The 273,446-nt window shown below is 41.9% G+C and overlaps 5 protein-coding genes, 2 non-coding genes and 1 pseudogene across 15 annotated transcripts in view; 4 read left to right on the top strand and 4 right to left on the bottom strand.

Annotated features, from left to right (window-relative positions):
• Nucleotides 1–22,241: 22,241 nt before the first annotated feature.
• On the top strand, nt 22,242–25,370 carry SAT1 (spermidine/spermine N1-acetyltransferase 1). Of its 2 annotated transcripts, XM_059680134.1 has the most exons (6): nt 22,243–22,501; nt 22,781–22,832; nt 22,927–23,010; nt 24,486–24,587; nt 24,679–24,719; nt 24,856–25,370. In XM_059680134.1, the coding sequence occupies exons 1-6, from the start codon at nt 22,436–22,438 to the stop codon at nt 25,024–25,026; spliced, it is 516 nt and encodes a 171-aa protein (XP_059536117.1). In that variant the 5' UTR covers nt 22,243–22,435; the 3' UTR covers nt 25,027–25,370. The 2 variants fall into 2 exon arrangements, with proteins under 2 accessions (XP_059536118.1, XP_059536117.1); XM_059680135.1 differs by lacking the exon at nt 24,486–24,587 and having other exon boundaries at nt 22,242–22,501.
• Nucleotides 25,371–77,312: 51,942 nt separating this feature from the next.
• Nucleotides 77,313–135,177, bottom strand: APOO (apolipoprotein O). Of its 2 annotated transcripts, XM_059679473.1 has the most exons (9): nt 135,008–135,169; nt 108,615–108,722; nt 106,625–106,744; nt 104,312–104,366; nt 99,536–99,631; nt 94,020–94,111; nt 89,848–89,928; nt 82,130–82,195; nt 77,313–77,574 (listed from the first exon to the last, which is right to left on the bottom strand). In XM_059679473.1, the coding sequence occupies exons 1-8, from the start codon at nt 135,014–135,016 to the stop codon at nt 82,160–82,162; spliced, it is 597 nt and encodes a 198-aa protein (XP_059535456.1). In that variant the 5' UTR covers nt 135,017–135,169; the 3' UTR covers nt 77,313–77,574; nt 82,130–82,159. The 2 variants fall into 2 exon arrangements, with proteins under 2 accessions (XP_059535456.1, XP_059535457.1); XM_059679474.1 differs by lacking the exon at nt 99,536–99,631 and having other exon boundaries at nt 135,008–135,177.
• Nucleotides 92,946–93,085, bottom strand: LOC132225434 (small Cajal body-specific RNA 3). The gene has a single exon (XR_009450933.1). It is a non-coding gene; the product is annotated as a small Cajal body-specific RNA 3 (non-coding RNA).
• A 95-nt stretch (nt 135,178–135,272) lies between the features above and the next one.
• Nucleotides 135,273–177,370, top strand: CXHXorf58 (chromosome X CXorf58 homolog). Of its 2 annotated transcripts, XM_059679471.1 has the most exons (9): nt 135,273–135,547; nt 138,663–138,804; nt 141,006–141,105; nt 144,766–144,860; nt 145,271–145,382; nt 154,166–154,297; nt 171,150–171,379; nt 173,550–173,709; nt 174,760–177,370. In XM_059679471.1, the coding sequence occupies exons 2-9, from the start codon at nt 138,689–138,691 to the stop codon at nt 174,931–174,933; spliced, it is 1,119 nt and encodes a 372-aa protein (XP_059535454.1). In that variant the 5' UTR covers nt 135,273–135,547; nt 138,663–138,688; the 3' UTR covers nt 174,934–177,370. The 2 variants fall into 2 exon arrangements, with proteins under 2 accessions (XP_059535454.1, XP_059535455.1); XM_059679472.1 differs by lacking the exon at nt 154,166–154,297.
• Nucleotides 177,371–207,402: 30,032 nt separating this feature from the next.
• LOC132224668 (large ribosomal subunit protein eL32-like) lies at nt 207,403–207,856 on the top strand (annotated as a pseudogene).
• A 2,031-nt stretch (nt 207,857–209,887) lies between these two features.
• On the bottom strand, nt 209,888–247,093 carry KLHL15 (kelch like family member 15). Of its 6 annotated transcripts, XM_059679466.1 has the most exons (6): nt 246,260–246,455; nt 245,974–246,172; nt 238,847–238,933; nt 237,948–238,131; nt 227,952–228,663; nt 209,888–215,052 (listed from the first exon to the last, which is right to left on the bottom strand). In XM_059679466.1, the coding sequence occupies exons 5-6, from the start codon at nt 228,654–228,656 to the stop codon at nt 213,943–213,945; spliced, it is 1,815 nt and encodes a 604-aa protein (XP_059535449.1). In that variant the 5' UTR covers nt 228,657–228,663; nt 237,948–238,131; nt 238,847–238,933; nt 245,974–246,172; nt 246,260–246,455; the 3' UTR covers nt 209,888–213,942. The 6 variants fall into 6 exon arrangements, with proteins under 6 accessions (XP_059535449.1, XP_059535451.1, XP_059535450.1 ...); XM_059679468.1 differs by lacking the exon at nt 237,948–238,131; XM_059679467.1 differs by lacking the exon at nt 238,847–238,933.
• On the bottom strand, nt 218,895–219,001 carry LOC132225322 (U6 spliceosomal RNA). Its single transcript, XR_009450847.1, has one exon. It is a non-coding gene; the product is annotated as a U6 spliceosomal RNA (small nuclear RNA).
• A 15,653-nt stretch (nt 247,094–262,746) lies between the features above and the next one.
• The window catches only part of EIF2S3 (eukaryotic translation initiation factor 2 subunit gamma), a 13,505-nt gene continuing 2,805 nt past the window's right edge, over nt 262,747–273,446 (top strand). The window contains exons 1-11 of the mRNA XM_059680085.1: nt 262,747–262,898; nt 263,400–263,463; nt 264,671–264,798; nt 264,885–265,006; nt 265,789–265,883; nt 267,080–267,238; nt 268,440–268,574; nt 269,866–269,960; nt 270,999–271,143; nt 272,255–272,424; nt 273,010–273,182. Of these exons, the coding sequence (XP_059536068.1) occupies nt 262,830–262,898; nt 263,400–263,463; nt 264,671–264,798; nt 264,885–265,006; nt 265,789–265,883; nt 267,080–267,238; nt 268,440–268,574; nt 269,866–269,960; nt 270,999–271,143; nt 272,255–272,424; nt 273,010–273,182 (1,355 nt within the window). The 5' untranslated portion in view covers nt 262,747–262,829. The remainder of the gene's footprint in view (nt 262,899–263,399; nt 263,464–264,670; nt 264,799–264,884; nt 265,007–265,788; nt 265,884–267,079; nt 267,239–268,439; nt 268,575–269,865; nt 269,961–270,998; nt 271,144–272,254; nt 272,425–273,009; nt 273,183–273,446) is intronic.

The raw sequence follows: 273,446 nt of genomic DNA, 5'->3' as shown, positions 1-273,446 counted from the left end.
GTGTGTGTGTGTGTGTGTGTGTGTGTGTGTGTGTGTGTGTAAAGTACATACGCTATACCAAATTTTAGATAGCAGGGATTAGAAGACAAAGTGGTCACAAAATCAGACCAGGAAACATGCAACAGTTGTCTAGTGGTGAGAATCACTATAACAGATTCTCCCCCCACACACACACCTTTATTGTTTCCTGTTATGTTCCAACTAGAGGCCCGGTGCACGGATTCGCACACTGGTAGGGTCCCTCAGCGTGGCCTGTGGGGATCGGGCCAAAACCGGCACTCCAACGCTACCTGCCACTCCTGCTTGCTGCTCCTGCTCATCCCAGCCCTGCTGCACCTGCTACCACAGTTCCACTGCTCAGTACAGCTCCTCTGGCGCCTGTTGGTCAGCTGAGTGGCACTCCTGCTGTAGTAATGTAGTGACCACCAGGGGGCAGCTCCTGCATTGAGCATCTGTCCCTGGTGTTCAGTGCACATCATAGTGACCGGTCGAACAGTTGCTTAGGCTTTTATATAGTTAGATAGTTCTATTATGATATGGTGCCGGGAAAACAGAACTGACATCAAATGTATCATTAAAATAAAATAAAAGGCACCTAACCATACTTGGACAGATAGATATTATCAACGTCATTATTACAAGTAGAAGAATCAAATCAAGTAAAGCCTACCAATATGTGTTGTCAATTATTTAGAATTATGAAAAGTATCTAGTAACCGTCTCACCTTGGGCTGCTGAATCATATATACTTTTGGATATCTAATGCAGGTAGGAAATATTCTTGGAAATGTCATTAACTTTCAAACAAATTTATTTATGCTATAATTACATAAGAATGAGAAACCACTGTTAAAACATTAGCTTACCCTGGTCAGTGTGGCTCAGTTGGCCGAGTGTCATTCCATGCACCGAGTTGTCACCAGTTCTATTCTGGGTCAGGGCACATGCCCTGGTTGCAGGTTGATCCCCAGTAGGGCGAGTGCAGGAGGCAGCCAATTAATGCTTCTCTCTCACACATCGATGTTTCTCTCTCTCTCTCTCCCTCTCCCTCTCCCTCTCACTTCCTCTCTCTCTCAAATCAATATTTTTTTTAAATTATCTTATTTCCCAGATTATAGAGATTATACAAAAGGATACAGAATAAAGTTGGGAGAAGGGAGGAGGAAACAATGGAAAGGTATTTTCCCTCTCAATGTTAAAAAAAAAAACTGGAAAGACCAGTGAACTATTACATGAATCCTTAGTATTTTACCCACTTGCTCCAACAGAAGTGAAACCCAAGCTAGGTGATTTGGAAATGGCAGTGATTTTTATCACTTTCCCTGCCTTTCCTAAGCTCCACTTTTATGGCAGCTCCTAGAACCCAAGTACTGAAAGGTTTGTGTCTTTAGCAACGCTCTTTTCCCTCTAACAATTTCTTCTTGCTTAAAAATGGCAAGTATTCACAACATGTCATGCTATTAGTGACAGGGGATCAGAGGCCTCTTCAGGATAGGACATCTTCACTTCAGGGTGTCATCTTCAATAAAGATGTCTCTTTCAATAAAATAGGCCTTAAATGGTAAAAACTTCAATGTCTGTTTCCCCTACCCGTGCCTAACTGTAGGGAATACCTGGGAAGGCACGTGGACATTTCTTTAATTATTGTCAGCTGAATCCAGCGGTATTGGCAAAGCCACGTCCTGGAAACACACTTTGCCAAAAGGCAGGAGTGTTGTCAGCTTGACCTTCAGCCCAGGTGCCAGGGGGTGGGTTTTGTTATTTAAATCCAGCCAAGCACCAAGAATGAATACTTCCTGGTTTTTTTGCTGTATAAAATAAACATGCTGCCCTGACCAGTTTGGCTCGGTGGATAGAGCGTTGGCCTACGGACTGGAGGGTCCCAGGTTCAATTCCAGTCAAGGGCATGTACCTGGGTTGCGGGCACATCCCCAGTAGGGGGTGTGCAGGAGGCAGCTGATCGATGTTTCTCTCTCATCGATGTTTCTAACTCTCTATCTCTCTCCCTTCCTCTCTGTAAAAAAATCAATAAAATATATTTTTTTAAAAAAAGAGTTCTTATAGTAAAAAGTGCATTCTTTTTTTTAAATCCTCAACCAAAGAATATTTTTTCCATTGATTTTTAGAGAGAGAGAGTGGAAAGGAAAAGAAGGGAAGTGAAGGAGAGGGGGAGGGCAGGAAAAGGGGAGAAAAGGGGAGGGAAAGGAAGGAAAAAGCCCTCATCATGAGCAGCTTATCTCCCACCTGCCTATATGAGGCAAAGGTTTTTCCCATTTTTATACCCATTTCCAGCCTATAGTCAGCCAGAACCTGGCATGTCATAGGAAGACATCTAACAGTGATCTCTTTCACTGAAGAGAAGGTATCATTAAAGAATTCCAAAGAATTCATAAGGGAGAAGAGAGTCCCATTAGTAGAACCAGAAAAGCTTATGCAGAGTCTATTTACTGCTGTGGATCTTATACTAGGCATGGTGCCTGATACACTGTAATCTATACTAATAATAGACAAATATGTAAATTGACCATCCTTCCATGATGACCACAGCCAATCAGGTGTGAGTATGCAAATTAACCCGACAAAGATGATGGGCCTGTGGGCAGCCCATACGCGCTCCAAGCAGCTGAGGGCGGGGCAGGACGCTTGCGAAGGCAGTGTCAGCAGCCAGGGGAAGGAAGGCCTATTCTTGCATGAATATTTGTGCATCGGGCCTCTAGTTATAAAATAATATCGATTGACCAAGTGACTAAATAGCAGTATATAGCTACCATGTATCAAGTATTTATCTCAGTGCCTAATATGTTGAAAAATACATAATAAATATTTATTAAACAAATGAGGATATGCCCTGGCTGGTTTGGCTCAGTTGACAGAGTATCCGCCTGTGGACTGAAGGGTCCCAGGTTTGATTCCAGTCAAGGGCACATGCCCAGGTTGTGGGCTCAATCCCCAGTAGGAGGCATGCAGGAGGCAGACAATCAATGAGTCTCTCTCATCATTGATGTTTCTATCTCTCTCTCCCTCTCCCTTCCTCTCTGAAATCAATAAAAATATATTTTTTAAAAAAGACAGGAGAAACCAAGATAGCGGCATAGGTAAACACCGGAAATTGCTGCCTTGCACAACCACTTCAAAAAAACAACTAAAAGACAAAACGGACATCATCCAGAACTACAGGAAGGCTGGCTGAGTGGAAATTCTACAACTAGAAGGAAAGAGAAAAGCACACTGAGACTCAGAGGAGGTGCGGAAGTAAAGTACAGAGGTATGGAGGTGCACGCGGAAAGGGCTGGCAACTGAGGACGTGGCTGTCTTTTTCAATCAGGAGGGACTCTCAAGCTCCCGACTGCTCTGAACTCCAGTTCCAGGTGAGTCTCTGGGGACCCAGTCTCATACGGGGAGAAACTGGACTGTCTGGCATCGGGCGGAACTCCAGGGCGGCTTTCTCTCAGAGGTGCTTGCAGCGATTACTGGGACACTGAGACCTGGGGACTCTTAGGGCAGGACTGAGGAGCAGCCATAGCTGTGTGCTCTGCCCTGTTGATTACCTGAGACCTTGCCCCACCCAAGCTGTGTGCAGAGGCTTTTGCATATGAATGGCCTGGCCCTTTGCAATCTAAAATTACCTAACAAACTGCAGTTGGGTCAGAGAGACCCAGAACATCCAAAAGAAGGCCCAAGCCCCTACAGCAGCTTGCATTGCTTCATAGCTGGGCCTCATCTGGGCACCTCCAAACCCCAAACAAAGAAGAGGAATCTGCATATCTCTCCATAGCTCCTGCTGGGTAGCCTCAGGCAGAGGCTAAATTAGCACCTCCTTAGAGATCCAAGAGCCAGTGTACCCAGTGGTCAGAGTGGGACCATCCAGACTACAACTCTTCAGATCCATAAGGGACACTCAGGGGGCAGACTCAGTGAGCACCAAAGCCCCACTGAAGCAAGTCTTGTCCCATAAGGGTGTCTCCAGCACAGAAGTACACCCACTGCAGACACAGCTGATTCTCACAGCCAATTGGCCTGGAGGTCAATTCCTCCAGTGATACCTACAACAATCAAGGCTTAACTACAACAAGACTGTGCACAAAGCCCACAAGGGGGTGCACCAAGAGTGTCCACCTCAGGTAATTGGGGAGGCTGAGCCACTGGGCCCCATAGGACACCTAGCACACAAAGCCACTCTATCAACACAGGGAAGCATAAAAAATGCGGAGACAAAGAAACAGGTCACAAATGACAGAAATGGAGGAAAGCAAACTACTGGATATAGAGTTCAAAACCACGGTTATAAGGTTTTTCAAGAATTTTCTAGAAACCACCGATAAATTTAGTGAGATCCTCGATAAATCTGGTGAGACCCTCGAGGATATGAAAAAGGACCAACTAGAAATTAAGCATACACTGACTGAAATAAAGAATATTATACAGAGATCCAACAGCAGACTAGAGGATCGCAAGAATCAAGTCAAAGATTTGAAATACGAAGAAGCGAAAAACACCTAACTGGAAAAACAAAAAGAAAAAAGAATCCAAAAATATGAAGATAGTGTAAGGAGCCTCTGGGACAACTTCAAGCGTACCAACATCCGAATTATGGGGGTGCCAGAAGAAGAGAGAGAGCAAGATATTGAAAACCTATTTGAAGAAATAATGACAGAAAACTTCCCCTACCTGGTGAAAGAAAGAAACTTACAAGTCCAGGAAGCGCAGAGAACCCCAAACAAAAGGAATCCAAAGAGGACCACACCAAGACACATCATAATTAAAATGCCAAGGGAAAAGGACAAAGAGAGAATCTTAAAAGCAGCAAGAGAAAAAAAGTTAGTTACCTACAAGGGAGTACCCATACGACTGTCAGCTGATTTCTCAATAGAAACTATGCAGGCCAGAAGGGAGTGGCAAGAAATATTCAAAGTGATGAATAGCAAAAACCTACAGCCAAGATTACTTTACCCAGCAAAGCTATCATTCAGAATTGAAGGTCAGATAAAGAGCTTCACAGATAAGGAAAAGCTAAAGGAGTTCATCACCACCAAACCAGTATTATATGAAATGCTGAAGGGTATTCTCTAAGAAGAGGAAGAAGAAAAAGGTAAAGATACAAATTATGAACAACAAATACATAGCTATCAACAAGTGAATCTAAAAATCAAGTGAATAAATAATCTGATGAACAGAGTAAACTGGTGAATATAATAGAATCAGGGGCATAGAAAGGGAGTGGACTGACTATTCTTGGGGGGGGGAAGGGGTGTGGGGGATGCGGGAAGAGACTGAACAAAAATCGTGCACCTATGGATGAGGACAGTTGGGGGCAGGGGGTAAGGGCAGAGGGTGTGGAGGGAACTGGGTGGAGGGGAGCTATGGGGCAGAAAAAGAGGGACAACTGTAATAATCTGAACAATAAAGATTTAATTAAAAAAAAGACAAATGAGGGGGAAAAAGCATTAGTTATTGAGCACTTATTGCTCAATTTTCTTATTTAATCCTCACAATGAGCCTAGGAGAGGGAGAATCCCATCATTTCCACTTTATAGATAAGGACATCGGGTTATAGAGACATTAAATAACTTTCAAAAAAAATTGTGATGGCTAGCAAGCATTGTCTAAATAGCTATTACAGATGTGGAGTGATTGGTGTTCCTCTCCACCAGAGGGCATAGTCTTGTACCCCAGTCTTGCCCTGAAAAAGTGATAATGGGAGTAGATCTGGGGAATTAGGCTCCTGATCCCAGACATGTATAACAGCAATCACTGTTTGAATCATGGGATTCTGCAGAGTGAGAGGGAACAAACTGGGAAACAAAAAATAACCTAGAAACCTATAGTTAGGGTTATGGGAAACCCCAAATGGCTGCTCGGTTCTTCCCAGCTCCCTGGCGTTCTTTTCATTTTTTGCATTCCTTCATCTACCATTTGGGCTGGACTTCATTCAATTGCCACTTAGTCTGTGTTACCAATATGTTCTTCTTGTTGTGTATATGTTTTCTGCATGAGTTAAAGCTTTCCCCTGCCACAAGGATGATGCCCTCACAATGGCAAAGAAACTGTTAGAAAATGTTTCCCACTTGGGATATATCTTCCAAAATCTCTAGTGATTGAGGCACCCACTTCACTAAGCAAGTCATACAAGACGTGATGACGGCCCTGCAAACTTCTTGGAATTATCACTGACCCTATCACCAGTTCTATCACCCTCAGTTTTCAGTCAAGGCCGAGAGAACTAAGGGGGAAACTGGATTCCAGCAGAGCAAGTTGAATTACACTCGGCTGAATGAACTGGTGAGAAGAGCTGAAATTGTATGACTCTCTATTTGAAATGTTGGTAATTTTTCAAATCTTTTGTTTTGCAGATATAAATAATTTTCATTCTTTACACCAGAGGTGAGGAACGTCCAGTCCGAGGGCTGTTTCAAACCTGAGAAATCATTTGGTCTGGCCTTGCCAAGGCATTAGGGGTGAGTTAATTCAATGTTTGGCCAAGTACAGCAGGCCAATTTTTAAGTTGATAATCTTTACGGCCCTTAAATAATGTTATAAATATCCAAATGGCGTTTGACTGAAAAAAAGGTGCCCCACCCCTGCTTTACACCTTTGAAAACAATATTGAAACATTTACTTTCTTTCTCTGTAATTGATCCCTCCAGATTGTAATCACGCAGAAACTTTATGTTCTTTAATCTGGCCTTTATTTTTTCCTTTGACTCAAACTGGCCTCTCACCCAGTGCCCTGACTCACCCACCTCCCTCCTCCCTTGCTTAACCATTAAGCCCTCAGGACAATGAGGTTCTGGTCAGCATCCAATAATCTTAGGAACAAGGTCCTGGGTCTGTTGACTACTGAGCATTAAAAATATCTTAACCTCAGTTGTGTTTTAGCTCTGAACCCAGGGAAGTGGAACACTTCCACCCACAGAACAAATTCTTGCAAAACTGGACAGATCACCTCCATGGCTCACATCAGGACCAGATGCACTTATCAACTACCCAACCAATCAGTAGAGACCATGACCAGGCAGACAGAACACTGTGGGCAGAGTGCAATAGGCACTGCAATATTGATTCCTGATTTTATGACCATTCACATTTATTATTCATGAGGAAAGTCAAAGTTTCATGACATAGGTCAATGAATATGAGAATGAGCCTGTGTAAAGGCAGGATAAAAACAGATTTAGGGACAAATCCTTCTCTCTCCCCACTGAAACATTCACAATTATTCTTCCTAATCCCAAAATTGCTATTCTTATATTGCCAAGTAGACAGAAAGAAATAGACATTTAGAGGGTACCTACTATCTTCTAAGCACTCTACAAAGGACTTTACCACAGCAATTTAATATTCACAACCCTAGAAGGAGGAAACTATTAACTCTATTTTACAGATAAGCACCCTGAGTTTCAAAAACCTGTCCCAAATCACACAGCTGATAACTGGCAGCGCTGGGGTTTGCACCTAGGTCTGCCTGGCCTCAAAAATCCCTACTTTTTCTGCCAAACAAGTGAACTCAATGCCACCAATCAAAAAGTACTTACTGCCTTAGCTGGTTTGGCTCAGTGGATAGAGCGTTGGCCTGTGGACTGAAGGGTCCCAGGTTCAATTCCAGTTGGGGGCACATGCCTGGATTGTGGGCTTGGTCCCCAGTTGGGGGCGTGCAGGAGGCAGCCGATCGGTGATTTTCTTTCATCATTGATGTTTCAATCTCTCCCTCTCCCTTGCTCTCTAAAATCAATAAAAAATATATTTAATTTTTTTAAAAGGACTTACTGAGTCAACTACCCTTCAGCTCCATGCCAACAGGTTGGTATTGTCTAAGTCACTTATTTAGATAAGAAAACCCAAATTTCCTGTCCGATGGTGAGGGTGTATGCTCTCTATGAGGGAAGAACATAAATAAAGAACAGTGGACCATTTTCAAAGTCCTAGGACAGCATTTATCTCAGAAAGAATGCCCCAGATTCACTGACTAGACATCCAGAGAGGAATCCTTTATGAGCAGGAAGTCCTATGGTCTCTAGAATTCCCCTTCTGTGAAGGAGTCTGGATGGGGGCAGCTTCTGAGGGTGCAGAGATCTCTTAGCAAGTTGATTGTTTACTTATCTCGGGCTATAGGCACTTTCAATCCATACTGCAGTCCTACTTATCAGTCCCATTCTTGGTATGGGGGGCATAGATGGAAGGCAAAGAAGGGAAGGGGGGTATATTGGGAAGACTGGAACTGCTCAAGAGCAAGCATTCTTGCCCTAGCCAGTTTGGCTCAGTGGATAGAGCGTCCCCCTACGGACTAAAGGGTCCCAGGTTTGATTCCGGTTAAGGGACTATGCCTAGGTTGTGGGCTCAATTCCCAGTGGGGGGGGCGTGCAGGAGGCAGCCAATCAATGGTTCTCATCATTGATGTTTCTCTCTCTCTCCCTCTTCCTTCTTCTCTGAAATCAATAAAAATATATTTAAAAAAAATAGCAAGCATTCTTGTGGTGATTAAACAAGGTGTGCTAGAGAAACTTAATTTGTGAAAAGGGGACCAAATGTGTTGAATATTTACAGTTTTTAGCCTAAGAGCTAGCCTTAGGACAGTGTTTTATAAAATCTGTTTTTAAACTTTCCACGTTTGCCAGATCTATGAGGGCTATAATTACAGGGTGTAGAGTCAAAGATCTCTTGCCTAAGAGTCCGGAGATCTCCGTTGTATTTCTGACTCCGCTACTTTCTAGCACTGTGACCTTGGACACGTGCTTTATCCTCTATGGCAGCAGTTCTCAACCTGTGGGTTGCGCCCCTTTGGGGGTCGAATGACCCTTTCACAGGGGTCGCCTAAGACCATTGGAAAACACATATATAATTACATATTGTTTTTGTGATTTATCACTATGCTTTAATTATGTTCAATTTGTAACAATGAAAATACATCCTGCATATCAGATATTTACATGACGATTCATAACAGTAGCAAAATTACAGTTATGAAGTAGCAACGAAAATAATTTTATGTTTGGGGGTCACCACAACATGAGGAACTGTGTTAAAGGGTCGCGGCATTAGGAAGGTTGAGAACCACTGCTCTATGGGCTTCGGTTTTCTCAGATGAGGAATTTGGGACTAGAGAATCATTAACATTCTATGTGTCTCAACAACACAGACTAAAGAGCTTTGAAGGGAAAAAATCCTTATTCTTCCAGATTATATTTATCCAGACCAGCTTTATTTAAATGACTGATTGTATTCCCTGTTTTCCCTGAAGCTCTGAATGGAACTGTATAGTTAACCCTTTTTTTAGTATAACAACAAATATCCTTTCAATTAAAAAAAATCTAGATGACATATGTAAAAAATAAGTAATAATACATGATAATCAATACCATGTGAATCCTGTCTGGGTAGTTAAGTTGGTTGGAGCGTCATCCTGATACGCCTAGGTTGCAGGTTCATTCCCTGGTCAGGGCACATACAAGAAGCAATAAATGAATGCATAAATAAGTGGAACAACAAATCTCTCTCTCTCTCTCTCCTCTCTCTCTCTCTCTCTCTCTCTCTCTCTCTCTCTCTCTCTCTCTCTCCTGTATGTCTGTCTCTCTCTTAAATCAATTTTTAAAAAGGCTAAATGAAATCACATCTGTAAAATGCCAACCAAGGCATGCCATGCCACTCATAGTAGACACTAAGAAATGCTAGTTGCATATCTCACTTCTTCCTCTCCTGTATCAGCCTCCTATGATTAATCTTTTAAGGAGACCTTAAAATGTATCACAAGTCTCTCAGTCCTGTGGTCTTGGGTCCTCTTTTGATCTTGCACCCTTCTCCTACTTTCATCATCCCCCAATAAGGAATGACTCGCCCCATATCCTCTACCACCTCCAGCGTGAGTTCTCAGGTAATAACCCCTGTTGTCTCCAGCAGAATATACCCACTATCCACTCACACAAGGCAAGTGCGTGGGTCTCTTCTTTGTTCTCAGGTCAACAGAGGCTGCTCAAGTGGAGTTCACTCCCCTGCGTTTCCTTCTTTGAAGTATCCTCTACTTTCCTGGATTCACTGTTAACATGTAATTGCCAGTTTATGAATGGTACAAAGAATGAGAAGCTGGATTCTGAACTTTAAAATCTATTGTGTATGCCCAGGGGCCATAGGGAAAAGAGGGGGTGTCTTCTACTTTGTGTACCAATAGGCAATTATTTAGACTGATCTTATTGAGTAACCTCCATACTCAGATTCATAGAGGTGACATTTCAGGAGGCCTACAGATGGCTGATTGAACTTTGCAGATTCCCTGCATATTTATGAGGAGTTAAATCTTGGTCCATGAGCTGAATCTTCCCTTTGGACATGAAAGATAAGAAAGGGGCCGAAACTGGTTTGGCTCAGTGGGTAGCGCGTTGGCCTGAGGACTGAAAGGTCCCAGGTTTGATTCCGGTCAAGGGCATGTACCTTGGTTGTGGGCACATCCCCAGTGGGAGATGTGCAGGAGGTAGCTGATCGATGTTTCTCATCGATGTTTCTATCTCTCTCCCTTCCACTCTGTGAAAAATCAATAAAATATATTTTTAAAAAAAAGAGAGATGAGAAAGTGAGGGCGGCCTGGAGAAGGTAGGTCATGCTGCTGAATTGGGTGGGTGATTGTGTCTCTGCCCCTCAGTTCTGATTGTTCCTGTGCTTTTTCTCCAGGTGGCTGAATCCCTTCCAACTAGAACTAGAACTGTCAGGGCCTGTAATGTTGAACTATAAATCCCTGGAGGGCAGGGACTAAGCCATATTAATTTCAGCATTCCCTGAGCATAGTGCTTGGCAGGAAACAGACCTTAATAAATATTTCTTGAATAAGAAGTAGGCTTTTACTGCCCTTCAAATGCAGACAGACTTCAAGGTGACCCCCATGATCCTGTCTTCTGGTGTTTACACCTTTGTATTACCCTTTCTGCTTGAGCGTGGGCAAGATCTGTGACTTGCCTTTAATCAGAGGAATATGCTGAAGGTGATAGGGTGTCACTCCCCGGATTATGTTACATTATGTAAAACTCTCTCTTGCTAGGCAACAAAAGCAAAAAATAGACAAATGAGACTACATCAAACTTTTTAAAACTTTCACACACCAAAGCAAACAACCAACAGAGTGAAAAAGCAACTTACTAAATGGGAGAAAATATTTGCAATACATGTATCTGATAAGAAGTCAATATCCAGAATACAAAAAGAATTACTATAGCTCAACAACAACAAAACACCTGATTTAAAAATGAGCAAAGGACTTGAGCCATAGCCGGTTTGGCTCAGTGGATAGAGCATTGGCCTGCAGACTGAAGAGTCCCCAGGTTGGATTCTGCTCAAGGGCACATGCCCAAGTTGTGGGCTTGATCCCCAGTAGGGGGCGTGCAGAGGGCAGCCGATCAATGACTCTCTCTTATCATTGATGTTTCTATCTCTTTCTCCCTTTCTCCCTGAAATCAATAAAAACATATTTTAAAAAATAAAATGGGCAGCCCTAGCTGGTTTCGCTCAGTGGATAGAGCGTCGGTCTGCGGACTCAAGGGTCCCGGGTTCGATTCCGGTCAAGGGCATATGCCCAAGTTGCAGGCTCGATCCCCAGTGTGGGGCGTGCAGAGAGCAGCCAATTAATGATTCCCTCTCATCATTGATGTTTCTCTCTCTTCCTCTCCCTTCCTCTCTGAAATCAATAAAAATATTTTTTTAAAAAATAAAATAAAATGGGCAAAGGACTTAAATAGACAGCTCTCCAAAGAAGACATTTAAATGGCCAATAAGCATATAGAAAGATGTTCAAAGGGGAGTGGGGTCATAAAGGGAAAAGGGAGTCAAATATATGGTAACAGAAAATGATTTGACTTTAGGTGATAGACTCACAATGCAATATGAAGATCATATATCACAGAAATGGGCACTTGAAACCTATATAATCTTATAAACCAATGTCACCCCCCGATAAATTCAATAAAAAATATGTCCAACATCACTAATCATCAGAGAAATGCAAATCAAAATCACAATGAGATATCACCTCACACCTATTGGGATGACCATTACCCAAAAAATAAAAATACAAACCCAGAATATAACAAATGCTGGTGCAGATGTGGAGAAAAGGGAACCTTTGTGCACTGTTGGTATAGAGGCTCCTCAAAAAATTAAAAATAGAACTCCCATCTGATCAGCAATCCCACTTCTGAGGATGTATCCAAGAGAATTGAAAACAGGATCTTGAAGAGATATTTGCACCTCTATATTCATTACACCATTATGCATAATTACCAAAAGGTGGAGGAAACCTAAATATTTACTGATGGGTGAATGGATAAAGAAATGTGGTATCGCCCAGCCATTGTGGCTCAGTTGTTGAGCATCAATCGACCTATAAAGCAGGAGGTCATGGTTCCATTCCCAGTCAGGGCACATTCCCAGGTTGCAGGCTCAATCTCCAGTAGAGAGCGTGCAGGAGGCAGCTGATCAATGATTCTCATCACTGATGTTTCTATCTCTCCCCCTCTCCTTTCCTCTCTGAAATCAATAAAAAATATTTTTTAAAAAGAAATGTGGGAGGAACCTGGCTATGATGATCACCTGAACGCTGCCTCCCTGTGTCATTCCTTCTTCTTCACCGACTCTGTCCACACCTTGGGGAACCCCTGGACCTGCTGGGGCTGGACGCCAACAAGGCTACCGCGATAAACACTTTGAGCATCTTTAAGACAGCATTAAAATCTTTGTCCAGGAGGAGAACCAAGATGGCGGCATAGGTTAACGCCGGAGTTTGCTGCTTTGAACAACTACTTCAAAAGTGAAACTAGAACACGGAACGGACATCGCCCAGAACCACAGGAACGCTGGCTGAGTGGAAGTCCTACAACTAGGAGGAAAGAGAAACGCATACGGACACTCAGAGGAGGCGCAGTGCTGAAGTCAAATTCTGAGGTGCGGAGCGCGAGGAGCGGGCTGGCGGCGGAGGGCACGGTTGTTGTTTTCAATCGGGAGGGAGTCGCAGACTCTGAGCTCCAGATCCGGGCGAGTCTTTAGGGACCCAGACTCAAACGGGAGAAGCGGGACTGTCTGGCTTCGGTCAGAGCGAGTGCAGCTTTCTCTCCGAGCTTTGCAGCGGGTGCTGGGACTCAGAGAGGCAGAGCCCCTCGGGACAGGACTGAGAGCCTCCATAACTGCTCTCTCTGGCCCACCCTGTTGATCCTGTGCGACCCGCCCTGCCCACGCCCTGCACAGAGGCATTTGCCGGATAGCCTCAGGCAAAGGCTAGATTAGCACCTCCCTAGAGGACAGAAGTTCTCTCACTGCTGACACAGTTGATTCTCATTGCCACTTGGCCTGGAGGTCAAACCCTCCCTGGAATTAGCTACAACAATCAAGATTTATCTATAAGACTGATAACAAAGACCACTAGGGGGTGCACCAAGGAAGCATAACAAAATGCGGAGACAAAGAAACAGGACAAAATTGTCAATGGAAGAAATAGAGTTCAGAACCACACTTTTAAGGTCTCTCAAGAACTGTTTAGAAGCTGCCGATAAACTTAATGAGATCTACACGAAAACTAATAAGACCCTCGATCTTATATTGGGGAACCAACTAGAAATTAAGCACACACGGACTGAAATAACGAATATTATACAGACGCCCGACAGCAGACCAGAGGAGCGCAAGAATCAAGTCAATGATTTGAAATGCGAGGAAGCAAAAAACATCCAACCGGAAAAGCAAAATGAAAAAAGAATCCAAAAATGCGAGGATAGTGTAAGGAGCCTCTGGGACAGCTTCAAGCGTACCAACATCAGAATTATAGGGGTGCCAGAAGATGAGAGAGAGCAAGATATTGAAAACCTATTTGAAGAAATAATGACAGAAAACTTCCCCCACCTGGTGAAAGAAATGGACTTACAGGTCCAAGAAGCGCGGAGAACCCCAAACAAAAGGAATCCAAAGAGGACCACACCAAGACACATCATAATTAAAATGCCAAGAGCAAAAGATAAAGAGAGAATCTTAAAAACAGCAAGAGAAAGAAACTCAGTTACCTACAAGGGAATACCCATACGACTGTCAGCTGATTTCTCAACAGAAACTTTGCAGGCCAGAAGGGAGTGGCAAGAAATATTCAAAGTGATGAATACCAAGAACCTACAACCAAGATTACTTTATCCAGCAAAGCTATCATTCAGAATTGAAGGTCAGATAAAGAGCTTCACAGATAAGGAAAAGCTAAAGGAGTTCATCACCACCAAACCAGGATTATATGAAATGCTGAAAGGTATCCTTTAAGAAGAGGAAGAGGAAGAAAAAGGTAAAGATACAAATTATGAACAACAAATATGCATCTATCAACAAGTGAATCTAAGAATCAAGTGAATAAATAGTCTGATGAACAGAATGAACTGTTGATTATAATAGAATCAGGGACATAGAAAGGGAATGGACTGACTATTCTTGGGGGGGAAAGGGGTGTGGGAGATGTGGGAAGAGACTGGACAAAAATCGTGCACCTATGGATGAGGACAGTGGGTGGGGAGTGAGGGCGGAGGGTGGGGCGGGAACTGGGAGGAGGGGAGTTATGGGGGGGAAAAAAGGGAACAAATGTAATAATCTGAACAATAAAGATTTAATTTAAAAAAAAAAAAGAAATGTGGTATATACATAAATTGGAATATTATTAAGCCTTGAAAAAGGAAATTTATGCCATAGGCTATAACATGGATAAATATTGAGGACATTTTACTAAGTGAAGTAAGCCAGCAGAAAGACACTACTATATATGATTCCACTTATATGAAGCATCTAAAATACATACTCCAACTCCTAGAGACAGAATGGTGGTTACTAGGGGCTGAGGGAGGGGAAAATGGGGAATTGTTCAATGTGTACATATAGAGTTCCAGTTTTGCAAGTTCTGGAGATCTGTTACACAATAATATGCATTTAGTTAATGCTACTATCTATATACATATATAAAAAGAGGTAATATGCAAATTAGGCCGGGACACTGTAACAGTCACAACTGGCTCAGGAAGAGGGACTGGGGACGTGCACGAGCCGGAGACACAACACACAGGGCGGCCTGCCCCCGGCCCCAGTGGCCCTGCAGCACTCCAGCAGTCCCACCTCTGTGTGGGAGCTGCAGAGGAAACACCTTTTCTGACCGCTCATTGGCTAAGCTCCCTGTACGCCACTCGCAGTGTTCTTGGTAACTTGGGTAATAAGAATCCAAGAAGGTGATCTAGGGTTTTTCCACCTCACTCCTGGAGGAAAAAACGAAGGTCCGCTGCTAGAGGGGCTAAGAAATGTCATTTCCTGCCCTAGCCGGTTTGGTCAGTGGATAGAGTCTCGGTCTGTGGACCGCAGGGGCTGGGTTCGATTCTGATCAAGGGCATGTACCTAGGTTGCAGGCTCCTCCCTGGCTGGGGCCCAGGGCAGGTCTTATGCAGAAGGCAACCAATCGAAGTGTGCCTCTCACATTGATGTTTCTCTCTGTCTTTCCCTCTGTCTTCCACACTCTCTAAAAATCAATGGAAAATATCCTCAGGTGAGGATAAAGAAAAAAAAGAAAGAAATGTCATATCCTATGAAAGAGACATCTTGAAAATGCCTAAAGAAAATTGTCATTTTTGTGTGTGTGTGGTGAAGGGACTGGAGTCCGTGTTGATGAAAACACTTTGGTGGCTGCGGTGGCCGGCAATGGCAGCAGCAGCAGTGTGATGGGGGTGGCGCCTTCTCATGATCAGCCCGGTTGCCTCCCACAGAGGGAGGCCAGACTGTGGCTTACGCCTGCTCCACAGGGAAGCGGGCCTAAGCCAACAGTAAGACATCCCCTGAGGGCTCCCAGACTGTGAGAGGGAGCAGGCTGGGCTGAGGGACCCCCCCCTCCAGTGCACAAATTTCGTGCACTGGGCCTCTAGTACACCTATAAATGGCTAAGATGGTAACTTTTATGTTATGTGGGGTTTTTTAACACACACACAAAAAGACTATCTTGATAGCAGACTACTCTAAAGACTCTCCTTGCTGGCTTGATGAAGTAAATGGCCATGCTGGGTAATCCAAGGTGACAAGGAACTGCAGGCAGCTTCTACAAACAATGGACAGCCTCAAGCAACAGGTGGCAAGAAGCCAAGACTCTCAATTAAGGAAATGAATTCCGCCAATGCCCACAACTTGAGCTTGCAAGTGGATTCTTCCTTGGTCACACTCCCACATGAGAATGCAGCCTAGCTGACACCTTGGGCAGAGGACCCACCTAAGCCATGCCTGGACTCCTGACCTACAGAAACCACAATAATAAACGTATGTAAGTCACTAGATTTGCATTAATTTAGGTGACAACAGATGATTAATACAAAAGAGATGTTATAACTGTTACCGGAATTAAAGGTTTGTTCACCTGAGTCCATCAAAGCCCAATCAAATGCAAACAGGAGACACTAGGCAGAGGAAAGAAGTGTGAAAAAGACATGGAGATAGTGCTGAAGTCACCCCCCCTGTCCTCTCTGTGATGGGGGAAGCCACCCCAGTGAGCATCGAGCCACAGATCAATGTAGGCTCCCAGTTCCAAGCTGAAATCCCCTCCATGAGGGACCGTGCCCTGGCAGCTGCTGACCCCCACAAGGCCGACTTGGTGTGGCAGCCATGGGAGGACCTAGAGAGCAGCCGGGAGAAGCAGAGGCAAGTGGAAGACCTGCTGACAGCTGCCTGCTCCAGCATTTTCCCTGGAGCTGGCACCAACCAGGAGCTGGCCCTGCACTGTCTGCACGAGTCCAGGGGAGACATCCTGGAAACGCTGAATAAGCTGCTACTGAAGATGCCTCTGAGGCCCCACAACCACCCACTGGCAACTTATCACTACACAGGCTCTGACCAGTGGAAGATGTCTGAGAGGAAGCTGTTCAACAAGGGCATTGCCATCTACAAGAAGGATTTCTTCCTGGTGCAGAAGCTGATCCAGACCAAGACTGTGGCCCAGTGTGTGGAGTTCTACTACACCTACAAGAAGCAGGTGAAAATTGGCCGTAATGGGACACTCACCTTCGGGGATGTGGATACGAGTGACGATAAGTCAGTCCAGGAAGAGGTTGAAGCTGATATTAAGGCCAATGACATCCTCATCCTCGGAAGCCATGAGCCCAAGGCCCCAGGGTCAGAGAAGCCAAGGGAGGGGCCAGGGAAGCCACGAAGGGCACTGCCTTTTGCAGAGAAGAAAAAAACAGAGACATTTAATAAGACCCAGAATCAGGAGAACACTTTCCCTTGTAAAAAATGTGGCAGGGTGTTCTACAAGGTGAAGAGCCGCAGCGCCCACATGAAGAGCCACGCAGAGCAGGAGAAGGCTGCAGCTCTGAGGCAGAGGGAGAAAGAGGCTGCGGCGGCTGCGGCCGAGGCCGCTGCCTCCCCCCACCAGACGGAAAGCACTGGAGAGAGGAGCTGAGGCCCAAGGCTCTGCCTGGAGACCCAGGACTGGCCCCTCTGCCTGGGCGCCAGGCTCTCCCTGCACCAGCCTTGTCAAAGCGCCTCAGGCGCCCAGGAACTTACAGAGGGGTCGAGGAGAATTCACGGGGACTTTTCTCCGAAAAACAAATAAGACAATAAAATAAACAGCTCTTTTATTTATAACGGCCCCAGGAGCAGTGTTAAGGGCTGCAAAAAAACCAAACAAACAAAAAAACGCAAACAGGAGTCTGCAGCCAAGAAGTAAAGGTTTATTAGTTAAGGAAATGGCACCAAACCGGAATTACAGGTGAGCTATTGCTAAGGCCTAGCTCCCAGTTGGCTCCTAGGGGATGGTTTATATAGAGGGGAAATCACTAGTTATGGTGTTTAAGGAAGTTAGGGTCGTGGTCTCTACTGATTGGTCGGTGCTAGGGTAGAGGGTAGTTGATCAGTACATCTGGTCCTGATATCAGCCATGGCATTGCTCCGTCTGGTTTTGCCACTTTGCAGGGCCTGGAGCTGAAACATAACTGAGGCCTAGATGTTATCTCTAGTTTGACCGAAACTGTCTCTGGGATCAACAGACCCGAGGCTTTGTTTCCTAAGGTTACTTGATGCTGACCAGAGCCTCACTGTCCTGCGGGCTTAATGATTAAGGGAGTGGACATGCAAGGGAGAAGGAAACAAGTGAGTTAGGTGCTGGATGAGGCCAGTTTAAATCAAAAGGAAAGAAAGGAGAAAAGGTCATATTAAAGAAATTTAAGTTTCTGAGCAGTTATACAACCTGCTTTCAAATAACTATCTTGCTGTTGTGGAACCTTGAAATAAAAAGTGTTCATGGTTGCTCTAGCTGGTTTATCTCAGTGGGTAGAGCATGGGACTGAAGGGTCCTGGGTTCAATTCTGGTCAAGGGAACATGCCTGGGTTGCAGACTCAATCCCCAATAGGGGGTGTGCAGGAGACAGCTGATTGATTATTCTCATCATTGATGTTTCTAGCTCTCCCTCCCCTCTCCCTTCCTCTCTGAAATCAATCAAAAAATATATATATAGATAGATTTAAAGTGTTCATGGTAGAGACCAATGACTCTTAGGTCAACAAGACCAATCTTAAGTCATAAACATTCATAGCCTTGGAATATGTCCATGTCTTTATTTAAAAATCACTCAGCCTCTACATCAGGTTTCCAGGGGATAATCTCTGTGGATTTAGTAAAATTGCCACTATGCTGGCCTCCTCACATAGAGCTCTAGACAGGAAGGAAAGAGGCGTGATCATATCTGTTAAACTTCAACCACAGAGTCTCTATGGTCTGTCTCTGCCATAAATTTTTGTGACCCTCAGTAAGGGCCCCATGGATTGCAATTGTAATAGCCTGGGATAGATTTAGGCCAGAAGGGTAAATAGATTCCATCTTATAAATAGACTAGAGGCCTGGTGCACAAATTCGTGCATGGGGGGGGGCCCTCTGCCTGGCCTGCAGGATCGGGCTGAAATCGGCTCTCCGACATCTCCCGAGGGGTCCTGGATTGCGAGAGGGCGCAGGCCAGTCCAAGGGACCCCACTGGTGCACGAGGGGTCAGGGAGGGATGCTGGAGGTTGGCCAGTTGGGGAGGGACTGTGGGAGGGCTCCAGGACATATCCAGCCCATCTCACTCAGACCCAATCAGCCGGACCCCGGCAGCAAGCTAACCTACCTGTCAGAGCATCTGCCCCCTGGTGGTCAGTGCACGTCATAGCCACTGGTCAACTGGTCGACTATCTGCCCCCTGGTGGTTTGTGCACATTATAGCGAGTGGTTGAGCAGCCTTAGTATATCATTAGCATATTATGCTTTGATTGGTTGAATGGACAACTGGACACTTAGCATATTAGGCTTTTATTGTATAGGATAAGGGCTTGAGATGACTCCTTACAACAGCAGAACGTCTCTGTTTCAGTCTACTGATACAGCTTTTTATTCTTTGGTTTGCAATAGGCATTCCTTTTGTGAGGGTCAAAAAGGGGAAGAGCTGGGCACATCCGTGGGAATTAAAGTGTGATCATCCCTATTTCTGCATATTCCCAAACAGCATTTACCACCCAGCCTCCTTATCTGGCCAAGGAGCTTCTTATCCACACTTCTGTGTTAAGTGAAATGGAGGCTTTCTGATCATTTGGCTCCATTTTCTTTACAAGTGTGTCCAGTGGTGATGGTGAGTAGGGGTTGGGGGTGAGACAGTCGAAATAGGCAACAGTGGTGGTTGGGAGGATGCAGCCCATCCCAGATGTGGCTATGCAGAGCCGGAAACTCAAATGTGATCAGTCTTCCCTGGCAGGTCAGTCATTGTCCCAGATCTCCACATCTTCCCAGATATGCAGGCAGAAAGGAAAAGACTTTCTTTTCAATTAAATTTATTGGGGTAACATTAGTTAATAACATTATGTAAATTTCAGGTGTGCAACTTTATAATACAACATCTCTCTACTCTATAATGTGCTCACCACCCAAAGCCTAGTCTCCAGAAAGAACCTTCTTGGCACAAATGAGAAAAGACTCTGATTGGTATGGCTTGGGTCATACCAGGGCCAGCATCAATAGGGTGTATGTGTGTATCAAGAGGGGATAATGTTTGTCATGCATTGCATCTATCTATTTATGACAATGGAAAAGCCTAGTTAATTCCCTTCCATGAAGAAAATTCAAATTTCTTAGGGTTCTAAGCTTCTACTAGCACACAAACATAACCACAATGAGCTTTTTAGACATCTGTTTTCATTATGACAGACTCTTGTCATAAGGACAAAGCAAAGCATAAGAGCATGAAAAACTGGAAAAACAAAATAAATAGAAAAAATATGGTAATGCATTTTAATGAAACAATCAATTTCTAAAACACTAAGCAACCCAAATCAAAAATGGCTTGTTTTTGCTTCAACAAGGCAGCTACCATTACAGCCTAGTCATGGAGGTCTAATTTACAATTAGCAGTAATGTGTAGCAAGGTCTCCTTAGTCCTCTTGCATGTTTGACCAAAGCAGTGGAGGGAAGAGCCTATGAGTGGCCATCCATGCGTCATGGTGTCAGGAAACACAACACCTAGAGTAGCTTAGGCAACTGACAATTGATGCCATTTTTAAAGATCATTGAGAAAGACATTACGTAAACTCCCACCGTGACTCACTACTCACTACGCATGTCATCCCCAGAAGGTTCTCGTAACTGTGAACCTACTTTTGCTTTCTTTTCTACATGTGGGATATTCCTAGCAAAGGCAGAAAATCACTTGTCGAATGTTTGGGGTGGGGATCATTTGGGGATAGTTCAGCCTCTCATTTTACAGACTGAACACACTGCAGGCCCTTGTTATGCTTTCTCTTTGACTCATCAGGAAACCCAGGCAGGGCAGCCCAAACAAGACCCTCAGGAGGGTCTGTCTGGGAAGGTGGGTTGTAAAAGAAAAACCATGTGCAAGAGGTTTGAATAATTGTCCCAGTGGGTACAATCCAGGCATAGCTATATTCTAATCCAGCTGTTCTCAAACATTTTGACATTTAAAAATTATCTCGCCCTAACCAGTTTGGCTCAGTGGATAGAGCATCGGCCTGCGGACTGAAGGGTCCCAGGTTCGATTCCGGTCAAGGGCATGTACCTTGGTTGCAGGCACATCCCCAGTAGGGGGTGTGCAGGAGGCAGCTGATCATCGATGTTTCTAACTCTCTATTCCTCTCCCTTCCTTTCTGTAAAAAATCAATAAAATACATTCAAAAAAATTATCGAATGCAAAAATGCTAATGTTTGAAAATTTTAGAAAACATAAGAATACACAAGCACACATTCCTTGAGTCGCCAGAGCAATATGCCATCGCATCCTGTATATTTATAATTACTTCAAAATAAAAAATAATTCAAAGGGAAAAAAGAAGCACAGAAGATGGAGCAAGTAGGGATTACAACAAGCCTCAACAGCAAGGAATTCAGAAGACAGACGTCATCAATATGCTGAAAGAAAATAACTTTCAACCTCAAATTCTATAAGCAGTGAAATAAATCCTTCAAGAATTTTAAGAAGAATTAAAGACATTTATACAAGCACAACAGAAAATTTTACAAAAGCAAACCTTCACTAAAGGAAATTATGAAGAGTGTAATTTAGGAGTGTTCCCACAAGAAATATCAAAGATTTAAAATGGAAAGAAGTATAAAAGAAAACATTCTGTTAACTCTAAAAATTACAAGTACTGTATAGGAGAAAAAAAATTACTGAGAAATCCAAATAGCTTACTTTAGGAAATTCTACAAAACACAGAATATTCAAGAACCCATTCCTTTAGTCATCTGAGTAATGACTTAATCACACATCAGGTTGCTTCTGGAAAATTCTAGGGAGATTGAAAAAGGCAAATGACGTCTTACTATTGTTATGAAACTAGTTTTGACACAGACTCCCTAAAAGGATCTTGGAGCCCAAACACTCGCCCAGACCACAGTTTCCGAACCGCTGCTCGAAACCCCATTGCCCAAGGCCAGGTTTCCTGACTTCCCTTCCCTCACAGGTCAAGGAGGAAACAGTAAAGTCACCCTCTTCCATTTGTAAAGGTGACTGGGGACGCCTAGGCTCCAAGGTCGGGCTTCCTGAAGATTCTGCAAAACGCCGCTAGAGGGCGCCGCTAGAGAACTAGTCGCGTGCGTCATCGCCTCGCCCGCGCCTGAAGGGTTCACACGGGCGCCGGAAGAGAGGACGACGCCAGAAGAAGGGGGAGGAAGGTCGCAGCCTCATTGGACGAGGAGCCATCGTCTCACGACGGGGGCGGGGCTTCTTCGCGCTAAAAAGACTGCCAGCTGCGCCACACATTCGCAGTTCCCAGCGGCTCTGGTCCCGTCTTTCAGTTGCTCACCGAGGTTCCCCGGGTCATGGTGCCAGCCTGACTGAGAAGAGGCCGCTCCCGGGAAACGAATGAAGAACCACTTTCTCCTGTTGTTCAAGTACAGAGGCTTAGTCCGCAAGGGGAAGAAAAGCAAAAGACGAAAATGGCTAACTTCGTGATCCGCCCTGCCACCGCCGCCGACTGCAGTGACATCCTGCGCCTGATCAAGGTTAGCCTGAGGAGCCGGCTTCTCCCGGGGCGGGGGGCGAGGCGGGAGGTCGGAGGCCGCGTTCCCCGCTGAGTCTGTGACTCTGGCCGGTTCCCCTTCCACCCGCCTCTCCCAACCCCTGCCGGGCAGCGGCTCTGGATGGGACTCCCCAATGAATCACCGCCCCGCCGCGCCCTGCCCCGCCTCGCCACCCCCCCTCCCCCCGCCTTCCCTCTAGGCTGGCCGGGCCCTCACTCAGTTTTCTGCCTCTTTCCCTTTCTCCTATGCGCATCGCCTTAGGAACTGGCTAAATATGAATATATGGAAGAACAAGTAATCATAACTGAAAAAGGTAACGCAACAGTGGCGGGGAGGAGGAGGTGCGTCAGGTGCCTGTCACCTTCCCCGAGGCCAACACTGTCTGTCCCCACTGCCCTTTCTCGCAGATCTGCTGGAGGATGGTTTCGGAGATCATCCCTTCTACCACTGCCTGGTGGCAGAAGTATCCAAGGAGCACATCACTCCGGAAGGTAAACCGCCCTCCCCTTCCAGAAACCAGAGACCTAGTGTTCTAGAAACGTAGTCTGCTGTGTAGAACTCCTGACAACACAGGCTTTAAGTTACTGAGAAGTGGCCAGAAGTAATAGCCAGCCAGTGTTCAAACTAATGAGGAAATAAAGTAGATGTACTACGCTTATTAGGGCGGGTTAAAAGAGCTATTTAAGTATCAGAGTGCCGTGGAGACCGGAAGTACTTGAGCTGTTTAAAAGTAAGTATTAGCCGTAACCAGTTTGGCTCAGTGGATAGAGCGTCGGCCTGCGGACTGAAGGGTCCCGGGTTCGATTCCGGTCAAGGGCATGTACCTTGGTTGTGGGCACATCCCCAGTAGGAGGTGTGCAGGAGGCTGCTGATCGGTTTCTCTCTCATCGATGTTTCTAACTCTCTATCCCTCTCCCTTCCTCTCTGTAAAAAATCAATAAAATATATATTTAAAAGTAAGTATTAGTGCTGTGGAGGTCCAAAAGACTTAGGTATGTCATTTGTTGTAATTCAGTTTCATAAATGGTTCTTGTTTGACCCTATCGTAACCTCTTATTTTTGTAATGCTGTTAAATCACTTTTTTTCTTAATTTGTCCCAATCTTCAGGTTACAGTCTCTAGCTTCGCCATGTACATGGCCCTTCCGTGTACATGGATGGGCGGGGAGGTAACTAAAAGATCCTTTACACAATAAAGTAGATGATCATGATAAAATGAGGTAAGGCCCTACTATCACACGGTAGATATTAAACACGGTAGATCAGAAACTCTATTCTACTCGCTTCCTATGTTTACAAAGGACTATCAAATGGCAAGAAAGTTTAATTTGAAACCTTTGCCTCCATTTGAAATTACAGACACTCAGTAAAAGGGAGTCTTATTTTATTTATTTATTTTGCTGGTCCCTATTAACTGGTCAAAAAAAAAAAAACAGAACTAAAAGGGGAAGTTGTTTGAGTAGGTGCTTACTTTTTCCACCCCCCTGAAGTCTGTTCCCCAAGCTAGGAGAAATGAGCATAAAGCATAAAGGATGAAGTATTTTTTTAAGAGATATATGGATGTTACATAATACCTGTTTCTGAATAACTCTGCTGCTTCTGGCTTAAAAACTGGGGAGAGCAAATTGAAAATGTTTTAAATGGAAGGCAAGTTCTGAAATTAAATATTGCACTTTTGGCCTACTGTCCTGACCTTAAGGAAGCAGGGTTTCTAAACTACAAATATTTACTATTCTGAACTGCCGTGTAAGCCTTATCCCCAAGTCACCATTCTAGTATATCAATAGGATGTGAATAATGTGTGGCTTTAGTTTAAGACTATAGCAGTTTTGCTCTGGCAAGTAATGAAAGCATTCTCGCTAATACATGCATGTATATTTTTAAAACCTATGGTAGGCTTTGGATTTTGCAACTACAACTTTTATGAGTCCATTTTGTCCATAGCTCATATGATACTCTGATTACAGGACACAGCGTTGTTGGTTTCGCCATGTACTATTTTACCTATGACCCATGGATTGGAAAACTCTTGTATCTTGAGGACTTCTTCGTAATGAGTGATTTTAGAGGTATGGTTGAGTTCAGAAGGGTGGCTCTAAAGAGAAATTGGGGCTTGAAGTCCTTCAAGTGACGTTTTTTCAATGGTTACTTCTCTTTTAGGCTTTGGGATAGGATCAGAAATTCTGAAGAATCTAAGCCAGGTACGTTTTGGTTTTGGGTTCCTGAATTTGTAAGAGTTAACTAGATGATTTTATTTTAACGACTGAATCAAAACTGGATCCTGGAAAGCAGGTAAAATGTCACTGAGTTTGTATTTTACTCTCCCCTATACAACAGGTTGCGATGAAATGTCGCTGCAGCAGCATGCACTTCCTGGTAGCAGAATGGAATAAACCATCTATCAACTTCTACAAAAAAAGAGGTGCCTCTGATCTGTCCAGCGAGGAGGGATGGAGACTCTTCAAGATCGACAAGGAGTACTTGCTAAAAATGGCAGCGGAGGAGTGAGGAGTGCTGGTGTAGACTACAATTCCCGTTGTATTTTAGAGCAAATTCTCAACTTATCTTCTTTCTATCATGTTTGTAGTGAAATAAGAGAATGAGCACCCATTCCAAAGCTTTATTACCAGTGGCGTTGTTGCATGTTTGAAATGTGGTCACTTTAAGATGGCAATGCAGTTTGGAGTCAGATTTATCCTTGAACATCTTTTGAGAACATAACGTGGTGGTGTAATCTTAATGTATATGAAAAAACTTCATTCTTGTGAGTCATTTAAATGTGTACAATGTACACACTGGTACTTAGAGTTTCTGTTTTGATTCTTTTTTAAATAAATTACCCTTTGATTTCATTGTTTGGTGTAAGCATTTTTACTAATCCTTTATTTCTTAAGGCAGTTTTCCTGTTGAATATAAAATAAAAATGGCCAAGAAACATAACCTAGAACATTGTTATTGTTTAAACAACTCTGGAAAGAAGCCAGTTGAAATCCAAGGTTTTATAAGTAGCAACACCTATAAGATAACATTATATTGCTGACACTGTATATTTCACCTGCAGAATTTTCCAGAGCTTAGGTACTCCATAAATAAGCCTATATGTTACACAAGGAAGAGTCAGAGGTGGGATTCTGAAATGCTGGGGGAAAAACATCTTGCCCAAAACAGTCTCATCCTACATAAAATACTGCTCAGAAGGAAAATTGGATCACATTGCTAATCAGGCAGGAACAAAAAATCCCATATTTGTACAGGACATTTGCAAATAGGCTGGAGTTGGACACGGGTGCTAAGAAGGGAAATTAGCATCCCATTTGGAGGGCAGTTCCTTAAAACAAACAAGTGCTTAAAACCACCAATGGTGAAAGAAAAATATTCCCCAGGACTAAGAATGAAGTTCAGAAGAAGCGTGGGGAAGCGACTATTTTAGAACTTTTATTACTCATTACACTGATCTAAATTCCTAACGCCACTAATTACCACAATAAGGAAAATGGTAGTTGATAAGAACAGTTGTACTGATGGCCAAGATTAATGATTTCCAAAAGAAGTTGACAGATACCTGAAAAACAGATCCTCTGCTTCTGCTTTCTGTGTTGTCTAGGACAGCGGTCGCCAACTGGGGGTCCAGGAGGTCTGAGAGGTTGGTGACCGCTGGTCTAGGAAATAAATACTGGGCTCCTCCAAAAGGGGGATTTTGCCTTGAATCCCTTCGTTTCAGTGTTTGTTATGCCTCCTAAATTAGAGGGCAGCCATATAAACAAGTGTGATCCTGTATTGGATTAATAGAGGGGAAATCTTACTGGTGGCTCAGCATCCCCCCAAAACAGACCTACAGAGTCCACTCACAACCAAGGTTCTGCTAGGTGGCAAGTAACCACAGGCAAGACACTGGCTAACGTAAATAGGGTTATCCGGTTCTCAACCTGTGGGTCGCGACCCCATTGGCGGTCGAACGACCCTTTCACAGGGGTCGCCTAAGACCATCCTGCAGATCAGATATTTACATTACGATTCATAACAGTAGCAACATGACAGTTATGAAGTAGCAATGAAAATAATTTTATGGTTGGGTCACAACATGAGGAACTGTATTTAAAGGGCCAGAGGTTGAGAACCACTGGGTTAACTGAACACAAGGAGCCTGTGGGGAAAGAAAACATTTTGAAAATTGTGTTTTGGAAAGTGGGCCTCTTGGAGGAAAACAACTACATGCTGACTGTGGTTAAATATGTGAATAAATTAGATTAACCAAGCAACTTACAATAACAACCCTTTGTTTTCTCATTCTTAGAGCTTAACCCTAAGGGCCTAGTGTTGTCAGCATGAAAGCTTTTATGAAGTTTTTGTGTCCATTTTAAAGAAGTCCCTTAAGTTTAATATTGGAAGCTGAAACACCCCAGCACCAGCTCACTATATGCTCATCTCAATCACAAAGACACCTCTTTAAAAACTGAACCATGAAACAAATCTGTAAAGCCTGAAATCACTGGGCAAGTAAGAAAACATGTTCTGGGGAAATGATACGAAAGGAAATATTAAACAATCATAAGCCTGGAAATGGAGAAAAGTCCATGTAAGCAACACGTCTGTAAAGATAACTGAAATTACTATTTTACTAAAATATTATCCCTGACAGTCATTTGGGAATAGTATTTCAGGCCTAAGGCTATTTTGGGGTTTTCTCTGGTGTCTGTATTTTTTTTTAATAACTATTATTTGCTAAGTTTATTCTATCTCTTAAAAAACTTACAAAATCAGGGTGATGGGGGAGTGGCTGAAAGAAGGGGAAGAGAATAGCCAAAGAACATATATGCATAACTCATAGACACAACAGTGTGGTGATGGCTGGACGGGGGGTGGGGCTGGGTGCAGGTGGGCAAAGGGGGGTGGGGAATGAGGAGTGGAGGGGGGGAGGGGGAGATTAAGACATCTGTGTCAACAATAAAAATAAAGTAAAAACAATAAAGCTGGCAGCCCTAGCCAGTTTGGCTCAGTGGCTAGAGCGATGGCCTATGGACCAAAGGGCACGTACTTGGTTGCAGGCTCTGCCCCGGCCCAGGCCCTGGTCAGGGCTCGTGCAGGAAGCAACCAATCAATGTGTTTCTCTCACATTGAAGTTTCTCTCTGTCTTTCCCTCTCTCTTCCACTTTCCCTAAAAATCATGGAAAAATATACTCGGGTAAGGATTAAAAAAATAAATAGAAAAATAAAGCTGGCAAATAAAAAAAAACATATAAAATCAAAAATTTTTATACAGTTGCCCCCATATCCATGGAGAATGCTTCCAAGACCCTCTAGTGCAGTGGTTCTCAACCTGTGGGTCACGACCCTTTAATACAGTTCCTCATGTTGTGGTGACCCCCAACCATAAAATTATTTTCGTTGCTACTTCATAACTGTAATGTTGCTACTGTTATGAATCGTAATGTAAATATCTGATATGCAGGATGTCTTTAGGCGACCCCTGTGAAAGGGTTGTTTGACCCCCAAAGGGGTCGCGACCCACAGGTTGAGAACTGCTGCTATAATGGATGCCTAAAACCACAGATAATACCAGGCCCTAAATATCCTATGTTTTTCCTACACATATATACCCATGATAAAGTTTAATTTCTAAATTAGGCACAGTAAGAGATTAACAACAATCCTATATAATAAAAGCCTAATATGCTAAGTGTCCAACCATCTGTTTGACCATCCGACCAGTCACTATGATGCACACTGACCATCAGGGGGCAGACGCTCTGATCGATAAGTTAGCTTGCTGCTGGGGACTGGGCCAGAAGAGCCAGACATGCCCTGGAGCCCTCCCTCGGTCCCTCCCTGGCCTGGATCATGCACCAGTGGGGTCCCTCGGCCTAGCCTGTGCCCTCTCACAATCCGGGACCCCTCGGGGGATGTCAGAGAGCCAGTTTCGGCCCAATCCCCGCATGCCAGGACGAGGGATCCCCACCGGTGCACGGATGTGCGCTGGGCCTCTAGTAACTAATAATAAAATAAAACAATTATAATAATATACTGTAATAAAAGTTATATGAATGTGACCTCAGTTTCTGTCTCTCTCTCAAAATTTCTTACTGCACTGTACTCACCTTTTCCCTTAACGCAGGCACTTTATGGCCTCTATTTGGCACATCTGAATTGCCAGCATCTCTACTCTTACACTGTGGGGCCATTCTTTACTGAAATGGGAAGTAGCTGGGTTTGTCTGCAAATAGGCTTGTGACATCCTACTACAGATCTGACTAAAGTCCATAGTAGAGCTACAGTCTGACATTGTCCCAGCCATAGCCCAAGATCATCAACTGCTTAGATTTCATAGGACAGCCTTTCCAGGGGAAGAAAGTGGAGTCTTTTTCACAGAAATGCAGAAGCAACAACTCAGAAGAAACCTAATGATTTATGAATGACGTAAGGCCCTGTACCCTATCCTGTGAGTTCCCAGAAGGGCCTAGATCAGTGGTTCTCAACCTGTGGGTCGCGACCCCTTTGGTGGTCGAACAACCCTTTCACAGGGGTCGCCTAAGACCATCCTGCATATCAGATATTTACATTACGATTCATAACAGTAGCAACATGACAGTTATGAAGTAGCAACGAAAATAATTTTATGGTTGGGTCACAACATGAGGAACTGTATTTAAAGGGCCAGAAGGTTGAGAACCACTGGCTTAGATGGATAGCACTTATCACTGCTCCTTGAGGCAAGTGGCTGTTCAATAGCAACTGATGGAGCTGGTCATGCCATGGGAAACCATCTATCATTCTCCTGACTGTGGCAGGCCTGGCCTCCTGTCCAGTCTGCAGGTGACCATGTCTGCTCCTAGGAGTCTATCTGTTTGCTTGACTGGCCTCATCTTTGTTTTCCTGCTTCATCATCTCTTCCTGTGGATTGTCAGCTCAGGGTGACTTGTGCTTCATTCTCATCCCTTTGTGCTGCAAGCCTGAGCTTCAAGCCAGTTATCCACAGCTCAGACTGACAGGCCTATACCCTTACTGAACCTGCCCCTGTCACCATTGCCTTTGTTGCCCCACTTATCAAAGGCCACCAAGTGCTCTTCTTCAGAATATTCTCCCAGCATCCTCTTCCCCCATCACCTCTTTCTTTCTTGGGGCTCACATTAGCCCAGAAAAGTGCTGTAGTAGCTTGCAGATGGTTATCAACATAACAGTTGATAATAAATAAGAGCTAACAGTAAGTACTCAACAGGAACCAGTTATTATACTTAGCCCTTTCTATATATTATTTTCTCATCTCGTTCTCACAAACATCCTATAAGTAGGTACTATTTTTAGCTTTTTATTTTATTTTTAAAATATATATATATATTTTCTTTTATTGCTTAAAGTATTACAAAGTGTATTACATATGTGTCCTTTTTTTTTCTTTTTTATCTTTCCCCCCCCCCCCGCCCTTGACAGTCCCCTAGCCTTCCCTATCCCCCAGTGTCTTATGTCCATTGGTTATGCTTATATGCATGCATACAAGTCCTTTGGTTGATCTCTTACCCCCCTCCCTCTAAAATATATTTTTATTGATTTCAGAGAGGAAGGGAGAAGGAGAGAGAGAGAGAAATATCAATGATGAGAGAGAATCACTGATGGCTGCCTCCTGCACACCCCACACTGGGGATCAAGCCCCGCAGCCCAGGCACGTGCCCTGAGTGGGAATCAAACCATGACCTCCTGGTTCATAGGTCAGCGCTCAACTAAACCTCAAAGAAGTGAAGTTAAGGGCACACAACTAGGCCTGGGAATCAAATTCCAAACCAAGTTTCTCAAAACCCTGGGCGCTTACTGCCATGTTTTCAAAAAATTTCATATTCTCTATAAGAATGATTAAATTTGGTATTCTTTTGGATTATACTCTCAAGAGTATAAGCATCTTCTGGATCAACAAAATCAGTAGTTCTCAGTACTGGTTGCACATTAGAATCACCTAGAAAGCTTTTACGAAATACTAAGGTGCCTAAAACCGCAGACAATAATAAGGTCCCACACTAGAGACTCCTAATTTAATCACATTTTAATGGGTATTCCAAAGTGAGGCCAGGGTTGTGAGCCTCTGATATAGATAATCATAGATAATCATCTTGTCACCGAATCCTAGTCATAATTATGGGTACAACCATGCTGTTTGCCTTAGCACCACGTCATTCATAGTGAGCTCTTGCCAAGCAAAGACAAACTGAAGTTTGATTTCAGAGAAATCACATTGCATGAAGGAGAACTGTCTGGAAAGTTCTTAAAGAAAAATGGTGGCAGTATTGTGTGGTCCAACTGTGTACAGCACTGAAACCCAAAACCCCAGCCGTCAATACCATGTTCCCTTGTAAACAGCAACTTCATCTTAGCAAAACATCCTCCCTCTCATTAAATCAGTGTTGTTTATTTGAATTTTATGAGTTTTGTAGTTTTGTTTGTATTTGATTTATAAATATATACTGGTTTTAGAGTTATATAGGAATTATCCTATATAATAAAAGGTAAACATGCAAATTGACCATCCCTTTGCTATGCTCACCAGCCAATCAGGGTGAATATACACATTAACCCAACAAAGATGGTGAGTTAATTTGCATACACAGGCACTGGGTGGAGAGCAGAAGTGGGAGAGACGGCAGCTTGGGGGGATGTGGCTCCCTTGGTTGCTCCCAGTGTGGGGAGCACCAGGAATTCTGGGAATAGTAGTTCTGATGGCAGCCCCAGGACCGGAAGAGGAAGCCCAGAGTGTGGGGAGCACCAGGAATACTGGGAATTGTAGTTCTGGTGGCATATGGATCTCCTAGAGCAGCGGTTCTCAACCTGTGGGTCACGACCCCTTTGGGGGTCGAATGACCCTTTCACAGGGGTTGCCTAAGACCATTGGAAAACACATATATAATTACATCTTGTTTTGTGATTAATCACTATGCTTTAATTATGTTCAATTTGTAACAATGAAATTGAGGGTCACCACAACATGAGGAACTGTATTAAAGGGTCATGGCATTAGGAAGGTTGAGAACCACTGCATTAGAGCAAAGTGAGCCTGGAGCAAGTTACTGTTGCGGGTGGGGGATTGAGGAAAGCAAAGGTGAGAGACATAAGTAAAGTCAGAGTGTCTAGGAAAAATTAAAGGGAAGATATCCTAAAACTTCCAGGAAATCTTCACCAATGAAGCAAAGAAAAAAAAATGCCTGTATTATTCTGTGAGCAACAAACCAAACTGGGTTGGGGGGTCTCAGACAATTCATTCATATGATTGCAAAGACAGACAGAAACTTCTGGATTGGAGAGGGCTCCCCTGAGGGCTCCCAGATTGAAGAGGGTGCAGTTGGGCTGAGGGAGCTCCCCCATCCCCCATGCACAAATCTTCGTGCACCAGGCCCCTAGTATAGTTATAACATTTTATAGAGTTATATAAAATGTTCACATCTAGTTGTATGTCTGTAGTATAAGAATTATAGCCCGGCCAGTGTGGCTCAGTTGTTGAGCGTCAACCCATGAACCAGGAGATCACAGTTCGATTCCTGGTCAGGGCATGTGCCCAGATTGTGGGCTCAGTCCCCACTGTGGGACATGCAGGAGGCAGCTGGTTGGTGATTCTCTCTCATCATTAATGTGTATGTCTCTCTCTCTCCCTCTCCCTTACTCTCTGAAATCAATAAAAATATATTTTAAAAAATTAATTCCAATCACCACTGGGGGTCTGAAAGTTATTTCTTTTAAAAGGGGTCCATGTCACTCAAGTTATTGCCGTGACCATAATGCAAATATTGCCTGCTTCTGTTTGGTTACAAAATAAAAGCCAAAGGTGTCAGAGATAAGACTTTACCAATTGGGCCCCAACTGGTTCAAATTCAGATTTGATTTTTTAGCAAGAATATTTCATACATGATTTTTGTCCCCATCAAATGTCTGGATGTCTCTTTTTGTAATGCTAACAACTGTTAAAATGAATACCTTGGTCGTCTGATTCATTAAGAGTTCCAAAATGATATTATATTTTTATCATTTCTTCTTCTTTAGCTAAAATACTTCTATAAAGAGAACGTTCTCCCATCTTGTATTTTGTTACCGAGTACAGTATACCTAGCAAAGTCAGGATCAATGCTGGATTCTTCCCTTGTATTTACTAACTTTCAAAAGAATAACTTGGCTTTTCCAGCATCTTCCAATTAGGCTCACCCCTCCTCCAAGTATTGTTTATATTAACTCAGGGACTTTAAACATTTCCTGTGTCTTATTTCATTGTCATTATATTTCTTTTTTGTTGCTAATCCTCACCCGAGGATATTTTTTCCATTGATTTTTAGAGAGTGGAAGGGAGAGAAGATGTGGGGGAGAGAGAAAAGAACATCAATGTGAGAGAGACACATTAATGGGCTGCCTCCTGAACATGCCCCAACTGGGGCTGGGGATCAAATCTGGAACCCAGATACTGCAACCCAGGTATGTGTCCTTGACCAGGAATCAAACCCACCACCCTTTGGTGAACAAGCCAATGGTCTAACCCAGTGGTTCTCAACCTTCCTAATGCCGCGACCCTTTAATACAGTTCCTCATGTTGTGGTGACCCCCAACCATAAAATTATTTTCGTTGGTACTTCATAACTGTAATTTTGCTACTGTTATGAATCGTAATGTAAATATCTGATATGCAGGATGTATTTTCATTGTTACAAATTGAACATAATTAAAGCAGAGTGATTAATCACAAAAACCATATGTAATTATATATGTGTTTTCTGATGGTCTTAGGCGACCCCTGTGAAAGGGTCGTTCGACCCCCAAAGGGGTTGAGACCCACAGGTTGAGAACCGCTGCTCTAACCATTAAGCACACCGGCTAGGGCTATCATTGTACTTCTCATTGGAGCTCAGGATGCCCATATTGCCCAGTGAGATCTCCTTCAAGATGGCCTCAGAATCCTTTAGACACGACCCCAGAAGCCTTTGGTAGCTCCCTCACTTTTAAGATGCCCCAGGTTCATCTGGTATATTCCTCACCCAAGACCTGACATCAATGTTTAGGTAATTCTGAGCTTCAGAGGCTCCCAGAAAAGCAACATTTATTGGGAACAAGTGGTGTTCACAGTTCTCTGCTTTGATAATGACACAGGCACAGCAGGGAGAGCCTTTTAAGTGGGGACTGAGTGGAGGGGAACGTTCCCTTCCAGCAAAGCTTAGAGAGGCTTCCATCAGCTGTGGGCCTCCTGATTTATATTCCTCTCTTTCTCCAGTGAATCAATAACAACAACAAAAGTGGTTTCAAAACAGCTAAACCCACAATGACAATGATCCTTAATTGCAGAGAGACAAGGTCCAGAGGCAGTTTGGGTCTGAAGGAAAGAAAACTCCACTTGAAGTCAAAGGAAACTGAGCGACAACCTGGCTCTTTTTCATTTATGGGAATAAAAATAAACTTTATTGATGGGACTAAAATTAAACTACCTCAGAGTTGCTATGAGGATTAAATTAAATTATAAATATAGATGTTGCCGAAACCGGTTTGGCTCAGTGGATAGAGCGTCGGCCTGCGGACGGAAGGGTCCCAGGTTCGATTCCGGTCAGGGGCATGTACCTGGGTTGCGGGCACATCCCCAGTGGGGAGTGTGCAGGAGGCAGCTGATCGATGTTTCTCTCTCATCGATGTTTCTAGCTCTCTATCTCTCTCCCTTCCTCTCTTTAAAAAATCAATAAAATATATTTAAAAAAAATATCAATGTGCAGGATGTACATTATGTATTAATAGATTCTACATGAGCCCAGCCAGCGTGGCTCAGTGGTTGAGCCTGGACCTATGAACCAGGAGGTCACATTTGATTCCCAGTCAGGGCACATGCCTGGGTTGCGGGCTTGATCCCCAGTGTGGGGTATGCAGGAGGCAGCTGATCCATGATTCTCTCTCATCATTGATGTTTCTATCTCTCTCCCTTCCTCTCTGAAATCAATAAAAATATATTTTAAAAAAATAATAATCCTTTCTTTATAGACCATATATTTTAGTTATGTTTACCCAATTGCCTCTCTTTGTTCCACCTGGTATAGTAAGGTTTAGGTTTTGCCACTTGTTTGAGCCTTCATTTCCTTATAAGGGCTTCCTTGTGATGTTAAACTTACATTGAATAAATGTGTATGCTTTTCTTCTGTTATTCTGTTTTCTGTTAATTAAATTCTCAGGCCCAGCCAAATGCCTGATCACCATCCAAATGCCTGTCCTGTCAGCCAAAACCCCCAAGAGAATAAAGATAAAGTTTCACCTTCTGCACGTATGCCAGTGATGTGTTTAAACTAGAAGGTGGGGGTGGGGGAAGCATAGATTTGTAGAATTTGCTGGTTAACATGGTATAAATACTTCCACCAAGGCTGATTTCAACTCAAGCTACCAATAGTTTTAACAACTGGCTTGCAAACTTCCCCCATATTTAACAATAGGCTCTCCGGAGCTGGTAGGAGCCGGCTTCAGCCACCACTGATTCAGGCCCATTTTGCAATAAGGAAACAGGCTTAGAGAAGTTGAGCAACTTGGATTCCTTGCAGGGGCTGGCAACCAGGTCTGTGTGTCCGCAAACATAGGCATTCTCTCCACACACCTGCCCTTTTTCTAAGCAGTTGCTCCGCACTATTTGACCTCGGACTGACTTATTTATTTATCCTTTGCCATAACGGCATGCACATAAATATTGACTCTTGCCTGTCCACATCTTGGGATCAGGGACTCAGTGTCCCATAATCTTTATACCCTGAGGGCCTTGTTCCATGCTGGACACACAGTGCGCACTTATTCATTAAATAAATGGACTATGACTCGGGTGGTGAACTCACTACCGTCTGAAACCTGTTTAAATTCAGTAAAAATAGGAAAATTAAAAAAAAAAAAAACAACAAATGGAATAACCAGCTCCCATTTTATGGGGAAACAGAGATAGAATCAACTCTAAGACTCTAATGTCATTCTTTATTTGTAACAGGCAGCCATTTTTGTGTGTGTGTTTTTGTTGTTGTTAATCCTCACTAGAGGGTATTTTTCCCCCACTGATTTTGAGAGAGAGTGAAAGGGACGGAGAGAGAGGGAAGAAGTGAGAGAGAAAGAAAAAGAAAAATCCTTGTGAGAGAGACACATTGATTGATCACTTCCCACACATACCCCGACTGGGGTTGGGGATTGAACCTGCAACCCAGGTACATGCCCTTAACCAGGAATCGAACCCATGACCCTTTGGTGTGCGAACCGATGCCCTAATCACTGAGCACAATGACCAGGGCCCAGGCATCCATTTTGTCGCAATTTAATTGGAAACAAACAAAAAAGTGGATAATTATAAAGCACTTTCTACACCCCTTGAGTTAAACATGGCTTATGTCCTTTAATCCTTAAAACAAAGCCATCCCTTTTACGCATGCGGAAGCTAGGGTGTAGGGGCGAAGAATCTTATTCTGTTATACAACCAGAGGCAAGGGGGCTGAGATTTGAAATGGACAGCGGGACTCCACACTCCACACACACCTCATGAATCACAACTCTGTCTAATTTAACCAGACATAGTGGCCATGAGTCATTACTACTGGTAGTGCTCTGGGGCTGACTGTTTCTTTGTCACCTGAACGAGGTCTTGGCTGTGCTCAGGTTAGGTCTGGAGGAACTAGGGGCATGTGAGCCTCCTGTTGCCTGCTCCCTGCCTCACTTCTCAGCCCGCTCTGCGAGAAAACTCAACTTCTCCACAGGAGACCACCTTCCAGGAAGGCCTGTGGTTTGGAAACCATCTCCCTTTACTTTCTCTTCCTCAAGTTATATTGAGTTCTGTTACTAGAAACAAAACTTTGCTCTCCTAAATTTTCCACACGGGCCTCCAAGGAGTTGAAAAACAAAAATCATTTTCCAGTTTTTCTGGCTTCAAGCCTCATTCCAGGACATGATCCAACACTGATCACCATCCAAATGCCTGTCAGCCAGCCGGTTGCTGTGTACTCTGGCATACAGTTCTGAGGCCGTCTTGTGCAATGTCGTTAAAGCATTATGTTATAATTACAGCCCAGCCTTGTTTCCTGCCCATCTCGCAGATGCTTATCCACCGGCAGGGTTAACTGACAATCGCTCTAAACAAGCCTGGGCAAAAGAAATAATAGCGGAACCTTGAGGAACTTCTGAAAGAATATACAGCTAATGTTCCAGAATGTTCAGTCACTTCAATATTCTCTTATAGGCCAGTCAAAAATAGCAGGCAGCATTTCTACCTCTCCTATTCTGCCTTTGACCTCTCTTTGTGATCTCTTGCCCAGAACAGTCACTCAACTCCTCTGTATCTTAAAACACATGGCCTTAAAACATGGGAATAAAACATGAAACACTGGGGGAAATTCCTACAACCCCTCAGTCCCAGATCCCAACATCTCCCCACCTCTCAGAGGAGTGAAGGGGAGCAGAGTTTGCAACCCCAGAATATGCCTCTTTGTGATGCTGATTTTTTTTTCAGGTGGTTATATGTTCGTGTTGTTTTTTCTTAATCCTCACCCAAGGATATTTTTCCATTGATTTTTAGAGGGAGGGGGAAGGGGAGAGACAGAGAAAGAGAAACATTGGTGTGAGAGAGACACATCAATTGGTTGCCTCCTGCACATGCCCTGATCAAGGCCTGGGCTGGGGAGGAGCCTGCAACCGAGGTACATGCCCTTGATCAGAATCAAACACAGGACCCTTCAGTCTGCAAGCTGACGCTCTATCCACTGAGCCAAACCAGTTAGGGCTGGTGGTTATGTTTTTAAAATATTTTTATTGATTTCAGAGAGGAAGGGAGAGGGAGAGAGAGAGAAACATCAATGATGAGAGAAAATCATTGATCGGCTGTCTCCTGCACACCCCACCCTGGGGATCAAGCCCACAATCCGGACATGTGCCCTGACTGGGAATCCAACCATGATCTCCTGGTTCATAGGTCAACGCTCAACCACTGAGCCACCATGGCCTGGCTCAGCTGGTGAATTTTAAGAAATAAATACTAAGGAAGAACCTTCAACCTTCTCCCTTACCCCCAACTGCCTAAAAAAACTAAGATCAGGACCTGCTCCAGGAAGGGAGCTAGCATTTATATATATAAAAGCCAAGCGGACCAGAATGATAGAACCACCAGAACAACCAGTCGCTATGATGTGCATCGTGGCGGCCAACCAGCACAATAGGGGCCCCTATTGGCTCTACCCAGCCTCCCGTCCCCCCCCCTCCCAGCCGGCCCGGCCCCTAATTAGCCCCCCTGCCCCCCACTGCCGGCCCGGCCCGATTGGCCCCCACTGGGGCGGACCAGCCAGACCCTACCTGTGCACCACCGCGCTTCTGCTTCTAGTTAGAGATAAAGATAGTTTAATATGAACTAGGTGTGATAGGGTGGAACCTAACAAGGCTCCTTTGATCAAAGTCCTCTGATGCCCCATTGTTAAAGCTGGCCCAGCAAACATTTATTTACCAAACGTTTGCTTTTCTATCTCCATGTGAATTGCTGTCCTCCCCTTTGAACTCCCAAACCACAACTCCTCCAACTTTTTTTTTAACATAAGTGTTTTGTTGTTGTTGTTGTTAATATATTTTTATTTGATTTTGGAGAAGAAGGGAGAAAGAGAGAGAGAGAGAGAGAGAGAGAGAGAGACATTAATGATGAGAGAGAATCATTGATTGGCTGCCTCCTGTATGCCCCCTACTGGGAATCGAGTCTGCAACCCAGGCTTGTGCCCTTGACCAGAATGGACCCTTCAGTCTCCAGGCCGACACTCTATCCACTGAGCCAAACCGGCTAGGGTCCAACTTCTTCTTAGCTCAAGATGGCATATAAGTGCCTAATTTGTTCTCAGGCCGCATGTTCTTTTTTTTTTAAGCTTTTATTTTTTAAAAAATATGTTTTTATTGATTTCAGAGAGGAAGGGAGAGGGAGAGAGAGACAGAAACATCAATGATGAGAGCGAATCATTGAACGGCTGGCCTCCTGCACATCCGTCCCCTGTTGGGGATCGAGCCCGCAACCTGGGCATGTGCCCTGACCTGAATCGAACCGTGACCTCCTGGTTCATCCAAAGATGCTCAACCACTGAGGATGCTGGCTGGACAGGCCCCATGTTCTTAAGGAATTAAATTCAGTTATTTTCTCCTGTTAATGTGTCTTATGGCATCTTAATTATTCAACCAGCCAGAAGAACTAAGAAGAGAAAGGGGAAATTTTCTTCTCCCCTACAGGAGGAAAGGGGTTGTGCCATGGTCAGGGACACCCAAGGTCCCAGACACTGTGGTCTTGGGCCAGACCAGATGGAACTCAAGAGGAATGTTCCCACCGAAATTCAGGGAAGTGGTGAGGAGAAAGCTCCTGAGGGAAGAATAGGTGGTGGTGTACGCAGTTTTCATTCCTGCCAGTGACTTAAGAGGTTTCCCAGCAGGTTCTAATGAACCTCCAGCTGAAACTAGCTATACAAGTTTGGCAACCCAGGTGATTGTGTTCTGATTTTTCCGGGTGTATTGTCCTAGGCTTGAATTTCATTAAGTTTATTATTCTTTCTAACTCCAACTCAATGGGAAAAAGCGAAGTGTACATTTTAAAACCTAGGTATTTCCTGGTAATGATTTGTACGAAAGTATCTTCCTGAGATTTGGATCAAGAAAGGAAGTGAAAATTGACAGTTGACATTTACGAGTGAGAAGACAAAAACAGAGCATTTTTTTTAAAAAAGAGCAGTGCTTTTCTTCCAACGAAATAGACACAACCTTTTAGTTCAAATGTTAATTATTTGAGACTTCGCTCTTAAAACAAACCCGTAAGTATCAAATGTTCCAACCCCTGAGGGACAAATTCAGAAAAGTTTCTGTTTCTGTCTAGTCTACTTCATCAAGGCCCGAAGCACCATATGATCTTCCTGCAACAATAACCACTGAATAATAATCACTCTGTCGTCAAAGGAGCCACTGAGAAGAATGGGCTTTGAGGAAACTGGAAAAGATGTAGGATCCTGTCTGGTGGCCTCTATCCCAGAGTCCTTAGAATAACCTCGTGATGTGATGTGTGATAAGTCACTCTCTATGGTCATTTATATAAGCCTCTGCCTCAAGCATATAGGAGGAGCAACCTAGTTTAAGGCTTTCAAATTGGGAAACATTTGCCACTTGAGACATAGGAGAATTCTCCAGGGGACTGAGTTTTAGGAACTTGGTTTCTGAGCTTCAAATTCCTTATATACTCCTTTTGGAAATAATCTGGCTCTAGCCGGTTTGGTTCAGTGGCTAGAGCGTCGGCCTGCGGACTGAAGGGTCCTAGGCTCAATTCCAGTCAAGGGCAGATGCATGCCCGGGTTGTGGGCTCGATCCCCAGTAGGGGACGTGCAGGAGGCAGCCAACTGGTAATTCTCTCTCATCATTGATGTTTCTATCTCTCTTTTCTCTCCCTCTCCCTCTCCCTTCCTCTCTGAAATCAATAAAAATATATTTTTATTTTTATTTATTTTTAAAAAATATATATATTTCTTTATTGATTTCAGAGAGGAAGGAAGAGGGAGAGAGAGATAGAAACATCAATGATGAGAGAGAATCACTGATTGGCTGTCTCCTGCATGCCCCCCACTGGGGATCGAGCCCACAACCCAGGCATGTGCCCTTGGCCGGAATCGAACCCGGGACCCTTCAGTCCACAGGCCGACGCTCCATCCACTGAGCCAAACAGTCCAGGGCAAAAAAATATATTTTTTAAAGAAAGAATCTGCCTGGCAATGCTTCTGAGGTGAAGAAGTCAGACTCAGTTTTCGTTTACCCATCTCTCCTTTCATAATTACCCTTCTCCCACATGCCAAAAATAAATAAGTAAATAAATAAATAATAACTAAGATGTATGCCCCATCCACCCTGAATCTTAGCAGAGTGTGCTACCTTAAAGTGTAAAAACCTCTGAGCACCAAACCAAAGAATACCAGTAATTCAGGAACGTATAGCTCCTGAGGGAATAGCTCCCTGAGAGTTAAGTCAGTGTCAGGGAGGAAAGATAACTTTCCCTCTACTCTTCTAGGCTCTTCACTTAGACACCCCCTTCCCAGCCCCCAGCCCGGATGAATAAAAGACATATTGACAGGAGAAAAGCAAACAGAAGTGAAATAACATGTATGCCTCCTGTATACATGGGAGAGACCCTGGAAAATTGAGTAACTCCCTGAAATGGCCCCAGCCTCCACCTTAAATACCATCCCCAGCTAAAGGCAAAAGAAGATGTTTGCATGGGAATCCAGTTATAGGAGCTTCCCAGGAAAAAGCACAGTAAAACAAGGGCAGGTTGTAATACAGACTTAGATCTTTGCCTTCTCCAGTGATAGGATCGTGTTTCTAGAGATTCAGAGTCACCTCCTGTTCCTGGTACAGACAGGAACACACCCTGACAAATGGAGATTCCCTTATACATGCAAAGGTCTCTTACAGAGAGTAACTTCTACTCAAGTTTTCAGAGATTCTCCTGTGGGTGACATATTCTGTTCCCCTTCACCAGCTTCTCAGATCGCTTAGGAGCACAAACCAAGGTTTTATTTCAAACTCCACAAAAGAAAGAGGCTCCTGAGCAAGCCAATTCCAAGATCCTCTTTTAGTAGAGATATGTGATACAATAAAGGAACTACTGGTTAAAGAGTGTCAGCAGTCAGCTGGGTGGGCGGGGGGACCAGAACTTTCCAGAAAGAGATTGCTCAAGCATTTTGTCAGGATTGTTGATTATCTCTCAGAAGAGGACTGCAAATTACATTAGACATAAAAGTTCTATTCCAGACTAGATTTTGGACAATTTTCTCTCTTAAGACCTGAAAAAAAAGGAGAACTTTGGTAATAATACTAATAATAGTGATAGAAGTGGCAATTTACTTAATCCGGGTGACAAACTGCTTTATCTGAGCATTACAAGTAGATGCGAGATAATATTTCACATATATTTAAATTGAAAAATGAAGTCAGATTTTATTTAAAGATTTCCATTTCCCTTCTTTCAGCGCTTGGCTTAAATGTCACTTCCTCCAGGAAGCCCTCCCAGACTACCCACTTCCTATTATACATTTCACTAACATCTCCTTTACCTGCATTCTTTCCAATTGTGATTTACTGTTTACTTGTGAAATACTTTGCTAAAAATCTGTCTCTCCTATTAGAGCACAAGCTCCACTAGGGCAAGAATTATGTCAGTTTTAGCTCCACCATTGTTTGCTAAACAGGGAGAGGGCTAACATTTTGCACAATTCTTTAAAAGTTAGTTTGATTGGGCTGATTGGTTTGATAGGGGGTACTGGCTTTGCCATTAGGTTATAGAGCAGGCATTTTCCATGAATTGAATGAGTTAAATGAGCTGTGCCAAGATTTTTTTTTTAGGGTTTTTTTTTGTGCCAAGATTTTGAAGCAATAAGAATATAAAGTATGTGCATAATGTACAGTACATCAGAAATCACATTCTTTGCAGCTGTTTAACCTATGATTTTACAAACATAAGACGTCAGTTAGAAACGGAGGGAAAATTTAAAGATGTAAAAGACAAAATAAAATGTATGAAGGGCTACACAATGGTTCAGAATTCCTTTAGGGCATATTCAAGCAAAGGTGTTTGAATGAAACTGAAATAGTACAATCCCTACATTAATGTAGGATTCAGGTGCTTCCACTGTTCCTGGGTGGGCGTCAGTCAGCATCTGCTTAAACACATTTGATGATGGGGAAATTCCTTCCTACACGGTAGCTCAAATCATTGTGGGAAAGCTCCACCTAGGAAAAAGTTTAGCTAGCTTCCAGTCCAACGCTGTCTCTTTGTTGTTCCCATTCACCCAACTGTTTCCTCAACTCTGCCTCTGGGGCTGGAATCCCCCCTCACCCACTGAGCGGGTTTTTGATGATTCTAAGATAGACATGTCAGATATCTAGTCCTTCAATCATTCTTTAGTAAATACTAGAGGCCTGGTGCATGGCATTTGTGCACTGTGTGTATATATGTGTGTGTGTGTGTGTGTGTGTGTGTGTGTGTGTGTGTGTGTGTGTAGGGGGGGAAAAGGGGGTCCTCAGCCCAGCCTGCGCCCTCTTGCAGTCCGGGACCCTGCTGGGAGCTGGCCTAAGCCAGCAGGTGGACATCCCCTGAGGGGTCCTTAGCACTGCCATGGAGGGGGGAGAGGCTCCTGCCACCACTGCTGCGCTCACCAGCCTCATGTGAGCCCAGCTTCTGGCTGAGCAGCGCTCCCCCTGTGGGAGCATACTGACCACCCGGGGGCAGCTTCTGCATTGAGCATCTGCCCCCTGGTGGTCAGCGCGCATCATAGCGACCAGTAGTTCTGCCGTTCAATTTGCATATTAGCCTTTTATCATATAGGATAATTTCTTGAAGATCCCTGCTCCCCTTCACCTAATTAACTGCTACGTTTCCTCAGCAATCAGCTTAAATGTCCCTTCCAGCACCTCTAAGCAATGTGTCAATTTCTTGCACAGGGAAAGGGGGAGGCAAGAGTAAAATACATAGCCTGTGCTCATAGAGCATGGCCTTTTTTTTTTTTAAAGTCTGAAGAAAGCTATCTCCCAGCACTTCCACCTGCATTTCATTGGCCGGGATGTGTCACACAACAACCCTTAGTTATAAGGGAGGCTGGGAATTCTAGTATTTTGCTTTCCAGTTATTCTCATAAAGTCATGGTGTAAGGTGAGCAAAGTGATGAAACATTTATTGCAAGAATGACAAGCTATAATTTAAAAGTAATTAGGAAGATTATAAGGTAAACTAACCCATCAGCCAACAGAGTAGTTGTTTAAATAAAACAAAACAAAGCTTTGACACAGTATAAAATTATGCAACTTTCTAATTATGTTGAAGCAAAAACATAAAATGTAGACTCTCCAAAAAATAAAGTCATATATATGGCCGGATGTTGTTTTGTTCTTAAAAGTTTACATTGACTTTGGTTTCCACTTCCACCTGCAACTTTCCTACCCCAAAATGTTAAATGGTCGTGACGTGTGTATTTTTAATCAGCATATAAGTCAGACATTTTTAAAATATATTTTAAATTGTGGATTACATGATTTTGTCTGTAAAGCTATTTGATTTTTAAAAAATACTTTTTTATTGATTTCAGAGAGGAAGGGAGAGGGAGAGAGAGATGAAAACATCAATGATGAGAGAGACTCATTGATTGGCTGCCTCCTGCATGCCCCACTCTGGGGATCGAGCCCGAAACCCAGGCATGTGCCCTTGAAGGTAATCGAACTCAGGACCCTTCAGTCTGCAGGCTGACGCTCTATCCACTGAGCAAAACCAGCTAGGGCAGCTATTTGATTTTTAAAGGCAAATTAATTTGAAAAACACACACAAATGTTCACTTGATTATGCTTAAGACCATTTTCTTCCGATGAATCAGCATGATTTCTTCATCAAATTAGGTACTTGTCTGCTCTCTGGAACATGAGCAGTTTCATTTCCTGTTAAGGAAACCGTATCTTCAGAACTTAGATAAACCTTTGCCTTTACTATTTGAGTACTGAAAATAAACACAGACAAATATGAAACACATTTATGCATATTTGGGCAATAGGATGTCAAATATGTTTTCAGAATTATTTTAAAGGTCTAGAAGAGGATTATTTGTTCTGACTGGAAAAAATGACCTTTAAATGAGTATTTATATGGAAGGTCTATTTTTGAGGCTGTTCTGGCTGATGCTAGTGGATTCGTGCCCAACTTTTTTCTTTTTGAAAAACAGAACCACAACATCGTCACAATCTCCGCACTCCTGCCTGGACTCTTTGAGTGAAGTCTGGGGTGACTCCAGGAGTAATATTTTCCCAGTATATGCTGCGCACAATATCCTAGCAACTTTTAGTCATGTTTTTCATTCTTAGTGTTTTGTTTTAGAAAAAGTTCAAAAGAGGATATGCTGAAAAGGCTAACTAAAGGATAAGGAAGATGAGGAGAAAGAAAGAATTTAAAAATAGAAGCACACGACTTGCAAGCAAGGAAGGAGGAAGAGCAAGGGGGGAAAGGGGGTTGTGAGAAATCAGAGAGGAAGTGTGCTGAGCGTCAGGGCAGGCAGGTGAGCAACATACTGAACATTTTGTGAAGTGTCTGTATTGTATAGGGGTCCGTGTGGCAGACATTAACCTAGCATCCTGTAGACCTTGTTTGGTTTCTGATTTTTTTTTTTTAACAAAACAGTCAGATTTAGAGTTTTCTGTCTGGAAAGAAAAAATTCAGAATTCCAGCCCGGCAGGAACCGGGAGGTCACTGGTTCAATTCCTGGTCCTGGGCACATGCCCATTTTTCAGACTTAATCCCCAATGGGGGACATGCAGGAGGCAGCCGATCAATGATGTTTCTCTCTCATTGATGTTTCTATCTCTCTATCCCTCACCCTTCCTCTCTCTCTAAAAAAGCAATAAAAACATTTTTTAAAAAATCAGAATTCCAAATATTATGGCCTGTAGTAGCTACAATTTGGACTAGCCCACTCCCCACTTCTCTTAATCGTTTGCAGAACTTCCCTTCCACCTAAATGGTCTTGGTGTCTAGTAAGAATATTTAGCCTGGCCCTGACCGGTTTGGCTCAGTGGATAGAGCGTCAGCCTGTGGACTGAAGGGCCCCAGGTTCGATTCCGGTCAAGGGCATGTACCTGGGTTGCGGGCACATCCCCAGTAGGAGATGTGCAGGAGGCAGCTGATCGATGTTTCTCTCTCATCGATGTGTCTAACTCTCTATCCCTCTCCCTTCCTCTCTGTAAAAAATCAATAAAATATATTTTTAAAAAAAGAATATTAGCCTTGATGTCCTGCCCCCCTCCAAAGTCCCCAACCCCAGGAGTTGGCTCAGGGCTGGTGCACCCATGTTTCACAGCTCCCACTATTTCGAGATAGTTCCCAGCCTGGAGGCGGTAGCCTTGGCTAGACTGCCTTCTTCAGTGCCTGGAGGGAGCACCTGCTGCAAATGCAGCCGAGGCCTGTGGGAATCAGAGCCAAACTCTGGGAGAGCGGCACAGTGGTTTGAGATGTGTCTCCTGCTTACAGACAGCCTCAGATTACTAAACCTATTCCACAGGGCTAGCTCTTCTCCCCATTTACGTCCTGCCTGCCATCGTGTGTACAGCACGACCCTGGCATGTAGTAGGGTCACAGGTAAGACTTGTTCAATCTCGCTTCTTTTTCAGTGACAGAAAGTAAACTAAAACCAGAACGTTTTGTACTAAGTGATCATATTAGGTGGCTGCTTAAGAGACAACATTTACTGGGCACAACTTACATTATCTCCTCTAATCTATACAACCAACTGGGGAGGTGGATGTACAAATTTATGATCTGGGAATTCTGAACTGAGTTATAAATCGCATCAAATGCAAGTACCTCTGACTCTACATTTTGTATGAGAAAACAAACTCTTTACACACACACACGCGCCAACCAATGGGTAAATTTAGCAAATTTGTACTGTATTATTATTCCCAGTATCTGAGGGATAAAGGATGTTCAAGGACAAGGCCTTATATGCTGAATAAACTGGAACAAATCATCCACTTGAGTTTCATCAAATACATTTCCCAAACAACAAAATATGTGATTCAGTGTAGAAAAACTAAACACTCATGCAAATAACATCTTTTCTGATGAAGATAACATATTTTCTGCGAGACTCTAGCCAATCTTGGTAACTGCCTCTATAATCCAGTTGTTATAGTGGAACCTTCCAGAACTGAAGCTGTGACCCTTAACAAGATAGCTGACCTGGGTATCTTTTCATTTGTTTTGACTTCATTTATGTGCTTAAATCCCAAGTTGCAAATAACAGGAAATAAACCACAAGGTTAGCCAGTTAACATCAAAGGTGGAAGGAGACCACGAGGCCCACTGTGAGAAAGAATTATAAGGGGAAACATTCCAGTGAGAGTGAGTCACAAGCATCAATACTCACTAGAACCACAAAAAGCAAATTGTGTGGGAACCCTCCTCTGTGGACATCCCCCAGTAAGAGCTAGGCCAAATATTCTTTTTTAAAAAATATATTTTTATTGATTTCAGAGAGGGAGACAAAGAAACATTAATGATGAGAGAGAATCACTGATGGGCTAGCCTCCTGCACATCACCTACTGGGGATCGAGCCCACAACCTGGGCATGTGCCCTTGACCGGAATCGAACTTGGGACCCTTCAGTCCCCAGGCTGACGCTCTATCCACTGAGCCAAACTGGCTAGAGCTAGGCCAAATATTCTTAAAATGGAAAAATGATTTCTTAATGAAAATTAATGTCAGGGCATACTGATTTATCATACATACATTTTATCCATTTGTTCTTTCTTGTAGAGAGAATAATCCTGAGGGATAGTTGGTTTTGTATTTCTCAGACCATAAATGTCACACATTGTGGCACTTTAACTTTGAAATGAAAGTCTGTCATTTTTTTTATTTTATTGTTTTAATCCTCACCAGAGGATATTTTTTCCATTGATTTATTAGAGTATTAGAGAGGGTGAAAGGGAGTGGATAAAGGGAGGGAGGGAGAGAGGGAGGAAGGGAAAAAGGAAGGGAAAAAGGAAGAGAAGGAGGGAAAGAGAGAGAGAAACATCGATGTGAGAGAGGCACATCAATTGGGTGCCTCCTGCATACCAGAGATCGAACCTGCAACCCAAGTACTTGCCCTTGACCAGGAATTGAACCCAAGACCCTCCTCCAGTGCTCAGGCTGATGCTCTAACCACTTAGCCACACCAGCCAGGGCAGTTTGTCATTTTTTAAATAAAAATGCTAAGCGAAGTAAGTCAGATGGAAAAGGACAAGAACCATATGATTTCCTTCATATGTGGGATATAAACAGAAAGCAACAAATGAATGAACAAAACAAGCTCATAGACACAGACAACGGAATGGTGGCTACCTGAAGGGAAGTGGGGGTGGGGAGACAATGAAGAGGGTGAAGAGGGTCAGATATTTTGTGATGGAAGAAGACTTGACTTGGGATGGTGAGCACACAATAGAATATACAGATGGTGTATTATAGAAGTGTGCACCTGAATGGTAAATTTACAAGTCATGCTTGGCGGGAAGCAGCAGCAACCTGTGCTTCCTCTTTGGCACAGTGGTTCCCAGCCTTGAGGAGCTTTACAAAAATACTGAAGCCTGGGTCCCCCTAGGACATAATAAATGTCCAAAATGAGACTGTTCAAGAGATGGGATGCTGTGTGGGTGTGTGTAATAATGTGGTGTATAGGTGTAGCACAGCAGTGCTTGACATCAAACTCACTGTTAGCACTGTTTGGCCAAAAGCACGTGTAACCCTAAAAATATGTGTGTGGTGGGGGGAAGGTGAAGGGATTAAGAAGTATAAATCAGTTGTTACAGAATAGTCATGGGGATGTAAAGTTCAGCATAAGGAATATAATCAATAATCCTCTCTAATAAAAGAGAAACATGGTAATTAGCCGTACCTCCGCTACCCTTCCCATTGGCTAATCAGGGCTATATGCAAATTAACTGCCAGCCAAGATAGCGGCCGGCAGCCAGGCAGCTTGAAGTGAACATGAGGCTTGTTTGCTTCAGTGACGGAGGTAGCCAATGTTCCCCACCTGCTGCTGCCGGCCTCTGAGCTTGCAGTTTGAAACATTGTTACAAATATAGAATCTAAACAAACTCCAGAAACCTGCTTTCAGCCAGTTGGGATCTCAGAGCTGGAGTTGAAACAGTGTTTCGATTATAAAACCCAAACAAACCAGATACCTGCTTTCAGCAGCCAAGGCCTCAGAGCTGGAGCCAAGCCTCAGAGCTAAAGCTGGCCCAGAATAAAAAAGAAAAAAAGGAGTGGTTGGGAGATTCAGTCACCCGCCAGCCTGAAAACAGCCCTCAGCCCCTCACCCAGACTGGCCAGGCACCCAAGCAGGACCCCCACCCTGATCCAGGACACCCTTCAGGGCAAACCAGCCGGCCCCCACCTGTGCACCAGGCCTCTATCCTATATAGTAAAAGGATAATATGCCTCCCAGCACCGGGATCAGCAGAGCCGCGAGGCCTCCCAGCACCAGGATCAGCGTGACAGGGGGCAGCGCCCAAACCCCCTGATCGCCCTACAGCTCTGAGTGTGACAGGGGGCAGGGCCACAACCTCCCTATCTGCCCTGCTCTGTTCGTGATGGGGAAGGCGCCCCAACCCCCTGATCAGCCCTGCTCTGTGCCTGATAGGGGGGAGCTCCCCAAACCCCTGATCGCCCTGCGGCTCTGTGTGTGACACGGTGCGGCACCCCAACCCCCCCCCCCACGGGCCCTGCTCTGTGTGTGACAGGGTGCGGCGCCCCAAACCCCCCCCCCACGGGCCCTGCTCTGTGTGTGACGGGGTAGAGCCATAACCTCCCCATCGGCCCTGCCCTGAGTGTGACAGGGTGCGAAGCCCCAACCCCCTGATCCGCCCTGTCTGTGTGTGACAGGGAGCAGTGTCCCAACTCCCCTATCGGCCCTACTCTGTGAGTGACAGGGGGGAGCTCTTCAACCCCCTGATGGGCCCTGCTCTGTGCGTGATGGGGGGAGCTCCCAACCCCCTGATCGACCCTGCTCTGTGCGTGACAGGGGGCAGCGCCCCAACCCCCTGATTGGCCCTGCTCTGTGCATGACAGGGGGTGGCGCCGCAACCTCCCCATCGACCCTGCCTTGAGTGTGACGGGGGCGGTGCTCCAACCCCCCAATCGGCCCTACCCTGAGCGTGACTGAGGGTGGCATCGCAACCTCCCAATCCACCCTGCTCTGTGCATGACAGGGGGCGGTGCCCCAACTCCCCAATCAGCTCTGCTCTGAGCCCAACCAGGGGCTGCACCTAGGGATTGGGCCTGCCCTCTGCCACCCAGGAGCAGGCCTAAGCCAGCAGGTCGTTATCTCCCAAGGGGTTCCAGACTGCGAGAGGGCACAGGCCGGGCTGAGGGACCCCCCCTCCCCCCTGAATGCACAAATTTTTGTGCACCGGGCCTCTAGTCTATAATAATAAAAGGCTAATATGAAAATCGACTGAATGGTGGAATGACTGGTTGCTATGACGTGCACTGACCACCAGGAGGAAGACACTCAATGCAGGAGCTGCCCCCTGGTGGTCAGTGTGCTCCCACAGGGAGAGCACCACTCAGCCAGAAGCCGGGCTCATGGCTGGCGAGCACAGCGGCGGTGGCAAGAGCCTCTCCTGCCTCCATGGCAGCACTAAGGATGTCTGACTGCCGGCTTAGGCCCCCTCCCCAGGGGCAGCGGGCCCAAGCCATCAGTCGGACATCCCCCAAGGGCTCCCAGACTGTGAGAGGGCACAGGTCGGGCTGAGGGGCCCCCCCTCCCCCCCCAGTGCATGAATCTTGTGCACCGGGCCTCTAGTATTCTAATAACTAGGCATGGTGCTGGACGAGTGCAGGATTTATTGGGATGATCACATATTAAGTTATGTAATGTCTGGTCACTGGGATGTACAAAAAATAAAAATATATCATTAAAAACAAAAATGTATGCAATGGTGCACATGCAGGGGCTTTGACTTCTGTCTACTTTTATTTCATGTGTCTAACAAAGAAAGCTTTAGGAAAGAAAAAAGTGGTCTCTAACTCCTATCTGAGAGCTCATTCTAGTAAAGAAAAATGAGGTTTAATGAGAAAAGGCCAAAATTAGCATAAAGAAGTGAAATCAGATAGAAAATTTTCAAGAGTCTGATCTCCAAATGAAAGGCTCACTGCTGTGACTTCGCTATAACTTCATTTTGATATAAATTATGCTCCACCCTTTTTTCTGTGTCTTCTGAAACATTGGTGCTTTCTTGATGTACCTACATGTCAGAATCTGTGGAGATTAAGACTTACATACCTTTTCATTAAAACTGAAAGAGGAAAAGAATGCAGAGTTTCCTCAAAAAGTTAAAGATAGAACTACCACATGATCCAGCCATCCCAGCTCTGGATCTTCCACTGAAAGAATTGAAAGCAGGGTCTGGAATTGATATCTGCCTTCTCATGTGCACAGCAGCATCATACACAATAGCCAAGAGTAAAAGCAACTCAGGTGTTTGTCATGGATGAATGGATAAACATTTTAAAAGGAAGAAAATCCTGTCACACCCTACAACTGGATGAACCTCCAGGATATTATGCTAAGTGAAAGAAGCTAGTCACAAAAGACAACCACTATATGATTCCATTTATATGAAGTATCTAAAATAGTCAAATCCATCGAAACAAAGTAGAATGGTAGTTACCAAGAGCTGGGGGAAGGAGGAAACAGGGAGTTGTCATGAAATGGGTATGGAGTTCTAGTTTTGCAAGATAAAAAAAATTCGGAAGAGCTTGTCCACCACATCAATGTGAATATAGCTAATATTACTGAACTACACATTTAGAAATCGTTCAGATGGCCACCCTGGCTGGTGTGCCCAGTGGTTAGAGCATCAGCCTGAGCACCAAAGGGTGTCAGGTTCGATTCCAGGTAAAGGGCACGAAGCTGGCTTGCAGGTTTGAGCCCTGGCCCCGGTGCGTGCAGGAGGCAATCAACATCTCCCTCCCTTCAACTCTCGCTAAAAAAATTTTTAAAAATCAATAGAAAAAATATCCTCAGGTGAGGGTTAACAAAAATAAATAAATAAAATGGTGAAGACAAATTTTATACCATAAGTTTTTTACCATAATTTAAAAAAAAATCTTGGTTTCAATCTGGGTAACTTCAAGAAAGACTCTTTTGGAAGACTATTTGATCGCTCCTGGAATCTCTGGGAAGGCTGACGATCCAAACTTTGGCAATAAAAACAAGCAAGACTGGGAATCAGGAAATTGGGTGTTCCCTGGAAGTTTGAGAGTTTTATGTTGTCTCATTGACTGGGAAGCATCCAGTAATAAATCTCAGGCTTGTAAATTTCATAAAAAGGAAAAACAAAAATACTAAGGAAGGCTGAGCTAAAGGAAGTCAAAGGGTTTGGGCAGCAGGTGCAGTCCGTTCTAAATCAGGACAGGAACAGTCATGCGATTACAGACTCTGAAACAATGAAGGCAGAGGAATCGGCAGTGCTCCTAAAAGATACTCCATTGTGATAAGTCTGTTGATCTAAGTCTGCGTCTGTTCTCATTGTATTTTAAAAAAATCTCTCTTTGGTGGGAACTCAAAACAAAATCTGATTCATATTGAATTTTTCCCAAAAGTTACAAAAGGAAGTAATAATGCCAACTGTGAGAACTGAAGTGGAAATCGGATCTCAGCCCAACCAGAACCACCAAAGGGGACAATAGACAATAACTGTGACTCTAATGAAATTCAGTTCTCAGCCCAAGGCACTGGACTGATGTTTCTCTTGCTCTATTCTTAGTACTAAATCTAATTTTTTCCTTTTCAGGGACACAGCTCTCTTCAGTTTGAAACAATAGATATTCACACTGCATTCCATGGCTTCTGGTTTCTCAGTGCTGCCTAAAATGTCATGACCTCCTCTCTTCCCCCACAAGATATGAGATTTCCCCTCCTGCGTGGGTCACAGCTGCTTTCAAAACAAGGGTGTGTAGAGTTAGGGGAAGCAGTACAGCTCTATGCACAGGAGCAGTGGTGATCAAGTGAGGCAGGGCTCAAAACTGTGTCCTACTTATCTCCAATGCTATGTTTGCAATTGATTCAGTAAATGTTTGTTGAATGAGTAAGATAAAGAAATGAGGTATCTTTATACACAACACATCAAAAGGAGCTAACATTTTTAAAAACTATATTTTTATTGATTTCAGAGAGGAAGGGAGAGGGAGAGCTAGAAACATCAATGATGAGAGAGAATCATTGATCGGCTGCCTCCTGCATGCCCTCCACTGGGGATCGAGACCGCACCCTGGGCATATGCTCTGACTGGAAATCGAACCGGGATTTAAAGCTCAACCACCGAGCCACACTGGCCAGGCAGGAGCTAAAAGTTTGAAAGTAAAAGTGCTTGTTGCATTACGACTGCTCAATACATGCTAAGGGAATGTGTGGTGGAATGAACTAGATCTCCAAGTGACCTTGCCTAGTGACCTTTCAAGCTGTTGTGGTAGCTGCCTACCAAATATCTACTCTCCAATTCTCTCTGAAATTAAAAGAATCCCAGTTTTTTTCAGTTGGCATACTGCTTCCAGGCTAAATGACTACATTTGTCAGACTCCATCGCAGTTGGGTTTATGTTATAGTAAACGAGTAAACTGAAATAATGGGTGGAAGGTCCAGGAAGTCTTAGGAGGGAAGTGGCATGCGCTTCTTCCTCTCTTCTGTTCTGTTATTTGAAACTATGATGTGATGGCTGGTGCTCCAGCAGCCATATGAGACCATAAGGATGAGGACCATATCCTAGGGATGGCTGGCACAGTAAAAGCTAGAGGGACCCTGGGTTCCTTATGACCATGGTGCTGTCACACCAGCCCTGGACAGCTTACTTATAAACTTCTTTTATTTGAGAAACTTCTGTCTTTTTAGCCACTAGTTGTGGGGTCTCTCTTACTCACAGCTAAAACCAACCCTATCTAACATAGCTGTGATCTCAGAGAATACAGACCCAGAGGAGCAGTCTCACAACCTACTTCCTCTTCTCAAGACATCAAACTCAGTCTAGGAAGGGTCCCCATCCTGTACCTCACAACAAAGACATCCCAGCTTAGATTGTTTTCACGATATACACTGAGTGGCCAGATTATTATGACCGGCCAGATTATTATGGCCACCCCATCAGTACAATGAAGTGACTTAGTTATGCAAATAATAATAATAATAAAACTTTGAGAGTATTTGCTTAGGAAGTTTTCAATATTCAGTATTTTTGGAAGTGTCAATAAAGTACTAATGGGGTGGGCATAATGATCTGGCCGGTCATAATAATCTGGCCACTCAGTGTATTCCTGTATAACAGCAAAGGCAGTTTGACTGGTAGTCTTCTAGTTCCTGACTCCTCTCCCTTGCTTCTAGAAGCCATGGTGCAGCCCAGCTGGCCTAGCTCAGTGGTTGAGCGTTGACCCATGAACCAGGAGGTCTTGATTCGATTGCTGGTCAGGGCACATGCCTGGGTTGTGAGCTCGATCCCCAGTGGGGGGCGTGCAGAAGGCAGCCGATCAATGATTCTCTCTCATCATTGATGTTTCTATCTCTCCCTCTTCCTTCCTCTCTGAAATCAATAAAAATATATTTTAAAATAAAGAAGCCATGGCTTACCAAAGACTCCTCTGGGCCTATCCACCTCTCTCACTCCTGACCTCTTCTAGGTCTGCCTTTTCCATATGGCAAACTAGTCCAACACCACCTTGCAGTCTGATTAAACTGATTCACAATAAGAGAGTGAATGGCTGATACAGCAGTCCCACCTTATCTGAGGGGATATGTTTCAAGACCCCCACTGGCTGCCTGAAATCATGGATAGTACTGAACCCTATTATACTGTTCTTTTCCTATGCATGCTTACCTCCGACAAAGTTTAATTTACCAATTAGGAACAGTAAGAGATTAACACAACTAATAATAAAATAGAACAAGTTAAAGAATACATGCTAATAAAAGTTACATGAATGTGGTCTCTCTCTCAAAATATCTTATTTTTTTTTAAGAGTTGATAATTAATGCTCTTTTTTAAAATATATTTTATTGATTTTTTACAGATAGGAAGGGAAAGAGATAGAGAGCTAGAAACATCGATGAGAGAGGAACATCGATCAGCTGCCTCCTGCACATCTCCCACTGTGGACGTGCCCGCAACCCAGGTACATGCCCTTGACCAGAATCAAACCCGGGACCCTTCAGTCCGCAAGCCGACGCTCTATCCACTGAGCCAAACCGGTTTCGGCTCCAAATATCTTATTGTACTGTGCTTACCTTTCTTCTTCTTGTGATGATGTGAGATGATACAATGCCTATGTGATGAGATGAAATGAGATGGATGACATAGGCATTGTGAAATAGCACTAGGCTACTAATGACCTTTTTTAAAAACATGTTTTTATTGATTTCAGAGGAAGGGAGAGATAGAAACATCAATGATGAGAGAATCATTGATCAGCTGCCTCCTGCACACCCCACTGGGGATAGAGCTTGCAACCCAGGCATGTGCCCTGACTGGGAATCTAACTGTGACCTTCTGGTCCATTGGCTGACGCTCAACCACTGAGCCATGCCGGCTGGGGTACTACTAATGACCTTTTGATGATACATCAGAAGGAGGATCGCCTGCTTCAGGTACCTCTGGCTCATTGAACCAAGACAATGTTGATAGCTGGATGCCAACGAACAGATGATGCCACTGGATGGGGATTCTCCAATGTGGAGGTGGTTATTTTGCCAAAACCTTTGAGAGAACACTGTAATCAGAAGTAGTTGTCTCTTTTCAACTCATTGAAGTGTGGCTACAGAGGTTGTAATCCTTTAGTGATCATATGGATGATTTCAATGCTGCGTTCCGAGGATCATATCCATAATTTTTATAAAATAAGGGTTACTTGAACACAAGCACTGCGATACCACGACAGTCAATCTGATAACTGAGATGGTTACTAAGTGACTAATGGATGCTGGAAAAAGGGATGATTCACATCCCAGGTGGGATAGAACAGATGGCATGAGGTTTCAACATGTTATTCAGAACAGAGTGCAACTTTTATTTTTTTGTTAATCCTACCAGAGGATATTTTCCCATTGATTTTTAGGGAGAGGGGGAGAGAGAGGAAAGACTGAGAGAAACATATCGATTGATTGCCACCTGCACGAGCCCCGACCAGGACCCGGGCCGGGGAGGAGCCTGCAACCATGACCGGAATTGAACCCTTTGGTCTGCAGGCCGACGCTCTATCCACTGAGCCAAACCAGCCAGGGCAGAGCACAATTTAAAATGTACAGATTGTTTATCTCTGGAACTTTTTATTTAATATTTTTGGACCACGGTTGACTGCATGTAACTGAAACCACAGTAAGAGAAAGCATAGATAATGGGGGACTGCTGTAGTCTCATCTGGGGAGAAGGGTAGGAGGGAACGCTATGAGTATGTGATTCTGAATGCATTTGTAACAGGTTGGGGGAGAGTGAAAGTGGAACATGGTTGTAAAACAATGTGTCCAGGTCACACAGACAGTGACCACATATCTGGGACATGAATCCAGGCCTTCTAGCTCCTAGTTCAGCATTCTCTCCTTCAAGACAAGGGGTCAGACTCCTTGAGCACACCACTTCATAATCAGTGTTACTAAGTCCAAGGTCACCACAAAGAGCATGTAGAGGGTGAGAGGTGCGCCCTATGAGCGCTGCCTAGTTGGAATGGGTTGTTCTGAGCCTGAGCCACAGGAAGCCACAGGAGCGGGGAGCACATGGAGAGGATCACATGATGAACTTTCAACCCAAAGGCTCTGAGGGGCACATGATAAGAAAGTGAAGCAGCTCACATTGTGTGCACATGACTTGTCTCATGTGGCCCTTTCAGGAAGGCTTCCAAGGAACATATGAAACAGTCCAGATGGCATTTCTACTGTTTCTTCTAGGGCTGAGTTTCTGGTATGGCTCCCATATCTTCTTGGTGATATTCAGAAATAACAGGTTATATGGAAATTTCTATTTTAATGTAGTAAAACTTATGTAACACAAAATTGATCATTTTAACAATTTTTAAGCATAAAATTCAGTGTCATTAAATATATTCACCTTGTTGTGCAACCATCACCACCATCCATCCACAGAACTCTTCATCTTCCCAAACTGAAAGTCTCATCTCATTAAACACTAACTCCTCATTCCCCTCCCTACAGCCCCTTGCAACCACCCTTCTACTTTCTGTCTCTATAAATTTGACTACTCTAGGTGCCTCATATAAGTGGAATCATATAGCATTTATCCTTCTGTGTTTGGCTTTTGGCTTCTTTCAATTAGCGTAATGTCTTCAAGGTTCAGCCATGTTGTAGCCTGTGTCAGAACTTCATTCATTTTTAAGGCTGAATAATGTTCCATTGTGTGGATGTATATAGGAATAGTTTTTAAAGAAAAAATATATACATACACCCCACCATGTATATATATACATAAACAAAGCTACTGAAGCTATCTGATACTGTACAAGGGGTTTGAATCTTGAGTCTAGGGTTCATGCAGTGAGTACATAAGGACCTGTTAGCCTTGCCATATATCAGGTACCAGCAAAGAGAGAAGATACAATGTGGGCCCATCCTCTAGGACAGCTCACAGTTGACCTGGGAAGCAGACACAAGTAGCTCTAATACAATACGATGAACATTATGACAAAACAGAGGCAAAACAGGTGACTTCTCCCTAGGAGGCAACAGAATGATTATACAAAGGTTGACCCTTGACTAGGCCTTTAAAAACAATGAAGATGGGGTATCTGGACTGGTGACCTCAATGGCAGGGCTGAAACTCTCATAGATGGGGGGAGGGGGGGTTCCGGTTGCAATGGTTACAAAACAAATTATCCCAAAACTTGAGGCACAAAAATAACCATTACGCTCAGAGATTCTGTGAGTCATCAATTTCATCATGGCACAGCAGCGACAGCTTGTCACTACTCCTCTACGTCTCAGCTGAAAGAGTTGAAGGCTGAATCATTCACACGTTTGATAGTTGATGCTGGTAGTTCTGCCCAGATCATAGCTGGAATTGCCAGCTGAACACTTCCACATGGCCTCTCCATGTGACCTGGGCTTCCTCCCAGCATGATGACTGGGTTCTGAGGGTGAGCACAGTGAGGTAACCAGGTGGAAGCCACATCACCGTTTATGACCCAACCTCAGACATCATGCAGCATCACTTCTGCTGCATCCACTCCTATAGCAGGAAGTCACTAAGTTCAGCCTATTTTCAAAGGGAGGAGAATTCGTCTCCACATTTTGGTGGAAGGGATAATCAGGTTATACAGGAACATGTAGAACCAGAAATATAGCTGTGACCATATATGATCATAACAGGTTTGGTGGTATGTTCTCTGAGGCTGAAACCACCTTAGGACAATAGCTGAAATAACCCTTTGGGACAAGAGCTGAGTTCATGAGTATAAATCAGCTATATGAGTATAGAGTGGTAACCTTGGGCCACGACTACAGCCCTTACAATGACTAATTTCAGTAGTGAGGAGGCGGTAATGACCACATGTGTGTCTTTCATTTGAGAATGACCAATTCAGACCTTGTAAACCTCTGGGGTTCTTGAATACAATTTGGTGGGGGGCTGTGTGTGGGAGAGAGAGAGAGAGAGAGAGAGAGAGCGAGGTACTGAACTACCTACTAATTTGCATATGTGGGTGACTGAGCAATTAATTTGATTACAGGGAAGTGACACTTGTACTGCCAAGCTGGTGATGAGGTCATACCTGCTACATATTCCATATGCTAATTTGTGGGCTTGCCTGACCACCGCCCCCCACCCCATTAGAAGCTCTTTTAAGGACTTAACTCAATGTATCTGGTCTCCCCAAAAGATTTAAGAAGGTTGGCCTTTGGAACCACACAACCTTTGATTTCAATCTCAACTCTACCACTTCCTAGTTGTGGGGCCTTAGATATGTTATTTGATTGTGCCGGACTTGAGTGTCCTCATCACAGAATTATTACATGAGATTATTTTGCTTTGCACCTAAAAGGCACTCACTAAATGCTAAGTTCCTTTCTTTTCCACTCAAAAATGTTGAATAGCCAGACACTCTGGGACTCACCACCCCATCCTTTTCCATTTAGCTTTTAAAATTTCCCTTGCACCCTAGCCAGTTTGGCTCAGTGGATAGAGCATCGGCCTGTGGACTGAAGGGTCCAGGGTTTGATTCCGGTCACGGGCCCGGGTTGCGGGCTTGGGCCCCGGTAGGGGGCGTGCAGGAGGCAGCTGATCCATGATTCTCTCATCATTGATGCTTCTATCTCTCCCTCTCCCTTCCTTTCTGAAATCAGTAAAAATATTTTTAAAATAAAATACAATTTCACTGGAGTCCTTTCTCTTCCACACTCCACTGATGGTGAATGCCCCAGAGACTTCCCCTGAGCGCTGCGGGTCTGCTTCCCCCAGGGGACGTCCCTAGGAGTTTCACTCCTCTCCTGTTCCCACCATGGGAGGAGGGGTGGGTGGGCAGGAAAGGGCCAGGGGCTTCAGGACCAAGAGAGAAAGAGGAGCTGGCATGTCCTGGGGGTATGTGGACTGGTGACCTCAATGTCAGGGTTGAAACTCTCACAGGTGGGAACCGGAGGCTGAGCTACTAGAGCAAGTTAAATTCTTTTCATTCATTAATGAAACAAATATTGATTACATCTCACTGGGTCCCAAACACTACGAATGAAGTTGAGGATACAGCAGTGAGGAGGAACAAGGTCTTTAATTTTTGCAGACTTTGGATTTTACATTAGTCATTATTATATTGCATGTGGGGGAAAGTTGGAAGATGATATAGATAAAAGGTAGAAAATACATAATATAGAGATAGTGCAACAAGGAAAATAAAACTACCTTTATGGTCCTAGCTGGTGTGGCTCAGTGGATAGAGCGTCAACCTGCAGACTGAGGGGTCCCAGGTTCGATTCTGGTCAGGGGCAAATGCCCGGGTTGCGGGCTCGATCCCCGGTAGGGGGCATGCAGGAGGCAGCCAATCAATGATTCTCATCATTGATGTTTCTCTCTCTCCCTCTCTGAAATCAATAAAAATATTAAAAACAAAAACACAAAAAACTACCGTTATGCTGACTGATCAAAAACCATGCAACCAAAGATCAATGTAGGTCAAGACCTGGATGACCAGGAGCTAGCCTTACAAAAGTCCAGGGCAGCGTTGCTCACTGCCAGCACTACTGACCTTTGGTTCCAGATCATTCTTTGTTGTGAGGCTGTCCTGTGCATTGGAGGAAGTTTTTTAAAAAATATACATATATTTTTATTGATTTTTTACAGAGAGGAAGGGAGAGGGATAGAGAGTTAGAAACATCGATGAGAGAGAAACATTGATCAGCTGCCTCCTGCCCACCCCCTACTGGGGATGTGCCCGCAACCAAGGTACATGCCCTTGACCGGAATCGAGCCTGGGACCCTTAGTTCGCAGGCCGACGCTCTATCCACTGAGCCAAACCGGTTAGGGCTGGAGGAAATTTATTAGTAGCATCAATGGAACTCTGCCCACAAGATGCCAGTGGCACCCAGCCTCCCAAGATGAGACAACCAAAAATGTCTCCAGACACTGTCGAGTGTGCCCGGTGGGGAGAATCACCTGACTGAAAACCACTGGGCTCAGGCAAAAGCATTCTTGGCAGAAGGAACAAGGCCCCCAGCCTGCCTGGCCTCACCAGTTCCAACTGTCCCTCCTTCTGGCTGAACTTTCTAACTGACAAGTAGCAATAGATCAGAAAGAAGAAAGGGGTAAACAAGGAAGTGGGGATACTTCCTGGTTCAACGCTTCAGTCATGGGCTGCTCTTCTGCCTCACTCTCATCCTGAAACTGGGGCCAGATAGTCTAGAATACAGAAGGTCACGCAGGTCTGGGCTCTGGGTCACTTCCCTGAAGGGGACTTCCCTGCTGTCCACCAAACTCCGGACAGGGCCAGGCAGCCACATTTCTATCATCCAAGACCAGATTTTTAATTGCTTTTAGCAGTTGTCTTAATTAGAAAAAATAAACATGAACAACTCTACCTCAATTGTTTATCCTGTAATGTCATCATCTCTAAATATCATCAGCTTCCAAGAAATAGGTTAATGAAATTAAATAAGCCACAAAGAGAAACAAGTGAGCCAATGTCACTTGGACTCCCTAGGTAGATGTTGATTATATTTTAAGAAATTCCCCCATTCTCATTTCAGAGAGTATATACAACACTGTTTGGGACAGAACAGGGTGTCAGGAAAGAGTTCAGAAAACAGGGTGCTGCTCCGGCAATGCAGGACACGAAGTCTCTTTTTTCCCATTTTTAAAATAGTGATAAAAAAATACCTAACATAAAATTGCCCATTTTAACCATTTCCGAGTGTATAGCTTGACAGAATTAAGTACAGGGTGGGGCAAAACTAGGTTTACAGTTGTGAGTACAGGAAACACAGTTTATTCTTTTTTAAAATATATTTTATTGATTTTTTACAGAGAGGAAGGGAGAGAGATAGTTAGAAACATCGATGAGAGAGAAACATCGATCAGCCGCCTCCTGCACACCCCCTACTGGGGATGTGCCCTCAACCAAGGTACATGCCCTTGACCGGAATCGAACCTGGGACCCTTCAGTCCACAGGCCGACACTCTATCCACTGAGCCAAACCGGTTAGGGCCACAGTTAATTCTTGTATTATTGTTTATTAATTACTGTTTTATTTTCTATATAAACAAGTGTAAACCTAGTTTTGCCCCACCCTGTATTTTTACATTGTTATGCAACAAATCTCTAGAACTTTTTCATTTTGCAAATTTGAAACTGTACCCATTAAATAAGAACTCCCATCTCCTCCTCCCCCTGGATCCTGGCAAACACCATTCTTTCTGTTTCTATGAATTTGACCATCTTAGATACCGCGAATCTGTGGAATTACATAGTATTAATCCTTTTGTGACTGACTTATTTCACTGAGCATAATGTCCTCAACATTCATTCACAATGTAGCAGGTGACAGGATTTTGTTTAATTGTTGTATGTTTTGGATTTCCTTCCTTTTTAAGGCCCAGTAATACTACATTGTATGGATTTACGCATTTTGTTTATTCATTCATACTCAGTGGACAACTGAGTTGCTTCTACCTTCTGGTTAATGTGAATAGTGCTCTTATGAACATGGATTTGCAAATGCACAGGCTTTTTATTTTTGTTAATCCTCACCCAAGGATATTTTCCCACTGATTTTTAGAGAGAGTAGAAGGGTTGTGGGAGACAGAGAGAGAGAAACATCAATGTGAGAGAAACACATTGATTGGTTGCCTCCTGTACACACCCCAACCAGGGCCGGGATCAAGCCCACAACTGAGGTACAGGCCCTTGGCCAGAATTGAACCCGGGACTCTTCAGTCTGTTGTATCCACTAAGCCAAACTGCCTAGGGCTACATAGGCTTTTTAAATACACTACAGGCCCGGTGCACAAAAATTTGTGCACTCGGGGGGGAGAGGGGTCCCTCAGCCTGGCCTGTGCCCTCTCACAGTCTGGGACCCTTTGGGGGATGTCCACCTGCTGGCTTAGGCCTGCTCCCCTGGGGGTTGGGCCTAAGCTGGCAGTCAGACATCCCTCTGGCAGCCCGGGAGCCCTCGGGAGATATCCACTTGCCAGCAGGGAGCAGGCCTAAGCTGCAGTCGGACATCCTTAGCGCTGCTGAGGAGGCAGGAGAGGCTCCCACCACCACCGCTGTACTGGCAGCCATCAGCCTGACTCGTGGCTGAGCAGAGCTCCCCCTGTGGGAGCGCACTGACCACCAGGGGGCAGCTCCTGCATTGAGCATCTGCCCCCTAGTGGTCAGTGTGTGTCATAGTGACCAGTTATTCCCAGTCGTTCTGCTGTTAGGGTCAATTTGCATATTACCCTTTTTTTATATAGGACAGAGGCCTGGTGCACGGGTGGGGGGTGGCTGGTTTGCCCTGAAGGATGTCCAGGATCAGGGTGGGGGTCCCGCTGGGGTGCCTGGCCAGCCTGGGTGAGGGGCTGTGGGCCGTTTTCAGGCTGACCACGCCCCCCGGCAACCCAAGCTCCCAGCCTCTCCATTTTTTCTTTTTTTCTGGGATTTATTTATCTTCTATAATTGAACTTTGTTGCCTTTTGCAAAGGTTACAGCCGGCCAGGGCAGGCAGTAAGCTTGGCTTCCTCCATTGCCGGGGCAACCAAGCCTCCTGATTGCTCCAGCTCCGTGGCTGCCAGCCGCCATCTTGGTTGGGTTAATTTGCATATGGTCGCTCTGATTAGCTTGTGGGCGTGGCTTGTGAGTGTAGCAGAGGTACAGTCAATTTGCATGTTTCTCTTTTATTAGATAAGATTTTTATTGATTTCAGAGAGGAAGGGAGAGGGAGAGAGAGATAGAAACATCAACGATGAGAATCCTTGATCGGCTGCCCCCTGCACGCCCCAAACTGGGGATCGAGCCTGCAACCGGGCATGTGCCCTTGACCAGAATTGAACCTGGGACCCTTCAGTCCGCAGGCTGATGTTCCATCCACTGAGCCTAACCGGCTAGGGCTTGAAAACATCTTTACTGAAATATAATTTACAAACCTTACAATTCACTCACTTAAAGATGGCAGTTCAGTTTTCCATATATTCAGAGTTGTGCAACCATCACAATTTTAGAACATTTTCATCACCCCCAAAAAGAAGCCCATTGGCAGTCACTCCTCCTCCATGATGGCTGGTTTTATGTGTCAACTTGGCTAGACTAGAGTCCCCAGGTGTTCAAACAACTAATCTAGGTTGTCAGTAATCTAGGTGCTGTACTTCTGTGAACGTTATTTTGAGATATGATCAAAGTCCATAAGCAGTTGATTTTAATGTAAGTGGGCCTGAGTCAATTAGTTGAAAGGCCTAAGATGAGGACTGAAATTTCCCTGAAGAAAAAATTCTATTTGTGGATGGCTTCAGCTCATGCCTGAGAGTTCCAGCCTGCTTTTCCTGATGGCCTGCCCTGTGGATTTTGGACGTGCCTAGCTAACCTCCACAATCACCTAAGCCAATTCCTGACAATAAACCTCTCAATATACAATACCTACTTGTTCTATTTTCTCTCGTTGAACCCCAAGTGATACACTTCACTCTACTCCACCCCTACCCGAGAGTCCTAAGCAACTACTCATCTACTTTCTAATCTACTTTCTGTCTATGAATTTGCCTAGACACTTCAAATAAATGGAATCATACAATATGTGGTCTTACAATACAATATGTGACTGGCTTCTTTCACTTAGCATACTGCTTTCAAGTATCATTGATAATAAATATCAACACTTCATTTCTTTTTTCATTTCTTCTTATGACTAATATTTCATTGTATGAAAATACATTTTGTGCAACCATTCATCTGTTGATGGACATTTACTTGTTTCTACTGTCTGACTGGTTTGAATGAAGCAATAGACATGTGTACAAGCTTTTATGCAGACCAGGCTTTCCTTTCTCTTCAATATATGCGCAGGAGTGGAATTTCTGGGTCATATCACAACTCTTTGCTTAACATTTTGAGGAACTGATGAACTATTTTCTCCACATCCACATCAACACTTGTTACTGTCTGTCTTTCTTATTACAGTCATCACAGTAGATGTGAAGCGGTATCTCACTGTGCTTTTCATTTGCATTGCCCTAATGACAAATGACATTGAGCATCTTTTTCTTTTTTAAAAATATATTTTTATTGATTTCAGAGAGGAAGGGAGAGGGAAAGATAGAAACATCAATGGTGAGAGATATTTTTTTTTGAAGAAATTTAATTTAGGTAGCTATTTATTTATTTATTTATTACTTTTTATTGTTTAAAGTTTTACATCTGTCTCCTTTCCCCCCCGATTGACACCCCCCCTCTGGCCACTCCCACCCCTGAATAGAGAGAATTATTGATCGGTTGCCTCCTGCATGCCCCTATTAGGGACCAAGCCCACAACCCGGGCATATGCCCTTGACCGGAATCGAACCCAGGACCCTTCAGTCCGCAGGCCGACGCTCTATCCACTGAGCCAAACCGGCTAGGGCAAACATCTTTTTCATGTGCTTATTGGCCGTTTGTATATCTTCTTTGGAAAAAGGTCTGTTCAAATCCTTTGCCCAGTTTTAATTGGTTTGTCTTTTTATTGATGAGTTATAAAGTTCGTTATAGGGATATAGTCTCTTATCAGATATGACTTGTAAATATTTTCCATACTCAATGAGTTGTCTTCTAATTTTCTTTATAGTATTGTTTATAGCACAAAAATTTTTAAGTTCTGAGGTAGTCCAATAACTCTATTTTGTCACTGGTGCTTTTGGTGTTGTACTGAAGAAACCATTACTGAATCCAAGGTCACGACTTACTCCTTTACCGAGATTTACTCTTGCATTGTCTTCTGAGAGTTCTAGTTTTAGCTCTCACATTTAGGTCTATGATCCAACAGTCTTCTAAAAGTCTTACCTATTTGGTAGTGCTTTCCCAGGGAAATATTTATTGCACCATCGAAAAATGAACAATCAGACTATTGTGTTTAAAACAAAATGTGTGATGTATGCTCTTCAGCATTCTGATCTAGGCTGAGAACAATACTTGAAATGAGCCAGTGCTCTCTCTCTCTCTGTAGGACAAATAAATACTTTCATAAATACGTCACTTTTGAATGGAGTGAAGTTTATGACCCATTTACTTATGAACCGGCCCAAACAGCTTGCCTCCATAGCATGAGGGACGGAAGAAAGACTATTGTGAGAATCAAAAAAAAAATCTAATCACTAATTTGGTCTAAACAAGGGAGCTTAGAGTTTTCTGTGGCTTTCAAAAACTACTTTCTCTTTGCTTGAGGAGGATGAATACAAACAGTTTTTTAAGGTCTTGTGACCTGGAAATATTCAATGTAAATATAATAGTCCTTGTATTTATGGTTTTCCTCTAAAGCTAAGGGGAAGATGATATAACATAATAAAACAAATTCCATTTCAACATGCTCTTTTGGGGTTGGGGGTCCCCCAATATCACCCACACATTTGGCGATTCGCTAAAATGATTCACAGGGCTCAACATATAGTTATACTAATGGCTTAGGTCCTTCACAGCAAAGGGTACATGACGAGACCAGCAAGGGGAAGAAAACACAGGTGCAACCTGGGTAAATCCATGCACAGGCCTTGGAGGCTCTACCTCCCAGCCTAGGAGTACGCTCCTTTCCCAGCAGAAAACAAATGCAGCCAATGCTTTGCCTAGGGAAGCCCATTAGAGGCTCAGCACCCAGGGTTTTTACTGGGGGCCGGTCACACAAGCACCTTCTGCCCAGGAACTACCAAAATTCTTGAATCTCAGGAGGATATCAGGTATTTGAGTAAATCACATCATTTGCACAATCTCTAAGACCTACACAGAGACCATGGCACTCACTCAAGCTCTAATTTGAAGTTTACTTAAGGAAACATTCAAATTTGTCATCATTTCAGTGGGTTGAAGTTGATCCTAGCTATGAATAAATAATAAGTACACTACAACAGTTATTAATATATTATATTATAGTATGTTTAAGCTACTAAAAGATTTTTAAGGACAGTGGCATATCTTCTTATACAAACATAGATTTTTAATTAACCATATGTATTCATTAAAGGAGAACCTACACGATCTCAACTGGTGCTATCCTTAGACAGGGTTTATCTTGTCTACATATAATAACATTAAGGAATGAGCTAGAGAAATGCAACAAGGGGGCCCCAAAAGCCCAACCCGGGGCTCATTCTTGCTGGACTTGCTGGGAACAGGTGTTCTAAGGGGAAAACAGTGGAGAGTGTGAGTTAGGTCCTAAGTCAGGAAAAGGAAAATCATCCAGCTCTGGTCGGCAGCTCAATAGTTTGAGCATCAGCCTGCTCACCAAGGGGTTGTGGATTCGATTCCTAGCCAAGGGTAGGTACCTGGGTTGCAGGTTCAATCCTCAGCCCCCATTGGGAAGCATGTGGGAGGCAACCGATTTATGTGTCTCTCTCACACAGATGTTTCTCTCTCTCTTTCTCGCCCCTCTTTTCTTCCCTCCCACTCTTTGTAGAAAGCAATGAAAAAAATGCCTTTGGGTGAGGATTAACAAAACAAACAAACAAACAAACAAAAAAGTAAAATCATCCATCCAAAGCCAATGGTTCCTGTTTTATCAGACTCATTTCCTCTGGTTCCTCTCCTTCCTTCTCTAAAGAAGTTAGTGTAAACAAAAAATGTAAAACAAAAACAACTGCCTATGTACATTGAATTTATGTATTAGATAAATATCCTTGGGTGCTTCTTTGCATAAGACCAATATTGGAATCACTATCAGGTTGTTAATCTGTGTCTTATGATGCTGCTGCTCTTTGTCTTTGTATCTGAATTGTAAACTGTATTTCTCCCTTCTACCCAACATAACAGACTATCTAGAGCAGTGGTTCTCAACCTTCCTAATGCCGCGACCCTTTGATACAGTTCCTCATGTTGTGGTGACCCCCAACCATAAAATTATTTTCGTTGCTACTTCATAACTGTAATGTTGCTACTGTTATGAATCGTAATGTAAATATCTGATATGCAGGATGTATTTTCATTGTTAAAAATTGAACATAATTAAAGCATAGTGATTAATCACAAAAACAGTATGTAATGATATATGTGTTTTCCGATGGTCTTAGGCGACCCCTGTGAAAGGGTCGTTCAACCCCCAAAGGGGTTGTGACCCACAGGTTGGCGACCCACAGGTTGAGAACCGCTGATCCGGACCATGCATTCAATGGTGCTTAATAAGTCGAGAGCGGGGAGAGTCACGGAGACTGAAGGCCTTTAGACAGCACCTAGCCCAATCTCCTCCTGTTTTAGATTTGGAAGTCAGAAACACAGGGACACATGCTCTCTTGTTGCTGACAAATTCAATGCCGATGGGTACCCTCAAAGGCTCGACTGAAACCAAATCATAACAAAAATTTGAATTTTAAATAATTTCCTCAGCACACATTTTGCAATGCATACATCAATGCATTAGGTCAGCATTGTGGGTACACTAAGAAGAAAGATAGTTGTCCCAGCCTCAGGATATTACAGTCTACTAGAGATCAAGTGTGAACTAACAAGGGTAGAGTATGTACAAGGCCGTAAAAAATCTAGAAAGCGGCCCTAGCTGGTTTGGTTCAGTGGATAGACTGATGGCTTGCGGACTGAAGGGTCCTGGGTTTGATTCCCGGTCAAGGGCATGTACCTCAGTTGCAGGCCAGATTCCTGGCCCTGGTCGGAGCAGATGCGGGAGGCAACCAATCAATATGTCTCTTTCACATCTATGTTTCTCTCTGTGTGTGTCTGTCCCCCTACCTCCACTTTCTCTAAAAATCAATGGAAAAATACCCTCGGGTGAGGATTAACAACAACAACAACAAAAAGAAATCTAGAAAGTGAACCAGGAGTTCAGAAAGAAAAGGTTTTCATGTCTGGAAACTCAGTTCTTCAGAAATGTAAGCATGATGGTGAATTCACCAGGAGTACAAACAAGGTAAAAAGGTTTTACAAGGGTGCAAGCTCTCCTTAAATCACACATCTTGATACTTGAAATGTGTAACAAGAACAGAAGGTGTCCCAAGGGGAAAACAGCAGTCACACAAAGAAATAAATTAGTAATAAGTTAAGCATCATTAGGTCAACAGGACCACCAAAAAGCCAGTAACACGAAGTGAGGAGTGGTAAACAGCACCAGGTTTGCTTAACAGAACAGAAAGGACACTTTTTCTTCTCCCACCCTCACCAACACAGGCAAACGGGGTGCATAGTGCAGGGAAAGCCCTGGTGCACAATGGCCAATTCCGGGTCTGAAGGGCCTCTGCAGGGCTAACAATGCACTAAGCAGTCTCTGATTTTCGTCATGGAAACAACCTGATTTTCAATCCCAGGGAACATGCTCTCAAACAGATCACAGCCTCCCACTTGAGCAATGTTGTAATAAGCAATGTTGTAATAAGCATCCTGATAAAGGATTCAGAAAATGAGTCAGAGTTATGACCCGCAAATACCATAGATATGAAGACACACCATAACCTACTAAAACTTTAATAGATGGAAAGAAATGTATCATATTGCATTCATTACAGGATGGGCCCTGTTTGACACAAGGAACCAAAATTTACAAAGTAAACAAGATTTTTAATATAAATTTCCTTGTTTTTCTTATAATTTGTCATTTTTATTTGTGTCAATGTTATATAGCCACAGGGTTTCAAGAGTCAAACAGGATGACAAAGTCCAGAGTAAGTAGAAGGAAGGAAATAATAAAGACAGGAGCAGAAATAAATGAGACTAAAAAAATAATACAAAAGATCAAGGAAACCAAGAACTGGTTCTTTAAAAAGATAAACAAGATTGATAAACTTTTAACCAGACTCATCAAGAAAAAGAGAGAGGACTCCAATAAATAAAATCAGAAATGAAAGAGGAGAAGTAACAACTGACTCCACAGAAATACAAAGGATTGTAAGCGAATACTATAAACAACCATATGCCAACAAACTGGACAAGCTGGGCAAAATGGAAAAATTCCTAGAAAAATATAATCTTCCAAAACTGAATCAGGAAGAATCAGAAAACCTGAAGATACCAATAACACCTTATGAAGTAATAATAAAAAGAAATCCCAGCAAACAAAAGTCATCTACTGGATGGCTTTATAGGCAAGTTTTACCAAACACTATCTTCCTCAAACTATTCCAAAAAATTCAAGAGCAGGGTAGACTTCCAAGCTCTTTTTACAAGGCCAACATGATCCTAATTCCAAAACCAGATAAAAACACTACAAGAAAGAAAATTTTAGGCCAATACCCCTGATGAACATAGATGCTAAAATCCTCAACAAAATATTAGCAAACTGGATCCAGCAATACATTAAAAATATAATATAGCATGATCAAGTGGGATTTATTCAAGGGATGCAAGGTTGGTACAATATTCATAAATCAATACATGTGATACATTCACATAAACAAAATGAGAGATAAAAATTACATGATTATATCAATAGATGCAGAAAAAAACTTTTGGTAAAATCCAGCACCCATTTAATGACAAAAACTTTCAGCAAGGTGGGAATAGAGGGACCATACCTCAACATAATAAAGGCCATATACAACAAACCTACAGCCAATATCATACTCAATGGGCAAAAACTAAAAGTGTTTCGCTTAGGAACAGGAACAAGACAGGGGTGTCCCCTTTCACCACTGTTATTCACAGCTAGAGGCCCGGTGCATGGATTCATGCCCTGGTGGGGTCCCTTGGCCTGGCCTGTGGGGATCGGGTGAAACTGGCTCTCCAACATCCCCCAAGGGGTCCTGGATTGCGAGAGGGTGCAGGCCAGGCCGAGGGACCCCACCAGTGCACGATCGGCGCTGGGGAGGGACCACGGGAGGGCTCCAGGGTGTGTCTGGCCCATCTTACCCAGTCCTGATCAGGGCTGATCGGGGCTGGCTGGCTGGGGAGGGGCCGTGGGAGGTTGGCTAGCCAGGGAGGGACCATGGGAGGGCTGTAGGGCATGTCTGGCCCATATCACCCAGTCCCAATCAGGGCTGATCAGGGCCGGGGAGGGACCATGGGAGGGCTCAAGGGCACGTCTCACCCAGTCCCGATCGTCTGGACCCCAGCAGCAAGCTAACCTACCAGATGGAGCGTTTGACCCCTAGTGGTCAGTGCGCGTCATAGCGACTTGCTGAACGAACGGTCGGACACTTAGCATATTAGGCTTTTATTATACAGGATAGTACTAGAAGTCCTAGTCACAGTGATCAGACAGGAAGAAATAAAAGGCATTCAAATTAGAAAGGAGGAAGTAAAACTGTCATTGTTTGTACACGACATGATATTGTACATAGAAAACCCTAAAGACTCCACCAAAAAACTACATCTAATAAATGAATTTTGCAAAGTAGCAAGATACAAAATTAATATTCAGAAATCAGTGGCATTTTTATACACCAATAATGAACTATCAGAAAGAGAAACTAAGAAAACAATCCCATTTACTGTTCCAACAAAAAATAAGGTATATAGAAATAAACTTAATCAAGGAGGTAAAAGACCTGTACTCGGAAAATCATAGGACATTAAAGAAAGAAACTGAGGAGGATACAATTAAGTGGAAGCATATACTGTGTTCATGAAATGGAAGAATTAACATCATTAAAATGTCCATATTACCCCAAGAAATCTATAGAGATTCAATGCAATCCTCATTAAAATACCAATGGCATATTTCACAGATCTAGAACAAATATTTCAAAAACTTATATGGAACCAAAAAAGATCCTGAATAGCCTCAGCAATCTTGAGAAAGAAGAACAAAGTTGGAGGTATCACAATCCCTGATATCAAAATTTACTACAAAGCCATTGTAATCAAAACAGCCTGGTACTACCCTGGCCAGTTTTCTCAGTGGTTAGAGCGTCAGCCCGCAGACCAAAGGGTTGAGGGTTCGATTCCTGGTCAAGGGCACATACCTTGGTTGCTGGTTTGATCCTCAGCCCCGGTCAGGACTCATGCAGGAGGCAACCAATTAATGTGTCTCTCTCACATCAATGTTTCTCTGTCTCTCCCCCGCCTCCCTTTCACTCTGTCTCAAAATCAATGGACAAAATATCCTTGGGAAAGGATTTAAAAAACAACAACCAGCCTGGTACTGGCATAAGAACAGGCATACAGATCAATGGAACAGAAGAGTGAGCCTCTATGGTCAATTAATATTTTACAAAGGAAGCAAGAGCATACAATATAGGAAAGACAGTCTCTTCAATAAATGGTGTTGGGAAAACTGGATAGGTCCATGCAAAAAAAAGAAAACAGACCTTCAATATATACCATACACAAGAATAATCTCAAAAAATGGATAAAAGACTTAAATGTAAGGTGCAAAACCATAAAAATCCTGGAAGAAAACATAGGCAGTAAAATCTCAGACATCTCTCCTAGCAATATTTTTGCTGACACATCTCCCAGAAAAAAACAAAGGAAAAAATAAACAAATGGGACTACATCAAACTAAAAAGCTTCTGCACAGCAAAAGAAACCAGCATCAAAATGAAAAGGGAACCTATTTTGTAGAACATATTTACCAATGACACATCTGATAAGGAGTTGATTTCCAAAATATATAAATAACTCATACAACTCAACACCAGAGAGACAATTTAAAAATGGGCAAAAGACCTGAAGAGAAACTTCTCCAAAGAGGACATACAGATGGCCAATAGACATATGGAAAAATGCTCAACATCACTAGTCATCAGAGAGATGCAAATTAAAACCACAATGAGATATTACCTTGTACCTGTCAGAATGGCTACCCTCACTAAATCAACAAACAACAAGTGTTGTCAAGGGTGTGGAGAAAAGGAAATCCTTGTGCACTGCTGGTGGGAATACAGACTGGTTTAGCCACTGTGGAAAACAGATGGAGTTTCCTCAAAAAATTAAAAACAGAACTTCCATTTGACCCAGCAATCCCACTTCTGGGAATATATCTTAAGAATCCCAACATACCAATCAGAAATAATATATGAATCCCTATGTTCATAGCAATGTTATTTCCAATAGCCAAGATCTCGAGGCAGCCCAAGTGCCCATCAGTAGTAGATGAGTGGATAAAAAAAGCTGTGTGCTCAGCCTGTGGGGCTCAGTGGTTGAGCAACAGCCCACGCACCAAGAGGTCATTCTTTGTGTGTGTGTGTGTGTGTGTGTGTGTGTGTGTGTGTGTGTGTGTGTTTAGTCACTGGTTTTGATTCCTGGTCAGGGCACATGCATGGGTTGTGGGCGTGACCCCCAGCAGGGCCAAGCAGGAAGCAGCCAATTGATGTTGCTATTTCTCTCATCAATGTTTCTATCTCTCCCCCTCTCCCTAAAAATCAATGAAAACATATTTTTTTAAAAAGCTGTGGTACATTTACACAAAGGAATATTATACGGCTGTGAAAAAGGATCTTACACTTTGTGACAGTATGGATGGACCTGGAAAGTATTATGCTAAGCAAAATAAGCCAGTCAGAGAAAGAGAAATACCATATAATCTCACTTATATGTAGAATCTAATGAATAAAATAAACTGATGCACAAAATAGAACCAGAGGCATGGATACATGGAACACACTGACAGAGATCAGAGGGGATGGGGGAGAGAGACTGGATAAAAGGTGAAGAGATTAGCTGAATCCATGGACACAGACAACATGTGGTGATGACCAGAGGGAGGGGGGGGGTTGGGGCTGGGTGGAGGTGGATAAAAGGGAAGGGAAAATAGGGAACATCTGTAATAGTGTCAACAACTTTTTAAAGAAAAGTCAGTTATCACTAATTCTGTTGCAAAAAATAAAATCCCATTGTCTCCCTCTTCCCATTCTTTCCTTGTATGCTAATGTCATCTTCAAAATTCCCTTCCTCTAGTCTTCCTGGGGTTTCAGGAGAAAATAATGTATATATCCTGACACTTAGGCCACTTTCTTATGATTTAGAAGAGACATGTGAAATACAGAAACTAAAAATGACTTTTAATTTCCAAATCTGTTCAGCACTGCTAAGCAAACAAACCGTGAAATAGTGAAATGCCTGCCTTATGAAAACAAGCATTTTCTCCATCCAGAAATTTCCTTGGCTATCATTTCATAAACATAAATAAGCTTGAACTTTGGTCACGTCTGGAGTTTGACCTAATTGTACCTTTAGAACTATGAGCTGGCTAATTACTGACCTGAAATCTGAACCTATCAGAAGGGAAACAAAACATCAGACAGGAGGTGTACAGGGTAAAAACCAAAACCTCAAGCAAGTTTCTTTCAACCAGTGGTGAATGGAACCATTAACTCAAGTATTTACCTTAATTAAAATTAAGCCTTGGGTGAGAGTTTAGTCCCACAAATATATAGTTGGTCCCCCTGTCAGTGGTGTCTGTATTAGGCTGGGTGGGTGCGATAAATTAAAAAGTGAAAACTTTTACATTCGGGGTAAATCATTCAGCTCACATAATAAGCATGGATACTATTAGTCACAAAGAAAACTGTTTCTCAAACTATCAAGCCTTCCCCAAAAGATGAGTGCATTCATTAAAACAGAACAGACAACTAAGAGAACAGAACCTCTGTCTGTTTTCCCACTGAATTCAAGGATTCTGAATTTTATCTTTAAAACTAATACAAATCAGTAGTAATACTCACTACCTGGCCTAATTCTAACTGCCATTGATTTGGTAGTAAACCACAAACAAGCCACATTTTTCCATCTGTATATGTGAATCCAGGCATTTTGCCTCGACTGAATTTTCTCTAGGCCACCTGGATATGTCACTGATCCATTAGGGATGTGCTACTGGGCTGGAATCTAGCACTTAGGACAAAAAGTGCTGTCCCTACCACTGTTTGTTTTTTTTTAAAATATATTTTATTGATTTTTTACAGAGAGGAAGGGAGAGAGATAGTTAGAAACATCTATGATGAGAAAAACATCGATCAGCTGCCTCCTGCACATCTCTTACTGGGGATGCGCCCACAACCCAGGTACATGCCCTTGACCGGAATCGAACCTGGGACCTTTCAGTCCGCAGGCCGAAGCTCTATCCACTGAGCCAAACCGGTTTCGGCACCACTGTTTTTTTTTTAACATATTTTTATTGATTTCAGAGAGGAAAAGACAGGGAGAGATAGAAACATCAATGATGAGAGAATCATTGATTGGCTGCCTCCTGCACACTCCCTATTGGGGATCAAGCCCAGGCATATGCCCTTGACCGGAATCGAACCTGGGACCCTTCAGTCCATAGGCTGACGCTCTATCCACTGAGCCAAACCAGCTAGGGCCCTACTACTACTGTTTTGATTTTGTCCCAAGAGGTGCCACCAGTGACAACATTGATGAAGACATTCTTTTTTTTAAAAAACATATGTTTTTGTTTATTTTAGAGATAGAGGAAGGGAGAAGGATAGAGAGATAGAAACATCGATGAAGAGACACATTGACCGGCTGCCTCCTGCACACCCCCCGCACCGGGGACCACGCGCACAACCGGAGCATGTGCCCTGATGGGGAATCAAATCGGGACCTCTCGGTTCATGAGTCCATGCTCAACCATTGAGCCACACCGGCCAGGCATGAAGACATTCTTTACTGCCCCTACTCCCTTTTGTTCCCACTGAAGCAACTGCCTTTAAATCGTGATTTCCAACGAAGTAATTTTTCTTAGGACTCCAATTACATTATCACAGAACAGACTACACCACATTTTTCTCCTTAGGTGAGCTAAAATTACTCTGTTTGGTAGAGAATGTTCCTTCTAAATTCCCTAAAGTTATTCAGATAGAACTATGTTGACTAAGTTACACATAAATTGGATTGAAGTTCATAGTTTTGTAATAAGGAGAAATGGACAGAGGAAACAGAATAAAAAGTATAAACACTAAGTAGAGTATCCCTGCAGGACAGAGAAAAACAGTACAAGTATACTGAAGTCAGGAATAAACTAAGGAAGAAAAGGAATAAAACAGCACTCTGAAAGTACAAGGAGCTGGAGAAATGCAAGATATTATGATTTGCAAATTTTATATTCCCTACAGTTGGGTGTTCCTGGAAGGCATGCAAAAAGTGTTACATATAAAAAGAAGGCAGCACTGGACATAAAAACCACAAAAGGGAAAGATCATAGTAAAAAGGGTAACTGGGTTATACTGGCTGGGAATGAGTCTCCTGCTGTCCTAGGTATGGGCCAGGTACCACTAGGAGCCAGCTCTGTGACCACCCCCCTCCCCCACCTCTACATCCCCCTTGGAGGAGTTAAGAGGTTTTAAGGCAATTTTTTAATATTGAATGAACAGTTAAAAGGGGGAAGTAATACCTTACAGTTAGGAGACACTCAAACACTTGTTGTTGTTGTTAATCCTCACCTGAGGATATTTTCCATTGATTTTTAGAGAGAGTCGAAGGGAGAGGGAGAGACAGAGAGAAACATCACTGTGAGAGAGACACATAGTTTGGTTGCCTCCTGCATGCACCCCAACCAGGGCCAGTCCTGGGGAACCGGCAACCAAGGTATGTGCCCTTGACTGGAATCGAATCCAGGACCCTTCAGCCCGTGGGCCGACACTCTATCCACTGAGCCAAACTGGCAAGGGCTCAGATACCTTTTGATTAATGATCTCTAGAGCATGCCATGATGTGGGCCATTTCTTCATCTTCTTTAGACCAAGCAACCTCAAGAACAAGGAAACTTGTGGAATCTCTACTTTCGGGAGGTGACGTAGTAAGACAAGTCAATGGGAAAGGCCTGAAATAATAATATAATGAGATATAATAAGAAAATATAATGAGATATAATTTAGGCACAGCTTTACTATATTGAAACTAGAAGCCTGGTGCCCAAATTTGTGCACCGGCAGGGCCCCTCGGCCTGCCCTGTGGGGACTGGGCCGAAACCAGCTCTCCGACATTCTCCGAGGGGTCCGAGATTGTGAGAGGGCGCAGGCCAGTCAGAGTGACCCAACTGGTGCACGATCAGGGCCAGGGAGGGACTGTGGGAGGGTTCCAGGGCATTGTCGGCCTGTTTTGCCCAGTCCCGACCAGCGGGACCCCAGCAGCAAGCTAACCTACCGATGGGTGCATCTGCCCCTGGTAGTCAGTGTGCATTATAGTGACTGGTCGAATGGTCGAACGCCTAGCATATGAGGCTTTTATTATATAGGGTGATTGTTACAGTAACACAAAAGTATTTCAGCATAAAAGGAAGTAAAAGACTTCTGGGTCACTAGCAGGATTATTATAGGGACAAATGTGTTTCAGCTCATCAATCCAGTAACAATGCTGGCACCATTCCTGCCATTTTGAATCTATCAAATATATATGTGTGTGTGTATATATATATATATATATATATATATATATATATATATATATATATATTTTTTTTTTAAAATATATTTTATTGATTTCTTACAGAGAGGAAGGAAGAGGGATAGAGAGTTAGAAACATCGATGAGAGAGAAACATCAACCAGCTGCCTCCTACACACTCCCTACTGGGGACGTGCCCTTGACCGGAATCGAACCCGAGACCTTTCAGTCCGCAGGCCGACGCTCTACCCAATGAGCAAAACCGGTTAGGGCTCAAATATATTTAATATTAACACGTGCATGTTCCATTTGCGTATTACTATTCTACCAACTCCTATCAATTCTTGAAGGTCAACAATTAGGAATTAAATTGATGCTATAGGAATACAAAAATGACTTTTAATTTCCAAATCTTTCACATACTGTTCCCCACCATCCTTCCTGGCTGGCTGACAAGTCAAAAGGCTCCTGCTATTCTCACCAGCACTGGGAACATGGAGTTCAATGAGCTGGGCATTCAGGGGCCACAAAGGCGAATACAAGGCCTACATACAGAGAACCAACACACACAAGCACATAGCATTCCCACACTGGCAGAGGACAAAGCCTACTTCATTAAGCACCTCCCGCTGGCAATGAAGAACTGGAAGCACACAGGGGCTCCCACTCACTATTTTCTTTTGTGTGTCTTATAACCAGTCAGGCAGACTGTTACTTACAGGTTTTGTTCCTTGTGCTGGCCCCTGAAGCATCGTCTCTTGGTTCCAGAGCCACTCTTCTAGACTCGACTCTGTTGTGGGGCACAGACTCTGCAGATTACTGGCTGATGCTGCTCTAAGAAGAGTAAATAGCCCAGCCGGTGTGGCTCAGTGGTTGAGCATCAACCTATGAACCAGGAGGTCACGGTTTGATTCCTGGTCAGGGCACATGCCTGGGTTGCGGACTCGACCCTCAGTGTGGGGCGTGCAGGAGGCAGCCGATCAAGATTCTCTCTCATAACTGATAATTTCGCTCTCTCCCTCTCCCTTCCTCTCTGAAATCAATAAAAATATATTTTAAAAAAATATGTATTTTTTTAAAAGAATAAAGTTTTCACATACACACTCACACACAAACACATGTACATTCAGAGATACACAACACAATACAAGCCACACACACATATACTCAGAGACATCCACATACATGCCACACATACCCACATACATGTATACTCAGACACACATCACATATACGCAGCACATACATGCACACTCAGAGACACACACACACATAAATGTATGCTCGAGACACACCACAAATACACCACATACACACAATGGCACTAGATACACTTGAACAGTCGCTCCATAATATGGGGGAGGGGAAGCAGGACAACTTTTTTAACTTGGAATTTTAATTATGTACATAAATAGCAACATGAGAACAATAAGTTCAAAGGCATGTACATTATCTGGAGGTGAAAAGATTTCAGGTTAGTCCCTTTGTAGTATGACATCACCCAAGGTAACACTGAGGCCTAGTGTAGTTTTTCCTGAAGAACAAAGCCTGTTTACTACATTCAATAATGACATCTCTTCCATTTTTCTGTAGAAACACTGGTTTATTGTATGGAGTTTCCAATGTTTACCTATAACTAAAAGAAAAATAATGTAAGTAAACTTTGCCAGAAAAAATAAAAACAATGCTACAATTTGCACTTTGAAAATTCTTTAGGTTTACACAGAGAAACCGTAACAAATATTTCCATTAGCATTATACGACCATGAGGCTCATAAGGAGCAAGAGAAAAGCATAATTATTCTCATTTTATAGACAGGCACTAAATACCAGAAAGGTTTTGTGTTTCATCAATACCATATTCAGATTTTCAACTGGCTGTGTATCTGAGCTAATTAAACAGATGGATGGATTTATAAATAATAAATAAAGGCCTAGTCCTGGCTCAATTAGTTGAGTGCCGTCCCATGCACAGAAAGGTGGTGGGTTCCATTCCTTGTCAGGGCACACCCCCAGGTTTGGGGTTCGATCCTCACCTGAGGTGTGTGTGGGAGACAACACATCAATGTTTCTCTCTCACACTAATGTTCTCTCTCTTTCTCCCTAAAAAATCAATTAAAACATTAAATAAATAAATGCTTAAGTGGCACAGCAACACCCACCTCACCCTTTCTGAAAACTAAACAACTCTATTTTTGTTCATCTGTTGGAGAACATGATTATATTACTGTCAGTCTGACATCTACCTTTCCTCACATCACCCCATCATTCTTTTCTGGAATGAGATACACAGCAATTCAGACACACCAAAGGTAAACCGGCTCTTCTCTATAGTGCTTTTCCCCCTAGTATGTAAAGAATCTACTTAGCAATTAGAGGTTTATAAATATTTTAGAGGCCAATGACTACTCCTTTGATCTTCTACGATAACACCAAAAATTATTAAATTAAACATGTAAACCACTAGCTTACCTTTTCTATCTCAGTTCATTAATCTGTTTTGGACTACTCTAAGAATTCAAGAGATTTACTGAACTGCTAAAAACCACAAACTGGAAACAATCTATGTTAGTAAGGATTCAATAGATCATGGTAGTCCATACTGGGAAATTATTATGTAGCTAAAGGAGTGACATAGATTCAGAAGTACCAACAAGGAAAATGTACACAATATATTAAGTGAAAAAAGGCAAGTTCATTAATTCAATATAGTTAAACATTGCATGGTCTATGAAGTATTCTTACCAAAAAAAAATTGAACCTAAATCTGATTAAACCTTCAGATCCATCAGTTTATAGGAAATGCACAGAAGAGAGGAACCAAGAGATAAACAAAATGACACTAAATGGATACACTCAGCCACAGCCACATGGGAAATCCTAAGGACAAATAAGCCAAGGTTTTCAACAAATAAATAGCAAGGAAAAATGAGGGAGAAGGAACTATTACAGTTTAAAAGGGGCTTAAGAGACCTATCAGTCAAATACAATGAGCTGATCTTGTTTAGATCCTGATTCAAACAAACCAAGTATAAAAAGTTATTAATGAGACAATCAGGGAAGTCTGCATATTGTCTGACTATTTGGATGATATTAAGGAATTAGTGTTAATTTCTTTAAGTGTGATAGTAAAATTGCAATATGTGCCTTCATGGAGTTTTCAGTGTTCTTGTAAAACAATACAAGGAATATGATCTTATTCTGTCAAAAAAACAAAAGTACGCATGGATGCATATTAATAGATAGGGAGAAGGTCTGGAATGATATACCACAATATTAACAGAAATTACCTCCAGGAAAGGAATAGAAGGCAAGTTTTTTTAAAAATTTTTTTACAAAAATATGCATCACTTGTATAATTAAAAAAACATCTTGCCCACGCCGGTTTTGCTCAGTGGTTAGAATGTTAGCACTCGGACTGAAGGGTCTCGGGTTCGATTCCTGGTCAAGGACATGTACCCCAGTTGTAGGTTTGATCCCTGGCCCTGGTTGGGGCACATATGGGAGGCAACTAGTCGATCAGTTTCTCTCACATCGATGTCTCTCTCCCTCCCTCTCTCTCTCTCTCTCTCCCTCTTCTCCCCCACCACACACACCCCTTCCTTTTACTCTCTCTAAAAATCAATGGAAAAATATCCTCGGGTGAGAATTAAAGAAAAACAAACATCTCCAATAAAGACCTAAAAAGATAAAGAATGAAATCAAGGTTGTGTATGCCATAAGTTGAACTCTGGCACAGAATATTTTTGGAAAATGAAATGGATATTTACATAGTTTCCTTTATTCCATGTCTCATTGTCCCTGTAGAGAAATATCAGCATATTCAATGTAAAGCAGCGGTTCTCAACCTGTGGGTTGTGACCCCTTTGGGGGTCGAACGACCCTTTCACAGGGGTCGCCTAAGACCATCCTGCATATCAGATATTTACATTACAATTCATAACAGTAGCAACATTACAGTTAGGAAGTAGCAACAAAAATAATTTTATGGTTGGGGGTCACCACAACATGAGGAACTGTATTAAAGGGTCGCATTAGGAAGGTTGAGAATCACTGATGTAAAGTCTCTGGAGGACAAGCGTGTCTTCCTCACTACTCGCCCTCTAGTCTCTCTTCTAACAGCACATTGGATGCACATTTGGCCCCACTCGCTAGAGATGCTGATTCTGGGTAGGGCCTAGTCCTCTACCTTTTAGTGAGTTGCCTGGATAATTTGTTTGTTTAACAAAATCTGAGAACTGCTGACTTGGGGTTACTATATGAAGGGCTGTGATGTGAAAGCAGATCTGCATTTGTTTCCTGTGACCCCTAACGCAGGATCAGGACCACTGTGTAGGACTTATAAGGAGACATATTTTCACTGAGTATAAGAAACAGCTTCCTAAAAATCAGAACTATGCAAAATGGCTGCTCTGTGGGGTGAGTTTTCTTTTTTTTATTTTAATAATAGATTTTATTTAACCCAACGTATCCAAAATATCACCATAATTTCAACATGTAATAAGTATAAAATTGTTATTATAATATATTGGTTTGAGAGAGAGAGAGAGAGAGAGAGAGAGAGAGAGAGAGAGAGAGAGAGAGGAAGGGAGAGGGAGAGAGAGAAACATCAAGGAGAGAGAAACATTGATTGGCTGCCTCCTGCAGGCCCCCAACTGGGGATGGAACCTGCAACTGGGCATGTGTGTAGGGTGAGTTTTCTATCAGTGAAGGTGAAAAGTGGGAGCACACACTTGAGGCTGGGAGTTGGGTCAGATGACCCTTCTCAAATTCAAAGATTATATGACTCTCTGGGTCTCCAAACTTAGGGAGACAGCTTGAAAGAGAAAAACCTCAAACCTGGGGTATTTATGAATTTTAAATTGCAGCCATAATATATATATATTATGAGAGAGAGAGAGAGAGAGAGAGAGAGAGAGAGAGAGAGAGAGAGAGAGAGAAGGCTACTAAGCAAAGTGTCCCCTCAGGAGTTTGGCCAGGAGATCGGGAGTTCGATCACTGTTGTTTATTTCTGGAATTTTCCATTTAATATTTTCAGACCACAGTTGACCACAAGTAACTGAAATCACAGAAATCGAAGCTCTGAATAAGGGAGAACTACTTAAATATTTTGCTGTATTTCCTGGGCCTTATCCTCTCAAAAAATGTATCATACTATCACCCTGGCCGGGTAGCTCAGTTGGTTACAGCATTGTCCCAATACACCAAGGTTGTGTGTTTGATCCCAGTCAGGGCACATACAAGAAGCAAACAATGGGGGGAAAAAGAAGCAATGAATGTATAAATAGGTGGAACAACAAATCATTGTTTTTCTTTCTCCCTCCCTCGCTCCCTCCCTGCCTCCTTCCTCTCTCTCCCTAAAATGAATCAATAAAATTTTTTAAAAGTGTATCATACTTTCCTTTTTTCTCCACTTAACAATAATTGTGTACATATTACCATGCAATTAAATGTTACTAAAACATAATAACATTCCTGTTTATGGATATACCATGAGAAGCCATTTTTCTTACAGTTGAATATTTAGATTGTTTCCAAATTCCATATGGTCTAATTAGCTGGAAATCACAAGTGCTACCATACAATTTTTAATATGTATCCAAAAATAATATAACTAGTGTTTTGTACTTAGTAGGTACTTGATGAGTAAATATTAAATGAATGAAAATAAATGGTAAATTGAGCATAAGACCAGAAGAAATCAAACTGATTTTTCTGACTTCATCTGTCGTCATTTTAAATTTCCCCAGCCTCAGGTTACTCAATCTTTAAAGAAGGAATTAAGTACACCTATGAATTCCCTGTCAATTATGATAATATCTCTATTAAATCTAGAGCTTCTCTACAACAGTGATACATTCAACGAATGTTTAATGAATGAGAATTAGATGAGTACAACTGTACCTACTATAGTGAAGTCTGAAAAAAGAAACTTAAGAAATAATGGCATTTTTCAATTGTTTGAAATCGTGTCTAAAAAACCCAGGTACCTCTCAGGAATAAACACCATTATATGCCATGGCACATAAACCCAGAAATTAAAGATGGAATGAAATACCATCCTGACCCTATGTTTCCACATAAAGTTGAAACTGCTATAATTCATTTATAGAATTGATTAAATTAATTAAAGAGCTCATTTTAGCTGGTGTTAACAATACTAAAATAATCAGAATTTTCCTATTCTTTACCTGATTAAAATGGGCTGAACCTGGAGTATTCTACTTATTTCCAGATGAATTCTTCACATTTCCTGGCTTGTAAAACAAAAAGTAAGAATATTAGTACAGTTTGAAAGGAAATAGTGCCAGTCTTCAGCATCTGGTTGAATCAAACACTAAATATTATAATACAAAGTGACCCATTTCTCAGTAAACTTAAGGAATTACTAAGGCTCCAGGAGGGCCCTGTTGTAAAGAGTGACAGGCACAGAGGGGATCAGGAAATAAAACTCCATCAAAACTCACTATACTAAGTCAGCCAAACAGCCGACTCTATAAAAAATAAAGTAAAACCAGCAGTGAAAAGATTACTGGACTACTTCATGTCATAGTCATTGTTAAACAAGGTTTACAACTACGGGGATGCGTCCTGTAGGTATGCCACTCTGTGTATCATCCACCATAGGGGCCAAGTCACAAAACATGTTTATTCTGAAAAAGCTTATAATCAGATCACACCCATTCTGCCTGGCCGCCATCTGGGAACATATAATTAGGTCATGTCATCCATGAGAAGTGATGTAGGAAAGTTTCTAGTGGGAGTTTATGTGCTAAGTGTTTAAGGCCTTACTTTCTTTCCTATGTTTTTAAGACTTTAATTTTAGTAAGGCCTGATGTACAGCAAGGATCTGAGCTCTCATGAGGTGGCAACCTGAAAAACATTAGGCTGCAGTTAAGCGGGCAATGGGGCTGTGATTCTGTGGTCTAGACTTGGTGCAGGTTCTCCTACCCATGGGTGAAGGAGGTGGGGGGAGTGAGAAAGCAGAAACATGTGACTAATCCTGTAATTTCAGAGCATGGTTTCTAGGCAACTTCAGGCTTACTGGAGTGTTTGAGAACTGGTCTCTAAGCATGGGGATCATACACCCTGGCTTGCCCAAGTTATACTGGTTTACACCCATTGTCCCAGCATAATAGTGTACCCTTTCACATTCTACAGCAGGGGTGGAAACCTTTTTCTCCCATGGGCCATTTGGATATTAATAATATCATTGTGGGCCACACAAAATTACCAACTTAAAAATTAGCTGCTGTATTTGGTCGAACATTTAATTAAACCCTAATGCCTTGGCAGAGCCAGATTGAATGATTTCATGGGCCATATATGGCCTGCGGGCCGGACATTCCTCACCCCTGCTCTAAAGTACCCTAGTTTGGATGATAAATTATATCATGATCACCAACCATATCTACAGACCATATCCACTTGATGATTAAGTTCTGGGGAACAAGGCCATATGTATTGTTTGATGGATCATTATACAATACCCCAGTCTACTTGTTGCTCGGGACAGAGTTCTATAGCATTCACTACCTGTGTGCCTTACTCTATTCCTCCAGAGCCATTCTCTCTCTCTCTCTCTCTCTCTCTCTCTCTCTCTCTCTCTCTCTCTCTCATACGCACACACACTCCCACAGGCCTTCTTGCTGTTGCTCTTTCAATTTGCCAAGCTCTTTTCTGTGATGAGAATTTTGCAAAATGTACCCTTTGACGTAGATTGATCAATCCCAGTTTTTGCCCACCGAAATATAGATCTAGGCTTCCCTGGTCCACTGCCCTTTGGTTTAGATAAGAACATTTTATTCACATTTATAGCACCCAAGAGCTTCCTGATTTGGGTAAATCGTTCACTCATGTTTGAATCTTTCACTAATATATAAGCTTCACGCGGGCACAATACCTTAGGACCTCCTAAAACACTGTATTCGAGCATTTGTATATAAAAAAAGTTTGGGTATGTAATTAATAAAGAACAAGAAAAATTAAAAAGAGACTTATGGAGATGAGATAACTATGTCCAACAATTGGGTGTCATAAAAACTATGGCCCTAGCTTGTTTGGCTCAGTGGAGAGGGCGTCAGCCTACGGACTGGAGGGTCCTAGGTTCGATTTCAGTCAAGGGCACGTGCCCGGGTTGCGGGCTCCATCCCCAGTGGAGGACGTGCAGGAGGCAGCCGTTCAATGATTCTCTCTCATCATTGATGTTTCTATCTCTCTCTCCCTCTCCCTTCCTCACTGAAATAAATAAAAATATGTATTAAAAAAAAAACCACTATGTGGTTCTCACCCTCACCGGTGTTCTCAGTGGTTAGAGTGTCAGCCCATGGACCAAAGGGTCCGGGTTTGATTCTGGTACAAGGGCATGTACCTGGGTTGCAGGCCCAATCCTGGCCCACTCGGGGTATGTGCACGAGGCAACCAATTGATGTGTCTCTCTCACATTGTCGTTTCTCTCTTTCTCTCCCCCTCCCTCCCTTCCACTCTCTCTAAATATCGATGGGGAAAAATATTTCCTCTGGTGAGGATTTAAAAAAAAACACACTATGTGGTTCTCTACCTAGTTAAATATACTTTAGGTCTGATTTACCTTAACACAATGCTTGGCAAGTACTTCTAGTGACATTCTTATATATTCTACTATCTATACTTGCCAGAAACTCAATCTCAAAAATTTAAGAGGCTATGCCCTAACCGGTTTGGCTCAGTGGATAGAGCGTGGGCCTGTGGATTGAAGGGTCCCAGGTTCGATTCCGGTCAAGGGCATGTACCTTGGTTGCGGGCACATTCCCAGTAGGGGGTGTGCAGGAGGCAGCTGATTGATGTTTCTCTCTCATTGATGTTTCTAAGTGTCTATCCCTCTCCCTTCCTCTCTGTAAAAAAAATCAATAAAATATATTTTTTTAAAAAAATTTAAGAGGCTAACTTCATAAGCTTTTTTATCTTTTGGACATTAAGAAAATGAGCACACCTGGCTGGTGTGGCCCAGTGGATTGAGCACTGACCCATGCACCAAGAGGTCACCGGTTCAAATCCCGGTCAGGGCACATGCCCAGGTTGCAGGCTCAATCCCCAGTGCAGGAGGCAGTCAATCAATGTTTCTCATCGACGTTTCTGTCTCTCTTCCTCTCCCTTCCTCTCTCTCTCAAATCAATAAAAACATATTTTTTAAAAAGGAAATGAGCACATATAAACATTTTTCTGGTTGAGGAAAACAATTCTGTTGCTAAGAAAATTTTCTTGTTTGGTTACATATCATTTATAGTATAACAAAGCATGACCGTCAAATATCTCACTAAAGAAATATCTACCCTATTACAAATCAGATCTCTCTTGGCAGAAACCTCCATGATCTCAGAAAAAACAACATTCTAACTTCAAAAGACAGTTTGTGATTTAGCATAAGCCAGAAATGAACTGTTTTGCATTTTCAGACAAATAATTATTTTTAAAAATCTTTATTGTTGAAAGTATTATAGGTGTTCCCTTTTTTTCCTCCATTGACCCCTTCTAGCCCACACCCCAGGCCTTAACCACACTATTTTCTATGTCCATGGGTTCAGAGAAATAATTTTATTTAAAATATTTTACAACTCAATCATTCTCCTTATACTCTAATTTTAATATATATATTAGGTTTCATTGTTCTTTTAGTAATCAATACATTTATTTAACTCAACATATCTAAAATATTATTTCAACATATAATCAATATAAAAATAGTGAGATTGTTTACATTCTTTTTATTTCTATCATGTCTTCTAAATTTGGTGTGAATTTAAACTTATAGCACACTTCAATTCAGACTAGCTACAGTTCAAGTACTCAATAGCCATTGGCTGCCATATTGGACTACATAGGGCTAGAGGAATAAGTTAAACAACACAGTAATGGTTAGTTTGATGTGTCAGCTTGGCTAGGCTATAGTAGAAAATTCATGTTTGTCCACAAGCATGAATGATAATTTATATTAGCAAAATTGAAATATTTGTTTTAATCAAAATATTTCTTCCTAAATAGTATGCTCTGCCATGTGAAAAGGGATTTCCAGCCAAACCTCTGAGGTACAGCAGTCCCCCTAAATTTCTGAGTCCCTCACCAGTTGAATTATTTTGATCAATTAATTAACTTCTCCAAAATGCAGTTCCCTCATTTATAAAACTGGGATAGTAAAAGACATATGAAGTCAGAAATAATAACAGGCAAGACTAAAGTGACAGGGATAAATACTTAGATGAAAGAGCCATAAAGAAAGAGAAGCCCTAACCGGTTTGGCTTAATGGATAGAGCGTCAGCCTGCAGACTCAAGGGTTGCAGGTTCGATTCCGGTCAAGGGCATGTACCTTGGTTGCGGGCACATACCCAGTAGGAGAGGAGGTGTGCAGGAAGCAGCTGATCGATGTTTCTCTCTCATCGATGTTTCTAACTCTCTATCCCTCTCCCTTCCTCTCTGTAAAAAATCAATAAAATATATAAAAAAAGAGAAGAGAGTTATTAGTATAAAAGTCAGAATGGTAGGTATTTTTGGGTGGAGGAAGAGGACTGAGATTGAGGTGGACTACATGCAGGGGCTTCTGGTTGGCAAAGTTCTAGTTTTTTGTCCTAATGATGATGGGTGCAAGGGTGTTTGCCTTATAGTAATACCCTCAGCTATGAAAAAATAAAGTTGTTGAAGGAAAGCACATTCTTGGGACAACTGGAGAAAACTGAATATGGACTGTATATTAGGTAATGTTCATGTAAAACAGCGAAATGTTAACTTTCCTGAGTACAATGATGCTATTGTGATTATATGAGACAATGTCCATGTTCTTTAGAAATACGTGCTGAATTAGATATGAGTGGAAAGTGCAATGACATCTACAACTAACTCTCAAATGGCTCAGAAAAGCTCAAGTGTGTGTGAGCACCCGCGCATGTGTCAAGAAAATAAAGCAACTGTAGCAAAGTATTATTTGGTGAATCTAAGGGAGGGGTATAGTCATTGTATTCTTCCTGCAACTATTCTGTAGTTTTGAGAATTTTTCAAAATAAAAATTGGAGGATAAAGTAAAACCACACATACACCTACAAACTATTTTAAAGTCAGCCAACCGGCAGAAATGGAAACCACTTTAGAAACCTACTTGGAGCCACCTAGTAAAATTGATGTGCAGACCCTATGAATCAAGAATCCAAGCCTTATAAAACTCTTAATAAACCATGACACAGGTACAAAAACGCTTACAGGTCTGTGTGCAACAACAATATAATGAAAACCACCCAACCAGCCATCAACATGGGCATTTTCCATCAAAGAAATATTCCACAGCAGCTACAGCCATGTACAGCCAATGAACATAATGTTAAGGGAACAAAACAAGTTAAAAATGACATATAAAAAGACTCCCTCTAGATAAACTATGTATTTATTTATATTTTGATATATATAGGGTATCCCCAAAAATGTAAACATACACTTTGAATAATTACAAATGCAGTGTTTATTAAAATACATTTTTCATTTTCAAAATTGAGCTATCAGCTGTTAAATTTTGTATACAATTTTTTTTAATTGACTTTTAGAGAGAGAGGAAGGGGGAGGGATAGAGAGACAGAAACATTGATAAGAGAGGAACATCATCTATCAGCTGCCATCTGCATGCCCCCTACTGGGGATCGAGCCCACAACCCAGGCATGCACCCCAACGGGGAACCAAACTGTGACCTGTTTCATGGGTCGACACTCAATCACTGAGCCACACCAGCCAGGCAAGTGTCCCCCAGTTTCCATCAAAGACATAGTTCCTGGGCCCTAAAAGATTTCTGTTCCAGGGTAGGTTAAATCTTTGTTCTTGTTAATAAAACAAAAGAAGACACTGAAACTCACAAAATCAAATAAGAGGAGGGCAGAGGAATCAATAAAAAACAAAGGCATTTCTTTATCAAATAATTCCTGAAATCTAAGTATATCAAATCTTGGATTAGAGCCTTGTGCTATTTTTTCATTTAAAACTTGTGCTAAATGTTTAGGTGATCATCATTGACTTTATTACCTTTTATTGAGAACAAACAGCTGTTAAGAAAATTATGTTTTGAGAATAAACAAATGGAAGAACATGAATTCTCCATGACTCTGAAGAGAGCAAGAGCTTAAAAAAACAAACAAGAGAAAGAAATGCAGAGCAACCATGCGCTAATTAAAGATTTTTACTATCACACTCCCCTTACTATCTCACTCCCCAAACGCAAGCATATAAATTTGAGTAGCTTTAAAATCTAACATTATCCAATTATCATAAAATGCTGGCCTGTTTGACTTGCATTCCAATTATGGTCCCATTGCTTGTGCGCTGGGCTGAATCAGAACAGAGAAAACTATTTCCAATTGAGAGGCTCCAGGGGAACCCCGCTTGGCTTTGGTGTGCATGTGCTGGCCTGACCACACAGTGAACACGCACAACTGAGGCTGAGTTTCACTTTTCACACTTCTTTCTAGGGCTGTGTATAGCTTCCCTGACATTCTAGTATTTTCTTTCCCATATAAAAATCAGTGTGGACTTGAGGAATTTTTAAAACAGGAAAGGAAGCTTCTAAAGAAAATGGCAGAGAAATGAAAGTAAAACAGTGAGTGTTTAGTCTTTAAAAGGGATTACCAAAGGGCATTTGATATTAATACAGAACTTCCTACTCAAGAGCTAGTTTAAATAGGCTCAATAGAGATTAATTCCTTTAGAAACCAGTACAAAAATTTGTCAATTTCAATGGAAGTGGTGATGGCCAGAGGACGGGGAGCAGAGGTAGGTAAGGCGGGGGGGGCGATGGAGACATCTGTAATAGTGTCAATAATTTTAAAAAAGCATTCAAATACAAAAAAAAGATTTCACTGGAAGATTATTTATGTATACAATGAGGAGCGCTTATAAATTTATTCTATAACATTACTTCCAAATTTCCAAATTCTGGTTTTTAATTTTGAGATATTTATATTTTTATTGTGATTTGAGATGATAGTAGTCAAAATTAACTTCCTTCAATTTACAATGCAGAAGTTATGCTAATATAAGAAGTCTAATTCTTCCTTAGCAAGCTGTGCCTCTGAGTGCCTGAAGGAGACATGATGTCTTGTTCTGTGCTCATTCTTATCAGGAAAAGAGAAAATTCCAGTAAACATGGGCAACATCCATTAGCTATATGGCTGTAAGAAAAGATAAATGATGACACCTCCTTATAGTTATGCAACCTCTGCCACGTGTCCATCAGCCAGATAGATAATCTTGTCTGTAGCTGAGATACAGTATTGCTAGAGGAAAGAACAGGAGCTCATGGCAGGTAAAACAGCAAGAGGAGACTTGGTTATATGTCTTTGGCCTAGCAGCACAAATGTTCCCTTCCTATCCAGTTTTGATAAAACTTTCAGATACTATGCTACAATCTAATTAAACAAATTATTAATATAATACAATGGCAATTATGATATAAGACTGCTGTGGAATGCATTTTATGGTTACCATCTATTCAGACCTGCTGATAATAAGGAAAAGCATAGAAGTTCTATTGCTTCTCCACTAATGGTCACCAGAGAATCTGAGTAAGAGGTCAAATAAATAAACAGAAAAGGCAAGATTGAACAACAGGGTTATCAAGAATTTTACAAAATCCTAGAGCAGGGGTGGGGAACCTTTTTTTCTGCCAAGAGCCATTTGGATATTTATAACATCATTCATGGGCATACAAAATTATCAACTTAAAAATTAGCCTGCTATATTTGGTCAAACTTTTAATTTATTCAGCCCTAATGCCTTGGCAGGGCCAGGCCAAATGATTTCTCAGGCCTTATACGGCCCGCGGGCCAGATGTTCCTCACCCCTGCTCTAGAGAAACCACATATTTAAACCAAAAGGAAGATAATGAAAAAGGTCTTTCTTACCTTTTGAAAGTTCTCTTTCCACAAATCTTCTACAACTATGTATCCTCGTAAACCCCAGTCATATAATTTCTCCCCACTGACCTTGAAACAAAATAGAAAAGATCCACTGCTAGTCAGTACATGACTGGTAAGGAATAGAATTTTCCACTTTCCTGTTTCCAATAGAACTATATTTAAGCATATGATCACCACAGAAGTCTGGAAACATATATACACATTAAAACTGTGCAACATGAGCAAATAAAAAATAGTAAGAGGGATAGAATAAGAAGAAAAATACTTTGCTGTGTGTAGTTATTTAAAATAATCTGCCATCAATTAGGTGTATATTGCAAACTTTCATAATTTCAAGGGGGAAAAAATGTAGATCACTGCTGACATGGGAAATTCCTGAAAATCAAACACAGAAAGAAGGCTTCTACCTACCACATCTAGCACATAACAGCCAATCAAAGTCACACTGCCAAGCTGAAAATCAATCATTCATGTTAGGGGCTTAGGTAAAAAACTGGAGAACCCAATGAAGATGCTCTCAGTCTTCCCAGGTCCCTCAAAATATAAAGTCTTTAAGTTTCTACAGGGATTTTGCCTCCTGATCCAAAATCCTTTCTACAGCATCCTGAGATGTAGGCCCCAGAGTCAGAGAATATTTAGGGGTCAGGGAGTCCACTACCTAAAAGGCACTTGTCCACCTTTGGCTAGATTTAATGGTTGGAAATTTTTTTAAAAATTATTGAGCTTTCTTAAAAAAAAAAAGCTTCCAGTAATTTGCACTCATCGATCCTGTTTATGACAAAGAATGTTGATTACTCTTCCACATGACAGTAATTCAAATTTTCAGAAAACAGTTATTATTCTCTTCCTAATTTTTGTAATAATTTATCCATATATAGCATTTTAGTTTACAAAGCACATTCACATGAATTATGTCTATTCTATACATAGTGCTAGTAAATCCAGTGGTAGTTGTAACATGCTGATTTCTTATAAGTTATATTCTTCCAGTTGCTCCAACCATTCTTAAAATATATGATATGATTCTCGGACCCACAGGGAGACATGTCAAACATTTACCACATATATGACACTTTCCGGTGTTATAAATTTCTGAGAGGAAAATAACATTCACCATCACTTTAAGGGTTTTCTATGGTACTTTCATCCAAACACTACTGAACAGAAAACAGAATGTAGATTAAGAGGTTTGTCCAAAGTCAGACTATTCATAGAAAAACACACAAAACTTAAACTATGAAATAGGAACCAAATGACACTAAAACAATATCAGAAAATCTTTTTCAATCACTGATATTTGTTTTGTTTTACTGAGGCAAAATAAGCATGACATAAAATTTACCATTTTAACCATTTTAGGTGTACAATTTGGTGGCATTAAATACATTCACAATGTATGCAACCATCATCACTATCCATTTCTGGAACTTTTTCAACATCCCAACCAGATCACTAATGCTTTATACCTAGTGAAAATAAAGTTAATTGTTTTGTTCTGACTTACCCTAGGTACAAAATAAAAGACAAAACTCCTTCCCATTGACTTTAAAAATAAATTAGAATACAACTCAGATTTGCATCATACTATCTTGGTTGTGAACACAAAATATATTTTTCAACATATGCTATGGTTTATAGGATTTTTTAAAAGTCTTTTACTCAGAGGGCAGCCACCTGTGCCTGTCAACCAGCAGCCAGGCCCACCTTATCCATTTACTGTTTAAACCATAGCAGATTGACATGATGTTAGATTATTTTTATGACCTAGAGCAGATAGAGTGTTCCTGAGCTGGGGCTGAAAGACAGAGGAACATAAACTGTCTGCCTTCAGGGCTTCAGTAAAAAATGTCATCACCATGCTAGAGAGATCTTACTGGAATTTTCCACCAAAGCCATCAATTTCCCATAACTGGAATCACTAGGGTCCCATCTACAACTGCAGCACAATCCAGGAATCTACACTCAATCCTGTCACGAGGACTCCAGGGAGCTCAGTGTCATGTCAGCCTGGCTCAGAGCCCTCAGTGCCCATTTCTGGTGGCAGCACTGCTCCTCCTCCTAGGACCGAGTCTCCGTGTGATACGCAAGTTCTGGCAACTGATCCCTGTCTCCATCAGCTGTCCAGGAACTCAAAACCTACAGGTTGCTTCGTTCTTGACAATTTTCCAAGGAACACCATGTCTAGAGTTCCACTACGTTCAGACATCACTGCCCTAAAGGAATCCAGTTTGTATCAGTGGTTCTCAAACTTCATATAGATTAAAATCCACTGGTGGCTTACTAAAACACAGATTGCTAGCCCTAACTCTCAGTGCCTGAGTCAGTAGGTCTGGGTTGGGGCCTGAGAATTTGCATTTCTTTTTCCAACTTTAAAAACATTTCATTTATTTTTATCCAAAGAATGGGTTTCTCTTGCCCTGGCCGGTGTGGCTCAGTTGGTTGAGCATCATCCTGTGCACCAAAGGGTCACCGGTTCAATTCCCAATCAGGCCACTTGCCCAGGTTGCAGGTTCAATCCCTGGTTGAGGCAACTGATCGATATTTCTCTCTCTCCCTCTCCCTTCCTTTCTGTAAAATCAATAAAAAAATACTTTTTAAAACATAGTAATTTAAAAAAAATGTGTTTAAAAAAAAGAATGCGTTTATCACAAAAATTTGATAACCACACCACCAACCGCAGCAAAGTCTATAGAGTTACACTGACGGGGGAGTGTTCCCTGGGTATTTCCATGTCAGCAGAGGTCATAAAGGAGGAAAAGAGTAAAAGAAAATATACTCAAACAAATCCAAAACCCATGGTGACGTTGGGAGAGACACAACATGACATCTTCTGTCTTCTCTCATTGTCAGCTTCAGGTGTATTTCAGCAGAATCAAATATGATTTAACTTGTGTAAACTCTTCATATCAACTCTACGTCATTAACTGTACCCTGTTAGCAGCAATCAGCACAGTGGACTACTATTTTCAAAAACCAGTTAAGATGGACATAGAAGAAACCTCACTTGGTTGTCCATTAATAATCCAGTGCACTTAACTGGCAAGTTATTAAACTAAGCAGCACCTGGAGTGCTGGTTTTAAAGGTTGTATGGAGGGGAACCCTCAGACTTAGCCAGCTGTCCTAAGCCAGACAGAAGCCTCCATGTTTATGTAGGATCACTGCAATTTGTAGACAAAAGGCATTTTTCATTTGTCCACATGGATGATTCCTGCAGGTTCCATAAGAATTTGCATTTCTAACAAGTTCCCTGGTGATCCTGATATTGCTGGTCCAGGGATCAGCTGTTATGGACTAAATTATGTGCCCTAAAAATTCGTATGTTGAAGTGCTACCCCACAACATAACTATATTTAGAGATAGGGCCTTTTAATGTTAAAGGAGGTTTACAGTGTACAGTGAAAAGGCCACGTTAAGACACAGCAAGAAGGCGGCCATCTGCAAGCCAAGGTGCGAGGCCTCAAGAGAAACCAACCTTGCTGACACCTTGATCTTGGTCTTCCATCCTCTATAACTGTGAGAAAATAAATTTCTATATTTAAGCCCCACAGTCTGTAGTGTTTTGCTATGGCAGCTCGAGCTAAGACATCAGCTGTAGCCATCCATGTTGCCTGCCACTGTATTCTACTTGCCAGCATGCCATCAAGCTAAGGCCTGAAGAATGAGAAAGGAGTAGCCAACTGAGAGCCCTGAGGGCAGTGCTCCCAGCAGACGGGACTGCACTCCCTGAAGTACCTAGCAAGGGAAGCGAGGCCAGCTCCAGGACCAGGGAGAAGGCACAAAGGGCTGAGCACAGGCCCAGGCCTGCAACTCCAAGGAGGGCGCTGTGGCCTGAGACACCTGAACTGAGAATGACCCATAAATATCAACTTTGAAATTTGAGTCTCTAGACTTCCATGTCAACATGCAAAAAAAGGATCTTAAGGTGTTTTTTTAATTAATATTCAAATTAGTGTGTATTTTCTGAATAATGACATGATTGAAAGGAGAGCCAGAGCTGAAGTACATAGTGGAGAACATTTAAATTTGCTCTATTCATTTATATGTGCAAATAAACTTTAGTCTGGTGTTATAAAAGCTATAAAATAAAAGTAAGCAGTAAACCCATACATACATGAGCAAGAATAAGGGACAGCTTAACTTACTGGGTCTAACTTACCTGGACAAATACGATGGCTTGTTGTGGATAATAAAGCGAGGCAGCTAATCCCATGAAACCAGGTGGATACACCAGCTTCTTTATTTTTGAACCTATTAAATAAAAGGTCCACCTTTACCATCACAATTTGCCTGTATATCCAATACTGAATAAAATTTCTTTGGTCCTAAGATGGATAGAAAAATGTACCTACTAATATCAAACATAAAAAAGGACCACCACATGCCCTGACTGGTTTGGCTCAGTGGATAGAGCATCGGCCTGCAGACTGAAGGGTCCCGGGTTCGATTCCGGTCAAGGGCATATACCTTGGTTGCGGGAACATCCCCAGCGGGGGGTGTGCAGGAGGCAGCTGATCGATGTTTCTCTCTCATTGATGTTTCTAACTTGCTATCCCTCTCCCTTCCTCTCTGTAAAATATCAATAAAAATATATTAAATAAATAAGAAAAAAGGACCACCACATTATCACAGCTTCAGTGCAATAGAATTCACACAACTTACCTGTTCAAAGTGTTTTAAAGTGTACAATTCGGCTTTTAGTTATTCAGAGAGGTGTGCAACAATCACCACAATTAATTTTAGAATATTTTCATCACCCCCAAAAGAAACCCACATCCATTAGCAGTTGCCCCCAACTCCCCCATCACTCCCAGTCCTAGGGAACCACTAATCTACTTTCTATCTCTAAGGATTGGCCTAGTTGGATATTTCATATAAGTGAGTTATATAATATGTGGTCCTTGTGACTGGCTTCTTTCATCAGTGCAATGTTTAAGAGAACCACCATTTTCAAGGAAGTAGGAAAAAAGATTGTTTTGAAAAGAAAAACCACATGAAATTTTGGTTTCTAAGGTGTATGTTCTTTTAGAGTAAACTGAATTCCTACTTACATACCGAACACAAGCATTCCTCTCCTCTCCTTTCTAATACTCCGTGGTAATAACAGTACAAGAAGAAAATACAGATAATAAACCCACAACAAAGAGGAAATGTGTGGAGGGGGCACCGACAGATAAGAAGTATCAACCAATTTTCAGAAAATGGAGAGTGCGCCCAGCTGTTACATAAGACCAGAGAAAAACCAAGACGCTTAGAGAAATAGAGTTATACTTTATTATTATTATGCACGGGCCCAGAGAAAAATGTCTTTCAAATTCTGAGCAAAAAAACATGGAGGAAGCTTTCCCTATTTATGCTTTTTCCAGTTGTCACCCAAATAAGGGTTTTTCAGTCCCCTTTGCAAGTTCTTAAAGAGTCCCATGTGCTGTGGCCTTGAGACCACAACTAAAGGCCTGGCCTGGCACCAGCAATGATAACTCCGTCTGGGGATAGCTTATGGCCTCTCTGGAACGGGAGTAAACAGGTCTTGCAGGACCAGACAATTAAAGGGGGAGTGGCTAGAGTCCAGCCATGGGCAAACTACGGCCCGCGGGCCGCATCCGGCCCATTTGAAATGAATAAAACTAAAAAAAAAAAGACCGTACCCTTTTATGTAATGATGTTTACTTTGAATTTATATTAGTTCACACAAACACTCCATCCATGCTTTTGTTCCAGCCCTCCGGTCCAGTTTAAGAACCCATTGTGGCCCTCGAGTCAAAAAGTTTGCCCACCCCTGGGCTAAACTATAGGCTAATAAGAATGTGCATTAGGTTAATGGCACAGATTCAGACTGCTAGCCCCCAGAAATGTCTCATTTTCCCCATCACAGGCAGTGTGGCTCAGTGGTTAAGCATTGATCAATGAACGAGGAGGTCACAGTTTGATTCCCGGTCAGGGCACATGGCCTGGGTTGCAGGCTCGATCCCCAGTGTGGGGCGTGCAAGAGGCAGCCGATCAATGATTCTCTCTTATCATTGATGTTTCTATCTCTCTCTCCCTCTCCCTTCCTCTCTGAAATCAATAAAAATATATTTTAAAAAAAGAAAGAAAATGGAAGAGTGGACGGAAGCAAGAGGACACACAGCCCTGAAGTCCTGAGGAGACAGGGGCTGTAGCACAGGAGGGAGCAGGATGTCCCAGCAGCCCAGATATGGCAGGTATTGTGGAAGGTGGAGAGGGCAATCAGGGATCAAGACCTGGGTGTAGCCCTGGGCGGTTTGGCTCAATAGATAGAGATTAGCCTGGGGAATGAAGGATCCCAGGTTCAATTCTGGTCAAGGGCATGTACCTTGGTTGCAAGCTCCATGGGACCCATGGCCCCAGTCCGGGCGGGTGTGGGAGGCAACCAATATTGATTGTCTCTCTCCCCTCCCTTCCAATCTCTCTAAAACAGTGGTACTCTACCTTCCTAATGCCGCGAACCTTTAATACAGTTCCTCATGTTGTGGTAACCCCCAACCATAAAATTATTTTTGTTGCTACTTCATAACTGTAATTTTGCTACTGTTATGAATCGTAATGTAAATATCTGATATGCAGGATGTATTTTCATTGTTACACATTGAACATAATTAAAGCATAGTGATTAATCACAAAAACAATATGTAATTATATATGTCTTTTCCAATGGTCTTAGGCGACCCCTGTGAAAGGGTCGTGTGACCCCTGTGAAAGGGTCGTTCGACCCCCAAAGGGTCGCGACCCACAGGCTGAGAACCGCTGCTCTAAAACATCAATGGAAAAATATCCTTGGATGAGGATTAACGAAACAAAACAAAACAAAAGACAGGGGTATAAATTCAAGTCCTGTGCATGGACCAGTTGACCTTCTCCTTCCCCCACACCAGCCCAGCGCAAAACTGCCTGTGGCCAGGCGTCTCTCCAGGCAAAAATTTAAAAAGTGGATGGAATGGCGCAGCTAGTGTGGTTTAGTGGTTGAGCGTCGACCTATGAACCAAGAGGTCCCAGTTCGATTCCCGGTCAGAGCACAAGCCTGGGTTATGGGCTCGATCCCCAGTGTGGGGTGTGCAGGAGGCAGCTAATCAATGATTCTCTCTCATCCTTGGTTTTCTCTCTCTTTCTCTCCCTTCCTTTCTGAAATCAATAATAAAAAAATATATTTTTAAAAAGTGGATGAGTTGTCTCTAAAGAAATGCCATAGATTTTTGTTGAGAACCAAGATATGTGGTGTAGTGCGCACATACATGTGAGTGCCTGAGAGTAGATAGAGCCTTCCTCACTCGGGCACTAAGGGTAGGCACCTCTCATATTAAGGTCAGTTTCCATTCAGCTCATCCCGAGGTAGAACCTGCCTGCCAGCAAGCCCCATCTATACCCAAAAAGTTCCGATTGGCATTTCAATCGCTTTGCTCTGAAACATGACTGTACAACCAAGGATCACTAGTCATTTGAGGAAAGCCTGCAATGTAAAAGAGAAAACTGAGATAAGCAAGAAGGAAAAAATGACCCTATAGGAAACAAGAAATTAAAAACAAAACTAAACCTGTAATTATCATCAAATAAATTCAAGAAGCTACTATAAAAAAGTTCTAAGAAAAAGGAACATTCAGAGAACAAGAAAGAGGTCTTGCAAATGGCCAAGGAAAAAAAATCAAAAGGAATAAAATAAAATAAAATAAGAATATATACAGGGCTAGTTTAAACAACTTAATTGCTAATGCATATGAGTCCGGGAAGGAAAAAGATAAGAGTAAATTTTCAAAGAAATACAAGATACTAGTAGATAGATGCCTTTTTGCAGCTGAAGACTGCAAGCCACCAAAATGCCTAACCAGGAATGAAACAACTATATGTAGTCACAGCACCATGGAAATTCAGAGCACTGCAGATTAGAGAAGCTCCTCAAAGCTTCCAGAAAAAGAAAAAAAAAAAAGGAATTACTTCAAAAGGAACAAGCTTCCAGCCTGGCTTCTGACTCTCACATCTGCAACTCCTGAGCTAGAATACGTGGCCTTCAAAGCGTTGATGGAAAACAAACTCTATGCCCAACCACACTATCATTTGGTATGAGGGCAGAACGCAATTTTCAGACCTGCAAGGACTTGGAAAGTTTACCTCCAACATAGGCTTTTTTGAAAGTGACTTAAGCATGTAGTTCAACAGCATGGCAGAGCAAACCAAGGAGATGATGACATGGAACCGGAAAAGGGGGTCACACCCAACAGAGTGTGGAGCCGTGTCCCAAGAAAACAGCTGTGCTGAATGTCAGTCCAGACTGAGAGGATTGCAGCCTGGGGAAAAGGGGAATTGAGCAGGATGGAGAGCTGGGAAAAACCTGAGAATGAGGTTAAGAAAACATGTAGAGGATGAAACAGGGAAATACACTTGAAATTGACTTGACATGAGAAATAGTCTCCACTGAGAGACACGTGTTTTTACATGGGATGCATATAGATGCTAGTGCAATGTTTATTATTAATACTTACACAGGATAACATATAAAGGCTGTTTATTGGTTTTATATGTGCATGTGTGTGTGTGTGTATTTTTAAATCCTCACCCAAGGAAATGCTTTTTATTGATTTTAGAGAAAGGAAGGGGGGTGAGGGAGAGAGAGAGAGAGAGAGAGAGAGAGACACGTTGATGTGAGAAACAAGGATCAGTTGCCTCCTATACACACCCAGCCAGACTGGGAATTGAACCTGAAACCCAGGTATGTCCCTGACTGGGAATCAAACCCTTGACCTTTTAGTGCATGGGACGTTTAGTGCTCAACCAACTGAGTCAGGGCTCTAAATTTAATTCTGATATAGATGGGAAGATGGCGCAGAAACTCCAACGAGAGTTCATTTCACAGGCTGGGGGAGTGGCACCAGTGCTGCGTTTCTCCAGATTCTAATATTACCGTTAAGGCATGTACAGCGAAGATTTTTAAAAGTGGAGGAATGGATACCAAACTATAGTGTCTATAGTTATCTTTTATGGGGATTTGATTACAGAGTTCATAAACTTTCTATTTTAGGACATTCTGTAAAATCTGGATTTCACAATCAGTGAATCATCAAGTAGAGCATAACAAATTCATTTCATTATAGTGAACGATGTTTTCATCCTTGGCTTTCTATAAATGTTTTATAGTCCATCAGTGTAGCGTAGTAATATTTTTACGTTGGCATTTGTTAGCTTTTACTTTTAAGTGTTTAAAAAATTTTATATGCTCAAGGACTAAAGCTACAAAAAATTTATAAATCAAAAAATTTAAAAAATTTCTATGAAATCACTGTTCTATTTACTGTGATTAATAGCCTATTCTTAAGAGTGAAAAATTTAAAAACAGCGTCTCAGGTATGACAGACTTTGGTTAACAAAACTTCACTCTTTCTGTACCAAGAGCAATAGTAACTTGATCAAGTAAATGTGCCTATAAAGGATAACTAATTTTTTTTCAACCAAGAATATATAACTTTTCAAGGTTTTGTTTGTTTTTTACAATTTCTATATATGCTTAAAATCAAATATATTGGAGAAAACAACTATATCAATTATATATTAAGAAGGCCATACCCAGGATCCAACTCATTCTAAAAACTGGTAAATGAAAAGAACCAAATATGTATCTTCTCTCTCCCTTATGAACTGTTTTTTTTTTTTAATTCACAAAATTGTACCTACCTCTAGCCAAAAGGAGTCCAACAATGCCAGCAAAACCAATAACGCCAAGTCTTGGAAAAAAACCAGGAGGAGCATTTTGGAGAAATTCATAGCTATCTACAACAGAATCAGACCAGGAAACAGTTCCATAAATTGCCCATTAAAAAACAAACCAAAAAATCTTAAATATAAAGTATATATAGTATCAGATGCTTTTTAAATAATGTATTCTTGGCTTTCTGCTAATACGCTTCTTTTCAACACATTCTTTTTATATGATAAACATGAAATAAAGGCAATATATAGGCCTATCTGCCATGCCGAAACATGCCTTATGATTTACTATTCACATACCAAGTATCCAATTTCCAAACACTTTTGGTCTGACAACCTACTGACAGTAATGTCAGATTACCTTCATATTCCTAAAGGCTACAGACCAGAATCAACTATTCACACGAGGAGAAATACAAATAGAGATCCTTGCTACCCAAACTCTTGTTATCCAAACACAATACCTTAGAGATATAAAAAGTTTGGTTTCATCCCGGCCAGTTGTGGCTCAGTGGTTGAAAATTGACCTGTGATCCAGGAGATCACGGTTGGATTCCAGGTCTGGGCACATGTCGGGGTTTTCAGGCTCGATCCCCAGTAGGGAGCATGCAGGAGGCAGCTGATCAATGATTCTCATCATTAATGTTTCTATCTCTCCCTCTCCCTTCCTCTTTGCAATCAATAAAAATATTTTTAAAAAATAACTAAAGATTTTCATCAAACCATTTGTTCATCTAAAATCTAAGAACTCGCCAAAACCGGTTTGGCTCAGTGGATAGAGCGTCGGCCTGTGGACTGAAGGGTCCCAGGTTCGATTCCGGTCAAGGGCATGTACCTTGGTTGCGGGCACATCCCCAGTGGGGAGTGTGCAGGAGGCAGCTGATCGATGTTTCTCTCTCATCGATGTTTCTAACTCTCTATCTCTCTCCTTTCCTCTCTGTAAAAACTCAATAAAATATATTTTAAAAAAAATAAATAAATAAAATAAAATCTAAGAACTCTTTAAAAAAAAAAAAAGTTTGGTTTCAGACCACCACAATAAAGCAAATCACATGATTTTTTTGGTTTCCCAGTGCCTATGAAAATTATGTTTATACTGTAGTGCAGTCTATTAAGTGTGCAGTAGCATTAGGCTTAAAGGAATAATGTACATACCTTAATTACAACATACTTTATTGCTTAATAAATGCTAACCATCATCTAAAGCCTGTTGGAAAAATGGCACCGATAGACCTGCTCTAAGCAGGGTTGCCACAAATCTTCAATTTGTAAAATAAAAAAAAAAATGCAATAAAGTAAAGCACAAGAAAATGGAGTAAGCCTATAGATTTGGATAAATTTATCACTCTCTGAAGCTTTGCTGCCTGCTCTCTGAAACTAAGGAACTAAAAACATTAGGCTCAGGGGGAAAAGCATACTTTGCTATCTGAACTTATTATTCGAACTCAAGAAGAGAATAAATTTGGATAATGAAGGAAACTTGTAGCACAAGTATATGTGGCAAATAATCACTATTGATAGTGATAAAATAAATAAAAATAAAGGCAACACGTAGGCCTATCTGCCACGTCTGAACATGCCTTATACTTGCATGACGCCACATCTCCTCTCCCAATCCCATCAAATAACAGCCAGCTTAAGTCCTAATTACACAGAAAAGCCTTTCCTATGCTCATCGGCCCACACCTCTCTTCCTCCTCTAAAGTCTCATCATATTTATTCTCTGTACCATAATTTGATACTACTTCTACCTTGTGTTTAATCAATCAGGGGCGTATTTTATGTCTCCACAAGAACATACAATCCTTAATCGTGCACTGCTCAGACTTCTATGTGACTTTCCTCAGTGGTAACAGTGAATGTTCGTACAACAGATAATTTATTAAAAACACTGCCAGGCATTGATGAATACTGCATGAAATTAACAAATAGCTTTTAGCTGGGTCATGACTTAAAAAGCCTTCACATCTCTTTCTCGACCTCATCTTCAGCACTCTCTGCTTCCAGTTCCCGGCACACGCAACACTGAGTCATACATCCAAGCCTTGATGGTGCCGTGCCTGCTGTGTGGAATGCTGCCCAAGTCTTACCCCCATGTTTTGGTGTGGCTACCTCGGTTTCTTCAAGATTAATCACAGAGATCCTTCCCTGTCTGCTTCCAGCTCCCCAATCTCTATTAATCCAGGCTCCTTCCTCTGTACCTTCTACAGTGGTCTGTGACCACCTCTGTGTTTGCACTAATATTGAATGATTTATTATACGCAGCAGTGGTTGGACCACTGTCTTAATCAGCCTTGATCTTCAATGCTTGACATTATGGTGACGTATGCGGAACTGAACGAACTGGAGTACTCAGTAATTCTCTCCCCCAGAGAATACCAGACACATCCTAGTTTTCCGTTTCCTGGGTTCTTTGGGAAATGTGGTCATTTTAAATACTGTTATAGGGCTTGTGTTTTTGGTACTAATTCCTGTCTGGCCTTTTGCTTACTTTGCTTTTAACCTAGTTTTAAGTTTCCATCTTTTTGCGTGGGTCATTTGAGACAATTTTCTACTTCCATTTATTTTCTGCCTATCAGCATGGTGTTTTCAATTTTACACAGAGCAGATGACAGAAGGACAACCAGATGGCTTTGGTGAGCTGAGCTGAAGGGGGTAAATCACAAGGAAATGGGAAAGAAGAGACACTATAGGACTGCACTGAAGCTGAAGCCTAGCTTCTGGTAACATGACTTGGCTATGAGTGCTGGGGAATGGACTAATTGCCTTGGCAGACAACAACACAACTCATAATGGAGTGTTTCTTAAGAACCTTTATTCTTGAACTATGAGTTCAAGAGAAGAAAAAACTACATGTTGCAAATAATGACTACTGCTCTGAATCAATGGGAAATAACAGGTAACAATGACACATGACCAGTCACACACGTCCAGGTAAAAGATCAGGAGTTCTTTAGTTTCCTTAGGTTTAAAAAAATGAAGGTAATAGCCCTGGCCAGTGTGGCACAGTTGGTTGAAGCGTCATCCCATACCCTGAAAGGTGGTGGGTTTGATTCCTGATCAAGGCACATATCCAGGTTCTTCAATCCCCAGTTTGGGTGCATATGGGAGGCAACTGATTGATCTTTCTCTCTCACATCAATGTTCTCGTTCTCTCTCTCTCTCTCTCTCTCTCTCTCTCTCTCTCTCTCCCCTCCCTCCATCCCTCCCTCTCTTCCTTCCTCAAAAAAAGAGAAGGTAATAAAGTACCTGTCAAGGCTGTGATGAGGATTATACATAAATTAATATATTGTTTTATCCTCGCCCGAGGATATGTTTTTATTGATTTTAGAGAGTGGAAGGGGGAGAGAGGGAGGCTGGGAGATAGGGAGGGACAGAGAGAGAAACATGGATGTGAGAAACATCGATCAGTTGCCTCCTGTACATGCCATGACCGGGGATTGAACCCACAACCTTTTGGTGCATGGGACAATGCTCCAACCAACTGAGCCACCCGGCCAGGGCCATGAATTAGTATTTTTAAAGTACTGAGACTAGTTCCTGGTACATAATAAGCACTAAATAAGTGTTTATAAAATTAATAAAATTAAGATGTTACTTATGAACATACATGAATAATTTAAAGAACCGGTAGGCTATTAATATATCTGTCTTCAAATGAAAAATTTATTTATCTGGTAGTTTAAGGGTTATCAGCACATCAACACTCTATAATGATCTTCACAAGAAATAAACTATACTCATTTTATTTTATTCTGTCATGGAAACAAGCACTTGTAAAAATAAGAGTTTGATTTGCAAGATGTCCAATATGAGGAATGAAATATATTACCAGTTCCTGGCTGAGATTAGTCAAAACATAGACGGTGAACCCAGTTTATACGTCTATGTGATAAGTGCTTGTGAAAAACAATCAAGAACAATAAAAAAACAATGAAGGAGGTGGGCAAAGGGGAAGGGGGAAATGGAGGACATCTGTAATACTGTCAACAATTAAAAATCAATGAAGACACACTCTTCCTCTCTGTCTCTGTCTCTCTCTGCCTGGAGCATGACCGAACCTTTCCCTCCTCTCCTTTCCCAGGTGCATTACTTTTCCCTTTCCCCTCAGCTCCAAGGAGGGGCCCTTTCTAGGGCCCTTCTTTTGCCTCTGTAACTCGTTTCCTGAGCCCACACAGCCCAGCTGGCTCACCTTTCTAACTGTGATTTTTTAAATAAACTTTCTTTTATAATTTGAAAAAAATAAGAACCAATAAAAAAATACAAAAAACAAACAAACAAACAAACAAAAAAACACTACTAATTATGCAATAAGGCCTTTCTGAGGCACACCAACCCATTTCCTTCCTGCATTTAAACTTCTATAAAATGTATTAATAGCTATGCAAAAGAGTTCTCCTGATTCTGAAAACCTATTGATGAGTCAGTGTAGATTAGTGTGAGTTAAGGACATTGTACCGGGAATAGATTTAAAGAAAAAAAATCCAGTATATCTATCTGCATTTGCTAGTCCAACAATCCTAATGATCTTGAAGAGACTTACCTGAGTGTTTGGGTACACGAATCCTCTGAAATCTGATGAAAATAATAAATCATCTTTCCAGAGAAACCTACATAGCTCTCTAAAATTCTGCATACAATTTTAAGTAATTCACACATTTCCTGGAGCCATCCATGGAACCCTGGTTAAAGGGTCCAATTTTAATGAAGAAACTGATTATATCTCATTAAAATTAAACTTACCTAACCCCCACTGAACCAAACTTTGCATCTTGGGCTCAGTTTGGGAATACATTTCCTAAAAGGGTGAAAAGAAAATGAATGAGTAGAATTTATTGATTATAAAGTAACAATAAATATATTTGCCCTTACTGAATAAAAAATCATATTATCAACACTCTTCAAACAAATATAGTGTCTATCTGGGTTTTTTGTGTTTTTTTTCTTTTGTAATTTCCCCTTCACCACAAATTGTTCAGCAGAATGGCTTATGATTGCCACAGGAAACAAAGATTTCAAGTAGAGTGGTTTCAACAACCCAGCCTTTTCATTCTCTGTTAAAATTGAGGAGAATGGACAAAAATCAATACCCTCAATAATTAATCCTTTCCATGTGAAATTAAATATGTCCTTTCATATTAAGTCTAATTCCTGATTTGCCATGCTTTTAAAGCCTATGTCTAAAAAACTGCCCATTTGAAGAAGGAATGACTAGCTTTATTGGGACAAAGGAGTCTGTATCTAAGTTTGAAGAGATATTTACCCTAGTCCCAAAGCAAATGAAGTGTTATTATTCCCTTAACAATGACAGTAAAAAGGCTTTGGACATGACTATCAAATGATCCTAAAGAGAACAAGGGACTACCTAGAAGGTACCCACCTTCAAGAAGTCTACCAGTGAAGAAAGGAAAAGAGATGTGCGGGTATCAGAAGGTATCAGAACCAGTTGTCACTTGGAAAAGGATTTGTTTTATATAATTTAGTTCAAATCAAAACAAGTTATCCTAATACTGTTAAATGGACTTAAATAATAAATGCTAAATTTGAAGGGGGACATAAAAAAACATGTAAAAACTGATTATCACTTCATTAAAACTTATTGATTTTTGCTGCCCATTAAAAAAAAAAAGCAAAGCTACAGATCAATGTCTAGAGTGACTGCCCATGTTTTTTGCTGGCATAATCTTTTCACTATGAAGAAAAATTAAATTAGTTCTTGAAGAAAGGGGCTAGAAATTCTTGGCCTGAAAAAAGGATCCATACATTAATTTGTGATTATAATCATCTTATTTTCCTAAAGACTTTATTCTATAGGAAAACAAGATGATTATAATCACAAAAATTATTTAGAAGTAGTGCAAATAAACATGTTGATAACTATTCTATCATTGACAGAGGTATTTTCCTGCACTGAGTATCATATACAGATGAAAAAGTAAAAAGCAACCTTAGATTGAAAGCAAGAGACAAAGTATTTTCAGAACCAAAAAAAAAGGAGAGAAATAACAGCAGCTATGCCTACGTAATACAAAAATATTTGCACAACTTTGCTGACCTTATCTTAACCACTAGCTGATGTTTTAAAAATATTCTAGAACAAGAGAATAAAGTCTAAGTGTTTTACAACTCATATATAGTCTTTAGGTATTTCATAACAATAATATGGTTATGATACTTAAGTATAATGGCCTAATTATATTGTTGATAGAGTCTGTGCTTACTATTTTCTTTCTAAATTGGTTCAGCACTGACATAGACAGTGAAAATTTAAAATTTTTAAGTAAGTTCTGGATAAAAATTGAGTTTGTAAGTCTCAAGCAACGTAAATCTAGACCAGGTGACAAATATCTACATGCTTCTTACTAATTTTCCATCAATTTTCAAAATCAAGATCAAGTATAGCAAATATATGTATCAAAGCCCACAAAAGCATCCTGTAGACCGTAAATTTCAATTTTAGATGTTAAACATCACAGAAATGCCTTCGTGAACATAATGACAAATGCCTGATCTAAAACCTGAGCAGTGGTAGAAGCCAATCTGTACAGTAGTTGTTGGATTATTGGGGCAAATAGTTCAGTACTCAATATGTAATTCTACCCTTTGTTAGTTATTTACCCTCCTATTATAGCATTCAAAATGTTCTGTAACCATTACTGTTTAAAGTGGTGATTTGTAGAATCTCTAGGGGGGACTTCCCAATTTTGACATAAAATCATTATATTGTATTCTTTTCCTTCCTCTAGAGTTCCAACTTCATATCCTCTCCCTGTAGACAATAGTGTTTTCATAGCTGTGACCAAGATACTTACCAGCCCTCCACTCCTGCCCAGTGGGAAGGAAATTCTCTGTGCAGCTATGGCCATTGCCACCACCAGGAAGCTCTCTGCTCCCCCCACCCTGACCTGAGATGGCACTGATGAACATTTGTAAGTTGTGCACTCTTAACTTGAGACCCTTTATCGTGCCTTTTTCTGAAAACATGCAGCTGATTCAGACTTCTCACTACTGACTCTAAACAGAAATGTGTTCACTCCGTTTTCAGAAGAACTGTACCTGACACCAACTTGTATATGGCTTGCAATACTGTCGGAGATGTGAGATGCTCTCTTCAAGTTGAGTCCTTGGCTCCTCCACATATTTAGACTGAACTTCGGGAACAGAGTAGAGTGAAAGCTGCATATATTACAAAACAGAACAAAAAGAAATAAAAATGTCTATACAGCAATGAGATAACATAATCAATGATCAGATTTGTAGGCACTGTATTTCTAATAATTCATAAACTGCGCCCTAAACCTTGCTTCACAGGATCTCTGCACCTTACTTCCTTAATCAATAAAGCCAAGGCCAAGAGAGCAGGGCTATGAGGTGTTTTACTGTCCTCCCCCCATTACTGGTAGCAGACAAAGTAGCTCCCCTTTATCTGTTTTAATATATTGAAATTTGGTGTTCCACCTTAGATTTAGTTTGGGAAAAGAATAGTATTACTCTAGCCCAGCCGGCATGGCTCAGTGGTTGAGCGTCGACCTATGAACCAGGAGGTCACAGTTCGATTCCCAGTCAGGGCATATGCCCAGTTGCAGGCTCAATCCTCAGTGTGAGGTGTGCAGGAGGCAGCCGGTCAATGATTCTCTCTCATCATTGGTGTTTCTATACTTCTCTTCCTCTCCCTTCTCTCTGAAATCAATTTAAAAAAACATTTTAAAAAAGAATATTACTCTAAAGCAAGCATGTCAAGCTCGTTTAAACGAGGCATGAGGCCCACTGGCTGTGAGTTTGACATGCTTGCTCTAAAGCAGTGGTTCTCAACCTTCTGGCCCTTTAAATACAGTTCCTCATGTTGTGACCCAACCATAAAATTATTTTCGTTGCTACTTCATAACTGTCATGTTGCTACTGTTATGAATTGTAATGTAAATATCTGATATGCAGGATGGTCTAGCAGGGGTGGGCAAACTTTTTGACTCGAGGGCCACAATGGGTTCTTAAACTGGACCGGAGGGCCGGAACAAAAGCATGGATGGAGTGTGTGTGTGAACTAATATAAATTCAAAGTAAACATCATTACATAAAAGGGTACGGTCTTTTTTTTTTTTTAGTTTTATTCATTTCAAACGGGCCGGATCCGGCTCGCGGGCTATAGCTTGCCCACGGCTGGTCTAAGGCGACCCCTGTGAAAGGGTCATTCAACCGCCAAAGGGGTCGCGACCCACAGGTTGAGAACCGCTGCTCTAAAGGGAAGACAGGAGGGGAGTAGAGAAAAAGTTCCAGCATAACTAAAGAGCATGTTACTTAGTTCAAATGATCAGTCTGGTGCTAATCAAAGGAGGATAGCAGGTTTGTTCCCCACCCAGAGAATAAACTTTTTACAGCCACTACTGGCAGCCTTCCTCACCCTCAAAAATTCCACTGCCCCAGGGCCTGAGAAGAAGATAGTAAAGGGTAAGAGATAAACTATTTAGTTTTATGTAAACACATTTAAGTAACCCTGCTCACGTCTGAAGGTAGATGTTTATGCCACTTTACTCACTGTCAACAGAAACCAAATATCCAAAATAATCAGTGGCAAGTACAGACAAAAAAGTAAATGGAGAGATTTCTTGTTTTATTTCTTTAGTATTCATTAAGCATCTATTTATGAGCTTCTAATCTGGCCAAGAAGCAGAATGAGGCCAGGTCTTTAATTTCTTTTTTTCTTTTTTTAGAGATGAAAAAGAAAAATATTTTCTTGACATGATAAGCAGTCTGGAATTGGGCAGGTCATTTAGAAGCAAACTGTGCTTACAATCTACTGGGACACAGCAGATTCCCCACTAAAAAATTAGGAAATATTATGCCCTACGCTAAGTACCATTAATTAAAATTTATCTGTTGAAAAAGCCAGGTTAGTTACTTCACAAAGAATAATAAACTATAAGGAAATGTATTTTCTCCTATAAAATATCCTCTAAAATGTTGTATCTTCCGGATACACAATTTGTATACTTCCTATGGTCAGTAAATCAGATGCTCAAAATAGATCACAATATGAACAGCATGTTACCTCACTAATGTTCACAGAAGCTTTTTGAGTTGAGTCCTTTTTCTGTGATGCATAGACTTTGAAGGTGAGCAGACTCAGACTGGCTGGCCCCACGGACCTCTGGATTACCTGAAACACAGAAGCAATCTTAAGCCTTATCTCAATGCTATGAAATGAATGTGCACAACATAAGCATGTTCCTAACCTCAGCCACTCCTGCCTGGAAAACATGTTTTCATGGACTTCAAATTTCAGGTCACCTTTATCTTAATTTCCCAAAGACAGTAGGTTCTAAGTTATTCTACTTGGCCTTTCAAGATTATATATATATATATATATATATATATATATATATATATATATATATATATATGTTCCCCAACAACAAGGGAAGGAGTTTTTCATGACCTCACCTAGTAATTCATTGAATAGAGTGAAGATTATGTCTGTAATTCTGCTAATCAAACTTTCAGAAGCTCCCCCTTTCCATTCCCATCCAGAGCTGGTCTCCCCGATCTCAGTTCCCAAACTCAATCTCTTTCTGTGCCTTGCTCTCCCTGACTGGGGTCACTCATGCCCAGTGACTTCCAGATATACAACTCCAGCCCAGAACTCTCTCCTGAGCTACCAACTCACTCACCCTATGATTTCTGGACATTTCTACTCAGATGGGACACAAGCTTCCCAGATCAAGAATGTCCAAAACCAACTCATCAGGAGCTTATCTGTACCTCCAAGTCCACACGAGGCCTAATGCGTGGATGTGTGCTGTGGAATCAAGTCAGAAAGCTTTTTCTCAATAATCCCCTATATTTACACAGCACTTGATCATCTAGCATCTGTTCCTAGATGTGCCCCTCTTCCTCTACTTTCTCAGGAATGGTGCTATCACCCAGCCAGAAAACCTAATCAGAAACTCTGAGGTCATCCTTCACTGCCATCCCATTCTATTGGTCATTAAGTCCTCTTAATTCTGCCTACTGAATGACCTCAATTCACTTTCTCCATCCCCTCCTGTAGAGTTTTCACCTGGGCCCTCACTTCTTTCCTGGACTGTTTAGCAGCATTTTAACTGCTCACCTGGCCTCTGATGGCTCGAACCACCACACTGCCAGAGAATAATCTTTGTAAACTACAAACCTGATTATCTTCTACCCTTATTTGAGATCCTTTGGAACTCATCACCTAGGACTTTCATGTGGGTTAAACAAGGTCCATTATAATCTCACTGCAACCACCTTCTCTAACCTGATCTCTGTCATTCTGCCTTCTCCCACAAAACCTGAATTCCCTATATTTCTCCCATACTGTTTCACAGCTTCATGGGTTCCCACATGCTAATTCCTCTGCTTAGAACGTTCTATACTGGCTTTATCTTTCTGCACAACTTGCCTAAGAGCAGGGAGATTCGATGGAGAACCAAGATGGCTGCATAGGTAAACACCTGTACTTGCTGCCTCCCACAACCATATCAAAATTACAACTAAAATACATAACAACTAACATTCAGGACCGCAGGAAACCTGGCTGAGTGGAAGAACTACAACTAGAAAAATAAAGAAGAAAGAGCATTGAAATTGGTAGGAGGTGCGGCGGTGAGAAGGTGCAGAAGTGTGGAAGGGGCTGGCACCTGGGTGTGCCACTTTTTAATTAGGAGGGAGATACAAGCACCCATGTGCTCTGAGCTCCAGTGCCAGGTGAGACTTTGGGAAACCTAGACACATACGGGAAGAAGCTGGATTGTCTGGCATTGGGGCAGGAACATGGGGGCAGCTTTCTTCCAGGCAGAGGTGCGCGCAGCAGCGGTCGGACCTCTCCAGTGCAGGACCGACTGGCAACCCTTGCTGTTTGCTCTGCCCTGGAGACTCCCTGAGACCCCACCCAATTTACAACCCCACCCAAGCTGTGCCAGTGGCTTTTGCTTATGAATGGCCTGTCCTTTCTCAGCCTAAAACCTGTCAAACTGCAGCTGGGTCAGGGAGCCCCAAAACTATCAAAAGAAGGCAAAGGCCAGCACTGCAGCAGCCTGCCTTGCTTCACAGCTGGGCCTCATCTGGGCACTTCCAAACCCCATCCAAAGAGGAGGAATCTGCAGATCTCTCTGTAGCTCCTGCTGGGTGGCCCCAGACAGTGGCTGACTTTACATCTCCTTGGAGATCCAAGAGCCAGTGTACCCAGTGGTCAGTGTGAGACCAATCCGGATTACAACTCTTCACACCCATAAGTGACACACTCAAGGGGCAGACTCAGTGAGCACCAAAGCCCCACTGAAGCAAGTCCTGCCCCATAAGGGTGTCTCCTGCACGTAGCGCTTCCACTGTAGACACAGCTGGTCCTCACAGCCAACTGGCCTGGAGGTAAACAAACACAGGGAAGCAGCCAAAATGCGGAGACTAAGAAGCGTGTCACAAATGAAAGAAATGGAAGAAAGCAAACCACTGGATAGAGAGTTCAAAATCACAGTTGTAAGGTTACTCAAGAATCTTCTAGAAAGCTCCGAGAAACTTAGTGAGACCTTTGAGGAACTTACTGAGACCTTCAAGGATCTTAGTGAGAATGCCAATAAAATGGAAAAGGATCAGTCAGAAATTAAGCATACACTGATTGAAATAAAGAATAATACACAGAGATTCAACAGTAGAGTAGAGAATCCCAAGAATCAAGTCAAAGATTTGAAATACAAGGAAGCAGAAAACACCCAACCAGAAGAGCAAAAAGAGAAAAGAATCCAAAAATATGAAGATAGTGTAAGGAGCCTCTGGGACAACTTCAAGCGTACCAACATCCGAATTATGGGGGTGCCAGAAGAAGAGAGAGAGCAAGATATTGAAAACCTATTTGAAGAAATAATGACAGAAAACTTCCCCTACCTGGTGAAAGAAATAGACTTACAAGCCCTGGAAGTGCAGAGAACCCCAAACAAGAGGAATCCAAAGAGGACCACACCAAGACACATCATAAGTAAAATGCCAAGGGCAAAAGACAAAGAGGGAATCTTAAAAGCAGCAAGAGAAAAACAGTTAGTTACCTACAAGCGAGTACCCATACGACTATCAGCTTATTTCGCAACAGAAACTATGCAGGCCAGAAGAGAGTGGCAAGAAATATTCAAAGTGATGAATAACAAGAACCTACAACCAAGATTACTCTACCCAGCAAAGCTATTATTTAGAATTGAAGGGCAGATAAAGAGCTTCACAGACAAGAAAAAGCTAAAGGAGTTCATCACCACCAAACCAGTATTATATGAAATGCTGAAAGGTATTCCTTAAGAAGAGGAGGAAGAAGAAAAAGGTAAAGATAAAAAATTATGAACAACAAAGTGACAATAAATACATGCCTATCAACAAGTGAATCTAAAAATCAAATGAATAAAAAATCTGATGAACAGAATAAACTGGTGAATGTAATAGATTCAGGGGCATGGAAATGGTGTAGACTGACAATTCTAGGGGGGAAGGAGATGTGGGGGGGGTGGGAAGAGATGGGACAAAGATCTTATACGCATGTATGCAATACCTATGGATGAGGACAGTGGGGTGGCAAGGGCCTGGGGTGGGGTGGGAACTGGGTGGAGGGGAGCTATGGAGGGAAAAAAGAGGACATCTGTAATAATCTGAACAATAAAGATTTTTTAAAAAGCAGGGAGATTCATTGCTTTTCTTATCTGTCCATTTATTTATGCTTATCAAGTTCTACCAGATTGGAAGCCCTTTCGGGATAGGGCCATGTCTTACTTTGTATTTCTAGTGCCCATGACTGCCTCACACGTAACAAATGCTGACTGTTTATTGCCTGCCTAAATGGACAGAAGAGAGGTGAAATATAAATAAGTGGTTGACTTATTCTATGTACTTTGGCATGATTCAGCTTCACGGAAATCACAGTGCTGAGATTTGCAGTGTCTGTAATGTGAAAAACTAGGCTATTCTTAATACTCACAAAACACAAATAAACCAGAACAAAAATGTCTGTTGCAATGTATGCCTGGAGTCACACACAAAAAAGGCAATTCCCATATTTCAGAAGCAAATAAAGAGCTAGAAGTTATTTTTTTAAGTGATTATTACTTTACCTGCTTTAAAAATAATTAACACACCCTGAAAGTATTATGTGTTCATCTTGAAAGGTCTTCATTTCAAGAAAATATTGCTACAAATTTCTTTTGCTGCCCTAACCAGTTTGGCTCAGTGGATAGAGCATCGGCCTGCGGACTGAAAGGTCCCAGGTTTGAATCTGGTCAAGGGCATGTACCTTGGTTGCGGGCACATCCCCAGTGAGGAGTGTGCGGGAGGCAGCTGATCAATGTTTCTCTCTCATTGATGTTTCTTACTCTCTATCCCTCTCCCTTCCTCTCTGTAAAAATCAATAAAATATATTTTAAAAAATTTTATTTTGCTTCCAGGGTAAAGGTTGGCCAGCTACTGCTGACACAGTTACTGTAGTCCCTCCCCGCACCCCAGGAGAGGGCCTATTAGGCTGCTGATATCTGGAGGTGTGAACTCAGTGTTCTCTGCCCTCTGAGTCTGTCCCAGACCTACTAACAACACTGCTTGAGCTGGGGACTTTCCACTGAGCCAGGTGGCCCCACCCTGGACTTTGTTTCTGATTCTCTTCCTCGTGGGTAATAGCTGCCCCCCCCTTTCACTCCCCATCCAGCATTTTAGGTTCATATTGATCCCTATCTTCATCCTCCTTTGTTATTTTTATTGTTTTTATTGATTTTTTACAGAGAGGAAGAGAGAGGAATAGAGAGTTAGAAACATCGATGAGAGAGAAACATTGATCAGCTGCCTCCTGCACACTCCCTACTGGGGATGTGCCCACAACCAAGGTACATGCCCTTGACCGGAATCGAACCTGGGACCCTTGAGTCTGCAGGCCGACGCTCTAGCCCAGCCGTGGGCAAACTACGGCCCGTGGGCCGGATCCGGCCCGCTTGAAATGAATAAAACTAAAAAAAAAAGACCGTACCCTTTTATGTAATGATGTTTACTTTGAATTTATATTAGTTCACACAAACACTCCATCCATGCTTTTGTTCCGGCCCTCCGGTCCAGTTTAAGAACCCATTGTGGCCCTCGGGTCAAAAAGTTTGCCCACTGCTGCTCTAGCCACTGAGCCAAACCAGTCAGGGCATTCATCCTCCTTTGGTGTAATGTCTTATGTTGACCTTCTGAAGTCTCGATTCCTGCTTTCGATCCTTAATCCTATGTACTTTCCACATATTTCACTTTTCATCTCACGGCCGCCTATCATTTTAATTCAGATTTCTACTTTTTAAATTCTTCTTTTTTTTTTTAATTGCTTAAAGTATTACAAAGGGTATTACATATGTATCCATTTTATCCCCCCGCCCTAGACAGTCCCTTAGCCTCCCCTATTACTTTTTAAATTCTTAATTTAAATGATTATTCTGCTGTTCATCTTTTATTTTCAATCTCAACTTGTTGACTTTTAAAATTTAACAATGTATTAGATTTTTGATTATTAATGTCTACTTTATTTTTCCCTCTTTTCCACAGTTCTCGTTTTAACATTACGCTAAACCTGCCCCTTTATTGCCCAAATTGTTTTCTTCTTCCACTTCTCCTGTTAGTCTACCCCCCAAGTCCGCCCTCACTCCCACTCAACAACAAGAACTGTGTCCACAAGTCAGTGGAACCAACAAAGCCCCCTCCGGGCAGTCACTCTTTCAGCTTCCCACAGGCTCTCAACAAATAAACAAAACAAAGGCCATCCCAGGAGACTTGGGAGATCCACAGATTAACATTCCCCAGGGCAGAGATTATATGAGATACTGCTGGATCATTCTTTGTTGTGAGGCCTTTGGTGCATGTAGGAGGTTTAGCAGCATCCCTGGCCTCTACCCACTAAATGCCAGGAACGCCTCCAGGCATGAGTAAAAAATGTTTCCAGACACTGCCAACAGTCTCCTGGGGGGCATCCCCCAGCCCCATTGAGAAGCACTGATTTACTTGAATTAAGTGTATCTGCTGATATTTCTTACCATCCAGACTTTAAGGAACTCTGAATGTTTTGAACTCTATGGCCTCAAACCTAATCCATGGTAATAGAAGTCAGAGCAGTCGATGCCTGGGGGTAATGTGTGGAGGGGGGATGGACTTACTGAGAAGGGGCACAAAGGAACTTTCTGGGATGACAGAAATGATCTGTATTTTATTGGGGTGCGGGTTACAGAAGGTGTATACAGAAGTTGTCAAAAATCACATTGTAAGATCTATACAACTTAAAATCTGTGCATCACACTGTATGCAAACTCTACTTAAAAAGGAATCTATGCACACCTAAACTGTGCCAAATTCATGCCAACATGGGTAACAACTGCAGGCCAATGGTCATTCCTAGGAAGGAGTCAGGCACACACCCGAGTGTGGTAAAGAACAGGTGCATTGAATGAATGTGTGATGAAAACTACAGGAGGAGCCTGGGTAAAAGGTCCACAGGCAAACAAGCCTGTGCTGATGTGCTGCCCAACATCTTGGGTGGTTCACTTCCCTTTCTGGCATCAAAGGGGGCTCTTTCTAGTGAAAAACCACCCCATTCCGCCTGGACCTGACCAGATGTTATCACAAATGGGAACTGTGGACGCTGGACTCCTGCTGGGTGACTATCATAATTTAGTAGAATTCATAATGAGTATTCAGGCTAACCCAGTGGTCGGCAAACCGCGGCTCGCGAGCCACATGCGGCTCTTTGGCCCCGTGGCATGGGCCACAAAGTTTCAATCACACTGTACGTGCATGCCCGCATGTGGTATTTTTGTGGAAGAGCCACACTCAAGGGGCCAGTTTGCCAACCACTGGGCTAACCCATTCAATATCAGAATTTAAAAAGGGAAAGGCTGTTAAGATGTGCAGAGATCACCCTCAGGAAAGTGTGCAAGCAAACGAAGCACTTTGCTTTCTACTGCCTCCCCAATCTACCACCAATGGATTCTGATGTATAAAATAAGTAGCAAAACTGCCATTTTCAGGAGCATTCTCTCAAATTGTTGAGATTTTGCTTCCCAGTAATTGTCTGCAGTTTGGCTCAAATAAAATCATAGATATTCTTTACAGGTTTGAACGATTTTTACATTAACAGGCTTCTAGAGTGCTAGATACACTACTACAGTCAATTTGTAAAAATTCACTTGTGATCTGTACACTCTTCTGTATGTATATTTCAACACAGAGTTAGAAAGACAGACTGTTTGCTTTCTCTACTTTAGTCCTTCCTCCCTTCACTACTCAAGGCACCTAAAACTGTTCTTCCCAAGGCCTCCCAGTTCTGTAAACTTCAATGGACATCTGGCATCTTGCTTGACCTTGAAACTGGTGATCACTCCACCATCTTCAAACTCTCTCTTCCTTTGTTTCAAGATGCCCCTCTAGCTTCATTCTGCAAACTTTGTAGGGCACTCTTTCTCCTTTTGGGCCTTCTCTTCCTCTGTCCATCTCTTCAAGGTTGATGAGTCCTTAACCCTCTCCTCAAGCCCTCTCCTCTTCTCACTCCAGAGCCAATTTCATTTATATCTAAGTCTTTAACTCCAATCCTATGTTATTAATGCCTAAATCAGTATTCCCAACTGGGCCTCTCCCTAAGTCTCAGGCTTGTATGTTTAACTCCCCATGGATATCTTCACCAGGCATTTCAATTACTTCCTCACAATGAATTTTCTTTCTCTGAAACCTGTTTTTCTCTGAGTTTCCCTACCTCATTTAATGGCTGTGCAAGCCACACAGTCAAAGGACAACATCAAAGCAACTCTTTCATGAAAACAAACTTCAAAAACAATAAGATGTGGTCACTGCCTGCGCAGTCTAATAAAGCGGATAAACAAATAATTACACCACACCACCTGTGGAAGTGCACTAACAGACAAGGGGCAGGAGTAACAAAGAAAAAGGAATAACGTACCACAACTAGAAATTCTGGGAAACAACTGCTGAGAAAAGGCAGAATCAACAATCAGAAAGTTTATGCCTGCCTTCCTGCCACCCTCGCTTCTATTTTTTAGCAGTCACCCAACAGACTGATGCCAAGACTCAGTGTCTCCAGGAATAGGTGCTATAAAGAGAGGTAACAAAAGAAACCAAAGGTTTGGAACATGAGGATGATTTCTGACAAACCACAATCTTTTCAGCTACACCCATGAGCAGATTTGACTGCTATATAGAGCAAATATAGGCAATGATAAACCATGGATACTAATTTAATATCAAAAACATTCTAAATCAAAAAGTCCCCTTTTATAATCACGGTGAGAGCCCTGGCTGATTTGACTCAATGGATAGAATGTTGGCCCGCTGACTGAAAGGTCCCAGGTTCAATTCCGGTCAAGGGCACATACCTAGGTTGTAGGCTCGACCTCTGGCCGGGTCAGGGTGCATGCTGGAGGCAACCAGTCAACGTGTCTCTCTCACATTGATGTTTATCTCTCTCTGTCTTTATCTGTCTTCAATTCTCTCTAAAAATCAATGGAAAAGATATCCTCGGGTGAGGATTAAAATATATACAGTGGAACCTCATTTCTTGAACAATTCGATTCTCAACCTCACAACCCTTTCATGCTGATACCTGAGTCATACATCTCTCAGGTGACAAACAAAGGAGAGAATGTGCAAACATGAGTCAGTTTATACCTGTTAAAATATCAGGATATTGGGCTGTGAATATTTTTGTGTTTTTTTGCTGCTTACAATTATTGTCAAATTTTCATTTTTTACTGTACATTTCCTTTCCTTTTTGTTAAATTTTCATTTACATTTCATATCCTTTTTGTTTTTAAAGTGTTTATTTATAGATTAAACAGTACAACAGACATGTACTGTACATAAGAAAGGTTAAGCCCTGTGGCTCAGTAGTTGAGCATCGACCTATGAACCAGGAGGTCAAGGTTTGATTCCCAGTCAGGGCACATGCCCGGGTTGCAGGCTCAATCCCCAGTGTGGTGCGTGCAAGGAAGCAGCCAATCAATGATTCTCTCTCATCACTGATGTTTCTCTCTCTGTCCCTCTTCCTTCCTCTCTGAAATCAGGAAAAATATATTTTTTTAAAAAGAAAGGTTAAAACATGGAATCATTTGGGGGGCTTGGAACAGATTAATTCAATTTACATTATTTCTAATGGGGAAAAAATGATTTGGTTTTTGAATAGCCTTCTGGAATGAATTAAGTTCAAGAAATGAGGTTCCACTGTACATATACATCAAGGTCAGATAGGGTTTCGATGATAATCCACTCAAAATAATTTGGTATCAAAAACTGCATAAATAAATCTAATGCTTTTTTAAAAATCCTCACCTGAGGATATACTTTTATTAAATTTTTATTAATTTTTAGAGAAGAGAGGGAAGGAGGGAGGGGGAGAGATAGAAAGAGAGAAACATCGATCAGCTGCCTCCTGTACGAGCCCCAACCTGGGATCGAACCTGCAACCTAGGTATGTGCCCTGAATGGGAATCGAACCCACAACCTTTTGGTGTACGGGATGATGCTCAACCAACTGAGCTACCCAGCCAGAGCAATCTAATGCTTTAATTATTGCATTTTAGCTCTTATATAACCTGTACATTAAAATGTACAGCTATTTCCAAAGTTATTGCATCAGATCATTTTTATATGTATCACTTTGGAAAATAAATGTATTTGGGGACATTTTAAAGTAAATGCCATTTAAAATTAGGTATTCCCCTATTTATAGGAAATGAGGCACAATTATGTATCGCCCACCATGTTACACTGGTTCTCTGATCTTCAATCAATATTTTCTGCAATAATTTTCATGTGAAAGCATTTTTCATGTAAAAACAAAATGCTTTTAATCTGATTCTTTTCAATTATTTAATAAGTAAAAATCTGAAATGAATTTGTTTTTAAGAAGGGTCTTTGAAAACTAACAATATAGTTGAGTTTATTCTTGTTCTGAAAAAGAACATAAAACAAAAATAAACTATGTGAAAGAATTTAGGGTAAAAAAAAATGATTCAAACAATCAACAATTATGCCCAAATCAGGCTACATTGTTGTCCTTAGTAATTTGTCATAAATTGAATTAAAAATAAAGAGAAACTAAAGGAGTCCATATTCTTGGTACACCAAAATAATTTGCCCTCACCCTCAAAAGAAGCATCCAGTACAGTACCTATATTTTATGCAGCAATCCTGTCTAATCTGGAGGGCCACATACCAAACTGGTAACAGGCTTCTCTGAGAAGGGGATTAGAGGGAAGCGGACAATCTAAACCTGATCATTACTTTCACTGCACTGTTTTGATTTTTTTCAAAGAAAAGTTATTTCAGTATTACTTATACAATTTTTAAATAGGCATTTTCTCACCTCACATCCCTTAGGATGGTCACTATAAAACAAAACAAAACAAAACCAAAAAAAGCCTGGCGTGGCTCAGTGGCTAGGCGTTTGTTTGTTGACTTATGAACCTGGAGGTCACAGTTGGATTCCCGGTCAAGGCACATGCCCGGGCTCAATCCCCATTGTGGGATGTGCAGGAGGCAGCCAGTCGATGATTCTCTCTCATCATTGATGTTTCTATCTCTCTCTCCCTCTCCCTTCCTCTCTGAAATTAACACACTATATGCGGGAAATGTGTTTACACGTTTTACGTATTTATACGTTCTACCAGTGTAGTAGAGTGCGGGACACGTATTAATACATTTTTTATAGACTAGCGGTAGAATGCGGGTAACGTATAAATACGTAAACTAAAGTTATCGTAATTTTACTGAACATTGCCATTTGCGCAAAAATTAGCAAAAATGGCCCGCGCCACCTGTTAGCGCGCGATAAAAACTACCTGCAAACAATGTGTTAATAAAAACATATATTTTAAAAAAACAGAGAAACCAAGATGGCGGCATAGGTAAACACCGGAAATTGCTGCCTCCCACAACAAATTAAAAAATACAACTAAAAGACAAAACGGACATCATCCAAAACTACAGGAAGGCTGGCTGAGTGGAAATTCTACAACTAGAAGGAAAGAGAAAAGCACACTGAGACTCAGAAGAGGTGCGAAAGTGCAGAGGTATGGAGGCACATGCAGCAAGGTCTGACGACTGAGGACGCAGCTGTCTTTTTGAATTGGGAGGGAGTCACAAGCTCCTGACTGCTCTGAACTCCGGTTCCGGGAAGTCCCTGGGGACCCGGACTCATGTGGGGAGAGACCGGACGGTCTGGCAGCAAGCAGAACTCGGAACTCGAGAGCAGCTTTCTCTCAGAGGTGCTTGCAGCAATTACCGGGACACTAATACGCAGGGCTGAGGATCAGCCATAGCTGCTTACTACGCCCTGTTGATCCCCTGAGACCCTGCCCCACCCAAGCTGTGGCAGAGGCTTTTGCATATGAAGGGCCTGGCCCTTTGCAATCTGAAAATTACCTAACAAACTGCAGCTGGGCCAGACATGCCCAGAGCTTCCAAGAGAAGGCCCAAGGCCCCACAGCAGCTTGCACTGCTTCACAGCTGGGCCTCATTTGGGCACCTCCAAACCCCAAACAAGGAAGGGGAATCTGCAGATCTCTTCGTAGCTCCTGCTGGGTAGCCTCAGGCAGAGGCTAAATTAGCACCTCCTCAGATCCAAGAGCCAGTGTACCCAGTGGTCAGCGTGGGACCATCCAGATTACAACTCCTCAGATCCATAAGGGAAACACTCAGAGGGCAGACTCAGTGAGCACCAAAGCCCCACTGAAGCAAGTCTTGCCCCATAAGGGTGTCTTCAGCACAGAAGTTCTCCCACTATAGACACAGATGATTCTCATAGCCAATTGGCCTGGAGGTCAATTCCTCCCAGTGATACCAACTACAATCAAGGCTTAACTACAACAAGACTGTGCACAAAGCTCACAAAGGGGTGCACCAAGAGTGTCCACCTCAGGTAATTGGGGAGGCTGAGCCACTGGGCCCCATAGGACACCTAGAACAAAAAGCCACTCTATCAACACAGCGAAGCATAAAAAAATGCGGAGACAAAGAAACAGGTCACAAATGACAGAAATGGAGGAAAGAAAACTACTGGATATAGAGTTCAAAACCACACTTTTAAGGTTTTTCAAGAATTTTCTAGAAACCGCCGACAAACTTAATGAGACCCTCAAGAAATCTGAGACCCTCGATGTTGTGATAAAGAACCAACTAGAAATTAAGCATACACTGACTGAAATAAAGAATATTATAGACTCCCAACAGCAGACTAGAGGATCGCAAGAATCAAGTCAAAGATTTGAAATACGAAGAAGCAAAAAACACCCAACTGGAAAAGCAAAATGAAAAATGAATCCGAAAATACGAAGATAGTGTAAGGAGCCTCTGTGACAGCTTCAAGCATACCAACATCCGAATTATGGGGGTGCCAGAAGAAAAGAGAAAGCAAGATATTGAAAACCTATTTGAAGAAATAATGACAGAAAACTTCCCCTACCTGGTGAAAGAAAGAAACTTACAAGTCCAGGAAGTGCAGAGAACCCCAAACAAAAGGAATCCAAAGAGGACCACACCAAGACACATCATAATTAAAATGCCAAGGGCAAAAGACAAAGAGAGAATCTTAAAAGCAGCAAGACAAAGACAGTCAGTTACCTACAAGGGAGTACCCATACGACTGTCAGCTGATTTCTCAACAGAAACTTTGCAGGCCAGAAGGGAGTGGCAAGAAATATTCAAAGTGATGAATTCCAAGAACCTACAACCAAGATTACTTTATCCAGCAAAGCTATCATTCAGAATTGAAGGTCAGATAAAGAGCTTCACAGATAAGGAAAAGCTAAAGGAGTTCATCACCACCAAACCAGTATTATATGAAATGCTGAAAGGTATCCTTTAAGAAGAGGAAGAAGAAGAAAAAGGTAAAGATACAAATTATGAACAACTACACATCTATCAACAAGTGAATCTGAAAATCAAGTGAATAAATAATCTGATGAACAGAATAAACTGGTGATTATAACAGAATCAGGGGCATAGAAAGGGAGTGGACTGACTATTCTTGGGGGGGGGAAGGAGTGTGGGGGGTGCGGGAAGAGACTGGACAAAAATTGTGCACCTATGGATGAGGACAGTGGGGGGGGGGGTAAGGGCAGAGGGTGGGGTGGGAACTGGGTGGAGGGGAGCTATGGGGGGGAAAAGAGGAACAACTGTAATAATCTGAACAATAAAGATTTATTTTTTTAAAAAAAAGAATTTACACCCTAGCTGGTTTGACTCAGTGGATAGAGCATTAGCCTGAGGACAGAAGGGTCCTGGGTTCCATTCAAGTCAAGGACAGGTACCTTGGTTGCAGGCTCCTCCCCCCGCCTGGGCCCTGGTGAGGGTGGTGCAGGAGGCAACCAATCGATGTGTTTCTCTCACATTGATATTTCTCTCTGTCTTTCCCTCTCTTTCTCACCCTCTCTAAAAATCAATGGAAAAATATCCTCGGGTGAGGGTTAAAAGAATTTACCAAAAAGTATGACGATAACACCAAAAGAAGATGGGAAAAACGTTTTGATCAGTGATGATATTTTTGAAATAATTATATTGATCAGTGACTGTGTGTTTGGAAGAAATATATTGACAGAATAATTAAATCTGTCCTTTCAAAATAACTGTTTTAATGGACACTCACTTGAATGTATACATTTGGGAGCACTTATACTTCAACAATACAAACCACAATCACTTCAATCTGTTCCACAGTGAAGGGATTATGAAGCCAATGTTTTAAGAGTTCAGATTTGAGCCAACAAAAAGAACTGTCTTCTAACTATGACAAACACGTAAGTATTTTATGACAAACTTTCAATTCTGTTCTGGAGTAATGGATATTCCCTAGTTCTTTCTCATCCATTATAAATACGCTGTGATCTAGAGATGACTAAAGAAAAAAAAAATGAGGCTGTTTTCAAGATTAACATTTTCCTTTTTCTTACAGAAAACCAGCTTCTATTTTATCTTTAGAAGGCAGAATTCACCACAAAATTAGGTCAGCAAAGCAAAGAAATGATGTTTCACCTATAATTATTTCATTTCCTACTCATTAAAAATACTTATCAGATTTTATTAAATTCACACAGAGAAGTCATAAATTTGTCTGATAAACAGGAAGGAAGAAACCTCAGGGGCAAAGAATGAGATAATTGTTTCTTCAGACAGATTTTGAGTCATCTGGTTAGGCTGTACTGGCTTCACACAATTGGAACACAGATGACATGTAATGTACCATGTTTCAAATATTTTTCAACTCCCTCATTCAGACAAAAGTTTACCACTGCTTATCTAAATCATATATATATATATATGAATGGCACCCTAAATCCACTTATTCTTTTCTGAGTTAGAAAACATAGGTAGGAAAAAAAATCACAGGGGAACATTTACTTCAAGGCTTGCCTTTTGAATGCTTCTATATTTTCAAGCAACTAAAAAAAAAATCTACATCTTCTAAGAGGAAGAACTATTCTGCCAAAGTAAAGTCTATTTAGGGTTCTTTCCTAATAGATCACTGTGTGTACACAGAACATTTCCTAATAGGTTTCGTTTCCTAATAGGCCATTGTGTGCACAGAGAATGCCAAATTCACTGGCCACAACTGTTTTCCACCTCATCTCAGGTAGTGACCGGCTTTTCATCTTTAAGGAAAAGAAAACCTAAAATTTTTTTGAAAAAAATCATGTGCAAGGCTCAATTCAGCTACAATAATCTGGATTCATAATGAAGCTTTCTGCTAAAATAAGAACTTACATGCATATATGCATAACCCATGGACATAGACAATAGCTTAGTGGGATCAGGGTGGAGGGGGTCAATGGGGGGAAAAGGAGGGCATCTGCAACAATAAGGATAATTTTTTAAAAAAGAAATAAAAATAATTTAAAAATAAAATAGGAATAAAAACAAGAAAAGTCAGTATTTGTACTGTATACAACAATTTTTAAGAGGTTCAGTAACGATTTATTTATTTACTTTTTATTGTCTAAAGTTTTACATGTGTCTCCTTTTTCCCCGATTGACACCCCCCCACCCCAGCCATACCCACCCCGGGCAAGCCCCCACCGCCCCAGTGTCTGTGTCCATTGGTTATGCTAATATGCATGCATACAAGTCCTTTGGTTACAACAATTTTTAACAGTGCTCCCAAATGATGTGACTTCATAAGCCGGCTCAGAATAAATATTAGCCAAGTAAGGTAAGCCATCATCAGAGGATTTAGTAAACTTGTTGGAGTCCCCCTATGGCTTGGTGCTTACTTACTCACCAGCTTATCCCATTTCATAATGCAACGCGTGAAGCAGCCCCTCTAGTGGAAGAGGAGGTTCATTTCAAGCATAAAGGAAACAGGCTGTTATTCAGAAAGGACTGACAGTTGTGGAATGGGGGAATAAGAAAAATGTACCTTGTTATTTTCATATATCCTATTTTAAAAGACCATTCAAAGGAATGAATAGACATATCTGAAAAAAAGAGGCCACTGGGTATCCCTCCCATTAGAGCAATGAACATGCAGTTGTGAATCTATCTCTAGTTCCCACAGAAGGCTTCTCATCCTCACCCAACTAAAGACATCCGTAAGTTGGAACCAGTGTGGGCTCTGAATAAAACACACTACATTGCTTGCCCTAACCGGTTTGGCTCAGCAGATAGAGCGTCGGCCTGCGGACTCAAGGGTCCCAAGGGTGCCTGGGTTGCGGGCACATCCCCAGTAGGAGATGTGCAGGAGGCAGCTGATCGATGTTTCTCTCTCATCGATGTTTCTAACTCTCTATCCCTCTCCCTTCCTCTCTGTAAAAAATCAATAAAATATATTTTTTTTAAAAAAACACACTACATTGCTTCCACGAGTCAGAAAGAAGTAGGCAAACAAAGGGTGACTGTATTTAAAGTGCCTTTAGCCCTAGCCGGTTTGGCTCACTGGATAGAGTGTCGGCCTGGGGACTGAAGGGTCTTGGGTTCGATTCCGGACAAGGGCATGTGCCTTGGTTGCAGACACATCCCCAGTGGGGGGTGTGCAGGAGGCAGCTGGTCGATGCTTCTCTCTCCCATCGATGTTTCTAGCTCTCTATCCCTTTCCCTTCCTCTCTGTAAAAAATCAATAAAATATATTTTTTTTAAAAAAACACACTACATTGCTTCCACGAGTCAGAAAGAAGTAGGCAAACAAAGGGTGACTGTATTTAAAGTGCCTTTAGCCCTAGCCGGTTTGGCTCACTGGATAGAGTGTCGGCCTGGGGACTGAAGGGTCTTGGGTTCGATTCCGGACAAGGGCATGTGCCTTGGTTGCAGGCACATCCCCAGTGGGGGGTGTGCAGGAGGCAGCTGGTCGATGCTTCTCTCTCCCATCGATGTTTCTAGCTCTCTATCCCTTTCCCTTCCTCTCTGTAAAAAATCAATAAAATATATTTAAAGTGCCTTTAAGACAATATTCATTCAAAATACAACTGTACTATCTATAATGCTATTATCATGAAGATACAGCTTAATATTCAAAGTTACAGGCTCTCAGCATACTGAAAACTCTACAACCCTTCCACTAAATTCTTGCGTATACAAGTTTTTGTGTACAACGGACACAAGTTTTAAAACCCGCTACATTAAGCTCGGCCAACGTGACTCCGTGGTTGAGCACCGACCTATGAACCAGGAGGTCACGGTTCGATTCCCAGTCAGGGCACATGTGTGGGTTGCGGGCTCGATCCCCAGTGTGGGGCGTGCAGGAGGCAGAAATTGGTACTGTTCAAGCTTTCTAATAAAACTGGCATGAGGTCATGCAAAAATTAAGAAAAAATCAGCAAAAGTAAAAAAACACACACACACACAAAAAACAACAACTTTCAAGTTCAAAGATATATCTTTAGACTGAGATTTTCCCCTGAAAATATCTGCCTAGTTTCATGTTATATGCACTAACTCTAAAATTCCACTTAAGCATTATTGCAGAAAAGTCAACTGATATAAACTCGTTTAATCCTTTCATTTAAAAAAAAAACTTTTGGTACCTTCCTGTCATATTACAAATAACTCAACTCAAATTTTTAAAATTGATACATATATTTGCTATAGAGGTTTTTTTTAGAGATTTCTTATCAATCAAATTACTTGCAGTAATTTTAAATGTACCACACAAGCAAATATCAAAATTCATTTCCTAGCCTCTAAGAAGTTCCAGTTTAATCTAGAAAGGACATGGGTGTGGAGCACATATACATACAGATTATAAATTAAACCTATATATCATAAAAGCCTACAAATATGCATAGGTCTCATGATAATAAATTCATTTATCAAAAATGTCTAACGTATTATCTACTGGTCTCCATTTTGTCTCTGCCCCCCCCTCATTCTTTTAAAGTGTAATTCATCTACTTCTTCCGTATCCTCTTCCAGTGTTAGCTGCACCTGAGAGGCTATTTGCATTTTAGAAGTAGATGGAAGAGTGTGTTACAGTGGCCTAAGCAGAAGTCAGTTCCAAATGAGAAGTGAATTTGTCCAAGTCTGATCAACTTTTTTTTTAAAGGGGGATGTTCAAAGACTTTATTATTTTTTTTAATTGAGTTTTAGAGAGAGGAAGAGGGAGGGAAAGGAGAAGGGAGGAAGTGAGAAATGGAGGAAGGGAGAGATAGAGACAGAGAGAGAAACATAATCGGTTGCCTCCTGCATGTGCTCCAACCAGGGATCAAACCGACAACTGCTCTGACTAGGAATCAAACCTGAGACCCTTTGGTACACAGGATGATGACGCTCCAGCCAACTGAGCCACACTGGCCAGAGCTGATCTACTTTATACCGTCCTAAGTTCACAGTGCTAACCTGAAACTCTAGATCACTTCAGTGGACAGATGTGCTGCAGGAACTGAAAATACTTTACATTCATATTGTGCTTTGTAGTTTACTATACTTTTCACATACGTTATCTCATTTGAACCTCCCAAATATCCTGTGTGATATGAAGGAGCATACTACTGTCCCCACAGTACCTTGATAAAGGGACTCAGAGATAAAGAAACCTCATTAAGGCCACTAAGAAACCAGAAACACTACAACTAGAAGCCAGCCTGTGCTATCTGACTGCATCCAGCGGTGCAGGCAGTTTTTTCTTCTTTGTGATCTACCGCCCAACATCTTTGAAGGGTAAAAAGGAAAAAACATCCAATTAGTTCTTCACATAAGTAGGTATTTATGTGAGTAAAAATGTATTCACTGTAATTCCTCATGGAGAATTGCCTCAGAGATGCTTAAATTGTAAGGGGGGGAATCTAAATTATCTTCCATGATATGTGGCATTTAAAATAATATTCAAGTAAAATGAAGTTATAGTATTTCTTTTCCAGTTTACAGATGATTTTCCTTTCCATTTAGCAGTGTAATTCTCCCCTCAGTTTGTACCAGTAACATATTATTCAGGGTAAGGAAATTAATTTCAGAAAGTAAGATAGGCAATAAAGGCATTTACATCAAGACCAAACAGGCCCACCCAGCACGGCTCAGTGGTTGAGCGTCGACCTATGAACCAGGACAGTGATGGCGAACCTTTTGAGCTCGGCGTGTCAGCATTTTGAAAAACCCTAACTTAACTCTGGTGCCGTGTCACATAGAGAAATTTTTTGATCTTTGCAACCATAGTAAAACAAAGACTTATATTTTTGATATTTATTTTATATATTTAAATGCCATTTAACAAAGAAAAATCAACCAAAAAAAATGAGTTCGCGTGTCACCTCTGACACGCGTGTCATAGGTTCGCCATCACCGAACCAGGAGGTCACGGTTCGATTCCTGGTCAGGGCACATACCTGGGCTGCGGGCTCGATCCCCAGTGTGGGACGTGGAGGAGGCAGCCGATCAATGACTCTTTCTCATGACTGATGTTTCTCTCTCTCTCTCCCTATCCCTTCCTCTCTGAAATCAATAAAACATATATTTTTTAAAAGACCAAACAACCACAAAGAATATGTGAGGTAATAATGCTCTACAGCCCAAAACATGGTCACCTCTGAGTTCAAGTCACATATCTGTCTTTACCGAAGGAACTGATACAGACCAGCTTTCACTATATTTCCTCTTCTCAGGTCGAGACGTCTGAGGATTCTCCCATCTCCAGCCCACATCTCTCTCATGAAAACTCCATACTTTTGGGTTCTATCCCAACTGAATCTCACCTCTTACTGTCCACAGATATTGCAATAAGCCCAACTTCTTCAAAATCAAATTATCATCTTCTCCCAAACCAAACTCAGCCTTCTTCCACTTTCTCATTTCAATGAATGGTTCTAACAGCCACTGAATTGTCCAAGCCAAAAGCTTGAACAGCATCCTTGAATTCTCTTTCTCTCTCCTCTGCCACATCCATTCAGCTACCAAGTTTTGAATAAATACTTTTGGAAAGCATCAAGAATGTGTACCACCATAACACTACTGTAAATAAAAAGGAAAAAAATGCTGTGGCAACCTCCTACAGCCAATCAAAAGTTAAGAGGCCAATTAAAAGTTACTAACAGCTCACATTTATCGAGACTTACTTTGTACCAAGCACCAGGCTAAGCTTTAGGTCTGAGTTAATTTAATCCACATAATAATTTGAGGTTGGTGCTAGTCTCATCCTGTTTTACAGATGAGGACACAGCTACAGAGAACTTTGGTATCTTGCCCTCAGTTCCGCTGAATTCTCACTTCTGTGTCCCTGGGAGCACTTTTCTGCTCTACTTGGAAGGCCCTTTCAACCTTGTCTGTCCAGCTTCAAAGGTCAACGCAAGCACAGTCTCCTCTACAAAGTCTCCTGATGCCCCCTGCTGGTGCTTGCTCCTTACGTCAGTGGTTCTCAAAGTTGGCTGCAAGTCTAAAACCTAGATGCCTAGATCCCAACCCTAGAGATTCTAATGGCATTGATCTGGGTGCAACCGGGGCAACGGGACTTATAGAAGCTCCCCAGGTGGTTCTAATGCGCAGTCAAGATTGAGATCCACTGCTCTATATTTCCCCAACACTTTTACATTCGAGCACTTACCCCACTGCATTAGAATGGGCTGTTTATGTTTGTGCTGCTAACAGCATTGTGAGACCCTGAAACGGAAGTTTCACAGGCACCTGGGGTTTTGTTGTTGTTGTTTCAAAACTAGAGAGAGGTTCCTGAACCTCACTTATATACTAAATATGACCTGTGGCCAAGGCCCTGGAAACTATTTGTCTCTTGACGAATTATGATGTGTGGTCAAATTTGGAGACTCCTAGGTAAGAACAGGGTCTTTTCAATTGTACCCGCCAGGGTACAGCACAGTGCCCAGCTCATAGGTGGACCATGGTAAGCATTTGTGTAATGAATGAAATCTAGTAATGTGAACCTGGGGTTTGGGTGTATGTATTACATATTCAAGCTTCCTGAAGCAGCACCCTGAAAAGCTGCTTCTTGCAATAAAATGCAAATACACAGAACCTAGAGACAGAACCTAGCAAGAGAACATGGCAAAAGATGCTGGACAGAACCTGGCTAGAACTTGGCTGGAGAACCTAGTCCTAGACAGAACCTGGCAACCGAACCTGGCTGAAGAACCTGGCTATAGAATCTGGCGACCGAACCTGGCTGGAGAACCTAGTGAGAGAACCGAACCAGAACTTGGCTGGAGATCCTGACCCGAACTTGGCTGGAGATCCTGGCTAGGCTGCTGATCAACTGAACGCTGTCTCTGTGTCATTCCTTCTTCGCCGACTCTGTCCACACCTTTGGGGACCCCTGGACCTGCTGGGGTTGGACCCCAGCAATTATATTTTCCTAGGAATATGTCAATTTCTTCTAGATTGTTCAGTTTGTTGGAATAAAGTTGTTCATAATATTTTTTTAAAAATGCAAATACTGGGCAGCCTTTCAAATGTGTTTTATAATCCACCATTGCCCTCTGCTGGCCTAAAGATGAATAGCTAGATCAAAACCTGTTCCAGTTCAAATGTTTAATTGTATATGCACATAACTAGTCACACACACTGTACTTTTTCCACCAACACCTATACTATCAACTCCTTTGCCCTCAGGTCCCAGGTAACCCAAGCTGATAACACCCAAACCCAAATCAATCCTACTGTTTGCTCTGTCCCCACTCCTGGGCTACAATCATGATACACCTGCCCTAGCAGCTCTCAGCCTCTCACTTATCTCTTTTGTTCCTTGGTCAGTGCTCCTCCAAATCCCACCGCAGTCATAAAATTACTCACCTTGAAAACACAAGAAACCATTCATCTACCAAGTTGCCTCAGTTCTTGCTATTTAAAGTATGACAGGGGACCAGCAGCCTCTATATCACCCAGGAGTTTGTTTAAAATAGAGAATCTGCCCTGACTGGGTCTTGGGTTCAATTCCTAGTCAGGGCACATAGCTAGGTTGCCGATTTGGTCCCAGTTGGGACCCAAACGGAGACAACCAATCTCTCTCTCTCTCTCTCTCACTCTCTCTCTCTCAAATCAATAAAGATATCCTCGGGTGAGGATTTTTTTTTAATGGAGAATCTGAACTCCCACCTCAGACTACTGAATTAGAAGCTGCATTTTAAGAAGAGTAACATGCACATTACAGTTTGAGAAGTGCTGGTTCTCAACTACAACATCTACCTAACACCACCATTTTATGACAAATATTTTTTAAGTAATTCTTTTTTTTTTAAATCATCATCCGAGGATATTTTTTCCATTGATTTTCAGAGAGAGGGAAAGACAGAGAGAAATATCAATGAGAGAAACACATCGACTGGTTGTTTCCTGCACGTGCCCCAATCAGGGGCCAGGCCAGGAAGGAACTTGCAACGGAGGTACATGACCTTGACCAGAATCAAACCCCTTCAATCTGCAGGCTAATGCTCTATCCACTGAGCCAAGCCTAGAGCCAAGCCGGCTAGGCAAAGTAATTCTTTTGCTATCTATAATAATAAAAGCATAATATGCTAATTAAACCGGATGTCCTTCCAGATGACCTTCCAGACGAAGCTGAGGCGGAGGGGGCCAAGGCACAGGCGGCAGAGGCAGCCGACACGGTGGGCGGGGACTGAAGCAGAAGCGGCTGCCAAGGTAGCAGGGGCCAAGCCCCTTGCACAAATTTCGTGCATTGGGCCTCTAGTCTTTAAATAAAATTCATCACCCACTTAAGTCCAAAAAAGAGACCAGTATACTGATTTGATGGTAACATAATGGAGAACAAAAAGGAAAGATATGTATGAATTATATTTCATTATATAAATGTTCAACACAACTAAATTAAAGATGTGAAGAACAACCCAAGTACGCAGAGGGGGTAGTACCATCCAGATGAGAACCACTAGTCTACAATCACTGTCATCCTTCTCCTTCCATCTCACAGGAGGGAGGGATTCTCTCTTGTAAAAGCTCCCTCCCCACATTCCTCCCTAGGCCATAAACATTGTCAAATCTTGAAATACTGCAACAACCACAAGACAACTCTAGAATCCTGACCCAAAATGTCCCTCTAGCTTGACAATCAAGCTTATCAAACATTGTGCACATTTATACATCTCTCAAGCACCAACCATACTAATCTAGCTTTCACTTCCATCAGTAAACCTGTATCATGAAAGCTTTCCAAATTGCCCAAATCAATGAACTTCTCCAAATTCAATTAACTTATCTTTCTACAATGGACATTGTTGGTTACATATCCATTCCCCCAGTGTTCATGAATTCATTTCTCCTGTGTGATTAAGGTAAAGTGACCCTATTCAGAGATGATCCTATGGCTAAGCCAATCAGAGCACAGCATTCCCGTAGCAATCGCTAAAGGTCAGGGGCAGACACCTGATCTGTGTTGGTCCAATCAGGCTGAAGAAAGAGCATAATCCAAGCATGGCAGTTTTGCCACCTCTCTCTTGCTCTAGTGAGTGGGAAAGCATGTGTTACAGTCATCTTGCAACCACAGGGGAACCAATCTTACTGCTGAAAGCCAAGAAAAGAAACTGGGTCCTGGATGACATGTTTGACCCACAAGAGTCCACCCTTCCTGTGGACTTTGTGAGATAATTTGCCTTACTATTTAAACAACTGGTTTTTCCCAGCTAAAAGTATCCTAGAATAGCCTGTCCTTCTCGAAACTTTCCTCCCTTAATTTTCTAAACATCACTGTTTTGTGCTTCTACTTCTCAAAAGTTGCTTCTCTATGTGGGAATGCAGACTGGTGCAGCCACTATGGAAGACAGTATAGAGTTTCCTCAAAAAGTTAAAAATGGAACTCCCATTTGACCCAGTGATCCCACTTCTAGGAATATATCCCAAGAAACCAGAAACACCAATCAGAAAGGATATATGCACCCCTATGTTCATAGCAGCACAATTTACCATAGCTAAGATCTGTAAACAGCCGAAATGCCCATCAGCAGATGTATGCATTAGAAAACTGTGATACATCTACATGATGGAATACTATGCTGCTGTAAAAAAGAAGGAATTCTTACCATTTGCAACAGCATGGATGGAACTGGAGAGCATTATGCTAAGTGAAATAAGCCAGTCAATGAAAGAAAAATACCACATGATCTCACTCATTTATGGATAATTAAGACCATTATAAACTGATGAACAAAAAATAGATGCAGAGGCAGAGCTGCCTCAAACAGACTGTCAAACTACAGCGGGAAGGCCGGGGAGGGTTGGGAGGGGGGGTGGAGATCAACCAAAGGACTTGTATGCATGCATATAAGCATAACCAATGGACACAAGACACTGGGGGGTAGGGGAGGCCAGGGGAAGGTCAAGGGGAGAAAAAAAAAAAAAGGAGATATATGTAATACTCTTTGTAATACTTTAAGCCAACGGTTCTCAACCTGTGGGTCGCAACCCTTTTGGGGGTCGAACGACCCTTTCACAGGGGTCGCCTAAATACATCCTGCATATCAGATATTTGCATTACGATTCATAACAGTAGCAAAATTACAATTATGAAGTAGCAACGAAAATAATTTTATGGTTGGGGGTCACCACAACATGAGGAACTATATTAAAGGGTCGCGGCATTAGGAAGGTTGAGAACCACTGCTTTAAGCAATAAAACAAAAATTTTTAAAAAAAGTTGCTTCTCCATCTCTGGCCTCCCCTCTTCCTCTGCCTACTCCTTGTATGTTGGTATTCTCCAAGGTTTCTTGCATCTTTTCTACTCCAACTACATATTTGAATCATTTATCTCACTCTATATTTCCCTTGACACAGCAGAACTGAGTTTCTGGCATTGCCCCCAATGGAATACCAGTGCTAATGTTCCCCAACTCATCCAACTCAGGAACTCCTACTAGTCTTTCATCAGTAAACTTAAATGTCTCCTCTTTGAAGCCTCTCCTGAAGTTCCCATGGGTTCCTTGCCTTTTTGTGCCACAGACTTCTTTGGCTGTCTGGTGAGCCCTATGGACCCCTTCTCAAAGTAATGCTTCTAACTGCATAAAACACTAATTATATTGCAAGTTATTAAAAATATTTTTAAAACCCAAAATCTGGTATAGTAATATGTGCTTCATTATTAGCTCATTAAATAAAAAGATCTAACAGTGAGTCCTATAACTACTGTCATTTTGAAGTAATGATGAGCATAAATGACATGTGCAACAACTGTAATGTGATGTGAAAAACTCTGTGACTTGCATTGGTTTTGGACTTCTACTGGTGACAGGTACTGCTAATACTATTGTGATTTGTTGCTATAGTCGCTTAATAAATTAATGGCTCCTACTGAACCACACCTCCTTATATCCATGCTCTTATGTAGTCCCCCACCATATTGACGCTGGGGTTGTGACTTGTCTTGACATCAGCAAATGTGATACAAGCCAATAAGTTTGTACATTGAGACTTGCCCTCTTGTAACCCAGGAACCATGTGAGGAAGCTCAAGTTAGGCACATTGAGGAGTACCAAGCCCCCAGACTTGAGAATAAGATCACCTTGTAGTATAGCCACCAACTGAATTCATCCGCTGGCAGATGCCAGCAAAACTGCCCAGCCAACCCACAGATAGAATAAATCAGTTGTTTTAAGGTACTGGCTTGCAGTGGATCATTCTCCAGCAATAGATAACTGACACAGTTATCTACATTCATAATAGGAGAAGTTGCTAAATTTCAGTTAGAGACTGGTAAAAAATATATTACTTTTCCATCAGAGATCAGGGACTCCCTAGATTCTATCCAAACACTTTTGAGGGGATGAGGACCACATGTTAAGAAGTCCTGGTTAGGCAGAGTATATCCTGCTCTCCTTTTAACTACCACACAGTACATTGTTGATACCCATGTAAACTGATCACAGCATATCCTTTGTCATTGCAGCCCTAAAACTGAGCTGAGCTTCCAGCACATAATAGGTGTTCAACACAAATTAAATAAATGCAAGTTGTCTGGGATCTCATGCTGACTAAACTGTGAGCTGCCTGAAGACAAAATAAAAGTGAATGCTTAGATGGTAACTCTATGTGCCAGAGACCCTCCAAGTGCTTTGCACTAACTTATTTATTCCTTATAACAACCCTATGAGGTACATGCTATTACAATTTCACTAGCAGAAAAACAAGTACAAAGAGGTTAAGTGACTTGCTCAAGGTCACACAGCTAGAAAATGGCAATGCCAGGGTAAGAAGGCAAAAATCTATGCTCTGGTTTTATAGCCTATATTAATGCACCCAAAGCACACTGCAGGAGCTCAATAAAAGTTTTGAGCAATATTTTTGAAATTTCATTAGCATTATTTTATGGGTGTTATGCTTTTTGCAGAAAAATTTCTGGTAGCTTGTGATTTGTTTTTCAAGACAGAAACTATCATTTACTTTTTTAAGTAGTAGAATAATAACTTCGTTAAAATGCAGATTTTCGATAAAAGTCTTCACTGTACAAGTCAATTTCTTTCGGAGGACACGAATTCATAAAATGTAAAAAAAGTTCGACTTGTCCACACTAAATAATGTTCATTAAGGAGGGGACTAAAACTCCAGCTTCCCCCCTCACCCAACTTCTCCTAAGCCAGCAACCCCCAACATCCTACAGCAGCTTCTCAAGAGGGTGGCCCTCCCCCATTCATACACAAGGTTCTGAAATCTGACCCTGCCAAGCAACCAAAGCTGAACCCCGCAGAGCTCCGAGATGGCCTCATCCTACCCACAAACCCAAGAGGGCACAGCGGGGAGAGGGTGGGTACTTTGGGGGGTACTTTAGTTTTTCAAAGTGTTTTATTCACGAGAATGAGACCCAAATGGCCCCACCCACCCTCCCCGGAGTCTCACGCCTCCGCCCGGCAGCCGTTGGCTCCGAGCGGACAGGTGAATGAACCGCGGCACCAAGATGCGGCCGGCCCGGAGGCGGGAAGAACCTCAGGGCGAGTAGGGCCTGGTCCCCAGAGAGGCTCCGGGATACCGGGAGGGAGCGGTGACAGCTGTGACCCGGCTCCACGCTCTCACCTTGAACATGTCGCTGGCAACGGCGGCTCTGGCGGGGTCACCCCGACCCCTTAGGCCCCGCCCACTACAGAGAGGCGGCTACGGCGGCCGGATAGGGTCCTGATTCTTCCTACCGCCAGCGGGCCGCCGTGCGGGTGGTGGTGGTACAGCCGAGTTGGTCCCGCGAAAGCTTAGTTCGGAAGCAAGGGTGAGAAGCGACGTCGCTAAGCTGCAGCGCGTCGCGCGTCGCGCCTCGCGCGACGGGCGAGCTTAAGCCCGCCTCCCGGAAGCTCCGCCCCTGCGCCGGTGGTTGCTAAGCGGCCAGAAAGCGCCGGCTCAGTGTGGGCGGAACCAGCGGGAGCGAGGTGGGCGGCGCCAGGACGCCTCGCGGCGCGGGGAATCGGCTTTCACAGGCCTGATTGGCCACCTAGCTAGCGGCGTGGGCTGAGAATCTTGTGCGCGAGGTCTCTGGGCGAGGGCGCCCGAAGGGCCTTGGGCAGCTTGGAAAGCCTCGGACCCAGGAGCCGCCGACTTCGGGGGCCTGGATTTACCTCTCAAAAGGTTTTCAGATTTTTTTTTTTTTTTACGGTGGGCTAGAGTTCTGAGGTCTTAAACTAATTTGCTACATCCTTTAGTCTTCTCTTTGATATACTTAAGTGCATGCCCTTCACTGGGAATCAACCGTTTGTCCCTTAATATGTACTAAGTAATAATTATCCTATTAACAAGGATAGTAAGCTCTAACACGGCGTTTACTATGTGCCCAGCTCAGCCCTCAACTACTTACACATACTTATCTAATACTTTGGACAACCAAAGTAGATGGGCCTGATTATTGTTCCCAACCTAATAGATGACGAAACTGAGGCACAGAGAAGTAATTTGTACAAGGCCACACAGAAGGAAAGTGGGAGGCCAGGATCAAACCTAGCTAGTCTACGTTTAAAGCCTGTGATCTCGCGTGAATAATTGGTATTAATGTGTCATAATGGGGCGGGGGGTGGGGGTGTTCATATTTCATCCTGTATTTCATGTCCTAACCCCATAGAAAGTGTAAAGCCATCTGGGCAGGCATCCGGAAGATTTGGGAGGTTTGTGTGATGGCATGTCACTGCCCTCCAGTCAAAGACCACTTGTAACACCAGTGTGGTTTAACAAGTTGGGTTTATTTCTCACTGCTGCAAGGAAAACACACTTTGGGACACAGTGGGACATCTCAGTAAGAGGGTGTTAGAAAGATTTATTATAGGATTTGGGCTTCGTTGGGTGATTTTGGGGCAAGTTCAAGGAAACTGGGGCTTTGCTCTGGATTGGGTGTGGTTAGGAAGCCAGTGTAACACCAAATCCCAGCTGTGAGTGCCAGATGTTAAAGGCTGCTTTTCTCCTCAAGTGAATTGTATGTTCCAAGCTACCCCCATCCACATCCCTAAGGAGAAATATTGAGAAGACTCTGCATTAGTAGTGGAATGACATATGTATATAAAAATGTGAAGTATATTGATAAATTAGGGCAGGAGTTTTTAATTTGGGAAGTATGTGAACTTGGATGGGGAAAAATTACAACTTTATTTTTACTAACCTCTAACTGAACTTTACCATTTCTTTCCATTATAGTGCAGGCAACAAACCACAGTAATATCAACGGTACCTGTGACTTGGTCATTAAGAGAAAGCGCAGATGTCTTCATATCATGTTCTAGTCATGGAAGATTTCTTGAGATATCATTTCTGCTCATTTACCACTTCACAAGTACAGTAGTGACTAGAGCTCTCATTTTATTTAATGCAGAAAGAAGGCACATATCTCTGTAATTTGGTGTTTTTTTTTATTGCTTAAAGTATTACAAAGGGTATTACATATGTGTTCTTTTTCCCCCCCGCCCTTGACAGTCCCCTAGCCTCCCCTATCCCCCAGTGTCTTATGTCCATTGGTTATGCTTATATGCATGCATACAAGTCCTTTGGTTGTAATTTGGTTTTTGAAAATAGTGCAACAGTGATTTCAATATAATTGAAGTTTTCTGGAATCCTACATATTTTATGTTGTGTATTTTTAAAAGCATAGTTCTTGTAAGGAGTCTGCCCTTAGGGATTCACAACACCAAAAGAAAAGAGAAAGAGCCCCTGATTTAGTAGAAGAGACTAAGCAGTGACCAAGAATTTGGGAACTGCATCCAAATTGGAGTAATGCATCAAGGGATAGAAAATCAGAGATGGAATCAGATCATTTAGTACACACCATCTCACTTTACCAAGGTGGGGACTGTGTTACTGAGAGTTTAAGGCAGCAGTCACCAACCGGTGGTCCGCGGACCACTGGTGGTCCATGAGGTTGGCAACCACTGGTTTAAGGGACTTGCCCAAAGTTTCACAGCTATTCCATGACAAAATCAGGGTAGAAATTTTTTAGACTAGCATGTGAAAACCCTGCACTCTGCTAGGCATTAGGGAGTCCATAGTTAGCAATATGCCTCCTGCCTTCAATGAACTTGTAGGATGACAGCCAGGAAAATAAATAATAATGCAATATGAGAAGTACTCTAAAAGAAAAACATATACAGCACTATGGGACCTTGGAGACAGGAGTGAGCAGTTCTGTAAAAAAACAAAAGGTGGAAAACTTAAGAGACATCAGTGAGCTGGGGTCTTCAAGGATAAATTGATGTTTGCTGGTGGCAGGGAAGTCATTCCAGGTAGAGGACATGGCCTGATCAGCAGTCCAGAGTTGTAAAACATTGACTGATTTTGGCAAGAAGTTCCTGTTCTCACAAAGTGTAGCAAGGAATGCTGATGAAAGTTGGTATTTTGAGATTTGACAGAGAATGGAACTAGATTGTGAAAAGGCTAGAACGGCATACTTGGGAGTCTGGACTTCAGTTTGGAGGAAATGAGGTGTCCCTGAAAGATTTTGTTTTATTTTTTAATATATTTTTATTTATCTCAGAGAGAGAGGCAGAGATAGAAACATCAATGATGAGCCCTAGCTGGCTTGGCTCAGTGAATAGAGCGTCAGCCTGCGGACTGAAGGGTCCCAGGTTCAATTCTGGCCAAGGGCACATGCCTGGGTTGAGGACTCGATCCCCAGTAGGGGGTGTGCAGGAGGCAGCCGAACAATGATTCTCATCATTGATGTTTCTCTCTCTCCTTCTCCCTTTCTCTCTGAAATCAATAAAGAAATATATATATATTTTTAAAAAAAAACATCAATGATGAGAGAGAATCATTGATTGGTTGCCTCCTGCTCACTCCACACTGGGGATCCAGGCCACAACCCAGGCATGTGCCCTGACCTGGAATCTAACCGTGACCTCCTGGTTCATAGGTTGACTGAGCCACTGTGGCCAGGCCCTGAAATATTTTAAGTTGGGGAGTGATGAGGTTGGAATATTGCTCTAAAAAGTTAACTCCAGCTTCAAAGTGGAAAATGAATAGGAGGACTAAGAGCCTGGAGACAGGGAGACCAGTTAGAAGGCAGTTGGATAGATCCCTTTGTCTTTCCCACATTCCTCATAATATTTTTAGTACACAAAGACTGTAAACTGTAAGAAAATTAAGAGATACGTGATGCCTTCCTTTTTAAGGAGTTCTGGAATTAGTACAACAGTCAATGACACTTGAGTCTCATCCAAACAGTGTAATAATACAAATTATGACCTCAAATGCTTAATTTATATAGTTTCAGATTACTTCATTATAAGAAAAATGAGTGATTCCTCAAAGGCAGAGGCCACTGGTGATGGAAAATCAGCTGATCCAACGACGGTAAAAGGCCGCAAAACACCTTTGCCAAATACTAAAAAGAAAAAGCCAGTACGACCGTGAGTAGCCAAATTTCACCTTGTATCGTTTTCCACAACTGGACAGTTTACATACAGTTTTTACCTAGCTAACATCAAACACTTCTTGTTTTATCAATTATAGATTTTTGTGTGTTTTTAAATTACTTTTGGATAATTATTAAAATTACTAGAGGCCCAGTGCACGAAATTCATGCACTGGGGGGGGGCTATTCCCTCAGCCTGGCCTGCGCCCTCTCGCAATCCAGGAGCTCTCGAGGGATGTCCGACTGATGAGGGAGCGAGCCTAAGCCTGCAGTTGGACAACCTTAGTGCTGCCACAGAAGCGGGAGAGGCTCCCACACCACCGCTGCGCTCAACAGCTGTGAGCCCAGCTCAGGGCTTCTGGCTGAGCTGTGCTCCCCCTGTGGGAGCACAATGACCACCAGGGGGCAGCTCCTGCATTGAGCGCCTGCCCCCTGGTGTTCAGTGTGCATCATAGCAACCAGTCGTTCGGCTGTTCAGTCGATTTGCCTGTTAGCCTTTTATTACATAGGATAGTATTTCATAATTTATAAAGCTTGTTAATGCACATCTCTTTGATCCCGATACAACCCTGTGAAGCTGTCTTATTACATTTTATAAGTGAGGAGCCACAACTGGGAAAAGGTAGGTGGTTCGCAGAAGGTTAGACAGCTAATAAATGGCATTGGCTCAAAGGACTGTTTCCATACTCCAGGCTTTTTCTACTCTACACCCTGTAGTCTGCATTTTGCCAGCCAACAGTGACGCTATACAGGAATACCTCTCTTTGTGCCTGCAGCCCTGTGGGGTAATGATGGGGTTGGGAGGTTGGGGAGAAGGAGATCCCTGTGACTTGCCAGTGCTGGGATATGAACAAAAGTAAAATAATTATCTGGCCTGACTAGGATGAACCTGGTTCAAGCATAGATCACAAAGGAGTTTCTTTTCTAGGGCTGGTAATCGGCTCTCAGAAGAGAATTGGGCCTACTATAAACTTCAACAATTCCACATTGTATTTTCTTAGCACTTGAAATAGTTGGACAGTTTTTTTTTTTTATTAATCCTCACCTGAGGATATTTTTCCATTGATTTTTAGAGAGAGGGAAAGACAGAGAGATATATCGATGTGAGAGAAACAATCGATTGGTTGCCTCCTGCACGCACCCCGACCAGGGCCCTTGACCAGAATTGAACCAGGACCCTTTGGTCCGCAGTCCAATGCTCTATCCACTGAGCCAAACCAGCTAGGGCAGTTGGACAGTGGTGTTTTATTTTTTAATATATTTTTTATTGATTTTTTACAGAGAGGAAGGGAGAGGGATAGAGTTAGAAACATCAATGAGAGAAAAACATAGATCAGCTCCCTCCTGCACACTCCCTACTGGGGATGTGCCCGCAACCAAGGTACATGCCCTTGACCGGAATCGAACCCGGGACCCTTGAGTCCGCAGGCTGATGCTCTATCCACTGAGCCAAACCGGTTAGGGCTGGACAGTGTTTTTAAGAACTAACTACAGAGAAATCATTTTAGGTCATGGATGATTTTAGAAAACAAGTTTATCTCCTCATACATTATTTATAATATACTAAAAGCCCGGTGCATGAAATTTATGCACTGGGGGGGGGGGGGCTCCTCAGCCCAGCCTGCCCCATGGGGAGTGGGCCTAAGCCACAGTCTGGCCTCAGAGGCTCAGAGCAGGTGCCTGTGCGTGTGTGTCCATTGGGAGCCTATCCCCAGCCGCGCCTCAGAGGATCAGAGCAGGCGCCCCGTGTGTGTGTGTGTCCACTGGGGGCCTGCCCCCAGCTGCGCCTCGGAGGCTTGGAGCAGGCGCCCCTCTGTGTTGATCTCTCAGGCTCCGGGCCACACCTGCGTGTTGTTCTCTCAGGCTCGGGGCCCTGGTTGTGACTGTTACGAAGTCCAGACCTCATTTGCATGTTACTTCTTTTTATATATGTAGATATGCCTTTTGATGATAAAGTTTTTATCAGAATGGTTTTTTAATCTCAATGGAAATATTTTCAAGTATTTCATATCCCCATTCTAACTAGATTCAGCAAATAACCAACTCCAATGACCACATATAAATGTTCCTCGTTAGGTCAGTTTTAGGGTGGGAGTGGGGAGGTGCAGGGAAGAGGAAGCATAAATTCAGAGTTCCCCAAGATTTTAGGAAAATGAAAACAACTTCATAAATCTTAACCTCTTTTTTTTCTCTCAGAACTCGTAGAGATATTTCAGCTCTCAAGATACAAAGAGCTTGGCTATCTTATATGGACAGGACAATATTTCAACTCCTAAAGCATACAATTTGTGCAGCAGTATGTATCTTGCTTTCTGTTTTCTCTGACAGATTTAATTACTTATCAAGCTAAAGTACCTGTTAAATAAGGATAAAATATGTAACCTTTTTTCTCCTATTTAAATCTAATATTATTGTATAGGGTTCTGGGATTGCTTCTTTGATTAGCCCTAAATGCATATTTCTGGATTTATTTTAACATAGGTTACTATTATTTCTTTTTCTAAAACTCACATGGTATTTTTAAATTCAGTATATTTGATGATGTGAGACAGTGATCATCCAACAATAAAAATCTCTGATTTAAAAGTGCCCTTTCCACCCTGGCCAGTGTTGCTTAGTGGTTTCAGTGACACCAAGGGTTTCGGATTTGATTCCCAGTCAAGGGCATGTGCCTGGGTTGCAGGTTAGAGTCCCGGCCCCAATCCAGGTGCATGTGGGAGGCAACCAATCGATGTGTCTCTCACATTAATCTCTCTCTCTCTCTCTCTCCTTCCCTCCCTCCCTCCCTCTTACTCTCCCTCTCCCTCTCTCCCTCCTCCCTCTCTCTCCCCTGCCCTCCTCACTCTCTCTAAATGTCCATGGAAATAATATCCTCAGTGAGAATTAACAACAATAAAAAGAAAAAACATGCTCTTACCTTCCACCTAGCAATTTCACTTCTAGGACTCTCTTCTATAATCTATGTACCATTTCACTGCAGTATTTATTGTTTGTAACAGCAAAGGAAGTAAAACCATGTAATGTTCATCAATTATATGGTTAAGTAAGTGTTGGTGCTTTCATAGTGTTAAACCTCGAAGCCTTGCATATAATTCTGCAGTGGAAAGATAGCTAAGATATTGTGCTAGTGAAAAAGGCAAGTGCAGAACAGTATAAATAATACAGTCCTATTTGAGTAAAATAAAATGCATATCCCCCAACCCCCCAAAGAAAAACTCTGTCAACCCTAGCAGAGTATTAGAACTTCTGTCATACAGTACCAAATACTCTAATAGAATCACCCATAATTACAGTAGTCTATTATTAGTAACTAGAGGCCCGATGCACGAAATCTGTGCAAGAGTAGGCCTTCCTTCCCCCAGCTGCCGGCATTGGCTTCCCTCTGGCACCTGGGACCCAGGCTTCCCTTTGGCCCCCGGCAGACACCCGGGACCCGGACTTTCCTCCGGCCACCGGCAGGCACCCGGGACCCAGGCTTCCCTCGCAGCTCTGGCTTCGTCCAGAAGGTTGTCTGGAAGGACATCCAGTCTAATTAGCATATTATGCTTTTATTATTATAGATAGTCATATTAAGGGAATTTTAGCCCCTTTGAAAAAATGATACAGTCTGAGCACTGTGTACACCTCTTCACCATCTGACCCCACAGACCTATTTGTGATGTCAGTGACAGCAAAGTACCTCAGAGAAAACCCACCCAGGTCAACTTGTGACATTGCAGGTTCATTGTCTTCACATATGGAACTTGTATTTAACACATTGTTTGCGGGTAGTTTTTATCGCGCGCTAACAGGTGGCGCGGGCCATTTTTGCTAATTTTTTGCGCATATGGCAACGTTCAGTAAAATTACGATAACTTTAGTTTACGTATTTATACGTTACCCGCATTCTACCGCTAGTCTATAAAAAACGTATTAATACGTGTCCCGCGCTCTACTACACTGGTAGAACGTATAAATACGTAAAACGTATAAATACGTTTCCTGCATACAATGTGTTAAGTATGATCATACAGGTTTTGTTATCATTTTAGATTCTTTTAGTGACAGAAAGAATGAAATTCTTTTTTTTATGTTATCCTAATACTTCAAGTTACTACCTTACATTAATACTGCTTTGTCATTTTAAAATCCCTTTGGCATACATTTTTATGTTATTGTCATAGGCATAAATGTTGGACAGGGTCATATGGGAGAAAAGTGGGGACTTTAAAGTCAAACAGATCGAAGTTTGAATCCTGGCTTCCCCACTTACTACCTGTATGCCTTTGGATAAGTTACAGACACTTCCAGAGCCTGCTCATTTATAAAATGGGAATGATAATCCTATCTAATAAAAGACAAAAAGGGTAATTAACTGTACCTCCGCTACTCTTCCCATTGGCTAATCAGGGCGATATGCAAATTAACCGCCAACAAAGATGGCAATTAATTTGCATGCACAGGCTCCAAGCGGTGGAGCAAAGCCAAACAGCCCCAAAGCCGCGGAGCAGCGAGGCCTCACTGTCCCGGGATCAATGGAACCACGAGGCCTCCCAGCACCAGTGTCAAGCGGATCTGCGAGGCCTCCCGGCCCCAGGATCAGTGGAGCCGCGAAGCCTCAGGGCCCCGAGATCAGCGGAGCCAGGAGGCCTCCCGGCACAGGGATCAGCGGAGCCACAAGGCCTCCTGGCCCCTGCAGCAGCATGACGGTGCGGCGCCACAACCCCCAGATCGGCCCTGCTCTGTTGGTGATGGGGCAGCATCCCAACCCCCTGATCCGCTCTGCTCTGTGCCTGACAGGGGGTGGTGCCCCAACCCCCTGATCAGCCCTGCTCTGTGCATGAAAGGGAGTGGCGCCACAACCTCCCCATCGGCCCTGCGTTGAGTGTGACAGGGGGCGGTGCCCCAACCCCCCAATTGGCCCTACCCTGAGCATCACTGGGGGTGGCATCGCAACCCCCTGATCCACCCTGCTCTGTGCATGACAGGGGGCGGCTCCCCAACTCCCAAATCAGCCCTGCTCTGAGCCCGACCAGTGGCTGCACCTAGAGATTGGGCCTGCCCTCTGCCACCCGGAAGCGGGCCTAAGCCAGCAGGTCGTTATCCCCCAAGGGGTACCAGACTGTGAGAGGGCACAAGTGGGGCTGAGGGACACCCCCCCCCCCGCGCCAGTGCACAAATTTTTGTGAACCGGGCCTCTAGTATTCAAATAATATTGCTGAGTTATAAGGATTAGATGAGGTTATGTGTATAAGGTACCTAACATAGTATGTGGTATATAAAAGTGCTTAAAAGCTACTAACAGTACTATGATCATCCTCATTTACAGTGATTCATTTCGTATCATATACTGTGAAGCACCTGCTGTGTTCCAGGCACTATACTAGGTGGTGGGAATACAGTGGTAAAGAAGAAGGACACTGCCCCTACCTTCATTAAGCTTATAGTCTAGCACAGCCGTGGGCAAACTACGGCCCGCGGGCCAGATCTGGCCCGTTTGAAATGAATAAAACTAAAAAAAAAAAAAAGACCGTACCCTTTTATGTAATGATGTTTACTTTGAATTTACATTAGTTCACACAAACACTCCATCCATGCTTTTGTTCCGGCCCTCCGGTCCAGTTTAAGAACCCATTGTGGCCCTCGAGTCAAAAAGTTTGCCCACCCCTGGTCTAGGAGGAGATAAAAAGGAATTTGTAGTTAATTACAGTAGATTGTGAGAAGTGTTATCATAGGGAAAGAACAGTGCCTGGGATCTTGAGGAGGAACACATACCCAAACTTGGAGGCCAAAAGAGTGAGTAACTGACTCCAAGGCCACACAGGTGATAAGTGGAGAAGCCAACACTAGAACCCAGTTCTTCAGAACTCCCAAGTCTGGTATACCGTTCACTTTATCATGCCATCTCTGTTATTTTCAGTAAATTGCAACTGGGCAAGGTACCACCTTCCATTTATAGCACCATCATCTATTTCAGGAATATTGTGTGACATATGATATACTGAAGAATGTGAGCCCCATGGAGGCTGAGTTTCTTAAAGATGCTGGCAATAAGTGTAAAGTTAAATTCAGGTAATATTTCTATGCTGATTTATTTCAAGAAGTACTTAGTTAATATGAAGCAATCTTAGATATTTGTTAAGTCCTCATAACTTCTCAGTATATAACTGCAAAGTAAATGTGTTTTTATTTACATTTATTAGGTAAAGAAACTGAGGCATGACTCTTAGGCCAAAAGTTGCCTTGAGAGTAGTTCGTGTCCCATGATGTGTCCAGCCTGTCACACATATGAAAATAGATGTGAGGATACACACCCCTAGGTGTGGCTCTTTCATCTTCTATAATCCATTTCATTACCAGTTTGTTCTATGCTCTGGTATAGCCTTTATCCTGCATGCAAGAAACTATCTTAAGCACAAGGGGGAGCAGTAACTGAGCCCCAAACCTGATTCCAAATGACACATTTTTCATCTTTATTTCAGATTCAGTGGTGAAAAATTTCCACCTTTTATTGTGTTTAAAATTTTTCTACATACTGGAGGCTATGGTTACAAGTATTTCAGCGGAAAAAATATGGTAAAGCCATCAAGTAAGGTGATGTTTCACACTGTACATTTTATGTTATTTAGCTTCTTACACATCTTAACATCATAACATAGATATGTAGTATCTGGATTGCATTTAAGTATACAGACTATTATTTCACCATTAAACATCCCAGCAGGCAGTTAGTATTTTCTTAACCATATGTTTCAAAGTGTCTGTTTATTAGCTAAAAAATATTTGGAGTAATTACATATATAAGGCTCTAAAAAATATCCACCATTATTCTTAATATTAAATTTTTGGTTTGTTAAGACAGGGGTAGGAAAAAGTAGGTTAATAATAATAACTATAATAATAAAACATTTAAAATATAGTCAATAAATATACATATTTTAAATATAATCAATAAAATATATTTTTATTGATTTCAGAGAGGAAGGGAGAGGAAGTGAGAATCATTGTTCAGCTGCCTCCTGCATACCCCCCACTGAGGATCGAGCCCACAACCTGGGCATGTGCCCCTACCGGGAATCAAACTATGACCTCCAGGTTCACAGGTCGACCCTCAACCATTGAGGCACACCAGCATGGCATATTTTTTAAAAGAATACATTTTCTGTTTTGCATACTCACAACTGTAAACCTACTTTTGCCCAACCCTGTAACGGACTAAAGTGGCCTATTGGTCAGTGCTTTAAAATTATGCATAACCTTTGATTCAGTTTTGTCTGAATGGCATTTTATCATTGTTTCTTCACTTCTGGTAGCATCTTTAGAAAAAGCCATGCTGGACTATTGGAAATGAACTTTTAAAATATTTATCCTTTTTTATCTGAGTTCTTTTAAGTTTCATGAATATTCACCAAAATTGTCTGCAGCATAGGAATCACCTGAGGATCTTGTTAAAGATGCAGTTTCTGATTCAGTAGATCTGGGATGGGGTCTGAATCTAACCAGCGCCCATGGATCACACTTTTTTTTTTTAATCCTTACTTGAGGATATTTTTCCATTGATTTTTTTAGAGTGGAAGAGAGAGGGAAAGACAGAGAGAAACATCGATTAGTTGCCTCCTGCACAAGCCCCAACCAGGGCCTGGGCCAGGGAGGAGCCTGCAACTGCGGTATGTGCCCTTGACTGGAATTGAACCCAGGACCCTTTGGTCTGCAGACCAGTGTTCTATCCACTGAGCCAAACCAGCTAGGACCCATGAACCACACTTTTAATAGCAAGGATCTACAACACAGGTTTTATTCTGTTGACCCTTATATATGACTGTAATTGAGTAAAAAAAAAAAAGTATGCATTATCATATTTAGCCTTTTTTATTGTTGTTATTAATCCTCACCCGAGGATATTTTTCCCCCATTGATTTTAGAGAGAATGGAAGGGAGGAGGAGAGACAGAGAGAGAGAAACATCAATGTGAGAGAGACACATGGATTGGTTGCCTCCCGCCAGGGATCGAACCTGCAACGAAGGTACTTGCCCTTAACCTGAATCCAACCCAACGCTCTAACCACTAAGAAAAACCAGCTAGGACTCATATTTAGCCTTTTATAAACCATAAATCAAAGGTTCTTTTCCTGTCGCCTTCTGGAAATATTTTGCATGAAAAGTATGGGCCATCTGAAGTAATCGGTAATGGCATGAATTCAGGATAGAAGACCACACAACCTAGCAGTTTCTGATCAGCTCCAACATGTGTAACATTTCTTCTCCAAAGAATATTAGAAAAGGAAAAGAGACTGCTTTTCTCTGTTCTCAGGCAATATCAGAAAAAATTTAACTCTGTTTCAGAAATGTATCAAATGGATTATGTGTTTTCATATGGAATATAGTGTTTCAGAAACATTAATATTTTTCATGTATATAGGAGGACTTCAAATACAAAAGTAGATGTTTACTTTATGTTCATACCACATTAATCTACAGAATAAGCTTAGAGTTGGCCCTAGAAAATAGCATCAGTTGCTGCTTTCCTGAGGTTACATAATGGGGCCTTTCCAGGAACTGCAATTCTCCTGGGTCAGCTCCTAGAGGCCCGTACTGTCCCCAGACTGGAGCAAATGAGAACCTTGGACGCCGTGACTGGAAAGCACTGTGTGTATATTAAAACTTGTAAAATGCTGTATAATAACTTCAGTTTTTATTTAAATTACAAAGTAACTGTTTTTAAAAAGGAAATAGCACAGAGAGGGTGTTTTTTTTTTTAAAAAAAAAAAGGAAAATATGCCTTTATGGCTTTCTTCTCTGTGCTGCAACTTTCACTCGCCTGGGGTGATTAATGTTAACAGTTTGCTTTGTATCCTTCATGTTTTTCTTTCTTTTTTTCTTTTAATCTTTATTGTTGAAAGTATTACATAGGTCCTCCTTTTCCCCCATTAACCTCTTCTAGCCTGCTCCCATCACCCCTTCATGTTTTTCCCATGAAAATACACACACAGATATATTTTTAATTTTTTTTGTTCTTATTGTGAAAATGCAATCATATCATTCAGCTTGAGTTCTTCACTAAACAGTATACGGGTTTTAAATGATGAGGACATACCCAGTTTGGAGAGCAGTTTAGGGTTCCTGTTTCCCTTCAGTTCAGCTTCAAAACAAACTGGTAACTCTTGGATTAATGGCTGATAGAAGTAGAATTTTTCTCTAAGTTTACTCAACTCCTTTGCTCTTTGAATGTAGAAATTATGTCTTCAACAGACTAATCCAACTTCCTAAGTTTTAGTCCACTCAGATGTTTAATCTAAGTTCACTTATGAAGGAGGGGTGTTTCACAGGTTGTTGTTCTAGCTTTTCTCTTGTTTTTATTGCCATTTCTAGTTTCATTTCCTTATTTTCCAAAGGCATCTTTCATGTGTTCACCAAAAAAAAAAAAAAAAAGCAAAAACAAGTGAAAGGATATAGAGTAGCCTAACAAACTTTGGAGAAGAAGAACAAAGTTAGAAAATTCACACTACCTGATTTCAAGACTTAAAAAGCCACAGTAACCCCCGCAGTATAGTGATAACATATAGACATGTAGATCAATGAGAGCGAATAGAGTATTCAGAAATAGACCTACACATAGATGATGAATTGATTTTAATCAAAGGTGCCAAGACAGTTCAAATGATGTGAGAACAATTGTATAGTCGTGTGTAGAAAAAAGAGATCTTATTGCCGAAACCGGTTTGGCTCAGTTGATAGAGCGTCTGCCTGCGGACTGAAAGGTCCCAGGTTCGATTCTGGTCAAGGGCATGTACCTGGGTTGCGGGCACATCCCCAGTAGGAGATGTGCAGGAGGCAGCTAATCGATGTTTCTCTCTCATCGATGTTTCTGTCTCTCTCTCTCTCTCTCTCTCTCTCTCTCTCTCTCTCTCTCTCCCCCCCTTCCTCTCTGTAAAAAAAAAAAAAATCAATAAAATATATTTTTAAAAAAGTGAGGAAATGCATTTTAAAAAAAAAGAGAGAGATCTTATTTCAGTTACCTACTTCGATGATCTATTTTCAGAGCAATACTTATTTACAGAGGGTTGTCACTGTGGTTAGTCCACCAACTATATTTAGAATATTCTAAAGCCTTGCGACTTACTCAAAGTGTGGCCTGCTGACCTACAACATGGTTCAATTCCCCATTAGGGCACATGCCTGGGTTGCAGGCTGTATCCTCAGTGAGGGTGTGTGCAGGAAGCAGCCAACAGTTTTCTCTCTTGTCGATGTTTCTCTTTATCCCTCTCCCTTTCTCTCTCTAAAATCAATAAAAAATATTTTTTTAAAATGCATAATCCCTAGCCATGGCCAGTGTGCTCAATGGTTAGAGCATCAGCCCACACACCAAAGGGTTGTGATTTTGATTCCCAGTCAAGGGCATGTACCGGGGTTGCAGGTTCAATCCCACGCCCTGGTCAGGGCACATGTGGGAAGCAATCAATCGATGTTTCTCCCTCCTTCCCTCTCTCCCTCTCTCCATCTCTCCCCGTCTCACCCCTTTCTACCTCTCCTCCACTCTGTAAAAATCAATGGAAAAAATATCCTCAGGTGAGAATTGACCAAAAAACACATACTCTCAGGCCCTACCCAAAACCCACTGAATCAGCATCTGCCTTTAACAAGATGCCCAAGTGACCCTGGGCACAATATATTTTCATGAGCACTGTCCTAAATGTGCCCTCCACCATGGTCTGGAACCCCTCTGGGTAACTGACAGCTCTTAAACATTAACATTCAGTAACTATTATTTTAAATTGAAGATCCCATTCTTTTTGAGGATTGTGTATTTATGTAAAAAAGAAAAACATTAATATTACTAATAGCTACCCCTATTGAACAGTATCAAGTATGATGTGTAGCACTTTATGTGCATTATTATTTAATTCTCACAAACTCTAGAATGTAGATTCTGTTATCTTCATTTTAAAGAGACTAAGTAACTTAAGGTTTCATAACTAGAAAGTGAAGGAACTGACACCAAAACCCAGTGAGCCTGCCCGGCCAGTGTGCTCAGTGGTTGAGCATTGACTTATGAACCAGGAGGTCACGGTTCAATTCCCGGTCAGGGCACATGCCTAGGTTGCAGGCTTGATCCCCAGTGTGGGGTGTGCAAGAGGCAGCCAATCAATGATTCTCTCTTATCATTGATGTTTCTAGCTCGCTCTCCCTCTCCCTTCCTCTCTAAAATAAAAAAATATATATTAAAAAAACAAAACATTGAGCCTGACCTCATAGTTCATGCGCTTAACCACTCCTTAGTCAGCAACCCCACTAAATACGTTCTCTTATATGACCCACTGATAACATGTTATTCCCTTTTTGCCTATGAGGAAGCTGAAACTTAAGAGGCTTGTCAGGGGCAGAACTGAGACTTGAACACTTCTCTGTGTACTGTGCACATTTTGAGGCCGTTATGGTGGTTTTATTAATTCAGAGCCTGTATCTAATTGAACTGTTTCAAACCAATAAACTGTCCCCATGCAGAGATACTAGTTATTACCACCTTCATGAATAAGAATTTCCAGCCAGGCAGGGAAGAGACTTGAGATGTTACAGTAACTTGATAGCCCAAGTATGGATCTAGGCCAGCAAGTAGCCACAGGGAGGGGGGGACTTCTAGGCCACATTGATGCGGGGTATCAGGGGAGGTGTCAAATTTAGAGATGCCCCCCTCTGACTCTTTGAGTCACCCACTAAGAATGGAACCTGCCTCTTGAATCTTAGTCTGATTGGCGGCTATCCTGGAATCCTTGCCTAGTTTTTTGTTTTATTTTGTGTTGTTTTTTTATTAATCCTCACCGGAGGATGTTTTCCCGTTGATTTTTAGAGAGAGTGGAAAGAAGGGGGCGAGACAGAGAGAGAGAAACATTGATGTGTCTCTCAATTGGTTGCCTCCTGCACGCATCCCAACCAGGGCTGTGGATTGAGCCTGCAACCAAGGTACGTGCTCTTGACCGGAATGGAATCCAGGACCCTTCAGTCCAAGGCCGATACTCTATCCACTGAGCAAAACCGGCCAGGGATAGGAGTTATTTTAATAGATAGATAGATAGATAGATAGATAGATAGATAGATAATTACATTATATATATATATATATATATATATATATATATATATATATATATATATACACACACACACACGCACACATATATATATACACACACACATATATATATTATTGATTTCAGAGAGAGAGAGATAGAAACATCAATGATGAGAGAGAATCACTGATCGGCTGCCTCCTGCACACACCCCACTGGGGATCAAGCTAGAGCATTGCCTAGTTTTTACCCTTCCCTTTTGGGGCTGGGTTCTGCTTTCCCATCTCTTTCTATGAAGGACTTTCCTGAATCTGGCCATACACGACAGAGGTATGAGAAAGAAAGAACATCTTGGCCACTGGAGGGCAAACTTTTTCAAATCCCTGTCACAAGTAGGCAGCAGGCCTGCCATGTGCTGCCAGGCATAGAGAGTTTTGACTGAGAGACGGGGATGGGCCTCGCACAGCTGAGGCCCTGTACAAATAAAGACACCAGGGCTTGGAGAGATTGGTGGTGGTGGCAGAGTGGAGTAGAGTAGGAAGGAAATAACAAATGCCTTTTTAAGTAACTTGTTCTAAAGTAAAATATAATTATATCTAAAGAAATGCTCAAAGCAGAAGTTAAGTGGTTTTTCAGACCTGTTCAGTGTATATCTATTTGCTTTTACCTTTAGAGTCACTGTGGGAATGGTTAATTAGGACCCTCATAAAATTAATTGCAAGAAAGCATAGTGGATGCCCTAACTGGTTTGGCTCAGTGGATAGAGCGTTGGCCTGTGGACTCAAGGGTCCCAGGTTTGATTCCAGTCAAGGGCATATACCTTGGTTGCGGGCACATACCCAGTGGGGAGTGTGCAGGAGGCAGCTGATCGATGTTTCTCTCTCATTGATGTTTCTAACTCTCTATCCCTATCCCTTCCTCTCTGTAAAAAAATCAATAAAAATATATTTTAAAAAAAGCATAATGGCGTTACGTGCCAATACTGCCTTTTGTTTAGATGCATAGTGTAGAAAGAAACTAATGAAATGGAAAACCAAAATGATCTGCCCAAAGGAAATCTCCATCACATTTTTAGTAAACTATTTCTGTCCCTTTAATTTACTGCCTTAGGAATAAAACTACAACCATTTGAATACAGAGTGGGGCAAAACTAGGTTTATATTTGTTCATATGGGAAATAATACAATAATAAATAATAATACAAGAATAAACTGTTTTGCATACTCACAACTATACACCTACTTTTGCCTCACTGTGTATTTTCTTTTAAAAAAAATATGTTTTTATTGATTTCCCAGGGGAAGGGAGAAGGGGAGAGAGAGAGAAACATCAATGATGAGAGAGAATCATTGATTGGCTGCCTCCTACACGCCCCCCACTGGGGATCAAGCCCACACCCCAGGCATGTGCCCTTGACCAGAATCAAACCTGGGACCCTTCGGTCTGCAGGCCGACGCTCTATCCACTGAGCCAAACCAGCTAGGGCTATTTTCTTTTTAAAAATAGATTATGTTTTTATTGATTTCAGAGAGGAAGGAAGAAGTAAAGAGAGACAGAAACATCAAGGATGAGACAGAGTCATTGATTGGCTGCCTCCTGCATGCCCCACACTGAAGATCGAGACCGCAACCCAGGCATATACCCTGACCGGGAATTGAACTGTGACCTCCTGGTTCACAGGTCAATGCTCAACCACTGAGCCACACCAGCCAGGCCACCATGTATTTTCTTTTATTTTTCATATGTATCTGTGTCCTAAGCTTAGAAACTTAAAAAATTAAACAGGAATATTCTAGATAACAAAAGTGAGAATTGAAATAGAAAATACATCAAGGCTCGCTGTTGTATTGTGTGGTAAGTAAAAAGAACAGATTCTGAGTCAACCCTATCTCAGTGACTCCTCTGTGGCCTTACATCAGCATTATATAACACAGGGTTCCCATACTTTCACTAGCGTCACATTCTGAGATACAAAGGAAAAGTGAGACTGATCTGAAATCAAAAGATATTTAAATCTTCATCTTCGCTAGTCTCCCTTCACATAAGCATATCCTTTGTGGCCAGAAGCACAGATGCATGGTACAAATATGTGTTAGAAGAAGCAGCACATACTATGGGGAGTGGGAAAGAGGGTGGGGCGTACTTAAAGCTCTACTCACAGTCTATGTATAGCTCTCGGAACAAGGAGAAATGTGCATGGAAGAGTTTGGTACCAATAGGGCCAGACAGGATTTGAGCGTCAGTATTTTCTATGATTTTTCTGTCTTTGCCCTTTCGGGTACTTTCCTTGAGCAGCAAATGTAAAAAAACCCTTTGTTTGCCAATCTTTGGCTACTGAGAATGAAGTCTGAAGGAGAAAGAGGTCTGAGCAATCTAAAATGTACATGTTGCCATTTGGGGACTATATATTAACTAACACATAAAGATAGTTGGTCTATGCCCTATCCGGTTTGGCTCAGAGGATGGAGTGTCAGCCTGTGGACTGAAGGGTCCCAAGTTAGATTCCAGTCAAGGGCATGTACCTTGGTTGCCAGCACATCCCCAGTGGGAGGTGTACGGGAGGTGGGTGATTGATGTTTCTCTCTCATCGATGTTTCTGACTCTCTATCCCTCTCCCTTCCTTTCTGTAAAAAATCAATAAAATATATTTTTGAAAAAAGAAAAGATAGTTGGCCGAATGATACCTTTTCTTGCAGTTCCTAGGCCAACCTATTTAATAATCAAATAAATTTTTTCTGCATGGACAGCATGAATGGCGTTATAGGTTTGTTTTGTTTTGTTTTAAGGGAAAGGAATGTTTTTTAAGGGGTAAAAGACATCTTTTAAAAACTGGTCCTTGCCCTGGCCGGGTGGCTCAGTTGGTTGGAGCATTGTCCTGTAAACCAAAATGGTTGCAGGTTCGATTCCCAGTCAGGGCACATACCTAGGTTGTGGGTTCGATCCCAAGTTGGTGCACATAATAGATGTCTCTCATCAATGTTTCTCTCTCTCTCCGTTCTTCTCTCTCTAAAATCATATCCTCAGATGAGAATTTTTTTAAAAAAATTAAAAACTGGTTCTCCAAGGACTGTAGACTCAGCTCTTCTAGCTGCATTTTAAAACTACGTAGATATGGTTATAGGAACAAATTTTAGGTAGTTTTTAAAATCCCTATATAATATTTTCTTTAAAAATACTATCCTTTTGTTGAATACAAGCTGTTAGAAGAAAAGAACGATATTTTATGTATTTGTCAGAAAAATACATAAAGTATGTGCTGATTATTATTGCTATTATACTATTTTAAAAGTCTGTGCTCTGTTCTTTTTATAGGCGTCATATGATGCTTACAAAATTATGGGGAGGAAGAAGTTTCTTGAACTAATTTTAGAAGATGAATATCTTTTCCAGAAGTTCAAAATAACTGATGAAATAGATATTATCACCGTGCAAGATTACGTGACAGTAAGGAATTTAGATTTAGATATTGAAACCAAACAACAACAACAAAAAGCCTTCTTACCCTATCTTCCAAGAGTCATACTTTTTTTTTTTCATGGTAAAATACACACAATGTAGCCTTGCCTGATGTAGCTCAGTAGGTTGGGCATCATCCCATGCTGGCTCAACTCCTGGTCAGGACACGTGCCGGGGTTGCGTGCTCGATCCCTGGTAGGGGGTGTGCAGGAGGCAGCTAATCGATGTTACACTCTCACATCGATGTTTCTCTCCCTCCTGCTCCCTTCCCTCTCTCTAAAATAAATCAATAAAAATATTATTTAAAAACACACACAATACAAAATGTTCCATTTTTATTTTTTTTAAATATATTTTATTGATTTTTTACAGAGAGGAAGGGAGAGAGATAGAGAGTTAGAAACATCGATGAGAGAGAAACATCGATCAGCTGCCTCCTGCACATCTCCTACTGGGGATGTGCCCGCAACCCAGGTACATGCCCTTGACCGGAATCGAACCTGGGACCCTTCAGTCCGCAGGCCGACACTCTATCCACTGAGCCAAACCGGTTTCAGCTAAAATGTTCCATTTTTAAAGTGAACAATTCAGTGGCATTAAGTACGTTCACAGTGTTGTGCAAACTTCACCACCATCTACTACCAGAACCTTTTGGCACCCCAAATGGAAACCTCACATCCATTAAGCAGTCATTCCTGATTCCTCTATCACTATAGCCCTAATCAACCACTGATCTACCTTCTGTCTCTCTGAATTTGCCTATTCTGGATATTTCATACTAATACAGTCATATAATGTATGGCTTTTTGTGTCTGAGGAGTGATACCTAAGGAATGTGGGGTTTCTCTTTGGTGTGGTGGAAATGTTTTGGAATTAGATAGTGGTGGTATGTGGTGTGAATTTACTAAAAACCACTAATGTGTACACTATAAAATGGTTAAAATGGTAAATTTTATATAAATGTTATCTCAATTAAAAATCAAAAATAAATACATGGTGCTAAGAGAGTGCATGGGGATTTGACCTAATAAGGAAGGGTTCTTTTATTGTTGGGATGCTTTCTACTACAAGTAACAATATTTCCAGCCACAAGAGACTTAAACGGAAAGGACATTTATTGTCTCATGCAAGAAGTTCCCAGATAGGAGGGTCCTGGACTAGCTAATGTGGCAGCTCAAGAACATTAGGGTTCTGAGTCAGCTTCTCTACAGTTCTCTTGGCTTAACTATCACATTCTCAACTACATTCAGAAGCGGGGAGAAGGAGACTCCATGAGTCTTTTTATCTCAGGAAGAAAACTCTTTCCCAGAAGATCCCAACAGACCCCCTCAGGCCCCATTGGTCAGAACCAGATCACATGTTCCCCCCTAAACCAATAACTGATTGGTTTGTGTGCTGGGACTCTCCTTCCCAGAGTATATTGCTGGTCCATACCTGAAAAAAAAATCAGGGCTCCAGGAGCAAGGGAGAAGTGGAAAGTGGTTGACGGGTAGGCAATCAACAATGTGTCACAGCCTCAGTCTGGGGCTGAGCAGGTGGCATACCCAAGGCAAAGGCTCTGTGGCAGGAGGAGCTGCGGGGCCTGGAAGCAGGTCTGTGGGACTGGAGGAGAGAGAGCAGAGTGTGGTGGTATGTAGTCAGGCTGGAGGGCCGCTAAGATCATCATACAGGGCTTTCAACCATAGTAAGGTGTTTGTTTTTTTCTCTCATTTTTTTCTTTCTTTTTTTTTTATTTGGAGGAGGTATTTCTTGATTCTGTGTACAATGAGAAGCTGGTACAGTGTTTCAAGAAATGAGGTGATGAATCCAATGAGCGAGGAGATCCATGTGGCTGCAATGTAGAGTATAGAATAGAGTACAGTAACAGCCTTCTAGTTTGGAGGTTTCTGCAGTATTTTAGGAGAAATGGTGGTATATTGGTTTAGGGCAGTGAGGCTGGAGATGCAAGAGATAATCTATATACTAAAAGCCTAAGCGACTGTTACAGCTGAAAGACCAGAACAACTGGACACTATAATGTGCACTGACTACCAGGGGGCAGATGCTTAATGCTGGAGCTGCCCCCTGGTGGTCAGTGTGCTCCCATAGGGGGAGCGCCGCTCAGCCAGAAACCAGGCTCACGGCTGGCAAGCGCAGCAGCGGTGGCAGGAGCCTCTCTCACCTCTGCTGCAGCACTAAGGAGCAGCAAGCTGAGCGGTAAGGAGCAGCGAACAGGCACATGGACATCCCCCAAGGGGTCCCAGACTGCAAGAGGGAACAAGCCAGGCTGAAGGGATCCCCCCCCCCCTCCCCGGTGCACAAATTTTGTGCACCAGGCCTCTAGTTAGGGAATAAAAGCAGTGGGCCTTGCCCTAGCTGGTTTGGCTCAGTGGATAGAGAGTGAACCTGAGGACTGAAGGGTCCTGGGTTCAATTCCGTGAGGGCGTGCAGGAGGCAGCCAATCAAAGATTCTCTCTCATCATTGATGTTTCTATTGCTCCCTCTCCCTTCCTCTCTGAAATCAATTTAAAAAATCTATTTTTTTAAAAAAAAGCAGTTAGCCTTGGTGACAGGGTGGTAAATTAAAGAAAGGTGTCCTAGCTTTCCTTAATATGGCTCCTAGTCTTCTGGTTTGTGTAGCTAATAGGACAGCAGTGCTGAATCAGGGAACTTACACTAGATACCTAAATAATAATAATAGCAAATGCCGATGTACAGTCATGCGCCACTTAACGATAGGGATACATTCTGAGAAATGCATCATTAGGGATTTTAGAATTGTGTGAACATCATAGATTGCACTTACGCAAGTCTAGATGGTATAGCTTGCTACTATAATTGTATGTGCTGTACTTTTTTTGTACAGTAGGTTTGTTTACAGCAGCACCACCACAAACATGTGAGTAGTGCATTATGATGTCCCTAGGTGAAAGGAATTTTTCAGCTTCATTATAATCTTATGGGACCACCATCATCTATGTGGTCTGTCATTGACCAAAACATCATTATGCAGCACATAACTGTAATACCAACTCCTTTTATTCTCATAACAACCCTAAGAGATAGGTATTATTATTACCCTGTTTCACACATTCTAAAGACTAAGGGATCTCAAAATTCTAGCTCATAATAATAACACGTGGCCTTAACTATTTACTCAGTTGCTTCAATGTGAAACTTGAAATTAATATAGTGCCTTAGAGACTCCCAGTTCTGTTTTCTTACTTTCACAGCCTTAACCTAGAAGATTAGGCATTGGACCAGGAAATAACTAGAGCTTGGGGGTGCCAACTATCTTTGCTAAGGACATGGGTCTCATACTTGCAGACCGTGGCTATGCCAAGGACTGGTGTCATAGAAAAAAGTCCCCAGATTGACATATTGGAAGAGAGAGAGATGGTGATTCCTGATATTTATTGAGTCCTTTATGGACACAGCACAGACTTCAGCTATTTATATGCCTATTATATCCTTTAATCTTCACGTTCATAAATTATGTGACCCTTTAACAGATGAGAAAAAATTAAGTTTAATGAGATTTTTTAAAAACTGGCCCAAGGTCACATAGCTAATAAGTGCAGAGCAGATTATTGACAGTGCTGAGATGTTTACCCATTTTACTACTCCACTCTCGGGAAATAAAATATACAGGCAGTCCTCACTGTACCAGTATAGTGTTTTATTTCATTGTAAAGTGTTTTATTTCTTTGTAAAAAAAAATTAAACTATTGAAAACCACTGACTTATACACCTTAAATAGGTGAATTGGCTCTAGCTGGTTTGGCTCAGTGGATAGTGCGTCAGCCTGTGGACTGGTCAAGGGCACATGCCTGGGTTGCAGGCTTGATCCCAGTAGGGGGCATGCAGAAGGCAGCTGATCAATGATTCTCTCTCATCTTTGATGTTTTTATCTCTCTCTCTCCCTCTCCCTTCCTCTCTGAAATCAGTAAAAATATATATATTTAAAAATAAACAAATAAATGAATTGTATGGGATGTGAATCTCAATAAAGCTACTAAAAAACAGTTTATCTAGAGTAGTTTAAAGGGCTTGCCTTCTTGTTCTTATGCAACTTACAATGCATCTTCTCTATGCCTTGGTAAATTGTCATACTTCTTTTAAGTTTGGATTACCCACCAACATTTTATCCTTTGGACATTAATTTTTTTTAATTGGTAAGAGAGAGAGAGAGAGAGAGAGAGAGAGAGAGAGAGAGAGAGAGAGAGAGAGAGAGAGAGAATGAATATCGATTTGTCGGTCCACTTATGTATGCATTCTTTGGTTGCTTCTTGTGTGTGCCCTAACCTGGGATTGAGTTCACAACCTTAGTGTTTGCAACTGAGCTACCTGGCTAGGGCTTATCCTTTAGACTTTAAATGTTGTGTATATCTCAGAGTTCCTTTACTGTGAAGTGTCTTTTTTTGTCAGGGTCACTTCCTCTGGGACAGCTTCATCCCTTTTGTTACAGCCTCTTTCCTCACTTATGTTGATAAGTTCACTTTCGCCAGGTTCCTCTAGCTGCCTATGTGCAGTCTCTTGAATGATGGCTGCATCAACATCCCCACGGTCACCTATTTCTTCTAAAAGTCCATTTATATGGGGTTTGAGTTTCACTTACAGCATTATCACTTTTTGTTACTTTTTTGGCCTATTCCCTCTTTTGATTTTTTTGTTGTTACTAGGGGACAAAGAGGCAACACAACTATTTACTTTGCTGTCTATGTGTGAATTAAATAACAGACCCACAGTGACCAATCATTGACACACTTTGAAAGAAGTGACATGATTTGTCATAATCACCATACACATCTGTTATTTATGCAGTGATCTATGGACTGAAGGGCTAGCAGCAGAGTTTGTACTTTATACAATTATTCAATTATACTGTGGTAACTGAAATTTGAATCATGTGTTGGAGGACTGGGCTTATTCAACTAAATAGTGCTAATTAAAACTCATGCATGCCTAAATAATACAAAGGGAGAGTGGCCTGTATGTGTGGGAGTGTGTGTGAGTGTTTGTGTGTGTATATACCTTAACTGTCTTGCTATAAGTCCATTTCCTAGCATCATAGATCCTCCTTCCCTATTCCTGTCTCTTAAATGAGCATTTATAAGGTTGAACTGATTATATATATTTGTACTTTTAAAATTCCTAATTTTATATTTTAAAAAGAAAAGTGGGATTTCTATAAATACTTCAAATGAAAATAGTGAAATTTGCCACTTAGCACCAAATATAAACTCATTATTTCTAAAAAGCTTTATGCAAATGTCATCTCAACCCAAGCATGTCATGAAGGAGCACTACCAGGTATACAGATCACATAGCTATTATCAAATGTTAGGCTCATCCTGAGTTTAATTTATATGTATTATATTTTTTAAATTAAATCTTTATTGTTGAAAATATTGCATAGGTCCCCTTTCTCCCCACCTTGACTCCTTCTAGCCCATCCCCACCCCCCACCCCAGGCCTTTTGGCGCAGTGGATAGTGCGTCACCCTTTTGTCTGTGTCCATGGCTTATGCATATATGCATACAAGTGCTTTGGTTGATTTTTTTCCAGCCCATACTTCCCCCTACCCCCACCTACCCTCTGAAATTCAATAATCTGTTCCATGTTTCTATGTCTCTGGATCTATTTTGTTCATCATTTTATTTTGTTCATTAGATTCTACATATGAGTGAGATCATGTGATACTTGTCTTTCTCTGACCGGCTTATTTCGCTTAGCATAATATTCTCCAGGTCCCTCCATGCTGTCTTAAAGGGTAAGAGGTCCCTCTGTTTTACTGCTGCATAGTATAACATGGTGTAAATGTACCACAGCTTTTTTATCCACTCATCTGATGGGCACTTGGGCTGTTTCCAGATCTTAGCTATTGTAAATTGTGCTGCTATGAACATAGGGGTGCATACATTCTTTCTGATTGGTGTTTCAGGTTTCTTAGGATATATTCCTAGAAGTGGGATCACTGGGTCAAATGGCAGTTCCATATTTAATTTTTTTAAATTCTATTTTTCGTTAATCCTCACCCAAAGATATTTTTCCATTGATTTTTAGAGAGAGTGGAAGGGAGGAGGAGCGACAGAGAAAGAGAAACATTGATGTGAGACACATTGATTGGTTGCTTCCTGCCAGGGCCCCGACCAGAGCCTACAACCAAGGTGCGTGCCCTTGACCAGGATCAAACCCGAGACCCTTCAGTCACAGGCCAACGATCGATCTACTGTGCCAAACCAGTTAGAATCATAATTAGTTTTTTGAGGAAACTCCATACTGTTTTCCATAATGGCTGCACCAGTCTGCATTCCCACTAGCAGTGAACTAGGGTTTGCTTTTCTCCACATCCTCGCCAGCACTAGTCATTTGTTGATTTGCTGATGGTAGTCATTTTGACAGGTCTGAGGTGGTACCTCATTGTCATTTTAATTTGCATCACTCTGTTGATCAGTGACTTTGAGTACTTTTTGTCTCTTGGCCATCTGTATGTTCACTTTGGAGAAGTGTCTATTTTTTGCCCATTTTATTTTTTTTAATTAAATCTTTATTGTTCAGATTACAGTTGTTCCTCTTTTTTCCCCCCATAGCTCCCCTCCACCCGGTTCCCACCCCACCCTCTGCCCTTACCCCCCCCACTGTCCTCATCCATAGGTGTATGATTTTTGTCCAGTCTCTTCCCACACCCCTCACACCCCTTCCCCCCTGAGAATAATCAGTCCACTCCCTTTCTATGCCCCTGATTCTATTATATTCACCAGTTCATTCTGTTCATCAGATTATTTATTCACTTGATTTTTAGATTCACTTGTTGATAGATGTGTATTTGTTGTTCATAATTTGTATCTGTACCTTTTTCTTCTTCTTCCTCTTCTTAAAGGATACCTTTCAGCATTTCATATAATACTGGTTTAGTGGTGATGAACTCCTTTAGCTTTTTCTTATCTGTGAAGCTCTTTATCTGACCTTCAATTCTGAATGATAGCTTTGCTGGATAAAGTAATCTTGGTTGTAGGTTCTTGGAATTCATCACTTTGAATATTTCTTGCCACTCCCTTCTGGCCTGCAAAGTTTCTGTTGAGAAATCAGCTGACAGTCGTATGGGTATTCCCTTGTAGGTAACTAACTTTTTCTCTCTTGCTGCTTTTAAGATTCTCTGTTTGTCTTTTGCTCTTGGCATTTTAATTATGATGTGTCTTGGTGTGGTCCTCTTTGGATTCCTTTTGTTTGGGGTTCTCTGCGCTTCCTGGACTTGTAAGTCTATTTCTTTCACCAGGTAGGGGAAGTTTTCTGTCATTATTTCTTCAAATAGGTTTTCAATATCTTGCTCTCTCTCTTCTTCTGGCACCCCTATAATTCGGATGTTGGTATGCTTGAAGTTGTCCCAGAGGCTCCTTACACTATCTTAATATTTTTGGATTCTTTTTCTTTTTGTTTTTCTAGTTGGGTGTATTTTGCTTCTTCGCATTTAAAATCTTTGACTTGATTCTTGCGATCCTCTAGTCTACTGTTGGGTCTCTGTATAATATTTTTTATTTCAGTCAGTGTATGCTTAATTTCTAGTTGGTACTTTTTCATATCCTTGAGGGTCTCACTAAATTTATCGGCGGTTTCTAGAAAATTCTTGAAAAACCTTGTAACCTTGGTTTTGAACTCTATATCCAGTAGTTTGCTTTCCTCCATTTCTGTCATTTGTGACCTGTTTCTTTGTCTCTGCATTTTGGCTGCTTCCCTGTGTTGGTAGAGTGGCTTTCTGTGCTAGGTGTCCTATAGGGCCCAATGGCTCAGCCTCCCCAATTACCTGAGGTGGACACTCTTGGTACACCCCTTTGTGCACAGTCTTGTTGTAGTTAAGCCTTGATTGTAGTTGGTATCCCTGGGAGGAATTGACCTCCAGGCCAATTGGCTATGAGAATCAGCTGTGGTTATGGTAGGAGAACTTCTGTGCTGGAGACACCCTTATGGGGCAAGACTTGCTTCAGTGGGGCTTTGGTGCTCCTCGAGTCTGCCCCCTGAGTGTGTCCCTTATGGATCTGAGGAGTTGTAATCTGGATGGTCCACTCTGACCACTGGGTATACTGGCTCTTGGATCTCTAAGGAGGTGCTAATTTAGCCTCTGCCTGAGGCTACCCAGCAGGAGCTATGGAGAGATCTGCAGATTCCTCTTCTTTGTTTGGAGTTTGGAGTTTGGAGGTGCCCAGATGAGGCCCAGCTGTGAAGCAATGCAAGCTGCTGTGGGGCCTTGGGCCTTCTTTTGAATGTTCTGGGTCTCTCTGACCCAGCTGTAGTTAGTTAGGTAATTTTCAGATTGCAAAGGGCCAGGGCATTCATATGCAAAAGCCTCTGCTCACAGCTTGGGTGGTGCGGGCTCTCAGGGAGTCAACAGGGTGGAGCAAACAGCTATGGCTGATCCTCAGTCCTACCCTAAGAGTCCCCGGGTCTCACTGTTCCGAGGTAATCGCTGCAAGCACCTCTCCACCCTCGAGTTCTGCCCGATGCCAGACAGTCCAGTTTCTCCCCGTATGAGTCTGGGTCCCCAGAGACTTGCCCGCAACTGGCGTTCAGAGCAGTCGGGAGCTTGTGTCTCCCTCCCAATTGAAAAAGACAGCCACGTCCTGTTGCCAGCCCTTTCCGCGTGCGCCTCCGTATCTCTGCACTTTACTTCCACACCGCACCTCCTCTGAGTCTCAGTGTGCTTTTCTCTTTCCTTCTAGTTGTAGAGTTTCCACTCAGCCAGCCTTCGTGTGGTTCTGGATGATGTCCGTTTTGTCTTTTAGTTGTATTTTTAAAGTGGTTGTGCGAGGCAGCAATTTCCAGTGTTTACCTATGTCGCTATCTTGGTTTCCTGGATTTTAGTCTTTATCCTGTATTTTTTGCCCATTTTAAATTGGATTTTGTTAAGTTACATGAGTTCCTTATATATATGTTTTGGATATTAACTGTTTATCATATGTATCACTGCCAGATATGTTCTCCCATACAGTGGGTTCCCTTTTCATTTTGTTAATGGTTCCTTTTGCTGTGCAGAAGCTTTTTATTTTGATGTGGTCCCATTTGTTTATTTTCTCCTTAGTTTGCCCTAGATGTATCCGTAAACATACTGCTACAAGAGATATCTGCAATTTTGCTACCTATGGTTTCTTCCAGGATTTGGATGGTTTCACGACTTACATTTAAGTATTTTATCTGTTTGGAGTTTATTCTTGTGTATGGTGTAAGTTGGTGGTCTAGTTTCATTTATTTGCATGTATCTGTCCAGTTTTCCCAGAACCATTTATTTTATTTTTCCCCCCACTGATTTTTAGAGAGTGGAAGAGAGAGGGAAGATAGAGAGAAATATTGATGTGAGAGAAACACATGGTTTGGTTGCCTCCTGCATGAATCCCGATCAGTGCCTGGGCTGGAGAGGAGCCTGCAACTGAGGTACATGCCCTTGACCAGAATTGAACCCCGAACCTTTCAGTCCACAGGCCGGCGCTTTGTCCACTGAGCAAAACAAGCTAGGGCCCAACATCATTTATTGAAGAGACTGTCTTACTCCATTTATGCTCTTGCCTCCATTGTCAAATATTAATTGCGCATAATGGCTTGGGTCAATTTCTGGGGTCTCTGTTCTGTTCCATTGAACTATATACCTGTTCTTGTGCCAGTACCAGGCTGTTTTGATTACAGTGGCTTTGTAGTTTCACTTGATACCTTGTATTGTGATCCCTCTAACTTTGTTCTTCTTTCTCAAGATTGCTGCAGCTATTCAGAGTCTTTTTTGGTTCCATATAAAATTTTGGAGTATTTGTTCTAGATCTGTGAAATATGCTATTGGTATTTTAATAGGGATTGCATTGAATATGTAGATTGCTTTGGGTAGTATGGACATTGTAATTATGTTAATTCTACCAATCCATGACCACAGTATATTCTTCCACTTGTTTGTATCTTCCTCTATCTCTTTTTTCAATATCCTGTAGTTTTCCGAGTACAAATCTTTTAACTCCTTGGTTAAGTTTATTCCTAAGTATCTTAATTTTTTTTGTTGCAATGGTAAATAGGATTGTTTGCTTGGTTTCTCTTTCTGAGAATTCATTATCCTACATAATAAAAGGCTAATATGAAAATCAATCAAACAGCAGAATAACTGATTGCTGTGATGTGCACTGACCACCAGGGGGCAGATGCTCAACGCAGGAGCTGCCCCTGATGGTCAGTGCACTTCCACAGGGGGAACGCTGCTCAGCCAGAAGTCAGGCTCACGGCTGGCGAGCACAGCACCAGTGGCAGGAGCCTCTCCCACTTCCGTGGCAGCACTAAGGATGTCTGAGGGCTTTTCTTGTTATTTTTCTAATTCTTTAAGTTGTTGAGTTAAATCATTTTATTATTAATTTTTCTTGTGTTATGAGGTAGGCCTGTAGTGCTATAAACTTCCCTCTCAAGACTGCTTTTGCTGTGTCCCTGAGATTTTGGGTTGTTGTGTGTTAATTTTCCTGTTTCCAGGAAGTTTTTTATTTCTTTCTTGATCTCATTGGTAACCCATTCATCTATACTAATAATAGAGGAATATGCAAATTGGCCAGGATGCCCTCACATAACGACCTATCAGAATGGGGGTGGGGCTGCAGCAGAGTCCAAGAAGGGTGTGGAGAGGAAGGGAGAGCAGATAGGCAGTTAGGGGGATCAGGCTAGGAGGGGAGTGCAGATAGGCAGTTAGGGGGATCAGGCCAGGAGGAGAGAGCAGATAGACAGTTAGAGGATCAGGCCAGGAGGGGAGAACAGATAGGCAGTTAGGAGGATCAGGCCAGCAGCAGAGAGCAGATAGGCTTAGAGGGATCAGGCCAGGAGGGGAGAGCAGTTAGGCAGTTAGAGGGATCAGGCCAGGAGGGGAGAGTAGTTAGAGAGATCAGGCCAGCAGGGGAAAGCATTTAGGGCCATCAGGCCAGCAGGGGAGCAGTTAGGGGCATCAGGCAGGCAGGTAGGCAGGTGAGCGGTTAGGAGCCAGTGTTTCTGGATTGCAAGAGGGATCCCGGATTGGAGAGGGTGCAGGCTGGGCTGAGGGGTCCTCCCCCATGCACGAATTTAGTGCACCAGGCCTCTAGTTGTTTAATAACATGCTATTTAGCCTCCAAGTGTTTGAAAGTTTTTGAGTATTTTTACCCTAGTTGATTTCTAATTTTATTCCATTGTGATCTGAGAAGATGCTTGATATGATTTCAGTCTTCTTGAATTTGGAGAGACTTGTTTTGTGACCTAATATGTGGCCTATCATTGAGAATGACCCTTGGGTACTTGAGAAGAATGTATATTCTGCAGCTATGGGGTGCAATGCTCTATAAATGCCAATTAAATCCATCTGATCCAGTGTGTCATTTAGAGTCACTGTTTTCTTGTTAATTTTTTGTCTGGACGATCTATCCAGTGAAATCAGGGGGTGTTAAAGTCACCTACTATGACTTTATTGCTGTCAACCTCTCCCTTAAAGTCGCCTAGAACAGCGGTTCTCAACCTGTGGGTCACGGCCCCTTTGGGGGTCGAACGACCCTTTCACAGGGGTCGCCTAAGACCATCGGAAAACACATATATAATTACATATTGTTTTTGTGATTAATCCCTATGCTTTAATTATGTTCAATGTGTAGCAATGAAAATACATCCTGCATATCAGATATTTACATTACAATTCATAACTAGCAAAATTACAGTTATGAAGTAGCAACGAAAATAATTTTATGGTTGGGGGTCACCACAACATGAGGAACTGTATTAAAGGGTCGCGGCATTAGGAAGGTTGAGAACCACTGCTCTAGGTTTTTTTTTTTTTTTTTAACATATTTAGGTACTCCTATATGGGGTGCATATACGTTTACCAGGGTTATATCCTCTTTTTGGATTGATCCCTTTAGTACTATGTAGCGGCCTTTGTTGTCTCTTGTGATGGCCTTCATTTTTAAAAAAATATATTTTATTGATTTTTTACAGAGAGGAAGGGAGAGGGATAGTTAAAACATCGATGAGTGAGAAACATCGATCAGCTGCCTCTTACACACCCCCTACTGGGGATGTGCTCGCAACCAAGGTACATGCCCTTGACTGGAATCAAACCTGGGACCTCTCAGTCTGCAGTTCAATGCTCTATCCATTGAGCCAAACCGGCTAGGGTGATGGCCTTCATTTTGAAGTCTATTTTGTCATATATGAGTATTGCTACCCCAGTGTGTGTTTTTTCCATTTCTATTTCCATGGAAAATTTTTTTCCACCCTTCACTCTCATCCTATGTGAGTCCTTTGTTCTTAGATGGGTCTCTTGTAGACAGCATATAATTGGGTCATGTTTTTGTATTGTTCAGCTACCCTATGTCTTTTGATTGGAGCATTTAATCCATTTACATTTAAGGTTATTATTGATAGGTACATTTTAAAAATACATATTTTTTCTTTATTGATTAAGGTATTACATATGTGTCCTTATCCACCTATTTCTCCCCACCCCACCCCCCACTCATGCCCTCAGCCCCCTAGTGTATGTGTCCATTGGTTATGCTTATATGCATGCATATAAGTCCTTTGGTTGATCTGTCCCCTTCTCCCCACCCTCCCCTGTCTTCCCTCTGAGGTTTGATGGTCTAATCAATGATTCTCTGTCTCTGGATCTGTTTTTGTTCATCAGTTTATGTTGTTCATCATATTCCACAAATGAGTGAGATCACGTGATATTTATCTTTCTCTGACTGGCTTATTTCGTTTCTCATAATGCTCTCCAGTTCCATCCATGCTGTAGCAAATGATAGGAGTTCCTTCCTCTTTAAAGCAGTGCAGTATTCCATTGTGTAGATGTACCACAGTTTTTTAATCCACTCATCTGCTGATGGGCACTTAGGTTGTTTCCAAATCTTAGCTATTGTAAATTGTTCTGCCAGGAACATAGGGGTGCATATATACTTTCGAAAAAATATATTTTTTATTGATTTCAGAGTGAAAGGGAGAGGGAAGGAGAGATAGAAACACCAATGATGAGAGAGAATCAATGATTGGTTGCCTCCTGCATGCCCCTCTTTGGGGATCAAGACCACAACTGGGCATGTGCCCTGACCAGGAATCGAACCATGACCTCCAGGTTCATAGGTTGACGTGCAAACACTGAGTGATGCTAGCCAAGCGATAGGTATTTATTTATTGCCATTTTAATTCTGTATGCCTCTGTTTCTCTCTGTTTCTTCTCATTACAGCAGTACCTTTAACATTTCTTGCAGTGCTGATTTGGTGGTGATAAACTCCTTTAGCCTTTTCTTTTTAAAAAAAATCTGGGCAGCTTTTTATTTTACCATCTTTTTTGAATGTTAGCCTTGCTGGGCATAGCAAGCTTAGTTTTAGATCCTTGCTTTTCATTACCATGAATACTTCATTCCATTCCCTTCTGGCCTGTAGAGTCTCTGATGAGAAATCAGCTGACAGCTTTATGGGAGCTCCTTTGTAGGTAACAAAATGCTACAAAATGCTCTTGCCGCCTTTAGATTCTCTCTTTGTCTTTATTTATTTTTAAAAATATATTTTATTGATTTTTTGCAGAGAGGAAGGGAGAGAGTTAGAGAGTTAGAAACATCGATGAGAGAGAAACATCGATTAGCTGCCTCCTGCACATCTCCTACTGGGGATGTGCCCGCAACCAAGGTACATGCCCTTGACCTGAATCGAACCCGGGACCTTTCAGTCCTCAGACCGACGCTCTATCCATTGAGCCAAACCGGTTTCGGCCTCTCTTTGTCTTTAATGTTTGGCATTTTAATTATGATGTGTCGGGTGTGAGCCTGTATGGGTTCTTCTTACTTGGGACTTTCTGTGCCTCCTGGACTTGTGTGACTTTTTCCTTCACGAGGTTAGGGAAGTTTTCTGCCATTATTTCCTCAAACCCCTTCTCTATCCCTTGCTCACTTTCTTCTAATTCTGGCACTCCAATTATGCAAATATTGTTACATTTCATGTTGTCCAGCAGCTCCCTAAAGCTGTCGCCTGTTTTTTTGTTTTGTTTTTAAATATATCTTTATTGATTTCAGAGAGGAAGGGAGAGGGAGAGAGAGAAACATCAATGATGAGAGAGAATCATTGATTGGCTGTCTCCTACACAACCACCACTGGGGTTCAAGCCCACAACCCAGGCATGTGCCCTGACTGAGAATCTAACTGTGCACTCCTGCTTCATAGTTTAATGCTCAACCACTGAGTCATGCCAGCTAAGCTGTACTGGTTTTTAATTGTTTTTTTTCTTTTTGGTTCTCTGATTGAGTGATTTTTTTCTGCCCTGTCTTCTAATTCACTGATCCAAACCTTGGCTTCCCCTAATCTGCTGAGTATTCCTTCTAATTTGTTCTTTATTAGTGTTATGTCATTATTTCTGACTGGTCTTTTTTCATAGTTACTATATCTTTTCTCATGCTGTTGAGCATCTTTGCCGTCATTATTCTGAACTCTATCCTATATAATAAAAGCCTAATATGCAAATCGACAGAATGGTGGAATGACTAGCAGAACGACTGGTTGCTGTGATGTGTACTGACCACCAGGGGGGCAGACACTCAACACAGGAGCTGCCCCCAGCCTGCAGGCCCCAGGCCAGCCAAGGCAGGTGTGAATGGGCATGCCCCGATTGCCCCGCCAGTCGCCCCACAGAGGGAGGAGACAGGCAGCGTGGGGGGGGGGCAGTGAGTGGGCAGCACCAGGCCGGCCAAGGAAGGTGTGAGTGGGGGGCCCTGACCACCTGCTGGTTAGCCCACAGATCGGCCCTGATCACCAGCCAGGCTTAGGGACCCTACCTGTGCATTAATTTCGTGCACCGGGCCTCTAGTATCAGATAAATTTCTTATCTCCATTTTGTTTAGCTCTTCTGAAGAATTCTCTTGTTCTTTCATTTTGGGGTTGTTTTTTATCTCCCCATTTTGGCTTCCTGTTTGGGTTTGTGTCTATGTATTAGGTAGATCTACAACTCCCAGCCTCTACTGCAGGGCAATGTCAGACGCTGTTTCTGACTGGCCCTGAGTACCCCGTTTGGGGCTACCAGCAAACTGAAGCTAGTGGGTCCCTCTGCTGTGGCTGAGTGCCTTTGGAAAGGACCACGATGTACATCTGGGTCTGCTTTTCCTAGCCCCGGGCCCAGAAGGAGGTCAGGCAAAGACTCAAAGCCTTCAGAGTTCCGCCTCTACCTGCAGTGTGATTGTTATCAGCCTTGATTAGCCTCGGGTATGGACCACAGGATACTAGAGGTCTTTCAGCAGGGTGTGATAACTGCCTTCCCCCAGGCCAAAACTGCCTGGATAGCAAAGGTCCCCAGAGAATGATGTCCTCCGCAGTGTGAGGGAATGACTCAGCACAGGAAACTGGGGTGGCTGCCATCCAAGCTCCTATCCCAAAGCCCCCAAACCTGGACTCTCCTCACACAGCTTCAGTCTATTCTGCCCTCCCTCTGCCAGAACCCAAAGTGAGTGGCTGCACACAAAATTTTGTGCATTGGTCCCTTAAGACGGTGCCTGCATTTCCAGTAGTCTCTGGCTGACAGACAGCAATGCTGCTGCTTTTTACAGCCAGGTGTTATGTGGGCTCCTTTCTCAGTTCTGATGCTCTAGGCTGGGGGGTCCAGCTTGGAGTTTAGACCCCAGAGTTCTCAGTGGGAACCCCCCACAGCTAAGATATCCCTCCAGACCTTCAGCTGTTGTCTGTGGGAGCCCAGCCAGCCCTCTAGCACCTCCACCCTTCCTACCAGTCTCTGTGGTCTCCACTTTCCACCCTTGGTTATCAGGGTTCTCTCCAGCTGGTCTTCAGTTGACTTTTCAGGGTATATTTTCTGTATTTTGGTTGTATTTCCAGTTTCATCCTGGAAGAGTGTCAGTGTAGCTTCCACTTACTCCACTGCCATTTTTGATCAGAGCCTTTTATGTGAGTTATATTTGCCATTAAAATGTTTATACATTAAAGAAATATGTAATGAGTGTGGTACCATGTACATGATTCTATGTGACAGGGATTCTGCCTTCCAGTAGGGGAGCTAAGATATACACAGACAGCTAAAACATCAATTAGTGAGCAGTAAGAGTCATAGAAGAGAGATACCAATCAAATCACAGATGTTCAAGGAATACCTTTAGAATGAAGTGACATTTGAGTGGAACCTTGAGAAATGTGTCTAAAACCATTCTAGAGCACCACAACCAATCATTCGTAATTGTTCTTTCCACTGTGTGGGGCAAAAGTAGGTTTATAGTTGTTTGTATGGAAAATACTATAATCCATATAATGAGAAGGCAATATGCAAATTGACCGTCACATCATCACAAAGATGGCAGCGCCCGCAGTGGGGGCAGGGCTGGCCACTCTGCGCACCTGCCACTGGAATCCCCTCAGCCCCGCTGGGGGCCTCAGGTCCTCCTGCGCCCCCCACTGACTGAGGCTCAGGCAAGCCGCAGATGGTGGTGGCTGCTGCCCAGGGCCAGCCCGAGGCGCAGGCAAGCCTCAGATGACAGCTGCCCAACTGCCCAGGGCCGGCCTGAGGCACAGGCAAGCTGCCGACGGTGGCTGCCCAGCCGCCCAGGGCTGCCCAAGGCTCAGGTAGCCAGGGCCGGCCGAGGCTTGCGCTGCCAGCAGTGGCAGCAGCAGAGGTGTGATGAGGGCATCGCCTTCCCCTGATCGCCAGGTCGCCTCCCACCCCTGAGGGCTCCCAGACTGTGAGAGGGGGCAGGCTGGGCTGAGGGACCCCCCCACACACCCGTCCAGTGCATGAATTTTCATGCACCGAGCCTCTAGTTAATAAATAATAATAATACAAGTATAAACTCTGTGTTTCGCATACTCATCACTGTAAACCTACTTTGGTTCCACCCTGTAGTATTCCAGTGTTCTGGATAAGACCCCTGCATATTCTGGTGGAAGAAATAACTGTTGGAGAAGATTGAGCCTCAAAAACATTCCCAAGACAATGATAATGTATGACATAATTGATTATGCAGAGTCTAGAGTAGTCTCAAGACGTCTGCGAAAAGAAATGAAGTACTTATTACAGAAACCACGAACAGAAGAGATGCGTCAAAACCAGATGCGGATTATTACCCAAGCTAGGTAAAAGTGACCCCTCACTAGGGTTATGATACTAGAGACATTTCTGAAAATGTTCATATTCTGCCAAATAGTTCACAGAATGTAATAACAGGGTTGAGGCAGATTGCTCAAAATTTATGCAACTTTGTAAACATAGCACCAACAAAAAGGACAATTGCTACCTGGGGAGGTAACTTGTATCACCAGACAGGCAGTTTAGGATGGCCGGAGGCCACCACAGCAAATATAAAAATGTAGGGTAGAGATGCTGGCAACTCTTTAATTAGAGCAAGCAGTGGATATCGAGAGAGTGCAGATAGAAGTGGAGCCTTGGGCCAGAGTGGTTGCCTTTTAAGTGGACATGAGAGTCAGTGCAACTTGCCAAGAACCGAGAGCCACCCAAGGTGGGGAGTAGGGTGGAGGACAGTAAGGGTGGACTGTGGGGGTGGGGTGCCTCCCTGGGGAGAGAGCTCTAGTGCAGGTGCTAACTGTTGTTTTTATAAATACATCTAGAGGGGCTCCCATTGCCCATGCTGCACAGAGCTCAGGACTTTTTCCTTTCTGCTGAAGGTTATAATTCTGCTCTTGCTATTCTGCCTCGCCTTGCTGAAGATAAATTGCTTATAAATCACAGTGACATTATTCCCTTCTTTACCAGTAGCATGTGAGCCAATTCACATTATAGAAATGCATGTTGTAGCGAAATGGACTGTATTATGATCTGAACAACATGAACAGAATATGCCTACTCCAATTATATCTTTTTTCCTTCCATTACCAAGTCTCACCTAACCCATCTTGTTTACAGATTAAGCTTTCTTTCTTAAGAAAAAGATAATAAGACTGAAGAGGACCTATTGGTAGTCCATTTTCACACTGTCATATTTTGAAATGAAAAATACTCCTTTAGTACCTGAAGAAAACACTGGTGACCCATTGTCACACAAACATGCTGGGTTTTGTTGTTTGGTGGGGTTTTTTTTTTTCAGTAGAGATGAGTGGTGCTGACCCAATAACATAATTTAGCCCATTTATTTTTATGATCAAGACTATACATTTGCCAGACAGATGGCCTGGTGTAGGGCACAGTCTGTCATCATAAAATAGATTTCCTCTCACTCATCCGTGTAAGCACTGAATACAGAACTTAACCCTATTACCACCAATGTGAAATAAATGATGTAATTTTCTCTGCCACCATATATAACCCTAGACTCCTAGCTGTTTGGACTCATGCTACTGATTATCCAAGAATGAGTTGCTTTAAAGAACCAAATAGCCAAATTCTAAATCAATTAAAGAGGGGAAAGGACTTTCTTAAAGGTTTTTTCAAATGTAGTCTTAGTTTGGGATCTCCCAGAAGCAAACAATGAGACAAGGATTTGAGTATGAGTAGTTTATTGGGGGGGGTGGGGTTATCCCAGGAACTACTGATAGGAGGTGGGTAGAGAAGTGAAATGGGGAAGGGCAGGCAGCCAAAACAGTGTGTGTTAGCAAGCAAGCTACCACTGTGGGTAACGAGCTGAATCTCTCCTGGGAATGTCTGAGCCTGTACAGAACATGCAACTCAAGTTATCCCACAGGGGGCAAAGGAGTTGGGATATTTGTACACCAATGGCCATTAGTCATTGGTTAAGGATTGCTTAGGAGAGGTGGTATTCATTCCCAGGCAGTTTCCCCGAACATGGCTTCTTGTTTTCACGAGAAAGCTCACAGGCTGAGTGAGATCAGTGCTAGCAGTTGGAAGTTGGGGCTGTGTGCCCTGCAGTGGTAAAGCCAGGGGACTACAGGCATAGTACAAACTATGTCTGAGCCCAACACTGGTTTAAAAAGTTTGTGTGTGTTTCCTCAGCTATTATGAAATTTAATACTTTTTTGTGTTAGTATACGGTTAAAAAAATATTCAAATGGCTACTACACAGTATTTTCCAGGAAAACTGATTTTCAATTGATAATCACGTTTTATAATTTTTATCATTATCATCAATGTCACTGTGGCAGATAAAGAACTGTGCTATGTAACTAAAGTAGAAATGATAACTTTGGCCTAAAAATATATATGCAGTATTGCTGCAAATACTGAGATCTATGATATATTTGCTAGAGGATGCTTTAATAAAATTTGGAACTTGCTGTATGTTTAACTTTTCTTTTGTACAATTTTTCTGCCTGCAATACAAATATTTCCAAGGTACTTACCTCTGTTGAGTAGCCAACGTTTATATCGGCCCTTCCAAAAGCAAGTTCAATTTAAACATCTGGGTCGTCGATCCAAGCAAGCGAAAATGAAAAATGAAAAAATGAAAAAAGCTTATGAGAAGGAGAAAAAAGCAAGCACTTCTGTGAAGACTGTAAGTTTAACTTGTACTGAATTCATTGTTTTGGGCAATATGCAAACTGCAAGTAATTCTACTTCCATGAGTAGAATTTTTCTAATCTACATGTTCAAGGCTGAAAACCCTTTGTTATATCCTTTGGATAGTATAAAGCTACATTTCTCTTGGTAACACATATATTTGAAATTCTTAAACCTGATTAATACCAGTCGTTCAGGCTTCACATCAGCATGAGCTGGCAAAAAAACCCCAAAAACCCTCTATATATTGACACTGATGAGTCAGCACATCTTTAATGGTGCTTTTCTCAGAGTGGAAGTCATTTCTATATGAACTTCTTAAAAGCTATAGTGTGACTCTAATGAACAAAATAAACTGATGAACAAAATAGAAACAGAGGCGTGCATACATGGAACTGACAGCTGTCAGAGGGGGGAGGGGTGTGGGGACTGGGTGAAAGAAGGTGAAGAGATTAGCCAAAGAACATACATGCATAGCCCATAGACACAGACACCAGTGTGGTGTTGGCCTGAGGGAAGAGGGTCAGGGGCTGGGTGGAGGGGCTAGGTGGGGGTTGGGGGTGAGGAAGTGATAGGGACATCTGTATTAGTGTTATCAATAAAAATAAAGTTAAAAAAGCTATACTGCCCAGCCAGTATGGCTCAGTGGTTGAGCATAGACCTATGAACCAGGAGGTCACAGTTCGATTCCTGGACAGGGCATATGCCCGGGTTGCAGGCTCCATTCCCAGTGTGGGACATGCAAGAGGCAGCCGATCAGTGATTCTCTCTCCTCATTGATGTTTCTCTCTCCCTCTCCATTCCTCTCTGAATCAATAAAACATATTTTAAAAATATAAAAGCTATACTGTGTAAATTCTGCCTCAGTATACTCCTACATCATAGGAATATTTATAATGCACATGTATTCATGTATTGCTTTGCAATTCTTTAATATGTTATACATTTATTGAGATGAGGCTAAGTACAAAAAGTCAATTATAAAAACAAAGTAATAAAAAGCAAATATAAAACACTTTCTGCTTTCATTTATAATTCTACCTAGGAACCTCGGACAGACAGACCAGACATAAAGCAACACCGAAGGGTTGTCTTCTCTGCCCCAAGTTTTGAAATTGTAAAATATAAAGTACCCCTGTCAGATGAGAATTTGGAAGACAAAAGTGAACCATTTTTCTGGAGTCAAAAAGTGTATGTTCATCGTTATCCACCATTTTAATGCACACCTAATTGGAAAAAAAACTAAGTGATTTAATAAATTGCTTGTCTGTCTATAAATGATGGATATGAATACCAAAGGGAAAAAATATAAACAAGGCCTCAGTATGCTCTCTGAACCAAATATGCGACAGATTTTTAAGTCCTTTTTGTATTACCATGGGTGCAAATATTTTTTACTGGCAGAAGTTTAAGCTGAATAAATTATTTCAACTAGATGCCCTCAAACTAACAATATACAATTTTGTTCAAGAAATGGTGCATATATGAATCCCTAGCACTTGTATTCAATTTTGACTTTCCTTCATTTTTAAAAATATCTGAACAGGCCATGCTTAGCATAAATATTAGAATTCACAGAATAAAAGGCTGCTAGGGAGTCAGCCTTCAGTGTCTTTTTTTCAGTAGCATTTTGTTTTTACAGAACAGCTTGTGATTGACCTATTCTCAATTATAATAAAATTAATAATGCATTTGTTGCTACAGTCAGTGTGACATAGCATACCTAATCATTATTGAGCATTGCAAGCAGTTGGGACAGAATGTTGCATCTGCTTTCATGTTGCACTTTGGATATTTTTCAAGTATGAAGACTATTTTCAGTAGTATTTATCAATTTCCTTTTGAATTGATGAATTCTCATGCCTGATATAGTGTGAAGTATTGATCTTTTGTGATCGAGGCTATTGGATTATATCCAACCTTACCAGAGGCTGTGATAATTAAACAAAGGGCATTATTTATTTAACTTTAAAAATACAATCTTTTATTTTGTTTAACATTTAAAATGCGGAGGTTGATTGCTGCTTTAACTCAGGCAAAGCAGCCTATAAATGGATCTCATTCTCTGCTAAATCACTCTCTTAAATGATTAAGAATATTGGAGTAAATGTGTATGATTCCCACTAGAATATATTTAACACAAATGTGTACTCTTTTGGGGGGGAGTTCATTTATTAAAGCTGGGGACAGCCCTAACTGGTTTGGCTCAGTGGATAGAGCGTCGGCCTGCGGACTGAAGGGTCCCAGGTTCGAGTCTGGTCAAGGGCATGTACCTAGGTTGTGGGCACATCCCCAGTAGGGGGTGTGCAGGAGGCAGCTGATCGATGTTTCTCTCTCATTGATGTTTCTAACTCTCTATTCCTCTCCCTTCCTCTCTGTAAAAAATCAATAAAATATATTTTAAAAAAAGCTGGGGACAGTGAAACAAGGGAGGGCTTAGCATAGAAAAAGCAAAGGAGACCCTCAGCAGGGTTGCTTTGGCTCACTGGGAAGTCAGAGAAAAGGGGGCCTTGGAGACAGGTTCAGGGGTTTAGCCCAGGAGGAGCTGCTGCCACCCATTGCTCCCCTGGTTGCAAGTCTTGTAGAGACCCTTAGGGTTTAGGAGATGCATGCCTGTGGAGGAAGAATAGAGGGGAAGGGAAAGGCGCAGGCGTGCTCCCAGGAGGGAGAGCACTAAACATGTACTTTTCAATATTAATATATTCTCATTTGATCTCCAAAAATGGGACAGATAATCCCCTTGTTTTCAGAGTTTGTACTGGACACTGGTTCAATAGAAAACACATACTTACCTCATGAATCATGTTTATTCTCATCTGTTAAATTATGAAACAGTTCCTATTTCAATCAAATGCATATCAGATTCAGTCAACCCATAGTATGTGCAAAAACAAAGCTAAGGGAGATTTAGGGTAACAAGATGAAGGAAAAGGACAAAGGAAGGACAGGCTCTTTACGTTTAAGGGCAGCCACTTCTCTTATTAGCTATGACTTTGTCCTGTCATAATGCCTAGCTGCAAGGGAGGCTAGGAAATGTACTCTCGTTTTGGGCAGTTGTGTACCATACTAAAATTCAGTTGTTATAAAAGAAAATGATAATCGATATTAAGACATAACTAGCATAAAAAAAAGACATAACTACCATCAACGTCTTCTATTGATTCTTTTAACTCACATTAAACAATATAACCACATCATAGAATATCCTTTTAAAGTAGAATCACACATAATCTCATCGCTATAATACAATTGTTTTAATTTGCTTATATCTTTCTAATCTGTCTAAATGCACACATATTTTCACATGATTATAATCATAAGTAACATACAAAGGTGGGCAAAAGTAGGTTTACAGTTGTGAGTACACAAAGATAAGCAAAAGAAAGAAAATTTTATGAAGAGTTTATTCTTGTATTATTTATTAATTATTGGGTTTGTTTTTTTAATCTTCACCCAAGGATATTTTTCCATTGGTTTTTAGAGAGAGTGGAAGAGAGAGGGAAAAACAGAGATAAATATCGATGCAAAAGAAACATCGATCGGTTGCCTCCTGCACGTGCCCCGACCAGGGTCCAGGCCATGGAGGAGCCTGCAACCTCAGTATGTGCCCTTGACCGGAATCAAACCCAGGACCCTTCGGTCCGCAGGCCAGCACTCTATCCACTGAGCCAAACCAGCTAGGGCAATTATTGTATTATTTATTTGTATTACAACTGTAGTCCTTCTTTTGCCCACCCCTGTAGATTTAAATTTTTCACTTAATATTGTATCTTAAACATAGTCCATTTAAAAAATAACTTTAATGGCCACATGATAGCCCATTGGGTTGATGAGGCATAATTTATGTAACCATACCCATATCATTGGATATTTCAGTGATTCTAATTTTTCACTATTGTAGGTAATTAACACTAGAGTAAACATCTTCATACACAGTTTTCTTTCTTTTGCTTATCTTTCTGTTGTTTATTTTTAACCTAATTGCACTGTAATCAGAGAACATGATTTGTATGATGCTGATTCTGGGAAATTTGTTGAGACTGGCTTTCTAGCCAAGTATATGTTCAGTTTGGATAAATACTTTTTGCACTCTTAAGGAAGAAAAGAAAGAAAGCATCCAGTATAGAAAAAGAAAAATGTACATTGTCTGCCATTGGATACAAGAGTCTATACTTGTCTTTTCTTCAGCCAATGAGGTTTATCCAAGGTGCAGTTATTACTAATTGAAAACTTTTTCCAATACATGTCCTTTTTTTGATCAAGCTTGTTAATTGTATTGTTTCTATTTTCTATTGCTACTAATTTGGGGGCTGTGTGACATCAACTACTGGGAAGGGTATATGTTAATTGTCAGTTTCTCCTAAAATTCTGTCAGTTTTTGCTGTTTGTTATTTGAAGATATCATTAGGTACATACATAATTTCAAAATTAGCATCTCTTCCTGGTGATTTGGATCTGTTATCTTTATGTAGCTACTCTCCTTATTCCTAATCATGCATTTTGCATTGAAGATTTTTTTATCCATTATGAGCAAAGCTATTCCAGCTTTCTTCTGGTTAGCATCCGCCTGGTATATCATTTTGCATTTTTTCTTATTTTCAACCTTTTCATGTGTCAGAGACTGGCTGAATGCTCACTAATTCCATTTCCTCTTCCTGGGAACACAGGCCTACATTTCCCAGCTCTTTCTGCAGTTGCATTGGGACCACCAGAAGAATGTGGGCAGAAGTGATGTATGCCACTTCTAGGTGTGGCAAAGACATCATACATGACCTTCTGTGTGCTATCTCCCCTGTTTACATGTCTAGAGACAAAGAACTGCAAGATGGTATAGGCTTGAAGGACCCTAGATTCCTATGTCACTGAATGAACGAGTGACAGCCGGAACAGCAACCCGACCAGATGGACTGTTATGTGAGCAAGAAATAAACCTCATTGTGTTAAGCCCCAGCAATTGTAGAGGTTGCTTGTTACAGTAGCTAACATAAATCATTCTGATTTGCCATGTTGTTGTATTTTAGGTTTTCTCTAGGACATGGGTGGAAAACCTTTTTTTATGCCAAGGACCATTTGGATATTTACAGCATTATTCACGGGCCAGACAAAATTATCAACTTAAAAATTAGCCTGCTATATTTGGTCAAACATTTAATTAACTCACCCCTAATGTTTATAAAATTAATGAAGTTTTAGTAACAAGAACTTATTTCACTTCTACTATTAATTACTTGCTTGGAAGTAAGGGTATATGCTCAGATTTGTGGACCAGGAAGATATGAGAGAATGAAGATGGCCCCTGAAAAATTTTCAGCCCTATGCTATAAATTTACAGTATTATATTCAGCGATGATTCATAGAAATGACTTTAAGTTTAAAATATTCATGTGTGTCATTTTTTTTTAAAAAGTTCTCCAAAAGTAAGTCATTTCCTCCTGTATTTTTGGAAAAGTGAGTATTCATTTCTCCCTGGTAATATTAAATTATGACACTCTTTGGCAGTAAAATTAACCTGTCAAATTATATTCTCCAAAATTCTCCAACATTTGCAGAGGTCTGAGGAACTTCTAAATGTGCAATAATCAAGACATGATGGCTATGGACCAGACTAAAACAATAAATTCAAAAATTATACCATTCCACCACAGAATATTAAGAAAGCATCAAATACAACCTGAGCTTATTTTGGATCAATAATTATTATGAGTTTCTATAAATAAAAAGCTTCCAGTGCTAAAAGTTGTTGGATCAGCATTTCCAGAAATCTATGACTAATACCATTATACTATCTGTTCCAAGGAGTTTTATTATGACTTCTCTTGAGAAACTTTAAATATTAATCCATAGGTTATTCTCAGCATGCAATCCATTACTTTTTTCTCATTCAGAGTACTTTCTCATTTAGCACAAATAAGTTAATGCAATTCTTTTAACATGCCAGAGAAAATAGGTTCAGATGATATCCAGGTTTGCATTAATTTAAAGTGAGTCAAAATGCTCTATGCAAAGACCATGCATTGCCAGTTCCTTTGTGCCTTCACAAATTATTTCTGAAGGCACAGCATCAAACGAATATCATCTTTGACAAAAATTTTAGCTCTAGTCAGTTTGGCTCAGTGACTAGAGTGTTGGCATGTGGACTGAAGGGTCCCAGGTTCGATTCCAGTCAAGGACACATGCCCAGGTTGCAGGCTCAATCCCCAGTAAGGGGGTGTGCAGGAGGCAGCCAATCAATGATTCTCTCTCATTATTGATGTTTCTGACTCTCCCTCTCCTTCTCTGAAATCAATAAAAAATATATTTTAAAAAAAGTTTTTAGTGTCATCCCCAAAAATAGATTTCTATAGTTTAATTTTGGAATAAATTAAATCGTGGTATTTATATTTCCTTTCTAAAAATCATACCAATCTTTTTCTGGAAGGCAATTTCTCTCTGTGTCTCAGATGTGATTCTTCTCCCAAACTGTGGCAGATGCAGTAGATGTGCTGCCCATATTCCCTAACTTCCAACTTACCAGCCCCTGAACACCTTATCGTTTTCTTCATAAAATTCTGTATTGATATTTAGTGGCATTATTAGGGAGAACCAGTGCAAATGTACTAATGGTAAACATATTTTAATTTTTTTTTATTTTGGTGAATGATTGCGACATTTTATTAGGTAAGCTGAAATAACATTGATTGTGCCATCTCAACCCCTTAAACCATGTTGCGTCCTTTTGAACCTGGGAAAATGTGATCGTAGTACAAAGAGACAAAGAACCACAAATTGTCAGTACAGAGAGAGAGAGCCACAAAGAGCCACAAAGAGAAGAGTGGATGATGGATCAAGAGACAAATGCAAAACCTGGAAAAGGACCAGTATTGGAAGCAACAGGTAAAACCATGGCTTTCGTTTCTGTTTTGGGTAAGCTGACTAACCTATGTTTAGGGCAGTGGTTCTCAACCTTGGCTGCACATTAGAAAAACCTGGGAATCTTTTTAAAATCTTGATTTCTGTGCCTCATCCTTCGGAAATTCTGTTTCTTTGTTGCTAATGTTGTGGTCCCACCCCATAACAAAGAAACAGAATTTCCGGAGGATGAGACCCAGAAATCAGGATTTTAAAAAGATTCCCAGGTGATTCTAATGTGCAGCCAAGGTTGAGAACCACTGGTTTAGGGCATTCTGTGGCTGGAGCAGGCTGCCACTGGTTTTTGTAGGGCAGGCCAGAAGTGCCAGGGAATTCATGCCCCCTCAGGAGAGGCTCTGCCTTGGTGCCTGAAAGAAGGTGGTGTACAAATATCCTAGCTCCTTCTATTTTTTGTGGAATATCTGAAGTGTTTGTATGTGTATTAGACTGGCTCTCAGAATTTCTCCAGCATGACTAAGTGAGAGAGAGCGAGAGCGAGAGAGAGAGAGAGAGAGAGAGAGAGAGAGAGAGAGAGAGAGAGAGAGAAACATCAATGATGAGAGAGAATCATCGATTGGCTGCCTCCTGCATGCCCCACATTGGGGATGGAGCCTGCAACCGGCCGGGCATACACCCTGACTGGGAACTGAACCGTGACCTCCTGGTTCATAGGTCAGTGCTCAACCACTGAGCCACAATGGCCAGGCTTGCATTCCTTGTCTTACTTCGCCAGTAACTTCCTTGTTCTCCTACTGAGGTGTTTGTTTGTTTGTTTTTGTTTGTTTGTTTGCCTTCTAAATAAACTACTTGCACTAGAATCCTGGCCTCAGAGTCAGCTTCTGGAAAACCAACCAAAGACTCACCAGATCTTACTGCTTTGGTTTATTCTTCCCTCGCATTTCAATTCATTTGTTATTTCCTGGTTTTATAGTGCAATGAAGAGAGCAATGTCAACTTTTTTAGGAAATGATTTTTTGGCTCCTTCTGAGTGTACTTTCTTCTTTTTACACCGTATCAAGAAAAAAATAACTTAATTCCTCTGCTAATCTTCCAAGGTATAGAAGTCTAAATTGAATCTGGCTACCTAGAGAGAATAAAAAGGTATCTCTAAAGTCAAATCAAGTTTCTGGTCAGTACTTAGTGATTTCAAGGGTGTCTTCTAGCTTTAAAATTCTACAAGTTTTAGCGACAATTCTACAGACACTATTCCAGAAAATTGAATAGAAGGGAGTACTTTCCAACTCAGTTTGAGGACAACATAATACCCAAACCAGACAAAAATCTACAAAAAAGAAAACTACAAAACAATGTCACTCATGAACTTAGACACCAAAATCCTCAAAAAAAATTTAGCAAATGGAATTCAGCAATATATACAAAGTTTATACCATGACCAAGGGAGGTTTATTCCAGGATGTAAAGGTTCAGTATTCAAAACAATCAGTGAGAACCAAGAGGGTGGTGTAGGTAAACGCCTGTACTCGCCGCCTGCCACAACCACATCAAAATTACAACTAAAATACAGAACCACTGGAAAGCTGGCTGAATGGAAGTTCTACAGCTAGAGAGGTAAAGAAGAAAGCACACTGAGACTGGTAGGAGGGTTGGAGATGTGAACTGGCTGGTCCCACACCCATGTGTGCTGCTTTTTTAACCTGGAGGGAAATCATCCCTGTGGAGGCTGCCATGAGGAGCAAGGGGTCCCAGCCCTGCACCAGACCCCCAGCCCAGGGTCCCAGAGCTGGGAAAAGATGTCCCCATAACTATAGGCTGTAAAAACCAGCAAGGATTTGGGCTCAGTGGCACAGAGGCTGCTGGAGACCCAAGTGTCCCACTTAAAGGGCTGGTGCATGTACTGAACTTACAAGGTCCCGCTTCCTCTGAGCTCCAGTGCCAGGATGAACACATATGAGGAGGAACTGGATTGTCTGGCATTGGGGCAGGAACTTGGGGGCAGCTTTCTCCCAGACGGAGGTGCTCGCAGGGGTCATTTTTCCTATGCCGAGACCTCCCCTATCCCATGGCTGACTGGCAGCCATATCAGCATGGCGCTCTCTGTTTGCTGCACCCTGGTGGTTCCCTGAGACCTTGCCCATCCAATTTATAGCCCCACCCAACCTGTTTGCATCAGATTTTCCATATGAATTGCCTGTCCTGGCTCAGGCTTCAGACTGCTAAAATTTCTCAAATAAGCTGCAGCTAGTGACAGCATGCCCCAAACCTATCAATAAAAGGCCCAAGACCTGGCACTAGCACCAGCCTGCCTTGCTTCACAGCTGGGCCTTGCCACCTGCACAGCAGCTCTCCCACTGTGGTCACACATGGTCCTCACAGCCAATTGGCCTGGAGGTCAATTCCTCCCAGTGACGCCAACAGCAGTCAAGCTTAACTACAAAACTATGCAGACAGTCCATACAGGGGTGCACCTAGAGTGCCCAGATCAGGTGACTGAGGAGGCTGAGCTACTGGGCCCTACAGGACACCAACTATACAAGGCCACTCTACCAATTGCAGGATGCATAGCAGCTCTACCTAATACATAGAAACAAACACAAGGAAGCAGCCAAAATGCTGAGACAAAGAAACATGTTACAAATGAAAGAACAGCAGAAATCTCCCAAAAAACAACTAAATGAAATGGAAGCAAATAAACTACTAGATACAAACTTCAAAACAATGGTTATAAGGTTGATCAAAGCTCTTAATGAGAGCTTCAAGGGACTTAGTGAGACTTTCAAAGTTCTTAGAATTTCAAACACATGAAGAAGGACCAGTCAGAACTTAAGCATACTAACTAAAATAATAATTTACAGGGATTCAACAGAGTAGAGGATTCTGAGAATCAAATCAATGATATGGAATATTGGAAAGCAAAAAACACCCAGTCAGAAGAGCAAAAAAAAGAATCCAAAAAGTGTAAGGAGCCTCTGGGACAACTTCAAGTGTATCAGCATTCACATTATGGAGATGTCAGAAGGAGAAGAGAGAAAGAAAGATATTGAAAACCTATTTGAAGAAATAATGACAGAAAACCCTACCTGGGGAAATAAATAGGCTTACAAGTCTAGGAAGTGCAGAGAGTCCCAAACAAGAGGAACACAAAGAGGCCCACACCAAGACACATCATAATTAAAACGCCAAAGGTTAAAGACAAAGAGAGAATCTTAAAAATAGCAAGAGAAAAGCAGTTAGGTACCTACAAGGGAGTGCCCATACGACTGCCAGCTGATTTCTCAACAAACTTTGCAGGCCAGAAGGGAGTGGCAAGAAATACTCAAATGAATAACAAGGACCTACAACCAAGATTACTCTACTCAGCAAAGCGCTCATTTAGAATTGAAGGTCAGATAGAGCTTTAGGGCCCTAACTGGTTTTGCTCAGTGGGTAGAGCATCAGCCTGAGGACTGAAGAGTCCCAGGTTCGATTCTGTTATGTACCTTGGTTGCGGGTACATCCCCAGTAGGGGGTGTGCAGGAGGCAGCTGATCGATGTTTCTCTCTCATCGATGTTTCTAACTCTCTATCCCTCTCCCTTCCTTTCTGTAAAAAATCAATAAAATATATTTTTTTAAAAAGAGCTTCACAGATGAGAAAAAGCTAAAGGAGTTCATCACCACCAAACCAGTATTACATGAAATGCTGAAAGGTATTCTTGAGGAGGAGGAGGAGGAGGAGGAGGAGGAGGAGGAGGAGGAGGAAGAGGAGATGATGATGACATAAAAAACATGAACAACTAGAGGCCTGATGCACAAAATTCATGCAACAGTAGGCCTTCCTTCCCCCAGCTGCCAGCACCGGCTTCCCTCTGGCACCCAGGACCTGGGCTTGCTTCCCTCACAGCCCCAGCTTCGTCCAGAAGGATGTCCAGTCTAATTAGCATATTATGCTTTTATTATTATAGATAAGATGGCAACAAATACATACCTATCATCAATTGAATCTAAAAATCAAAATAAACAAGAACTCTAATGAACAAAGTAAACTGATGAATAAAATAGAATCAGAGGCATGGAACAGACTGATGAATCTCAGAGGGAAGGGGGAGAGGGGCAGGAAGAGATTAACCAAAGATCTTACCTATGGACACAGACAGTAGGGTGGTGAAGCCTGGGGCGCGTTGGGAACCCCATGGAGTGGGACAATCAGGGGGGAAAAGAGGGACATCTGTAATACTCTCAACAATAAAGATTTTTCAAAAATTCAATCAGTGTAATCCATATCAACAGGCTAACGTAGAATAATCACATGATAATATAATTAATGCAAAAAAGCATTTAACAAAATTAAATGCCCATTCATAATAAACACTCTCAGCAAATTAGGAATATAGTGGAACTTCCTGGACTTGCTATCATCAGTCTTTATCTTTTTTTTTTTTCTCCCCCCCGAGTGGTCTGGAAAAGGAAATTACTGACATTTCAAAGGTATGTTATCTTAAGGTGCAAAAATGTTACCAGACTGCTTCTGCGCCAAGGGCTGGCCTTGCCCAGATGAGGTCCAGGACCTTTCAGGCCACCTTCAGGTTATTGACTCATGCAGGGAAAATTTCAAGACACACACAAGTCCAGGTGAAAGTGAGAGTAAATTTATTAAAGCGTGGGATAGTGAGGCAAAGGAAGGGCTCCTGGAGACAGGATCGGGGGTAAGTCCAGGATGAACTGCTGCTACACAATTGCTCCCCTGGGTGCAAATCTCATTAAGACCCTTAAAGCTTAGGATAGAAGAAGCAAAGTGCATGCCTGAGAAAAGGGGGGGGGGCGTGGGTGTGCTCAGAGAAGAGCTGCCCAGTCTTTTTAATTTTAGCCATTCTGATAGGTGTGAAAGGGTATCTCACTGTGGTTTAATACAGGGTGGGGCAAAAGTAGGTTACAGTTGTTCATATGGAAAATAATACAGTAATTAATAAATAGCCCAACCAGCATGGCTAAGTGGTTGAGCGTTGACCTATGAACCAGGAGGTCCCAGTTTGATTCCAAGTCAGGACACATGCTCAGGTTGTGGGCTCGACCCCCAGTAGGGGGTGTACAGGAGGCAGCCGATCAATGTTTCTCCCTCATCATTGATATTTCTATCTCTCCCTCTCCCTTCCTCTCTGGAATCAATAAAAATATATTTTAAAAATAATAAGAATACAATAATAAACTCTGATTCGCATACTCAGAACTGTAAACCTACTTTTGCGCCAACCCTGTGCATTGCCTTAAGGCTCAGTGATGGTGAACATCTTTTCATGTGTTTATTTGCCATTCATATATCTTCTTTGGTGAAGTAACTGGTCAAATATTTTTCCCATATTTTTATTGGTTATTTGCTTGTGCCTGGTTGTTCCCATGGAGTTGACTTCTCTGGGTGCCATCTGCATGGTGGGCTTTTCCAGTTGAACTTCTTAAGGTTGTTGCTCTTTGGCTCTCCTACCTTAATGCAAAGGTCTCCATCCTGCTCACGCTCTAGGCTTTGTCTCCCATCTCCCACAGCAATGGCTCATGAAAACCTGGCTCTAGGCCATCAGGAATCAGCAGCTACCTCCAGAGTAAATGTGATCTTTAGCTCTTGTGGATTTGTGCTTTCCTATCATTTCTGTGCCCCCACCACCACCCTTGGAGTTCCCTTGCTTTCCCACTACAACTCTATGTATTCAAATGTTAAGACTTATTTTTTGGCATTTCATGTATTCTGAGCTAGAAAGAGTTTCTCTAGTCCAGCTTATTGTTGGAAACACAAATCCTGATGTTAAAATATTCGTGTTTGCCGAAACCGGTTTGGCTCAGTGGATAGAGTGTCGGCCTGCGGACTGAAAGGTTCCAGGTTCGATTCCGGTCAAGGGCATGTACCTGGGTTGCGGGCACATCCCCAGTGGGGGGTGTGCAGGAGGCAGCTGATCGATGTTTCTCTCTCATGGATGTTTCTAACTCTCTATCTCTCCCTTCCTCTCTGTAAAAAATCAATAAAATATATTTTAAAAAAAAAATAAATAAAAATAAATAAAATAAAATATTCGTGTTTTCCTTTGCATTTCTACTATGCAGATATACAGGGTAGGGTGAAAGTAGGTTTATAGTTATGAGTACACGAAACAGAGTTTATTTTTGTGTTATTTCATAATTGTATTTTTATTATCAACCTACTTTTGCCCACCTCCGTGTAATCGGTATAATAAGAAGACACCATGAATTCTGCTTTATAACATGTTCTTGTGTCATTTAGCAATATATTTTAAATACCTTTTTACATGAATAAATGTCAGTGATGCCGTGGGTAGGGTTACCCAGGAAACAGACTCTGAGACAAGAGATTTGAGTGCGGGAAATGTATTAAGAAGTGCTCTTAAAATCAACACCATCAAGAAAGGGAATAAAGTAGGATTAAGCACAAGGGGAAGTTACACAATGGTGCAGTGGTTACAAGGGCTACAGCTGTGGAGCTGGGAGGTCCTGCAGAGTTGTCCCAAATTGAAGAAAGGCAGAGCCTTTATGGTCCTACTAGTGGCTTGAGGCACAAAATTTGTGCACATTATAAGGGAATTAATTAGAGGAAATATTTTAATATTGCAATTTCCCCTTTCTCTAGAATAGAAGTGTCAGAGATGAAAGAAAATAAGTAAAATGTATATGAAAATCTCCCTCCTGTCAGAGTCTGGGGTGTGCTGTGGGACCCAGAGTCAAGTCCCCACCCACCCGTGCATGCCTCGAAATTGCGCGAGACCCAGACCCGGCTGGCCCCACCCCCGTCAAGCCCCACTAGGCGGGGGGCGCAGCCTCAGGTCCCCTAGCCCTGGTGCAGGGGTCACAGCCTCAGGTCCCCCCCCCCGCCCCGCCTGGCCTCAGGTCCCCTGGCCCCTGAGCAAGGGTGTAATGGAGTGATGACAATTTGCATATTAGCTCTTTTTTATATAGGATGGGTTGCCTCCCAGGAAGGGGATGTGACATTGGGCAAGGCAGCTGACTTCAATGAATGCAATTCCTGGATATAGCTGACAAGTGAAAACTGTCACCCTATAGAACTCCCAGTGTCTGGGAGTCCTGAGGGGGTTCTGGAGAGGAACATCACAGTATCCAAAGAGTTAGGGACTCTTTGGGCCCCAAATAACAGAAAAGCCAAACAACTCTTGCTTAACAAATAGTTAATATTTCTCACTTAATATAAGGTCTGCAGTAGATGATTGCTGGCATGAACAGCATCTTCCCCTTTTACTAGGAAAGCAAAACATTCTCAAAACCCTCAGTAGACTTCTTACATTTCATTGACAACAACTGGATCACAGCCCAGCCAGTGTGGCTCAGTTGGTTGAGCGTCATCCCATGCACCTGAAGGTAGCCAACTCGATTCCCGGTCAGGGCACATACCCAGTCGGGTTGGGTGTAGGAGGCAACTGATTGATGTTTCTCTTACATTGATGTCTCTCTCTCCCCCTCCTCCCTTCCTCTCTATAAAAAAATCAATAAAAACATATTAAAAAACAACAATAACTGGATCACGCCCTAGCTGGTTTGGCTCAGTGGATAGAGTGTCGACCTGCAGACTGAAGGTTCCCAGGTTCAATTCCAGTCATGGACACATGCCAGCTCAATCCCCAGTAGGGGGCATGCAGGAGGCAGCTGATCAATGATTCTCATCATTGATGTTTCTCTCCCTCTCCCTTTCTGAAATCAATTTTAAAAATTTATATATATATAAACCTAAGCAACCATTAAGACCAAACGACCAGTCGACCAGTCACTATGATGCACACTGACTACCAGAGGGCAGATGCTCAATGCAGGAGCTTCCCCCTGGTGGTCAGTGCACTCCCACAGCTAACCTCCCGCGGCCAGCCAACCTCCCATGGTCCCTCCACCCTGCTGGCAGGCCCCAATCGGCCTGCTGCCTGCCTGCCACGGTGGTGGCATGGCGGTGAGGGAGGAGGAGGGGGGAGGTGGGGAACTGTATGGTAGCAGGGTGCTTATGTCAGCATCCAGCATCCATTTCTTCCATGCCGGGCCCAGCGACCATCAACCAGATCTAGGGACCCCACCTGTGCACGAATTCGTGCACCAGGCCTCTAGTCTCACCTAATAATAGACAAACATGTAAACTGACCGTACCTTCACTACACTAACCAGCCAATCTGGAGAGTATGCAAATTAATCTAACAAAGATGGCGGTTAATTTGCATACGTAGGCTCCAAGTGGTGGAGCAAAGCCTCACGGCCCCGGGGCTGGCAGCACAGTGAAGCCTCACAGCTCCGGGGCCGGCTCCGGCCGGAACCCGGCCAGAGCGAAGGCCTGGGTGCCGGGTGCCAGAGGCAAACCAGTGCCAGCAGCCAGGGGAAAGGAAGGCCTATTGCACGAATCTCATCGTGCAACAGGCCTCTAGTATTTAATAAAAATAAAAACGGGATCACATGGCTGCTCCTGGTTGCAAGGGAAGCTTGGCAAGTGGGAACAGGACTGTCATGGTTTGTGCCTGGAGCAGTGAACGTCGTTGCCCTGAACAGTATCTGGGTTCTGTTACTATAGAAGAAGAGGGGGAAATTTTTTTGACATGCAACTAACAGAGCCTGCCACAAACAGACCTCTACAAAATTATTTTGAATCATTGGATATGGCTATGACTTACTGAAACACTCCCCATATTGCTGGACATTTTGCTATCATCCACTATGCTGCAATAAACATTCTTTTTTAAAAAAATATATTTTTATTGATTTCAGAGAGGAAGGGAGAGAGAGAGAGAGAGAGAGAGAGAGAGAGAGAGAGAGAGAGAGAGAGAAACATCAATGATGAAAGAGAATCATTGATCGGCTGCCTCCTGCACGCCCCGCACTGGGGATTGAGCCCACAACCCGGGCATGTGCCCTTGACTGGAATCAAACCCAGGACCCTGAGTCCACAAGTCAACACTCTATCCACTGAGCTAAACCAGCTAGGGCACAATAAACATTCTTGCCTGCCCATATCCTCAATTATTTCCTCATGATGAAATGCCAAATACATAATTTCTGGGCCAAGAGGATGTACCTTTTTAAGGATTTTGATCCAGTTACCAAGATGTACCTGACAAAGATTGTACAGATTTATATTTCCAGGAGCAATGAACAAAGAGGCCCAGTTCCCCTAGATCCTTATTGATATTGGATATGATCATTCTTACTAATTTTCATCAGACTTATAGTCTAAAGAAAAGTGCCTTGTTTTAAATTTGCATTTTGATTACTTTGTTTTATATTTATTTATATTTTTGAATTGTGGTCCAAAACTACGGTTTGTATGGTTGCAGTGTTTTGGAAATTATTGAGATAGACTTTGTGCTTTGCTATTGTGCTGTAAAGCTAATTCATGGCAGGTCTACAAGTAACCTGAGCTGTTTGGTTAAATTAAAGATCCTGCTTGACGTGGCTCCTGGTCAAAGCACAAAGCATGGATGTATAATGTGTCCATGTAACTATGAGCCCAAAGAGTTTCAGGGGAGTTTGACCCACCTTGTCAGCATTGTTTATTAATAACAATTACCTTGGCCCTAGCCGGTGGACTGAAGGGTCGTGGGTTCAATTCCTGGTCAAGGGCACGTACCTTGGTTGTGGGTTTGATCCCCACCCTGGTCAGAGTGCATGCAGGAGGCAACCGAGTGATGTGTCTCTCTTACATCGATGTTTCTCTGTCTCTCCCCCTCCCTTCTATTCTCTCTAAAAATCAATGGAAAAAATATCCTCGGCTGAGGATTAACCAAAACAACAACCAAAAAAACCAATGAGCTTGGAGAGTTGTATCTGGTCTGGGTGTGATAACCAACAGCCACTTCCCCAGGTTCTGCTGGGTCTGCAACAGGGATATGCCTAGGTGACAAGCAAAATATAAACAACCTCAGCAAAGACTTCATTTTTGTCTCCCTGGTTCCGAAGTGATCTGTACACACATCAGAGGTTTCCCATCCATAGACATCTGGCCTGGCCCTTAGAGAAAGAGGACAATAGGAGCCTGCATGTGGCCTCTCCAGATCCCTGCTGTGAGTCACATGCTGTGATGTTTATTCTGATTTTCAGGCTCTTGCTATTGGGTGTCCTTTCCCCGTAATAAACTGTACATTTGAAAGCTTTGTCTTTTAGGTCCCATGAGTCTTCTTCAGCAAATGAACCCTGTTGAAGTGCCACTGTGAGTGCAGTTATATATTCAAATTTTATATGTGTTCCATGGAAAAAAAGGTGAATTTGTCTAGTATTCATGTTTCTTTTTGGGAAACTATTAAATAAGACAACAATTGTATTTTAAGTGAGTCTCTATCCTTTTTATTTTGGTTTCATACATTTCAATGCCATTTTATTCAGTTTTTTGTCTCAAATTCTACTAACTTAAGTATTTTGATATTTGGTTTCCCTTCATTGTGTCTGTTTTGCATGTTTCCCTGATTCTCTTACATTGATCTTGCTATGCCATTTTGTGATTCTTGTAAAAAATCATAGAACTAATTTTTTAAAATCCAGTCAGGGGATGCTAGAGGCCTGGTGCATGAAATTTGTGCACTGGAAGGGGGAGTCCCTCAGCCTGGCCTGCACCCTCTCACAGTCCTACTGCTGGCTTATGGCTGGATGGCCTTCTACTGCTGCACGGCCTGCTGCTTCAGCTTCAGCAGCTGCTGCACATGCATAGGTTGGGCCACCACGGTCTGTCCTGCGAACACCATTGAGTGGGTGAGTCAAGCATGGAGACAGGCTCACCCTGAGTTCCCTGTGCTTCCCTGAGTCACTGAGTTGTTCAGACTGACTGCCTTCTACAGAGAACAGCACCGGTATTTGGCCTAAGCTGGCAATCGGACATCCCTCTCGTAGTCCAGGACCCCTTGGGGGATGTCAGACTGCCTAAACCAGCAGTCAGACATCCCCCGAGTGATGTAGCAGTGCACCAATTGGCAAGCAGCCAGGAAGGAACCCGAATCAGGGCTGGGTGCTGTGCTGCTCGCACTCATCCTGACCCGGTGAGCCTGCTGCGGCTCGGTAGTGCTGCTGCAGAGTGGGAAGAAGCTCCCACCATGGCAGCTGCACTCACCAGCCGTGAGCCTGGCTTTTGCTGAGTGATGTTCCCCCTGTGGGAGCGCACTGACCACCATGGGGCAGCTCCTGCACTTAGCGCCTGCCCCCTGGTGGTCAGTGTGTGTCATAGCGGCTGGTCGTTCCGGTCGTTCCGCCATAATGGTCGCTTAGGCTTTCATTATGTAGATGAGAGAAGGTTCCATTTAGATTTATCATTATAACTAATACATTTAGCTTATGATGTTTCATCTTTTTGTTGTTAATCCTCACCCAAGGATATTTTTCCATTGATTTTTAGAGAAAGTGGAAGACAGGGAGGAAGGAGAGACAGAGAGAGAGAGAGAGAGAGAGAGAGAGAGAGAGAGAGAGAGAGAGAAGAGAGGAGATCGGCATGAGAGAGACAGTTGCCTCCCCCATGCACCCTGACCTGGACTGGGAATCAAACCCGCAATCGAGGTTTGTGCCCTTGACTGGGAACCAAACCCAAGACCCTTTAGTACAATGGGCCAACACTCCAACCACTGAGTCAAACTGGCCAGGGCATTTTATCTTTTTTAAAAAGATTTTTTATTGATTTTGAAAGAGGAAGGGAGATAGAAATATAAATGTGACAATGTAACATCGATCGGCTGCCTACTGTATGCCTTCCACTAGGGATCAAGCCTGAAAGCTGGGCATGTGCCCTGATTGGGAATGGAACCCACAACCTTTTGATGCCCGGGATGATGCTCCACCAACTGAGCAAGACTGGCCAGAGCCATCTTTTTCTTTGCCATTTATTTTGCTTTATGATTTGTTTCTCTCTTATGAGTATTTTCTTTGCTTTGGAAGGTATCTATAATAATGAAAGAGTAACATGCAATCAGACCAGAAGACCTTCTGGGCGAAGCCACGGTGGTGGCGGGGGCTGAGCTCCTTGCACGAATTTTGTACATTGGGCCTCTAGTATGTATATGTCTGTGTGTATATATATATATATTTACTATATATATATATATATATATATATATATATATATATATATATATATACTTACAAAAGGTCATACTTACAATTCTAAAAGATATATATATATTTATAAATGTAGAAGTATGAACCAGCTGGTCCCACACCCATGTGTGCTGATTTTTTAACCTGGAGGGAAATCATCCCTGTAGAGGCTGCCATGAGGAATGAGCAAAGGGATCCCGACAATCTGGTCATATGTGTGTGTAATTAATATATATATATCTTTTAGAATTGTAAGTATGACCTTTACGCATTCTGTGGATCTGGGGAAAGACACATACAAGGTGTTTTGATAGCAATAAAGCTTTCAGAGATTACTAGGTCATGGTAAAGGGATGCTGGATTCAATTTAAAGTTTCAGCTAGTCGCAGTTGGGATATTTTGAGCATCAATAAAGATAATTGCATAGATTATATACATCAAATAAGTTTGAATCCTCAAGTTCATATTACCAAAAAAATAAAACAAAGCAAAGCAGCCAATCAATGATTCTCTCTCATCATTGACGTTTGTATCTCTCTCCCTCTCCCTTCTTCTCCCTGAAATCAATAAAAAACATATATTTTTTAACATAATACCTTTCCTTAAAAAATACTTTGTTCTCCTCTAGAGGAGTTTATGGCACCACTTCTATTTATGTTTATTATTATTTTTTAAATATATTTTATTGATTTTTTTTACAGAGAGGAAGGGAGGATAGAGAGTTAGAAACATCGATGAGAGAGAATCATCAATCAGCTGCCTCCTGCACACCCCCTACTGGGGATGTGCCTGCAACCAAGGTACATGCCCTTGACCAGAATCGAACCTAGGACCCTTCAGTCCCCAGGTCGATGCTCTATCCAGTGAGCCAAACCAGCTAGGGCTGTTTTATTATTTTTTTAAATATATTTTATTGATTTTAGAGAGGAAGGGAAAGGGACAAAGAGAAACATCAATGATGAGAGAGAATCATTGATCGGCTGCCTCCTGCACGACCCACACTGGGGATTGAGCCTGCAACCTGGGCATGTGTCATGACTGGGAATTGAATTATGACCTCCTGGTTCATAGGTCAATGCTCAACCACTGAACCACACCACCTCAGGCTATCTATTTTTTAAATATATATTTATTGATTTCAGAGAGGAAAGGAGAGGGATAGAGAGACAGAAACATCAGTGATGAGAAAGAACCCTTGATCGCCTGCCTCCTGCACACCTCCTACTGGGGATTGAGCCTGCAATCCGGGCATGTGCCCTTGACCAGAATTGAACTTGGGACCCTTCAGTCCACAGGCCGACGCTCTATCCACCTAGCCAAACCAGTTAGGGCTTGGTACAATTATTCTTGCTAATAATTTTCTTTAAGAGAATCATCAACTATGTGTTTGTTTATTCATAATTTAGTTAACAAATACATGTGAATGTTAGTAATAAAACCATATAATTACTATTTTAATTTATGTTAAAGTCTATTAAATTTATATTTTAAAAATAAAATTAGTAATAAAAATTATGAATGATGCCAAAAAGTCACATGACATTAAAATTTTGAATGTGAACTTGTGTATTATTTTCTGAGATATAGTGGAAATGTGCTCTCTGTAAAGATATTAAATAATGGGTGAAATTGTTAAAAAAAAAAAAAAAAAAAAGCAAAGGCAAAGGTGGGACTGCCTTGGTTTGTATTCTGACCACCTCAATTTATACTGGATGTATGACCTTGGGCCAGTTTCTTGATCTCTAATCCCCAGTGGGGCAACTCATAGACCTCTCCATTGTGTACCCTTTGTATTTGTTGGCCAAACTTCTCTTTTATTCATTTATTTTTCTCCCTCCACTCTTTTCATTCTGGTGGGATTTTGAATCACAGTACCCTCAGCCCCTGGCCAGTTCTCTTGCTCCATTCTCTTGGCCACTATGATGGATCCAAGGGCGAGCACATGGCAGAAAGACAACTGGAGACCTTCTATGGTGAAACCAGGAGGAAGACTCCCTCTCTCTCTTCTGGTGTTACTGAGCTATGATCATGTGAGCCAGGAGCTGCCTCTGCCACGTCTACAGGAAGCCTGTGGGCCCCCAGGAGGAATGAGAGAGCTGAGGCAGCTGGAGAGCAAAGGGATCCTGACAACATAGTTTGAGTTCCTGAATCTGGTCACCTTAAAGGCCAGCACCACCCTGTTTTGGAATGCTATGAAGTCTAAATGAGAGAATTCACGCAAAGCATCAAGTAGTGTGCGGAACAAATGATGTTTTCTCCTGTCTTGAGGATCGCAGGTTGTTTTCTTTGTAGCTGAAACTTACTGCCATATGTGTGTAATTAGGTAATCCTCCCTGAAATGGGGTAAGTTCTTTCAGTCTATACATGGAGATCTCCCTTAAGCTCAGACAAACCTTTTTCTAAAAGATCTTTCATGCCCTGGCCTGCTATCTCAAGTGGTTAGAGCAGCGGTTCTCAACCTGTGGGTCGCGACCCCTTTGGCAGTCGAACGACCCTTTCACAGGGGTCGCCTAAGACCATCCTGCATATCAGATATTTACATTACGATTCATAACAGTAGCAACATTACAGTTATGAAGTAGCAACGAAAATAATTTTATGGTTGGGTCACAACATGAACTGTATTAAAGGGCCAGAAGGTTGAGAACCACTGGGTTAGAGCATCGTCCCAATATGCCAAGGTTGCTGGTTTGATCCCTGGTCAGGGCACATACAAGGATCAACCAATGAATGCATAAATAAGTGGAACAACAAATCTCCCTCTCTCTCAAATCAATAAACATTAATAAAATAAAACACCTTTCATCATGTATTTCTTGGCCAGGAACATCACACACCTGTAATTTGTTGGTCATTTTCTCCGTGTCAACGCTCTCATCACTCTCCTCCACACCTGAACACCCAGTTCCTAGGGGCATGGATGTGGGTGACGCAGAATCAATGCCAAGAGCTGTTGATTCTCAACCCTCCTGGGCCACACCATGCCCACGGGAGGACTCTAAGCCACTGGCTGCCACAAGCCCAGCCCCAAATGGGTTTCTGCCTTGTCCCTGTGCCACTGTCTTTCTAGTAGCAGAGCTGGCAGGTGTTTGCGTTACAGGATTTCTCGGTAACAGACTTCATGCAATGCCAGAGTGAGGGGCCACAGCTCTGCCGGATCCCAGAAAGCCCTGCTTCCTCGGCATTGCCCTGGGGCTTGTGGGACATGCAGGCTCTCAGGCCCCATCCTGCATCAGGAGCATTTCCACAACATCCCCAGGGGCCCTGTGTGCCCATTAAAGTTAGAGAAGCTCTGCTCCAGAGCTCAGGCTCAGTTTGAACCTTTTGTTCATAATCCATTTTGGGGGGTCTCCTCACAAAGTCATTTTTTTCAGCAAAACCTTCTCAAACAGACCAGACCATGTAATGCTCTGACACTTGACTACTTGATTTTCATGTGAGTTTCCCCTGAATATAATGTTATAACCATAAAGTGGGGATTCCATTGCGGGGGCACCTAGGACTCATATGGGCAATTCACACTTTATAGAAACCTTAAGTCTACTTGCTCTTGCTGTGTCCTCAGTTTGCAAGAATTCCAGAACGTGCTGTAGTTGTGTCCAGCAGCTTCTGGGTTTTTTTGTTGTTTTTTTTTTAAATATATTTTATTGATTTTTTTACAGGGAGGAAGGGAGAGGGATAGAGAGTTAGGAATATCGATGAGAGAAACATCGATCAGCTGCCTCTTGCACACCCACTACTGGGGATGTGCCCGCAACCAAGGTACATGCCCTTGACTGGAATCGAACCTGAGACCCTTCAGTCAGCAGGCTGACGCTCTATCCACTGAGCTAAACCAGTTAGGGCAAGCAGCTTCTGTTTTATTCTCTCCATAAAAGCTCAATGATTTGAACAATTTCTCCTGAGTTTATAAATGTAACTCAATTTGTTTCCACTCACTAAACCTGATATATTTTCCTTCTCCATTATCGGATCAACATTGCCCACCCCAAAATAACAAAATATTAATGGCTAACATTGATTACCATACACTGTTGACATGGTTAATCTCATATTATTCTCATCAGAACTCCATGAGGTCAGTTAGAATATTCCCACTGTCAGATGAGAAAACTCAGACTGGAGTAGCTGGGATTTTTCTCTTTTTCTAGGTGACTTAGTATTTTCTTGGCAAAATATCAGTTGTACTATGATGGGGACATAGAGATTCAGTATGCTATTTGGTTTATTTTTGTGTGTCTTTGAATGGAAAGGGTACATAAAACCCAAATAAATACTATCTGTAATAGTGGGTGACTGTCAGTTCTGACCTCTCACCTGATACTCATTCGGATTTATATCCAGTGATATTTTTCACCTCTTCACGCGTAAATACCTCACAGGCATCTGAGACCTAAAGAGCCTGAACCTGTTTTCCCGCTGGTCCCTTCCCAAATCACTCTTCTACCCATTTTCCCCATCGTAATTACTGCCAATATAGTAGGCCCTGTGTTCAAAATGCACCCAGGAGTTGCTTTGGGCCATCCATTCTCCTATCCAGTGGTCGGCAAACTGCGGCTCGCGAGCCACATGTGGCTCTTTGGCCCCTTGAGTGTGGCTTTTCCACAAAATACCAACTTCTGCGCATGGGCCATGAAGTTTCAATCGCACTGTACGTGCGCACCCACACGTGGTATTTTGTGGAAGAACCACACTCAAGGGGCCAAAGGGCTGCATGTGGCTCGTGAGCTGCAGTTTGCCTACCACTGTCCTATACCATCCAGTTCATACCCAAGTTCTGCCAGTGGTAGCCTCCAGAGCATATCCTCCCTTCACTTCTGTCTGCAGTGTCAGCCACCACTACTGTCTAAATCGTCATCACCCTTCATACTGCCCCGGCTCCTCAGTGAGCTTTCCAATTTCATCCTTACCCTGATTCAGGGACTAGACAACCTTTTAAGACATACATCACATCAGCCACCTACTTAGAAGCCTTCAGGAACTTCTCACTTCCCTTAGAATAAAATACTAACCCCTCACCCAGCCTTAGACACCCCTGTGAGGTATGGCCATAGTGGCTCTCTGGTCATACCTTGCACCAATTTCCGCACCTTCCTCGCGTCAAACAAAGGCCCTGGTCCTCTTTCAGTCTCGGCTCCACATGTTTTTCTGCTGCAGGGCTACACAGCCCTGTCCACTCTCTATATTTCTCTTTTCTCCCACTCATTCTCTCTCTCTCCAGCTATCTATTCCTTCTTTACAGAGACCTTCCCTAATCACCCAATCAGAACTAGCTTTTCCTACACGAGCAATCCTTATAGTGCCAGTTTTCAGTTGAGGCAACCATCAAGATTTGCAGTTATATGTTAACTAGAGGCTTGGTGCATGAAAAATCATGCACTGGAGTGGGGGGGGGGGGGTCCCTCAGCCCGGCCTGCCCCCTCTCACAGTCCGGGAGCCCTAAGGGATGGGAGGCAACCTGGTGATCAGGGAAAGGCAATGCCCCATCACACTTCTGCTGCTGCCACTGTTGGCAGCACAAGCCTTGGGCGGCCCTGGTTACCTGAGCCTCAGGCGGCCCTGGGCGGCTGGGCAGCCGCCATTTGAGGCTTGCCTGAACCTCGGGCCAGACCTAGGTGGCTGGCGGGCTGAGGGGACTGGGGGACTCCGGAGGCAGGTGCGCAAAGCGACCAGGCCCACCTGGGGGCGGGCCCGGCCTTGCCACGCACCAGCTGCCCCAACGGGGCTGAGGGGACTGGGCGCTGCCATCTTTGAGGGTGTGATAGTCAATTAGCATATTCCCTCCTTATTGGCTGTGGGTGCTGCCATCTTTGCAACGGCATGAGAGTCAATTAGTACATTACCTCTTTATTAGATAGGAGGTTTAAAGGTTTAAAGGTTTGACTGCCTCTCACACTGTGAGGATAGATACTGTGAAAGCCTTTAGATCAGGGGTGAGCAAACTTTTTGACTCGAGGGCCACAATGGGTTCTTAAACTGGACCGGAGGGCTGGAACAAAAGCATGGATGGAGTGTTTGTGTGAACTAATATAAATTCAAAGTAAACATCATTACATAAAAGGGTACGGTCTTTTTTTTTTAGTTTTATTCATTTCAAACGGGCTGGATCTGGCCCGCGGGCCGTAGTTTGCCCACGGCTGCTTTAGATCCAGCACCTAGCACAGTGACTGGCACATAGTAGGTGTTCATGAAGCATGTGGTGAAGAACTGAATCTGTCCTTTTTACCTGCACTCTGGGAAAGCATCTCAAGGACACCTTTCACACCAGCAGGTGAATTTTCCACGCCATCCTTTCTGTGCTTTAGTGCCTATGGATTTGAATTCTGCTGCTGCCTTTGGAATGTTCTTACAGTCTTTCTTTGAGTCAAGTACCTTTTACACTTTTGCTCTTTTTCTACCTATGATCTTTTGTTTCTCCTGCAATCTTTTGAAGATGCCTAATAATTTGACTTTTTCATCTGGCTCTAAAAGCAAATAATCTCCAAGAAGTTTATGCTCTTTTTCTGAGTCTTCCATTTCTTTGATCACATAGTCTTTGTAGATCCCAACTTGTTTTTTCTCTTAATTCATACACAAACAAGGAAAGACCCTTCCAGACTCATATGTCAACGGAACATGTGCATTGCCTTCAGTCCCAACTTCTACCCATTTGGGTAGTAGTTTCACCCCTTTCATAAGTCTGCAACTGGAAAGGAGGTGAGTTGATGGGCACAACTTCCAGTCTACATTTTAGCTTCTAATGAGTTGTCTGTTATTGTACCTCTTTGTACTCTGGTGGTTATCACTCTCCTCTCATCGTCTCCTCTGGTACTGGAAGCCAATGGCAGTGAAATAGCTCCGCCTATGTCTGCGGTCACCTACAGTGAATGAGTAATGGGGAGGATATGCTTTACACCTCGGCCAGTCCACCCTTACTTCCTGCCTAGTTGATTACTGTGGTCCTTTTTCAATGTAAAAAGACAGTGGGTAGACTTGGGAGGGGTGTCAGTGAGGACTGCTGGCGAGAGGGGGTGAGGGATGGGGGACTGAGGGGTTTCAAGAAAAGGGGGAAAACTCAGGAATAAAACTGCCTCCTCATCATAGAGCTTCTTGGGATCAAGAGAGATGAATGCCCAGTCCTCAGGCTAGTAAAGGCCTGAATCTCTGAGTCAGGATTCGGTGGGTGGAGTAAAAGTAGTTCATCTTTTAAAAAATCTTTCTCTAGTTGCTTTCGTTCATGAGGAAAGTCTGAATATTACATAAGGTGAACAAATACGGGTCTATTTTTCTCAAATTACATTTGCCTTAAGATTATTTACAAGACTGCTCACAATTTTATATTATGCTGCCTGTCAATCTCTCATTATTTTTAATGGGTTTTTATTCTTTTCCTGTAAGGTCATGGGATATTTTAGTGACAAGTTGTGAAGAGTTACACTGGAAGGCTGTAAGATCCAATTTTTCTCTTATCCTCTTTCAACAAAGAAATCTGCAGATCCACAGAATATTCATGAATGATTTTTTTTTTCTTAACATCTGCTCTCATAGCTCTGTCAGTGAGGAATTCATCATTCTCAAAGCATTCCATATGCTTTTCCACTCTGCATTTACCCATGCAATTTCCCCTGGCACAAAACCTCTTCATTTTTTGGCCTCTAGCAACTCAAGAACAGGATGTTTCCATCCTCCTCTTGTTTTGAGCCTGAGGACACTGTGACTCCATGTTTGTGAGTAAAAACACCCTAATCAGAATCATGCCAGCATGGCTGAAATTTTATGAGGAACATACTTTCCTGAGCAACTACAAATCAATTTAATTCCTTGGTACCAAGTTCCTCTATAACTCAGGTTAAATGTTTCTAGTATTTTTATTGGCTTTTATTTTATTGAAATTATTTTCATTTGCTTTTTGTAATTTTTATTTTTCAATTACTTTCAGTATTATTTTGTATTAGTTTCGGGTGTACAGCAGTGGTCACACAATCCTATGCTTTACAAAGTGTTCCCACTGATATTGCCAGTGCCCATACATAGTTACTGCAATATTATTGATTCTATTTCCTATGTTGTACTTTACATCCATGTAACTATTGTTACCATTCTTGTGAAGGCATTAAGAATTACTGAAATTATTTTCATCTGGAAAATGTTTATTCATAAAAACATCACCATGAAAACTTGTTTTAAATTTTATCCAAATAAAATTTTTAAAATATTAACCTCTTACAAGTGAGTTTACTTTTATGGCCATTATGTGTACCAATTTCCTGCGGTGCAAATTTTGTGGCCTACATTTTGTAAAGATGTGGTTCTTCCGATAATTTTGAATACACGGGGATTTTTTTTTTAATCCTCACCCAGGAACATTTTTTCCATTGCTTTTTAGAGAGAGTGAAAGGGAAGGAGAGAGGGAGGGAGGGAGGGAGGGAGGGAGAGAGAGAGAGAGAGAGAGAGAGAGAGAGAGAGAGAGAAACACGGATGTGAGAGAGACACATCAACTGATTGCCCCCTGAACATGACCAGGGTAGGGGATCAATCCTGCAACCGAGGTACATGCCCTTGACTAGGAATCGAACCCACGACCCCTCAGTCCGAGGGCCAATGCTCCAACCACTGAGCCAAACCGACCGGGGCTCTTCCACCAGTTGTGAGTCAATAACAAATGTAGCAGGTAGCGGTGGTGGCCCACCCATGCCCCATTGGCACTCACTCTTCAGTACACAAGAATGGTGGTTTTGGCTTCTGAATGCAAAAACCTGCAAATCCACCCCACCCCCCCACCCCGGCTTTCTCTCAGCCTGGCAACCCTTAAATGCTGGGAGCTAATGTGCCCATGATAGATGGCAGTTGAAGGATAAAGACTCCATCTTCCTCGTCCTCTGGTGGGATTACTCTGAGGTATGTTCTACACCTTTTCCCCCAGTTGTCTGTGGAGAGGAGACTGAACCCATTCGCCCCCAATGGAAAACTGTTTGATTATGTACCTTTACTGGCTCATCCCAATCCTGTTACCTGCTGATGCTTTCTGGAATGACCAAATAAATTACTTAAATTCTCAAAGGGCCTAAATATACAATTCTCCAAAGAGGACATGCAGATGGCCAATAGACATGAAAAAATGCTCATCACTAGTCATCAGAGAGATGCAAATTAAAACTATAGCCTGGCTGGCATGGCTCAGTGGTTGAGCATTGATCCAAGAACCAGGAGGTCAGGGTTCGATTCCTGGTCAGGGCATATCCCCAGGTTTTGGGCTTGATCCCCAGTAGGGGGTATACAGGAGGCAGCTGATCAATGGATCAATGATTCTCTCTCATCATTGATGTTTCTCTCTCACTCTCTCTCTCTCCCCCTTCCTCTCTGAGATCAATTTTTAAAAAAGGTGAAAATATTAGCCAATGAACATATATGCCTAACCCATGGTCAAAGACATCAGTGTGAAGGCTAGGGGAGGGGGGGCGATGGGGGCTGAGTAGAGGTGGGCAAAACAGAAGGGGGGATGGGGGCATTAGTAATAATGTGAACAATAAAAAAATAAATATAAGTAAAAAATTACTTATACTTTCATTCTCATCTTGGAGTCAACTTCCAGGGAGCCCAAGACTACAAGTTTAATTGTATAAAGTTTTTGCCATTGTCAGTTTTACTGTTGTTTTTATGGAGTCTAAATTTTCCATGATCGGTATTTTACATAAAATTTTTCATGAACTAAAATGGGTCTCCATTTTTTTTCATTCATAAAAATTTTACTAGGTGCTGTTTTATGTTGATTATTTCCACCAGTGCTAGAATCTGCTTGAACGGAAGACGGATAGATTGGATCTGGGTGCATGCCTGGGTCAGAACCTCCTGCCTCGTGTACCTCCTGTGCTTTTTTGCACATCCTTTCTTGAGAACCCTCTTCTATAGAGAAATCTTGCTTAATCTCCATGACCAAGTAGAAATGCCAATTCTTCTATGAACCTTTTCCTGATTGTCATCAATGATAATTGTAACTTTCGGAGCTCCCGCAACACCCTGCTTTTTCCTTTATCTCTTGCGCTATTTTTATTTCTTGCCTTCAGTGATTTTTAGTGACTTATGGTTCCTCATTAGATTGAGAGCAGATGGGTCTTTTTTTTTCACTCCCAGCTAACTTCACTCCCACTTGTACACAAGGCAGGTATTCAATAAAAGTTTGAATGTATGTTTCCATTAGAGAAACCTCTCATAACCCAGGTCTAAGGAGAATGCTGTTAACCTTTGAACAGGGATTCTTTTGACCCTGCAATGTATACCATACCTTTCTCAGTATCTTTATCAGCTGCGCCTATCTCTTAAATATATTTGATTCTTAATCATTTTGCTCCATCAGAATAATCCCCATCCCTCTGTTTTCTCTAAATTGTTTCATTCGCTTTCCACATTTAATGAAATTTATATGATTTTTAAAAATTGACCCAATATTAAAGATACTTAGTTTGGGATAATATAGTCAAGTGTGGCAGATATAGTTGATGAGTAATCCTTCCAAATCTATAATAAAACACTAAAATGTCATTGAAAATGCATAAATGACAAACAGAAATTCATAGAACATATTGGCAAATAGACATGAAAAATTACTCAATACTCACTAAAATCAAAGAAATAAAAATGAAAATAAAACTTTGGATAGGGTGTGGTGACAAATTAGACTCACTGATGATGTGGGGCTAATATTGTACAACTTTCCTGAAGCTTAAACTAGCAAAATTTGTCATCGACTTTAAAATGAACGAACTACTTTAAAAATGTAGTTATGTCTCACAGTAGGACCATGTTTAATTACGATATAGCCATATTATGGAACACTAAGCAATTATTAAAGATATTATTTTCAGGTCTGGCTGGTGTGGCTCTTCGTTGGGTGTTGTCCTGTGCACTGAAAGGTTGCCAGTTCAGTTGTGGGCTTGATTACCGGTTGTTTAGGTGCGTGCAGGAGGCAACCAATTGATGTGTCTCACATCACTGTTTCTCTCCCTCCCTCCCTCCCTTCCACTCTCCCTAAAAATCAATGAAAAAAAACCCTCGAATGAGGATTAACAAAAATATTTTTTAAAAGTGAACCACAATCAACTCACTTTTATATTTTTTTCAAGGAAATTGAAAAGACTTGTGAAATTGTTTCTAATAAAATTGTATGTGAAATACAGGATACAAAACTATAATTGTTCTGTTCTCCATAACACTCTGATCCCTCAGAGACAGTTTTCTATTGACTCCTTATTTTTCAGGGTATGGGTCACATTTTCCTATTTCTTTGCATGTCACGGAATTTTTTTTTTGAAACTCAACATTTTTGATAATATATTGTAGCAACTCCAGATTCTGTGTGGTTTTTGCTACTCTTTGGTGTGGTATGCTTGTTTAGTAATTTACCTGGAGGAATTCTGTGCAGTTTATTCTCCACTCACTTCCCCTCTCCCCCACCCTAGTGAATGGCCACTGTTATCTCTGATCAGCTTGTTTTTAAAAATTCCAAGGCAACAACTGAGTCAGCATAGCTTAGTGGTCAGCCAGTGATTGGTCAGAAGTTACACATAATACCTTGAGGCAGTAAGGCTTCCTTCTGCCCTTTGCTGATAAATCTGTGTGACCTGGGAAATGACTTCAAAGTTCAGTTTCCTAGTCTATTCCTGGTATGTGTTTGCAAGGCCTCACATCCAGCCAGGGGCAAGTACCTTACTATGGCCCTCTTAGCTCTTACATTTCCCCATAGGTGCACACAGCCTTGTCCATGAGCACAGACTTCTGGGCCCCCAGGGATAAAGTAGGCTATCTCATTCCCAAGATCACCTATTAAATTTCTGGCTAGTCTGCCAATCTATTACTAAACACAATCACTATTTTTTAAATACCCTTGACCAGAATAGAACCTGGGACCCTTCAGTCTGCAGGTCAATGCTCTATCCACTGAGCCAATCCAGCTAGTGCCGCAATCACTATTGATGCCTCAGGCTAGCTGCAATGTCACCACAGTGACATATGGGATTCTCCACACTCCACTCCAAATAAAGGCAGATCCCTGCATGCCCCTGAAGAACTTCCGTGCCACAGAGCCAGGGGAATTGAGGTTGGGATGGGAATAGCCCCAGGCAAAAATCAGAGACTCCCATGGTTCTTGAGATACCAGAGGCCTGGTGCACAAATTTGTCCACAGGTGGGGGTCCCTCAGCCTGGCTGGGGATCAGGGCCGATGGGGGCCGGCCAGCCAGGGAGGGACCGCACAGGAGGGCTCCAGAGCATGTCCAGCCCTCTCGCCCAGTCCCAATCAGCTGGACCCCAGCAGCAAGTGAACCTACTGGTGGGAACGCCTACCCCCTGGTGGTCAGTGTGCATCATAACTGGTTGAGCAGTCAACCAGTTAACTGATTGGTCACTTAGCATATTACACTTTTATTATATACTAGTGGCCCGGTGCACGAAATTCGTGCACGGGGGAGGGTGTGTTCCTCAGCCTGGCCTGCACCCTCTCCAATTTGGGACCCCTCGAAAAACGTCCTGCCAGTTTACAGGGATTGGGCCTAAACCAGTAGTCGGACATCCCTCTCGTAATCCGGGACTGCTCTGCCTACACTGCAGCCACGGCTACGGCCTCAGCCACTGCCTGCCCAAGATCCATGGCTATGGGGAGACGGCCCGCGCCCACGCCCCGCAGAGAATCAGCTGGGTGGGAGTGCTGTACGTTGGCAGTGGGGCCAAGGACTGGTCCCTGGACCCTGCCAAGTGGGCCCAGCTGCAGAGGAACCTGGATAAAAAGCTGGGCGAGCTAAGCAGCCAGAGGAGGAGCAAAAGGAGGGAGAAGGAGATGTGAGCCGGCCCTCACACCCTCCGGCCTTGTCTTTGCAAATGCAAGTGGGGGCAAGCGGCTGTCCCTGGTGCTTTCTGTGCCTTATAGCTGCTCCGGTGATGTGACCAGGGCTGCATGAGCAAGCCAGGGGGCTCTTGGAGGGTGGGTCCTCGGGCCCAGCGTGCCATGCCTTGCGCTGGGGTGGGGGCGGGCTGCAGTGGCTGTTCTCTGGACCTTCTGGGGAGACCCGCCCCAGGTCTGTTTTGCTGGCACCAGGGCCCCCTGGGGCTCTCTGGGGTCCCTCGCCAACTGCCTTAAGAGAACCTTTAAGAGAGGTTCCGGGAGTCCGGGTTGCTGCCTGGCCTGCGCTCAGGCCCTCCTGCCCTCCGATCGCCATTGAGGGGGTCCGGGGTTGCTGCCTGGCCTGCAACACGGCCCTCCCACCCTCCGATCGCCATGGCAATCGAGGAACGCAGGCCCTCCCGCCCTTCAATTGCCATGGCGGGGGTCCGGGGTTGCTGCCTGGCCTGCGCCCTGCCCTCCCGCCCTTTGATTGCCCTGGTGGGGGTCCGGAGTTGCTGCCTGGCCTGCCCTCTGGCCCTCCTGCCCTCCAATTGCCATGGCGATCAGGGCCGCAGGCCAGCCGGCAACCCCAGCTTCCCCATGGCGATCACCCACTGGGGGGTGGGGAAAGGCAGCTGTTGCCCACCCCCCAACTCTTGCCTGCCGCCTGGGTTGCCGATCACCATTCTTCAGTCCTTCCCCTTTAGCCTCTCATCATTGCAAATTAACCGCCATCTTTGTTGGTGGTTATCGCCATCTTGGCTGGCAATTAATTTGCATATCTCGCTAATTAGCCAATGGGAAGGGTAGCGTCGTATGCCAATTACCATGTTTCTGTTTTATTAGATAGGATAGTACATTTTCTTGAATAAATGCTTCTCAATTTGTATGCCTATGATCAATTTTCAGTCTTTACATTTTTTGACAAGTTTGCTCAGTTTTATCAGTGCTTTTTGGGGAGAGGATTTGCTGGAAGTTATGGCCATTTTGGATGTCCTGCTCTTTAAACTATACAAGTTGTACAAATAATTGTACAATTTCATCCAACTCCTAAGATGAGAAGGTGGTACCTTCCTTGGTATGTGAAAACCCCAGGGTAATGTCAACTTGGCTAAATGTTGACTTCAGCCTGAAAACTAACTGGACCTACAGGAGGCAGTCCTATTTTGTAGATGAGAGTATCTGAATTAGCGGTCCTTCTATTCTTTCCCTGACTCCTTAGCCTGGCTTTTTCAAGAACATTCATGGATCATATATATTCAATGTCAAAAAGTGGTCAAATGTTTGGTTTACACTGAGCTAAACAACATCAAAATGAGTTAACATCAGGATTTCTCAGAGACTTTAATATGCTGTTTGTTGAGATTCTCTAAGAAAAATAAATGTTATGTAGTGTTTCTTAAGATTATTGTCACCACTGAACACTTTTTTTCTGTCACAGAGCATTCCATGAGGATTAATGATTTGCTTTTGGTCTATTTCACTTAAAATTTTCAGCCTAGTTCAGAAATACTGAGATGTTGAGGGAAGAACTATCTGTTGACAACTATGATAGCTATATGCATCAACCTTCCAGACAGGGGAGCAGTGGTAGTGAAAATGAACGGAGGGAATTCCTCAGGGAGGTCAATGTTGGCAGACAATCAAGCTCTCTAATATAGCTGCCCCTCCTCACCAGGAGCATTTTATTGGTGACCTTCCAAGTTTCTGGGTTCTATTTTTATTAAGGAGGGCTTGCCATGTGCCAGACGGAAAATCAAGATAAAAAGACACAGTATCTGCCCTCAGAGTACAGTTAAAGGTGGGATAGAGAAATCAAGAGTCAGAGGAGGTGGGGGTCTAGGTATCCACAAGGTACTATGGTAAGATCAAGGGCATAATTAATCTGGCCCAAAAGTTTAAGGAAGACTTGATGGAGTCTCTTCCTCGGCGCTGCCTATGAAGGTGGCAGCCATCTCCTACTTGGCACCATGGCTGCTCTCAGACCCCTCATGAAACCCCCAAGACTGTAAAAAAGAGGGCCAAGAAGTTCATCTGGCACCAGTCAGCCTGATATGCCAAAATTAAGCGGAACTGGTGGAAACCTAGAGGCACTGACAATAGGGTGTGCAGAAGATTGAAGGGCCAGGTCTTGATGCCCAACATCGGTTATGGGAGCAACAAGAAAACAAAGCACATGCTGCCCAGTGGCTTTCAGAAGTTTCTGGTCCACAACAGCTTGGAGTGCTGCTTGATGTGCCACAAATCTCACTGTGCCGAGATTGCTCATGTCTCTCCAAAGAATCGCAAACCATTGTGGAAAGAGTAGCCCAGTTGGCAATCAGAGTCACCAATCCCAATGCCAGGCTGAACAGTGAAAAAAATGAAGACAGATTGTATACACATTGTATTTTGTTAATAAAATCATAAAATTCTGCTCCTTGCTCCCCCAAAGACTTGACAGAGGCTATGATGCCCAGGCTGGTTCTGGAAGGCCAAGAAAGGCTTAGCCAGGAAAGGAAGATGGGAAGGGCACGTACAAAGGCAGAAAGGCTAGGGAAGATGTGTTGTATTCAGGGAACTCCAAGGAGCTTGCATTGCTAGAATATAGGATAAAAGAGACCAAATAGGTACAAAGCAAGTAGAACATGAAGGACCTTGTGTGGCAGGCTAGAAAGTTTGGATCTTATTCTCAAGATTAAGGGAGATTATTAAAGGCAGTTGAATCCCAGGTTCAGATTTATGTTTTGAAAGCTCCCTCTGGCAGCAGTGGAGAAAATGAATTAATTGTGGAGGTAGATCAGAAAGAAAGCTCCCAGAGGCCAGCAAGAATGACAAGGGCCTGAATGAGGTAAATATGAATGGAGAGGGGAGGGCAAGGGCTTAAACCAGTGGTTCTCAACCTTCTGGCCCTTTAAATACAGTTCCTCATGTTGTGACCAAACCATAAAATTATTTTCGTTGCTACTTCATAACTGTAATGTTGCTACTGCTATGAATCGTAATATAAATATCTGATATGCAGGATGGTCTTAGGCGACCCCTGTGAAAGGATTTTTCGACCGCCAAAGGGGTCGAGACCCATAGGTTGAGAACCGCTGGCTTAACCTGATAGGACTAGATGAACCCAGATGTTGAGCTGAAGAGGGAAAGAGGCATTAGTATACAATTGCCAGGTTTTCAACTTGAACAGTCCCAGGCAATGATAGAACCACATCATAATACAGGAAAATACAGGACAAGGGGCAGGGTTTTGAGGAGGAGATAATGTATTCAGGTTTATACTTGTTCAGTTTGAAATTCCGATAAAACATGGGGGAAATGTTCAATGGGTGGAGCTCTGAGTTGAGAAATAAAGATTTGGCAGGTAGCAGAATAAAAGTTGTAGGTGAAGCCACAGGTGTGGATGAGACTGGACAAGGAGTAGACAGAGAAGGAAGCAGAGACAAAATCCCTAGGGAACTAATATTAGCATCTCCTTCTTCCAAATGCTTATAGCATCTGTCTGGAACTCACATGGAATTTGTCACATGCTGCAGTAAACATATAGAACTCCGTGCCTATTGTGTAAAACACGTGTCATGCTAGATATGAGGATACAAAGAGGAATAAAAAAGGTCCTTTCATCCGAGACTATGATCTAGGTGTGGAGAATGAATTATACCCCGCTATTATGCAAAATTAAGTAAGAACTATAAATGTATTGAGTGTAGAAGAAGCAATTAATTCAATGGAGAGAACAGATTGCAAGAGGGGAGGAAAGCATCTGAGTTGGGCATTGAAAAAGAAGTGCATTTTGGAAGCAGAGAAAAGGGAAAGCAAGTAATTTGAGGCTGGAAATTCACACACAAAGATCACAACATAAGGGAGTATATGTAGGAAGTGACAGAGGGGGTGACTGGAAAGGTAGCTTGAGGCCAGGATCCAGGGAATCCTGCTGAGGTGTCTCAGGAGTCCATTTTAAAGGAGGAACACACTGGCCTATGTAAATCCAAGTGCTTGTGATATAGCAGATTCATTCCTGCCTATTTCCTATTTTTAGAAATGCCTTTAAGAACAATGAATCAAAAATGCTAAGGGAAAACTAAAAATTACCAAACTAAGGCTTGAGGCTTGCAAATGCTTTCTTTCAATTCTCTATTTCCATTCTGCAAAACTGTGTTAGTGGAACTTTAATTACTTGGCTTCATTGCAAAATTTCCATAGTATGTAAGTGTAAATAATTCACTCTAATGCTCTCATTTGAATCTGTGGCTGAAAGCATCAGTAGAGATCACATTTTTGTGGCACTTCCTTGGCACATTGAAGGAAAACAAAATGACAATACTAATCAAGTCATGAGTGACTCTGACAGTGATGGATTAAAGATAGTAAATAATAAGAGATAAAGAAGTATGTTTTAAAGATGAAAAATATTTTATTTAAACTTTTCTTCATAAACACTTTTAACATTTTTTTCAATTTAAAAACAGAATGGATAGCATAAACATGTTTGAATAGATTATATTCACGGTTTGGGAAAAATTACCTGACAAAAATGTAAAGGCTTTCAAAACAGGTATAAAAGGCAAACCTTAAATTATTCTAAGATTTTTTAATCTGTCCTAGGATTATTTGACTGTTGGCCCAAAATGTACCTAAAGGTCAAAAATATTTTTCTAATAGACAAAATATGCCCAAGAGGTATAGGGCATATATAAGTTAGGTAGAAAATAACCTCTCCAACCACCTCACAGGAACATTCCTTCAGAAAGCAAACTCCTAATCCTTACAAGTATACTGATTAATGTTTTTTTTTAATGCAATTGTTCCCAAGGATGTAAAAAGAAAATCCAAGAATATTAGAGGGAACAAACCAAGCTGATGGCATTCTCATTAGTGTTACTCATGTAATATTGAAGTTATACTGATATATTGAAAGGATCTGACTTCCATGAGTTTACTTATTCCATTCTATGTCTATTGAATATTTGACTTTATAAACTCTCAATAAACGAATTTCCTAGGACTTGTGTTTTTAAGATAAATCTCTTTTTAGAAGATATTTATTCCCAAACCAACTGTAATCCAATCGAACAAATGTATGATCCCTAAAAATGTTGAGTACAAAAAAAATCAAAAAATGTATAATAGGCAAACAAGAAAATGGCACTAGCAGTTTTACTGCTATATAGCCCTCAATTATATCTAATTTCACTATTATCTATGTTGTGTTTCACTTCAATCTAAAACTTTAAATTATGTATTCTCAAAAGAGCTAGCCTTTTTTGAGATATAGCTTATAAACTGAAATAACAATTTATATTATAAACTGAAATGTTATGACCTACAACCACATATACATATATAAAAATAGTCCCACTGAACGTTTGACATGTTTAGATTATGCAGCTCAAATAATTTGTTATAAAATATTTTAAAGCTTAGTTTCTTGTAATTAAGACAAAACTCTCCATTTTTACTTCTCCCCATACAAATGTGTGTCCTTTACTATGACTCGAGCAGGCTTCCCAGAATGAGGTGTCCAAAGGTGCTGCTTTAGAAAAGATAAGTGAAGGGCTCAGTCAATATTTCACAAATTATAGTAACACTCACACAGAGCAGAGTAATGAGGACACAGAGAAAGCTGTCTCAAAAGCTAATAATTCTATTAATTAAGCTTTGCTTTAAAAAAAAACAGTAGTATTTTTTCCAATACAAAACCTTCAATGAGACAATCTTGAGTTTTATGAAAAGGTTGTAGTGCAAGAATTTTCTTTAAGCAGATTAAAGTCAAAACTTAGGTCAAAGACATGGAAGAGAACAAACATTTCTAATTAAGATGCAACTAATGAAGATCAGCTATTTTTGTAAAGTCTGGCATTTAAAATGTAAAGTGAAAAATAACACACAAAGATCACAACAGTTACACTGAATAGTTTCATATCTCTTACTGAATTTTTTAAGAACTATTATCTTGAACACATACCATGTACACAAACAAAAATGGTTTCAAATGAAGCACACAAAAAATAAACTTGAAAAAAAAACTATGAAAATTTTCCATAGTTTAGTATAACAAAAATAAATCTCTTTCAGCAATTAAACCATAACTTGAAAAGGGAATGTAAGTTATCATGGATTTAAAAGAACCTAAATTAGCTCTACATATAAACAGAAGAATTTTCTCAGTCATACATTCATAAAGAACCCAAGCAATAGCAACTATTCTTAAAGCTTAAAACTGATTACAGCTAACATCAGGTCAGACATGACTTAAGTGTGAAGCTGAACCCAGAGTTACTTCAAGTTACGATTTCACAAATTTTCCAAAACATGAGCTTTGACCTTGGCCTTCTGACTTTAGAATGGAAAACCAAGAATTTCAACTGTTTGCCCAGATCTTACCTTAACTAGGGCTATGAAGTCATATCTAAGCAATTAAGAGAACCACCACTGGAGTGTAAAAAGCCTGATGAAGGGTACCCTGTCTCAGTCTTTTCCAGCAAAAGACAACAATGAGGAAAATGATGAAGACATTGTTATTTCCTTTAAAGCAAGCAGCAGACATACAAAACACTAAACCAACTAATATATTAGAAAAATAATTAAATGACTTAGCTAATCCTAGTTTTCAAAAGTAAAATTAGAAATGATTTTTGAAATGAAAATATTACCATGGGAAACGGTACCGAGTTTCATTTTTAAAAACAGAAAGCAAATGATAGAATTATCTAATAAAAATTTAAGTCTCATATACAAAAGAACAGCAATTTGACTTCTATAACCAATGCCAATGTTTTTCTTTTTCAAAAACTACTTTTGTACCAGTTTCTTAAACCCAAACACCTCCAATTTTGGACTATTAAAATAATAGTTGTCTCATTTAACTGCAAAAGGAAAGTCTTCACATTTCCATGACTTCACTCTTCTATCTCATGTTCAGTGGTGGCAGCAGCAAAAAAAAAAAAAAGTGAAACTAGACAATTTATACAACAGCCATACAGAAGGCATTGCAATATTGCACCAATATCCTAAGATCTGGCAAGTTTTGCCAGTGTAGATCTAGTATGTATCAGCTAGAGACTCTACTCGGGGAAAAAAATGGCATCAATCTGAATGAACCATTCCCTGATTATTCTTCTTAACTTTTTCAACCATTTGTTTTTCCTTCGAGTTGAAAGGTGCGGCTAATCCTAAAACACTTATTATAAATGCTTTTTAACAGTTATTCTCCATCCATTCTCTTTGAGGTTACTGTCCTTCATGCTAGTAGCTTTCAGAAAACAAAACAAAAGCTGAGGGTTTATATCCCAGTGCCGCTAAATTTTTTGTACTAAATAAACAAATAGATATGACCAGTTAGATTATAATTCTATTGATACTCTAAGTCAAAAACTGAGCTCAAATTTTCCACAAGTTGCTACTTTCCATTCAATAACAGATGCAGCAGCCTTACTAAATGTAAAGAATGGAAGTTGCACTTACTTTTAAGGGGCCTTACTTAGAAGTCTGGTATTACCTAAATTCTCTTTAAAAGTGCTTGCACGCTGCAGGGCCAGGGCTTGTCATATATCATTCCAATTCTCACTAAAAACAGGGCAACGTTAAACAGACTGCAAAGAAAAACATGTTCAAAAAGAAGACATACATCGATAAGAACACTAACGTTTACTTTTGAAAATAAAATATAAAATGTTAGTTTCCATAAATCCATACATGTTTCAGGAATATGAGGAGTTCAAATATTACTGAATCAGTATGGACTGAAGATAGACTATTTTGACACCAAATGAGGACTCCAGTTATTTTAACTTTCTAAAAATGTTAATACATGAAAAGACATTACATCTAAAATTCAACAAGTATGGCAAACTGTGTGTGTGCAAGTGCACTAGCTTAAAAATATAGAATACTAACCACGCATAAAAGAGGATGTGCCTTATATATTCATAAGATGTATGCATGTATGAGTACGCTTTCACTAACACAATGCAGATAAGAGAAGGCAGCTTAGAAATAGTGTTTTGAATATAAAAAGTTAACTTTGTAGAAAATTTATATTTTTGCATTTTCAGCAAAAAGCCATGCAAAAAGGGCAAGAGTTTTAAACTTAAACAATAAAACCAAAAGGTCTAACGGACTGAAATAAATGTTCAAAAAGATTTCAGATCAAGATAGGAACTGAAATTACATCAAGTGACACTTATCAGGTCTTCTCTTAGAAGATGCAGGACTCCTACAGTGACATCTGAGAGAAATGTTTAAAGCATAAAATCAGCTTCCCAGATAAGTGTATCATTCTATTAAACTGATTCAGGAAGTAGTTTCAAGAGCTAGTGCTTAGAACTAACTTATTGCATGAGTTTGAGGCCACTAAAAAAGAAAACAACGGATGCTAGCACAGAATGAAAAATTTTTATGCTATTAGACCAATGGCTTTGATAGTAAAACTGGTGAGGTTTTTCTTATGTTTTTAATTAACTACTCTGTCACAAACAAATTTTTTGTTTGGCTTTGAAGTGAGAGAGATGTCATTAGTTACAACGTCTGACCTCGTCCAGTATATATTCTGGAAAATGCAGGTTGCACACTTGTAAACCATCCAGCTTGCAGGGCATCCGCGGGTACTCATCTTCCTTCCACTTGTTTTCATCTGGATCAAAAGTGAGAATGGAATCGCTGTAATGACCGTTGTAGCAAAGGCCTCCAAGAACCATTATTTGTTTGTCCAGCACAGTCACACCATGGCCACTTCTACCAATTGGCATGGATGCCAAGATGGTCCACTGATCAGTCTCTGGGTTGTACACTTCTGTGGAAGGGCAGCCCTGAGATTCAAAAGAGGCCCTCAAGATCACACAGACACCACCAAAGACATAAAGCTTGCCATTATAAGAGATCATCTTGTGAAAGCATCTTGCGTAATTCATCTTGCTCTTGTTCTCCCAGCAGTTGGTAACAACTTGAGTTCTTCTGGTCCGTTGTTCTATGGTCCCTTCTTTACTGGGGTCAAAGACGCACACTTGCTTGGAGGTGGATGATGAGGTGATTCCACCAGTGATATACAACTTGTTATTGAGCACTGTCCCCTCATGTCCATATTTGTTAACTGGATAAGGATCCACGAATTCCCATTTATCATTGATGATGTCATATCTCTCAGTTGAATAGAAAGTCTCATCTCTGGTTCTGCCTGCTACAGCGTAAATAAACTTCCCAATAACACCAACTGCAAATTCTGAACGCGGTACAGACATATCTGCCATCCGGAGCCAAGAGTTGTGTCTGGGGTCATACCTGAACACTTTGGAAGAAGCATGGAATTCACCATCTGGGCCCAGTTCTTCCCCACCCAACAAGAACACGAAGTTATTGATAATAGCAAGGCAGTCCGGGCGCAGGGGTACTTGGGGGCCCTCTAGTTCCCACCAGACTCTTGGCTTCTTTAAGAGGAGTATTTTACTGTTAACCATGCTATGTCCAATCATTCCTCGGAATACTGTAGTTTGAGGTTTGGCAGAGCGGATGCGGCTTGATTTCATGTCCAACAAAGGCTGATGGTGAATATTCTGAAAGTAATTCAATGCTTGTTCAACTTCGTAGCGCAGCTGTCGAGAGTATCTGTAAAATTCTGATGTCTTAACCTAAGAAAAAAGTAATAGAATTTAACCAAAAGAAAGAACATCAATGGCACATAAAACATCAAAGCCCACTAAGACAGTTAGTGTAAGATTTTAGGCTTACTTTACTGAAACTGCTTTTCCTGTTAAGATCACAAACTTTTTTAAAGCTTTTACCACATTTGTTTTCTGCAATCTATAGTTGTAATAACCTATACACATTTCCAAGCTTTTAAAAGTAAACAAGTTACTTTCCAGGCACAACCTAAATTCCTCTAAAATGTATTAATCACCATTATATGTCAGGCCCGTGGCTACAAGGACAGACAGAGGTGTCACAGCAGAGAAAAATATGACCATGGTTTTCTTAACCACAAGGAACAGTATAAGAATCACCACGACTGAAAAATTTGGGGAATTAAATTAGCGAGTTAGTAAAAACACACAAAATTCTCAGTAGGTTTTTCACATAAAGACTTGGTATCACCAACTATTATAGTTAAGAATTCAGTTAAGGAAACGCCATACTGTTTCCACAGGGGGGGAGGGGAGAATTCAGTTGACAAGAAAAGGTCAATTTTTTTCATTTTATTTTTGAAGTTAAAACTACCTAATTAAGATGATTACTAAGATTTTATAAAGCACATTTTTTTTTATTTATTGCTTAAAGTATTACAAAGGGTATTACATATGTGTCCATTTTATCCCCCCGCCGTAGACAGTCCCCTAGCCTCCCCTATCCCCCAGTGTCTTATGTCCATTGGTTATGATTACTAAGATTTTATAAAGCACATTTTTTAAAAAATATATATTTTATTGATTTTTTACAGAGAGGAGGAAGACGGATAGAGAGAAACATCGATGAGAGAGAAACATCGATCAGCTGTCTCCTGCACACCCTCCCACTGGGGATGTGCCCAAGACCAAGGTACATTCCCTTGACTGGAATCGAACCTGGGACCTTTCAGTCCGCAGGCTGATGCCCTATCCACTGAGCCAAACAGGTCAGGGCTAAAGCACACTTTTAAGTATTGTGCTAATGCTACAGGTAGAAATAAGAATAAGCCCGGCTGGTATTGCTCAGTGGTTGAGCATCGACCCATGAACCAAGAGGTCACTGGTTCAGGGCATATGCCCAGGTTGCAGGCTCGATCCCCAGTAGGGGCTGTGCAGCAGGCAGTCGATCAATGATGTTTCTCTCTCATTGATGTTTCTCTCTATCTCTCTCCCTTCCTCTCTAAAAATCAATAAAGGAAAAAAAATTTTAAAGGATAAGATGTGGTCTGTTTCCACAGAGAACTTAGAAAAATATTTGGGGAAACAAAAACAAATACACATTTACCAATAAGTAAATGAGGCAGTTGACAGCTATGAAGCTATATAGCACATCTGTGAGTGCTACAGAACTTTAGATATAAAAGATTATCAAACTGGCCTGAAACACCCAAGGGAGTACTTTATGAAAGTGGTAAGAAGTTGAAAGCCAAGCAGAAAAAGGCTGTATCATATTTATATAAAATGAGAGTCTTGCCATTTTTTTTCAAATTGTAAGAGAAAGTTTATTTAGAAAGTTACAGAGGTAGTATAAGTGAGCCACCTAAGAAATGGGCTAAGAAAACAAGTTACAAAGGAAAAAGGGAAAGACAAAGGCAAAGTAATGCGTCTGGGGAGATCAATGGGGCGGGGGAGAGGCAAGGGTGCTGCTCCAGAGAGGGAGAGCACCAAGAGTCTTGCATTTTAAAAATGGATCTCCTAAAATCAAAAGATTTTATTAATAAAAATGAATAGTTTTTTCATTTTCCATTAATTTCTTCTATGAATTGACTAATAGTGTGCCTCACCCATTTTCTCATTTTTTCTTATTGATTTATAAGAGCTAAAACGCAATAAAACCCTGGAAATCAACAAGAAACAAACCTCCAATTAAATATTTAAGAGCCTACTGTGCACAGCCAGTGGTCTGAGAGCTACACAGGTTTTCAAGTATAAGAATCTTGTCCAGCATAGTAATTAAGCACCACGTCAAACAGCCCAGTATGGTGATTAAGAGTCTGATTTAGGCCCTAGCCAGTTTTCTCAGTGGTTAGACCGTTGTCCTGGGGACTGAAGAGTCACGAGTTTGATTCCAGTCAAGAGGATGTACCTTGGATGCAGGCTCGATACCTGGCCCCAGTCAGGGCACATGCGGGAGGCAACCAATCGATGTGTCTCTCCCAAATCCATGTTTCTCTATCGTTCCCGCTTCCTTCCATTCTAAAACTCAATAGGAAAAAATATATATCCTCGGGTGAGGATTAACAATACTAAAAAAAAATCTGATTTAGGAAATATCTGACTTTGGGACTCACAAACTGTGCAATCTTGAGAAAGTCAACATCCTTAAGCTCATTTCTTCATCTGAATTACTGGATAACAATAGTATCTACACCTCATAACCCTAAGGAAGGAGATAAGCAAGAAAATATAAGTGAAAAGGACTTAGTATGGTGTCTGTCATAGGGTACTGTACAAAAAAATAATAGCAGTTACTAGCTTTTTTACTGACCAGGGTACATCTGTTGAAGTGTCACTCAGCTTAAGTCAATGCATCTGCTGATGTGCTTCCCCGTCTGTGTAAAAATTCAATCTTTCAGAAAGTAGAGGAGAAATGAGAGAAACTGTTACTTTGGATCTAATCCTCACCAGTAATACATGATTAGTAACATATCAGTAGAAGGAAGCTTTAGAGAAAGCAGCCAGCAGCCGTGTTGTTTGGAGAACAAGAAAGGAAGGGGAATGATGCACATATTGGATAGGCAGATTTCAAGTTTTTCAAAGAAAAATTAGGATCGATTCCAAGATCAGAAACTGTGTAAAGGCTCTCAAAAGCTTGGAGGTTCTCAAAAACATGATGCTGACTGCATGAGGGGAAGAAAAAAGTAAAGTATATAAAAAATCTAATGTGCTGCACAGAGCTTTCTGGAATTCAGATGTTAAAAAACCACTTACAACAGATGGTAAAAACACGCACACGCACGCACGCGCGCACACACACACACAATAGGCACATAAAGTGTGTTAGTGGAATGGAGCTGTAAGAAAATTGTGAACAAGGCTAAAGCCTCTGAATGAATTGTGACTGTATAGAGTGCCAGATATTGAATAAATGGTAATTTAGAGATTAAAGTAAAAAGTAGAGGAAAAAGTGAAGTCTCCCCTGGATGAGGTGGTTAATGTAATATTAACAAAGACAAACAGCCTTACTCCTATTTTATTTCCATTCTCAGCTAAGAATGTTTTATTCTTTCCAATCTGAAGATCAAATACAATGACTAAGAAGAAACTTAAATCCAAGATGGCTGAGGAAAAAAAAAGTAAAACCAGCTAGATATCCTCACTGAGTTCAAGTCATTTGATCTCACAAATCACATCCTGGGATCCTGAGAGGCTTCACAGATAAGGCTGCTTAATTGCTTTCTGTAATCTGTGTCGAATCATGAAGAATGGGAGAGGACTAGAAGCCAGATTTCTCAACTACAGAATGGTTAGCTCAGGGGTCCTCAAACTACGGCCCACGGGCCACATGCAAATACAAATATTGTATTTGTTCCCGTTTTGTTTTTTTACTTCAAAGTAAGATATGTGCAGTGTGCATAGGAATTTGTTCATAGTTTTTTTAAAACTATAGTCCAGCCCTCCAATGGTCTGAGGGACAGTGAACTGGCCCCCTGTTTAAAAAGTTTGAGGACCCCTGGGTTAGCTTGAGGCTGATCCTGGATTGTTAAAAAGAAAAAAATAGCACTTGCAAATAAGAAACCACTACACACTAGGAGACTCACTAAAAAATGCAAAACTGACCATTTCTGGTTTAATTCTTTTTCTTTTTAAAAAATATGGAATGCTTCATGAATTTGCATGTCATCCTTGTACAGGGGCCATTCTAATCTTTTCTGTATCGTTCCAATTTTAGTATATGTGCTGCCAAAGTGAGCACTCTGGTTTAATTTTTGACTATGTAACAGCACTGACAGAGGATGAGAGAATCTATGACTTCAGCAAAGTAATCATAAAGAAATGAGAAACACTGAAGACCCAGGAACCACCTTAAACTACAGCAGTAATTGTCTTAATGCATTTCGGGGGTAGGGTGAAGTGGTGAGAAGTCCACCGCTTTTAGCAGATACTCCAGGGATCCACCAACTCCAAATGTAAAGATTTACCTGACTCTATCCTCAACATGAACTAACAATGTGTGACTTGATAGCTTTAAGAGGTAATAAAATCATGGGGACACACACACACAAAAAGGCAATCAGTCCAGCCGGTATGGCTCAGTGGTTGAGTGTCAACTTATGAACCAGGAGGTCATGATTCAATTCCCAGTCAGGGCACATTCCTGGGTTTTAGGCTGGATCCCCAGTAAGAAGTGTGCAGGGGGCAGCCAATCAATGATTCTCTCTCAACATTGACGCTTCTATCCCCCTTTCCCTCTCCCTTCCTCTCTCTGAAATCAATAAAAACATATTTAAGAAAAATAATAAAATAGACATCCCATGTTCTCCATTCGGGTGAAACCACAATTAAAAGTGTTCAGTTCCATCACTACACTTTAGACATCGGCAAAACAGACCATGTCTGAAGATGGCAACTGTTTTTAGGACCAATAAGTAGAAGTTAGGAGGATGTTTGGCCAATAGAAAAAAGAAAAAAAAAAAGCTTTGTACTTAGAACTGTCAAGATAATAAATGTTCATTGCATTATTATCTCTAAGAGCACAAAACTGGGAACAACTCAAATATATATCAATAAGACATTGGTTGACCAGGCCGGTATGGCTCAGTGGTTGAGCACTGACCTATGAACCAGGAGGTCATGGTCAGGGCACATGCCCGGGTTGCGGGCTTGATTCCCAGCAAAGGGCATGGCAGAGGCAGCCGATCAATAATTCTCTCTCATCATTGATGTTTCTATTTCTCTTTCCCACTCCCTTCCTCTCTGAAATCAATAAAAGTTTTTTTTAAAAAAGACATCAGTTGAATAAACTCTGGTATGTACCATATGTGGTAGTCATTAAAAAGAATTAGGCTAATCCATATGCACTAATGCAGACATTCAAAATGTCAAATGACAAAAACTGCAGCTAAGTATATAGAATATTCTCAAAAAAAAATGAACTGTTTCACACAGTTCCCAGTATATGCAGGGGAAAACATGTATACATGGATAACATTCATCAGTGAGCTGCTGGGGACTTGCCCTTTTTAGGCAAAAGCTTCCATGTAAGTCTGTATTTAGCTTTTCTACAAGGGCTACATTAATAACAAGTATGGGTACATATTTTCTCAAGTCAGAGACTGTCTACCTCCAGAGTCAGTGAGCATCCTGCCATTGGAGGTAGTCCAAGAGTGACCACATATTAGCACTGAAGAGGGATTCCAGTGTCACATGAGGTCTAGGAGAATGGCCTGTAATGGCCTTCCACCTTCCAACTCCAGGGTCTTGCAGATCCCATCAAACTGGGTCAGTTTAACTGCTTCTCAGAGTTAGTTTCCTCTCTCATTTTATACCCAATCTTCTGGTCCCTTTTCCTCTTATCCACTCATTCAATGTGCTCCTTTGAAACTTGGAATCCAAAGAGTTTCCAAGATTTACTTCATCTCTATGTTAAAGTCCAAACTGAAGCTACATATCTGTATCCAGTCTGTTCTAGCTCTAAGCCTCTGATAAAGGAAGTTGTGCCGTTTGAGATAGCTGCTTATACCATAAAAAAACCTAAGCAAAGGAACTTAGCACCTACTTCTCCCCAACAAGGCCAAAAGTTCTAGATCTATCTTGTCCTTTTCCCAGGGCTATGTATTGCTGCAACTTTCCTCTAAAACCACACAATGTCAATAAGCATAACTAGTTTCTTCTTTCATTATAAAGACAAAGAATTAATGCCTCCCTGATAATTCTGCACAAAATAATTACAGATATTCTCTGCTTCATAACAAAAGATGGGAGGGCTAAAAACCTTCTATGTGAATGAAATAATTCAAAATGCATTAATAAAAGGAGCTATCCAACAGGGAACATGTGGCTCATTTTTTCATAGAGAAAGCATTTCTGCCATTGTTCACTCCTCATATAACAGTTAAACTATCTATATATCAGGTCCTCTCAAAAGAAAGATATGGAAAGAATGACATTTTTTTCATGTTCTGAACTACTTTTCTTATCCTTTCATAGGATTAAAAAAGTTGTCTTGTTTAGAACCTTGGAAAGAATATATTCATTATCATTTTTCTTGCTTTGATACCTTAAAACTATTACAGAAAGCATTTTGTCTTATTCTGAATACAAAATGAAAGCACATGTCTTAAAAACGGATCTGACAATTTTAAATTGGTCATTTCCTCCTTTAATCTTCTTTTAGTTTAATGTAATTCTGCATATGCACATATGCATGTAATCAGAGAAAATTTGAGATATTAATTTTAAATGTGGTTCTTTTAAATACATATTAAGTCAAAGAAATAATAACTAGCCATTACCACTGAGCAAAAACTCCATGTCTCTACCTTCACTGTCAAAATGTTACATAATCTGTTGGGCCAGTGTTGCTCAGTGGTTGGGCATTGCCCCAGAAACAGGATTCCTGGTCAGGGCACATGCCTGGGTTGCAGGCACCATCCCCAGTAGGAGCCATCTGTGCAGGAGGCAGACAATCGATGATGTTTCTCATCAATGTTTTTCTTTCTCTATCCCTTTCCCTTCTTCTCTCTCTAAAAATCAATAAAAAACTTATTTTTAAAAAATTAAAAACATTTTAAAAAGATTCCAGGTCTTAGGCTGTGAACAAATATCCAGTTTAGGTATTTCCCTTTATGAAAGGAATCAGTTGCATGAACAGATACCTCTTTGGCCCTTCCTACTCCAAAAATGCTAACCTAATTTTTGAAATGTATAAGGTGTCATATGTTAAGACTGGGCACTGGTGGTTTTTATCACCCCCTCTCCATAATCCAATCTTCTGAAAAGAAATATCCAGAAACAACGAAGTTACTATCATGGGGCTTTAGTGGTAAAGCAAATGAGATCTTTGGGAACTACAGCTACATTTGATATAATTTTAATGCTCAGTAAAATGTGGAGCAGTCTTTATATGTTGTATGATGAAAGCATCTACCTGTTATTAGAAGTCTATTTATAAAACCATGTTCAGAACTGAAGCACAAAAAAGTTAGGTGTAAATTGCTTTAAATTAATGTTTGCTCTGAAAAACAATGACCAGGGACAAGGTTATGAAAAAATCAGTTCCTGCTAAGTACAAATCCTCTCAGTAGTACTCTAATTGTAGTCAAATACCAAGTGGTAGAGTCAAATTTTAACAAGGGCTTACCCATCCTCTCTTCTCCTAATAGGCCAGAGTCTAAAAACTTTAGAAGTCAAGTGACCAGAGTAAATGGGGGCAACCCATCAGGATAATCTATCTATCTATCTATCTATCTATCTATCTATCTATCTATCTAATCTATCGAATCTATCTACCTACCTACCTATCTATCTAAAAGCCTAAGCAACTGTCCAACCTTTCGACTATCTGACCAGTAGCTAAGATGTGCATTGACCACCAGGGGGCAGACGCTCAACACAGGAGTTGCGGAGCTGCGGTAACTTGGCAGCATGGTTCTCGGGTGACACACCTGGAACCAGAGAGGAGGGAGCCCGATTCCAGGGGGTGTCACTCAAGAACCATCCTCTCGCAATCGAGGATCCCTTCGGGAGAGCCAGTTTTGGCCCAATCCCCGCAGGCCAGGCTGAGGGACCCCATCAGTGCACAAATCTGTGCACCTGGCCTCTAGTGTTCTAATAAATTTCAGCACAATCTGGTTAATTCTCTAGACTTTCAACTTTTCTATAAAGTGAAAACTATTTAATTCAAAAATAAATGTGCTTAGCCTAGCCAGTGTTGCTCAATGGTTTGCATCGATCTAAGAACCCCAAGATCACAGTTCAATTCCTGGTCAGGGCACATGCCCAGGTTGCACGCTCAATCCCCAGTGTGAAGCCTACAGGAGGCAGCCGATCAATGCTTCTCTCTCATCATTGATGTTTCTATCTTTCTCTCTTTCTCCCTTCTTCCCTGAAATCAATAAAAATATATTTAAAAAAAAAAAAATTTTTTTAATGTGCTTAAAAAGTCTAAGTTCCTTCCAATTTTCGTAATGGTAATCGACCACCACTGGAAATTAAATAAGTGCACAACCCTAAAAGGTAGAAAATAATGAAATTTAAAAAAACTTAAGACTACCTTATTATCCGATTATACTAATATTTAGGTAGTACAACTAAGTTTTAGAACTTATACCTTAGGAGGAATTTTTCTATTTATGGAAATAGTCTCAATCATGTAAATATTTTATCTATAAATATGGTAGGGCAGAAAGATAGCCAAAACAAAGGTTTAATCTAAAACTAACTGCTGGCCCTAGCCAGTTTGGCTCAGTGGATAGAGTGCCGGCCTGTGGACCAAAGGGTTCCGAGTTCGATTCTGGTCAAGGGCACGTACCTTGGTTGCAGGCAGGCCCTGGTCTGGCCCTGTCTTTCCCTGTCTCTTAAAATCAATGGAAAAATATCTTCGGGTGAGGATTAAATAAATAAATAAATAAATAAATAAATAAATAAATAAATGGTATTAAGAAAATTTTAAAAATTAAAAATAAAGCTTCTGAATGACGAAGGCTTACTTATGACATTTGTAACATTTTCTGAGTAAATTTTTAATATGAGAATTAAAACTTTAAAGCCTAAAATCTTAGTATTTTTCCTGGCTTCTTTCCTGCTCCTAAACTTTTCTCCATTTTTCTGACTTCTCTGATCCTTCCTTTTTTATTTCTGGTTATCATTTCTTTTCTCTTTTTTATCCAATTTATTAAAAAAGATTTTCTCACCCTAACTGGTTTGGCTCAATGGATAGAGCGTCGGCCTACGGACTGAAGGGTCCCAGGTTCGATTCCAGTTAAGGGCATGTACCTTGGTTGCAGGCACATTCCCAGTAGGGGGTGTGCAGGCAGCAGCTGATCAATGTTTCTCTCTCTATCCCTCTCCCTTCCTCTCTGTAAAAAAAAAAAAAAAAAAAAAAAAAAATCAATAAAATATATATATTTTTTAAATCAATGGAAAAAATATCCTCGGGTGAGGATTAACAACATAAAAAAGATGAAGCTGATTTTAATACATTTTATTTGACCCAATATATCATTTGGACATGTAACCAATATAAAAATTACGAATAAGGTAATATACATCTGTTTTGTCACTGTAGTCTTTAAAATCTCAATTCAGACTTGTCAAATTTCAACTATTCAATAGCCACAGTGCAGTCCTAGAGTCACAGATATACACTAATTTTTATGTAAGAATAATCTTAATTTTAACTCTTTAGTTAGCTTTACCCCCAATAAATTAAATGGAACACCTCTAAATTTTTTAAAAGGGGAGGGAAATTTTATGAATCTAAACGAAACACAGAATAGTGTAAATAAAATTTTGATAATTTTAGTCATAGGATTGGACTAGTTAGCCTCCTAATATAAAAAAGAGCGATATATTCCAAGTTTGGTCAGAGTTGTTAAATGGTTTTCCAAGACTAACTCTGGCATTGCAGTATTTTCCTGTAATTGTTCCTGAAAAAAACTGGTGCTAAAACGGAGATGTGTTAACAAGAAATATAATAGAGGAACTAAATTAACACCTACACAAGAAAATAATCTGTTAAATCCAGAATTTGGAACACACTAAGACAATGAGTGATTTATCTAAAAAAAAAAAAAAAAAAAAAAAAACCCACAAAAAAAGTGCTTTAGCCGGTTTGAGTCAGCGGATAGAGCATTGGCCTGGGACTGGAGGGTCCCAGGTTTGATGCCAGTCAAGGGCATGTACCTCAGTTGCAGGCTCAAGCCCTGGCCCTGGTCGGGGTTCATGTGGGAGGCAAGCAATTGCGTAGTGTCTCTTTCTCTCTCTCCCTCTCCCTTCCACTCTCTCTAAAAATCAATGGAAAAATATCCTCAGGTGAGGATTAACCAAAAAAAAAAGGGGGGGGGGTGACAGACATAACAAACAGCAATGTATTAGACAGACATGATAACAGACAGCAATGCATAAACCATGACTAGATTCTAGGGCAATTTGGGGACAACTGGGAAAATTTGATTATGGACTAGCTATTAGATGATATTAAGGTCTTGCTGTGAATTTTCCTAGTGGAATGGCATTGAACTTAGGTAGAAAAACGTCCTTATTCAGAGGAGCAGCACATTAAGTATTTAGGAATAAGATGTCATGATGTTTGTAACTTATTTTCAGAGATTCAGCAAAACAAATCTATGTAAGGCAAATATGATAAGCCTAGCTAGGTAGCTAAAGCCAATGTAGAACAGTAACAACTATTAACCTACAAGATATGTTTACGAGTGATCATTTTATTCTTTCAGCTTTTTCATATGCTTAGACAGCCTCATAATACAAAGCTTTAAAAAATTTAAACCTAAATGTAAAAAGTGCGTATCAATATTCCATTTTTCTAAATTTCAGCAAATAGGATAAAACTACAAATCAAAACTGTCTATGCATTTCCTCACGTAGTCTCTCATACTAAAAAAGAACCAGCACAGTTATAACATGTCTTTATTTCTGTGCCCTTTCTGGCATTATAATGGATATTAAACAGCCTTGTTTGAGACCTGCAGTTGCTAAGCACAGGGAATACAGACCCAATTTTCAAGCTCAAAATACAGGGTTGGGCAAAAGTACGTTTACAGCTGTTCATATGGAAAACAATAAAATAATTACTAATACAAGAATAAACTCTAGTGTTTTGTGTACTCACAACTATAAACCTACTTTTGCCCCACCCTGTACAATGGTGTGAAATAGTCCAAATTCTTACTTCCTAACCAAATTTTCCAGTTTAGTTTGGTTTCTGAAGTTTTATTACTAGAGATAAAGTCTCAAATCTAGCTAACTTAGTGTTTTGCAACATTTTGAAAGCCATAGATTCTTTTGATAAACATTAACTCATACACTAAGAATCACTAACTACCTTCCATTTATCTTACCAGTATTATTAAAATAAAATGAAGATTTCTCAGTGGCCAGAGCCTTATTAAGTTTTCCTAAGAAATCAACTCAAGAAAGAAGCCTTACAACATTTTCGTTCTGATGAGATTCCCAATACCTGGCCAATGGATATTAACTACCTCCTATGCAAACAATCCATCAGAAGGTACAGCTGATATTTTATAGGATTTACAAAACTATCTGATGGTATTAACTTGCAGCCACTGTCACTATTGACCAGCTTGAACTGATAATTGGAATATAAAAAGGTTCTGTAGCATGGCACTTAAAAATAACTTACTGCTATCAATTTTCCATCATATTGTCTCACAAGACGGGAAACTTTATTTTCTATTTCACAGGTACTTCCATCTAGTTGGAGGGTTTTTCTTTGTTGTAGAAGTGGAAAAGCATTTGTATTTAATGTATAAAGACAAAACAAGATCCCCCCCGGGAAAGAGAGGAATAAAAACAGAAGGAAAAAAAACCAAAAGAGACAAAAGATTTACATAGATGGTGTACTATGATTATCACTGAACAAAAATAATTAAGAAATGTATTCTTTAGTTGCAATTATTTCTGCCTTATCAGTACGTTCTAAGAATAAAGGTAATAAAATCCCAGAGAACTGAGTTCTCTATTAAAGTATAAATATTCATTTACTCTCTCTTCCCTTTCATGTAGAAAAAATAAAAGTATACGTTAATGCTATTTCAAAGGGAAAAGAATATGCAGGCTGCTATTATTCAAAGGCGCAAATCTGTTTATTTTTCAAATGGTATATACGGCCTTCTTTTGCAAATATTATATTTTTATCACCAGGTTTGGTAACTAAAGCTTAAGAACTATTTAACATGAAGGGTGTCGACCAAAGCTTTATAAATGCTTTCTAGAAAGAAGAAAAGATGGAAGATAAACAGAGCCCCAGAGGTAACCATGTGATTAGAAACCAATTAAGTTAAGCAATTATTGAAACTGCTTTCTCTCCTTTGGGCAAGAAAAGATCACAAGTGAGACTGATATAAAAATGAAAAATGCTTACATGCAACAAGGCCAAGGCTGCTTTGGAGAAAAACTATTTTTACGATAGCAGAACTATTACATGGTAAAAAGTGCACAGTTTGATCAATATAGATAAAGAATTTATGATCTATTTGTTTAGACATGTAGAAACAATGGTTTCAGATATAAATATAATTTTCATGGTTAAATGTAGTTAGTATGCACAGTGAAACGGGAAAACAGAACTAAGTAAGAGCAGGGGACAGAAATCGCCACTAGAACCTACTGGTTTTCTAGAGCTATTTTATGTTTTCTTACATTTTAGAGGAATATGAAACTGTATTAATGCATCATTCAGAACTAAAAAACTCCACAACTCTAATTTCAGAATGTATTATTTAAATTTTTTAAAAAGAGAACTAAAGGAAAAAATGTATGTGTTAATAAGTCATACATTTTTTAAATAGTAATATGCAATAAAGAGATGAATTCATTGGGGAAAATCGAGAACTAGCCTCACACAATTCAGAGTTCATTACTTAGTGAAGAAAGAAGAGCCAAAGCAAGCTTGTAATATTTTGGGTTAAATAATTGTGCTTCAACTTTAAAAGAACTTTTAAAATGAAACCACTCCACTACTTACCTAGTTCTTCTTTCACCCACAAAATGTTTTTAAAAACCTAAATGCACAAGCTAAAACAAATTAGACTTCTTAGACATCAAACTATTCTTATCAACTATTCATTCTCTTTTTGGCTCCTGACCAAGCCTGGGAATCTTATCTATAAAGATATCCTGCCTTAACTAAATGAGTACCATCTATTGCTTTCGAATGCACTAACCTTCTCAAAAACACTGGATGGGGTCATCAAGCAAAACCTGATGTTCTGAATAATGGTATCGGTATGTCTCCAACGTCTTCTATCATGCCGCAGCCAAGACTGCACAGCCTCGTACAGCTCTATCTCTGGGAACCTGCTCAGATGATCATTATCCAAATAAGACATGAGCTTCTCAAAACTCAGATAAGACAGGAAGTCAGGCCTGGACATGAGTGGCACAAAGTTGTCTAGCAGAAAGGATTCCAGCTTCTCCCTAACTCCCTCGATGTTCACACCGAAATCATCTAAGAGTCTCATGATTTCGGCACAGTTTTCTAAGCAGATTTTCGCTAACAGGAAAGAGCAGCAGAACTTCACCACTTCTATAAGTTGAACATACATGGCAGCCTGAAGAATCTCATGAACGGTATTCATACTCAGTTCTATAGTACCATAGTACATAAACTGAAGTACGTGGCTGAAACCAGTAGCAGTTAGACCTTTTAAGTGAATTTTGTCCTGATCACGCTCCCGCATGTCTGCAGTAAACATAATTCTGAAGTAGTCACTCTGGGTGGCCAAAAGTGCTTTATGGGCATGGAACTGATGGTCATCAATAACCAGAGTGACATCAAGCAGCAGTCGCTCCTCATACAGTGTTCTGAACCCAGCAGAGACACTGGTGTCATGGAGGGAGGAACAGAATCCTTCCATCTCCCCTGCCATGAATCACCTGGAAAAAAAGTAATCAAAGAAAACTGTGTTAATCATTTCCATGCATTCTGAAAACATTATTAACTTAGAGCTTAAACAATTTTTTATAATTATCTCAATTCCACTGTCTATGTCCTAAATGTACAAGCCTTTTGGGAGAAGATAACCTAAAGATTTGCAGGCTAATGTTTTTGGCTTCCCTACCTGGGGAAAAAACTTTATTAAATATCTACCAAAAATGGTAAATTGTTAACTTACAAACAATAATATGCCTATTTCATTGATTTTTTTACACTGCTCGCCAAATATATCTAAACATGTCCCCAGATTAACAATGCAAAGAGGATGTCTCAGTCAAATATTAAATTATGAGAAAAAGAGACAGAAAAAATTTAAAAAGTACACTGTTGACCTTGAAAACTCCTAGAACTATACCCAAGGGACTCACATAAATATGCCAAGTTGTCCACACAAGGTTTTTCTTTCTAGCCTTATTTATAATAAAAAATTGGATAGTATTCAAAAGCCCAATAACAAGATTATTACAGTTCTATAATGGATTACTATAACAACTACCTATTCTGACAAAGGATATCTATTAGGTATTGTTATGTGGGAAAAAGCAGGCAACTGCAATATACACAATATATTTTCAAAAATTAAATACACATGTATATGTTTAGATGAGAAAAAGTCCAGAGGATTATATACCAAAATGATGTCCCTGGATAGGAGAGTTCAAAAATTACTGAGGTTTAACTTCTCCTTTTTACTTACCTCATTAACATTGCTTTTAAAAAGTATCATTGCTTATATATTTAAAATATGAATATGTAAAAGGAAATTAAACCACATTTTCAAATATCACAGAAATGAAGCCAAAATAGTGAAATTAAAATAGATCTCTTAAGTAAAGCCAAATAAACCAAGTCAGTCTATTAGAGACTGTTTATGAAGTAATTTTCTCCTTTTCACAGAACCCCAACCCAGACCATCTATCCTCTCAATTCTCATCCTCACACAGCTCTGAGCATCCTCCCCAACGACCCATCTCCCCATCCCAATTCCCTCTCAACCCTTTCCACTGTGCCCAGTGGAACCTTGCTTCAGTGTAAACAAACTCCTCTATAGGCTTATGCTTGTCACATCAAGTTTTCTCTGCAGTATGATTTAAATAAGAAAAATATTATTCTATATTCTTCATAGAACAAAGTGCTGTCCTATAGCTTACAAACCTATCTTCTAAACCTTCTCTTATCTTTCTACTGTCCTTTTTCTAAAACATGGCCTTTCACTCAGATAAAAAATCCATCATCTATTTCTCCTTGTCACTTATCTATCATACTAGAGGCCTGGTGCATGAAATTCGTGTATGGGTATGGTCCCTAGGCCTGGCCAGCAATCAGGGCCGATTGGGGCCTTCCTTCGTTCTGCGCCACACCCCCTCGTGGTCAGCACACATCATAGCAAGTGGTCGAACTCCCGAGGGGACAATTTACATATCAGCCTCTTATTACATAGGAGGAGGATACTCACATCTTGATCAATCTCTCCTCCACATTTCCTGACAACTTTGGCACCTGGCTAAGAGTCATATCCTACACATCTTTAATGCTCACATAAGATTATTCATCCAAATACCTAGAAAAAAGCTCCCTGAACACTTCATCCTACAACCTCCCCTCTTCCTCCATTTTAAAACCTTATTCCCAAACCTGTTGGACCTCACCACAATCCAAAAGGGATCCACACTTGAAATCATAACTATTAACTTCCCAACTCTCTGGCTTAACCTCTTTCTCTCTTTACTTGCTCAGTCATCTCCAAACTTTACCTCTGTCCTTCTCCTTTTCCAGCTTAGACCTCCTAGTATGAGACTCAATTTCTCAAGCTCTTTCCTTTCCCTGATTGGTTATTTGGACTATGAACCCTCTACAATCACCTGCTCTACCTCCTTCTTGAGGGAAACCATCACTGCCAATCTCACCACTCTACAATCAATGCCTCCCCCTTTATTTATTAAAAGAAAGAGCCTCTCTGTATGCCAGGCACAATGTTAGATACGGAGGTATATGCCTTTCAGGAATCATCTCTGTACCCTGGATTTGGCAGAGCCTTCAGTTGCTCAGAGTGAAAAGGCAGCTTCCACAGACAGGCTAAAAACACTACACTTCTCCACTCTTGTGAATAGGCTATCACTAGATTTTACTGTTGCTTCATCAATATGTTGTCTATGAAGTAAATATGCACCAGCCCCAGTCTCATCCTGTTTGATTTACTCTTCCATGTCCAATTAAAAAGGTGATCTACAAAAAAATATGTTGTCTATGACACCCTGTATTTAACTTCTTAACATATTAGTCCATGTATTCAGTAGTTATCCCAATCTGGTGTCATCTAAAACACACACACACAACTGTTAACAAACAAAAGTCTAGCCCTGACGGGTTTGATTCAGTGGATAGAGCATCGGCCTGCGAACTGAAGGGTCCCAGGTTCGATTCTGATCAAGGGCATGTATGTTGGTTGCAGATACATCCCCAGTAGGGGGTGTTGCAGGAGGCAGCTGATTAATGATTCTCTCTCATCGATGTTTCTAACTCTCTATCCCTCCCCCTTCCTCTCTGTAAAAAAAATCAATAAAATATATTTTTAAAAAATAAAAAAAAGTCTGAAAGAATCATACACACAAATGGTTAAAAAAGTTACCTTGGCCATAACTGGATTGGCTCAGTGGATAGAGCATCGGCCTGCAGACCAAAGGGTTTTGGGTTCGATTCAGGTCAAGGGCACATACCTTGGTTGCAAGCTCCTCCCCGGCCCAGGCACTGATCAATGGGAAAATATCCTTGGGTGAGGATTTTTTTTAAAAAAAAAACAACCCGTTTTTTAAAAATGGTTATCTTGGGATAGAAGAGTATCAGGAAGTTTTACCTTTTCCCCCTCTTTTCACTAATTTGGTTTTTTAAAAAATATATTTTATTGACTTTTTTACAGAGAGGAAGGGAGAGGGGTAGAGAGTTAGAAACATCGATCAGCTGCCTCCTGCACACCCCCTACTGGGGATGTGCCTGAAACCAAGGTACATGCCCTTGACTGGAATTGAAACCAGGACCCCCCAGTCTGCAGGCCAATGCTCTATCCACAGAGCCAAACTGGTCAGGGCGCTAATTTGTTTTTTAATCTATCTGCAATGAAAGTGTATTATTGTTTTTGTAAAAGTCCATTTTTTTATCTAAAAAAAAATCCTTAATTGCCAAATTCAGTAGTTATATCCCAGTCCCTATTATCTCAGAAACCTTCTGCAACATAGCATAGCTCATCACTCGGCTTCATGACACTGTTTTTTAAAATGTTATAATTGATTTTTTAGAGAGAGGAAGTGATAGAAACACTGATGGGCTGCCTCCTGCACGCTACCCTTCCTCCCCAACTGGCGATCAAGCCTGCAACCTGAGCATGTGTCCTGACAGGTTATCTGAACCAGTGACTTCTTGGTACATAGGTTAATGCTTAACCACTGAGCACCACTGGCCTGACACTATTTTCCTGATTCTTTTCTTAGTCTTGGGCTGGTTATTTCTGTCTTTCCTAAGTTCATGTTCCTTAAGCTACTCCTTAATCACTGGTGTTCCCTAGGATTCTGTTCTTGCAGCTTTTCTTTTTTCTTTTTCTTTAAATATATTTTTGTTGATTTCAGAGAGAAAGAAGAGGGAGAGAGAGAGAAACATCCATGATGAGAGAGAATCATGGGTCCTCTGCCTCCTGCACGCCCCACACTGGGGATTGAGCCCACAACCCGGGCATGTGCCCTTGACCAGAATCGAACCTGGGACCGTTCAGTACACAGGCTGACGCTCTATCCACTGAGCGAAACTGGCTAGGGCTTGCACCTTTTTTTTTTTCATCTCATCTAAGCACTGTCTCCCTACATGATCTCACCTAAACCCATAGCTTTCACTAATACCTTTCTTTACTGTTACCTTGACAATCTCCATCCTCATACCAGTACTCTAGATAGCAGATCGCCTGTCACTTCTGGATCCCCACAGGGATCTCAAAATCATTTCTAAACAGAATCATAATTATATCTTCCCCCAACCAGTTCTTTTGTATTTCCCATCTTATCAAGAGGCATTCTAGGTTCTTCTTTGTCCCCATTTGTCTCTAAGTTACCTTGAAGTCTTATTGATTATACCACATCATATGTTCACTTACTTAACACAGCAAAGTATTCACAAGATAGAATATCAAAATTTTTATTAGTACTTCATTAATCCAAAAGCTATATACTTTCATTCTGGAAAAGTAAAGCACAAGAGAGCTATCTATAATTTGGAAAATAGTATGAAATATTTTAGACCCTTCGAAAAACTACTAACACACTAAAGATTAAAGTAAACTATGGGACTTTTCCCCAAAATTGTTTTTAAAGGTAAAATTTAATGAGCTTAGAATTTTCTAAGTGATATGAGGCATTGCACACAAATGAGTACCAGGAAAAAAAGGTAGTGTCTGAATAATCACACATTCTGGTTATCAACATCACACTGATTATCAATTTCCAAAATAATTAGAATAAAGAAATCAAACTGGATGAAAAGTTTAATATTTCATTATCTTTCTCAGCATCATTATGGATACCAATTACTACTCTGACTCATCAAGATGTATTGGTCACATTTAATGGAGATTTAATAATAGAAGGCTACACATCAGCATTCATATGCTTGAGAGTAGACTGCTTTGTGTTTCATTAATCAATTTCAACAGTGCTTAAAACCATATATTTCACTTCTTGTCAAAGTAACTCTTTATTCAACAGTTCCAGCTAAAGGAAATTTTTAAAAAGAGATACTATGCGGTGGGTGGCTCGGTTGGAGCGTTATCCCATACACCAAAAAGTTGCCCGTTTAATTCCCATCAGGGCACATACCTAGGTTGCAGGGAGTTTATTGTTTTTTTAATTATTTTATTTTTATTGATTTCAGAGAGAAAGGGAGAGGGAGAGAGAATCATTCATCGACTGCCTCCTGCACGCCCCTGCTAGGGACTGAGCCCGCAACCCCTGACCGGAACCGATCCTGGGACCCTTCGCTCCACAGGCCGGTGCTCTAGCCACTGAACCAAACCAGCTAGGGCTAGGTTGCAGGTTTGATCCTACGTCAAAGAAGCAAGAAAAAAAGAGGGGGAGGATTGGTAATCTGCGAGCCAAAATTTGATCCTAAATACGTAAACTCAGTACCCACTCTCCTCTGGGCACCCACAGCCCACCGACCGGGGGTTCCCAGCAGACAGGTTTCCACCCTGTGATCCGACCCTGACCAGGTGGGGAAAATGAATCAAGATGAACACCCTTTCGTCAAAGATTTAGAAGAGAGAAATTAAGCGAAAAAGAGAAAGGCATGCACTGTGTCCAACTGGACCTGGAACTTCTGCCACGTGGCCTGAGTATCATAGAGTTCAGTCCCCCCTCACCGCGCACCCCGCACCCCGCACCCCCGCGCTCTAAGGTCTTCTCCTCTGGGATTGAGTCATGGGTTCTGGAGACCGGACTCACCACAGAGGATGAAAGAGGGCAACGTCGTGGTCACCTAGGCTAGTGAGGGGTGTCTCCCCAGCGACAGGCTCCGCAGAAGCTGGGCTACGCAACAAACGACAGAAGCACAAGATGGCGGACGCAGGCGAAGATGGGGGACGCAGTGACGTCAGCGGACGCACAAGGCGGACGCACAAGATGGCGGAGACAAAGAAAAGGAAAGCAATCTAGGAACACGGTCTTAGAATCAGGTACCTCTTCAAAGAGCCCTATAGATGCCATTACAAAGCAAGATCTCGGGATATCACTTTTGCACCATCATAAAGTTAACATATGTGAAACTATCGTTAAGTTAGGGAATGTACGTGTGTGCAAGTGCGCGCGCGCACGCTCGCAAGTGGGGGGGGGGGCTGGAAGGGGGAGACTGCCCATTTTAAAACTTGCGCTTAGTTTTCTTGCTCAGTTAATAAAATAATGTTTAATACAAAAAAACACGGTCAACTCAGAATAAAGTTGAGAGGATAGGGAATGCTCCCCAACACCTTAATTTTTAAAGTTCCTAGGCCTAGCTCTATTTCTGCATTTGGGTTGTGAAAGAAATCCTTACATTCTTAGAATAAACCCTCCCTTTTTACTACCTTAGGTAGGTTTTCCCTAATACAGTATAAGAACAGAAATAGCTCTACTTTTTTATTTATTTACTTTTATTGATTTGGGAGAGGAAGGGAGAGGGAGAGAGAATCATTGATCGGCTGCCTCCTGCACGCCCCTGCTAGGGACTGAGCCCGCAACCCGTGACCGGAATCGATCCTGGGACCCTTCGCTCCACAGGCCGGTGCTCTAGCCACTGAACCAAACCAGCTAGGGCTAGGTTGCAGGTTTGATCCCCGGTCAGGGTGTGTGCAGGAAGTAACCCATCCATGTTTCTCTCTTTCACCTATGTTTCTATCTCCTTTCCTCTCTCTCTAAAATCAATAATAAAATATAGCCTCAGGTGCGATCTTGAGGGCGGCAGATTATGCTTTCCCAAAAAAAAAAAAAAAATCTAGGTTCCAGATACTTACACTATGATGGAAACAAGAAAGAAGCAAGAAAAAAAGAGGGGGAGGATTGGTAATCTGCGAGCCAAAATTTGATCCTAAATACGTAAACTCAGTACCCACTCTCCTCTGGGCACCCACAGCCCACCGACCGGGGGTTCCCAGCAGACAGGTTTCCACCCTGTGATCCGACCCTGACCAGGTGGGGAAAATGAATCAAGATGAACACCCTTTCGTCAAAGATTTAGAAGAGAGAAATTAAGCGAAAAAGAGAAAGGCATGCACTGTGTCCAACTGGACCTGGAACTTCTGCCACGTGGCCTGAGTATCATAGAGTTCAGTCCCCCCTCACCGCGCACCCCTGCACTCCTCACCGCGCACCCCGCACCCCCGCGCTCTAAGGTCTTCTCCTCTGGGATTGAGTCATGGGTTCTGGAGACCGGACTCACCACAGAGGATGAAAGAGGGCAACGTCGTGGTCACCTAGGCTAGTGAGGGATGTCTCCCCGGCGACAGGCTCCGCAGAAGCTGAGCTACGCACCAGCACCAAACGACAGAAGCACAAGATGGCGGACGCAGGCGAAGATGGGGGACGCAGTGACGTTAGCAGACGCACAAAGCGGACGCACAAGATGGGGGACGCAGGCGAAGATGGGGGACGTAGGTGACGTCAGCGGACGCACAAGATGGCGGAGACAAAGAAAAGGAAAGCAATCTAGGAACACAGTCTTAGAATCAGGTACCTCTTCAAAGAGCTCTATGGATGGCATTAGAAACCAAGATCTCGGGATATCACTTTTGCACCATCATAAAGTTAACATATGTGAAACTATAGTTAAGTTGGGGTGCGTGTGCTCACGCGTGCGTGTGTGGTGAGATTGCCCATTTTAAATATATATATTTTATTGATTTTTTACAGAGAAGAAGGGAGAGGGATAGAGAGCTAGAAACATCGATGAGAGAGATCAATCAGCTGCCTCCTGCACGCCCCCCACCGGGGATGTGCCCGCAACCAAGGTACATGCCCTTGACCGGAATCGAACCTGGGGCCCTTCAGTCCGCAGGCCAACGCTCTATCCACTGAGCCAAACCAGTTCGGCAGATTGCCCATTTTAGAACTTGTACTGTTTTCTTGCTCAGTTAATAAAATAATGTTTAATACCAAAAAAATCAGTCAACTCAGAATAATGTTAAGAGGATAGGGAATGCTCCCCAACATCTTAATTTTTAAAGTTCCTAGGCCTAGCTCTATTTCTGCCTTTGGGTTGTGAAAGAAATCCTTACATTCTTAGAATAAATTCTCCCCTTTTACTAACTTAGGTAGGTTTTCCCCAATACAGTTTTAGAACAGAAATATCTACTTTCTTTTTATTTATTTTTATTGACTTCAGAGAGGAAGGGAGAAGAATAGAGAGAGAGAGAGAAACATCAATGAGAGAGAGTCATTGATTGGCTTCCTCCTCCATGCCCCTATTGGGGGGGATTGAGCCCACAACCCAGGCATGTGCCCTTGGCCGGAGTTGAACCTGGGACCCTTTAGTCCACAGATCCACTGAGCCAAACCCCTAGGGCTAGCTCTACTTTCTTGGTATTATCTTTTCATCTGTAAAATTAGAGCAGTCAACATAATGATATCTAAAATTTTTAATCATAAAATTATCATTTAATCAATTTTACATGATTTTACAACTATATAATGAACTTCTATAGATATGCAAAGTAAATAAACTATAGCTATTTTTCAAGTCATAACAATGCACTTGTCAAGTTTATCTGATCTAAACTGACCTCAAAAACTAATTTTTATGTTTTTTAATTAATTTTAGAGAGAGAGGAAAGGAGGGGGAGAGAGAGAGAGAAACATCAATGTCAGAGAGAAATATAGATTGGTTGCCTCCCCTGTGTATTTGTCTAGGACCGAACCAGCAACCTGAGTATGTGCCCTGACTAGGAATCAAAATGATCCACTTTTTGGTGCAAGGGATGACACTTCACTAAGCCACACCAGCCAGCTGAGACATGTAGTAACTTATTTTCTACATGAAAAAGCTTGGTGCATCTATCAATAAGACCAACAGCTTTAGAGCAGTGGCAGTATTTTACACTTTTATGGGAAGTATATGTTCAAGTAGCAAGTGATAAAATACACAGTGATTAACTGACGAACATGATATAAGTCTCCGAACATAAGTAGTGAGTTAAGAGTACAGGTCTGGAGTCAGCTATGTTTGAATCCTAGTTCTACCTCGTATTACTTCTGTGGCCTTGGAGCAAACTGCTTAGCCTCTCTGTTCCACTGCCCTCATCTGTAAAAAGGCAATACTAATATTAATAGAACCTACCTCATAGGTGACTGTGAGGATTAAATGAGTTAATACATGTAAAGAAAGAACAGTATATGGCCCTTAAGTACTCCATAACATTAGGGCTTATTATTAGACCCCTTAATGGTGCTACTGAAACCAAGATAATAAACCTGATCCCTTAACAGTTTATTTAACTCTGGAGAAACCCTTCTCCCTAGCAACAATACTTATAACCCAAGCTCACCTTCTCAGTAGTCTCTCAGGGATCCAGGTCAACTCTAACTGGACTAATGAAGTACTAAGTCCACAGGTGAAACTTTTCTTCAAGGTCATACAACTAGTTAGAAATAGAGTTAAGACTAGAATCTGATTTGCAAAAACAAACAAACAAACAACAACAACAAAAACCCACACATGCCTGGCTGATGTGGCTCGGTGGTTGAGCATTGACCTATGAACCAGGAGGTTACAGTTCGATTCCCAGCCAGGGCACGTTCCAGGTTGTAGGCTCTGTCTCTCGTGGGAGGCATGTAAGAAGCAGCCAATCGATGATTCTCTCTCATCATTGATGTTTTTATCTCTCTCTCCCTCTCCTTTCCTCTCTGAAATCAATAAAAATATATTTTTTAAAAAAACACAAAATACTGTGGTTAGAAAGAACAAAAGCTTTGAAATCAGAGAGCTTGCTAGTACTTACCACCTGTGTGACCTGGAGAAACTTAGTTAACTTCCTGACCTCAGTTTCCACCATTAGGAATAATAATCATCATCTTAAGTTGAGGTGGTAATTAAATGAATTAAGGTAAGTTAAATGTCTAGCCTCAAGCAAGATACCCACTGGAGGTCAATCAATGCTGGCTTCCCTTGTCCAACTCTTGCCTAATGCTCCTTATCACCCACAAGACCATAGTAACCTGACACCCCTCCAATTTTCCTCTATAGACTCCACACCTCCCTAAAGTTTATCACAATACAAGTCTATGAGAGATTAGGACATGTACTAGTAGTCAAAACACAGCCTCATTTTGCAGTGACATTGTTTTCCATTTTTTCTCATCACACAAGTAAAATTGTCTAGCTTTTCTAGGCTCCTTGGGCTTTTCTGCCCTAAGCAGAGTAGCTACTCTCCTCTATCTGTGTTGTTCAATATGGAAACCAATGTGGCTAGTCCAAATTGAAAAATTGAGAACAGATTTTGAAGACTTATCCCCCCAAAAAAGAATATAAAATATCTCATTATACAAATTTTATACTGGAAACATGTTGACATATTTTGAATATACTTGGTTAAATGAAATATATTAAAATGAAACTCACTTGTTTTTTACTTTTTTAAACTGTGGCTATGAGAAAATTTTAAATTCCATATGTGGCTTCCATTATACTTGGTTGGACAGTACAGATCTATAACATCAATGTTTAAGACATCAAACAATCAAACTTACAAATGAACACATGAAACAACCAACTTGTTCACAATACAAACCTTGGAAGCTATAAAGAAAAGGGAAAAAAGTGAAGCTTAAAATATCACAAGCAAATAAAAAATAAGAACTAGAAAAAGCAAAGTGTAAGAATATAAAAAAGAAAATAAACAAAACCTTATGCATTAGAATTCTCTAAATAAAGTTACAGCAATTTAATAAATAATTATAAAAACTAATTGTAAAATGAAAACAAAACTCAAATAAGAACTTTATCAATCACCCTGGCCAATGTTACCAGGTGGTTAGAGTGTTGGCCCAAGTACCAAAGGGTCCCAGGTTTGATTCCCATTCAAGGGCACATACCTGGGTTGCAGGTTCCATCTGATCCCCAGCCCTGGTTGGGTCGCATGCAGGAGACAACCAATCCATGTCTCTCACCTCTCTCTATCTCTCTCTCTCTCTCTCTCTCTCTCTCTCTCTCTCTCTCCTCTCTCTCTCTCTCTCTCTCTCTCTCTACCCCCCCTCCACTCTCTCTGAAAAGCAATGGGGAAAAACAACTCTATAAATCAATGAGGGCTGAGGGGAGATCCATAAGGGACTTTGAGAAAAGATACTTACCAACATATAAAATGTTTAACGTACAGAAATTCTGTATTCTCACTTTTCTTTCTTTTTTTAAAAATATATTTTATTGATTTTTTACAGAGAGGAAGGGAGAGGGATAGAGAGTTAGAAACATCGATGAAAGAGAAACATCGATCAGCGGCCTCCTGCACACCCCCTACTGGGGATGTGCCCGCAACCAAGGTACATGCCCTTGACCGGAATCGAACCTGGGACCTTTCAGTCCACAGGCCAACGCTCTATCCACTGAGCCAAACCAATCAGGGCTGTATTCTCACTTTTCAAAATATATCATCACATAAGGGAAATCATGGTTTATAAACCTGTATATGTATATATTCTATATTTGTCCTTCAGAATTTGAAATGGTAGGTTTTCCAAAAGGGTTAACCAAATCAAGGTAAACTAAATGACAAGGTATTCTTACACTACTAGGAAAGAAGTACAGAAGAGTTTGTCTTATTTCATAAACTTGGAACTGACGAGAGAAAAAAGAAAGTCTCGCATTTTCTACACTTCAGAACAATTAATATAGTGATTCTCAAAGTGTGGTCCAGGGACAACTGATGTCCTAGTCCCCTAAAAGGACTTTGCAAGGTCAAAACTATTTTCATAATAATTTTTAAAGTTATTTGCCTTTTTCACTTATTCTGTTTTCCAGAGACTATATGTGTAATATCATAACAGATTGAATGCAGAAGTGATAAGAAGCCCATTGTCTTTTATTAAGCCAGACATTAAAGAGATTTGCAAAAATATAAAATAATGCCACTCTTCTCACCAAGTTTTTCACTCTTTTGGAGAATATTTATTTTTCATTAAAAAATGCTATTTAGATAAACGAGTAGGGTTTTTTAAAATGAATTACAAATGAGTTTTTTTTTAATTTTTCAGTTTAAATTTCTATTATGGTAAATATAGATACAACCCACATACACAAAAGCTCTTTGGAACCCCAATAATTTTTAAGAGTATAACGAGGTCCTCAGACCAAAAGCTTTGAGTACAACTGACAGTTACAATGATAAGGGATAAATGACAACACACACACTTACACCAATCTACCTCTGCCCTGGAAGACTATTACTGCTATTTATATCACAGAAATTTCTAACAGTTCAAACTCTCTAGTGACCAGTAAAGAAAAAAGTCTGGTGGGGGTAAAATTCGACAGGAAATTAAAAGGAAAGGAATTAAATGCTTCCTTTTCAGTTAGAAGGCTGCCATTCTGATTGTCTGATTTGAAGGCAAAACTCTACACAATTCAATAGATGTTTCAAAATTAACTAACCTCCATGTTTATGCCATCAACAATAATTTAATGCTTTCACAGTCCTCAACAGCTGCTTGAAAATTCATACAAACCCGAAATTATCCAGTACAAAAGCTAGATTCTCAGAGGTTGATATACTATCTTCGATGAAAAATTTAAATTATTTCATATTACCTTCACCCTCAAACTTAGTCTACCCAAGTTGATGCCTATGCACAAAATGCCATACTTTCATACTAAAAAAAAAATGCAAGAATTACTACAGATAAAATAGAATTTCTGATTCATAAAATTTCTCAAAATTTCTGTAACCTATATAGTACAATTATTAAATGTAACAATCTCAAAGAGGCCAGCTTCTCAATCTAAAAGGACAGAAAAATTTTGAAAATAGACTAACTTCATTAGCTCTGTTAGCAGTCATTCTACCCTCAGATATAATACTCAAATTGAGAAATATGTTTAATATGGGAGGAAAGGCTGTGTAAATTGACTTTAATTTGTTTAATACTAGAAATTCTTCCTTGTCCATCTAAATGTTTTTATAGATCAAGACCAAATTGCAAATGACCGTTTAACTAAGCTTGTAGGGAGGCTCTGGGTCCTTCAGCCTCCAGGTTAGTACCTATTACCCAAATTACTTCACTTTTCAGTTATGCTTAGCGTTTAGTCATCCTATAATACACGAAACCTTGCAAGAATAAAAACCACTCCTGCTTCAATGCTATTTTTTTCATCAGAAGATTTTAATTTAATGCTCCTCTGCTCATTCCTCACTACAAGCAGAAGTAATCCAAGGGTGATGTCATGGAAAACAGCTTCCCCAGCCTTTAGAGACTGGATCCAGTGAGGATTCTAGGAAAAACCTCTATTGGGGACTAAAACCCTGAATCTTCTAACTTACATCCTAACTTGAAATCATTGATACAGTAATGTTAACATTCTAGTTCTCCACAATAATTAAATCTTTCTGAAGGTCTCAATGTTATGATATAGATATCCTGCAAATCTTTAAATGATGCAAAATCATTAACTAAATTCAATGATCTTATTAGAAACAACAAATTTTCTTTTTTTTTTTTTAATATATTTCATTGATTTTTTACAGAGAGGAAGGGAGAGAGACAGAGAGTCAGAAACATCGGTGAGAGAGAAACATCGATCAGCCGCCTCCTGCACATCTCCTACTGGAGATGTGCCCGCAACCCAGGCACATGCCCTTGACTGGAATCGAACCCGGGACCCCTCAGTCAGCAGGCCAACGCTCTATCCACTGAGCCAAACCGGTTTTGGCAGAAACAACAAATTTTCTATGTGTTCTTATTTGCTTTAATAATTTAGCCAGATGAGTTTTAGAGGTCTTATATTAGGAGAATATCTGAGGAAATATCTTGCCTTTTCCAATTTCTTTATTCCAAAGTTAAAATTTCTAATTCTGGCCGAAACCGGTTTGGCTCAGTGGATAGAGCATCGGCCTGCGGACTGAAGGGTCCCAGGTTCGATTCCGGTCAAGGGCATGTACCTGGGTTGCGGGCACATCCCCAGTAGGAGATGTGCGGGAGGCAGCTGATCGATGTTTCTCTTTCATCAATGTTTCTAACTATCTCTCTCCCTTCCTCTCTGTAAAAAATCAATAAGATATAAAAAAAAAATTTCTAATTCTGACAAGGCCTTCCACTTTTGGACCAACAGCAGCACAACATATACCCAAGGCAAAGAAGAACTATGAGAGCCCCTCCAGTGAACGATTCCTAAAAAACCAATAATAACTATCTCCCATTATTTTCCCTTGTCCATCCTGCTCCAGATACACTGGCCTCTTTGCTGTTTCTTGAAAACCAGCCACAAGCCCACCTTAAGGCCTCTGCTTTTCCCTCTGCCTGAATCACTCCATCCCGAAATACTGGTATACATGGCTCCCTTCAGGATTTTCCTTCAGTGTCATCTCAGTGAAGCCTTCCCCTAACCCCCTCTTTAAAATTTAAAAAAAAAAAAAAAGCCTCCCAGCCCTGCCCAGTATAGCTCAGTTGGTTGAGTGTCATCCCCTGCACTGAAAGGTTGCCAGTCTGATTCCCGGTCAGGGTACACACCTAGGTTGCAGGATTGATCCCTGGGCAGGGTGCATACAGAAGTTGTTTCAGGAAGCATTTCTCTCTCATGTCATATCGATGATTCTCTCATTCTCTCTCTCTCTCTCTCTCTCAAATCAATAAAAAACATATAAAAAAGAAAATAAGAAAACCTCCTATATGCCCCATCAACCAGAAAATCCCCACATTCTTTTTCTGCTTAATTTTTCCTCTTAGTATATTAAAATTGTATTGTTTCATTGACTGTTGTATCCCCAGAACCTAGAAAGAACAGCACTTGGCACATAATAAATGCTTAAGAAATATTTGTTGCCCTAGCTGGTTTGGCTCAGTGAATAGAGAGTCAGCCTGCGGACTGAAGAGTCCCAGGTACGATTCCGGTTGACGGCACATGCCTGGGTTGCGGGCTTGATCCCCAATAGGGGACATGCAGGAGGCAGCCAATCAGTGGTTCTCTCTCATCATTGATGTTTCTATCTCTCTCTCCTTCTCCCTTCCTCTCTGAAATCAATAAAGATATATTAAAAAAGAAGAAACAACCAATCAAAAAAAAATAAAAGAACTATTTGTTGGAGCCCTAACCCGTTTTGCTCAGTGGATAGAGCGTCAGCCTGAGGACTGAAGGGTCCTGAGTTCAATTCCAATTGGGGGTGTGCAAGAGACAGCCGATCAATGATTCTCATCATTGATGTTTCTATCTCTCTCTCCCTCTCCCTTCCTCTCTGAAATCAATAATATGTATATATCTATGCATATATATACACATATTTATATATATATTTGTTGGATGAATAGATAAATTTAATCCTCACATCCCTCCATATTCTGTAACTACCCCTGATTTAAAGACAAGAAAAACCAAAGCTCAGAGGTTAAGTTGCCCACGGCTATAATTAATTCTTAATAAGTGATAGAGCTGGGTCTGCCTGACATCAGAGCCTTCAAGTTTAACCAACCACCCTACAATGTTTTATCAATGACTATCTTTCATTTATCTTCAATGAAAAAACAACAACAACCTGTCACAAGGTACAGCATTCCAATTCAGAGGAGATATATGCTAATAAATTAATTCAACCCCTCATAAGCTAAAGATACATTCTCCTCACAGGTAATGTTATTCATTCTCAAAACATTCACTGAGAAAGGGCAACCTTGACAACAGGCTAGCTACATAATTTTAGGGGTCCAGGGCAAAATGAATATGCAGGGCCCCTTGTTCAAAGCAGGAAGAAAGTATCATTAAAGATACTAAGACATAAAGCTTTCTCCTTTCTTCTATGGTCTCTCTCCACTTATCATGGTGTGTATTTGCTGTTTAATTCATTCTAAGTAAAGAAAAATTTAAAACTTAAATTATTAGCATGAATTTTACTGTTCACCTTTATATTGTACAAGTTTTACACAGATTATTAAACCAAGTTTGGGGCCCTGAACACCCAATGAAGCCAAGCTAGCCCTGGTTCCAAGATTTTAGCCCCAGATCACACAAATCAAAGCAGAGAGGTCAAACCTTAAAATTTCCACTAAAGCAGTGATTTCCCAAAATTCTACCTTCAGGACAAGCGATAAGTCCAATATATAAAACCTAACATTATAAAGTAGGCTCTTCCTTTGGGAATTTAATCCTGCCTGCCTTTTATTATTCTGCCTTTTCACAAAACACAAAAGCATACTCTGAAAGACAACTGGTATTGGGTTATAAATTGAATAAACATCCAAAACAAAAAAATCATTTGTTAGCTAAAAATAATATACTAAAAAAAATGTTTCTTTCACTTTTTGTGGACCATTTTTAAAGCCAAACCATACCACATTATTGATGTGTCGAGTAAGAATGATCCCATGCTAATCTGTTACACACATATATTATAAATTCTGATAAATAAGTGAAATTTTCAAACCACAAATATTTACTATCCTATTATTTCCCCCAAGTTAATCAGCAATAAAGAGCGCAAATTAACATCCTTTACCACTGAAAAACTGTTTCTAATCACCTAAATGAGAATTCTATAAATATTGTCAAAAAGTTGAGTTTCTATACATTTCTAGATATATTAAGCATTACAGAAATCAAATGCACTTAGAAGCTCTTCAAAAAATATTCAGGCATCCTATTTCCTAGATATGAAAAAAGGCATTAAAATTAGGGTACTCATGTTAAAAGCATTTTCTGAATTACAATTTAATCAGATTAACAAAAGAAAATATCAATTCGGAAAATATAAGACACCAAACAAATATAAGGTATTAAATAAATATTGTGAGTAAGAAAAATAAGCGGCCTAGATAAATGAAAAGCAAAGCACTACAATAACGTTAAATTTGAATTAAAGAATACCGTTATTTAAATAAGCAGTTAGCATTTTGTAGGAAGGCCAAGCAACGTGACTATTATATATCTAGTCGATTTACAGCACTGCTTCGACATTCCATACTTATTGCTTATACTCATAATAAAGAAATAGAGGCAGCAACAGTTAGCCACTATAGCATTAACCACTCTAGCAAAGGTTACTCAAAAAATTGCCTTGCATTTTTATCTCTACACTCTATAGCTACAGATTATTTTCATATATATATGGCCTCATAGTCCCTCACTACCCTGTGATGTGACTAGATTTCATAGATAAGAAACCAAAGCTCGGTAAGCGATTTTCTCAGAGTCACCCAGTCGAACCCAGACCTTCTGATTCCACATTTTATGCCTCGCATTTCATATAGTTCTATTTCAGGCATAAATGGGGTTTTTAAAGGGATAGAACGGGTTAGGGAGAAGATTGTCATGGTACCTGCAGCTGTATGCTGCAAAAAATGGCTGAATTATGCTTCTTCCCTTTTTCCCTCCTCTCTGGGAAAAATTAAAATTCAAACAATTAAGTAAACTCAAAGACAAATTGGGTCCCGGCATCTACCCAACGTTTGACTTCAGTCTGTGCAGAAAGAGCTACCGAATGGGTGCCGAGCGCGGGGCCGAGGCCGAAGCCCGGGCTCCCGCAGGCCGGAGGGCCGGGGGCGGCTACGTACCTCGGGGGTCCGTCCAATCTCTAGTAGACGGCAGTTTGCATCAGGAAGAAGCGGGCCGGCGGCCGGACGGTGGGCAGTCGGGCGCCTGGACGGCACGCGGCAGGCTCCTCGACCGTCTAGAAGGGACCGCTCCCGGGCCGGGCCGGGGCGCTCCGGCGGGGGGCGAGTCTGCGCGCCTGCAGCCCCCTCGGCACCAGTCCTGGGAAAGGAGACAGCACTGAGTCGCCAGTCGAGACAGTCGAGCTGGTCGGGAGGTGGCGCGGCGTCGGGGCCGGCCCGGCCTTACCAATGCCTGAAGCACACGGCACCCCGAGGGGCTCGGCGAAAGGACCGACTGGGGACCGCGGGCAGGGAAAGGGGCTGAGGGACCGCAGGCAGCGGCAGAAGCGCTGGAGGTGACGGCGTCGACGACGGCGTCTCCGGGCTTCTACCCCGAAGCGCGCCGAGTCTCAGGATCACCCACGCCGGGGGTGGAGGCAGGCGGGCGAGGGGCGGGAAAGGGGCGGGGCGAGTGGGGCCACGAGCCAGGGGCCTCTCCTGGCCGCGCGCCCCCTGCGGGCGGCGAGAGCGCCCGGGGCCCGCCCAGGGGGGCGGGGCCCGCCGGCAGAGAGCGCCGGGCGCTGTCGCTGCAACGCGGAAGCCTGCCACGTGGGTAGGGAGGTCGAGGGGTGGGAAGCTGAGAGATGGACAGGAGGCCCTGGAGGCACCCCCAGTCCCCGCCGGTGCCTCAAGGGGGCCCCGCGTACGGGCGGCGGCCCAGAGGGTGTTTACCTTCCCCCTGGTCGAGCGCCAATGCCGCCATCTTTCAGCCAGCACGCGTCACTTCCGGCGCCGCGGGAGCGGGAGCGGGTGTGGGAGCCGGGTGGGGGCAGGGCTGTCCCACGCTCGCGGGGCCCCACGTTCCGGCTGGCCAAGCCGGCGGGCCCCACTGCTGGGGATCCGGCGGCCCCCGCGCTGTGGCCGCGAGCCCTGCCCGACGTGGCTTTCCTCGCCGTCGGGGCTGGCAACACTTGGCTGTGCTCTAGTCGCTGCGCAGCGGTCCCTGCTCGTCTGCAGGAGCAGTGGGCTCAAGGCACTGCAGTGCGCCCACTCTCGACGAGTTGAGAATCAGGAAGCTCGGAAAACGTCTTTGCGTGTTGCATTCACAGTGGGGGTGGGGGAATCGGGAACGACGTGGAGGGAGTTTGACCATACCTGTGTTATGAAAGCGACTCCATCTGCAGCAAGTGACATCATTTTTTAGTAAGGCAACTTGCAGGGGATAATTGCGTCACAGTTCCACTTGGCTTGTAGCACAACAATTACACGTTTCAGAAGTACGTTTCCCAGAGGTGGGGAAATTCATAGAAAACGGCATGTCTGCACCACGCAGAGAAATGCCGGATCTAAAAACGCTGTTCCGTTTCTGTTTGCTTGCAAATAAGATGGCAAGCAGCAATAGACCGCAATGATTTGGGGGGCGGGGAGATGTTCTTTTTTAACAAATCAGCTATAGAACTCTACCTTAATGCTTTTTTAAATAGCGCCTTTTCAAAATAAATAGCGCCCTTTTCTTGATTTAGAATATAAAATTACATTATAGGACTGTTTTGTCATTTTATTGTTGTGAAATCTTTTGGGAAAAGTGTAGATGAAATACACAGTTGGAGGCCAGTGGTTCTACAACTAACCTTAAATTGTCATCCATTGCCCATTTCAGATCCTAAACTATGGAATTTTTCTGCCTCCCACCCCCAGCCCCCCCCCCCGCCGCCATTTTCTCTATACCAGTATCCCCAAGTACTTTCAATGAGATACGTATATTGCTAAAACGATCATTATCTCTTTGTAGCAAACTTAAACACGTCCTGTTCCCTAAAAGGCCAAAATAGCACACGGTGTACTATTTTGCTGAAGTAGACAGAATACTCCCTGAGGAAAAAAAAGAGGAGAGAAGCACCTTCATCTTCTGGAAATAGGGAAATAAGCTTTCCTTTTCCCATTTAAACTACAAAACAAGCTTTAAAAAAAAAAAAACATGAGCCATCAAATAAACTTTAAAATGGCATATATTCAACTTGGAACATTTGTTTTCATACATTATTCCTGAATATCTTAAAATGCTGATTTTTTTGCACATTAGCTAACATACATTTTGAGCTATATATTACATATTGTGGCACTAAACTGTCTAGAAAGAGACTTCTGTTCTTGATTCAGTCAGGAACTGAAATGTGTCCGTTTTGTGCAGTAGGATATACATACAGTGATGTCATGAGCCTTATTATGACATTATGTGGTCTCCTGTGATATTTCATTATGTCCAAATGTCCTTTTTGAATATACTTAACTTTCTGAAAACAGGCTGAGTCTTTCCACCAATCTATATATTTACTATGTTGTGCCCACCCCTGAGTCGAGGATGTCTCTCTCTCTCTCTCTCTCTCTCTCTCTCTCTCTCTCTCTCTCTCTCTCGAGTGTTTCATAGAAGGGTCTGATACAATAAGAAGTATTTTGCTTCTCCAACACCAAGCAAATTAAAACCAAGTTATTTAAATAAATGAACTCCTCCAGGTAATTCAATTACTTTCCCCACCAATTACTGGAACAATGGTACTAAATACCCTGAGAATATTTTTTTCTCACTGGTAGAGACCCTCATAGGGCAGATAGAAGCTGTCTTTTCCTTGCCCTCTAACATAAGTATACAGACCTCAAATCCAATATCTAGCAATTTCAGATGTCCACAGGTTTAGAGACGTGGTAGTAGAGTTGGGAGAAAGTTCCTACCCTAGAGTTCTGAGGATTTAGGATATTGTATACCCTGCCCCAGTTTTTTTTTTAAATATATTTTATTGATTTCTTACGTAGAGGAAGGGAGAGGGATAGAGAGTCAGAAACATCGATGAGAGAAACATCGATCAGCTGCCTCCTGCACACCCACTACCGGGGATGTGCCCGCCACCAAAGTACATGCCCTTGACCAGAATCGAAACTTGGACCCTTGAGGCCACAGGCCGACGCTCTATCCACTGAGCCAAACCGGTTAGGCCCCTCCCCCACTTTTTAAAAAAATAAGTTGAGGCTTTTCAGAAATCCAGTCTGTGCTACTTATCTTGGTAATCACTTTCTATGTAACTAGACCTCACCCCAGTCTCTGGGAATCAAAGAGTTATATCTTCAGCAAACTCTAATAAAGCTGCATATGCATTCTCTTTCCTCTTGAAAACTGTTTGCCAAATGCTCTATAGCTTGAGGCTTTTTAAGGCATCTTGTGGCAAATAGTCTATTTCAGTCCCTCAGGGTCCACCAGTATCTTCCAAATCAGTACTAACTTCTGTGGGTCCATACCAAGACCTGGACACTGACACATTGCATCAGGATGATGACTGTTGTCCTAAACATTATTTCCTGGTCCCTAACCCTGATGTAGCCTTCAAAATGCAATCTGAGCCCTAGCTGGTTTGGCTCAGTGGATAGACCGTTGGCCTGTGGACTGAAGGGTCCTGGGTTCGATTCCAGTCAAGGGCACATGTCGGGGTTGTGGGCTCAATCCCCAGTAGGGGAAGTGCAGGAGGCAGCCGATCAATGATTGATGTTTCTATCTCTCCTCTCTTCCTCTCTGATATCAATAAAAATATCTTTTAAAAAAATTTTTTTTAATGCAATCTGAGGGTCCCCAAATTTTCCAGGCTTTCAAGTTTATTGCTTTAATAGCCAAATAAAATAACTTGAGGTTTTTAAATTTTTTATTTATTGAAGTGAGAGAGAGAAACACCAATTTGTTGTCCCACTTATTTATGCATTCAATAGTTGATTCTTATGTGTGCCCTGACTGGGGATCAAACCCGCAACCTTGGTGTATTGGGACGATGCTCTAACCAACTGAACTACCCGGCCAGGGTGACTTGAGCTTTTATGTTACATGACTAATAGGAAATCGGTGTCTTCATGAATGTTGGAGGATTCCTGGCTAATACACATCTTGGTCATTGCTGGTCACCTGTCACTTGTAGTGGCTCCTCTTAGCTTGTCTCATTACCTCTGGCCTTCTGGTTTGTCACCACCTCTCCACACTTCTCCAGCTCTCTCTCTCTCTCTCTCTCTCTCTCTCTCTCTCTCTCTCTCTCTCCCTCTCTCTCTCTCTCCACTTCCAGACTAACAAACTTGACTCTCCCTCCACTTCCCTAGCAAAGCAAAAACAAGGAAACTTCAATCTCTTTAAACAAGTCATGGCTTCTAGCGATCCCCACACAGGGATGTCCTCTCTCGTTGTCTCTAAGATCTGTAATCATTTGGTGGGAACCCTTTCCTGAGCATACCACTTGTTTCTCTCTTCCCCAGTGCCATGAACTCTCAAAGCCCACCCTGGGCCCAGCTAGGAGAATACCAAATCCCTAAATATACAAAAGTGATGTAAGTGCAAAACTAAACAAAAACCCTTCAAAGGGCACTCCCCCCATGAAACAGCACGCCTAAAGTATTTACATTTGTGTTATTTCACTAATGTGCAAAGCTACCCAAAGGAAAATCAATTGATAACATGACATATCTACAAGTCAAGTCCAAGAGGACTCAACTATGTGATTCGTCCTGGAACTTGGCGTCTTCCTATTTCATTTCCCTCCTTAATGTTCTAGCAAACAATCCTCTGCTGGCCATTGTTAGAATAACTGCTTTGACCTGGGGCCAATCAGCAAGGGTTCAGAAACATTCAGATTCCATCTCTGTGTTCCTAATACATGTGATAGGTTTACAGAGTATGGGGTGCCATGGGAGCAAGTACAAAGGGGGGATGTAATCGGAGCTTGGGAGGATCAAGCACAGCTCCTCAGAGGTATTATTCTCTAAGTTCCGTCCAAAGGGAAGAAAAGCAAGGAAGAGAGTAAAGGATACCTACACGGTAGTGTGTTCCAGGCCTGGAAGAGGCAGCAAAGCACCTTTCTTTAGAGAACCACTGATAGTTTAGTAGGGCTACAGTGTGGGACACAAGAAAGGGGAGAGGGGAAAGAAGCAAAAACTCAGGAAGGCTGTGGAATATGGACCTTGGCAGTCAGGGTTTCCTCCCTCCTGTGTGGCCTCTCACTCCATGCTCTTTCCACTGTACCATGTTATATGGATTAACATAGCAAATGATCTTCACATTGTTGCACTTTTTACTCTTACTTAATTCCATAAATTGTTCATTTTTAATCTATACTAATATATCATTAATATTTATGAATGGCTACTATAAGTCCCTTTCTAAGCACTGGGAATCTATCAGCAACCAAACATAAAAATCCATGCCTTGCCCTAGCCGGTTTGGCTCAGTGGCTAGAGTATTGGCCTGCGGGCTGAAGGGTCCCAGGTTCGATTCCGGTCAAGGGCATGTACCTTGGTTGCAAGCACATCCCCAGTAGGAGGTGTGCAGGAGACAGCTGGTCGATGTTTCTAACTCTCTATCCCTTCCCTTCCTCTCTGTAAAAAATCAATAAAATATATTTAAAAATAAAATAAAATTTAAAAATCCATGCCTTGCCCAGCCAGTGTGCCTCAGTAGTTGAGTGTCGTCCACCTATGAACCAGGAGGTCACGGTTCGATTCCTGGTCAGGGCAAATGCCCAGTTGTGGGCTCACGCAGGAGGCAGCCAATCAATAATTCTCTCATCATTTATGTTTCTTTTTTTTAAAAAATTGATTTCAAAGAGAAAAGGAGAGGGAGAGATAGAAACATCAATGATGAAAGAATCATCGATTGGCTGCCTCCTACATGCCTCCCACTGGGGATCGGGCCCGCAACCTGGGCATGTGCCCTTGACTGGAATCGAACCCGGGACCCTTCAGTCCGCAGGCTGACACTCTATCCACTGAGCCAAACCAGCTAGGGCAGTGGTCGGCAAACTGCGGCTCTCGAGCCACATGCGGCTCTTTGGCCCCTTCAGTATGGCTCTTCCACAAAATACCGACTTCTGCGCATGGGCCACGAAGTTTCAATCGCATTGTACGTGTGCGCCCCCACGTGGTATTTTGTGGAAGAGCCACACTCAAAGGGCCAAAGAGTCGAATGTGGCTCGTGAGCCGCAGTTTGCCGACCACAGAGCTAGGGCATCATTGATGTTTCTATCTCTCTCCCTCTCCCTCTCTGAAATCAATAAAAATATATTTTTAGCCCTAGACGGTTAGCTCAGTGGATAGAGCATCGGCCTGCGGACCAAAGGGTCCAGGGTTCGATTCCAGTCGAGGGCATGTACCTTGGTTGCAGGCTCCTCCCCGACCCAGGCCCTGGTCAGGGCTCGTGCAGAAGGCAACCAATTGATGTGTCTCTCTCACATCAATGTTTCTCTCTCTGTCTCTCCCCGTCCCACTGTCTCTAAAAATCAATGGAAAAATATTCTCAGGTGAGGCTTAACAAAAAAACAACACAAATTCATGCACGGGTACCGTCCCTAGACCTCGCCTGTGATCAGGGCCATCTTCCCCAGCTGCCTGGAGCTGGCCCTTCCCCGCTGCTGCCACCCACCCCTGGTTCCTTGTTCGCCATCGGGTGATCAGTGCCTGACTGCCAGGGGAAGGGACCAAGAAGTCAGCTGTTCCCGCCAGCTCGCCGGCCCCACCCCCGCCATGAGTGGCCATCAGGCAAGCGGAGCCTGCGGGGTGGGTAAAGCAACCAAGAGGTGGTCAGTGTGCCTCATACTGACTGGTCCAGCGGTAGTTCTGGTCATTCTGCTGTTAGGGTCAATTTGCATATTACCCTTTTATTATATAGGATAGAGGCCTGGTGCATGGGTGGGGGCTGGCTGGCCTGCCCTGAAGGAGGCCCTGGATCAGAGTGAGTGGTCCCCACTGGGGGGCTGGGCCGGCCGGGGTGAGGGGCCGTGGGGTTTGCTGGCCAACCCCACCCCTGATCAGGGTGGGGGTCCCTGCTGGGGGCGGGGCCAGCCTGGGCAAAGGGCCGCGGGCGGTTTGCAAGGTGGTCACGCCCCCAGCTTTGTCAGGAAGGAGGTCCAGAATGACATCCAGAAGACATCTGGTCTATCTGGTCTAATTAGCATATTACCTTTTTATTAGTATAGATATTATATGTATTTTAATTCATGTCTTCTTACAAATTACATAAATCAGGCAATAACCAAAATAAATAAGCAAATTATAAGGCCTGCTATAATGTGACAAATTCTATGGGAAATAATAGAGCAGGATGATAAAAGAGGTTAGGAATGTTGATGGCGCGGGGGGTGTTCCAATTCTAACTGGGAGGATTTGGGTAGGAGGTATCCTTTGAGCCTTGACTGGAAGGAGATGAGGGACCAGACTATGTAAAGCCTTGTAGGTTATTGTAAAGTCTTTGGCCTTTTTCCCCCTTCATTGTATTTTTTTCCCATTCACCATTTATTCCCCCTATACCGTCTTCCATCTCCACCCGCCTCCCTCCCAAGTCTTTGGCCTTTGAGAAATTGAAACCATTGAAAGGTTTTGAGAAGAGAAGCAATATGATTAATACTCAGGCTGCTGTATAAATAATAGAATTTAGGCATAATGTAATGTACAACATGATGGCTGTAGTTAACACTGCTTTATTGTATATTTGAAGGTTGCTAAGATAGAGCCTAGAAATTCTCATCACAAGGAAAAAAAACTTTTTCCCCCCTTGTATCTGTATGAGATGATAGATGTTAATTATACCTACTGTGGTAATCATTTCACAGTATATGTAAGTCAAATTATGCTGTATACCTCAAACTTATACAGTGCTGTATGTCAACTACATCTCAATAAAACTGAAAGAAAAAACACTGGAAAGATTACACAAAAAATATAGGCTATTAAAAAAAGAATGTAGGCAGACATGGGAAGCAGGGTGCTGTTCCATCAGTGGAGTGGAATGGAGGCTACAGTGGAGACGGGAGAAGTGGCCAGACTCTGCAGATATTTTGAAGGAAGAGCCAACAGGATTTCCTGAATGTAGGGGGAAAGGAAAGAGAGGTGTCAAGAATGTTGTCCAGGTTTCTGGCCTGAGGACTGGAAGGATGGAATTGTCACTTCCTGTGATCTGGGAGACTTCTAGAAGAACAGGTTTGCAGGGGTGGAGGGAAGGGGAAAGGTGAAGATACAACGACTGGATCCTGGTCTAGTCATCCAAGAGAACATAGGGAGACCAGAGTGCCATATGCTGTACCCTGGAGAGGCAGGAACTAAATATTCAATAAAAGATGCAGTGCCGGGCTGGAGTGGCTCAGTGGTTGAGTGTTGACCTATGAAACAGGAGGTCACAGTTTGATTCCTGGTAAGGACACATGCCCAGGTTGCGGCCTCAATCCCAGTGTGGGGCATGCAGGAGGCAGCCAATCAATGATTCTCTCTCATCATTGATGTTTCTCTCTCCCCCTCTCCCTTCCTCTCTGAAATCAATAAAAATATTTTTATTTTTATTTTTTTAAAATATATTTTATTGGTTTTTTACAGAGAGGAAGGGAGAGAGATAGAGAGTTAGAAACATCGATGAGAGAGAAACATCGATCAGCTGCCTCCTGCACATCTACTGGGGATGTGCCCGCAACCCAGGTACATGCCGTTGACCGGAATCGAACCTGGGACCTTTCAGTCTGCAGGCCGACGCTCTATCCACTGAGCCAAACCGGTTTCGGCAATAAAAATATTTTTAAATAAAAATGAAAATATTATAAAGAACTAATTTTTTAAATTTGTATTGAATTTATTGGGGTGACACAAGTTAATAAAATTATAGCCCTGACCAGTTTTGCTCAGTGGCTAGAGCGTCGGCCTGTGGACTGAAGAGTCCCAGGTTCAATTCCGGTCAAGGGCATGTACCTTGGTTGCGGGCACATCCCCAGTAGGGGGTGTGCAGGAGGCAGCTGATGGATGTTTCTCTCTCATGGATGTTTCTAACTCTCTATCCCTCTCCCTTCCTCTCTGTAAAAAATCAATAAAATATATTTTAAAATAAATAAAATTATATAGGTTCAGGTGTACAATTCTATAATACATCACCTATATTGTATTGTGTTCACCACCCAAGGTCAAGTCTCCTTCCATCACCATTTATCCCTCTTTACCCTCTTCTACCTGCCCCCACCCGCTTTTCCCTCTGGTAATCACCATACTGTTATCTGTGTCTATGAGGTGTTTGGGGGTTTTTTTTTGCTTAATCCCTTCAACCTGTTTAACCCAGATCCACCCTGTCCCCTCTGACAGCAGTCAGTCTGTTCTCTGTATCTATGAACAAATTTTTAAAAAGTTAATCATTTTTGTGCTCCTTATGACCCAATTGAAAATAATACTATGTTCCCAAAGCCTTGGGAAGCAAGCCACGTATTCATGAGGTGTTGACGAAACTTTCAAGGGGCTGAGTGTAAGTACAGGGAGGACTGGCAGCACCAAAAGTAGGGAGTCATCTGGGGGAAGATAGAGAACTGCCAAGGAGACAGAAGGAGTAGCCCGTGAGATAGAGTAAAACAAAGAGTGTGGTATACTATGCCAGATAGAAAAGTACAGTAAATTGTTCAACACCTGCATCATCAAAGATGAAATTAATATCACTATTATAATGAAATGTATTTACTTTGAAACATGTTGTAGACAATGTCCCCTTATAATAAATGGAAAAGTTGCCAGGCTGGCGTGGCTCAGTGGTTGAGCGTAGACCTATGAATCAGGAGTTTCAATTCCCTGTCAGGGCATATCCCCAGGTTGTGGGCTCCATCCCAGTGTGGGGTGTGCAGGCGGCAGCGGATCAATGAGTCTCTCTCATTAATGTTTCTATCCCTCTCCCTTCCTATCTGAAATGAATGAAAATTTTTTTTAATAAAATGAAGATGCTAAAAAGAACACTTTCCCACAGAGTTAATAATTTTTCTGTTCTTTCTGAACCAGTACAAAGCAACACTATACTTTAGAAGCCTCAAGATACAAACCACATATTCATAAGTACTGCATTTCAGTAGATATGCATGCAAACACACACATTCTAAGTGTGAGCCCCAGAGTTGAGGTGAGTGGGAGCAGTGAAGAGCTAATATATGGTGTTTGCACCATGAAGGAAGTGAGAGAGAAAAAAGCCTCCAAATAATTAGTGTTGCCAGAAGCACAGCTTTAGGACTTGGGAGACTGTGGTTAAGGATAGAGGCGGGATTGAATATAAGGTCTGAAGTTATTTATTAGTTCTAAAACTAAGTTCTTAAAAAAACAGTGATCACATAGCTCTTAGGACAAAATGTCTTTGTCCTGACTAAGGGCAGAGAGGGACTTCAGGTAAGTCAGTTCTGGCAGCCTCAGCTTGGGGTGGGTAGCTTTAGTGGAAGCAGGGGCACGTGAATAGCGAGGGGCTTAGGCCTGGCTTCAAGGATGGCTGAACTTCACCCTGTCCAGAGACCTAGAAAAAAAGCAGCACTGTCATGGTAGGGGGTATTGAAATGCTAAGCATAGGTGAGACTAGAAATCTCAATATTGTCAAGATGGTGAGTCTCCTCAAATTGATCTATAGATTCAAAACAATCCCTAGAAATCCCTAGCAGGCTTTTATGTAGAAATTCACAGGCTGGTCCTAAAATTTAAATTCAAAGGTTCTAGAAAAGCCAAAAGAATTTTAAAAAGAATATGGTTAAAGGACTTACACTTCCCAATTTCAGAATGTACTATCTAAAACTACAGAAATCAAGACAGTGTGGTACTGGCATAAGGATAGAGAGATAGATCAATGGAACAGAGAGCCCAGAAATAAACCCTTTTATGGTCAAACTAGTGGCCCAGTACACGAAATTCGTGCACATTAAAAGGAAATTAATTAGCCTGGCCGGTGTGGTTCAGTGGCTAGAGCGTCGGCCTGCGGACTGAAGGGTCCTGGGTTTGATTCCCGGTCAGGGCACATGCCTGGGTTGTGGGCTCGATCCCCAGTAGGGGACATGCAGGAGGCAGCCGATCAATGATTCTCTCTCATCATGGATGTTTCTATCTCTCTCTCTCCCTTTCCCTTCCTCTCTGAAATCAACACAAATATAGATTTAAAAAAATAAAATATAAAAAAATATTTTTTAAAAAAGGGAATTAATTAGAGGAAATATTTTAATATTGCTATTTGCCCTTTATAATAGAAGTGTCAGAGATGAAAGAAAATAGTAAAATGTATATGAAAATCTTCCTTCTAGACTGATGAACAAAAATAGATTCAGAAGCAGAGCATCAAACAGATTGTCAAACTACAGCAGGAAGGCTGGGGAGGGTTGGGGGGGTGGGTAAGAGATCAATCAAAGGACTTGTATGCATGCATATAAGCATAACCAATGGACACAAGACACTGGGGGGTGGGTAGGGGAGGCTGGGGGAAGGTCAAGGGGGGAAAAAGGAGACAAATGTACTACTCTTTGTAATATTTTAAGCAATAAAAAAATAATTAAAAAAAAAAGCCTGACCAGTTTGGCTCAGTGGATAGAGCGTCAGCCTGCGGACTGGGGTCCCGGGTTCGATTCCAGTCAAGGGCACGTACCTTGGTTGCGGGCACATCCCCAGTGGGGAGTGTGCAGAAGGCAGCTGATCGATGTTTCTCTCTCATCCATGTTTCTATCTATCCCTCTCCCTTCCTCTCTGTAAAAAATCAATAAACTATATTTAAAAAAGAAAAAAAATCTTCCTTCTGTCAGAGCCTGGGGTGCGCCGCAGGACCCAGAGTCAAGTCCCTGCCCAACCACGTGTGCCTCAAAATCGTGCAAGACCCAGATCCGGCTGGCCCCACCCACACTGGGCAAGATCCAGACCCGTCAAGCCCCACCAGGCAGGGGGGCACAGCCTCAGGCCCCCATCAAGCCCTGCCAGGCAGGGACACAACCACAGGTCTCCTGGCGCACACCGGGTGGGGGCGCAGCCACAGGTCCCCTGTTGAATGCCAGGGTTGGGGGGAGTGGCCTGAGGTCCCCTGGCCTGGGCCGGGGTGGGAGGCACGCTTTGAGGTCCCCCGTCAATCCCCACCAGGCAGGGAGTGCGGCCTGAGGTCTCCCATCAAGCCCCGCCAGCGGGGGGCTCAGCCTAAGGTCCCCCATCCCAGCACCGGAGTGGGGGGCATGCCTTGAGGTCCCCTGTCTGTCAAGCCCTGCCGGGCAGGGGGCATGGCCTGAGGTACCCCTCAAGCCCCACCAGGCAGGGAGTGCGGCCTGAGGTCTCCCGTCAAGCCCCGCCAGCAGGGGGCTCGGCCTAAGGTCCCCCATCCCAGCACCAGAGTGGGGGGCATGCCTTGAGGTCCCCTGTCTGTCAAGCCCTGCCGGGCAGGGGGCATGGCCTGAGGTACCCCGTCAAGCCCCGCCGGCGGGGGCCACAGCCTGAGGTCCCCCAGACGGGTGCCAAGGTGGGGGGAGCGGCCTGAGGTCCCCTGGCCTGGGCCAGGGTGGGGGGCATGCCTTGAGGTCCCCCGTCAAACCCTGCTGGGTAGAGAGTGTGGCCTGAGGTCCCCCGTCAATCCCCACCAGGTGGGGAGTGTGGCCTGAGGTCCCCCGTCAAGCCCCGCTGGGTGGGGGTCGTGCCCTAAGGTATCCCATCAAGCCCTGCTGGGCGGGGGGCACAGCCTGAGGTTCCCCTGGCCCAGGCCAGGGTGGGGGACATGCCTTGAGGTCCCCTGTCAAGCCCCGCCGGGTGGGGACGCATCCTCAAGTCCCTGCTGACTGCTCATTAAGGCTCCTTATGGAATTGGCCTCAGCTGTGGGCACAGTCATCTTGTGACAGTATGATGGTTAATTTGCATATTACCTTTATTATATAGGATGTTATATATTATACATTATACATTATATATTGTATGTTATAGGTTATACATTATACAACATATAGCATACAATCATATATCTTAGGGGTCCAGTGCACTGTGGGCCACGAGGCTGCAGTGGGCACAAGGACAGGTCTCAGCCCATCCTCCACGCCCCTCCCCAGCCCCTTCTGCTGCGGCCCCTTGTCCCCTATCTGGCAGCAGCCCTGCTCTCGCTGCGGCCCGCCACTGCTGCTCCCACGCGCTGACGGCACAGAGAGAGCAGGGCCAGCCCCATCAGCAGGTGCGAGTGGCAGCTGCTGCCCCGATTGCCCCTCAGGAGCAGGGGGAGGCAGAGAAGCCCTGAGGGGCGATCAGGGCTGGCAGCTGCCGCTCACACCTGCTGATGGTGCCGAGCGATTGGGGTTGGTGCTGAGCGATTGGGGTTGGTGCTGGGCACCTGCAGCAGGTGCAAGTGGCGGCTCCAACGGTGGCTCCAGCACCGGCAGCAGGTGTGAGCACCGGGTGGGACCGCGGCATGTGGGAGCAAAGAATTTTCAGTAACCACCAGAGGCTCACCCCAATGATAGCGACCAACAACCTGCCTTGGTCTGGCACCCCTGCTCATCTGCTCTACCATCCCACTGCAGCCAATGCCCGCCATGTTCCACATGTGTCCCCTGGTGGTCAGCGCACATCATAGTGAGTGGTTATTCAGTTGTTCCACTGTTCAGTCTATTTGCATATTAGGGTTTTATATATATAGATTATATATTATATACTATATATTGTATATTATATACTATCTATACTAATAAAAGCCTAGGTGACCCTCGTGCGCAATGTCGTCACAAGATGGCCATGTGCACAGTGGAGGCAGGGCCCGGCGGCTGCTCCATGCGGTGAGGCCTGGGGGTCCCATGCCTCCACACGGCATGGAGGAGGCCTGTCCCAGTGTCTCCGCCGCCTCACGTGGATGAGGCGGGTCCCAGTGGATGAGGTGGGTCGCAGCGAACAGTTGGGGGAGATTGGGCCAGCAGGGGAGGGCAGTTGGGGGTGATTGGGCCAGCAGGGGAGGGCAGTTGGGGGTGATTGGGCCGGCAGAAGAGCAGTTAGGCATCGATTGGGCCAGCAGGGGAGTGGTTAGGGGGCAATTGGGCCAGCAGGCGAGCAGTTAGGAGCCAGCAGTCCCGGATTGTGAGAGGGCCTAAACTGGAAGTCGGACATCCTCCAAGGGGTCCCAGATTGAATAGGGTGCAGGCTGGGCTGAGGGACACCCCCCATGATGAATTTTGTGCACTGGGCCACTAGTATATTACATATTACATTATATATATATATATATATATATATATATATATATATATATATATACACACATATATATGTATGTATATATATATATAGTGTCCCCAAAAATATATACATACTTTTTTGATAGTTCAATTGATGTTTCTTCCTTTTCAAATTTAAGCATTGGAATTAATATTCCAAGTGTGTACACATTTTTTGAGACATGCTATATATATTATTTTTAAATATATTTTTTTTGATTTCAGAGAGGAAGGAAGAGGGAGAGATAGAAACATCAATGATGAGAGAGAATCATTGATTGGCTGCCTCCTGCACACCCCCCACTGGGGATCAAGCCTGTAACCCGGGCATGTCCCCTTGGCTGGAATCAAACCCAGGACCCTTCAGTCTGCAGGCTGATGCTCTATCCACTGAGCCAAACCAGCCAGGGCTATATATTTTTTTATATATATATATATTTTTTTAAAGAGAGAGTGGGAGGGGGAGATACAGAGACAGAAAAATCAATGTGAAAGAGACACATCAATTGGTTGCCTCCCGCACACTCCCTACCAGGGCCAGGGTATCAAACCTCTGACCCTTCAGTCCACGGGCTGATGCTCTATCCACTGAGCAAAACCGGCTAGGGCTATTTTTTTATGTTGATATTGATTTTTTAAAAAATATATTTTATTGCCCTGACCGGTTTGGCTCAGTGGATAGAGCGTCGGCCTGTGGACTCAAGGGTCCCAGGTTCGATTCCGGTCAAGAGCATGTACCTTGGTTGCAGGCACATCCCCAGTGGGGAGTGTGCAGGAGGCAGCTGATTGATGTTTCTCACTCTCTATTCCTCTCTGTAAGAAATCAATAAAAATATTAAAAATATATATATATATTTTATTGATTTTTTACAGAGAGGAAGGGAGAGGGATAGAGAGTCAGAAACATCAATGAGAGAGAAACATCGATCAGCCGCCTCCTGCACACTCCCTACTGGGGATGCGCCCACAACCAAGGCACATGCGCCCAACCGGAATCGAACCCGGGACCCCTGAGTCCGCAGGCCGATGCTCTATTCACTGAGCCAAACTGGTCAGGGCTGATATTGATTTTTAGAGAGAGAGGGAGGGAGAGAGAACAAGAAACATTGATCAGTTGCCTTCTGCATGTACCCCAACCAGGGGTGGAACTCGAAACCTTGCTATGTGCTCTGATGGGGAATCGAACCTGCACCTTTCAGTGCAACCAACTGAGCCACAGTGAACAGGGCATGAATTTTGTATTTTTTATTGCTATAATTTACATACTGTAATATTCACCCTTTAAAACATATAGTTCACTGCCCTAGCCGGTTTGGCTCAGTGGATAGTGTGTCACCTTATGGACTGAAGGGTCCTAGTTTACATTCCCGCCAAGCGTACATGCCCAGGTTGCGGGCTTGATCCCCAGTGTGGGGCGTGCAGGAGGCAGCTGATCAATGATTCTCTCTCTCTCATCATTGATGTTTCTACCACTCTCTCCCTCTTCCTTCCTCTCTAAAATCAATAAAAATTAAATTAAATTAAAAATAAATAAGATGTACAGTTCACTGATTTTTTAGTTTATTCACAAAGTAGTGTAACCATCACCACTAATTCTACATTGTTATCATCTGGGTTTTCTGAATTGGGTGGTACAATTATTTACAATGTCAGATAAATTCTAAATTTATAAACTTGTAATTTCCTAAATTTAGAACTAATTGCCTCCACCCAAATACAAAATATCTGCCATCACGTAACCAATTAATGTATTTATTGAAATATATCTTCCCATTTTAGGTAAATCGTTGTACCTAAAACTTATAAAAACATATTATCATCTTTCTTAAGCATTAAATGAACACAGATAACCTAAATTCTTATTTATCTCTCCTTACATTTTTTCTGACTAGAAATGAATACATGTTCATGATGGAAAATTTGTAAAGCATAGAAATACATGGAGAAACAAAACTTGCATTTTTTTTAACACTGGATGAAAAAGGGTTAAATCTCAACAACCTTTAAATTTTAAAATACCAATTTATTGGTAATATTTCCATTAAAGAAGTGGATTTTCTTGAATCAGCTTTTTAAAAACAAAACAAACCTTTTTGGGAGGTCTTACTGACACCCAGCTTCTATTCTATGCTAACTCCATTCTAGCGCCACCACACACCACCTCCCTAGCTCCCCAGAAACCTCTGAGAATAAGTTAAGACTTTGCTTTTCCCATCCATCGGGCGCGAAACCTCCGCGCGAGGGCGCTCTCCCCGCCGTCTGCCAGTGACGCGAAGCGACGTGAACGTGGCCAGCTCAGCGCATGGCCTCCTCCCCGCCTAGAGCTCCGTCACAGGTGGGCCGGACCCGAGCGGACTTCGCCTTATTAAATTGCGGAAGTCAGTAAAAAAATACGTTCCCACAGTCTGTCCTCACATCCTACCTAAGGTTCCCAGGTCCTGAAAAACCCTTCCGGCCACCCCCACGGGAAACCGGAAATGGTTCCTCCCGAGCCAGCGCGCGCGCTGTTAGTTTCACCCGCGTAGCAAGGGGCCTTTTATGGAGCTGCCCTCAGCTTTGCCTGCACAAAAAAAACCGACAGGTCCGCTACGAATCGATCCCGAAATTTTGCCTCGTGTTTTCTAGTCATCCTGCCGGCAGGTACTGTATGAACCCAAGCATAAAGACGTTCAAGTAATGAGGTCCTGGTGCACCGACGGTCCTCCTTTCCCCGGCCCGAGCCCTGGCCTGTCTTCCTTTATTCGTCCCGCCCCTCCTCCCCCGCCCAGCCTTTGGTCTGGCGGTTGCCGCGGAGACTTCCTTCCTCTCCCAACAAGATGGCGGGGGGTGAGGCTGGCGTGACTCTTGGCCAGCCGCATCTTTCTCGACAAGATCTCGCCACTTTGGTAAGGTTTCGATCTGGGAGGATGCGGAGTGAACTCGGGAGTGGGAAAGACAGGGCCTCCCGAGTGGCGTTGAGACAAGGCAGTGCCGTTGAGACAAGGCAGTGCCGGGCTGCTGGAACGTGGTTAGCTCTGGAGCCAGAGTTCCTGAGCCGCGCTCGCGCCGCCACCTGCCTCTCGGCAAGTCCGCGAGCTGGGCGGGGGGAGTGATATCGTGAGATCTAAATGTCATTAAGGTTTTCACTTTTGAAAGTTTGTCCTCAGTGCTAATGTCAAGGTTGGGCTGCCTCCGGCCTCTCCATCTTCTCTAGAGAACGGAGTGTAGTCTTATGTAGCGATGAGAGGGACTTTTAAAACTTCCCAGTCATTCGAGTACAAGATTGCTTATAGAAGAGAGCTATATGCATGGTGGTGAACTGTAGGTAAAGTGTAAAGTCAAAGGAAAAAGTTGTGATTTGCCTTATGTACAGTGATTAAAAGTAAAAGTAAAATGTTTAATTGCAGGATGTTACCAAATTGACTCCACTTTCACACGAAGTAATCAGCAGACAAGCCACAATTAATATAGGTAAGATAAGGATAACTTCTTGGACACCTGAGTTGCTTGATCTCCAGCAAGTGATTTTTCTCTCCCTTTGTGTGATTACCTGAATTGTATAAGGATGCAGATATTCAAATAGACGTTGAGCACTTGTGAGCAAAGCACCTCCTTGATTTCTTTGGGAAGCACATGTTACCCATGCTTACCTTACAGACTAGGTAAGGAAACAAATCATACAGACATATGAGAAGTTTAATAGCATAAGGCAATATGTAGTCATGTAGCACGTTAAGAAGTAAAAATGTGGCTGTACTTGTCACACAGGGTTATTGCAAGGGCAGAGTTTCTTTGAAAGTTTTATTTGATATATAGGCCATTATTAAGTAGAGTATTTTTTTTCCTTAATTGACACCTACAGCTGTAGAGGAGAAGTTATGTCGGCTGAGTGTAAATTTGGGCTATTTGAGAGTCTGTACAAACAGCACAGTAAAGCCTAGTTAAAAGTAAGGCTTTACCATTAGGCTATTAAAGGGTTGTAAGATATATGCTATCCTTGACATCATTACTGTAATTAAACCTGGGTTTTCTCATTTTCATGGATTCCTTTTGGTTAAGCTCATCATACCTATTTATTTTATTCTGGGAATGCTGGAAAATTTCTGAATATACAAGATACATATTTTTTATTGCATTTTTTATTTTTGGATTTGAGAGAAACATCGATTTGTTGTTCCACTTATTTATGCATTCATTGGTTGCTTCTTGTGTGTACCCTGACCAAAATCGAACCCGTAACCTTGGTGTATTAGGATGATGCTCCAACCAACTGAGCTACCCATCCAGGACCTTGAGTGTTTATTTTAAATGAAGGCAATCTTTCCTGTGGTTAAAAACATGAGATGAATAGTTTTTAGTATGCTAAGTACGGCTTTTTTGTTGTTGTTAATCCTTACCCAAGGATATTTTTTCCATTGACGTTTTAGAGAGTGGAAAGGAGAGGGGGAGGCTCTCATCCTTGATGTTTTTGTCTCTCTCCCTCTCCCTTCCTCTCTGAAATCAAGAAAAAAAATTTAAAAAAAGGAATATGTAGGTGCAAAAATTGAAGCCACTGTTGGTTTTACATTGATATTTCTAATGAGTTATAGCTTTGTTTTTCTACTCCATTGTTATTTGCAAAAAAATATTTGGTGCAATTGAGTACATGTGAATTAATTTTTTTGAATATTGTCTGTAGGTACAATTGGCCACGTAGCTCATGGGAAGTCCACAGTTGTAAAAGCTATTTCTGGAGTCCACACTGTCAGGTTCAAAAATGAACTAGAAAGAAATATTACAATCAAGCTTGGATATGCTAATGCTAAGGTGAGCCCTGTACTGTGGAACTAGAAATCAACTTTAATTGGAACATGCAGATAACAAATCCCAAATCTTTTCATTGAAACTTTTAGATTTATAAACTTGATGACCCAAGTTGTCCTCGGCCAGAATGTTACAGATCCTGTGGAAGTAGTACACCTGATGAGTTTCCTACAGACATTCCAGGGACCAAAGGAAACTTCAAATTAGTCAGGTGACCTCTTTGGTGCTAAAAACACTTTATACTTTATATTTTATTGTCTTGTAGTTGGAACTCTTTTGAAATATATAACCGGGATATTAAACAGAGAGCCTAATCGCTGAATGGTTTTGTTTTTTTAACCTTATTTTATGTTTTTAAATAGGTGTTTCTGTTCTTAGGGCAGGAACAAAATGATGAGAGAGAATCATTGATCGGCTGCCTTCTGCATGGCCCACAACCCAAGCATGTGCCCTGATCAGGAATTGAACCGTGACCTCCTGGTTCATAGATCTACACTCAACCTCTGAGGCAGATCAGCCGGGCAGAGAATTTATTCTTGTATCAAAAGCCAGGCCAATTCCAGCTTTTGAAAGTGCTAGCGAAATTTTTGGCAAATTGTTTTTTCAGATGGCTATGTCCATTCTGTTAACACTGTTAACTTTCAAATAGATTACATTCCCTGTATATACTCCATACCGTATTTACTTTCATTGGATTTGGGAGTTTCTGGGTCTTTAGTTATTTCTAGGTATTACATAGCTAATTTCATTTGCTTTGTAATGATCTATAGTGATTTGACTCTCAGCGAGTAGGTAATCTTATTTCCAAGGTCTAGAAACACCAAGTCCTGTAACCACTTGACTTTATAGTAGTAAGAATTATATATATTTTTTCCATATTCATATATAATATTTATATTCTGCATTTAAGGTGATTTAATTTTGGGAAATCTGTAACTTGCATCTTGAAGCATTGATTGATCTTAGGACTGATTGTTATTTCTCCATTGGTAGACATGTTTCCTTTGTTGACTGCCCTGGCCACGATATTTTGATGGCCACTATGCTGAACGGTGCCGCAGTGATGGATGCAGCTCTTCTGTTGATAGGTAAGTAATATCAGAATTGGTTTGGACAAATCAATGTGGAGCAAATCCAAGATGAAATATTTAAAGGGGAACTAAGGCCTTTAAAGGCCATATCTATTACCTAAGGGTGACATGAGTGGAAACTAATATGAAATACTAGATGACATCCCTGCCTACCAGCTGTCACAAAATATTAAACAAGATAGACCTAGGGCCTATAGAATTCATATGGTAGTATATAGTTTTAAAAGTCAGGAGTTCATTTTCCTTACATCACATGATATAACTTATTTTTATTTTACATTTACTTGTAAAAGTACATGTGAGTTTTTGTTTTTGTCTCAGCTGTCCACTGCAACATTGATATATAATGTTTCTATTTAGACGCAAACTCATTCTTAGTGTCGAAGGTTAAACCTGAATTGGGGTTTTCAGGACTAGGGTTGTACTACCTCCTTATGTGAGCTGTTGAGAGATTTGTTGCTATGGGATATAATTTTTTAAAAGTATGCCAAGGGATATAGTATAGGACACCTGAACATTACTGCATAGAGAGGATGACCATTGGAGGGCCCAACAAAACATGCCTATTTCTTTATGATACACTGTTAGTTATCTTCACTATTAGTGTTCCTCCCTTCCTTTGTTAGGGAATAACCTCTAATAGTTGAAATTTATAGACTGTATTAAGTGTCTTTCCCTCTTAATTACTCTCTGCCTCTTGGGAGCTTGACTGGGCCGGAACATTTCTAATGCTGGATAGAGCCTTATGCCTGAGCAAAAGTTAAGGGCAGACCCTGAGATGCCAAACTTGTTGATTCCAAACTCCTTGCTTAGGACCAGCAATGGGAGCCAAACAATGTGATAACCAGGACCTTCGCTTTGAGTAGGTCTAGGACATTCAAATGTTTCCTTTATCACATGCCAGCTAATAAAATATACATAATATAAAACTTATCATTTTAGCCATAAAGTGTACAATTTGGTGACATTAAGTACACTGACGGTGTTGTACAAGCATCACCACTGTCTAGTTCCAGGACATCTTCATTACCCCAAAAGAGAGCCCTATGCCCATTAAACAGTCACTCTATTCCCCCCCCACCCCCCAGCCCAGCTCCTGGCAACCACTAATCTGCTTTCTGTCTCATGAATTTACCTCTTCTGACATATTTCTAGCTAATTCTCATGCATCTATTTTATTCTTTGTCATTTAGCTGGTAATGAGTCTTGTCCTCAGCCTCAGACTTCTGAACACCTGGCTGCTATAGAAATCATGAAACTGAAGCATATTTTGATTCTACAAAATAAAATAGATTTGGTGAAAGAAAGCCAGGCTAAAGAACAGTATGAACAGATCCTTGCATTTGTACAAGGTAAGAAGCCATAATATCTAATACATCGATGCATCACTTTGAGAGCTATTTAATCCAGGTACCAGATGTTAACTCTTAATAGATTTTATAAAACAGGGTAAGCTTAGGGGTCTTAAGCCTTATTTTTCTCTACCTACCACTGGTGAAATCAATGTTTCTGAATGAATAGACTAAAATATATTTTTGCTGGTTGAAAGTTAGAAGTGAAGTTGTATTCTGGAAACTATCAGTGTAAAAAATCCTCAGTGAGCCCTAGCTGGTTTGGCTCAGTGAACACAGCGTCAGCCTGGGGACTGAAGAGTCCTGGGTTCAATTCCAGTCAAGGGCACATGCCTGGATTGTGGGCTCGACCCCCAGTAGGGGTTGTGCAGGAGGCAGCCTATCAATGATTCTCTCTCATCATTGATGTTTCTATCTCTTCCCTCTCCCTTCCTCTCTGAAATCAATAAAAATATATTTTAAAAAAGTAAAAATAAAAAAATCCTCAGTGATAATAAAATGAACAAAGCACTTAAAAAAATAGGTCTTAAATTATTCTTACTGCGTAGCTACTTGGAGAATTGGAACTGACAATCATTTATTTAAACTTCATCATCCCTTTCTCTACCAGCTAGTGTTCTTCATTTTAGGGAAGACATGATACATCTTATTGTTGACATTCGATTCTCTCTCAGCCATGTTTTTGTTGTTAGATTGACTTTCCATGAACCCAGTTCTATCATAATGAAAAAGAATAAGTCATATTGATTAAAATTAATTCTGTTTGTTCCATTTCTTTGACCAGCCTGTTTGACATATAATTAATAAGGAGCAAATATTAATATGTGCAGTAGTCTTTGATTAGCAAAGAGTCTGTAATTTTATCTTGACATTTATTGGAAGGTTAATTACATGTTATTGGAAATCTTTCAACTAGTAAAATGTTCTTTCCCAGGAGTGTTAGTGTTTTATTCCTTTAAATAGTTTTATCATCTTAGTATATTAAATATACTTTAACATTTTTCTCTTAAAGGGAATAGTATCCATTTTCAGGAGTAAAAGCAAACAATACTGCTACCTTTCTAAACAAAAATCACTTTCTACTGGTTTCTGGCACTTGTGTGGGGATGTGTAGGCATCTGTTTCTTAACAGTTTCCTGTAACATGTATAGAACAAATTTTGTAAAATTGAATTCTGATTTTTCTGAATTTTGTCATATAGGTACAGTAGCAGAAGGTGCTCCTATTATTCCAATTTCTGCTCAGCTGAAATACAATATTGAAGTTGTCTGTGAGTACATAGTAAAGAAAATTCCAGTACCGCCGAGAGATTTTACTTCAGAACCCCGACTTATTGGTAAGTGATAGGATTTGTTTTTAACTCTTTTTTTAAAAAATATATTTTATTGATTTTTTACAGAGAGGAAGAGAGAGGGATAGAGAGTTAGAAACATCAATGAGAGAGAAACATCCATCAGCTGCCTCCTGCACACCCCTACTGGGGATGTGCCCGCAACCAAGGTACATGCCCTTGACCGGAATCGAACCTGGGACCCTTGAGTCCGCAGGCTGACGCTCTATCCACTGAGCCAAACCGGTTAGGGCTGTTTCTAACACTTAATTGGATCTTTTCTACATTGGTGATTCCCCCATAAGAGTATTTACTACTATTTCCTATTTCTTGTACCATTAATGAAGATTTTCATGTCCCTTTCGCTTTTATTTAAGTTTAAAATATCAATTTTGCTATAATTTGATCATCAAAGATTGTGATTTCTTTTTTATTTTATTGATTTCAGAGGGGAAGGGAGAGAGAGAAACATCAATGATGAGAGAGAATCATTGATCAGCTGCCTACTGCACTCCCCCTACTGGGGATGGAGCCCGCAATCAGGCCACATGCCCTTGACCGAAATTGAACCCAGGACCCTTCAGTTTGCTGGTCTATGCTCTTACCTACTGAGCCAAATCAGCTAGGGCTAGGCTTGTGATTTCTACGGAGATGTAGGAGCCTTTTCAAAACACATTTAGCCCTTTTGGGCCTTCACCCAGGGCCCACCTGTGTGTTGTGGGAAGTGTTCTCTTGGGTGATTGTGATGCGTACCCATTGTTAAGAGACACTGCTCTCAGGACCTAAGTGCAGGTCATATAGTCCTAGAGTTGTTTTGTAGTTTTAAAACTAAATTTTTATTTAGAAGTTGTATAGTGGTATATAAAGGAAAGAAAAAAGTCCATGATCTCCCTGCCTCCCTCCCACTTCTAGCCCCTTAGCCCTGAAGTATTTTAGTTTTAGTTTTTCTTTGTGGAAGTGGGATCATACTGTATGTGTTATTTTATAACTAGTTTTTTCCTTTAATAGTATCCTTCCAGTTCATTACATATGGTTCTACATTCTTTAATGGCTGCATGACAAACCCTGGTATTGATGTACCATAAAATGCCTCCTGTCAGTGAACTTTTACGTTATTTCCACTTTTCCATAAGGCTGCAGTAATCTTAGTTGGAGTAATAATATTAGGTTTTGTCACAAACTCACCCCTATGGTGTAAATCTTATGTGTATACTATTTTAGGAAAGTTAACTTAGAAAATAATATTTCATCTAAAATTAAAGTGTGTAGAATCAGCTTTAATTTGTTTTCTTTTTAGTTATTAGGTCCTTTGATGTCAACAAACCTGGCTGTGAAGTTGATGACCTTAAAGGGGGTGTAGCTGGTGGTAGTATTCTAAAAGGAGTGTTAAAGGTAAGTTGGGTTTTGGTTGTGTTTTTGTTTGTTTGTTTGTTTAATTGAGGTAAATTGGTTAATAACATTATTTAAATTTCAGGTTTTTACAACCTTATAATACAATGTCTGTATACTCCATTGAATGCTCACCACCCAAAGTCTACTGGTTATGTTTTTGCTTTGTTTTCCCCTGGTCTTTTTTTTCTTCTTAGGTTTTTTTTTCCAATTACAGTTTACATTCAGCATTATTCTGTATTTGTTTCATATGTACAGCAAAGTGGTTAGAAAATCATGTACTTCCCTGGTCTTAATTAGGAAAGCAGTATATGGATATTTTAAATTGAAAAATAAATTTTTTTTTTCAAAAGACATAAAACTTTTTTTTTTAAATATATTTTATTGATTTTTTACAGAGAGGAAGGGAGAGGGATAGAGAGTTAGAAACATCAATGAGAGAGAAACATCGACCAGCTGCCTCCTGCACACTCCCCACTGGGGATGTGCCCACAACCAAGGTACATGCCCTTGACTGGAATCGAACCCAGGACCCTTGAGTCCGCAGGCCGACGCTCTATCCACTGAGCCAAACCGGCCAGGGCAAGACATAAAACTTTTTAAAAGAATTTATTGATTTGAGAGAGAGAGAGATCAATGTGTTCTACTTATTTATGAATTGGTTGCTTCTTGTATGTGCTCTTATTGGGGATCAAATCCACAACCTTGGCGTATTGGGACAACACTAACCAACTGTGCTACTCATTTAGGGCAAAAAATTTTTTTCTTGGTGGTGCCTAGTACTTGATATAGATGTGTTTTAGTACTCCACATTTTTTGTGGAGATAGGCTTATATGGTAGCTGGTTAGAAACAGTCGGATGGTTCTGTTTTGGGAGATCATTTTACTTTTTTTTATTATTGTTGTGGTCTTTGAAATAGAAAAAGGATTGCCTTTTCACTTTTGTGGTCTTTCTGTTAGGACTTTTTATGTGTAAATGGGAATTGTGTTGTCCCTAACTCTAAATGCAGTAATTTTAATTATTAAATTTTTTTTTTATAGGTGGGCCAGGAGATAGAAGTCAGACCTGGTATCGTTTCCAAAGATAGTGAAGGGAAACTCATGTGTAAACCAATCTTTTCCAAAATTGTATCACTGTTTGCGGAACATAATGATCTTCAGTACGCTGCTCCAGGGGGTCTTATTGGTAAGGTTTTTCCTCTCATCCCTATGTTATTTTTGAGAGGCAGGAAGGGAGAGGGAGAGAAAAACATCAGTGTGAGAGAGGGAAGCATCGATTGGCTGTCTCCTACATGCCCCCCATTGGAGATCAAAACCACAACCTGGGCATGTGCCCTAACTGACTGAGAATTGAACTGAGAACCTTGCAGTATATGGGATGACACCCAACCAACTAAGCCACACCAGCCAGGGCACATCTCTACATTTTCATTTGTGGATATTCATGGCACTTTTCATGGGAAATGGATTACTCAAAAAGATATAGATTTTTTTTTTTTTAGTTCTCACCCCAGGATATGTTCTTCATTAATTTTGGAGACGGGGAAAGAGAGAAGGAGGGGAGGAGAAAGATAACTCTTATAGCCACCACCCAGCTTCAACAAATTACCAATACACTCTCAATCTTGCTTCCTCTTTATATCTGTTCTTCTCTTCCTCCTCAAAAGATACACGGCTAAAACATTTCGAAGTGGATTCTAGGAGTCATATATGAAATCTTTACGCTATTTTTTTGACTAGCCTTCCAGGGGAGAAATGGCAGGCAGATATCCTTCACACTACCCATGAATTTTGTATCTTTTCAACTTTCATTAAGGATAGATTCATTTTTTAGTTAGGCTGTTATCTCTTTGCCCTTTGTTTAGAATTTAAGTGAAGGGAGTCTTTCTGATTTCAAATGCACAACTAACTTGGGAGTTTACAATTCTATTTCTTCAGATAAAATGGATTTTTTTTGTCAAACCTATGTAGCTGTTATGTTACTATGAAAATCTAAGTATTAAAATGTACAGGTATGTGCTGTACTTGTTTGAGTACGTTTTGGGGTAAACAGCTTTGCAGGGGAAAAAATGGGAACATATACATACATACACACATATATATATATGTATATATGTGTATGTATATATATGCACATACACTAGAGGCCCGATGCACAAAATTCATGCAAGGGGCTCGGCCCTTGCAGCCTCGGCCAGCCCTTGCAGCCCTGGCTTCGTCCGGAAGGTCAATTGGCTGTTTGGTCTAATTAGCATATTAGCTCTTTGTTATATAGGATATATCTTATTTTATATCAGGAGTTGGAACCAAAATTGACCCCACTTTGTGCCGGGCTGACAGAATGGTGGGGCAGGTACTTGGTGCGGTTGGAGCTTTACCTGAGATCTTCACAGAATTGGAAATCTCCTATTTCCTGCTTAGACGCCTTCTAGGGGTACGCACTGAAGGAGACAAAAAAGCGGCAAAAGTAAGTGCTTTCCATAATTCCTGTTTCAGAAAAGTGACAGTGATGTGAAGACCAGTCTTACAGTTATCATGGGATTCAAAAAAAGGAGTAAATTTGAATTCTTGAAAATGGAGAATTTCGATATGGCATTCAGTTTAAAGTGAAACCAGACAAAACGGAAAAGTATGTCATGTGTCAATGATTTAGTCCTGTTATCCATTTTATTTATTTTTAATTTTTGTTAATCTTCACCTGAGGATATTTTCCCATCGATTTTTACAGAGAGTGGAAGGGAGACAGACAGACAGACAAAAACATCAGTGTGTCCTCCAATTGATTGGTTGCCTCCCGCACGTGCTCCAACCAGGGCCAGAGATTGAGCCTGCAACTGAGGCATGTGCCCTTGACGAATCAAACCCGGGCCCATGCCCTATCCACTGAGCTAACCTGGCTAAGGCATCATTTGATTTTTTTTTTTAAGTGTCAAGATTATGCTGGCAGAGATGGAAAGTTGCTGACATCTGTTGTTGGCAAGGATGTCAGAAAATGAATAGTAAGTTTTGGAACACATTTTCTTGATATTGGGGTTTATTTTTATTTCCCTAGGTGCAAAAGTTGTCGAAGAATGAAGTGCTCATGGTGAACATAGGATCCCTGTCGACTGGAGGAAGAGTTAGTGCAGTCAAGGCCGATTTGGGCAAAATTGTTTTGACTAATCCTGTGTGCACAGAAGTAGGAGAAAAAATTGCCCTTAGCCGAAGGGTTGAGAAACACTGGCGGTAAGTGTATTAGCCTTTGTCACTGTCTATTAAAGAAGACACAGTTAATTTTCTTAGATCCTTTGTGGCGCGCGTGCGCGCGCACACACACACTTGAATACAACAGTTATTATTGTGGCTTTAACTCTAAACTATATTTATTTGAATGACTTTGTAATCTGTATTTCCAGCCGTGATTTGTGATGGACACCTATCAAAAACCAATGAATTTGGTTCAGTATTTCCCTTGTCTTTGGCTTTTTACACACGCACACGCACACGCAC

The sequence above is a fragment of the Myotis daubentonii genome, chromosome X (assembly GCF_963259705.1).
Source record: "Myotis daubentonii chromosome X, mMyoDau2.1, whole genome shotgun sequence".
Classification (NCBI taxonomy): Eukaryota; Metazoa; Chordata; class Mammalia; order Chiroptera; family Vespertilionidae; genus Myotis; species Myotis daubentonii.
This window is presented reverse-complemented; position numbering and strand designations above follow the sequence as displayed.

Coding starts and splice junctions, on each gene's coding strand:
- SAT1 (XM_059680134.1), top strand. CDS start 22,436: ATGGCTAACTTCGTGATCCGCCCTGCCACCGCCGCCGACTGCAGTGAC. Junction 23,011..24,485: donor GGAGCACATCACTCCGGAAG/GTAAACCGCCCT, acceptor CTCTGATTACAG/GACACAGCGTTGTTGGTTTC. Junction 24,720..24,855: donor TTCTGAAGAATCTAAGCCAG/GTACGTTTTGGT, acceptor CCTATACAACAG/GTTGCGATGAAATGTCGCTG.
- APOO (XM_059679473.1), bottom strand. Junction 104,367..106,624: donor CATATACAAGTTGGTGTCAG/GTACAGTTCTTC, acceptor TCACCCTTTTAG/GAAATGTATTCCCAAACTGA. Junction 94,112..99,535: donor TGGACTCCTTTTGGCTAGAG/GTAGGTACAATT, acceptor TTTATTTAATAG/GTTCAAAAATAAAGAAGCTG.
- CXHXorf58 (XM_059679471.1), top strand. CDS start 138,689: ATGAGTGATTCCTCAAAGGCAGAGGCCACTGGTGATGGAAAATCAGCT. Junction 154,298..171,149: donor CCGTGCAAGATTACGTGACA/GTAAGGAATTTA, acceptor TCCACCCTGTAG/TATTCCAGTGTTCTGGATAA. Junction 171,380..173,549: donor CGGATTATTACCCAAGCTAG/GTAAAAGTGACC, acceptor AATATTTCCAAG/GTACTTACCTCTGTTGAGTA.
- KLHL15 (XM_059679469.1), bottom strand. CDS start 228,656: ATGGCAGGGGAGATGGAAGGATTCTGTTCCTCCCTCCATGACACCAGT. Junction 215,053..227,951: donor CATCCAGTGTTTTTGAGAAG/GTTAGTGCATTC, acceptor CTTTTTTCTTAG/GTTAAGACATCAGAATTTTA.